The sequence below is a fragment of the Sorex araneus genome, chromosome 7, assembly GCF_027595985.1.
Source record: "Sorex araneus isolate mSorAra2 chromosome 7, mSorAra2.pri, whole genome shotgun sequence".
Lineage (NCBI taxonomy): Eukaryota > Metazoa > Chordata > Mammalia > Eulipotyphla > Soricidae > Sorex > Sorex araneus.
The window spans coordinates 77,321,911-77,569,487 of record NC_073308.1 but is presented as its reverse complement, the minus strand read 5'-3'; the positions used below and the strand labels follow the sequence as shown (position 1 = coordinate 77,569,487).

At 43.7% G+C, this 247,577-nt stretch overlaps 6 protein-coding genes, 1 long non-coding RNA gene and 1 pseudogene across 8 annotated transcripts; 3 read left to right on the top strand and 5 right to left on the bottom strand.

Moving 5' to 3' along the window:
- Positions 1-4,002: 4,002 nt before the first annotated feature.
- On the bottom strand, positions 4,003-38,237 carry ANXA5 (annexin A5). The gene is made up of 13 exons (XM_055144586.1): positions 38,048-38,237; positions 37,572-37,611; positions 25,371-25,455; positions 24,009-24,103; positions 23,054-23,167; positions 21,934-22,024; positions 19,226-19,305; positions 18,145-18,201; positions 9,296-9,389; positions 8,082-8,177; positions 6,011-6,069; positions 5,627-5,749; positions 4,003-4,508 (listed from the first exon to the last, which is right to left on the bottom strand). Exons 2-13 carry the CDS (start codon positions 37,578-37,580, stop codon positions 4,446-4,448), a joined length of 966 nt encoding a protein of 321 aa, XP_055000561.1. The 5' UTR covers positions 37,581-37,611; positions 38,048-38,237; the 3' UTR covers positions 4,003-4,445.
- On the top strand, positions 37,579-74,126 carry LOC101557241 (RAD51-associated protein 1-like; annotated as a pseudogene).
- Positions 66,182-74,796, bottom strand: SMIM43 (small integral membrane protein 43). The gene is made up of 2 exons (XM_055144667.1): positions 74,137-74,796; positions 66,182-69,086 (listed from the first exon to the last, which is right to left on the bottom strand). The coding sequence occupies exon 1, from the start codon at positions 74,376-74,378 to the stop codon at positions 74,187-74,189; it is 192 nt and encodes a 63-aa protein (XP_055000642.1). The 5' UTR covers positions 74,379-74,796; the 3' UTR covers positions 66,182-69,086; positions 74,137-74,186.
- A 126-nt stretch (positions 74,797-74,922) lies between these two features.
- On the top strand, positions 74,923-83,857 carry LOC129406526 (uncharacterized). Its single transcript, XR_008631070.1, has 3 exons — positions 74,923-75,058; positions 80,793-80,974; positions 83,719-83,857. It is a non-coding gene; the product is annotated as an uncharacterized LOC129406526 (long non-coding RNA).
- A 17,896-nt stretch (positions 83,858-101,753) lies between these two features.
- On the top strand, positions 101,754-111,458 carry EXOSC9 (exosome component 9). Its single transcript, XM_055144269.1, has 12 exons — positions 101,754-101,911; positions 101,981-102,075; positions 103,203-103,322; positions 103,442-103,544; positions 104,601-104,738; positions 105,290-105,372; positions 105,947-106,079; positions 106,708-106,796; positions 107,567-107,713; positions 108,596-108,780; positions 110,892-110,970; positions 111,319-111,458. The coding sequence occupies exons 1-12, from the start codon at positions 101,846-101,848 to the stop codon at positions 111,401-111,403; spliced, it is 1,323 nt and encodes a 440-aa protein (XP_055000244.1). The 5' UTR covers positions 101,754-101,845; the 3' UTR covers positions 111,404-111,458.
- Positions 111,459-111,611: 153 nt separating this feature from the next.
- On the bottom strand, positions 111,612-119,031 carry CCNA2 (cyclin A2). Its single transcript, XM_055144270.1, has 8 exons — positions 118,739-119,031; positions 118,035-118,272; positions 116,010-116,122; positions 115,627-115,850; positions 114,792-114,999; positions 113,569-113,682; positions 112,669-112,802; positions 111,612-112,134 (listed from the first exon to the last, which is right to left on the bottom strand). Exons 1-8 carry the CDS (start codon positions 118,931-118,933, stop codon positions 112,086-112,088), a joined length of 1,275 nt encoding a protein of 424 aa, XP_055000245.1. The 5' UTR covers positions 118,934-119,031; the 3' UTR covers positions 111,612-112,085.
- On the bottom strand, positions 118,160-169,390 carry BBS7 (Bardet-Biedl syndrome 7). 2 transcript variants are annotated; one of them, XM_055144267.1, is made up of 20 exons: positions 169,255-169,390; positions 167,795-167,860; positions 163,185-163,247; positions 162,215-162,390; positions 159,624-159,810; positions 156,496-156,568; positions 153,977-154,093; positions 152,622-152,752; positions 145,488-145,572; positions 144,720-144,822; positions 142,503-142,695; positions 138,870-138,944; positions 136,095-136,160; positions 129,014-129,153; positions 127,107-127,271; positions 123,782-123,891; positions 123,580-123,683; positions 123,325-123,448; positions 122,706-122,851; positions 118,160-118,272 (listed from the first exon to the last, which is right to left on the bottom strand). In XM_055144267.1, the coding sequence occupies exons 1-19, from the start codon at positions 169,288-169,290 to the stop codon at positions 122,718-122,720; spliced, it is 2,148 nt and encodes a 715-aa protein (XP_055000242.1). In that variant the 5' UTR covers positions 169,291-169,390; the 3' UTR covers positions 118,160-118,272; positions 122,706-122,717. The 2 variants fall into 2 exon arrangements, with proteins under 2 accessions (XP_055000242.1, XP_004606278.1); XM_004606221.2 differs by lacking the exon at positions 118,160-118,272 and having other exon boundaries at positions 122,429-122,851.
- Positions 162,348-235,079, bottom strand: TRPC3 (transient receptor potential cation channel subfamily C member 3). The gene is made up of 14 exons (XM_055144266.1): positions 234,868-235,079; positions 210,587-211,358; positions 204,218-204,406; positions 197,045-197,209; positions 194,002-194,218; positions 192,303-192,536; positions 191,045-191,309; positions 188,157-188,352; positions 182,563-182,772; positions 179,351-179,434; positions 176,878-176,953; positions 174,131-174,265; positions 163,185-163,247; positions 162,348-162,390 (listed from the first exon to the last, which is right to left on the bottom strand). Exons 2-13 carry the CDS (start codon positions 211,352-211,354, stop codon positions 163,228-163,230), a joined length of 2,559 nt encoding a protein of 852 aa, XP_055000241.1. The 5' UTR covers positions 211,355-211,358; positions 234,868-235,079; the 3' UTR covers positions 162,348-162,390; positions 163,185-163,227.
- Positions 235,080-247,577: the final 12,498 nt, after the last annotated feature.

Genomic DNA, 247,577 nt, shown 5'->3' with positions numbered 1-247,577 from the left:
ACTCGCAAGCTACTGAGAGCTTCCTGCCCACATGGGACAATCTCGCAAGCTTCCCATGGTGTATCTATATGCCAAATCCAGTAACCAGCTGAATCTCATTCCCCTGACCCTGAAGCCTTTAGAGGCTTCTAAAATCTCAGGGGTAGAATGAATGTAGAGGTTACTGAGACCGCTTGAGCCGCTTGACGGTCAACGGGATTTCGTGATCGTGACCGAGATTGTGAAATTCTGAGGGAAAATCTCAGTTGGTAAGAAGGGAAGACAACCATGTTAGAAATGCTAAGGCAGGGGCCGGAGCGATAGCACAGCGGGTAGGGCATTTGCCTTGCACGCGGCCGACCCGGGTTCGATCCCCGGCATCCCATATGGTCCCCCAAGCACTGCCAGGAGTAATTCCTGAGTGCAGAACCAGGAGTAACCCCTGAGCATCGCTGGGTGTGACCCAAAAAGCAAAAAAAAAAAAAAGAAATGCTAAGGCATTACATAACATACAGATTTTCCTATGTATTTATATCTAAATTCAATCATTGTATTGGGTATGTTAAGAGTTTCAGAGAAAGCATTATCACTTATCATAGATAATGTTTAGCATTCTCTAATAATAAATGTCATTTATATCATTTGTATCACTTGTCATCCCGTTGATCCTTGATTTGCTCGAGCGGGTGCCAGTAACATTTCCATTTGTCCCTGTTGCGTGCTAGTGTAGCCTAATGATATCTGCTTGCTCCAGGAACAGAAAGAGCCCCAAATCGTTCATTTAGGGTATTGACGAAGAAGTCTGACCATCTCGTTGGTGGGCGGCCACGTGGTCTTTTGACATCCCGTGGAATCCAATCGGTAACAGCTCTAGTCCAGTGGTTTATGTATATTATTTATATACATAATTATACTATATATAATATAGCATATATATAATTAATGTGATGAGTATCCTAAAGTTAATTTGGCAACCATAAAGACAAGCCTGAGGAGAGGGTTTTAAACAGATGCTCTAGGGTACAGCTTGTCATAGAACAAAGGACAATGGAGTCATGCTCATAAAAAGGACTGCCAAGATTTTCTGCATGAAATTAAATGAACTAAGAATATAGTTTATTTTGAGGGGGCCACTTTTGGTGATGCTCAGAGCTTATTCCTGGCTCTGCATTTAGAGATCACTCCTGGTGGGATCAGGGTGGGGCATGTAGGGTGTTGGGGATCAAATCTGGGTATGACACATGCAAGTGAATGTCCTACCCACTGTACTATGACTTTGACCAGTCCCATTCTTACTGTCCCATTCTTACTGTGTCCCATTCTCACAGTAAGAAACAGTGATTCTTACTGTTTAAAAAGGAAAGTATTCTATGTCAGAAATCCATAGCAGTATGGAATGTGGGAACATGAAGCATGATGGTATGAGGGGAGGCAGGAAGCTCATGGGGAAGGGTCTTGGTGACTTGCTAGAGGAAAAGAAATGTGATCAGCTACTATGATCCTGCTCCCTGCATCTGAGTTCATGCTTGCTGAGTTCTTTTAATAAAACTATTTCTGGGCTGGAGAGATGCGAACTTGCCTTGCAAGCAGCCCACCCGGGATTCATTTGATCCCTGGCATCCCATATGATCCCCTGAGCACAGCCAGGAGTAATTCCTGAGTGTAGAGCCAGGAGTAACCCATAAGAATCATCAGGTGTGACAAAACAAAACAAAACTCTTTTGATTCACCATTTCACCTCCTCCTGAAATTCTTTTCTGTGAAGGAAGGTGATGAACCTGGAATGCCTGTGTCAAGACTATAACTGACTTTCCTTTTCCTACAAAGATAACTCATTATTCTAGTTTGAATTCACAGTCTCCCAAGAACTTGTGTGGTGAAGACCGGTTCTTGTGCCATGCAGAACAAGTGGGTTTCCGGTGCAGTTTAAAGGTGGCATTGTAAGAGTGGTGGGACATAAGCACTCATGTTACACAGATGCTCAGAGCAGAATTTACCGGTATTGACCATAGGAGGCCTTTGCCAGGGTGGCCAAGGTGGGTCAGAGAGGCAAAAGCACTACTTTCTCAAGGCCACCTCTCTTACAGCCAATTTCACCAAAGTCATGGCAATAGACACACATGGAATATAAACAACCAAATTAAACAAACTTACAAAATTAAGAACAAAAATCTATTAGACAGGGAAAGATAACAAAGGAGCGAAAATAAAAAATTAGACATTATTAAATAAGGAGTCGGGTATGTAACTCAGTAGTAGAGCACTTCAAATGTGTGGCTTGAACCCTGTGTGTGTGCATGTGTGCGTGTGTGCATGTGTGTGTGTATGAGAGAGAGAGAGAGAGAGAGAGAGAGAGAGAGAGAGAGAGAGAGAGAGAGAGAGAGCGAGAGAGATAGCAAAAAGTTTCAGAGCCAAGTCTACAAGGAAGAATGTGACTCAGAGTACTCTTAGAAAAGTCTTAGAGAATGCTCTTAGAAGACTTACACTGGGCCTCTTGATGCTTACCACAGTCTGTATTCTTTACATCGACTGCATAGAGAGAAAAGGCACAGGAAAGAGACAGTATAGCTAGTAGGAGATTTGACCTGGGATCAATCCCCAGCATCAATGCAGTCCCCTGAGCCCACCAGGAAAGTGATCCCTGAGAACTGAGTCAGAAGTAAATCTTGAGTACTGCTAGGTGTGGCCCAAAATAAAGAGGAGACACAGGATAACCCAAGCTATATACACCTTAGCCCAGCCCTGTACTGTGAATGCAGGGATATGGGGGGAGACTGAAAGAAAAGATATAGATCACAATTAAAAGCCATAAAGCAAAATAGTTACATCTACTGCCTAAGAGAGTAAGATAAAATATAAAAACACAAAAGACAGAGCTGGAGCTGAGCACAGTTTGCATAGATCAATCCCCAGAACCCCAAGTTCCAGGTAGTATCCCCAGGAGCGATCAAGCAGTGAACCAGGGGAAGCCCCCGAGCTGTGTTTGGTGTGGCCCAAAACAACAACAACCATAAAAAATAACTTGTGGGTAGGGGCTGGAGCGATAGCACAGTGGGTAGGGCATTTGCCTTGCACCCGGCCGACCCGGGTTCGAATCCCAGCATCCCATATGGTCCCCTGAGCACCGCCAGGGGTGATTCCTGAGTGAAGAGCTGGGTGTGACCCAAAAACCAAAAAAATAAAAAAATAAAAAAATAAATTAAAAAAATAACTTGTGGGTAAAGTGATTAGAAAAGTTTTAGATACAGAGCTGTGGGTTTTCTCACTTGAAAACTAAAGGACTTTCCATAGGGAAAGAGATGAGACACATTCAGCTAACAGGATAGCAAGAACAAAACAGGAAGGCAGAAGTGTTGATAGGAGACCATGAACAACTCAAACTGGAGACAGGAATCCATGTGGGAAGAGAGAATGGGCAAATACAGACAACCTAAAACAGAAAAACAACAAATTCAGACTTCATCGAGGTGGCCATGAAGGGCCAGTGGAAACATGATGAAAACAGCTCTCAAAATTAAGCCGACAGATGTGACTTTTTCACCCTTGGTTTTCATTAGTTTCTCCCCTGATAAGGAAGTTTAGACCCCCTCCCCCTAATCTCCACTCCCTCTGAAATTCTAATAGTAGAGAGACAGGTTTATCCGTTATATTCTACCACTGAGCAGTTTCCCTCAGCCTCCAGGAGTTAAAGTGTAGGCTCTCTCGGACGTTGGGGACACTGTAGGATTGTGAACAAAGACCTGGAGGGATGCAAGCACTTCCATATCCCCTGAACTGCTCCATGTATGAAGGGCTGCTGTCCGGGTTAGAATGAGTCAAGAAAGGAAACTGAGCAGTAGGAACTAGCCGGAGGAGGACCTGGGGGATGGAGAACAGCAGCAAGCCCTGGATTTCCAGATGGGCTAAGAGGCCAGGGACAATGCACAGGGCCAGGGAACTGGAGACAGGTTTAGTCCACCAGCTTAAAAATGGTAATATTGTTTTATACATACACAGGTTTTCTAAAATGACACATGCACATAATTCACAGGGAAGGAAATATTTATTTTTCATTCATCTTTTGAACACAACTACTCTCATTTTTCTATGATTTTAGAAGAAAATTGGTTAATCCTTCCAGTTCACAATTTCAAAGTTAAGGTTCTGAGTAAGACAATATGGCTGCTAATTAGATGTAAATGAAGTTTTCATTAAGGCTAAAAGCAGTCTAACCTCTTAAGGCAAGAATATATATAAGCCAGGCTTTAGACTTGGTAATATATAAATGAGCCAGGCTTAGACTTCATAACATTGTACTCCAGTACAGTAACAGTCAGAGCAAGAAGCACCTCTCTGTTCTCCTAACTGGTCATTCACATGCTAGTATGAATAAGGGGCTGTGCAGACTCTATAGGAGCAGTGCGGTGAGTGTGCTGGGTCGGGCGGCGGCAGGCACAGTGCAGGGTCTCTCCAGGCAGTGGCTCAGCTCAGTCATCTTCTCCTCCACAGAGCAGCAGGAGGGCTTTCTTATAGTCCCCAGAGGTATCGCCCTGAAACAACAGTGTCCTCTGTAAGCACCCTGCCCACACTCCCCTGTATAAGGGAGTGGGTGGGGGAGGGATGGATAGGAAATCAGAAAGCCTTGGGCCAAATTTTATTGTTAGCATGATGAGGAACATAGGCTCTAAACCAGAGGTGCAGGAACTGCCAGAGACAGTTAAGTGTGGATTACGTGATATGGACACAGAATGCATTTGGGATGTCCCTGATATGGTTATACTCTTGCTTTGTAACTGAAGAATGTACACCAAATGTGCTCATGTCCTTGAAATAGTCTCAACCTTGCTTTGCATGTAAATCACATGCCTGGAAATTTCTGCTTCTGTACTTTGTTCCCAGCTGCTTTCAGACGGTATTTCCACCATCAGATATCATATACAACTGAATCCCCACCTTGCCCAGGGCCCAGTTTTCAAGCAGGGAGCTCTGCTTGGCCCACCAGCAAAATAAACCTGAGCTGTTTTTTGCCAGTCTGTGTCACTGCTGATTTTTCCAGCTGTGAAAGCATCCTTGTTTTGTTGGTTTTGAGACCACACCAGGGCCACTCAGGGATTACTTCTAGCTCTGTGCTCAGGGATCACCCCTGACATGGCAGTGGGACTCTATGTAGTTCCTGAGAGCAAACCCAGATCAGCTTCATGCAGGGCAATATTATCCATGTACTATCTCTCTGGCCCCTGACCCTTGGTTATAAAAGAGCAAAAGTGTCAACATTCAGTTTCTTTGTTGATTCCCATCGTGAACCATGAACTGATACTAGATGGGAGGTGATAACCAGACAATAAAGGAAAGAAGGAATAAAGAGAGTTGCAATTAATGAGAGGAAAGAACAAACCCACATTATCTTATGAACCTGTTATAGGGTCTTTTGAGTCATCCATTCCTGCTTCTGATGAAGTTTAAGTTCAACAAGAACAAGAACCCATCTTTCACTTGGAAGCTCTTGTCTATACTTTGGAAACTGTGCCAAGTCTATAAATCACAGATCTCATCAACCCCCTGAAATTTAGACTTATCACTAGAATCAAGTTCTCTCAGCCATGACATGACTGTTATAATATTGGTCTGTTATGATTTCTAAACATTATTTACAAAAAAGTTCTACTACCTTAATCATGGAATAAAGAGAGGTGGCAAAATTCTTCCTAAATTCCTTCCTTATGTTAAACAGATCAATCTCACTCCTGGAAACCACAACTCTGATGAGGGTATGATCATCTGTCCCAGCTCCCTTTAAAAAAGAAAGAAAAATAAATGAAATGGAAAGAGAGGTACATTGTTTAAAAATAACATCAAGAACTGCATCAAAATACCCTGAACTTGGATGAATGAATAAGGCAAATCAATGTCAAAGAATCAAACAAGTTTTAAGGAGGGAAACAGAAAACCCAAAAACCCAAAATAAAAGTCTATCTCTAAAACATACTCATTGAAAAAGGACAATAAAAGAGAGAGAAATAAATTAAGTAGACAAATCAAAGTATTCGCTTACTTTCATTGCATAGTAAAGTGTTTCTGCCAGATAGGCAGGTATGCTTCGAATCGATTTCACTGGGAAAATAATAATACAATGGTTAGATGCCATTTTAATAGTAGGAGCATCAAGTAATTAAAAATCAAGTTACATACTGCTTATAGCTCTGCTTTAACAAGACATACCTAAAGAACTGCTCATTTGCAAGCTAATCTCATCTCCTATTCATATCAACCCTCTTCTTAGTGGCTTGAGTTGGCCTTAGTGTAGAGTTCCACACATGAGGACATCTGTGTCCCTTTGACAGGCAGCCTGGGTTGAATACTACATAACCTTTCACATCATATCCTCAACAAACAACACACACAAGCATTTTGCAAGTTTTCCTTTTAAGATATTCCGAATAGCAACATCAGATTACCTCTCTATGTTAACTTTAACAACCACTTTCAATCTTACTCTAGGTCTCTCCCATTAATTAGTTATTAGATATGTTCTTTTACATCTACAGATTACATAGGACAGCATATTTGCTATCTTTTCCAACACTTAATGAAACACTTTTAGCACTAACTAAAAAGTATCAATTTTGGTTTATGTTAAGTCTAGCAGAAAACATAGAACTATTTTCTATTAATGGCCATTAACTGCAGGTGCAAATGAAAGTCTAGCATGAATGCAAGTTGATTTGAACTCAACTTTAGATTATTTTCCAAAAGATGGAGACCACTAGAGCTTAAGCATAGCACAAAGTACAGGAACAAAGAGCAAATGAGGTTCACTTTAACCCATAAGAAAATGAAGATCACTGGGAAAGAAAAAACTAGATCATCCTTGTATTTGGAAAGAATATATTACTAAAATAGACCAGACAAACTCAGTTCTCTAATGTTTTCGTTCTATTTTGAATATCTAATTAAAAAATAATATTTGATCTGAATACCACCATCACCATATCTTCATTATATCAAATACCTTTTCTGGTGAAATTTCTCAGTCTGTCTCAAAATTCATGAAAACAGTACTTTAAAAAATACAATAGGAGCTGGAGCAATAGCACAGCAATTAGGGCATTTGCCTTAATTGCGGCTGACCCAGGTTTGATTCCCAGCATCCCATATGGTCCCCCCAGCACTGCCAAGAGTAATTCCTGAGTGCATGAGTCAGGAGTAACCTCTGTGCATCGCCAGGTGTGACCCAAAAAAACAACAACAACAAAATAAAACAATTATACAGGCATCAGAACTAACATTTATAAGCCTCTCAAATGTTTGCTCATAATAAAGGACTAGTTTCGTGCAAAGGCCACACTCGGCAGTGCTAGGCGGAGAGTGACCCCAGGGATTACTCCCCAAAAGACTGTGCCTATTATACATGTCTGATGGCTCACTATCTCCCAGCCCAGAGCTGTGATGCTGAGGGACTAGGAGGCATTCACTTGAAGGCATTTGGGGGCCATAGGAGCAGAGGGCAGGAAGGGAATGGGCTATCAAGGATAGTGAGCCATGCACATTAGGTATATGCTCCACCCCTTTGAAGCGTATCCCTGGCCCCCAAACATTAATAGATTTAATGCAGCTTCAAAGATAATTGTGTGTGTGTGTGTGTGTGTGTGTGTGTGTGTGTGTGTGTGTGTGTGTGTGCATGCACGTGTGCATGTGTGGTTCCAGGGATCCAATTCAGGATCTCAAACATTTAAGAAACACTTTCTACCACTGAGCCAGCACCTCAAAAATTATTTTTAAACAACTGCTTACTATTTTCATAGACTGAGATGAGCTTATCACTTACCATTTCCATAGGATTAGATGAGTTGGAAACTACATGTTTCTAACATCAAACCAGATTTTAAGAGGTATCTCAAGGAGCTCACTGCATGCAAACACGCAGGAGGTGGACCCAGGTTCAATCCCTGGCACCACATTGTCCGCTAAGAACCACCAGAAGCAGCTACCTAATACAGACCCAGGAGTAGCTGGGCACAACAACCACAACAAAATCAGGTCAACCTCCTATTTTCATGAAAAACTTTTTCAGATACACTTTTAGGTAATAATGTAAACAGTATATACATACTAAGATTACCTACCAACAGCAAGGAGAAGTTGCTCCAAATTACCAGAGGTCTCTCGGTCAATGGTTTCCTCAATCTGAAATCCTGATATGGTCATGTATTTGTCAAACACTAGAAAACAGAAAAGTCATCTCTCATCATGGAAGGTTCATATTTTCCAGAAAGAAGATAACTGAACTATATATTGTCTGCCACAGATGCCAGCTTCCCTTCTCCCATCTGGCAGAACCCTGACCTTTTCAAAGCATCGACACATCTATTCGAGAGCCCCACCAGTGGGGCAACCTGCTCTTTGTGCACTGACTCCCTAGTCTTCTTCCTAGCTACGATCAGTGAGACCTGCTGTAGAGGGTGCTGAAAAATACTTCTTTCCTTTTAAAATCACATACAGCTATAACTGCTTTACCCCTTTCTTTCCTTTGAGCTTTGAAAAGTGCTTATATTTGATGAAAACAGCAGTTATCCTGTGTATATCAATGAGGGTCTGAGCAGGAACAAGAAACAAAGAGTAGTGGAGTAGAAAGACAAAGCCTGGATATTGATGAATTAGCCAAGGGGCCCTCCTTCCAGGAAGTCCAATTGTTATTTATATATTTATTCACTTGGGTTTTGGAACTACACCTGGCAGTGCTCAGCAATGACCTCTTGCTTTGCTAGGGGACGATATAGGTGGTACTGTGAATTGGGCCAGGTTCAGCCAGCCACAGTACAAGGGAGGTGTCAAGTGCTGTACCTCCTGAACTCTCTCCAGTCCAGAAAGCACACTTTCAAAAACCACTATCTGGGGGCTGGAGCAATAGTACAGTGGGAAGGGCATCTGTCTTGAATGCAGTGAACCCAGGTTCAATCCCCGGTATCCCATATGGTCCCCTAAGCAACTCCAGAAGTAAGTCCTGAGTAGAGAGACAGGAGTAAGCACTGATCATCATCAGCTGTGGCCCCAAAACAAAACAAGCTAAAAAGTCACTATTTGCAGATTTCTGTCACTTACCGCTGAACTAATAACACAGTACAAGAGCTGAGAAAGAGGAGAAGAGAGACCTTGGTTACTACTGTCACAGGAGATCCTTGTAGACAGACACAGCTGGGAATAGCATAACGGTGTAGCACTTCTTCATGCTCAGTATTTCTGATTTTTCAAACTTACAAAAGCAGCAGAAAGAACTGCAATTTTTCTGTTGAACATCAAGAAAAGTATCTATTTGTAGTATATATAGTTTACCACTTACCCCTTCTCAGGTGAGAAACACTTCTTGTTCCAAAGATTGTGATAAACTTTTCCTCATCAGTTCCCCATTTCAGCTCTCCGGCCTGAAACAGAGCCTGTGAAAATTTAACATTAATTAATAAACTATTTTACCATGTAATTTCCACTTTCTTTTTTTTCTTTTTTTAAAATTTTCGTTTGTTTGGGGGCCACACCAGGCAATGCTCAGAGGTTACTCCTAGCTCTAAACTCAGGGATCACTTCTGGTAGTGCTCAGGGAACCATATGGGATGATGGGGATCAAGCCCATGTTGACCCCATGGAAAGCAAGTACCCTATCCACTATATTGTCACTCCAGCCCCTCATTTCCACTTTTTTTTAAAATTTAAACACCAAAATTTATGAAGTTGTTCACAATACAGTTCAATATTCCAATACCAGTCCAACCACCAATTTCCCCTTCCCTCTACCAATGTCCCCAGTTTTCCTCCTACCCTCAAGCCTTCTCTCTTAGCAGTCACAAAATAATTTATTTTATATTGCTTGATATAATATATTTCATAATGGTGTTGCTAAAGTCATGGCCTGAGGATTTACTGGGCTGTTAGATGTGAGCTGGGCCTTCTGTGGTATTGTTTTCACTCACTGAGCTTAATGGCTTCTACTCAATTTCCCATCTAATTTTCTACGCTTCTAAGTGGCTGTCAGCTCTGTGAAATTTGGAGGTGATACACAGCTGCACAATTTAGGAGATGTGGAGCTTGGACTGTAGGTGTCTCTGTAACATTTCTTTGGTATTTCCCCAAGATCAGTCCTGAAGCTGGGCCGTTTCTCTGGCAATGGCGGGATGCTGGGGCTTTGACAGGGTAGGGACTCGGTCTAACCCCATCCCCTAAAGTTAGAGATCTGACCCAGCGGCAACTGGGTGTAACTGGAAAAACTCAGTTACTGGCATCTCACCAGCAGCATCGAGAGCTAGATTTCATTTCCACTTCTTAACTGCACTTGTAAATACTCCCAACTCTGAAACTCTGCTTACTGACTCTGTATCTACTTTGGAGCTTATCCCTGAACAGTATGCCCTAGAGGAGGAGTGAATCAAAGCAACTGAGTAGCACAACAGTTCTAGAGGCTTCCTGTACAGCTATAATTACTTGTGGTCCCCAAGTAACAGTGGTATGGTAGCAGAAAGTTCTGATTATAACCCTAACTGTGGACACATCCCATCTACAGGCTGAATTTTCTGTTATACCTGCTTTGAGCCTGGTCACTAGCACAGGATAGCACTGTAGCACTGTCGTCCCATTGTTCATCAATTTGCTCAAGCAGGCACTAGTAACACCTCCAGTGGGAGACTTGTTACTGTTTTTGGCATACTGAATATGCCACGGGTAGCCTGCCAGGCTCTGTTGTGCAGGCAGGATACTCTTGGGAGCTTGCCGGGCTCTCCAAGAGGGACAGAAGGAATCGAACCCGGGTCGGCCATGTGCAAGGCAAATTCCCTACCCGCTGTGCTATCGCTCCAGCCCAACTAACACAGGATAAGCAGTAAAATCCACATTTTCTCATTTACAAATAGGACTGAACTAAAATTAACTACTAAGAGTTTGTGTAGGCTCAGGAGATGGTTCAAAGGATTGGAGCACATGCTTTGTATATAGGAACCACGTGTTTGATTCCTGGAAACACATGAGCCTCTAAGCTCATGACAGCCAAGAATGATCCCTGAGCAGTGAGCCAGGATGAGCCCCTGAGCATCACCAGTGTGTGTGTGTTTGGAGGCTGGGGGGACGATGTGGAAGAGGAGGAGGAGGGAGAGGAAGAAGAAGGGGAGGAGGAGGAGGAGGAAGAAGAGGAAGGGGAGGAGGAGGAGGAGGAGGAGGAGAGGAGGAAGAGGAGGAAGAGGAGGAGGAAGAGGAGGAAGAGGAGGAGGAAGAGGAGGAGGAAGAGGAAGAGAAGGAGGAGGAGGAGGAGTTTACTTTTCTAAAGTATGACAAGAATTTTTTTTTTTTGTTTCAGCTTTTGAAAGACAACATGGTGCCTGGTTTTCAGACAATGTCCTCAGCCCACTGACCTATATCTCAAGCAATGATTTCTTTTTTTTTCAACTGGCTTAGCTTTTGGGCCATACCCATCTGTACTCAGGGCCTAGTTCTGACTCTGTGGTTAGGGATCACTCCTATGAGGTGTCGGGGATGGACCTGGAGTTGGCGATGTGCAAAGCAAGCAATCTAACCCCTGTACTATATCTTCAGCTCCTCACACTTACTTTTTAATGTGCAAAGTGAACGTATGCTTCCCAGTGTTCATATAACTACTGAAAAAAAAGTTACATACAAACATCATCTTAAATCCGAGACATCTTAAATGTCTATGCAGGCACACCTTGTTTGATTGCATTTCACAGACACTGTGTTCTTCCTCATATTTACATTTAAATAAGAGTTACATGTTAGGAATCTGATAGATAGTACAACAAATAGGGCACCTGCCTTGCATGTACCCAACTCAGGCACAATCCCCAGGGTACCGGAGTCCAGCCAGGATAAGCCCTGAACTCAGCCAGGGGTGGCTCAAATACACAAAAGAGAGAGAGAGACAGACAGACAGACAGAGACAGAGAGACAGAGACAGGGACAAAAACAAAGACAGAGACAGAGAGGGACAGAGAGAAAGACAGAGGACAGAGAGAAGGATAGAGAAGAGAGAGGGACTTTTTATGTTTGGTGGTCACACCAATCACACACAGTAAGTGTTCCAAGCTTTTCTCCCCATCACAATGGTATTTAGATGCTTTTTTGTTTTTCCCTGTGTTAACCTTGGGGCCCTTTGTTTTATTACCTTTGTTTCTTTCTTATTTCACAGTGCCGAGAATGGACCCAGGGGCTCATAGCCCTTTGAGGTATCTTTCCCAGCCCAAGAGTCCTTTGTTTTAAGATGTCTGGCAGAGGAACTTTATGAGCAGTCTTTCCTGGGTGGGTAAAACTCCCCTAAGGGCCAATGGAATGCGAGAGGAGGAGGGCAAAGTAGCTTTGAGTGCAATTGGGGGGAGGGGGGAAGGCACTTTGTGAACTATTTTAAGCAGAAAAACTCTAACTCTGACTCTTTAAGGAACAGCCTTCTTCTAAGAGTTAACTTTCTCCCCTTCCTCTAAGAGTTTCTCTCCAGAGAAGGTATGGAACAAAGATTGGGCATAGGAAGAAGTAAAATCAGTTTAACATATTAAAAATGTAAAGGGTTGTGGCCAGAGAAGTAGTTCAGTAAGTAAGGTGCTTGCCTAACATGCAGCCAACCTATTTAAGGTAAGATCTTCAGCAACCCATGTCTCCTGAGCACTGCCATGAGTGATTCCTGGCTATTGAGCCAGGAGTAACCAACCCCTGAGTATCTCGGGGCATGGCCGAAACAAACACCACTCCCTCCACACCCCTGGCAAAGAGGTAAAAGGATCAAGGAGATGGCCAAAGGACTGGAGCACATGGTTTAAATTCCTGGCACTACATGGTTCCCTGAGTAAAAAACAAAACAAAATTAAAAACATATAGGGGCTGGAGTGCTAGTATAGCAGTAGGACACTTGCCTTGCATATAGCAGACCTGGGTTTTATCTCTGGTACCCCATACAGTCTACTAGGAGTGACCCCTGAGTGCAAACCCAGGAGTAAGTCCTGAGCACAGCTGGGTGTGGCACCCAACCCAAAATAAATAGACCAAAAAAAGTGAATTATCTACAAAATGGTCAACACCCAGGTGAATGACTCACTGTGGCTTATTAAAACTATGAAAGAATAGAAACCCTCTTAAAGCCAAGTATCAGTAGAGAAAAAAAATTTCAAAACTTTATGAAAAGGCCCTTGAGTCACCTCAGATTATCTCAGCTGAAAAAAAAAAAAAAGGTTAAGATTCCCACTGGTGAAAGGTGTGCTGGGGAGGGTGCGGGGGTGGGGGGAAGCGATAGTACAGTAGATAGGGTGTTTTTCTTGCATCTGACCAACCCAGCACGTAGGAGTAATCCCTGAGTACAGAAGCAGGAGTAAGCCCTGAGCATGGCCAGGTGTGACCCCCAAAACAAACAAACAAACAAACAAAAAAGACTACTATTAAAGTAACAGTCTAGCTGCTCTGGCTTTGAGAGCCAATTGGGTGTGTTTCTTTTTTTGTTCTGCTTAGTTTTGATTTGGGGCCACAGCTGGCTTGGGAGCTGTTCCCATCTTGATAGTGAGGAACATGGGGGTTGGGGGGAGGCAGTGACGGATGGGATACCAAGTATTGAACCCAAGGTCCAACACATTCAATCAAGTGCTACACTGCTGAACTACAACCCTGGCCTTTGTTCTAAGATATAACAGACTGCTTTCAACACATTTAGTGAAATAATAATAGTAATATTTTTGTTTGTTTGTTTTAGGGCCACACCCAGCAGTACTTAGGGCTTACTTCTGTCTCTGCATTCAGGGATCACTCCTGGAGAATTCACAGGATCATATGGGGTGCCAGGGATCAAAACAGGGTCTGCTGTATGCAAAGCAAGTGCTCTACCCACTGTACCATGGCTCCAGTCCCTATAGTGAGACATTTTAAAGAAATGAAGACACATAGGCCCCAGGACTAAGTGAGAGTATGGATTCTATTCAAAGTATATTTGGTTTGATTTGGTTTGTTTTGGGGTCACAGCTGGCAGTGATCAGGGGCTATTCCTGGCTTGTTGTCTGGGGGCATTCCTGAGGGAACACATGTGTTACTGGGGAATCAAACATAGGCCTCCTGCAAGCAAAGCAGGTGCTCAGCCCACTGAGCATATTTCATGCCATGAAGGGTAATTTTAAAGGAATTTTCTACGGCAGCTTTTATATGTAATTCTGTATAGGGTTTTGAGTGATTGTGTCCACCATACTGGACATAGAGTATCCTTAGCTCTCAGAACAGTCTGAAGACCAGTCTGGTCCAGAGCTAGCTTGAGAAATGCAGACTCCCAGGTCCCACCTGGAAGTGGGGGACAGCATCTGCGTGGTGAGGTCAGACAAGTGCTGCTCCACTCTGAAATGCTCAGAGAAATCAATAAGAACAAGATGAACTTCTCTCCTTTCCACTAAGGAGATTCAACAGCATCAATGCTCGCATTCCAGCCCCATCACGCTGGGAAATCTGCCCACTGCCTGCCCACGCACTCGCCCACCAGCTGTCATTGGAATTCGCTGGAGTGGTTCCACCCTTGTTCCATCTGACCCTGCAAAGCACTCAGAATGCCTCTCCTGAGACACACACTGCTTCCTGTAGAGCCAGATTACTAATGTCTGAAAGGCAATGTCACGGGGAATAAGTGGCTCTAGCACTTTCCATGCAAGAAGTTACCACAGGAGGTGGGTCTCCCATCTCGACTGCTGCTTAGTGAGAAAGGGCTTTGGGTGGGAGAGGCCCATCAGGAACCCATTCAGTGAAGGCCTGCTTGTGTCTGGAATGCCTGTGCTTTCTTCATCATAAAAAAGGAATGTTTGCCCCTGGATCTTAGAAAACCTCTCTTAGAAAACCCTTGACAGGTCTGCAGGAAAGCAATCCCAGGTCTACTGAGTGCCTCTGGCTACACTACGAGAGCTCCATGGAGGCAGCCGGGAGGCAATGACAAGGCAAGTCTGAAAGATACTTCAGCCTCCCCCATCAGAGCACCTGATATATACAGAAGCAGCAAACCTGAGGATCTGGAGAGGATCTGGAAAGGATCAGCTGAAGTAGGCGGGAGGGAGGAGGAGAGAGGGGCTGGAATTGTAAGAGAGCAGAAAGAAAAAGAGGCTTGGAGGGCCAATTTAAGGAACCTGGGGTTTCCCTGAGACTGAAGGGAAGGAAATAAGGAAGAGTTTAAAGGTTTCAAGTAGCAGCATTTTTGGAGCCTTAGGGCAGTGAGGAGGGTGCTTGTCTAGCAAGAGGCTGACCCGGGTTCAATCACCAGCACCCTAAATGGTCCCCCAAGTCCACCAGGAGTAATTCCTGAGCACAGCCAGGAATAAGCTCTGAACACCACTGGATGTGGCCGAAAAACAAAAGTAGCAGCATCACATAAATGGCTTGCATTTTGTATACATTAATGAGGCACTAGTCCAATGCTACAGCCAACCAGTAAACATTCTTTCCCTTCCTTTGGTTAAGATTAAGAAGTTTGCTTAGATTCAGGCATCCAGCGCAGCATCCGATAGCAATGCACTGGGACTGCGAACTGGGCTACAACTCTGTACTGCCAGGGAGTGGATTTTTTTCCTCCCCACCCTGTCTTCCTGCACGGAAAGCGGCGGGCTGGCGGCACCCACGTGGCAGGCGCCATCTTCTATGACTCCAAACCCAGAGATAAATCTGGAGCCGCTGAGCGCAAATCGGACCCTCTGCGCCTAAAGACTTTGATTCCAGAGATGTAACACATTCGGGCATCCAGCGCAGCATCCGATAGCGATGCACTGGGACTGCGAACTGGGCTACAACTCTGTACTGCCAGGGGGGGATTTTTTTCCTCCCCACCCTGTCTTCTTGCACGGAAAGCGGCGGGCTGGTGGCACCCACGTGGCAGGCGCCATCTTCTATGACTCCAAACCCAGAGATAAATCTGGAGCCGCTGAGCGCAAATCGGACCCTCTGCGCCTAAAGACTTTGATTCCAGAGATGTAACACATTCGGGCATCCAGTGCAGCATCCGATAGCGATGCACTGGGACTGCGAACTGGGCTACAACTCTGTACTGCCAGGGGGGGATTTTTTTCCTCCCCACCCTGTCTTCTTGCACGGAAAGCGGCGGGCTGGTGGCACCCACGTGGCAGGCGCCATCTTCTATGACTCCAAACCCAGAGGTATTCGGTTTTTACTTTTGGGGCTCCCAGGAACTCATGGAAAGGGGGCGTAACCAGCACGCCCTCGGCCCAGATAAATCCGGAGCCGCTGAGCGTGAAGCGGACCCTCTGCGCCTAAAGACTTTGATTCCAGAGACTTCTTACAGCAATGCACTGGGACTGTGAGCTGGGCTATGTAATTTCTGGCAGAATTTTCCCTGGACTTTATACAGAAATCCAAAACCGCGCGGACTTAACATTTATAATTGTCAGCAATGTGAAACGGTTCCTTTTGAACAGGTCTGACTTGGGGGGGAAACTCCAAATAATAACAGTAAGTTTTTGTTGAAATATTGAAGGTTATTAATGTAGCAGCCACCTCTCTGGACTGTGAACTAAGCAAAAGCCCCATGCTGGCCGACGCAGCGTGGCGTACACCATACTATGAGGCGCGGGATGGGGGATGAGGGGGAAAAAGAAAAAAAAATGGGAAAAGGAAAAAGAGAAAAAAAAAAGAGAGAGAGAGAGTTATGTACTTGTAGCAGTGGGGCCACATATCTCTTCATTTCCAGCAATGAAAAACTAATTATCAAACGTAGTAGGTCTGTCTCTCTTGGTTGGAAACTCCAACAACTATAGTTGAGTTTTGTTGAATTATGGAATGTAATCAAGGTAAAGAAAAAAATGAAGTGAAATTCATTAGTTATACAGTAGGGGGTAGGTGGGGGCGGGGGGTATACTGGGGTTTTTGGTGGTGGAATATGGGCACTGGTGAAGGGATGGGTGTTTGAATATTGTATAACTGACATATAAACCTGAGAACTTTGTAACTTTCCACATGGTGATTTAATAAAAAGTTAAGAAAAAAAAAAAAGAAGTTTGCTTAATCCAGCACACCAAAACAAGGTTTATGGTGGAAAAACAACAGAAGTTTTATTCAACCGTGGGCTGGGTTCAGACAGCAAGGGTGTCTGAGAACATCGATTCCAGCAGGCAGAGAAACAATGAGGTTGAACCACAAAGTACCTTCAGTCCCTTTTATCTCCCCTCCCTGGATGGGTTTCCCAAAGAAAGTCTTTAATTCCCCTTCCCAGAAAAGTTGGGAGCCCCCTCCCCAAAGATTTCATGTAAAAAGGTTTTGGGGAGTGAAAGTTCTTTCCCTGGAAGGCTTTCCCAAGCATAGTCTCTCAGATCCAACCAACGGCTTGAAGAAGCCCACAGATGACTAAAACCTGTTTGCTTTCTAGCCATAAACGGTTTCAGTGTGCCTGATTAAGCAAACTTCTGGTATAACACTCCCTCTCTCTAGCCAGTCAAAGCAATGACAGCATTCTGAGCCATTAGAAAGCTGACCCACCCCCAAAGAACAATACTGTTCTCCTCTTCCACAGTAGCAAGGTCCAGATCACAAATCCAGTAATTATTCAGAAAGAACAGTCACCTCGGGGAGTGAACATGGCTCTTCCTTGTTTGACGGTAGATGACTAATTATTAAAAATTGTGTTTGGGGGATGGAACAATTGTATACGAGGGAGCATACTATAGCAGGTAGGGTGTTCGCCTTGTACATGTCAACCCAGATTCGATCCCTAGCACTACATATGGTCTCCTGAGCCCCTCCAGGAGTACTAAGTACAGAGCCAGGAATAAGCCCTGAACACCACCCCGTGTGGCTAAAAACAACAACAACAACAACAACAACAACAACAACAACAACAACAAAAATTGTGTAGGGACCAGAGAGTACAAGGGTTTTGAAGTGCTTGCCTTACACAGGGTCAATTTCAAATTTCATCCCCAGCATATATATGGTCCCCCAAGCAATGCCTGGATTAAGCCCTGAGCAACACCAGGTATGACAAAAACAAACAAACAAACAAACAAAAAAAAAAACAAAGAATCATGTACTGGGCTTAAAAGACAGTTCTGTAGGCCCAGGTTGAGTGCATGCTTTATAGGAGGAAAGCCCATTTCAATCACCTGGTCACCCAAGAACCACCAAGAGCAACCCCCAGTACGGCAGTATAGGTCCAAAAAGTAAAACATATTAAGTATAACTTACCTGAGCATCTTGTTCAACCAGAGCTTCATCAATTCCAGCATCAGGGTCTCTATTGGCCTAAAAGATAATTATATTATTATAATTATATAATTAGATCTGTACTTCTAGCCACAGAGTTCTGTGAGTCCGCCTGTCTGAGATTAGGTTGAGGTTCTCTCTTTTGTAAACCTTTAGCAGAATCCAGTCTGCTGAATCAAGAAGCTTCTTTTAGCTCAATGATACTGGGTTATACAGCTCCGGTGTTAGAATTAGAGAGGAAGCCAATATTTCTGAGGTGGGACTGTGATATGGCTGGAGCAATAGCACAGCGGGTAGGGCGTTTGCCTTGCACGTGCTGACCCGGGTTTGATTCCTCTGCCCCTCTCAGAGAGCCCGGTAAGCTGACGAGAGTATCTTGCCCACACAGCAGAGCCTGGCAAGCTACCCATGGCATATTCGATACGCCAAAAACAGTAACAACGAGTCTCACAATGGAGACGATTCTGGTACCTGCTCGAGCAAATTGATGAGAACAGGAAGACAGTGATACAGTGATATAATTAGATAATTATATTTTTTCATTCAGAAGGAGAAATGATTACATTTGAAGGTTATTTACATAAAATGCTTTTCAGAGATGTTTTAACTCTATTTGGGGGGAAAAAGGAGAAGTTCAAAGAGAAATTATGAGTCAGCTACTAAGAGTTTAGGTCAACACACAAAAACACAGACACAGGCAGCACAGTCAAAGAGAATAAATGATTATAAGAATTTTACATGTCCTTACTTAAATATAGTCAGACAAGATTGGACTCAGGCTTTTTATTGTTTAAAGTTTTCTGGGGAATTTTTGTTCTGTTTTGTTTTGGTTTGGTTTTGGTTTGTTTTAGGGACACACCAGTGGTACTCAGGACTTATTCTTCACTCTGTGCTCAAGAATCACCCCTGGGGGTGCTGGGAGGATCATACGGGCCCTTGGGGATTAAACCTGGGTTGGGTTGGTCACATGCAAGGCAAATGTCCTACCTCTACAGTACTATCTCTACAGTTCTGGCTTCATGCTTTTTAAAAAATTAAATTGTACACAGTTTCCAACTGATACCTGAAGGAGGACCACCAACATCCTCTGGTAGTAACCTGAAGTGTCCCCCACTACATCATCTTCCAGGCTTGAACCATATTCTGAAACAGAATAATTTGAAATCAAGTTATACCTTCCTTCTACTGGAAAAATGTATCTTTCCCTATTACTTAAGTGGAAGTGACATAAAGGAAGAAAGATTTGATTACCATGAATGTTCCTTCTCTATTCCATATCTAAATATTGTGGAGATTATAAGCAAATGATTTGAGTGCCTAGATGAAAACAAATCGAAGCCTCCAAACACAGCTATCAGGCCTAACACATGACTCGGTGATTCAGAAATGTTATCAATAAATGCAGTTACAATATCCATCCCTTTACATTTCCTACCACCAATGTCCCCAGTTTCCTTCCTGCCCCTCCCCATCGCCAGAAGGCACTTTTCTTCTGTCTTTCTCTCTCTCACTCTCTCTTTCCTTTGAAACAACTTAGTAACTGTGTATCTCACAGTGATTCAATTTAAAAAATGTAGTCACTAATCTATCACACATGAGTACCTCTAAAATACTTCAATCATATTAAAAAAAATTGTTTTTGCTTTCTTTCAAATGTTTTTCATGATTGTTTTCCAAAGGTCTTCCATCCTCTGTTTTCTGAACATATTATTTGAGCATAGTCATTCCTTCCTCCTAAGATGATACTTTTCCTCAGCGTTAGTTGCAGATTTTTTAAATATATTTCTTCCTACATCTTCCTGCAAATTTTCAACAGAAGATTATAGGAAACAGGAGGATCTGATCCAGAAGAGTCTAAAGACCTTCCTCCAACTCTAAAATAGTTGCTACTAGGGTCAGAGAAACATTTCAAGGGGCTGAGTACATGCTTTGCCTGAAGGAGGCCTGAGTTTGATTCCCAGCACATGATCCCCTGAGCACTTCCAGAATAATAAACCTCAACCTATGAGTCAGGAACATCAACCAGGACTGCCAGGAGTGGCCCAAAATTCAATTAGCAGCTACTGAAGGAAAGTACATATTTCTCTAGGGCATTTAAATATTTAATAATTATTTGAAAGCTGGCAAGATTTAAAAGCCTACAACCTCTATTTTAAAAGCTCCAAAGGATTTACATGTTTATTTCAATGAGTTACTAAAAGACAAAACCCTATAAGAATATTCAATTTCTCCCTCTAATAGCACCTATCAAATTCTTTCGAGTATTTCTCCATTCTCTGATTTGTTCCCTACACCCACCTGGGATGGACAGCCCCTCCTGACCCACATTTAACTCATGTCTCCCCGCTCCCTCAACTGGCTCTTCCACTGCCCATTCAGGAACTCACCATTTATTTCATTACATTTAAACTTCTAATCCAGTTCTACAAAAACATCTATAACTTAAAATTGTGCCTATTCTATTTCTCTCCCACAATGACCATGCCTACATCCTCCACCACGTTCTTCCTATCCCCTCAGTATACTCTTCGTGGTCCAGTCTCCATGCCACTGCACAAAGACCAAAATACCACATGCCAAAATAGCCTTCATCAGCAACCAAGTCCACCCACTCTTGAAATCTGTTCAGTAATTAATGGCACCATTAAGTTTCTCTCAACTTTCAAAGTCACAAAGACCTCTTTCCTTTCAATGTTATTAGGGACGGGGCAGGGGGGGTTGGTCACACCCGGCTTTTCTCAGGGCTTATCCTGTTGGGGCTTAAGGAACCACATGGGATGCCAGTGATCAAACCCACATTGAAAAGACCTTTTAGATTATCATCAGATTCTACTAAGATAAAAGAATTGTTTATTTTGGGGCCATACTCGGTGATGTTCAGGGGTTACTCCTGGCTCTGCACTCAGGAATCATTCCTGGTGGTGCTCAAGGAACCATATGAGAAACTGACAATCAAATCTGGGTTGACCATGTGCAAGACAATTGCCTTATCCAATGTACTATCTCTCCAGCCTCTAAAAATAATTTTTAAGGAATAAAAATTACTCGCACACTTAAAAGTTAAAGTCAAAGAAAACCTGTATGCATATTCTTACATACTTGTAGTCACAAATCCTATGCAAAGAAAACTCCACATGAAACTTTATAAACACTGAAACAGGTCCTCATGGTTGAAAGCCTGCTTCAAGTGCTGGGAGAGAAGGCAACTGGGATTGAGAAGAGACAACTATGACAAAGATAGCTGGAAATGATCACTCCAGATAAGAACTGCGTGCTGAAAGTAGGTAAAGGTACAAACATGCTAACCTCTCAGTATCTGTATTGCAAACCATAATGCCCCAAAGGGGAGGTGGGGGTAGGGAGAGAGAAACACAGAGACAGAGACAGAGACAGAGAGAAGGAAAGCGCCTGCACAGAGACGGGCTGGAGGGTGGGTGAAGAGGGGTGGCGGGAGGGAAGCTGGGGACATTGGTGGTGCAAAATGTACACTAATGGAGGGATAGGTGTTGAGACACTGTATGACTGAAACCTGATCATGAACAGCTTTGTAACTGTATATCTCACGGTGATTCAATTAAATAATAGTAATAATAATTTTCTTAAAAAGAAAGTTATAGGTCCAGGAAGAGGAAGTCCTTCCTAATGAGTATATTCATTCATACATTCACACCCAGCAACCAGAGGGGCCTGCCACCTGTGGCTCTGAGTAGCTGCGATCCCTATGGGGAGAGAGCACCCCTGGGAATGAAGGGAAACAGTTGTAATACTCGCCTTCTTCATAGACTTGCTTTATGGCGGTCAGTTCTGCGGGGGTCCTCGAGGCAATGATCTCCGTCAGCACTTTCTCATCTGTCCCAGCTCCCTATTTAGAGAATCATTTTTTTATACAGAAAACATGTTGATAACACTGTTATCTTCCTGGATCAGAACTTACCAAAACTGAATGAGTATATAATCATTCCCTAACATAACATTCACAACTTAACTTCCTATGCAAGATATATTACAGAAATAATAAATATTGTCTCTTGAGGACAATTTTATCCTTTTATCTAATTAAGTCTACTGAATTATGTGTGTATACATATTATATATGTCATTTTTTAGTTACAGACAGCTTAAAACATTTTAATGAAACAATAATTAAAAAGGCCAAAGTAATAAAATTTGAAACTTTATACACCTCTACATAGAAAAACAATGATACTTAAATAATCTGTTATTGAAAGTGCAAACCCTTGTTCCCAAATTGAATTCTCTATGGACACTCAGAGAAATTATGCAGCAAAAGTAAAAATTAAAATATGCATTGTTAGCAAGAAATCTGAAAGCTGTATTATCTCCTTGTTGTTAGATCTGTTTATTCACTCAAAATCTAACTGCTATCAAGAAAATTACTCACTGTTCCCTAAGTATACACAAATACTCTACTAATGAGCTGATTGTACAAAAAAGATTAAATGACAAACCATTTTCTCCTTATCGTTTCCCTTCTACAGTTTTGTCCATTAAAAAAACTCACTGAAATAACACACACACACGCACACACACACACACACACACACACACACAGAGCTGATCTCAGAACCTCTCACTGAGCCACATCCCCAGGACCCAGACCTCACATAAGTATACTGTTTGGGGATTGCAGTGGATGAAGCTCAGAGTTTGCTCCCAGCTCAGTGCTAGGAAGTCATTCCTGGAGGTTTTGCAGGGAACACAGGGTGCAGGGATCAAACCCAGGCCTCCTGCTTGAACAGCATTCACTCCAGCTCTCTAAGCCATCTTTCTGACCATCACATACTTTTCAACAAAGAGCTAGGCTGAAGCCATCATAAATCCAACTTGCTAGACTCAAGGTGGCAAAGTCCCCAGTCCCCACAGCCTTTACCTTTAGGGCATGCTTCAGCTCATAGGCATCATACAGCTGAGATGGTTTCATCAGAGCCACAATCAATTTTTCAAATTTTCCAGTTAATTCTGACTTTAGGTCATCTAGAAGGTCCTAACTCAGAAAATACAAATGTCAGATAAGGCAGACATTTTAAGAAATTGTTCTTAAACATCATGATACCCCTCTGCTACAATCAACAATATGTTACTGTCACCAAGTGTGGCACATGAGCTAACCAAAACCCATTTGCTCATATAATGTATTTGACTCATCTGACAGAAAGCCTAAGCTCAGGAGCAGAATAGTAAATAACCCTGAGTGGGAGGCAATCACCACAGGGTCAATGCACACTGCTGCAAGCACCCAGCATGGAGGAAAGGTGATGAACACTGTACACCAAAATCTCTGAATGAAAAGGTAGCTGAAGAAGGGAAGGGTGGAGTTGGACAGTTAGAATCACAGCAGCATCTTTTTTTGTTTGTTTGTTTATTGGGTCACACCCAGCAATGCACAGGGGTTACTCCTGGCTCATGCACTCAGGAATTACTCCTGGCGGTGCTTGGGGGACCATATGGGATGCTGGGATTCGAACCTGGGTCGGCCACGTGCAAGGCAAATGCCCTACCCGCTGTGCTATTGCTCCAGCCCCCATAGCAGCATCTTATAGGAAAAGATGCTTACAAAAATATTAGCAGATGGGGCCAGAGTGATAGTCCAGCAGGGAGGTTGTTTGCCTCCCACGTGGCCAACCTGGCTTCAACACCGGCATTGCCTATGGTCCCCCAAGCACCACCAGGGGTAATTCCTGAGTGCAGAGCCAGGAGTAGTCCCTGAGCATTGCCGGGTGTGACCCAAAAAACAAAAAAATAAAATAAAGACATTAGCAGATTACAAAGTCTCCTTAAAATATATAGCTGCTTTCACATTGAACCTGTGGTGAACATGGTCTTACCCGGCCAAACAGAGTTTTAAATGCCACTGCAATTTCCTGGCGTTGGGCATTGCTTCGGGATGTCAGCAAAGTCAGGATGCTCTCTTCATCGGTACCTGCAATCAACATTGAGACCATGGCCTCACCCAGACATCTACCTCTCAATGGTCTTTGTTTTTTTTGTTTGTTTTGTTTTTGCTTTTTGGGTCACACCCAGTGATGCTCAGGGGGTACTCCTGGCTTTGCACTCAGGAACTACTCCTGGCAGTGCTTAGGGGACCATATGGGATGCCGGGGATTGAACCCGGGTCGGCCGCGTGCAAGGTAAACGCCCTACCCGCTGTGCTATCACTCCGGCCCCTCTCAATGGTCTTTGTAAGCAGCTCCACATCACTTTAAATACTTACCTCACAAAATATGCTTTACTGAACAATTCATTAAACTCTGAAATGCTGTCACTATAGTAGACATGACTCCCATTTGGGAAGCACTGAAAGAAGCAAGTCAGAGAATATGCCTAAATATGCCTTTAACAGGCAGAGTGCACCTGTCTTCTTGAAATAACGTTACAACGCAAAATGTAGTCTTACAGAGGACAAGCATTTCAAAGTACAGACATCTTGAGTAAAAATACAAAAAGTTCACAGATAGTCATGGGCTACAACAGTGTGACAGGAGTCTCAGCATAGACCCAGAGTTAAATGGAATTCAAGGAAGATTCTAACTGATGGGGAGTAGAAGGTACTTCTGTTTTTTTTTTTTATTAATTAATTTATTTTTTAATGAGTGAGTCTGGTACTTCTGGAGAAAACAGATGGAGAAAGGCATCCCCAAAGCAGTTCTGAGGGTTCTAACCAGCTGTGTATGGCAGGCAGGCAAGCCTCCCCACAGGAGATGACAGGGCGCTCAGGAATAGAAAGTAACCCAGGATGCCTGGGCCAGAAGTCTGCCCCTGCTCCTGCTATGACTGGAAACTCACAAGACATTCAGAAATGAGAGCAAGGGGTCAGGGCCTAAGTCGGAGGAGGGAATCACAACATGTACATTAGTGCCCACGACCTGGGGTCCATTAGATGTGGGGACATTGTCAGGGAAAGGCTTTATAACATTTAGAAGACTGGAACTGGAGGAGACTGGAACCAAGGAGACTTGCTGAACCATTATGTGACTGGTTCAGGGGACAAAGTGCCCAGAGCCAAGTTACCAGTCACTTTCAGGAACTTTTACCTGTTTCTGCCAGAATTTTTACCACACAAGTGAAGCTAATAGCTCAAGTGTAACAGTGTTACAGTTCTTTATCTTACTATCTCTCTTCTCCTGTGACTCAATAACTCTTTGGGGGAAAAAAAGTCACTGCCTTTAGAACAAGGAAGCTGAGTTTACCTAAGCCTTTCATGGCCTTCCGAAGAGTTTCGGCATCAGCACGCTCATCGAATCCAGGGAAGTCTGTTACAGTGCCTCTGAGACCCTGGGAGGACATGGCAACATTAATCACAGATTGGCACATAGCAAATGAGACCGACAGGGGACCACCTGCTTAGTACCAGACATGCTTCAAATAAATTTGCCATTTGATAAGATAGGCAACCCCTTTGATAATGGCAACTGGACTGATTATGGTGTAGACCAGCAGGACCACTAAGGTGCAAGACCTGTCCTGGGCCACCTGTATGCCTCTATGGGAAGGAAGGTACACACAGCCTCTTCTCTGGGGCATCTTCCCAATGATAAAGGTCCCCCATCCCTCACAAAGTTTGTTTATAACAGGACCCTCCCCACAGGTTCCGTTTTCATTAATCCTCTCAGCATTTTGACCTAGGAACACACTGTACCTGCATGAAAGCCTGAGGTATACCCTAAAGCTTACACCAAAAACAATGCTGTGATCAGTAACCTTGAGTCCAGTCCCATTTCTCCGTATTTACACAGAAATTTTTGTCAGCTTGTTCTGTTTTTGTTTGGAGACATACAAACAGTGCTCATGGGTAGTTCTGTGCTCAGGGTCACTCCTAGCAGTGCTCAGGGGACCATGCACCCTATATGCAAACCACGCACTCAGCCCATTGAGCTATCTCTCCAGCCCTAATTAGGAATTTTAAGATTAAGTGACTACATCCAAAAGAACAAAAGCAACCGCTGTTGGAGAGGATGTGGGGAGAAAGGGACCCTTCTACACTGCTGGTGGGAATGCCGGCTAGTTCAGCCCTTTTGGAAAACAGTATGGACGATTCTCAAAAAACTAGAGGTTGAGCTCCCATTTGACCCAGCAATACCACTGCTGGGAATATATCCCAGAAAAGCCAAAAAGTATAGTCGAAGTGACATATGCACTTATATGTTCACCGCAGCACTGTTTACAATAGCCAGAATCTGGAAAAAACCCCAGTGCCCTAGAACAGATGACTGGCTGAAGAAACTCTGGTACATCTATACAATGGAATACTATGCAGCTGTTAGAAAAAATGAGGTCATGACGTTTGCATATAAGTGGATCAACATGGAAAGTATCATGCTAAGTGAAATGAGTCAGAAAGAGAGAGACAGACATAGAAAGATTGCACTCATCTGTGGAATATAGAATAATAGACTATAAGACTAACGCCCAAGAATAGTAGAAATAAGTACCAGGAGATTGTTTCCATGGCTTGGAGGCTGGTCTCTCATTCTGGGTAACTCAGGGAAGGGACCACCAAGTAAAATGTGGTTGGAGGTCATGTGGGGGAAGGGTGATGCGGGCCGAATACAGACTAGAGACTGAACACAATGGCCACTCAACACCTTTATTGCAAACCACAACACCTAATCAGAGAGAGAGAACAAAAGGGAATTCCCTGCCATAGTGGCAGAGTGGGGTGGGGGGAGACGGGACTGGGGAGGGGAGGAGGGATGTTGGGTTTACTGGTGGTGGAGAATGGGCACTGGTGAAGGGATGGGTTATCGAACTTTGTATGGGGGAAACATGAGCACAAAGATGTATGGATCTGTAACTGTACCCTCACGATGACTCTCTAATTAAAAATAAACTAATAAAAAAAAAGATTAAGTGACTAATTCTGAGAAGATACTCAGTAGTTCATGTGCAAGAAAAGTACAAGTATATTTTAACTTGGAACTTTATAAATGGATATTAGGTAACATATTCTCCAAGGTTCTCATCATACATTATTTTATTTTTTTCTTTCCTTCTCATTTTCTTTTCTTTCTTCCTTTCTTTCTTCCTTCCTTCCGCTCTTTGGCTTATACCCAGCAGTAATGCTCAGGGGTTACTCCTAGTTCTGCACTTAGGAATTATTCCTGGCAGTGCTCAGGGGACCATATGGAATACCAGGGATTAAACCCGGGTCAGCCGCATGCTAGGTAAACAACCTACCTGCTGTACTATCTCTCTGCCCCCCCCCCCCATTACTTTACTTCATATACACTGAAATGATGCCTTTGAGAGACTGTGCAAGTCTTCCACTCAACTAATACTGAACTCTACTCTGAACCAGTAATCCAGACAGTAAATGTAGGGCTGGAAAAATAGCTCAAAGGACTGAGCACAGCCTTTGGATGTGGGAATATCAAGTTCAATTGATCACCCAGGCTACACATGGAGTGACCACTGAATACCAAGCCAGAAGTAGCTCCTGAGCACCACCAGGTGTGGCCCCGAAACAAAATATAAACAAAAATTCAGAAAACAAAAGTTTCTGAATTCTGTGAGCCAAAACACAAATGTGTCACCCCCTAGGAGGAGTTACTGGGTCCTTTACACTACAGGTGGTCTATAAGAGAAACAGGTGACACCCTGGACTGGCATCAGGAGTGTATATGGGGAGGGAAGGGAAGGCAGTCTTACATGACTGAAACCTTAACCTGTGAATCTCTAGGTTTATAAAGAGACCTGAGGATACCCAGCTTAGCCTCCATTTTCACATTTAATTGGGTGTGTGTCAGGGGCAGGAGGCGGGAGGGCAATGGCAGTAAGATAGTACAGTGATTAAGGAACTTGCTTTCACATAGCAAACACAGGTTCAATCCCAGCATCCCATAAGGTCCCCATGGTACTGCCATGCATTACTCCTGAGTGCAGAGCCAGGAGTAACCCCTAAGCATTGCCAGATTTGACACGATCCAAGGCACCCCCCCCAAAAAAAAAACAAAAACACCACAAATGGGACCAACCAAAAGTAGAGTGGCTAGCTTGTTTGCCTTCCATGGGGCTTACCACTTTGGTCCCCAGAGACTGCCAAGAGTAATCCCCGAACACAGAGCCAGGAGTAAACCCTGAGCACTGCTAGGAATGGCCCAAAATTAAAAAAAAACAAAACCAAAAAAAACTAAAAAAAAATGAACAAACACACAAAAGGTTCAGATGAATCAGATCAACAAATTCCCTTTCATTCATTCTAAAGCTTGAACCATGTGGAGTACACTGATTGGGTACTTGCAACTCTGTATAGCTAGACATTCTTTTTTAAAAATACTGTTGTTTTGTTTTGTTTTTGTTTGGGGCCATACCCTGGTGATGTTCAGGGGTTATCCTTGGCTCTGCACACAGAAATTACTCCTGGTGAGGTCTGATGATGCCAGGAGTCGAACCTGAACTGGCCACATGTGAGGCAAGCCCTACTTGCTGTACTGTCTCTCCAGCCCCTAGCTGGACGTTCTTTTCTTAAAAATATTACATATGCAGGGGCTGGAGAGATAGCACAGCAGGTAGGGCATTTGCCTTGCACGCGGTCGACCCGGGTTCGATTCCCAGAATCCCATATGAGCACTGCCAGGGGTAATTCCTGAGTGCAGAGCCAGGAGTGACCCCTGCGCATCACCGGGTGTGACCCAAAAAGCAAAAAATATATATATTAAATATGCAGAATGATTAGTAACAGTCCTTCAAAAATGGCATGGGCTGGGAAAATTCTTTCTCTTGAGTGAGAGTGAAACACTTAAAGAATGTGTCAAAACAATTAAGAGTACATCATGGACCTGAGAGAGAATACAAGAAGCTGAGCTCCTGCCTTGCATTTGGTGCAACACCGGGCACTGCCAGGAGTGATTCCCCGAGCACAGAGCCAGGAGTAAGTCCCGAAAAACACTGGGTGTGGCCCAACTGCCCCACCAGGAAAAACAAAAAAAGTGAATCAAAATAGGAGGGATAGTACAGTGGGTAGGGCACCTGCTCTGCAAGCAGCAGACCTGGGTTCAATCCCTGGCACCACATATGGTCCTAAGACCACCAGGAGTGATACCTAAGTATTAAGCCAATAGCCAAACTGGACAGGAAACAGGCCTGTGAGAAGTAGTGGGATACGGGGGGTGACTGGGGCTGTGTGCTATCACCTACAGTGGTAAGGGGGAAGCAAATAGTTACAGGAGAAGGAAAAGGTGTCTACCATCTGAACGGTAGCTCTGCCAGGTGTGGCCATGAGCAAAGCACATATACAGAGCTGCATAGTCACTGGATCCCTGTCACTGTCACTGTCATCCCATTGCTCATCAATTTGCTTAGGCAGGCACCAGTAATGTCTCCATTTTGATCCCAATTGAAAAATTTTTATTCAGGGGGCTGATGTGACAGTACAGCAGTAAGGAGCATATTTTGCATGACGCTGAACTGGGTTTCATCTATGGCACCTCACAAGGTCCCCTAAGCCTCTCTAGGAGTGACTCCTAAACAGAGAGCCAGGAGCAAGCCCTGAGAACCAACAAGTGTGGCCCAATACCTCACCCCAATCTTTTTAAATAAAAAATTTTATCTGGTTAGTTAATAAACAATAAAGAGGCTGCCAGGAGATATCTTAACCCCAGAGGACAGGGTAATAGCAGAGACAGAAGGAAGGCGCCGCAAGAGAAGAGATGTCAGGGGTCGGAGAGATAGTACAGTCGGTAGGGCACTTGCCTTGTATGGGTCAACCCAGGTTCAAGTCCTGGCAACACATATGTCTCCAGAGCCATGCCAGGAGCAAGCCCTGAGCACTGACTCAGAAATAAGCACTGATCGCCACTGGGTGTTGACGTACAACGCCCCCCCTCCCCACACACCCCTACACACACACACACAAAAAGAGAATATCTTGCCCCTAAATCTGAGGGGATATGAAGTAAAAGAAAGAAAAGACATATCCTCATAATCTCTGGGAAAAATAAAAGCTGGCTATATTTTTTAGTACTTTTTTTTTTTTAATGGCCAAGTATTTCACATCTGCCACATTCCTCATGATTAGAGTGGAATTCTTCAAGAGAAGTCACATAGCAGGACTGAAGGGCCGGACATGAGTCTGACATGAATCACAGGGCACAGCCTCAGCCTGGACATGGGCCAAACCTCACTCAAAATCTCTGCCCTGGGAAATGTGACTTTCAATGACTCACCCAAGAGGGTTTTCCCGGTTTCTTTTCTCTGGCCAAGCCTCAAGTCCAGCACTGTCCCTTATACAAGTTAATTCCAGTAACAGTCCACACTATTTCTTTTTTTCCTCCCTAGTTCATGCTCAGCCTCCTCTATCTGCCTCCAAGAACTTAGCAAGGGTCACAATCTAGGGAACGCATAAAGCATTCTGTCCCCTCTCACTATCAAAGTTTCCTACCTTCTAACTCTCTGCTGGTTTTTAATCCTTCAAATAGAAAATATCATTTCCCCTAAAAGGCCAACTATAATTATAAATCATAGTATTTAAATAAGAAATAAGAACAAAATAAATGATCCACTATGCCAAATAAATAAAACTAATCAAAAATAATACAAAAAAACCCCATGATACCAAAGGGTTCCTTTTCTTTTTTTTTTTTTTTTTTTGGTTTTTGGGTCACACCCGGCGATGCACAGGGGTTACTCCTGGCTCTTCACTCAGGAATTACCCCTGGCGGCGCTCAGGGGACCATATGGGATGCTGGGATTAGAACCGGGGTCGGCCGCGTGCAAGGCAAACGCCCTACCCGCTGTGCTATCGCTCCAGCCCCCAAAGGGTTCCTTTTCTAATCAAAGATTTTAAAGACCAGGGCCACTGGAGGGACAGTATAGCAGGCAGGTAAGGAGCTTGCCTTCCACACGCTCAACCTGATAGTCAACATCACATATGATCACAGAGTCCCCACCTGAAATGATCCCTGAAGGCAGAGCTAGGAATAAGCCCTGAGCACTGCCACCTGGTTTGGTCCCAAGACAAAAATAAATAATTTTAAAACATTTTCAAAGACATAGAAATAATATATGGATAAGTAGTTAAAAGAAAAGAAGTCACCCATTCATCTCCTTAGAAACATTTAACTTAAAGCACAGAGGGAAAGAAAAGTTTTTCCATCTGTTTCTGGTTCAATTAAATCAGAAGTAATCCAACACCAGCCCAACATCTCACACAATGCTCATCAGGAGGTGCACCAGCTGCCTGGGGCATAGGAGAAGCAGGAGGGGAAACCAAGTGGGCAGAGCTCTGCTTCACCTGGTCCAAAAAGCTGAGAGTAGCCCCAGCATCAGTGGGTGGAACCCAAAAACAACAACAAAAAGATCAAAGACGAGAGCCTAAAACCTAAGGGCACAGAACAGGACCAGGAATAACAGGTCTCATGATCACTAGTCATGTGGAATAAAATGAAAGGGAAATACCAGCACCGAGGGAAAAAAAAAATGGAGCAAGACATAAGGAGCAAGACAAAGTCAGTTTGACATGATTATTATCTGAGCTGCAAAGTAAATTCAAGTTCAGGGTGAAAGCTAGGACTGCTCAGAGGACTGAGGATGCAAGCATACTCCAGGGTCAGAGGTAAGACCTCAAGCCTGACCTTTACCCCTTGCTACAATCATTCCCAAAGGAGAAAGTGACCATCCATTGAACTGTAACTAGTGCTGAGTTTGCCTAACTTTCTTCCCTTTCATACTTCTTACCATCTGCTTCTTCCCATCTTACCTAATTATCCCACTACCTTTGACTTCTTAATACCAAGTGTGTCCACAAAAGCTGGTGATGTTTTGAGTCAGTTCAAGGGGGTAAAGAGCTCTTTAAGAGAGATTCTTAAAGGCCAGAGATAGTACAGTGGGTTGGGTGCTTGCCTTGCATGCAACTGACCTAGGTTCAATCCTTGGCATCCCATTTGGTATGCTGAGCATCGCCAGGAGTAATTCCTGTGTCCAGAGCCAGGAGTAAGGTTGGGAATATGGTTGACCTGGATTCATCCCCGACATCCCATATGTTCCCTGAGCCCCACCAGAGTGACCCCTAAACACAGGAGTAAGCCCTGCACATAGCCAAGTGTGACCACCCCACCTAAAAGTAATGGGAGGCAGAAGAGAGTACACGTACAGACATTAAGGTACACATCTTACATATGGAGAATCCCAGTTTGGTCCCAAGCACTGACTATGGTTCTCCAACATTGTCAGGAGTAGCCCCTGAGCACTTCTGGGTGGGGCCCAAAAAAACAAAGTCAAACAGCACATGCTTTTCATGAAGAAGCCCCAGTGAGATCCCTATGATCTTCTTATGTTGCCCTAATATCATTAGGATTGATTCCAGCACTGAGGTGAGAATACACCCCAGCATCAGTGGGTGGAACCCAAAAACAACAACAATAAAAATCAAAGACAAGAGAGCCTAAAACTGAATTCAATTCAAGTCTATTAAATGGATCACTAATCTATAGAATGGAGACAGTTCCTGATTTTTCTAAATACAGAAAAATGTACTTAAAAATTTTTTGAGGGTGGGGGAAATGGTGTTTGGGATGTACCTTACTCTGCTCAGAGATCACTTCTGGTGGTGCTTGGGGAACCATATGGGGTCCCAGGGATCAGATCTGGGGAGGCCACATGCATATACCCACTGTACTATAGCTCTGTTCTTTAAATATTTAAATAATTTTTTAAGTCTGAGTACCTATGAAATATTCTGACTCTAGATAAGTAGAGGAATGAAAAATCTTTATGAGCAAGTTAAGCAATAAGACAAAGAAAAAATAAGGACTCTACTTAATAAATCCCACTAAAGGGACAGGAATGATAGTACAATGAGTAGGGCATTTACTTTGCACATGGCCATCCCAGGTTCAATCCTCGACATCCCACATGGTTCCCCAAGCACTATCAGAAGTAATTCCAGAGCAAAGAATCAGGAGTAACCCCTTATTATCACTGGGTGTGGAAAATAAAAAAGAAAGAATTCCCACTCAAGGGACCAGAGAGATATTACAGCAAGTAAGGCACTTGCCCTGCACATGGTTGACCTGGGTTCAATACCCAGCATCCCATATGGTTTCCTGAGCCCCACCAGGAGTGATCCCTGAGTGCAGAGCCAGTAGTAACCCCTGAGCACCACTGGATGTAGCCTAAACACCAAAAACAAAAATGAATTAAAAAATAATTTACTACAAAATCAGGCAATTGTCAGAAGCCTTTTGGCCATTCTTAGTAAACATCATGAACTAGTTTGTACCCAAATTTAACATAACAGAAAATGTTACTTTCTGATCCAATAACCATAGTAAAATTGTATGCTTAAACAACTCAAATGTCGGGGGGAGAATATTGAGGATGGGGGGCAAGAAAAGGGAAAAAAATTTAATGTGTCCTCAGGTATAAGTTATTGCTAAGGAAATCTTGAAAGCCAAAACCTTCAAATTTGGGTGGGTATCTAAGCCTTAGGCCAGAGAAATAGCTCAATGGGTTAGGCACACAATTTACACGCAGGGGGATAGGGCTCAATCCATAGCATCATATGGTACCTGCAGGATCACTGGTAGCTACTGGACAAGCAGGCAAGTATTGCCCTGATGACGCTCAAAAAATAAGATATAAGGGTTAACTGAAATCATTTAAGTAGACTGAGTCTTTCCTCTTGTTCTGTCTTATCCTGGCAGTGAACTTTGGCCTTTAGATAAGTGATACAAATGTATACCACTTGGTTATTCACTATTAAATTGAAATACTTGCAAATTAGTGATTAAACTCATGAAAAAATTTAAGTGCTCCCAATCTAAATTTCCTACTGAGAAAAGAAAGAAGAAAACAAGCAAGGAAGCAAGAGAGTGAGCAGGGGCTGGAATAATAATAGTACAGGGGAGAAGGTGCTTGCATTGCACTCAGCCTTCCCGGTTCAATCCCCAGAATCCCATATAGTCGCTGGGCCACCAAGTGTGATTCCTAAGAGTAGAGTCAGGAGTAATCCCTGAGCACCGCCAGGTGTGGCACAAAACGGAAAGAAGGAAAGTGAGCAGGCTATTATGGGCAGCTTAGGAAAAAATATTTTAAGATCTAAAATCCTGTCTCTTTTTTTGCTGGCAAACCCAGTGGTACTCAAAGTCGACTCCTACCTCCGTACTTGGGGGACTGTGAGTGCCAGGAATCTAACCAAAGGGAAAGCACTCACTATCTCTTTAGCCTAAATTTATGTCGTAACAACAATTTTGGCCTTGTTTTTACAATGATGTAAAATGTTTTCCAAGACATCAGTGGCCACAAAGTATCCTTGAACTTGAAAAACCCAGAGATCTCAAGGAAAAAAAAAAAATCATGAGAGTAAGAACTGACTGGAACCATAGAAATAAGATAAGAAATCATGTTCTTGCTTCTTGCTTTGCATAGGGCGGCCGGGTTTAGCCCCAGGCACGGATGCTCCCCTCCTCTAGCACTGCTGGGTGAGGGTCCCAGAAAACAGAGGAATTTGTCTCCCTCCTAGTCTTCACCAATCTGTCTTTTGAAATCTTCATGAGAAAAAATGTTATGGGGCAGAATGAAATTTTCTTGTACTCTTGCTTGTCATTCAAGAACTGTGCAAGGTATATAGTAGCACTGTAGCACTGTCACATTGTCGTCCCATTGTTCATCGGTTTGCTTGAGCGGGTACCAGTAATGTCTCCAGTGTGAGACTTGTTGTTACTGTTTTTGGCATATTGAATATTCCACAGGTAGCTTGCCAGGCTCTGCGTGTGGGTGGGATACTCTCAGTAGCTTGCTGGGCTCTCCGAGAGGGATGGAGGAATCAAACCTGGGTCGCCGTGTGCAAGGCAAATGCCCTACCTGCTGTGCTATCGCTCCAGTCCAAGGTATATAGAAGACAAATACCCATGACCAAGGAAAACAGGGGCAAGGAGGACTGGCCAATGGTTGGAATCAACCACAGGAGTGTGAAGGGCGGAGAGTCGGTAGGATGGAAAAGAGACCCATATAACAATGATAGCTGGGAATGATCATGCTGGACAAGAACTGAGTGTTGAAAGTAGGTAGGGGATGTTCCTGGTATCTGTACTGTACATATCAGTATCTGCACTGCAAACCACAATGCCCAAACAAAAGGGGGGAGGGAGGGAGGGAGGGGGAGAGAGAGAGAGAGAGAGAGAGAGAGAGAGAGAGAGAGAGAGAGAGAGAGAGAGAGAGAGAGAGAGAGAGAGAGTGCCTGCTATAGAGGAGGATGGGGGGTGGGGAATGGGAGGGTAACTGGGACACTGGTGCTGGGAAATGTACTCTGGTAGAGGGATGAGTGTTGGAACAATGTATGACTGAAATCTGATCATAAACAGTTTTGTAAGGCTCTATCTCACAGTGATTCAATTAAATTTTTTTTTAATTTTAAAAAGACCTGTACAAGGTCTTAAGAATTAAACAGACGCAAGGGCTTTATTAACTATCAACTTTTGGGGGTTATCCAGTTCTTTCTGTGAGGGTTTTCACTGCAGCTGAACAGGGAACTTATTCTAAAGTATAAGAATCTTAACTTACTGGGCACAGGGGTAGCACAGCAGGTAGGGCACTTGCCTTGCATGATCCCTGACACTGCCTAAAGTTCCTCGAGCTGTAGCTGCCTTGCCTTGCATGATCCCTGAGCTGTAGTTGGGGAATTCTGGAAAGGGGAGTTCAGAGTACACTGAGCAATGCTCAGGGGGTACTACAAGTTATGCACTCAAGGGTCACTCATGCAGGTCCACAGAGAGCAACATGTGGTGCTAGAAATCAAACCAAAGTCAGCTACATGCAAGGGAAGCTCCTTACCCCTACTGTATTATTATCTCTCTGACCCTAACTGTACTTTTTATTGAAAATAATCCTGTAATACTGCTAGAGAACTTCACATATTAAAAAATAAGTACTATTCTCCAGGCTTTGTATATAGATAAGAACTTACTTGTTTGGGGGCCACACCTAGTGTTTCTCAGGGCTTACTTCTGGTTATGCACTCAGGGATCACTCCTGGCAGGGCTTGGGGTGGGGGAAACAATATGGGGTGCTGGAGATCGGACCTGGGAAGACCAAGTGGACCAAACAGGGTGCTGGAGATCAAACCTATGTCAGCCACATGCAAAGCAGGCAGCCTGTTGTAGTATCCCTCTGGCTCCTATTAGAAAGTGCTTTTACTATACTCATTCTTTGAAATTATTAACATCAACAACTGGGAAAGTGTGGTCATTTATGCTATCCTGGGTTAATTAAAAGCAACTGATTGAAAACTTCAGACTTCACTGAGTGAAGAGATTTGAGATGCAGCAAAATGAGGAAGAATAAAGGGAAGTATTCTTTGATGCTTATTCAATCATCATTTACATCACCACACTGGCATATCAAGATAGAAAAAATAATTCTTAGGAAAGAAGTTAATTCCACATAAAACAATTCTTTATCTGAGAAAGAGCCTAAACCGAAGTTTGCAGTGGAGTCATATGAGAACTAATTTACTGCAGTATTTCTTAATGCAAAAGGAAACAAAGAATAGAAGCACTGTATGAATTTAATAAAGTCATAACTTATCTTAATCCTCCCATTTTCTTTTAGAAAAGACCATGAAATCTTTTAAATTTTGACATGTCAATCTGAACAACCCAAAAGATCAATGAAACCAAGAGCTGGCTCTTTGAGAAAACAGATTAATTTGATATTTTTGCAACATGAACCAATAAATGAAGGTTACTGTTTAGTTAGAACACTTATTTTTTTTTTAAATGATATCGACTGTAGCAAGCCAGAGTGACGAAATGAGTAAACTTAATTCTGGGGTGGAGTCAAGCACTAACTTTGTTCGCAACAGATTACATAATACAGTTAATTTTCATAGATTGCATGTAAATTAAAAGACTTTCTCTTTCCTCACTAAATGTTAAGAAAGGAGGGGGGCAATCTTGACAGTCAATTCTGAAAAACCCCCAACTCGAATTCAAATCAGAACTCGTTCTACGAGTTCACCTCTTTACAAAAGCAGTTTTCCTGCCTAATCTTCCGGAAAAAGAAATCAGCGCCTACGGTGCACAGTTCCTTTCGGAAAACCGGGCGGAGCAAATGGAAACTGCCGCGCTGGCTCCTCGGAACCCACAAGGCCCACCCAGCGAATCCAACACAGAAATCTGGAGAAAAAGGAAATTCCAAACACCCAAGCAAAACTCGGCATCCGCTCACGGGACCGGAGGAGCAGTACAGGCTCCGCTTCTAATTTTAGCGATTCTGGGTCCCGGGGCACAGCCCCCGCCAGCGGCCCCGCCGGGACGCGCCCACCGCCACGTCTGCAGCGGGCAGCAGGGCCACGCGCAAAGGAGAGGGCGGAGGACACGTCCCAAAGCAGACTCCCGCTACCCTGGACTTTCCCAGCTTTCAGCCCAACTGCAGACGCAGCTCGCAAGGTTTACCTGGGCCATGGCGACGGCTTGGTGCTGGCAGGGGGTGCGGCTGCAAGGAAAGAGAAACAGCTGCTGGGGCGCCAGACCGGCGCCGCCCGGTCCCGGGGAGCCCCTCTCGGAGAACCCGTGCAGGGGAGCCCTCCGGGAGCCCGCCCCGGGGAACTGGTCCCGTGGAGCCCGCCCCGTGGAACCCCTCCCGGGGAGCCCGTCCCGCGGAGCCCGCCCCGTGGGACCCCTCCCGGGGAGCCCGTCCCGCGGAGCCCGCACCAGGTACCCCTACCGAGGAGCCCGTCCCGCAGAGCCCGCCCCGGGTACCCCTACCGAGGAGCCCGTCCCGCAGAGCCCGCCCTGGAGAGCCCGTCCGGGGAACCCTTCCCAGGGACCCCCTCCCGGGGAACCCGTCCCGCGGCGTCCACCCGGGGAGCCGGTCCCAAGGGGCCACGAGTCCTGGGAGCGCTCACTGCCGAGGGACCAAGGGTCCGCACCTTCGAGGTGGACGCGGCGCAAGGCAGGATGAAACGCGGCGCGACCGCTCTCTCGCGCGCAGCGGAGATGCACGCAAGTCCACTCAGCCGCGCCCAGCCAGCGGCGAGCAGCGGAACCGCCCCCGGCCGGACCTGAGCGGCAGGGGCCCCGCCCCGCCCCGCCCCGCGCCTGCGCCGGGGCCGGCAACCCGGGTACGGACGCTCGGAGGCCCCAGCCGGCACAAGTGTGTTGTGCTGGCTGCGCCTGCGCGCGCCGACCCGGCCACCCGGGTGTGGCACCGTCCGTCTGCGCTTGTGCGGGGTCCCTGCAAGCGCAAGGCCGGGGGGTGCCCAGGCGGCGAGTACTGCGGGGCCGCGGGGCACCGCCCAAAAAGAGGGTGAGGCCGTGTCAGCCTCGTAATCGTGAGGAACCTGCCCTGCTCTCGGATTAGGGGAACTGGAACCATTTCCTCCCCTGCGTGGCCGCGGAACAGTGGCCTCTCCCGTCTGGGAACCTTTTGGGAGACAGTCACTGACGCCTAGGAGGGGGCCTTTTGACTAGGATTTAGAAAAGGGGAGGCCCTTTTACGGTCGTTTCTCAAATTTATTTTTAACTTTGTGCAGCGTCGCTTTTTAACTTGCAGCGGTTGCTTCCTGGACATGTACGTATAGTTCCTTGGTGACCTGTGAAGGATATTCCAAAATTTCACCCTGGAAAAAGTTTCTACCCTCAAAACCAGCTTAGAAATTAACTGTGACCTAATTTAAAGATATTCCGGGTAATCCATCTGAAATGTCTGTGAGTACGAAAGAGGTGGGAGAAGTAGAAAGGGAGGGAAGGGAGGATGAGAGAGGAAAGCAAAGACAGAACACGCCCTGCTGGGACCGCTGAGGAGTTGGAGGCACCAGGGCAGGGGTTACAAGGCTAGAGGACGGCAGCTCGGAGCAGAAAAATATTTTAGGATGAGATCACTTACAGGGCGGAGCACATGCTTCAATCCCCCTTACCCTCTGAAACAACCCAGAGCACCTCTGGGCATGACCCAAAATCAATAATTTTTTTAAAGGATGTCCTGAAGGAACTCAGAGGAGACCCACCATGGTTTGCACTTCATTTGAAGCTCTATCAATGGAGGGTCCTGACACTAGAGAGAAAATCTTGCCCTTCACAAATGGAAATTGTTGCATGCTCTTAACTACCTAGAATGAAGTTATCGAGAGCACTCTCCAGATGTATGGCATATCCAGAGATATGTCCTCTGAGCAAACCAGCCTTACTAGCCGGTAAACTAGAGCTCATCCTCTCCTAATCACGCGAAGCACTCACCTTTTTTCCTGGCCTAATGGAGCCCTCCCCATTTCTTAGATTAGGGTTTAAATCCTGTTCTCCCAACTAAGTGTGAATCATCAGTCTATGTGGATGATTTCTGAACTTACGTTATCACATTTTTTACCTTCTGCAAACCAGTCTGGTATTTTTGGAGGAGGGGGAATTAGGGGGACCGTGTGGTGTCATGATCCCACATGAAAAGAGCCATTCCCCTTGACTGCTAGGCCTGCCTTCAGAACCCTCAGATGTGTGGGAGGATGTCCACCTGTGGCCCTACAGACAAAGATATAGCCTGCTTTGGGGAATAGAGAAGTTTTATGAAAAAGTATGGTAATTCTTGATACAGAACTCCATATTTGTTTTCTCATGGGAGCTACAAGCTTAATCAAGCCCCAAGAGAATCACCAGAGATGGCCATCTGCTGGAAAGGGAGGCAACATGCAAATACGTGAAGCTCCCTCACACATGTCCCCCCAGCCCCCACCTTCCCTTTGAGCCTGCCTTTCTCCTCCATGGGAGCCTTGCTCCATCATCCAATGTTTCTCTGAATTGCAGCACCCAAGGCAGCAGCCTCAGGGATATTCTGCAGGCCTGGCATGTGAAGTTGGCCTGGGTATCTTTTTCTATTCACTCATACTTTTCTCCTCTCTGCCTTGACCAATGAGAGCAGAGCATTTCCTATAGCCTAGATTATTCTTTCCCCACACCTGGACTGAACTCCATTTTCCAGTGTTTCTCACTTTCTATTCTCAGCATAACAGGATAAGACAAAACCTCAGTGGGGGCTAGAGCAATAGTACAGTGGGTAGGATGTTTGCCTTGCATATGGCTGACCCAGGTTCAATCCCTGTTGTTCCATTTGGTCTCCAAAGCACTGCCAGAAGTAATTCCTAAGTGCAGAGCCAGGAGTAACCCCTGATTATCGCTGGGTGTGACCCAAAAAGAAAAGAAAAGACAAAACCTCAGTGATCTCATTCTTACAGTCTTGCTGATTTTCTAGGGAGATGATGACTCAGCTTGCAATATCACCTAATCAAAACTAGACACGAACACATCATTAAGAATACTTGCCTTGCACATGGCCAACTGAGGTTCAATTCTCAACATCCCATGTGGTCTCCGGAGCATCACCAGGAGTGATTCCTGAGTGCAGAGTCAGAAGGAATCCCTGAGCATCATAGAGTGTACCCCAACTCCCAAAACAGAAACTATCCAGATAGATGAACACTCAGATTTAAAGAAACAATAGAGCTTCATGGACGGGCAATATGTTAGGAAATTAATTACGGGAGCACCTTTAAAAGAAAAGAAAGGACACTGCCAACTAGGATTTGGGACCTGCAAGTGTTCAGTCTTGAAAGGGATCACAGTGTAGCCTGAGAGACATGAGAAGTTAATCGATTATTCACAGTTTGATGACTCTGACAGTGATGATGACTTTGTTGTTGCTACTGCCCCTTTAAACAAGAAACCCAGGACAAAAGTAAAAGAAGAGAAATAAAACCCCAAACTGGAAACTCTCCAGAAAGAAGACATGCCTCAATAGGAAATTAAAAAAAAATAATAAAACTAAAAGGATGGCTCTGGATGACAAGCTCTAAAGAGAGATTTGGAAATTGCCCTTGCTCTGTCCATGAATGAATGTTCAACAGTAACCATTTATGTGGAGGAGTCTCAGGATAAAAGCATTAAAAAACTTGGTAATGGTGGAATATAAATAATGACAAAGTCGTCCCATATCTCTAATTGCAGTGTAACCACTGGTTTTTAGAGCTGAATAAAATTACTAAGGAAGATAATTTCCATGGTGTTGAAGGAAAAAGCACAGCACCATCTAAAGCTGTGGATCAACAGAGAAAGATGCTTCTGGAAGGCAGTGATGGTAATATATCTGAGGACTCTGAGCCAGACTTTGAGTCTGAGGATGATTCTGACTTTGGAGATTGTGAAGATGAGGGTGAAAGCTTTACTGTGAGAAAAAAAAAAAGCTAAAGAAGTGAAAAAGAAAGAACTAAAAGTAAAAAATACCAGTTGAAAAGAAAAGAAGCCCATATCAAAATGCAATGCTTTCACCAAAGCTTTCACCATAGGTAGTCTGTACCCCAGCTGCTATCAAGTAAGAATGTCTGCCATGATCAAAAACAGGGCCTCTTTCTTCAGAGGCCCCTGGAATACCATTGCAAACACAGTGCTCCCACTGAGAGTGAGCAAGTGACAAAAATGGGTCCCACCAGCCATATCTGGAAATAACAATGTGGGCTGACCTCTGGCAGCAATGTCTGTTAAGTCTCCAAGTCAGAGTTTTCACCTTGGCCTGTCCAAACTCGTCAAAATTAAATCTTTAAATCTCAGTGCCACAAGTCTGTGAGCATGCTCTGCAAAGAAATTGTCAAGGAAGAGTGACCATTTTTTATTTTGCAGGGGTGTTTACATTTGATTTGTATTTTTATTTGTGGAAGTTATTGAACTATAAAGGAATTATTTAACCTTGTCTCATATAAATTATCTACCCATTATGATTGTGTCCTCTGGAAAGCTGTTCAAATCATCAATCAGAGATTTGTTTATATGACTACTTGTCTTGCAGTGTCAAAGACTTGTTCCATTTCATCCAGAAGACAATTCTGAAATGTATGAGTTACTTAAGCTTCACTGAAGGTTATGAAAAATAAGTATGTTTCCTATTTTAGTCATATGTTTTACAGTAAGAATTCAGAATTATTTTCTAAATTAAAACATTTGCTATCCATGGTATATGTCTCCTATTTAGAAGCAGATGTTATTATATAGCAAATGAACTGCCTTGACTTCACATGAAATCCTCATTGTCAAAACCATCAATAAAAGTGAAAATGTAAAAAAAAAAAAGACAAGACAAACTTCTCATCACTTTGTTATTTAGTATGGTGTTGACTCGTGGTTCTCATAATTGTTCTTTACTGGATTTTAGGAAAGGTTTTGGGGGGCCCAACTGGGTTTAATACCTGTCAAACTACATTGTCCCCAAGTAACAGAACCACAAATAAACTCTGAGTATCACCAAGTGTGGCGCCAAAACAAACCAAAAATAGTGGGTTTTGTTCCTAGTTTGCTATTGGTTTTATACATTTTAACAATGAACTAATGTTTCATTTATACTGAATTATTTTAAATCAGTCTTCTTATAGTACAGTTGGTAGGGTGCTTGCCGTGCATGTGGTGGACCAAAGTTCGATCCCCAGCATATCATGTGGTCCCCCAAGTACCACCAGAAGTAATACCTGAGTACAGAGTCAAAAGTAAGCCCTGAACACTGTCAGTTGTGTCCCCAAAAGAAAATATACAAACAGAAACAGCTTCCTCTAGACCCTCTGCTCACTCCTTTTACCAGCCAATCAATGGAGCCTGGCAGAGGCCAGCTTTTCAGCATTGACTGGCCGTTCACCTACTCATCTTCTTCTGGGGTGGCCTATCCATTAGCAGACCCTGTCAATATAAAGCTAGTCTAGTCCTGTATCCTCTAAATTCTTCTCCACCGGAAGGCATATTCATCTATATTCAATACTGCCAGACTCCAGAACCACCATGCGGACTTAATTCAAGACACTTTCAGGTCTTGATGCCTACAGGTTGGTTGACAGAGTGAGTGGGCAGGACCACATCTTCAGGCAGATTCTGCAGCAGCAAACCCCACAGGCACCTCACATTGTGTGTAAATGAGACCAGATCCACATCTAGAACCTTGCCAGAGTTAACAGTGGGGAAGCCTGTGAAGACATGTGACTCATTAGAAACTAAAAGTGGAGTGCTGAGGCATTTTAGCTGTACTTTTAATTTTTGCTCAAAACATTATGTGTTTATTTATTTATTTTAATTAAGGCAACTTTCCTAGCAGGAGATTGGAATGTAGGTATTGGGTAAAGAGATTTTTAAAAGATTGACGCAAGAATCTCACAGACAGAATTTTGATTTGGTTTTTGTTTTTGGGCCACACCTATCATTACTCCTGGATCTGCACTCAAGAATCACTCCTGGAGGGCTCAGGGGACCATAAGGGAAGCCAGGGATCAAACTCAGGTTGGCTCCATGCAAGACAGGCACCTGACTCACTGTACTATCTATCTCTCTGGTACCATAGATGGAAGGTTTTAAGCATAAAGATGGATACTTAGCCCACTTGCAAAAAGCACAACTATCTCTCTTTTTATTACTAAATTCCCAGTTGATAGGGGCGGGGGCTGAGGGGAGTCCAGTATCTACTAGCTAGCTGCTCACTGAATGTTCTCAGTGGACAAGTGGCTCCGTTGTGTTGTGGGGTTTCTGTGAAAACCATTGATATTCAGACTGATGGGGAAACTATGAAAAAGAATTCAAAGGAAACCTTGGAAAACATAATATTGTCCGAAAAGTTTTGATTTTTTTTTTTTTTTGCTTTTTTGGGTCACACCCAGCGATGCACAGGGGTCACTCCTGGCTCGTGCACTCAGGAATTACTCCTGGCGGTGCTCGGGGGACCATATGGGATGCTGGGATTCTAACCCGGGTCGGCCGCGTGCAAGGCAAACGCCCTACCCGCTGTGCTATCACTCCAGCCCCTCCGAAAAGTTTTGAATTCCAGAAAGGACTCATCCCTGGGTTGATAGGAGCTTTACTTTTGTTATCTTACAATGTATGACCTTGAACAATCATTTGATTTTTTCCTTCTGTGGAGTGATGGTTAAAATTAGATGTGCTGACTTATTTAATGACTAAAAGTAAAAATATTGGTTTTCATTTCTCCTCCATCTTTCTCCACCTAAACATTTCACCACGAATACCACAGACTCTCTTCAGTGCTGTTGATTTAGTCTCTGTCTTCTTCAGAAGCTAAAAGTGAGTTCTGTGATTCCCCTGCTGTGCTGTGGGTGGTACCTCACTGGCAATCAATGCCTCAATACTTAATACCACCTCACACTTCATTTGAGTTGTTTCTTCATCTAACAAATTATGTCCCAGGTCTTGTGATGAGCACTGAAGATACAGCTATTAAAAATAAAGCAACAGGCACCAGAGCAATAGTATAGCTGGTAGGGTGCTTTCCTTGCATGTGACTGACCTGGGTTCAATACCTGGAACCCCCTATGGGTACCTGACCACCAGTGTACAGGAGTAATTTCTGAGTGCAGAGCCATGAGGAACCCATGAGCATCACTGGGTATGACCCCCAAACCAGTAATAATAAAATTAATAAGTAAAAGCAAAAACAACAGGGCCTGGAGATATAGTACAGTGGGGAGGGCACTTACCTTGCACACAGCAAACTCAGATTCAATCCCTGGCACCCATAAGGTTCTCCAAGCACTACCAGGAGAAATTACTGAATTCAGAGCCAGAGTAACACCTAAACAGTACTGGATGTAGTCTCCAAACCCCCCAAAAAGTAAATCACTGTATCACTATCATCCCATTGATCATTAATTTGCTTGAGCTGGCACCAGTAATGTCTCCATTTTTCCAAGCCCTGAGATTTTACCAGCCTCTCTTTACTCATTCTTCCCAGCAGTGCCGCATTGGCAGCTCTTTCAGGTTAAGGGGAATGAGACCCATCATTGTTACTGTATTTGGCATATTGAATACACCACGGAGAGCTTTCCAGGCTCTGCGTGCGGGTAGGATGCTCTCAGTACTTTGCCAGGTTTTCTGAGAGGGAGAACTAGGCTATAAGAGGTCCAGGAGCATTGTTTTATAGTCTCTAGATCTTGGCCGTTGATGGGATTACACGATGCCGGGGGTCAGTTTGTGGGTGTGGCTGCCAAGCTACTGGAAAATGGAAGGGTCTGAGTCTGGGTGGAGGAGGCCCAGTCATGATCTGAGCAGGCTTGGAGGTCTCAGCCCCGGGTCCCCCACACCTGGGTTCCTCTGCTGGTTCCTTCATGCATGAGGCTCGTCCGAACGTGTGGAGAGTGGCCTTGAGCATGGCTGTCGCTGGGTTCTGGAGGTCTTCGGCTGCTGGGGCTCTGCTCAGGGTGGGGAGAGAAACTCAATCCAGCCCACTCAGAGTGGCCCCAGTGAAGACAGCCAGGTGCAGGGGCAAGAGACTCTAAGTAAAAGCAAAATCAACAGGGGCTGAAGAGATAGTACAGTGGGGAGGGCACTTACCTTGCACACAGCAATCTCAGATGCAGTCCTGGCACCCATAAGGTTCCCCAAGTACTACTAGGAGTAATTCCTGAGTGCAGAGCCAGAGTAACCCCTGAGCAGCACTGGATGTAGTTTCTAACGCCCCCCCCCCCCAAAAAAAAAAGTAAGTAATAAAACAAAACAGCAGGTTCAGAGAACACTCCAATAGACTGGACTGCATGCTTTACACCCAAGAAAATGGGGTGCGGTGCCCAGCACCACCTGGTACCTCTGAGAACTTCTAGGGTAACCCCAAAACCAAAATAATAAAGACATAAAAAAAGAAGAAAAATAAACTCTGTCCAACCAGAGTACCCAGTCTAACTGATTAAATGAAGTGATACAACAGAATTCTGTAAACTTTAAGGGGAAGAAGGAAGAGACAGCAGGAAAACAACTTATGTGAGGAAAGCTTTTACAGACTGTGTATCTCAGAAGTCAGCCTAAACTGTTGAGAGTCATTATTTCTAACCCCCCTCTCAAAATTGCCAAAGTTAACAAGGTGACATTAGGCATGACCCTTTAATATCTCTTGATTTCTGTTTCCTCCTTTAAAATGAAAAGGGTAGGGAGAGACCATACAGTGGTTATGGCCCTTGCTCTGCATGCGGCTGACCCTGGTTCAAACCTGAACACAACAAAAGGTCCCCTGAGAATCACCAAGGGTGAAACAGAGCCAAGAGTAGTACAGCCCGCTCCCCCACTCCCTCAAAGGAATTTAAAATGTGACTCAAGGAGTCTTTTAATCTGGGATAATATAACATCATCTTCCATATGTATTCATTCCTCCTTTCTCTGCTCACCATGATTTTAACTTTCGTCTTTCTCTGGCCCCAGTACCAGTAAGCATTTCCACAAGCATTGTAGGGGCCTGTGGGTTTCTTAGAAACTTGAAAGAGCTCCAGCTAGGGAAAACAAAATGGAAACTTTGTTGCCAATTAAACTTTGTTATAGTTAATAGACATCAAAATAAATGTTATAGACACAGGATAGTATTGCCATTTTTCAATCTATCTTGTATTTTGACATCATATTAATGAGAAATTAAGACTCCAAAGAAAAAAATCTTTTTTAAAAAAAAACTAATATATTTTCCTGTACTCTGAATGATAAAGCATTACATAAATGAAGTTAAAATATAACTTACAAACTATAGTTTGTTTTTTTGTTTTGAGTCACAGCCCATTGTGCTCAGGGCTTACTCCTGACTCTGTGCTCAGGGATCAGTCCTGGCGGCCTCAGAGGGACCATAGTGGGTGCTGGGACTGACCCCTGGTTGGTGGCATGTAAGAAAAGCACTTTGCCTGCTATATTATCTCTCTGGCCTCCAGTAATTACTTCTTTTAAAAATATTCTTTCAACAACACTCAACTTCCTAATTCAAAAGTTGTGGGCTAGGGAGATGGTTTAGAGGGTTAGAGTATAAGTAGAAGCCATAAATTCAAACCCTGGAACTTAATTACCCGCCCCCCATCAGGAAGAGTTCCTAGACATGGATAGATGTGGCTAGAAAAAATTTAATCGCAATGAAAAATCATTTTTCTAATGTATTTGTATTTTTTAAAAGTCTTCTATCTTATTCACTCATATTATCTATATTATTTTACATTCTCCAAAAGTAGAGAATGAAAAAAATAAAATTCTCAGCTCCTAATTATTTGTTCCCCACCCCCAGAATTGGCCTGTTTTAAACTATATTCTTATTTTAACTTTAGTTAATTAATTTTTAATTTTTTTTGTCATACTTAGGTGTGGGGGGGTGAGGAAGGGGATATTGCCTTCCAGTTTGGTGCTAAGGGGTGGTTCCATGAGGTGACTGACATTGAACTCAGAGCCTCATATATGCAAGGTAAGTGTTGAACCCCTGAGTCAGGGAACCCCTGAGTTCCAACAGAATGCTTTTTTTAAAGGATACTCCCAAAGGGCTCTGTACCAAGAGAATTATTTGTGATGATTATATATAAGCTTTCTGTCTCCCCTCCATCCCATCTTCCTTCCTTCCTTCCTCATTTCCTTCCTTCCTTATTTCCTTTCTTCCTTTTTTTCTTCCTTTCTTCGTTCCAAATCTGATAGTGCTGGGGGCTACTCCCAGCTGTAATCAGAAACCACTTGCAATGATGATCAGAGGAACATGTAGTGCCAGGGATCAAACCCAGGCCTCCTGCATTCAAGGCATGAGCTGTCTTTTAGTCATCTCCCAGGTCCCTCCTCCTACAACAAGATCCATACAAGAAGTTTCCATAAAATTTATACCCTTTTGGTGGGATAAAGTGTGTTTTGCCAGAACCCAGTGTTAGAACCTAGGGAAGACTTGTTTATCTTGAGGCTAGCAGTGCATGCACTCAGACTGTGTGCTTGTTTCCAATTTCTAAGTGCTTTTTTGGTGGAAAGCCACAGTGCATCACAGACAGGCATTCCTGGAATAATGGCTTTTCCTCAACCCACAATTTTCCTCCACACCATCAGTGGAAATAAGAAGTGCTCAAGCATGTGCTGGTGGGCAGCATCCCTGAGAAGGAGCCCAGCCGCTTCACATTTACCTAACAATTCCAAAAACAAGTAGTAAACACAGAAAGTGGCCCAACAGAGAAAGAACATAATCCAAAACATTTCTTTTTCACTTCCTCCTTCTCAGAACAGAACTTCAGGTCATCAACTCAAAGTATAACACTGAAAATACAGTTTCATCGGAAAATAGAAGCATCAAACCACAGCATTTTAAAAAGGAATAGATTGAATTCCTGCCTCACAGTTTATCAGTTTTGTTAATAAAGAGAACACCAACTGCCTAGCTTCGAAGTTACATAGTATTTCATAATCAGTCTTCCCAGGGGCAAAAAAAGAAACAATCCAGGTAGTAAAATAATGGACAAGGAACAAAAAATGACTAACTTGGGGCCGGAGCGATAGCACAGCGGGTAGGGCATTTGCCTTGCACGCGGCAGACCCAGGTTCGATCCCCGGCATCCCATATGGTCCCCCAAGCACCGCCAGGAGTAATTCCTGAGTGTAAAGCCAGGAGTAACCCCTGAGCATCGCTGGGTTGTGACCCAAAAAGCAAAAAAAAAAAAAAAAATGACTAACTTACCTCTAAGCATATTCAGACTGAATTTACTAGGGCTGACCTGCTCTTGACCCCTTGTTCCACCTGAAAAGAACCCACAGCACAGCCCATCAATCTATTTAATCGACCCCAAGGTCTACTCTCTCAGGAGGACACTACCCAGAGTTGAGCTGACGTTGTTGATACTGCAAACTTATCTAATGTTGACTTCCAGCGCTCTTATCTCCTAATAAGGAAATCATTTCGGCACATGCAATCTCATTAGATTGTGAGTCATTGTCTCATTTATCTTTATAGTTTCAGTCTAGCAAAGTTACTTACTGTTCAATATGTGTTTTTGGGTAAATAAGCCAAACAATGAGAGACCAATCAGATCATGAGGCCCAAGGTGAAGTGTTTTGGTGAGATGGTCAAATTCTTTAATCCTGGCTCTCCAGTTGGTAGCTGTGAATTAAAACATTTGTGCCCCCTGATAATCTGGTGGTTAATAAGAGAAAGGCTGAGAGAGTCAGCATGGGTATCTCTCTCAAGGTAATGAACTTGCCTTGCATACAGCTTGACCTGGTTCAATCTCCAGCACCACATATGGTTCCCCAAGCACTGCTAGGTGTAATCCCTGAGTGCAGAGCCAGGAGTAATCTCTGAGCATTGCTTAGTGTGTATATATATATAATATATATATTCTTCCTTCATACAATTGTTAAATTAGTATATATGAATCACATAGAAAATATGGCATCTTAATCTCCAATATTTGTATATGTTGCATGACATTGTTATTAATATTATTATTCTCAGGTAATTTCAATGCCCCTACTGGAAGAATTGCTAACATGAGTTGATGGGTCCTCCATCATTACTGGAGCCTCCAAAGGTAAGAAAGTGAGCCAGATATGTGGACATGGTGAACAGAGAGAAGAATGAATTTTGAAAGGTGTTCTATCCTCTGAACATAATGCAATAGTTACCGCAAGTATTCACCATGTACCTGCAGCATTGACGTTACATTCTTAGAATTAGACTTTATTATTTAGAGTAGTTTTGTCAGAAAAATCCAGGTAAAAGTAAATAAATTTCTTGTAGTTTTCCTACAACTACCTGGACCTTGGGAACATGAAGAAAGTTCCTCAGTCTAGGGCAACATATGCTCAAATACTTGTGCACAGTGTGTAAAACACAAAAATAAAAAGAAAGGGAGCAGGAGGAGCACCTCACCGCACTGAGCCAGGCACAAAGCCCAGGGCAGCAGTGCTGTCTCTCCCGCCACCGCGTTTGGTAGTCTCCAGCCGCTTCCCCACCCCGGGGAGGTTGATCTCGATGACGAGGCAGGCGAAGGAAGGAACGGAGGCAAGATGGTTGGTCTCAGTCGCAGTTTATTCCATTCCCATCTCCATTCTCCTCTGATTCTCCTCCTGCTTCTTCCTCCCCCATCCTACTTCATTCTCTTTCTGTGCTTCCACTGGAACTCGCCCCCAGCCCCCTCATACAGCTACCTTAAATCCCCCACATCCGCTTCGGATGCTGCGGGCCAGGGCTTATGCGTAGGTGTGGTTACAATCCATAGAGGGTAAAGTTCTATTGCTAGGGGATGCTTTCACTAGGACAGAATCTCTCTCAGCGGGACATCCGCCCATGAGCAGAATCCCATGGGTGTGTTTCTCCTCTCTTTGTCCGACTAGCATATAAGTATTCATATTATAAATCATTTTGTATGGACATAGCAAGAGACACATTAAGCTTATAGAATTGCTCTCCGGGGGTCACCTCGATCTCAGACTACAGTGCTCAGGCCAGATTAGTCTTTCCTAGGCCTAGCAGGGCCCTAGTCTTGTCGTTGCTTTTGGATCATGACATGACATGCCCATGACCAAGCTCTTAACATATAGTTAAGCATTAGGTGCTTTGGCCAGGCCCATCTCGATGCCAGGGTAGCACACAACTCACTGCTTGCCCTGAGTCTGTCCCGTTCCTCGTTGGGACCCTGCTTTTGAGGGTGCTAGGAAGTAAGGCCAGCTGAGGCTTAAGTCAAGAAAGCAGATGCCCGGGAATGAATAATATTTGAAGCCAATTAAATCCCATGTTACCAAAGCATATTAATAAATGTCTTTCTTTGTCCATACAAAAAGGATATTGTTTTAAGGTAAACTATTCAAAAGACATTAGAGAGGAGAAAGACAATATTAACTTACAATACAAGTTCACTGTCTCAGCAAGGTCTGACCTTACAAATTAACAGTTTGATTAGAGGAAGAGCAGATAAACTGGTAGAAGTGGTTACAGATAAACAAAGGAATGGGAGTGACTCGGGAGCACTTTGATGGGCGTGACTGATAAACCTAAGCTCCTTGTGGCAAGGGGAGCAGGACAAACCAATGATATCCAAGACACAGAATGTCCAAGTCAAAGTCACCCACATGGGACATAGACTCATGGTCACATGAAAAAGTTTACTATGGCAAGCAATGGCAAGCAATGGTTAAAATAGAGGCTGGAGGAATGTGTCTACATGCACTAACGAACATGTGGCGGAAGGAGGAGGGATATGGTAGGACTAGGCTGAAGCTGCTGGAGCACTGTCCTCGAGACTCCAAAGCAAAGACAAAGTTGAAATATTGCTGACACCCAAAGGTGTCTGCTTCCCACATCTCAAGCCACTGGCCACCAGTGATAACAAGGCCAATGATTCTATGTTGTTCTCAGAAAATGTCAGGTTTTCCCAGCAGCAGAGAAGTTGGGACCTGGGGCGTTCCACATGGCCCAGTGACCTCTGGTGGCCAAAAGGCTGTGCCAGGAAGAACTCCAACAATTTCCCATATACACTCTTCCTAATCAGACATGGCATCTTTTTCATTATCAACATCTCCACGAGAAGAGATAGCTGGTGCTATGATGAACTACGAGGCTCTCAGAGTTTACACTTGGGTTCACTCAGTGCTGTACATAGTTTAAGTAAATGTATCCATCAGCATAATATCATCTTACTGCCCTGAACATACACTGTACACAACCTTCTCCCATTTTCTACATAATATTCTTCTTTTAAATTATCATTATTATTGGGGCTGGAGCGATAGCACAGAGGGTAAGGCGGTTTGCCTTGCACGCGGCCAACCCGGGTTCTATTCCCAGCATCCCATATGGTCCCCCGAGCACCACCAGGAGTAATTCCTGAGAGCAGAGCCAGGAGTAACCCCTGTGCATGGCCAGGTGTGACCCAAAAAGCAAAAAATTAATTAATTAAATTATTATTATTATTAATTATCATTCCCATTCTTCAAAAATGAAGAAAACAAGCTCAGAAAGGCTAAACAATTTGCTGAAGCTCATAGTTGGATTGTCTAGCCCCAATCATAACCCTCTATCCCAGAATATTGCCTGGGAAACATGCAGAGGAGGAATACAGGTTTGCAGGTGAATGTTCCTGAGAGCAAAGTGTTCGGGACTAGATAGGTAGACAGACAGAGGAGCCAGCCAGGATAGGTATTTTGGGGGACCTTTAAACCCAGAATGCTAGTGCGCAGAAGGAGAATGCTGTCTCAGTGGGGGGTCCTGTAACTGTTCTATCTCTGCTCCCTCTCCTAGAAGAATCTCCTCTAGAAAAAGCCCATTACAAAGATGTTTGATCCGATAAAGTAGGGCCCTCAGATATATAAACTTAACCCAATGGATTAAGATAGGCATATGACCAAAGAATGGTGTTCTTCTTCTGATGATAATTGATTCTAAGCAATAAATATTGTACATGTAGGGCAGTGAAGGCACTCATTCTATGAGGCTGTTAGCCCTCTGACCCCATGTTTTTGTCCCTTATTTTTGTCTCTTTCTTGATCCTCATGGCACCCCTGCTTCTGGTCTCTTTACCCAGGGCCTGTCTCTGGCAGCAATGTGCATCTTGGAGGACATCAGCCAGTGTAGTTCCCCAACCTGTAATATCCAAGTTACAGAAGTTCCTAGACTTCCCTCCAGTCATAAATAAAGTTTCATGGTTATATTCTAGAAATTGAAGTATTCAATGTAAAAGGAAATATTTCAATGTCAATAATAATAAAGTGATTATACAGTAATAACCATATGATTAATAATGCATAAAATTTCTTTGGGAGAGACCAGAAGGACAGTTCAAAGTGTTGGAGCACATTTTTTGCTTGCAGGAGCCCTGGGTTTTTTCCCTGGCACCACATGGTTCCCAAGAATTGTGGGGAGAAAGCCCTGACCACTCAGTCCATAAACCCATAAGCAGTTGCTTCAAAGAAGAAATAATCAAAATGAATTTTACCAGGAGTATTCAGAACTATGCTCTGCCTAAGTACACAAATCTAGTGATTTCATGGACTCTAGCACAAATCAGCTATAGCCCAATGTTTAAAGAGGTACTGATAAATTCAGTTGTTTGATAATCATAGCACTTTCTGTCAAGTGGTAAAAACTATTATCTTTATTTTATGGGCCCAGAAGCTAATTCTTTTAGTGTCAGTCAAATTAGCACTTAGGATCAGAGAAGAACCAAAACTCAGAGTTCAGCTTCCATACTGCCCCTCAGTGCTTAAACATTTCTTGGGAAGGAACTCTGGAACAAGCACCAATCTGAGAAATAAAAACAGAAATTCGATTAAGACACAGCTTGTACCCTGGTTGGGCATATCACTTGTATCACTTGTCATCTCATTGCTCATTGATTTGCTCGATGAGCCAGAGGAGCCAGCCAGGATAGGTATTATCCGGTGCTAGTGTAGTCCAATGGTGTCTGCTCACTCCAGGAACACAAAGATCCTCAAACCACTCGTCTTGACAAAGAAGTCTGACCATCTTGCAGGTGAGTGGCCAGGCATTCTTTTGAGGTCCCGTGGAATCCAGTCGGTAACAGCTCTAGTCCTGCGGTCATCTCCAAATCACATTACTTGTCCTGCCCATCTGATTTTTGATGCCTTGGCAAGGGAGACAGCGTCCCTGATTCTCAATTGTCAGTGGAGGTTGGAACTCCGGATTGGGCATATAAATTATAATGAATGTAAGAACGGTGATTGAAGATAGATGTACATGTATGTATGTATGTATCTATAATCCACTAGAACACATGAAGTTCTTTTAAAAGGATGTGCCATTTGAAGTGGGTGTTGGAGAATGAGTTGGGTCTGTCCAGAAAGAAGAGTGCACTTAAAGGAGAATGCTATGCTTGTGTGTGAAGTAAGCAAGGAATTGAGAGGCTGCAAAGATAAGACAATGGGTAGAGTATTATCCTTGCATGCAGCTAACTTGGGTTCAATCCCTATGCACCCACTATGGTCCCATGAGCCTGCCAGGAGTGATCCCTGAGCACAGAGCGAGTAAGCCTTGAGCACAGCTGAGTGTAGCCACCATTGCCCCTTGCTCTATAAAGAGAGAGAGAGAGAGAGAGCGAGAGAGAGAGAGAGAGAGAGAGAGAGAGAGAGAGAAGAAACTAGAAGAGTGATTTCTTTTTTTATGTCATGGAGGGCCCAGATTTCTTGATTCTTGTCATATTAATAAAGGAGAAAGCTTTTTATTTAGGCATGTATTTATTTCTTTGGTTTGGGGGTCACATCTGGTAGGAGTGCTCAGGAGATATTCCCAGCTCTTTGCTGGGGTAGAGGGGTGAGGGTGACCCTGTGGTACCAGGGATCAAACCAGAGATTCCTTGGAAATTCTACTTTAGGATACATCTTCCATAATCTGGGGACTTCCGTGCATTACTTTCCCCTTCTTTGCCTTCCTTCTCTAAATACAGTTTTTACTGAATTTGGGGGTAGGGATGGGGGTGAAGGGAAAACACAGGATTCCCACATGAAAAGTATTTACTAAGCTCATTGATCCATCTCTCCAGCACAAGGGAAAATCTTTAAAATCATATTTATAACACAACATAATAAATCTTGAAAATTACCCTTTAGTTGGGTCTTCTGGATAAATCCTTATATATAAATATACATAATTATGTAGGAAACCAGCTCCCCCAACAAACACACACACACACACACACACACCAAAGAATGATCTGACCTGAAATGTCAGTTGTACTGTGATTCTCCATAGACTTCCAACAAGCCCTAAGCAAGAGCCCCCCCAAACTAAAGCACAGGTGGTTAATTTTGGAGGCATCGCACAGGACCTGAGGAGCCAACTCTTGGTTCACAGCCTTGCAAAAAGCCAGCTCTTCTTATCTGTGTGCAGAATAACACTCAGCAAAGACATTTCAAAACAGAGGGTCAAGGGTTCTGAGAACCACGGGTATTCAAAATCAATGCATGAATGGTTTATCTAATAAGCAAAGCACAAAGCTAAGTGCTAAAGTCCACTTCCTGCTTAGATGACACATGGATAATGTTTTTCTTATTTTCTTTTTACCTGAAAGAAGGAGAAACTGACATTACTGAGAATAGTTCTATTTTCTCTGAATTATCTGAATGAAACTGCTCCTGCATTATATTTCTTTTTTTTCTTTTTTCTTTTTAGGAGGAAGGGCACACCTGGCAATGATCATGAATTACCCCTGGCTCTTCACTCAGGAATTAATCTTGGTAGTGCTCAAAGTAATATGAGATTCCAGGGATCAAACCCATCTTGGCCATCTGCAAAGCAAAAGCCTATCCACTGTACTATCTCTCTGGCCCCTGAATGATACTTTTATTGCATTTTCTGCTGCCTCAGACTACTCCTGAGAGTGACAGGAAATCCCCAGGTATCCCACCAGAAAACAATGAGTATCACATATAAAGTCAGGGTATCATTTTCCCAGGACCAGCAGAAGGTAAATGCAGTCCTCAAATGAATGGATTTAGTAATTGACACCCAATTCTGAGAGTATCCATATGTCAGGCTGGATGGTATCTTCTCATAAGGTTCTCACCCTCAAGGAACTTGCGGAGAAAAATATTTATTAGCTCCTACTCCACAAAAGTTTACATTTCGATAGATGAACCACTAATCACCCTCAATAGATTCCATACAAATTTTAGCTGTTAAGCAAAGACTTCTTACTTAGGAGGATTTGACTTCTTATAAATTGAGTGCTAAGATTTGAGGAGAGTTCAGGTTCCAGAGTCGTTTGACCTGAGAGTTTTATTTATTAATTTTTTGTAGGTCCAAACCTGGTGGTACTTGGGGGCTAATTCCAGTGGTGCTTGGGGCCCATGATGTGCTGGGCACTGATCAAACTGGGCCTCCAAAATGCAAGCAAGCTTTTCTGTGCTGGACTGGGAGCTTTAGAGTAGAGGAGGCTGGAGTAAGAGTATCCAAGGAACTGGCACAAAGCCCTTTACCAAGGGCACCTCAGAAGAGAACGTCTCAGCCCTGTAATAGTTTTCAAATATGTTGTCCTGCTCCCAGAAGTTTCATAGGACAATGTTAGAGAAGAGGCAGTATAGAAAACTACTGTTAGAAACAAAAATTACTGTCTCATGTGCCTAAAGACAAAAGGGCATTGAGACTCCACCCCACGCAGTTCTGTGCTGACCAACTCTCTGACAGGGGTTTTGGAAAGCCAGTTCCAGCAGCTTTTGGATCATGGTCACTGGGGGAGAATCATGACTCTATTTTGGGAAGGTGGCATTTTAGGGCCACACCTGGCTGTGTTCAGGGATTACTCCTGGTACTGCACTCGGGGATCGCTCGTAGTGAGTTTGGGGAGCCATATGGGATGCTGGAGACTGAACCTGGGTCAGATGCACACAAGGCAAACACTGTACCTATTATTCTATCTATCCAGCCCTTACAAGCTAATTTTTTAGGCACTTACCTGTTGGGGACTGTTCAGGACCCTGAACAAAAGAGGACCCCGAAACCTTTACCTTGGACAAACCGGAAAATTCCATTACCAGCTTTGCATAACCTGAGGCACAGGTGCCCTTGTGACAAAGGAAATAGCTAAACTCAAGAAGTAAAAGTAGCCCAGGGCAGTTAACCACGAGACCCCAAAAAGCCCGTAAAGTAGAATGCCTTCCTCTACACTAAAAGCCTTGTGCATTCCTGACAGATGCTCCTGCCAGATAAACCCTTGTCTTCCCTTCCCCACTATTTCTCAACCTACTCTTGGAGAATATTGTAAGCCCACCAAATAACACCCTGAACCTTTCCTTATTTGGTCTGAGAAGACACTTCCCTGATGATTGACAACTCATGTACCAACCCCCTGCTAAGAAAGGTATAAAACCAGCATGGCTGTTAATAAAGACGCTCTTGATCAGTACGTATCGTCTTGAGCCCCCAGTTTACTATCCTCACCAGTTTTATTTTCAGATCGGGACCTCTCATAGAACCCACCCAATTCGGAGCACTTTCCACTGTTGTCTCTCCTTGGGCCGGAGAGATCTCCGGGGGAACGCTCACTTACCTCCCCTGTGGATTCAATCCCCAGGACCAAATATGGTCCCCTGAGTATGAACAGAAGTGGTTCCTGAGTAGTAGGCCCGAACACAGTCCTGAGAACTGAGGTTTGGCCCTAAAATCTGAAACCAAAACCAAAACCAATTCCAAGAACCATGACCCTATGTCATTTTTCTCTCCAGTAAGCTCCAAATATTAACCTAGCTGCACAGTGGGATGCTAAAAACCATATCTTGTATGAGCAAGTGTGTAGTCCTGATATCCCTGCAGCTTCAGCACCACCCAGAAATAATAGAGTAGGCACCTGCCCCCCGCCCTTAAGCATATTCCTCTACCTAGTCAGATCACTTCTGAGAAGGCGGCACCCCAAAGTCCATTGAGGAACTCTTCCTGGAGATCACTGTCCAGTCTCCATGTAAACTTCCCATCTCTCTGATTAGTCACTCTGCTGTTACCTACATTGACTTGCCCTTTGTATCTCTCTCTCCAGCAAGGACTGACAAATGGACGTATGGACTGAAGACAGGGCCTTGAACTGCACAACTTTCTTCAGGGAACGGCTTCGCTGCTGTAGAACTCTCGGACTAAAACTAAAACTCTCAGACTAAATACCATTTCTTTATTTTATAAGACAAAGAATGTGGTTTTCTGGGGACCAGAGCAATAATATAGTGGGTAAGGCATTTGCCTTGCAAGCAACTGACCTGGGTTCAATCCCTGGCATCCAATACAGTCCTCTGAGCCTGACAGGGCTAATTCCCAAGCAGACAGCCAGGAGTAATCCCTGAACATCACTAGGTGTGGTCCAATAACCAAAAAAGAAAGAAAGAAAATAAAAAGGAAAACAATTTACTCAGACAAGGCCATGTTTACATATTTGGTTGTTGGTTTTGTTCTGGGGACACACTCAGTTGCTCTCAGGGCTTAAGCCTAACTCTGCATTCAGGAGTTACTCCTGGAGTGTTTGGAGGGACCCTACGGGGTGCTGAAATCAAGGCAAGCACCTTACCTTCTGTATTATCTCTCCAGTGTCCCACATTTACATCTGTTTGTGGATCTGAATGAGTTAGATTCCATCCCCACCTTGATTCCAAGGCTCCCCTGAGATGCAGGGTGGCAGGAGTTAAGTCCCAGGCACAAGAGATGAAGTGGATGTAGGAGTCGCCTGAGGTCGGTTTACAGGGTCCTTCCTTCTCTGTGTGAGGTGACAATATTACACTTTCTATATGCATCACACTGACACTTTCTACTTTGGTCTCTTTCTTGCATTTCATTTTCTCTAAAGCTGGTGTTGAACCCAGGGGCAATCATGTGGATTTGTTCAAATCATTCTCCATTTCCCCCACAATTATCAACATCTCCGCCTTCACTCACTAATTGAATTCCTAAATCTAGATTAGCTGTTTTCAGAAAGAACCTGTTGTCCAGAAAGGGGCCTCTGCAAGTGGAGCAGCCCTTCTCTGATAGAGCTTCTGAATAGGGCTCCACACTGGAATGTGATGAAGATGAAATGTCGCCCCCAAGTGGTTTCTCGTGAGTTATCCTGGGACAGGGCCCTCTTGGACCACAGAGGGCAGTACTGTGGTACTGAGTTAAGAAAATCATTTCGGGGGGGCTGTCACAAAATCTACAATACTGACATACCCAGCAGGTATGGTGCTTGCCTTGCATGCAGATGACCCAGGTTTAATCTCTGGCAGCCCATGAGGTTTCCTGAGGTATTCCAGGAGTGATCCCTGAGCAGAAGTCAGGAGCCCTGAGCACTTCCCGCTGTGGCCCAAACAAAATTCATTTCTATTAATTTAACAAAAATATGCTGGAAATAAATAATAGTTGATTGGCTATAATGATTAATAATAAAACAAAATTCAGGGCTGGGGAGACAACATAAATGGGCTGAATGCATATTTCATATGTTTCATATATGTGAGCATGTACCCAGTGCATTGAACTATCTCTCTGATCCCAAAGTTCATTTAATTATATTTTTGGGAGATGGGGTATTGGGCTGCACTCCACCACACCTAGAGGCTATTCCTGGCTCTGTGATCAGGTTTAATCCCTGGCAGGGTTTCAGGGAGCTTGTGGAATGCTAAGGATCAACTACAAGCAAGGCAAGTACCTTACCTTCACCCAATTATACACCTACCTGTGTTTTCCCTGTATTAAACTATACTTGAAATTATTGAGATAAAATAAAATGAGTTCTGATGCTATAATTCAGAAGTATTTGAAAAGAGGAGTCACCCAAGTTTTTTGAAGTATTTTACATATTTTATTTGTTCAGTTTTTGGTTTTTGAACAACATGAGAATTGAACCCAGGGCTTCATATATGCAAGACTAATTCTGTATCAGTAACTACAATCCTGGCCCCCAAATTAACCACTTTTAACAAGACTAAACTTGAAATGACTAATTCCTTCTTGAAATTACTATCACTATCACTATCTTCCTGTTGATCATCAATTTGCTTGAGCAGGCCCAGTAATGTCTCCATTCATCCTAGCCCTGAGATTTTAGCAGCATCTCTTTGCTCATCCTTTGCTTGAAATTACTAATTGCAGAATATGTCAATCCTTTCTTTTGAAAATATTTGTTTTAAATTTCCTATTGCCACTTCCCTCTTCTGAAAAATCTTATTCAGATCACAAGTTTTCCTGAGCACCTCTGAGAGTGACTGAGCACTGAGATGGAAGCAACTTGAGCATCAGTTCTCATCAGCACATGCCACCAACCAGTGTTTTTGAGGGGAGGGATGTGGCTCAGGAAGTGTCTTGACAGATTCAGGAGAAAGAAAAGGCTAATGGAGGATGTGAGAAATGACCAACAGCTTTCATTTGGGTGTAGGTGACTTCAGGATTCTGGAACAGCGAATGCCTTCAGAAGTTAGAGTACTTTACATAGACTGAAGGGAATTCATTTGGAAACGTGCATGTAAGGAAAAGTGGCCAGACAAAAACAGATAAAGAGCATGAGTTATGGCACAAGAATGACAGTATTGAGAGCACTAGTGAGTATTGGCAGAAAATAGTGAAGTAGACTGAGAACAGTGCTATGAAGGCACATGTCTGCATATAAACAGGCAGAGTCTAGGCAAAAATAAAATGAATCTGACACTTCATCAAAAGGAGGTGAATGTGGAATCAGACAAAATAATAGGTCTAGACAGAACATATAGCTTGGATACAGTGGTCACTTTTGAGGTACAGTGGGGGCTTAGCAGCAGGGCACATGCTCCACAGGTGTGAAGCCCAGCACCACACAGGAAGGCAGCAATGGAGTACTAGCAAATGGCTACTCAACACCTGTTCTTCAGACAAGGCATTTTAAGAGTGTCTGTCCTTGTCCAGTAGTGGACTGACGCACAGAGGACTGATGGAGATAGTGCCTAAGCCTATGTTTGCCAAAGTGAGAGATACCTCTTCTAAGGCCACTAAAGCTGTGTAGAGAAACGATAATGTCCTCTGGCACAATTAGGGGCACTTTGTTTTCTTAAAGAAGGTAAATTTTCAGGAGGTACTTAATAATTAACTTTTTTAGTTGAATCACCATGAGTTGCAAAGTTACAAAGTTACATGATTTAGTTTCAGGTATACAATGTATACCTAGATCCTGTCAACGGCCAGCATCCAGAGACTTAAAAGCTAGCTTCTGGAAGAGAGTGATGCAGAGAGTCTCCTGCCCGCGTGCCTGGCTGTCTTCCCCAGGGTCTCCTCGGAGGGGATGGGCTCTAGCTTCCCTCCCCACCCCTAGCAGAGCTCCCAGTGGCCGAAGACCTCTGGAGCCTAGCCACAGCCATGCTCAAGGCCCCTCTCCACATGTTCGAACGAGCCTCACCCATGAAGGAACCGGCAGAGGAACCCAGGTGTGTGGGACCTGACCTCCAAGGCTGCTCGGATCGGGACTGGGCCTCCTTTGCCCAGATTTCCCATGTTCCAGTAGATAGGCGGTCACACCCAGGGACTGCCCCCAGCGCCATGTAATCCTGTGAATGGCCAGCATCCAGTGACTTAAAAGCCAGCTCCCAGAAACACCCGGCTGCTTTGCGGCCGCATGATATCTTATAGCCTACTTCTCTCTCTGGGAGAACCTGGCAAACTACTGGGAGTTTCCTGCCCACATGGGAGATCCTCGCAAGGTCCCCATGGTGTATTAATATGCCAGAAACAGTAACAAGCTGGGTCTCATTCCTCTGACCCTGAAAGAGCCTCCAGTATGGCATCGTTGGAAGGACGAGTAGAGAAAGGCTTCTAAAATCTCAGGGCTTGGACAAATGGAGATGTTACTGAGACCGCTCGAGAAATTCGACGATCAACGGGATGATGATGATGATGATGATGATGATGATGATGATGATACAATGTTCTAATACCAATCCCTTGACTAGTGCTGGCTTCCTTTCACCAATGACCCTAGTCACCACCCCCTGCCCCACCCCGGCCTCTATGGCAGGCACTACTTTCTTTTTTTATTGAATCACCATGATATAGTTACAAAGCTTTCATGTTGGAGTTTTAGTCATACAATGATCGAACACCCATCCCTCCACCAGTGCACATTCCCCACTACCCATATCCCCAGTATCCTCCTCCTTCCTAACTCTCCCCTTGCCTCTGTGGCAGATAATTTACCCCATACTCTCTCTCTCTACTTTGGGGCATTATGCTTTGCAATATAGATAATGAGAGGCTATCACATTTGGTCTTTTATCTACTTTCAGCACACATCTCCCATTCTGAACAATTTCTCCAACCCTCACTGACTTAGTGATCTCTTCTCTACTCAAACTGCCTTCTCCCCCATATCATGAGACAGGCTTACAACTATGGAGCAATATTCCTAACCCTTGTGTCTACAGATTTCATGACTTCATCTTTCCTAATTGCTGCATAGTATTCCATTGTGTATATGTACCAAAGCTTTTTTTTAACTAGTCGTCTGTTCTCGGGCACTCAGGTTGTTTCTAGATTCTGGCTATTATGAACAAGCACTACTTTCTTTTGGGGCACTTTGGTTTACACTATTGTTACATATCCCTTATACCTATTTTCAGTGCACAATAATTTTTTTAAAGGGATGACTCTTTTTAAAAAGGGCTAACTAAGCTTGGAAACCTCTGATATATGAGCGTTGAAGTCCCAGTGTCTATATTTTGCATCTCTGCTTCTTTAGTGCACAAGATTTAGTCCAGAGAAGGTGAGAGAAACAGATTTACTACAGAGTGGTGTTTCTGTGAGATCACTTTAGTTAGAAATAAAATGAGGCAGAAAGAAAAGTGGGATTCTTTTAAGACTGTGAATCCCACTTTTCTTTCTGCCTCATTTTATTTCTAACTAAAGTGATCTCACAGAAGGGAATGAGCAGGGGGAAAACTTGGCATGTAGGAGTGCCATGCCCTGGCGGTTGACCCTATCAAGGAGGGCCAAAGGGAAGGTTGCACTTGATCCACCTTGGTCGGGCCAGAAGCTACATTCTCATTCCTGTCCTGTTTTGCTGAGAAAGTTCAAGGAACTGCCTGCATACGCAGCTGCAAAACAGAATAGCAGATAGCATAGCTCACCCAACTTGTAACCCTTGGCTTTCCCACAAATTGTCTACTGCATACTATGAAAGTCAATGAGTTTTGCAATAGTCACTGTATGCTTCATACAGTCCTCCCTACCCCGTCTTTGCAGCTCAAGAGAGGGAACTCTCTTGGGCTGATGTTCGACTAGCTGAGCATATAGTGGCAGTCTTTTTTTTCCCCTTGGGCAGCTAAGGGTTAGGTGTTAGAACCACATCTGGCGGTGTTCAGGGATCACTCTTGATGGGTCTCAGGAATCAACATGACCTGCGTTTGACTCCTGGCATCACCTGGTATCTCAAGCATCATGAGGTATGGTACTGCTAGTGAAGGTACAAATATTCACAAAATTGCAGGGACTAAAAAGAATTGCATCTGTACAACAACTTAAATTTAGTAAATATTATGGAGAAGAAATCACAGCTCTGGGCCGGAGCGATAGTTTAGCAAGTAGGGCACTTGCCTTGCACACTGGCATCCTGGGTTCTATCTCTGACATCCAATATGGTTCCCTGAGCCTCACCAGGAGTAATCACTGGGTGCAGAGCTGTGAATAAGCCTTGAGCTTAGCTGTCACTCTCACTGTCCCTGTCATCTCATTGTTCATTGATTTGCTCAAGCAGAAACAAGTAACATCTCCATTGTGAGACTTGTTGTTACATTTTTTGGCATATCGAATATGCCATGGGTAGCTTGCCAGGCTCAGCTTAGGTGGCCCAAAATAAAATACAAAAACAAAAGGTGGGGGCAGAGGAGAGTATAGTGGATAGGGTGTTTGCCTTGCATACAGTTGACTTGGGTTCAATCCCCAGCACCCCAAATGATTCCCAGAGCCTTGCCAGGAGTGATCCTTAAATGCAGAGCCAGAACTAAGCCTGAGCACTGCCCTGAAACAAAACAAAACCCCAAAACCACAACTCTTAATAAATTTCATTATGATTTTATGGACAATTATAAATAACCACTATATAGCCCTACATATGCTTCATGTTTTCCATAAAAATCAGCACTGTGATGGTATTGAGGCGGTTCATGTGTAGAGCACACACCTAAAATGTGTGAGTCACTGACTTAATCCCCAGCAATGAATGGCCCCCAAGCACTGACAGGTATGACCCTGATAGCCCTCAGAGCACTGCCAGGTGTGGTTCTTATAAAGAATTTAGCATCATGGAAATCTAATTTTACCATAAGTTAATATCCAATTAAGCTCATGTTGACCATAAATTCATCTTTTTCAAGTATAATTAGAGTTATTCAGAATCACCACTACATGAATAATATGTTGCAGGAGTAAATAGAGTAATTGCTTGGGAAACTTGAGATGAGCAGATTTTGTCCTTAGATGACATATCTGTAGAGGACCATGAGAAATATTCTTCTTGCATCTGCCCTACATGGACAGGATTGAGACATCTGCTTCCTGTTCGCTGCACAAGGATAAAAGAAATATGACTTCCTCTGAGAATGTCTCATGTCTGATACACCTTTAAGACTGTTAATCCAAGTCTCAGCAGGACTGATTTCCTCTGCAGTCTTTCCTAGGCTGGAGGAGAAGTCTTCTCCTAGTGTCCTTATACCTTGAGTATGTTTCTGTCTTAACATTCTCTTTTTGTAAGGACACCGGTCAGATTGGGTTATGCCCTACTCTGACCTGATGACCTCCTTTGTTTGGTTAGCAGTTGCAGCCACAATCTTAGGCTTCTAGGTAAAGATGTCACCAATATATGAATTGGTGATGGAGGGACACAAGTCCAGAATAGATCATATAGCACTGTATTGTATAGCACTGTAGCACTGTCAACCGTTGTTCATCAATTTGCTCGAGGAGGCATCAGTAATGTCTCCATTGTGAGACTTGTTACTGTTTTTGGCATATTGAATATGCCACGGGTAGCTTGCCAGGCTGTGTCGTGCAGGCGGGATACTCTCAGTAGCTTGCTGGGCTCTCTGAGAGGGACGGAGGGATCGAACCCAGGTCGGCTGCATGCAAGGTAAATGCCCTACCCACTGTGCTATCACTCCAGTCCATATTATATATATATATATATATGTCTATATATCACATTTCTTTCATCCTTGTGCAGTGAACAGGGAGCAGATATCTCAATCCTGTCCATGTAGGGCAGATACAAGAAGAATATTTCTCATGGTCTTCTACAGATATGTCACCTAAGGACAAAGTCTGTTCACCTCAAGTTTCTTAAGCAAATATATGTATATATATTTGGTTTGGGGGCCAAACTTGGAGAAGATCAGGGGTTATTCCTGGATCTGCCGTAAGGAATCAACCTGGTAATCTCAGGGGAACATATGGGATGCCAAGATTGAATCCAAGTTAGCTGCGTGCAAAGCAAGTGCCTCAACCCCACTATACTATTTAATATTTCATGCAAATGAAAATGAAAATGAGCATAATCTTTAAGGAAATTAATATAGAAATATATAAGTAGAAAACTACTTGTTGTATTAGTGTGTGTATTTAATGAAATGCTATGCATTTAAAATGATCAAAATGGGGGCTGGAGAGGTAGTACAGCAGTTAGGGCACTTACCTTGCATGTGGCTCAGGATTGATCCTCAGCATTCTATTCCTGAGCTCTGCTAGGAGTAATTCCTGAGTGCAAACCCTTAAACATTGCTGGGTGTGACAAAAAAAATAACAAATAAATTTTAAAAATTATCAACATACTTCTGGATTTACAATACTTACAATATGCAATTGAGCAAATAAATTTTATAAAGATAATGAAATAATTCACACTAAATAAAAAGAAAAATCTAAAAACTGCAGCAAATAATATATTACTGGCCAAACACTGAAATTGTGATGATCATGAAAATTAGGAATAAAGACAAGAGTGCTCTTTATTGGATTGGGGAGATTGATCAGAGGCTAAGCACATGCTTTGCATGCAGTAGGCCCATATTTTATCTCCAGCATTGCATGGTTCCCCAAATACCACCAGGAACAACCCCTGAGCAGCACTGAGCTGGGAGTGAGCCCTGAGCACTGCCAATGTGACACAATCCCCTCTAAAAAATAAACAATGCCTCTTATAATCAGTAATACACAACAAAACTAGCTTTCCTGACCACTGTAATATGAAAAAAAACTAAATCCACTGCATAGAATAGACTGCAAAGAAACAAAAGCTCACTATTTACACTGCTTGACTGATGACGTAGGAAAATCTAATAAAAAATACTATGACAATAAAAATTGTTTAGAGGGATCAGGTAAAACACCATTGCCTTAAACAAACATCATTTCTTTCTTCTGTTAACAATAACCACCAATATTCCCTGTATGTCATCATGAAAACCATGAAATACTTAAGCATAAAGGCATGCAGGAATGTCCAAGAGTTCCCACAGATGGAAAACATCGAGACTGTCACTCTCTGAGACATGATTTGGTTGCAATCAACACCCATACCCACTCCGTAGATTTCTAACAAGCATCATTAGGTGCTCAAACTCTCACATGTTGTGCAAATATTAGCATCAATTTATTGACATCAAAGTCAGGGTGCTTTGGTCTGGGTCAGATTTAGACTGACAGAGAAGCTGAACCCTAAAAACTCATGAAGTTTTGTGCTTTATTTTTGCATTATTTTAGCTTTCTAGTAAAAGTTCTTCTGAAAAGTAAAGTTTTCTCTCAACTGCCATAACTAAAAAGAGAATATTTGACACTGATCAGGAGAGATAGAGACTTAAGGACAACCTTTGACCAAATGCTTCCTCAGATAAAGACTCAAATGGTAGTAGCTAGCAGGAGCAAGAATAAGGGAAGTATGGTAGAAAGGTGTGCATGGGGGTTCTTATAGAATTAAAGTTATTATTATTATTATTTCAATTAAAATTATTAAAGCCTCATTTTGTGTGTTTTCTCATCCTATAGTAGTAGCTTATTCCAAAAGTTCAAGTCCATGCCTTTATTTTATTCAATACCAAGATTCACTGCAAAACTACAGGAGTCAAGATTGTAGAAATACCTGGGACCTACAGGATGGGTGGAAAGTTCAGCAATGACTGTGCACATACACAGTAGTCTGAGGTTTGACGAAGATGCCAAAGCAACCCAACAGGGAAAGGAAAGTGCTTTGCACAGGCAGGAGTGAGCAGGAGAGAAACTGCTATACGGGGAAAGCGTTAATTCTTCTCTTCCACCATACAACAAAAATTCATTGTGGATGAATACTGTACCAAGAAAAGTTAGAAGTATAAAACTTCTTTTCTAGGAGAAAGCACATGAGAGCATTTTTGTGGCTTAGAGAAAAGTCAAAAGTCCCCTGGAGAAAACAAAGGAACAAACAAAAAGTAGATATATTTAATTTAAAATTTAAGAATTTCTCCTTAAAGGACACTGTGCAGAAAATGAACAGGGAATGCAGGGAGATGACTTAAAGAATTGGGTCACATGTTCTTTATGCAGGATCCTTGGTCTGTTCCTTGTTATTGCAGGATCCCCCAAATGTAGCCGGGTTAGCCCAGGAGTCCCAGAGGGTGTGCTCCCCCACGCCCAAACAAGAAGAAAAGAGAAAAGGAATAGAACAGCCACAAACCAAGAGAAAAACCATTACATATATCATTACATATATCTAGTAAAGGAATAATTAGGATATATCAAGAATTCCTACAGTTCAATAATACAGCACAAACAGTGTAAAACAGCCCATTTGCCAAAAAACAAGACCGAAGTAATGTTCTATGTGGAAAACCAGTCATGTATTTCTGAAAGCAATATTATGGAAAGTTATGCTTATGTTTTCCTTGAGCATTTTGTGGATTTGGGACTAATATCAATATCTTAACTCCATTAAAAATGAACTTTTTTGTATACTGTGAACAAAAAAGAAAAGAAAAGAAAACTAGTCATGAAATGAATCTAATCCTATTCCCCTCATATTTAAGTATAAATGCATGGAAAAGTCATGTAATACTTTTAAAAGATAAATACTAATTGACACAAAGACTTAAAGAGAACTAATATAAAAACAATTATTTTGGGGGTCAGAACAATGGTATAGGGTACTTGCCTTATATGAAGTTGACCTTGATTCAATTCTCAGCATCATATATGGTCCCCTGAGGACTGCAAGCAGTGACCCCTCAGCACAGAACCAGAAGTAGTCTTTAAACACTGTCAGATGTGACTCCAAAATATCCCCCAAATTACTCTTATGCATTAGTCTTATCTTATATTTTCAAGTAGATAAGGACAATATGCATACAGTTAAAAGTAAACCCTGTAACATAAAATTAGTGGTCTTTTACAAAACATAAGCCATTAAGTGTTTTGAAAACACATGCAAACTATCACTATCACTGAGCAAATTTACTTTACAAATCTAAAGTAACAGAGAGTGCACTGGCCAGCCAGGCAGCAAGTCACTGGTGACTGTGCTAGAAAAGCAAGAAGGGTTAGTGACCAGCACCACCACTTCCCCTTAAAACCTATCACAGACCTGCTCCCAGGAGACACTGAACATATACAGCAACATGTGCAACTGCAGATTTCAAGACAGTCTCTTGAATTTAATTCCTGGAACACCATTTTTTCTTTTCCTCTGTGAGATAAGTTCAGTGGCAGGTGAGATGAAGAAGGCTGTGACCATCACACACACAAATGGTTGCCAGATGGTTCTATAAGACAGCACATAAAGGAGGTGTCTCGTGTGCTCTAAAACAATAGCTACTGGCCACATGTGATCTTTACACTGAAATTAGTTAAAATGAAATGAAAATCTGTGATTTCCTCAGTCGCTCTAGCTACATGTGCTACATGTGGCTGGTGGCCACCATCTCAGTGGTAAAAACATGGAACATTTCTGGATTCACAGGAAGCTCTCTGGGTGTGGGAAGTGTTTCTTCTCCCTGTACGGAGCTGAGTGGAGGCTGCTATGCAAGCAGCTCTAAGAAGCAACTCTTCTCCAAGGTACTCCTACGCTGGTGGTGGCCACAAAAAGGAGAAAGGAAGACTTTCTTGACATAGATTACCTCTCCTTGGTCCTGAAATGTGTATATGGAGATCAAATATACAAACCAGGCTCCCTCAGAAATCTGTTGTGAGAGTTAGAAGGGAGATTAATGAAGCAGTAAAAACTCATAAAGAAGGACTCTCTTTATTTCATTTCAAACCTTATAAAGAATTCTCTAATTCAGGAGCAGGCAGACACCCAGAGCCCTCCTCTGGAAATTCCGCTGTGGGCAACTACTCTTGCTGAGAAGGTCGGTGCAGGCCAGTATGTCTGCAGCATGTCTCTTTCATAGCAGGGCAGTGTTGCTAGAATGCCTGGGAAGGGGAAGGAGTTATCTTCCATCTGGTCTGAACATTATGATCCTTGATGACTACTGTTACCCAGAGCAGACTGCTAGGTGTTCCAGACCAACTATTTCCTTGTCTTCATTCTTGGATTTTTGTTGGGGGCAGCTATAGGTCCAACTACAAAAACAACTTCTCAGGCAGCTTTGTAGATAGAAGTGACACAGTCTGTCAGTGAGATGTCAATGCAAGTTGCTGGGAAGCTCAGAAATCTCTCTAAGAGACATGGAATCAAGCTGTATGCCCTCTCTCCTGGGGCTTCCTCCATCTTGCAGTAAGCAGGGTAATCTTCTCTGAACCTAGGGGAAAAGTCAAGGGATATCAGCGCCCACCTTGGCTCTGATGTTTGTGAGCTGTTGAACCAATACCAGTTACAGTTGACCCCTGCTGCCCCGTGACAAGAGAAAACAAAGAAACTTCAACTTTGTTCAAGCCCTTATTTAGTCCAGTAACTGAGATAGCAATCCAATAGGAAATTTCCAATGAAAAAGCAAAACTTCCACCTATAAGTTAAAAATGAATTGCCTGATGAATATATATATATATATTCCATAAATTCAAGTAACTCTAAAAAGTCAGACAAACAAAATATAAATCACATAGAAGAACTTTCACTTGAATCCACCTGAGATTTCAGGATTATACACAGTGACCTAGAATAGCATAGATGATTATGTTCATTAGGTAGAAGCATGTACTGTTTCAGTAAAGGGAAGAATATGAATGTTTTAGCTAAATCCTCTAGAAAGCTTTTATCTGAGTACCTGTTGTGCTTTGATTATTGTTCTATACACAGGTCCGCCCTTCTGATTACCCATACTCCTGTAAGGTAAAATACTAACCACTTGTATAATTAATCAAATAATTACTGAATCTATAATTTTATTCCATGTGCACAAAGGAGTGGAAACAGTCAAACAAAAAATCAACATCAAAGTTTAATTTATGAGCCACATCCTGTGGTGCTCAGGGCCTAGTCCTAGCTCTGTGCTTGGGAATGACCCTTGGTTGTACTCAGGGAAACATATGCAGTTCCAGGGATGAAATTGAAACCAGTGTCCATCATATATGAGGCAAGTGCCTCACATCCTAAACTATCTCTCTAACCTAAAACTAATTTTTAAATACACAGCAGTGATTCCATAATAATCCCAGAGTTTTGATTGTGGGTTTAACTTTAACATGTAGCTCAGAGTAACTATGAAATTGTAAACAGTCTCTGTATATATTTTCCCTCTACCACATTAGGACTTTAATGCTGTAGACATGCCACATTAGCAAGTATGGGAGTTAGAAAAGGTAAGCATTTTCCACCATCCTAAGCAATGGTTTGACCATTTACAATACTTAACCTTTTGCCACTAAAAATGTAACTATTGTTCTTATTGTGAAACTATAGGCAAATTTGGAAGCATAGAATGTCAAGCTAAAAATGGGATAACACATAATTTTCACTCACCTAGTTCCAAGTTTCCACCCCTGCAAATGAACCAAAAACAAATCCTGGCACCTTGTCATTCCCAGAAAAGACCGTGCACAGCATACTCAGGATACATTTTGTCTCTTATTCTGTGGACTCACACCAGATGGCATCAGTCCTGTACCTACAGCTGTGCCCTAAAATTAAAGTCCACACAGAAGAATCTACTTTAGGAAACATTTTGGATTTTGCAGGTGTGAGTGCGATGTCATTTTCATTCACCTTACAAGTGGATCTCTCTGAGTAGAACCGCAGATTCATTATGCTTACAAGTTTGGAAACTGGTGGGTTGTCTGTCAAGAATTGCCTCATAAAATTATGGATTATTTTAAGCAGCTGAAATTTATTAACAACAATGAAATAAGAACACTGAATACTGATTTATAAATTACTTAATAAATTAATTATGGCACAGTTTCTTATAATGTCAGAAATTCAGATCAGCTTCTAAAACTGCTGGAGTTACTAAATAAATCATGGTGTCTAAAATAATATTAAATAAAAAAACTATCTCTCATTGAAAAATATGATAGGAATTTTCTATGACTGAATTATACTTATCTGACCAAGAGATCTTTGAATTGCTCTGGCTTGTCTGATGTTTTAATGCTTGGCTCATATCTGCGCTGCCTTCAGAAACAGAAAGCAGTGTATCAGGAGGATCAGGGCCAGCATGTGGCCAGTGGATTGGTGGAGTAGGCAACATGTAAAATCCAGACCCAAATCAAGAATATAGACAGGCAGCATGTGAGTTCAAAGTTTTAATCTGAAAGGTGAAATGATACTGAGTTTTGGAAAAATAAAAACAGAATAAATGAGGAAAAAAGACAGCTTGCACACAGACATCAAAGTTTCTAAAGGAGTCTCTAAAACAAAGCAAAGGCAAGGCCAGAGACAAACAGCAACAGTTCTCAGAGCAGGTGTGAGAACTTTCTTCCCCAAGGTCATGGCCAAGTTCCAGCCAGGTACTGGACAACAGAAAAGAATAGCCACTGCTTTGCCTGACAAACAGGAACTTAATCACTCATAAATTCTAAATTTCATTGGACACAAGACAGAGAGTGTCCCGTCCCGTGGGACTTGTTCAACTTGGGTAACCGGGAGAGGGTACGAGAGTGAAAAGGATACAGACACAAGAGGAAAGAGACAGACACAGACAGACACAAGAATGGGAGCAAGCTCCAACTTTATTTCTCTTAAGCTAGTCTTTTATAATTGATTATATGAGGAAGTGGGAAGAATGGGAGAATAGCAAAGAATGCAAATGTTAAATGAAACTGGATGTGGGCCCTGGTGACAGTTTCCCTGGGCATTGTTCTGCAACCTTTCCCAAGAAGCGGTTGTTCCTAGTTACAGGTCAGTTTGTACTGACATATTGGTTGTCAGGCATAGGTTTCTGGCCGTTCCCAGGCATGGGTTTCTGACTGTTCCCAGGCATTGGTTCCCGGCAAGAGAGGTGCCCTTTCAGTGGAAACTACATGGTGGGAACAGCAGAGGTGTCACACTGGGGAGACTTCTCCAATGACTGCTATCTAGAAACAATCCAGGGAGAAGGGGGTGCTAGGAAGACTGGACTATCACAAAGCCATGAAATCAAAAAGTGTTTGAAATAATATGCATTTGGTTCACTGATGAAGTATGAAGTAACTTTTTTATCCTGGCAAACAATAATGGCTGCAAATTAATTATGCCCACATTGAGCTTCAATGTTCATGATGATCATACAACTTGGCCTTAAACTAAAGGTCAAGTCAGTGTCTACCAATTAGAGGTATCAAGAAATCAGACCACTATTGTTCAAAGGATAATATGGAATTGCTGCAACTGACACTGGAATTGAAACTGGGAATTCAAGTCAAGCCTATTGGTCTGATGATGAAAGGTATATAATTTTCTCACATTATAAATAATAATAAGCCATTTATCTCATTTTTAACAGGTCTACTTGGGCAAAATAAACTTAGGGAATTATCTGAAAATTTCAGGTTAAAAGTTTCCCTGTAATTATTTACCCAGGATAAAAACGTATCACGGAAGACAATTTATATCTGAATTTTATAGCTACATGTATTCCAATAGAGCCGAATTATAGTTAAGACCACAGAGCCCTACTGTACTGTTTCTCTGGTATCCAGAGTGGGGACATGTGGACCCATTGCACAGAAACCACGGGGTATGCATGGAAATGCCCCCTACATCCTGCCCATTTCCTCTGTCCCAATGATTGGCTTTAGGCCCTGGGTTTCAGGTGGTTAGACAACAAGCAGGTGCACTGTAGAGTGTGGGGTGGTCCTGGATGACACAGAGAATACTCTCCAGCTGTGCCCACTGCCCTGTAAGGTCTTGACACAGCTTGGTCACAGAGCTTAGGACCATGGACATCTAGAAAAGAGTGTCTTAGTGATGAGTCACCCCTAACATTGTGGGGGCAGGTGCTAGGAGATGCTCCCCTGGGCTATGTAGATATGTTGCTTCCCTACACTTCAGATCTCAGACCAGTCACTCCCAGAAACCCAGAGACTTGCCTTAAAGTTTGTCCTCTCACCACTCTGGCTCTAATTGGCCTGTGACTAAAACTAGAGCAGAGTTAAAGGTAGGAAGAGTTTCCATAAAAAAACAAAGTTACATGGGTCTGAAGTGATGGTACAGTGAGTAAAGCACTTGCCTTGCATGTGACTGACCCAGATTTTACTCCCAGAATCCCATCTGGTCCCCTGAGCACTCCCAGGAGTAAGGCCTAAGCACCACCAAGTGGCCCAAAATCAGAATAAATAAATAAAGCCACAGAGTAAAATAAATGATAAGATCATGTAATTTGCTGCTGCATGGATGGATCTGGAGAGCATCATGCTTAAGTGAAGTGCCAGAAGGAGAGGGATAGACAGAGAATGATCTGCATATGAAGGCTAAAAAGAGACGTAGTAGGAGAATAACAAATGACCAAAGGCTCCAGAAACTGAGAACTGGTTTCAGTAGGAAGTTTGGCATTGGGGATTGGGAAGTAGAACACTGAGACAATGGTGGAGGGGACCAGACACTCTCATGAGTGTGAGTGTGGAATGTGTTCTACAAGAAACCCTGCATGAACAGAATTGTAAATCACAGCGTCCAAAATGAACAAATTGCCCAGCATATTGGTACTTTGGGTGGTGAACTCTACTGCAAGTTTTTAAATTGGAAAATTGGGTTGAAGAAATAGTATAAGGAATTTGTATTGCATGCAGCTGACCAAGGAACCAGGGTTAGATCCCAACACTTCCAGGAGTGACCCCCAACACAGAACCACTAGCACTGCCAGGTGTGATCCAGTCCAACCCCCAGGTGGAATTATAAAACAAAACCCAAACAAAGTAAAATGGCCACTCACTTCTCTCCCCTTAGTCCTTAGAACTGCATCAAGTAATGCGCTCCCAAATGTAAAATGGTATCCGGAGTATTTCAAAAGCCCTCAGCTTTCTCCTGCCTTTTTCTCAGAAATCTGGATAGTCAGGCTGATATTTGATTTTGCGTGGAAGTGACTGGACTGAATTATATAAATAACTCCGTCTTCCATCTCTTACAGACAACATGCTGAACGCAGTTTCACCGGCGACCAGGGCACCTGCCCCCGCCGCACCTGGACGCGCCTCACCTGCCCCGCCCGCACCTGGACGCGCCTCACCTGCCCCGCCCGCACCTGGACGCGCCTCACCTGCCCCGCCCGCACCTGGACGCGCCTCACCTGCCCCGCCCGCACCTGGACGCGCCTCACCTGCCCCGCCCGCACCTGGACGCGCCTCACCTGCCCCGCCCGCACCTGGACGCGCTTCACCTGCCCCGCCCACACCTGGACGCGCCTCACCCGTCCCGCCGCACCTGAGGAGCCTCACCTGCCCAGTCTGCGGCAGCTGGGCCTCCCGCCGCATCCCGCACCCGCCTCTCACACCGCCTGCTCTCGGGAGAAGCCCCAAGGCTCCCGGTGCAGCGAGGGGCGCCCGGGCTGGAGAGCCCCTGCTGTGCCAGCCACGGAGTTCTTCAGCTGCTTGATGACCACGAAGAGCAGGAGGAAAAGAAGAAACAGCAGGAAGAAAAAGAGCGCCAGGTAGAGCAGCAGGTTGAGCTCCCACTCCATGCCGGGGCGCCGGCGCGCACTCGCACGGCGGACCCGGCGGACCCCGCACCCGCGCCCGCAGACTGGGTCGGCCTTGGGCTCCCACCGCGGGTCGCTGCGCAGACCCCGGGGCAGGCCCCCAGACCCGGCGCCCAACTCGCAGAACCTCCCGAACCCGGGCCGGCCACCAGCGGAGGGAAGACGTTCCAACTCTTGACGAGGGGAGGTCGGGGCTCAGACTCCAGGGGCGGTCGGGGCTGCTGTTCTGCGAAGGGTCTCAAGATCTGCACCCTGCAACTTCCAGCAGGGTTCCTAGGACTCCGCCTTCTTATGGATTTCGTTCATGTCCCCAGCACTGGGTTTCCCGAGGACTGGCGACGCGAGGTCCAGAGACCCACAGGATGGAAGGCGACAGCAAAGGAGAGAAGGTGGGCTCTGCAGAGCTGGGAGATGACGTGGCGGAGCCCGTGGGCTTAGTCCCTGCTGCCGCGGGGACGCGGGAGGAAGCCTGCACTTCTCCGTGGACAGCCGGCAGTTTACAAAAGGAATCAGAATAACGCATTTTAAAAGGGAGAGTCTACAAAGTTTTTGTTTTCTGTTGGTTTGGGGGCCACATCCAGCAGTGGTCAGGGGCTACTCCTGGCTCTGCACAAGAGACCACATTCAGTGCTGGGGATTGAACCAGGGTCAGCAGCATGAAGGTAAGCACCCTACCTTCTGTACTATCTCTCCAGCCCCAATTTATGGAAGTTTTTGAATGTTGACTTTGAATAACAAAATGCATTTCTTTGGTGAAAAGCAAGGCCAAACCGCCGAAATAGATCTAATTTAAGGCAAATGCTCCTTAACGTCTAGCACCTCTTTGTATCTGAGGTCACCCAAAGCCATTTCCTGCAACTCTTGGGGAATAAATCCAGTGTTTCACTGTGATTCAATTAAAAATCAATTAATTTGAAAAATTTTAGAGAAGAAGAAAGCCAGTGCTTCTGGGTAACAAACTACTCTGCAGCTGGAGACGTGTACAGGGGCTGGGTCACCAATACCCAGAGTGCACCCTTACCCCCGCTGAATACACAAGCTCACTCGCTACTTAGAGTCTTCTGCAGGGCGCTCTGAGGCTCAGAAGTGCTGTGTGCTGGGGCAGATGCTGCCCAGAAGCCCCTCCATGGAGCAACTCCTATCACTTTGCTAGGTTCTTTCCTCTCACCCTCACCTCTAATAGGAAAGAGGTTCTTACCACTGCAGGCATTAAGAATATTTCTCAGAAGTGGTATTTCTCAGGAGTAGGCTGGCAAGCTCCCCGTGACGTATTCAATATGCCAAAAATAGTAACAATAACAGGTTTCATTCCGCTGACCCTGAAAGAGCCTCCAATCATTGGGAAAGACGAGTAAGGAGAGACTGCTAAAATCTCAGGGTTGGGACATTACTGGTGCCAGCTCGAGTAAATCGATCAACAACGGGTGACAGTGATACAGTGACAGTGGTACTAGTAGGTATAAGCTATTATAAGCCTATCAAAATTCCCGGATGATAGGGCAGGAGAGATGGCTCAAAGGCAGAGCACCTGCTTTGCATGCAGGAGCTGTGGGTTTGATTCCCAACACCATAAGGTTCCTCCCACCCAGACCTCCAAATCCCATGATGGGATTCATCTGGATGCACCCAGATGGAAGATGCTCCCCTAAAGCAAAGGAAGACTAAGGAATGAAAGGGGTATCAGAGGAAACAAGATTTGCAGGGACCTTTGTAAGATTGACACAGTTTGACCTGAAATAAACAAAATGTACTACTATATCACTGTCATCCCATTGTTCATCATTTGCTTGAGTGGGCACCAGTAATGTCTCCATTCGTCCCAGTCCTGAGAGTTTAGAGCTTCTCCTTACTCATCCTTCCCAATGGTGCCATATTGGAGGCTCTTTCAGGGTCAGGGGAATGAGACTCGTTATTGTTACTGTACTATTTTTGGCATATCAAATACACATAGGAAGCTTGCCAGGCTCTGCTGTGTGGGCGGGATATTCTCGGTATCCTACCGGGCTCTCCGAGAGGGACAAAGAATATATATAAGAGAATACAAGCAAGTACGTTAAAATCAAATACATGTGTGCTGCTTTAGGTACATCAGTTGGCTAGATTATAAGAGGTCGTGCGACCGCAGATGCGGCCAGGCACTTACAAGAGCTTTGTTTTATAGTCTCTGTAACTTGACCATTGATGGGATTACATGGCACCGGGGGCAGTTCATGGGTGTGACTGCCAAGCTACTAGAAAATGGGGGATCTGGGTGGGAGAGGCCCAGTCCCAATCCGAGCAGGCTTGAAGACCTCAGCCATGGGTCCCACATACCTGGGTTCCTTCATGCATGAAGCTTGTCTGAGCATGTGGAGAGTGACCTTGAGTATGGCTGTGTTCTGGAGGTTTTTGGCAGCTGGGGCTCTCCTTGGGATGGGGAGGGAGACTCAAACCACCCCCCTCTGAGGGTTCCTGGTGGAGACAGCCTGGTGCGGGGGTAGGAGATTCCGCAGAACAAAATGAAATAGAAAAAATATTTTGCATCATTTTCTACCCTGGAGATGTGTTTTCCTTTTTATGTTTGTTTTGAGTCACATCTAGCCATACTCAGGGGCTGCTCCAGACTCTGGCTCAGAGATTGCTCTCTATGATCTTAGGACTCAAACCCAGACCTCCTGCATGCAAAGCAAGTATTCAGTCTCTTGGGCTATTTCTGTGAACCCTGGAAATGTGTTCTTGACCCTAATTGGTAAAACTTGCTCTTGAGTAACTATTTGCCTTCCCATAAAAATTTGGTTATAAACAGTTGATGCTTAAATGGCAGTCTTTTAAAGTTTTCATACTTGTGCTGGGGATGAAGCCCAGAGAAACCAGGAAAAATAGCCAGTGAAAGCTTCCAGATAGTTGGTATTGGAATCAGCCCAAATGATGCTGGTGACCCTTATTATTGAAAAAATACCCCAGTCCCATCATCTGTGTCCCTCTAACGCCACACTAACTGTGCCCCTGTAACCCCACATCTTATCTCTAACTTTACATCATCTGTGTCCTTTGTAACCACATGCCTTCCAAGTCCCACTAACCTCCCTATTGTTTGTAAACTCCACATCACCCGAGTCTCTACTCTCACACCATCAATGTCCCTCTAAACCCTACACCTAACCTCATGCCTTAGAAGTCTCTCTAACCCCCCAAAACCATCTGTGTCCCTCTAATAACATACCCCTCTGCCTCATAAAATTATACAAAACACCATGTTCATTTCTATGGGATACTAATAGGACTTGCTTGTACTTGCACCTTATTTACCCTTCTTATCATTCTAAAGTGCTCTAGATAAGGATAAGAAAATATACAAGAAGGGACCAGAGTGATAGTACAGTGGGTAGTGTGCTTATGTTATATGCAGTCAACTGGGGTTTGATCCTCTGCATTCCTTATGTTCCCCCAAGTACCATCAGTAGTAATTCCTGAATGCAGATCCAGGGAGAACCCCCTGAGTATAGGCATGTATAGTGTCCCCCCTCCAACACAACAAAAGAAAGTATACAAGAATGTCCACTACATTTTCTGTAGGAGAGCAGGAAAGTGAGTTTTACTAGCTCATGGGGTCCTGTAATTACTGAAGCCCTTCCACAACAGGATCCGCTTCCCCCTCTTCCCTACTCTCTCACTCTATTGTCACCAGAATGACCTCAGCAGTTATATACTGCTTTAAAATGAGAAACTCTTCAGGAAATAAGAAAAACCTCTGTGATAAGCTGCTTAAATCTCACATATTTAAAGATTCCAGTGAATTGAAAGAAAGGAAGGGGATAAATATGAGGAACATACTTACTTTGAAGGGTATAAGAGAGACAATCCTGTATAAATAGACTTCAAAATTTAGAATTCACACAAGAATAAACCTATGGGGTCGGGAGAGGAAGAGGGGGCCAGAATGACAGTACAGTGCATAGTGGGTAGGGTGTTTATGTTGCATGCGGCTGACCTGGTTTCAATACCAAGCATCCCATTTGGTCCCTGACCCTGCCAGGAGTAATTCTCGATTGCAGAGCCAGGAGTAACCCCTGAGCATTGCTGGGTAAGGCCCAAAACAACAACAGCAAAAGCACTCCCCCACCACAAAAATTACTCTTGGGAAAGCCAACAGTGCTGGATCTCTTTGTTTACAAATCTCTTGTAATACAATACAAATCTCTTGTATTTAAGACACTCTGGGTCCAGAATGTCTGAAATACAAGAGATGTTTCAAGTCTGTTCAATATTGAAAAAGAAAACTATTATGTGACTGATATAGAAATATGATTTTTAGATTTTTTCCAGAAGAGTAACAGAACCATGAGTAACTGACTCTACACTTAATAAATACTATGTTATATAGCAAAATAACAACTTCGATCTCAGGACTAACACAATCCAGCATGACTTTAATATTGCTAGAAGAGTCACCACTTGTGGAGGGTCTGCATGTCCATATGAGCTGCTGCTGAACTCTTGACCAGCATATGCGTGTGCGGACACACACACACACACACACACACACACTCTTTTTTGCTCCATGGAAAAAACCTGAAAAACAGAATGATTAATGTGAACCTATAGCTTTTAAGCAAATGACAATGTGAGAGAGATGCCAGATCTAAATAGATCCATGCTACCGCCAGACACTGGGGTATAGACAGGGAGCAAAGAGACCCATGTTGAGTTCTGAGTGGCATGTGCTACACAAGACAATGCTTGGTAGTGTGTGTTGCATCCCTAGAATCTACTGTGCAGAGTGTGGGCATACCAGCACTCTTCTGTGAAGTGAGAATCCAAAGACAGTTACTCAGGATTATTTTAAAATTATTTTTCGCCCTGCTAATTTCAAATCTGTCCCCATTAAACCATAACTCTCCCGCAACCTCTTATACCATAGACACCCACTTCTTATACCATAGACACCCAGTCTACTTTGTAGACTATGACTAGGCACCTAGTCAAATTCTAGGAACTGGATTTGTGCTATGTGGCTGCCTTATATAATGAATCTCAAGGTTCATCCCTGTTGTACCATGTCGAAGTTTTGATCTTTTAAAAATGAAATGGTACTCTGTGATAGTTAATTTTGTGTTCAGTTTGTTTTTTCTCTTCCTGCCCTTAGACTGAACTGAAATATTAGCTCTTCTTGGGACCTGAATTATTGTGTTTAGACTGAAACTGGTTCCTTCTGCCGGTTCCTTCTTGAAGGAATCGGCAGAGAAACCCAGGTGTGTGGGACCCGGGACTGAGATCTCCAAGCCTGATCGGATTGGGACTGGGCCTCTTCTGCCCAGCTCCCCCATTTTCCAGTAGCTAGGCGGTCATACCCAGAAACACCCCCAGCACTGTTTAATCCCACCAACAGCCAACATCCAGAGACTATGAAACCAAGCTTCCAACATCTTATAGCTCCCAACATCTTCCTCTAGGAGAACCTGCCAAGCTACTGAGAGTTTCCTGCCCACATGGGAGAGCATGGAAAACTCCCCAAGGTGTATTCATATGCCAAAACCAGTAACAATGATGGGTCTCATTCCCCTGACCCTCAAAGAGCCTCCAATGCGGCACCATTGGAAAGGACAAGTAAAGAGAGTCTTCTAAAATCTCAGGGCTAGGAAAAATGGAGACGTTACTGAGACCGCTCGAGAAATTCAACGATCAACGGGATAATGATGATGATGATGATGATGAGACTGAAACCACATCAATAGTAATCCTAGAACTACAAATTACTGATTATACATCTTAGAACTTCTTAGCCTCCATCATCAAGAGTCAAATAACACACATACACAAACACACACATACACACATAATTTAGGGGCACACTCAGCAGTGCTCAGGGGTTACTCCTGTCTCTGCACTCAGTGATCACTCCTGCCAGACTTGGGAGACCATATGGGGTTCTGGGGATGAGATCAGCCACATGCAAGGCAATATGCAATAGTTTCTTGTGGTGAAAGAATATATGGCCTTCACTTGGAAGTATATCTGGTATTCCTTCCATGATACCATCATAAACCAGCTACTAAAGGACAACCCACCTCCCTGCCCAAGCTTTCTGGTAGTTCTTATATAAACCATACTTTTTCCTTTTTTGTTTTTTTGGGTGGAGTGAAGGGGGTGCCACATCTAGCTACTCCTGGCTCTGCCTCAGGAATTATTCCTGGCATTCTTGGGGAACCTTATGGGATGCCAAGGATAGAACCTAGGTCGGTTGTATGCAAGGCAAGCGCCTTACCTACAGCGCTATCTATCCAGCCCATAAATTTGCCATCTTGAAGTCACTGGACATTGTCCAAGGAACCTCTTAATCTTCTCCACTTTAATACTCTCTCCTACTAGAGTTATTGGCTTGACATATGTGCTACACTCGTATGTGCTTTCTCTTAGCTATTGGACACAAGCACCTAAACATCAAGATGATCAGTATCATGGCAGGGCAACCTTGAAGGCATTTTCAAGAATTCAAAAGTTTGGAATGAAGAGACAGTTCAATGAGCTGGAGCACACATTTTGCATAAAGAAGGTTTGATCCTTGCGCACCACCAGGAGCAACCACACAATCACAAACTGTGAGTACTAAATGCCCTGAGCACTAAGGCAGGAGTAGTTTCAATCAGTAGCTTCTAATCTATTCTTCAGTTCTTTGTGTTTTCATTTTTCTCTGCCTAGATGTGTTGTCACATAAAAAGCCTGATGTTTGAGCCTGAGACAGTACAGGACTTAAGATACTTTCTTGCATATGGCCAACCCTGATTAAATCTGTCACACTGCATATGATCCCCTGAGCATCTCTAGGAGTGATCCCTGAGCACAGAGGTAGGAGCAAGCCCTGAGCACTTCCAGATCTGACCCTAAAACACAACAAAAATATATTTAAAATAATCAGTTTCAAGAGGAAAACAAATATACCTCTACTTTGGCTGTAGTCACTGAAAAAAACTGGTATGAGTTTTTTCCTTCAAGTTTTTTATTTCTGGTGTTGGGGAAATCTCAATGCTTGAAAGTTTAAAAGCCCTAGCTTCTGACCATCTCCTGCTACATGGGTTATATAACATTGGGTATATCTTTAAAACTTGATGTTTCTGTTCCCTAAATTAGAGGATTTAACATCATTATTTCATAGCCCTTCTAGTTCCAAAATTTAAACGACACAATTTTTACTGCCAAAACCAAGAGTGGGAAAGAGTGAGATTATCTGTGTGAATTGCTCCAAGCTGTCCTGATGACAGTGTCGCCATGGAACCTAGAGGAACTTTTTTCATGAGGGCAAGTGAGTCTGGAAAGGGCCTCTGACACATTAGCGGGCCAGTTAACTACTGTATGCTGCCTGCACACAGCTAGACACTTTACCTTTTATTGAGCATTAGCACTGTAGCACTGTCATAGCACTGTCGTCCCATTGTTCATCAATTTGCTCAAGCGGGCACCAGTAAAGTCTTCATTGTGAGACTTGTTATTGTTTTTGGCATATCAAATATGCCACGGGTGGTTTGCCCAGCTGTCATGTGGGTGGGATCCTTTCAGTAGCTTGTCGGGCTCTCCTAGAAGGATGGAGGAATTAAACCTGGGTTGGCTGCGTGCAAGGTAAATGCCCTACCTGCTGTGCTATTGCTCCAATCCTCTTTTATTGAGCATTAATTAAAGTAAAACCTACATTATCAGCTACTCTGAAAGCAACCACCCAGTCCCTAGGAGTAAATAACTATGCAGGATTCAGCATACCATCAGCTCCCATGACAGATGCCACTTTCCCTCAGGGTAGGACTGAGTAACTGGAGTTGGAGGGAGCCTACAGAGCTACACCTGAGGTACCCAAGCCTGGTGTCTGTGTGCTCTCCCAAGTCTGTCTTCCTCAACAGAGTTACTACTTCTCCTGCCTTTGTTTTCTTGGTGTGCTGGAAGCTGAAGCACTAACCTCAAGGAATGTGACACAGAAGCTGCTGTGTCAGTATGATGTTCCAGGCAGGCTGCCCAAGACAGGACCTTGTGTGCAGGCTAACTGCATGCCCTGTGTTCATTCTTTCTCAGAGTACACAAAATACCTTTGTATGGTTTACAATTAAGCTGTTTACATTCCTATCTCCTATATAAGAAAGATTAATCAGTTTTTGTCCAATTTTGAACAAAAAAATGACCTCATCTGAAAGGTCAATTCATATCAATGTGGTATCAAGCAGTTATTCATATACATTTATTATATCTTCTTTGATACCATTTTAAAAACAAAATTTTAAAAACAATTTGTGTGGCATGTAGTATTTCTGGTTAGTAATGAATAAATATGGACCAACTCATCTGTGGTGGTAATGATGGAACAATCCCTAGCAATTTCTGAGGGACCCAGGAAGAAAGTACAAGTTACATGAGAAGAATCTCTGACCTTTTGACATGTTCCATCTGGCAAGGAGACAGTGTATTAAGAAATATTAAGAAGTGACAAACTCTCATCACTCCCATTATGTAATTTCAAATGATCCTCCCCTCTGGGGTGGCAAAAAAAGTCAGTCATGGAAAGTACTTAATACCAAAGTTATTAGTAAGTTTACATTTTGATGTGCATTAAAGTATGTCTCCTGTGTTCATAAAGATATACAGGAAACATTAAAGACCTCATGCTCTTCCCTAGTAGGCTGTCCATCAGCTCTAATTTGAGTGTTGATGTATATTCCTGTGAGTTGCTGCCCTGCAGATTCCACGATGGTGCTAACAGGTGCTAACAGGTCTGTCTAACATCAGATCCCCCAGTTCATGGCACAAAGAAATCACTAAGTAGATGCTGATTAAAGGATGCTTGGAATCCTGTCTGTAAACTATTTCATATATTCTCTGGCTCTTAACATTCAGACAGTCAATGAATAAGCTAGAAATAACAAGTTTCTACCAGGAAGGCAAACATGCATTTAGTCACAATTACCACCTGTAATCCACAAAAACAATCATTTGAGCAAAAGTTGCTTAAGTACATGGACTGACACAGTTTTTTAAGCCAGGTTTGTTGAGATAGTATAATATAAAGTTTAGTTCTTAAAGTATTTAACTCAATGGGTTTTAGCATGATACAGACTTATGCAACAATCACCATAATCTTTATTTAGGAGGCAGTATGTATATATGTGTGTATGTGTGTGTGTGTGTGTGTGTGTGTGTGTGTGCGAGAGAGAGAGAGAGAGAGAGAGAGAGAGAGAGAGAGAGAGAGAGAGAGAGAGAGAGCGAGCGCACATGGTGTCAGGAATAGAACCCAGGGCCTTGTATATGCAAGACAAGTACTCTAACAATGAAATGCATTCTTTGTTTTTCTTCCCTCGCCACCAAGTTCCTACCTGCTTAAAAGTCCTCATAATATTGTGGACACCACACCGTTTTCCCCCGACAAGGGAAAGCAAACCAAGAAAGATCTTTCTCCTCCTCAGCCGGCATGGGGTTATGGCCTAGTTCACAGTCTAGAGACATTGGTGGAAGCAGTTGCTGGTACCAAAAGTACCTACCTGGTCTCTGGATCGTGGTCATCATCAGCAGAGCGGCCGCACAAACATGTGGCCACCCAGGTCGCATCTCGGCAGAGCGCGCACCGATATCACCCCGGCCCGAGACTCAACAATGAAATACATTCTTGACCACATAATTTTAGGGCATATTCATTATCCTCCAGTAACTTCTTCATTGTGAGACTTGTTGTTAACTGGTGCCTGCTCAAGCAAATCGATGGACAACGGGAAGACAGTGCTATTCATTATCCTCCAAAACTACCTTGTACTCACTGTCAGTCGCTGTCTACTCTTCCTTTTCCCACCAACCCTTGCCCCAGCTTTAGTTTCTCCCCACCCCCTACCTATCCGACAAGTCCACTTTACCTCCATAGACATATCTTTTCTAGATATTTCAGATCACAGGATCATACAAAATATTAGTCCTCTGTGGCTCTCTTTCATTTTAGTTTTTGATATTGCTCTGTCTTGTGGGATAGAACAAGGAACAATTCGTCACCTGGTTTTAATGCTAAATAATATTATCTTGTATAGCTTACCATGGGGTATCTGATATGCCAAGAACAGTAACAACAAATCTCACAATGAAAATGTTACTGGTGCCTGCTTGAGCAAATAGATGAGCAACGGAATGACAGTGACAGTGATAAATTGCAACACATTTTGTTTGTTCTCCAGCTCATGGTCATTCAGGTTATCTACTTTTTGACTATAATGAATGCTTTGAATAATACTGTGCAAGTTTTGTGGCCAATGTGTTTTCATGTGTAGAAGTGCAATTGGTGAGTGACAACAGTAACCTGATGAGGACAAATTTCATTTCTCATTCCCATCAGCATCAAAGGTTCTGGCTCTCTGTCATCTCCTCACCAATACTTGCTCTATCTCTCTCTCTTCCTCTTTGACCATAGCAAACTTTGTAGGTGTGAAGTAATGGACTGACCTTAATCCAGGTTCACTAAATAGTGTGGAACTCTCCTTCATTTAGACTAATAGATTTACAGTTTACAAAGCTGAAAGTGGTGTCTTTTAAAGCCACTACATCGGCACTCAGCAGTAAAGAAAACTGGCAGACATCACAACACTGGAGAATTTTCTGGGCCCCATACCAAGCCAATATTTCTGGGACCCCCAGATGGAGCAGGAGCCGTCTCCCCGCCTTCTCCAGATGGAATCCTGGAGGCCATGAGTTTCTACAAGCACGGCTCCGGTATGTGGCTACAGAACTATTCCTCCAAAGTGCGGCTGCTTACAAAAGCGCACGATCTTTCCTGATATACAAAATGAGCAATGGAAAATAAATGATCTTGCATCTGCCCCTGCCCAAAACTAGAGAGAGAGCCATGACACATGGGGCCTCGTGGGATGGGGGTGGAACCAGCCCCTCTCCCTGACCTGACAAGGCCCTGAGTTGCTGCCCACAAACAGCTCCTGGCTCCTGAACAGCCATGATCCCAGAGGCACACAAACCAAGTTCGGAACCCAGCGGCTTTTGGCAGAAATGCATCTGGACTGAGCATTAAACTACAGCACGGTGCTATCCTGGGTGGGGAAAGGTGTTTGTTCTTTCCACCTATTCTCCCTGGTGGCATAGTGGCCACCACATTTTCAGAGTCTACTGGACATCCAGCTATGAGACTGCAGTGATGTGACACAAAGGGCCTCATGGGATGGGGTGTGGAACCGGCCCCTCTCCCTGCCCCAATGAGGCCCTGTGTTGTCACCCACAAACGGCTCCTGGCGCTTGAATGGCCATGATCCAAGAGGCACACAAACCAATCTCGGAACCTAGTGGCTTTTGGCAAAAATCCCTCCAGACTTATTACTAAAATATCAGAAATCCAAAATGCTCTTCATATCATCAATAGAAAACAAACTATCTAATGATGCCTTTTTGGCAGTTCTGAATGTTGGGGAAAATTCCAAATAATAATGGTGGATCTTTTGTTGAAATATTAAATGTGATCAAAGCTGAGAGAGAGTAAGGTGGAAATCATCTGCCACATAGGCAGGGGGAGGGGCGGGACGGGGGTATACTGGGGTTCTTGGTGGTAGAGGGTGTGCACTGGTGAGGGGATGGGTGTTTGATCATTGTATGACTGAGACTTAGACTGGAAAGCTTTTTAACTGTTCTCACGGTGATTCAATAATAATAATTAAAAAACCCCACTACGTCAACAAATATGTTGATCACAATTACCTTCTCTATGAAGGTGATTTCAAAACTTAGTTACCAAAATACTAATATTTTTGAAAAGCTGATAGAAACTTCCATGTGCACAGTCATTTAAAATAAACAAAAGCCTTCCAAAGGAATGAGATGGCGACCAGTGTGTCCTTAGGCACTATTAGGGGGTGCTTTCTGTTTGTTTGAAAGTGGATTTCCAGGAAAGCATTTATTTCTCTTTTTTTTGAAAGGGGCCAGTATACCCAGTAAGAATCTTTGGTCCAGTGGAACATACACTATGCTAGAAACTAATAAAGGAAAACAATAGGTACCAACTCTCCCTTCTGTATCATCCACAATTCACCCTTTGTGCTTATAGCACAACAACAACAACAAAAAGACAAATTATCATCCTTAAGGAATTATTATTTATTGCTTAGGAAGAGGCTAAATTCAGAGCTACAAAACAAAACAAACAAAAAACCCAAAGTAGATAATGGTTGAGTAGAATATGGAAAAAGCTGTATAATTTTATATTCTATGTATTAAAGTGGTATCAAGAGGCAGAATGAATTTGGATTCATAAGAAAAAAACAGATAAACATTTTTTAAACTTTTTATTAAATCACCATGTGGAGAGTTACAAAGTTCTCAGGTTTATGTCACAATTATACAATATTCAAACACCCATCCCTTCACGAGTGCCCATATTCCACCACCAAAAACCCCAGTATACCCCCCGCCCCCCCTACCCCCTACTGTATAACTAATGAATTTCACTTCATTTTCTCTTTACCTTGATTACATTCCATAATTCAACACAAAACTCACTATAGTTGTTAGAGTTTCCACCCAAGAGAGACAGACCTACTACCAAGGAAGCAATTGATAATTAGTTTTCCATTGCTGGAAATGAAGAGATACTTAGCCCCACTGCTACAAGTACATAACACTTTTTTTTCCTTTTTCCTTTTCCCTTTTTTTTTTCTTTCCCCCCTTATCCCCCTTCCCGCGCCTCATAGTATGGTGTACGCCACGCCACGTCGGCCAGCGTGGGGCTTTTGCTTAATTCACAGTCCAGAGAGGTGGCTGCTATATTAATAACCTTCAATATTTCAACAAAAACTTACCGTTATTATTTGGAGTTTCCCCCCCAAGTCAGACCTGTTCAAAAGGAACCGTTTCACATTGCTGACAATTATAAATGTTAAGTTGCGCGGACTCTGCCGCATCTGCGCGGTTTTGGATTTCTGTATAAAGTCCAGGGAAAATTCTGCCAGAAATTACATAGCCCAGCTCACAGTCCCAGTGCATTGCTGTAAGAAGTCTCTGGAATCAAAGTCTTTGGGCGCAGAAGGTCCGCTTCACGCTCAGCGGCTCCGGATTTATCTGGGCCAAGGGCGTGCTGGTTACGCCCCCTTCCCATGGGACCCTGGGAGCCCCAAGGGTAAAAACCAAATACCTCTGGGTTTGGAGTCTTGGTTGCTACTTTGATTACCTTCAATATTTCAACAAAAAACTCAGTATCGTTGTTTAGAGTTAACCCCCACAGTCAGACCTGCTAAAAAGAAACCCTTTCACATTGCTGACAATAAAGATATAATAGGTCGCGCGGCCATGCGGGTTTTTTTCTTTTTTGTATGAAGTCCAAGGAAAATTCTGCCAGTATTTGCATCCCTGCAAGCTTTTACTTTCCTTTTGTGGAGCTCCTATGAAGAAGCCTGTAGAGAAAAACCCTGCCCTGCTGGCGGCGAATGGGCCAGGGGCTCCCATCCCGGTCTGGGGCCTCCGGGAGCTGCTCGTGTCCATAGTGGCTCAGTCGCCACTGGGGTCGAGTTCTTAGGGCAGCTGAAAAGGCCGGGCCGCGTGGCGCTGTGCTTAAATATCAGTAAAGGGTGGCGGGACCGGGACCGGCAAAACCGCCCTCTGGGATCACCTGGACGGACATCCCGCTGGTACCTGCATTCTGTGTTCTAAAACCGGCTGTTGCCTTGTTGCGCCCAATAAGGAAGAGTTGAGAGAGAAAGCCCTGCCCCGCTGGTGGCGGTTGGGCCAGGGGCTCCCCCGCCAGTCTGGGGGCCTCTCCGGGAGCTGCTCGTGTCCATAGTGGCTCAGTTGCCGCCGGGGTCGAGCTCTTAGGGCAGCTGAAAAGCAAAAACAGATAAACATTTAAAGTTTTTCAGTTGGTTTCTTTAACCTACTTCTAATAACCTACTGCTTATTACTGGGCTGCCAAGATATGACTATGGTGGTTGGGCAGAACAAAAATAAAAGGCATAAAGATTCTCATGGCACTAAAATGCCTATATGGTCACTGTTGTTTATGCTATTTTCAAGTGAGTTTATCTGGTTAACTGAACTCTACTTATCTGCTCTGGTAAGGTCAGTAGACCCCAGGGTTCCCCTCTTTTGTGGTCTAGAAGCCACATACTTACAGCTCCAACAGGCTGCTTCTCTGACTGTCCTGTTGCAAATATGTCAGGAGCCTGCCACGGTCACCTGACTTCCTGAGTCAGTCTCCAAAAATCCTTACGGTATCACTGGAATTGACACACCTTTTTACCCCAATGAACCTTTTGTCCATGATTCAGTTAAACCACAGCATGACATATACTGACCTCCACCCCACTTGCTAGGTGCCAGTTATGGAAGGTCACACCCATCCCTCTGTCCGTGGCAAGAGGGTTTTGTTATTTCCTCTGCCTGCTCTGCCCATTCAGCCAACCACAGGTACTCTCCTGGTGTCTGATGTTTCCAGAACAATACTCTGCTTCTCTCTAGTTGCTACTCTAGTTCTACCACCCACACACATACACAGTATGATGCCCACAATTTGGACTGCAGAGCTCTCAACCCCCAGCATCTATCCATGAACTCTATCAGAAGTTCCTAAATACCTATTTGCTACTGAGCACAGGCCTTTTATAGAATTTGGAGTAATTCAGTGTGCAGTTTGCTTTATGCCTTGGGACACAATGAAATCTCATTAACTAGCACTAGCAGATCAATTTTCTCAGAAATGGGCATTGGGGGTGGGAAAGGCAAAGATAGATGCTTGAGCCTGTCCTGACACTGTGTTGGCCAGACTTTATATTTCTTCTTCACTTTAATCAATCACACAAATATCACACAACCAAAGAGGTGGTGAGGGACACTATCACTCTAATATGGTCATGGTTTATGTTTCATAGAATTCCTTTCAGATGGGTTATTTTTACATATTGTTTTTAACTAGCTGGCAGCTGGTCTTTCAGGGTGAAGCTGAAAGTGTCATCGTTTAAAAAACAATACATTGACAAATACGTAGATAACTATCACCTTCTCTGTGAAAAGCAGACTTTCATATATTAATTTCCAAAATATTGACAAATATTTTGAAAAAACTGAGTGTACTCAGCAGCTTGCAAAAGTACACTTTGAGAAGCTAAGTATGTTGTAGGTGTCTGCGGATTCTGTGAAATTTTCCAGTTCTGAACATCTTTACACATTTAATCAATATCCTGGTTCTAAAGCATTTGATTCTTTACTTGATCTCCATAAAGCTTGTATCCTCCATATTACTAAGGATCAGGAGAACACCATCTGTCCTTGAAAGATTTTGAAATTCTTTCAAACAATGGAGAGTAGTTTCACTGAAATTTTTCACAATTGAATAATGTCAACTAAAAGGCTTGATAAATAATCTAAGAGTTCTCATAACGAGGATGCAGAGTACTTTATTTATTTAGGTTGAATATGCTCCCACCCAATGCATGCCAAAATCAGATAATAGAACAAACATGATGACTTCTCAGTGTCTGTGTTGCAAGCCATAATGCCCAAAAGTAGAAAGAGGGTATGGGGAATATTGTCTGCCATACAGGGGGAGGATGAGAAAGGGGGGATATATCTGGGATATCGGTGGTGGGGAATGTGCACTGGTGGAGGGATGGGTGTTTGATCATTGTGAGAATGTAACCCAAGCCTGAAAGCTTGTAACTATCTCACGGTAATTCAATAATAAAAAAAAGAATATGCTCCCACCCTCAGTCTAATCCTGTGCTTCTATTATTCATGCAGTATTTAATAAATACCATCATGTTTCAGGTCCAGATACTACAAAAAGTGTATTAAACATACTCTTCTCATGGAGTTTCTCAATTTCTGCCAGGTAAAAAGACCACTTTAAACACATACCATTAATGGTCTAAAGCACAGAGGGGGCTGTGCTGTTGACTAGACTGGGGTTTCAAGAAATGTTTCTTACATTCCCTGAGCTGAAGCCTGAGAATGGTTAGACTGAAAAGGCATGGGAAAGTATTTCAAGTGGAGAGAATGCTAATATGAATGCCTAGAAGTGAAAGATCCTGTAAGTAACTGAAAATAATACAATGAAGCGGAATATATTTTTGATAGTGGACCAAAAATAAATCCAGTGTTGAGTGTTTTTTATCAATGACTTTTAATCAACAACTAATATTTTGAGTTCTGAAGTAAAAGCAAATTAGATAGAGCAGTGTTTACAGAAATTACTGGGAAAATATGCAGGTACTAGATTACAAAAGGTGCTATAAATCATGGAGTGCAGTTTGGAATTTACAGTGAAAATATGCGAAGTCATGTAATATTGTACGTAAAACAGCGTGGCAAGATCTGTGTTTTAGGAGCATTAAATATAATAGAAGATGAACTAAAAGTATGTGGAATGGTTGTTGGAAGTAAGGACGCAGCTGATACAACAATTTAGACAAGAAAACAGATGTAACCTGGATTATGGCTGTGATGATGGGACTGGAGGAAATATAAGCATATCTTAGTAGATGTTTCATTTGGAGTTGTTTATTTATGAGAAGAGGTGGGTGTAGTGAGGAAGGATTTGCTGAATACTTGAGTGTTGACAATCACTAGGGAAAACACAAGTTTGGGGAAAAGAGAATGAGTTTAGTTATAGATAACTTGAATTTGAAATGTTCATATAACATCTAGGAGTTAACAATAAGGAAGTGTTAAGTCAATGTAAATTTGGCAAACACACCCAGACATAAGCACATGCACTAGGCTTTATGTTCTTAAACATTAGATGAGTGCTCATCTAGACTCCCCAATTTCAGCTCTTCTTTGTTTTTTTAAAATATTTATTTATTTATTTTTTATTGAATCACCATGTGAAAAGTTAGAAAGCATTCAGGCTTAAGTCTCAGTCATAGAATGATCAAACATCCGTCCCTTCAGCAGTGCACATATTCCACCACCAAGAACCCCAGTATACCTCCCATCCCACCCCCACCCCCCTCCTGTGTGGCTGATGATTTTCACTTTACTTTCTTTTTACTTTGGTTACATTCAATATTTCAACAGAAAACTCACTATTATTATTTGGAATTTCCCCACCAAAATCAGACCTGCTGAAAAGACAGCAGTTGATAATTTGTTTTCCATTGCTGAGAATGAAGAGCATATGAGGTCACGGCTGCACAGTTATGGATTTCTGGTATTTTAGTAACTAAGTCCAAAGAAATTTCTGCCAGAAATTGCATCATTGCAAGCTCGTATCTCTGTTTATTGGGCCTTATAAGATGGCAGTCGCCGCACCACCACTGGAGAAAGAAAAGGCTGAGAGAGAAAAGCCTTTCCCCTGGCGGGGGTGGGAGCGTGGGGGGGGCATGGGCCGTCATAGCTTAGTTCACAGTCTAGAGGCATTTCTGCAAGAAGCTGCTGGTGCCAAAAGTAGTTGGCCTTCGGGATCATGGGTGTTCAGCATGGAGGGGCTGCATGTGTGCGGCCGCTCGGGTCTCATCTGGGTGGAGAGCGGCGCTGGTAATGCCTCCCATCCCGAGATCTCCCTCTCATCCCCTCACTGAAAGCCCCCTCTCTTTAGTGGGCCTTATAAGATGGCGGTCACCACGCCGCTACCGGGGAAAGAAAAGGCTGGAGAGAAAAACCTTTCCCTTCCTGGAGAGGCATGGGCCGTAGCTTAGTTCACACTCTAGGGACATTTCTGCAAGAAGCTCTGGTGCCGAAAGTAGTTAGTTGGCCTCTGGGATCATGGGCATTCATCAATGGAGGGGCCGCAGATGGATGGCTGCTTGGGTCACATCTGGGTGGAGAGCCTCTTCTTTGTTTTAACACTCCCACCCTTTGTAGTGGCAGCTAGTCCACAGCCCTCGGCACTGCCAAAGAAAAGAAGAAGAACAGAGGTTCCATGACCAAGGTAAAACCCACCTCACTGCTCTTTGATTCGAAATGTTGGGACAAAACTTTCCTAGTTAAAGAAAAGTCTTATCATTTTACATGAACTGCAGAAATGAGATGTTAACTTGACTCACTAACTTATAAAGTTAGTTATATTTTTCCAAAGTTAGAATGCTGGAAAAATTATTGAGACGATTATACATTTTAACATTTCAGAACTTTTACTACTAACTATACAGAGAGATGTATAGGGGTAAGTGGCTTACTTTGCATATGGCCAACACCTGTTCAATCCCTGGAACCACATTCAGTGCCCCAAGCATCACCAATAGTGGCCCCTGAGAACAGGGCCAGGAATAACTCCTGTGTACCTTCAGGAGGGTGGCTCATTTCCCAGACCCCCTCCCCACAAAGTCACAGTCACTGTCACTGTCATCCCGTTGCTCATCAATTTGCTTGAGTGGGCACCAGTAACGTCTCCATTGTGAGACTTTGTTGTTACTGTTTTTGGCATATCAAATACACCATGGGTAGCTTGCAAGGCTTTGCCATGCGGGTGAGACACTCTCGGAAGCTTGCCAGGCTTTCCAAGAGGGGTGGAGGAACCGAACCCAGGTCAGCTGCATTCAAGGCAAATAAATGCCTTGTCCGCTGTGCTATCGCTCCAGCCCCTCCCCACAAAGTATCATATAGAAAGAACAAACTATCCATATTTAATTTCCTCATATTAAACATTCACAAGCTCTTCTGGAAAAATTACAGTTGGAGAAAATTGCTGTAAAGAAAATTACCTAATTTCAAAGATAATTTTGAGAATCCACCATTCTTCCTGCACTAACATACGCCTCAGAGACCTGGGCCCTATGAAAACAGGATGAGAACGCTATTTGGGTATCCCAAAGAGGAAGAAAGAGCTATGCTTGGAGTATCACGTTTCACTCAAGTGAGGGAAGGGATCTAGAGTTCGGAAATCCGTCGATGGTCAAGAATCAGGGACGCTGTCTCATTTGCCAAGGCGTCAAAAATCAGATGGGTCAGACATGTCATGTGATTCAGAGACGACCTTTAGACTAGAGCTGTTATCGACTGTATTCCACAGGACATCAAAAGACCACCTGGCCGCCCACCTATGAGATGATCAGACTTCTTCGTAAAAACCCTGAATGAATGGTTTGAGGCTCTTCCTGTTCCTGGAGCGAGCATATACCATTGGGCTACACTAGCATGCAACAGGGACAAATGGAGACGTTACTGGCATCTGTTCAAGCAAATCCAAGATCAACGGGATGACAAATGATACAAGTGATACAATTTTGAGAAGATCTAACTGGTCAAGAGGTCCAAAGGATTAAAAATAAATTTTCATTTTTCTAACACCTTTGAAACATATGGTTTAATTCCATGAAATGTTTTATTTAGATAGCAAAGGAATGTCAGATTGATGACTCATATCCTACCTAAATTTTCCTTTTGGAATTTTTCCTCTAACTGATGAGTAATCTTATTAATGCTGGATCAGCTCCATAATTTGATGCAAAGGATTGGAGTGACTGCTTGGCACGCTGGAGCCCCAAGTTTAATCCGACTACCCCATTATTGCTGGAGTGACCCCTAAGGACTAGTAGGTGTGGGCCAAAAATAAATCCAGTGTTGAATATTTTTTATCAATGACGTTCAATCAACAACTAATTTTTTTTTGCTTTTTGGGTCACACCCAGCGATGCTCAGGGGTTATTCCTGGCTTTGCACTCAGGAATTGCTCCTGGCAGTTCTTGGGGGACCATATGGGATGCCGGGGATCGAACCCAGGTCGGCCGCGTGCAAGGCAAACGCCCCACCCGCTGTGCTATTGCTCCGGCCCCAGCAACTAATATTTTAAGTTTTGAAGTAAAAGCAAACTTAAAGTTTTTAAAATTTGCACATTAAGTCATTTCCCTCTGCATTTTATATTGTTCCGATAGGAACTACTGTTCTAACCTAGTAGAACTTAACTGTAGCAAAATTTTTGAGTTATAGATCATGCTGACCTTTCAGGTAAATAATCTTGTTTGGTTGGTTTCTGGGCCATGCCCAACAGTGCTCAGGGTTTACTTCTGGCTCTGCACTCAGGGATAACTCCTGGTGGGGCTCAGGGGACCCTAGGTGGTGCTGGGACCAAACCTGGGTAGGCCATATCAAACCAGGTTGGCCTACCTGCTGCACAATCTCTCTGTTCCCCAGGAAACCTCTTAGAGATCATTAAAAGTATTACTGGATATTTCTGTGCTTAGCGGAGGACCTTGGACCAGATACTGTATCACTGTCATCCCATCGCTCATCGATTTGCTCGAGCAGGCACCAGTAACATCTCCATTGTGAGACTTGTTGTTACTGTTTTTGGCATATCGAATACGCCATGCATAGCTTGCCAGGCTCTGCCATGCGGGAGTGATACTCTTGGTAGCTTGCTGGTCTCTCCAAGAGGGATGGAGGAATAGAACCCAGGTCGGCCGCATGCAAGGCAAATGCCCTACCCACTGTGCTATTGCTCCAGACACTGTAAAGTGGAAAATTCACCCTATACACTTTCTTTTACTTTTTTTTTCCTATACCACTTTTTGAGTCTTGACTTTCTCACAAAATCTGCTTGCATTTCTGTACAGTGGTTTCAGATGACTTTAGTCTTAAAAGTCTTTTTGTCTATAGTTTTTGTAATTTATAGCTGTAAGGGTGCTAATGCAATATAAGCTTATTCTGCCAATATAGTGACTCAATTAAAATACAAGTTCCCTATAAAACTGTCCTAAGGACTATCAGAACCCTACCCATTTTTCATACCGTGTTTTGGTCCAATGGACTGTGAGATATTTGCTCACAACCCAGCAACCACACTGACCTTCCATAAATATTCCACAGATTTCCTTTAGAGTTTTTTTGCTCTTTTATTTTTTTAAGCCTGATATTTCTGATCCTAACTCTTCATTTACATAGATGTTCATTTTCATTAAATTATCACTTTATATTAAAAAATTTAAAAAATAGGGGCTGGAGCAATAGCACAGCGGGTAAGGTGTTTGCCTTGCACGCGGCCGACCCGGGTTCGATTCCCAGCACCCCATATGGTCCTCTGAGCACCGCCAGGGGTGATTCCTGAGTGCAGAGCCAGGAGTAACCCCTGTGCATTGCCAGGTGTGACCCAAAAAGCAAAAAAAAAAATAAGTGAAGAAATAGTGTCTATACAACTATCTATCACATAGGGATGAGAAGAACACTTTTAGGCAACAACATTCATAAATTTCACAAACATAATTGTGAGCAAAAAAGGACAATTACAGAAGAAAAACATATCTTGAAAATTCTAATTTGTATAAAAAATCAGGTGAAAACAGACTAGACATTACAAGTCTAAATAGTGGGAGGCAGGACACAAGGATTAGTTATTATCAATTGTGCACTTATAGAATGTATGATTTTTCTATTTTTCTATCCTCCAATTAAGTATGTGTGGCCATACTTGAATTATATCACTGTATCACTGTCATCCCATTGATCATCAATTTGCTTGAGCGGGCCCAGTAACGTCTCCATTCATCCTAGCCCTGAGATTTTAGCAGCCTATCTTTACTTGTCCTTCCCACTGGTGCCGCATTAGAGGCTCTTCAGGGTCAGTGGAATGAGACCCATAATTGTTACTGTATTCGGCATTTGAATACACCACGGGGAGCTTGCCAGGCTCTCCCCCGTACTGGCAGGAAACTCTCGGTAGCTTGCCAGGTTCTCCAAGAGGAAGAACTAGGCTATCAGATGTCTTGTGGCCGCATAAAGCTTGAATTATATAGATGTAATATTTATGTGCTACGAATTTCTTCACAGAATTTTCAGTAGCATATTGATCCTCAGAAGCTTCGAATGTCAAATAAAGGTTTTCTTCACATCTTCATTAAAATGAGAAGAATCTGTGCTGGAAGCTGCATTGCTAACTGTTTCTTAGGGGTCACCAATACACGTTCAACATCTTCCAGTTCTGAGAGTTACAAGTTGAAGCGCAAGTTAGCTGACTGTGCTTAACAGTTTCTCTCTTTGCTTGCTTTTGGGCCACTCCCAGTGGTATTCAGGGGCTACTAATTCCTCTGTTCTCAGAGATCACTCCTGGTAGTGCTCATGGGACCAACCAAGACTCAAAGCCAGAATCAGCAATGTGTGTGAGGCAAGTGCTTTACTTCTGTTTCCTCTCTCTGCCTCTTAATAGTTTCTCGTAAGTCTACAATCAAGATGTCATCTAAGGCCTAGATTCACGCTTTGGAAAGCACTGATTTCCAAGCTCACATATACGATTATTTGTGGGATTCAATTTCACTTGGGCCATGAATAGCCTTAGTATTTACATCACAACTGGCTGGGGTTGTCAAGTCAGCAAGGGATTTTTGGCTACCAAAACTAAAGTTACAGTCTCCTGTGACCTAATCACATAAGTGCCAGTCTTCAATGTTTAAGAACCCTACTGGGGCTGGAATGATAGCACAGTGGATAGGGTGTTTGCCTTGCACGCGGCCAACCTGGGCACCGCCAGGGGTAATTCCTGAGTGCAGAGCCAGAAGTGTCCCCTGTGCATTGCCGGGTATGATGCAAAAAAAAAAAAAAAAAAAAAAAAAAGAACCCTACTACTAGAAACACAAGCCAGGGACACTGGGGGATAGAGGACATTGTCCATTTTGATACATTCATACCACTTAAGCACTATCCCAAATAATAATACAATGCCTACAAAAGAGAGGTACAATAATACCACCTCCTGGCCTGGTTTGATCACTGTCACTAAGGTCAGCAGCATCTAGTGTGCTCCCACTTTTGCTGATTTAAGTCTTCCAACACAAATTTAAGAGGAAAACAGGGAGAAATAAGATGAAGTAGAAAATTTTCCTTTTAAAGCATTAATGTGAATAAAGAATTTACATATACTAGAAGATATCTCAATCCAGAGCAGCAACACTTTTGCAGATACTTTGGTGTAAATGTTAGTGACAAGAGGCAACCAGAATAGTCTGGTGTTTTATGTATCATCATAGGCTATCCGACTTGTTGTGTCTGACAAAACTAGGCTGCTCCAAATTTCTGTCTGGTCCCTAAGCACTGCTGGACCTAAGCGCCATCAAATCGTCATCCCTAGCCACCATGCTGAGCATCACTTGGGATAATCTCCATGAAGAAACAAAACTCAACACAACAGTTTGAAAAGACAGAACAAACATCACGGCTAGACTTACAAATGGCAGTAATGTGAGAATTATCAGACCAGATATTTAAAATAGCTACTAACAAATATACTAAGGACTCTAATGGAAAAAGAAGGCATCATGCACAGAGTTTGGGAATTGATTTTATATGCAACACTAAGGATACAAACTGATCAGTTAGACATAATGAGAATGAAGAACTTCTGCTCTGACAGTGTCAACAGAAAGAGCAGATAGGCCACAGACTGGGAGAAAATGAATGTAAGTTCCTAACAAGGAACTATTACCTAAAACATACAAAGAACTTCTAAAACTCAACAATAAGGGCATATAAAACTCAATTTAAAAATTAGCAATGGGCTACAGTAATAGTATAGCAGGTAGGGCATTTGCCTTGCACATGACCAACCTGGGTTCAATCTCCAGCATCTCATAGGGTCTCCCAAGTCTGCCAGGAGTGACCCCTGAGCATTGTCGGGAGTGGTCCAACAACCGCCTCCCCATAGACAAAGGGCAAGAGAGGAGTCCAAATATAGATGAATATATCAAGAAGTTGTGATAATATATATATACAATGGATTAGCATGCAGTTCTAAGATAAAACAAAATCATTTAATTTGCCTCAATTCGAATGGAACTAGAAAATAAGGAATAGATGCACTGTGATTTCTTTAATATATGGAAATCAAAGATACACAACAGTTAGTGGTAACAAAGATCAAAAGGTAACACAATGGGAGAACTGATCCACACAACTGAGTTGGTGATTGTGGTGGGAGTTGTGGGAGGGAGGATTTTGAAATGGAGGGATGATGGTGTCCTTGGGGGAGGGAAGTGGGTATACTGGTGATGGGTGTGGAGTTGGAATTATGTGCACAAAAAATCGTCGTTAACAGTACTGTAAATCAAAAAATCTCAATAAATTTAAAAAATGGAAAAAAGGGGGCTGGGAATATTCTGCAGTGGCAGAGCACGTACTTTGTAAGTTTGAGATTCTAGGTCCCATCCTTGGCAACACTCTCCCAAATAAGAAAAATGGGCAAAAGATCTGAAAAGACACCTCACCAAAGATTTCAAGAATTTTGAGGTGGTAAATTCACATCTGCATTTGCTTAACATCATCTTTCTTTACAGAACTGAACGTAATAAACACCATGACGTTCCTATTAGAATAAACCACGCACTGATTCAAATGCTGGTGTGCTTGTTGAAGCCACAGGAATCTCTTATTGTCAAGCAGTTTCAAGGGAAGCCTTTCCCAAATAAATTTTTTTAAATAGAGAAAATTAACATCTTAATAGTTACTGTATCTAATATACTGTGCTAAATTCTCACATTCAGACCACATGAAAGACTACACAAAATACGGAACTTGAAGTGTAGAAGGATTATTAACTCCTCAAACTTCCATTTTTTGGAATCACCCCGCACCATGCATATGACAGAGAGGCGTTTTGCTCTTCATGAACAGGCGCGAGGAGGAGAGGCACGTGGTGGACAGATGACCGTCCCCCGTCCTGTGCTGGACTAGGGGCCGGTGGTGGCACGGTCGAGGGAAGGATGGACTCCAAAGATGAAGGTTCCCATGTGTGGCCACCATCTGCAGAGCATGAAGGCAGCACGGCGCAGGTGAGCACGAGATTGCCAGTTCCGGCTCCAGCACTGTTCCCATGGGGACACTGGGCAGCCACCAGAGTCAGCAGCATCTGCAGGGGCACACAGAGCCTGCAGCAGGGCCAGAGCGGGCTTGCAGCGTGGGAGTTAGCAGAACTGTGAACTGGCCCCCTGGTGCTCCACTTCCGGACCCAGTTTTCTTTAACCCTGCAGTAGTGAAAGACTCAGATTCCTTCTCCATACTCCAGGTCAGGTTTTTACTTCTGCGAGTGTGAAGTGAGGGGTGTTTCCTTCGATTCCCAGTGTGCACCCATCACTACACATTATGCCTGTGTCATCGGCTCTGGGTTCCATTCTTAATTCCAAGGCTGTACTTTCGTTGCCAACCTCTGCTTTGGAACCACCGAGAGAACCAGCATGTGACTCCTCAAGCAAAAGCAAATTCCTTCATTTGGGGTACAAATTTGAATTTTGAGAAGGAGCAGCAGTTACCTGGACCCATTCTTTATGAGACAAAACTTGATGCTATATATATATATATTTTTTGCTTTTTGGGTCGCACCCAGTGATGCTCAGGGGTTACTCCTGGTTTTGCACTCAGGAACTACTCCTGGCAGTGCTTGGGGGACCATATGGGATGCCAGGGATCGAACCCGGGTCGGCCGCGTGCAAGGCAAACACCCTACCCGCTGTGCTATCGCTCCGGCCCCGAAAACTTGATGCTATATTTTTAAAAATTTGGGGAGGAGGTAGGGTGGGCACAACCAGTTGTGCTCAGGAGTTACTCCTGACGCTGTACTCAGGAATCACTCCTGTTCGGGGACCACATAGGATTCCTGGAATCGAATCCATGTCAGCCATGAGCAGGGAAAGCACCCTCCCTGCTGTGTTCTCTCTACAGCCCTACTTGATGCTTTTTTTTGTAATGGAGGGACAGGGTGGGAACCAGTTTGGAACTGCTGCCCTGCAGTTTTACATTTTGGGTGTATTTTATTTCTGGTAACAATGGAGTCCATGAGAAAAAAGGCTTACCCCTTGAAGTTTCCCCTGCAGGATGCAGAACTCAGCATCCCTTCACATACTCCCTTTTTCCAGCTGCTCATGCTGGCCAGGAATTCTGCTGAAGCAGAACACTGAGTGATGAGGATTAGGTTGAAAAACTTGGATAAGGCCCCTCTCCACATGCTCAGACGAGCCTCACGCATGAAGAAACTGGCAGAGAAACCCAGGTGTGTGGGACCTGGGGCTGAGATCTCCAAGCTTGATCAGATTGGGACTGGGCCTCTTCCACCCAGGAGGCATTTTCCAGTAGCTAGGCAGTCACACCCAGAAACTGCCCCCAGTGCCATGTAATCCCATCAACGGCCAATATCCAGAGACTATAAAACCAAGCTCCCAACATCTTATAGACTAGTTCTCCCTCTTGGAGAACCTGGCAAGCTACTGAGAGTTTCCTGCCCACATGGGAGAGCGTGGCAAACTTCCCATGGTGTATTCATATGCCCAAACCAGTAACAATGATGGGTCTCATTCCCCTGACCCTGAAAGAGCCTCCAATGTGGCACCCTTGGGACGGACGAGTAACAAGAAGCTTCTAAAATCTCAGGGCGAGGACGAATGGAGACGTTACTGAGACTGCTTGAGAAAATCGAGGATCAACAGGATGATGTTGATGATACCTCTGCAAAGCCATTTCTACCTGCAATTATCCCTATTGAAACAGCAACCCCCATCATTGGGCGTACATAACTGTGTGTAAAATTATTTTTTGTCTTCTTCATGGAAAACACCCCAGTTTCTCAAGAATTTGAATTTTCTCAGGGCACAAATACTGAAAGTAATTTACTACCTAGATGGTTTCCAAGAGGGACACATGAAACTACAATGTATCACAGGTAGATAAGACGTGCAGGAGAAACAGTGCTCAGTGTGCCTGATACATAACCATGCGCAAGGCAACACTGTAACCTTTTACCCACTCTGCCAGGCACCCGTCTTATTCGTGGTAAACAGATTTCTCACTCTTTGCAGATGACAAAGTAAGAGTGTCATCTTACTTTCCTGAGCGGAGGAATCAGGGTGTCATGCAACGGGGAAGGTGGAACTGGACCTGATAGAAGAGCAAAGGGGCCATCAGGAGGGCCAAGTGGCTAAACTTGGCCGGAGAAAGTGACACTGACTGAGCTTCGGACGGTCCGCCAGGACCAGGCCCGGGAGTCACGGAGCGGGGACAAGCCTGACCCCGCGGCCGGGCGCAGGGCTCAGGGCGTTTCTCCCAGGCCAGCGGCCGGCCGTGTTGCGGGCTGAGTGGCGGTTGCGCGGGCGGTGCCCCACTATTGACGGTCGGTGGGGTTCTTTTCTAGCACTGTAACACTGTCATCCGTTGTTCATGGATCTGCTGGAGCGAGCACCAGTAACGTCTCCCATTGTGAGACTTGTTGTTACTATTTTTGGCATATCCAATACGATATGGGGAGCTTGCCAGGCTCTCCGAGAGGGACGGAGGAATCGAACTCGGGTCGGCCTCGTGCAAGGCAAACGCCCTAGCCGCTGAGCTAAGAAACAGAGCCCTGCCGGTCCACACGCCCCAGACAGGGACCGCGTCCCCCAGACCCGGCTTCGCGCCTGCGCTGTCGGCCCCTTCCCCGCCCGCGGTGATGAGGTCAGAGGCTGACGTCACACCCGGGCGCCTCCTCGCCCCGCGCGCCGTGATGACGCACTCCCGGCGGGCCCCGCAGTGCCGGCTCCCCGTCCTCGCGCGCTCCGGGCCGCGCGGGAGTGACCGACGCTATGAAGGAGACGCCGCTCTCCAACTGCGAGCGCCGCTTCCTGCTCCGCGCCATCGAGGAGAAGAAGGTAAAGGCGCCCGCCGGGCCCCGCCGCGGGCCGGCGCCGGCGCGGGAGTAAGGCCGCGTTGTCTTTCAGCGCCTGGACGGCCGGCAGACCTACGACTACCGGAGCCTGCGGGTGTCCTTCGGGACGGACTATGGGTGCTGCGTGGTGGAGCTCGGGAGAACGAGGTGACGCGGGCGCGGGGCGCGGGGGCGCGGGGGCGCGGGGCGCGGGGCGCGGGGGCGCGGGGGCGCGGGGCGCGGGAGCGCGGGGCGCGGGGGCGCGGGGACGCGGGGGCACGGGGCTCGGGGGCGCGGGGGCTCGGGGGCGCGGGGCGCGGGGCTCGGGGGCGCGGGGCGCGGGGGCTCGGGGGCGCGGGGCGCGGGGGCGCGGGGGCGCGGGGCGCGGGAGCGCGGGGCGCGGGGGCGCGGGGACGCGGGGGGCACGGGGCTCGGGGGCGCGGGGGCTCGGGGGCGCGGGGCGCGGGGGCTCGGGGGCGCGGGGCGCGGGGGCTCGGGGGCGCGGGGCGCGGGGCTCGGGGGCGCGGGGCGCGGGGGCTCGGGGGCGCGGGGCGCGGGGGCTCGGGGGCGCGGGGCGCGGGGCTCGGGAGCGCGGGGGCGCGGGGCGCGGGGGCGCGGGGGCGCGGGGCCCGGAGGCTCGGGGGCGTGGCCGTGGCCGTGGCCGGCGGCCCCCGCCCGGCGCCGCGGTTTGGACTTCTTGTTTCGTGTTGACTACGCTTGAGAGGACATTTTCTTGCCTGAGTGTTACCACTTAGTTCTTATTTTGGGGTCCCCCTGGCTCGGGGATCGCTCCTGGTGGGCTTCGGGGGACCAGGTGCAGTGCCAGGGCTCGAACCCGCGTTGGCCGCGTGCGAGGCAAGCCGCCGGCCCTCTGCTGTCGCTCCCGCCTCCGTAGCGTAATTCATTCTCAGGCTATCTGCAAGCACCATGGATCACACCGGGTCTTTAGGGCCGCTGTGGCCCCGGAACAGAGAAAACTTAAAGGAAGTTGAAGTTTTGCCATCTTGTATCAATAAACATTTTACTTAGAAAAGAGAAGGAACGCTCATAGAGTGTTATAATCTGTCGGAATATTTCAGTAATTAATTTTTTTCTGTCAGATTTTTGGATTATACCAATGCCTGTAGTTACTATACACATACACGTATGTGTTAAACGTGCATATATAATTTCAACTAAGTATATAATAACGTGTTAAGTGTGTTACTAGAGCAAGATCGAAACTAATTTTCTGGTTTTTGTTTTTTAACTTGGGAAGGAAATATGTTTAACACATTTCTACTTTATTTTTGCAGAGTTCTTGGACAGGTTTCCTGTGAACTTGTTTCTCCAAAGCTCAATAGGGCAACAGAAGGTATTCTTTTTTTTAACCTTGAACTTTCTCAGATGGCTGCCCCAGCTTTTGAGCCTGGCAGGTATTTAAATCTTTTTCTTAAGCTGCTTTAGCCAGAGGGAGCCCTCACAACAGTGAACTGTTGTTTCAGTGCCTGGTGTTCTTCCTTGTCATAACAGTCGCCCGTTTCTGTTATTATAGGCAGTCAGATCTTTTGGTGAAGTTGAATCGGCTCTTGGAAAGATGTCTAAGAAATTCAAAGTGTATAGACACTGAATCTCTCTGTGTTGTTGCTGGTGAAAAGGTGGGTAATAGGCCCCAAATTCTTAATCTTAGTTTGAGGATTATTGATTATATCTATTCTTTTTATCTTTGGAGATTCAGTTAATTCACTTTTAATGTGGTTAATTTCAAATGTTCATAAGCCTACCAATAGAACTTGGTGTGTCATCTCTGAAAAGACAAGGTTGATGAAAGTAGCAACTTGAATTTGTGTTAAAATGTCTTCAGAAAACCTTGGTTACTTTTTTTCATATACTGTGTTATTTACTTATTTTAAGTGACTTGATAAAACTTCAGTTTCCTTTTTTATGGATGAAAAGTTGAAGAGCAAATCCTTTTTTGGATTAATTGATTTATAAAGGGCCACATAATGAATTGGTTATAGTCTGAAATAGGAAATCTTAATCTCTGTAAATTGTGCAGTGTGATATTAAAACTGATTTTTTTTCTTTTGTGGCACCAGTGACTGAAACCAGGGGGAGGGATGGGGGGGGCTCACTGAAGGCAAGGTATGTGCTCTACTGCTGAGATAATATCCATGGCCCCAGGACTTAATTCTTAATTAGAATATTTTTGACTCCAGAGCAGGCCCTTGGCCATCCCATAGTTCCATATTTGAATACAGTACTTCCTGATTGTGTTCCCTAACTCCAAGCCTGATCTTTTAAATTGTCTCCTACTTTAAAGATTTTAGAGCCAGAGCAGTAGAACAGCAGATCAGGTCTTACACTACATGTGACTGACCCCAGGTTCGATTCCCAGTACCCCGTATGGTCCGCTGTGTACTGCCAGGAGAGATTCCTGAGCACAGAGCCAGGAGTAATCCTTGAGCACTGTCGAATATGGGCCCCCCCATCCCTGCCTCCCCTCAGCCTCCAAATCTCAAACTTTTAGGCTATACTTAACAATGTTTATGATATCATGTGTGCCCCCCCATTTTTTTCCTAGATAATTTTTTATTGCTACACTAGTGAGTAGCCACATGCAGTAGTAACATAAGGAAAATTTGTGGTGGTACTTATTTCTTATAAACAGTCACTGGTTGTGATTAAAATTTTTGTTTTAAATTCATATTCAGGTTTGGCAAATACGTGTGGACCTACATTTATTAAATCATGATGGAAATATCATTGATGCTGCCAGCATTGCTGCAATTGTTGCCTTATGTCACTTCCGAAGGCCTGATGTCTCTGTTCAAGGAGATGAAGTAACTCTGGTAAGTAACCCAGGATGTGAACTAGGTTCCTTTCTGTAAATGAATATCCTATGTCCAGCAGCTAGTTATTAGGAAGTCTTGTAGATGACAGGTAGATAGGATCTAAAATTTGATGTTACATATGATCAGAATTGTCTTTGAAATGGCCCCTTTCTTAAATTTTTTGGATTTTGGCAATACCAGCAGTACTCAGGGATTACTTCGGATCACTCCATGTAGGCTCGGGTGACTATATGTGTGACAGGGATTGAACTGGGTCAGCCACATAAAAGGCAAACACCCTTCCCACACTGTATTCTCTCTGGCCTCTTCCTTTTCTTAAAGAGTCTTTTGAGAGTGGGGACTCTTCATACATACTGTGTCATGAGTAGTTTTTTGAAAAATACTTTAAAGGCTTAGAGTTGCAAAGTCAGACAGGTAATTTGTAAGAAAAAGGTCACTTGGCTAACACTGAGTATTAAAGGAATTTAATTTTTAGATAGTTGATGTATAAGATGATTTTTTTTAACATTTTGTGACAACAGTATTTGAATCTTAATTTTTTTCCACAGTATACTCCTGAAGAGCGTGATCCTGTTCCACTGAGTATCCATCATATGCCCATTTGTGTCAGTTTTGCTTTCTTTCAGCAAGGGTAAGTCTTACCTGCATTTTAAATGCATATGGAGATCAGAGCAATAGGACAGCAGGTAGGGCACGTACCCTGCATGTGACCAACCTAGGTTCAGTCCCTGGTGATCCCCGGGATCACCCCAGAGCAGTGCCAGGAGGGATTGAGCCCAGACTTCCAACATGCAAAGCATGTGCTTAGCCCACTGAGCTGATTCTCTTGCCTTTGCTAGTCAACTTTTTATTAATATGCCACCAGTCATATAATCAAAGTGAGTTTTCAGTTTAAATTATCACTTAAAAGCAAGTACAAAATTAATGTGATTTTTACTAATAGTACAAGCAGTACCGAGTTAGGATCAATCTTTTGTCCATTAGTTATTGGGCCAGGTTGTGTGGGAATCTGCATTCTGATCATTCCCCAGCAGCACAAACACTTGAAAATAAAAATTTTTTGCTTTTTTTTCTCTTAGAGTAATTCATCCGTATACTCAGACTATCCTCTTGACATATTTTTAAATGCTTTTAAAAATATCCATTATGTTGAAATTAGAAAACAGTCTCAGATTTGTTCAGCTCCATTTTGACATTTCTTTCAGAACATACTTACTGGTGGATCCCAATGAACGAGAAGAGCGTGTGATGGATGGCTTGCTGGTGATTGCCATGAATAAGCATCGAGAAATTTGTACCATCCAATCCAGTGGAGGGATAATGCTGCTGAAAGACCAAGTTAGTCATGACTTTTGCTCTAAAAAGCTTCTGGGGGCGCGGAAATGCTGCCCAAGCCCATGTGCTGCTTGCGCCCATGTGACCAAGCACATGTGCCCACATCTCCCTTCTTGAGATGTATGCTATCATGCTTCCATATCTGATGCTGAGGTGTATGTAGGAGCTCTTTCCGCCTGTAGAGAAGCCCGTGTTATCACACTCTCTCTCCCTCCTTTCCCTTCCTAAAAACCTCCAAATAAAATGTTTCACTTAAAAAAAAAAAAAAGAAAGAAAAAGCAGCTTCTGGGGACACTATGAAGCCAGCAATGTCTTTGACTAGATCTGTGGGTCATTCAGAGAAAGGAAAGTATACATCTCAGTGGATGACTTATGTGTGGCTTTATCCATAGCGTCCCTTCAATTGCCTGCTGCTGCCAGACGGCCTGACGTAAGTTCCGTCACTAGCTGCATCCTCAGCTCATTCTTCCAAATATTTTAACTTTCATATCTTAACATAATCTGTGTTTCCAGTGTATTGTTTTCATTTGAAAATAAAGGTTAGGCTAAGTTACAAAGGTAGAAAAACTACTTTTGTCTGTTCAAATAGCTTTTTTATCTTTAAATAAATGGAATCTACTATTGCAACTAGGTTTTGAGATGCAGCAAAATAGCTGGTGTGAAAGTAGCAGAAATAACAGAGCTAATCCAGAAAGCATTGGAGAATGATCAGAAAGTTAGGTAAGTTTAAATTTTATTCAGAATTCAGTGGTCTTTCTATGCATTTTTCTGTTAAGGACCCTTGCACAAGGATAACCATGTCAGTTTTTCACTTGATCTTTCCTCCTATGTTTGTTTCATTGAGTAATTGAGCTGTTGCTTTATTACAATTAAAACCACATAATTTTAAAAATTAACTTTTTGTGAGGGCAGGAGAGTTGGTACATGCCTGGTATATGCTCAGGGCTTACTCCTGGGAGTGCTTGGGGGACCGTATTGGTGCTGGATATTGAACCCAGGCAGACCACACGCAAATCAAGTTTCCTTTCCAGTATACTATCACTTCAGCCCACAATTAACATTTTCTTAAGGAAAAAGAATATAGTAATTCAAATTAATAGAATAGAAAGCTGTGGTTGATGTCTGTCTTTGCTGACTTGAAGAACATAGTACATGCTTGGAGCATAGTGTATTAAGTGACAAATACAGCAATTGGGGTGGGGAGGGCGTCAACACCCTGTGTTGATTTGGGGAACCAAGGATCGAACCCAGGGCCTCAGGGCTTCTGTGTATAAAGTATGCACTCCAGCCCTTAGAGAAGCTCCCTGGCACTCTAAATATTTTTAATCTTACAGATTTTGAGGTTAAGTTACCTAGCCAAACTTGTTTCATTTCAAATTCATCCCTCAGAGGCAAAATGGTTAACTTTTTCCCATTAGTCATTTATTCACCTCCTAATATCCCCCTTTCTTACCTCATCTGGTTTCCACTCCCCCCTGAAATTCACACAGGAAAGAAGGTGGGAAGTGTGGCTTTGCAGAATCTATGGCACATCAAAGGATCACAGCATTTAAAATGGAAAAGGCCCCCGTTGATACCTCTGCTGTGGAGGAGAAGGCAGAAGAAATCATTGCTGAAGCTGAACCTCCTTCAGAGGTGTATCTTTGTTCTTAAATTTGGTGTAATCAGGATATGTGAAGGACTTGCTTACTGAAATTTATTCTTTGAAGCACAGTATTAGAAGATACTTAAGATAGAAAAATACACAAAGGGGGCTGGATCAATAGCACAGCGGGGAGGGCGTTTGCCTTGCACGCGGCCGACCCGGGTTCTAATCCCAGCATCCCATATGGTCCCCTGAGCACCGCCAGGGGTAATTCCTGAGTGAAGAGCCAGGAGTAACCCCTGTGCATCGCCAGGTGTGACCCAAACCCCCCCCCCCAAAAAAAAGAAAAATACACAAAGATAGTGATGTGAAAAATAAGTATATATCTACCTCCTATTTAATTATTTTACTAAAAAATATGAAAATTTGTTATGTGAAGAACAAGTTCATAGCATTTCACCTTCCTTTGGAAATTGTTCTTTAATCAGTTGTTTGGTCAAGCACTCGCTATTACATATTCTTGAAGCTACTCATCATATACCAGATTTCTCACTACAACTAAAATGTTGAGAGCTAGTATGTGTTTCGCTAATTCTCAGTTTCCATGTTACTTCTCTCTTTGTTCAGCTCTCCCTATTATTCCTGTTATAATGGCTTCCTCTAAGAATTTGAGGTACAGGGATTGAAGGTTCTTGCCTTAAACTTGGCTAAACTCTTTGATCCCTGGCACCGTGTATGCTTTCTCAAGCATTACCAGGGTCCTTCGCATAGAGCTAGGAATATTTGGAGTACCACTGAGTTGGATATCCTCTTCCCCCAACACCCCCAAAATTAGAGGCATAATTGCAGTGTTCTTAAAAGGAGACTTTGATTCTGTTTTTCAGTCCTGTGTCAAATAGCAGTATTTTATTCTTTAGTTTTCTTAACTTGTAAGTGTTTCTAAGCCTATACTATGGACTCCTGGGACTGCCCAGATTGGAGAGGGCATAGAAAATACTTGGGGTGAACTTGAAGACTCTGAGAAAGAAGATGAGGATGAAGGTGGCAGTGAGGAAGCTATCGTTCTTGACAGTATCAGCATGGACACTGTAATGGAAGTCTCTAATACTGGAAGTCAAGGTAGGTGGTGCTTTATGGTTTGTTACCTACTGTCTGTTTCCCAGTCTTAGGTGATGTTATATTAGCAGTTCCTTTTTAGGAGAAAGTATGAAAATAGTTAAACTTAGTTAAGCTATTGAAGTTAATGCAGTTGTCCTTTCCTACATATACTTACCTTCACGGAGTAGCGGCACTTTGTTTTTTGGGTCACATCAGACAGTGCTCAAGGCCCATGTTGTGCTGGGGATTTAAACCGGACCAATTGCATGCAAGGCAAGGGCTTTATCTGTTGTTCTCTTGAGGCCCTTGAGTGGCACTTTACATCGCTAAAATTTTGCTTTTTCATTTGTATGTACCTGGGCTTGTTTTGGAGGGCTAGATGTTTTTTTTTTGGGGGGGTGGGGGTTATGTCATTTGGGAGTATACCTAGTGGTATCAGGGTCAAAACTGCTAAAAGACATCATTTCTGCATACTGTCTCTACAGTACTTTCTAAATTCAACTATTTTAAAAAAAAATCCATGTCATAATGTATTCATGCTTTCCAAACAGGGCTTTTTGCATGTAGAAATGTTTTTTGTCGGTATGCACGCGGCTGACCCAGGTTCGATTGTTTTCATTTTTTTTTTTAATTTTAAATTTTTATTAAATCACCATGAGATAGTTACAAGCTTTCATGTTTGGGTTACAATGTCACAATGATCAAACACCCATTCCTCCACTAGTGCACATTCCCCACTACCAATATACCGGGTATAACCCCCCTTTCCCACCCTCCCCCTGCCTCCATGGCAGACAGTATTGCATTATAGCTTGCAACACAGACACTGAGAGGTCATCATGCTTGGTCTTTTATCTACTTTTGGCAGGCATCTTCCCATCCCAACTGGTTCCTCCAGCCATCATTTTCTTAGTGATCCCTTCTCTATTCAATTGTTTTCATTTTATAATAAAAATTTTATAATTCAAAAATATCCACAAGGCTAGAGATAGTATGGTGGGTAAAGCACAAATATAGATTATGCAGTTTGGTCTCCAGCATTGCATGTTCTTTATGCACTGACAGGTGCACCTGAGCGCTGCTGACTGCAGTTTCTCTAGCCAAAATGATAGAAAAGGCAGGGGAAACAAACAAAAAACAGATAATGCTACCATGGGAGGAGCAATGTGAGAACCTGACAATTCTGCAAGTACCCAGGGCCTCACACATTTGATGCATATGCTTCTCCTGGAGCCATATCCCATAGAACTGGAGAAACTTGTGGATACTTTTTGTTTTAAAACCAGATTCTTGAACTTTTTGTTTTAGAACCAAACTCAGCAGGTAGGATGTTTGCCTTCATGCAGCTAAACTCTGGGAGGAAGCCCTTAGCACTCTTGGATATGGCCTTCAAAAACAAAACAGAACCACCAAATTCTTGAAAAACAATCATGCTTTAAAAAAAAAAAAAAAGTACAAACCATACCAAGACAGATATAGGAACTGGACCAACCGCTAAAGAACATGTAGAGACTTTTAGAGCATTGAATAGGACTAATTTAGTTACCCCTATCTTGATAAATGTGTAGGTTTTTAATATTAGAGGAGTACAGCCAACATCTCTAACAAATACTTAGTAGAAAAAAAGACCAAAGATACAAAGTACTTCTGAATTATACAGGTAACATTTCATGATAGGTCCTGGTAGAAATAAATGTATACAAAGGAGATAAGCACTTTTAGACTAGTGTCCACCATAGTAAATGGAAAGAAATGAGGTCTTCATAAAGTGTAAGTCGCATTAGTTTCTGGAAAATTTTAATGGAAGTTTTTCAGTGTTTTATAATTGTGGCTTTTCTTGTGGAATACTATAAGCAATTAAATTGACATATTATCTATTTCCAAATTGGTTATATTAAACATGATATATTTGTATTGTCTTCTAACTTTGCAGTCAGGACATGTACCAAATGGTTCATGGGAAACAACCCCTTGGAAATATATCAGGGCTGGAAGGAAGGTGGGAAAGAACCAAGTTGGTCTGTGAGCCCCTACCCAAAGAGCAGCTCAGGCTGCTTGGATTCAACTCTGAAATCTTCCAAATTTGGAAAAAATTTGTTTTTTTCTCCCCTCCCCCCACTGCCCTTCTCCAGATGCCCCTATAGTACTCTCAGACAGTGAAGAAGAAGAGATGGTCATTTTAGAACCAGACAAGACTCCAAAGAAAATAAGGTAACAAATGTTTTATTTCCAGCACATACAGATAACTTATTAAGGCTTATTCTGATTTTAGCCTGTCCAAGAATGCCTTTCATTTAGAAAACCCAGCCTTCCTGTGGTTTTCAACCTGAGATTTTTGAAAAACATTAAGGCCTGATTCTGTAAAATTGGATACCTTCTTCAGTTACGTATTTTACTCTTAAAAACTGGCCATGTTATATTGTACCAGAGAAAAGTAATCAAATTTTTCTATTTTGATGATCCAAAATTTAATGTGCAGAATGATGGGTCAGTACATAGCAGTGCAATCAGCTCCCAGTGTCAGTATTGATTAAACTGCTCATCACTTTCTATTTACAGAACACAGACCATCACTTTAAGAGAAGAAAAATCACTCAGTAAAAAGCCAGTGAGAAAAAGAAAAAAGAAGAAAGCCGCTAATTAAAGCTCATATTTGTCTATTTGTGTAACTATTAAAAAGTTTATATAACTGCTAACGATGTACTTTGTGCTTAACAACTGCTTCCGAGTTCACAAATTCAGTACATAACATGGTTTAACAGTATGCTATACAAGGGAAAAAGAAAAACCAAAAATCTGAAAAACATACAGGTTTTTAAATAACTCATTTCAGTAAAGCATAAAAGTAGTAAAAAGTAAAATAGTAAAAATGTGCAGAAAGAGTGAAAAGAATCTTAAAAGATCTTCATAAGTGATGGTTGCTCAGTGCTGAAATCAAGTACGGGTTCATTTCAGATAGATTATACCCAAGTCAGCAAACTGATCCAGTTGCTTAGGAAAATATGTGCTCTAATACTTCTCAATAAAATTCTACTCAAATTAAATTTGACTTATTCCAAGTTTTCCAAATCAATTTATTAATTTTTGTCATCTTGACAGGTGTCATTAATATTAATAAAACCACTTAAAATTAGCCAGATATCAAAGATAAGTGACATGTACAAAAGATACACAAATTAAAGCCATTTAAAAAAAGCAATAGATACCATAATTTGTACTTGACTATAACTTCAGTATTCAGAAATGATTGTAAAACTTAAAACCTCAAATAAAAACTGTACATCATATACTTTGATTTACACCTTAGGAAACCAAGATAGCCTCTGTCACACATTTAGTGTTTCTGGTGGGTTGAGAAGAGAAACACCATGATACCTGCAAGTAAGGGGGGGGAGAAATCTGTATTAGGAAACAGTGAGAAAATCATAAGCTTATATTAGAATCTCAAAAATGTCAGTTCTTGGGTCCAGGTATAGTTCAGTGATAGAGCAATACCTGACTTACAGGCATGAGGCCACAAGTTCAAGCCCTGGCATTTTCCACATGCCAGATGCTACCCTGATAGCAAACACGTCTGGGATCCCTGTTACCCAAACCAGGGTCTCTGGCAAGCTGCAAGTGAAACTGTTCATTGACTAACAAAGGGAAGGAAAAGTGACGCTTCTCTCATTGACCACCCGAAAGTACATGTATGCCCATGCCTCCTTTCACATCCCCAGCAGATGTAGGGCAGAAAGCATCTCATTACTACCTAAACCAATGTGGCCTGCTGATCAGTGACCAGGTGCCCAGGGATTGAACCTAGGCCTCCTCCATGCATAAGCATGTGCTCCAACTTTTTGAGAAATGTCAAGGACCCCCGACCCACGGTTTTTGGAAAAGCAAGATTGTTTAGTATGTGATTCTTACTTTGAGTGTTTGTACTTTTCTCTTATTGACTGTTGTGCATGCTGTGGTGCTCTGAGGTAGGTCTGGTGAAGGTCCATGAGACAAGGCTTAAGATTTTCCAGAGTATATCCAGTCTTTTGAACCAGTGATTCAGGCTATAGAGAAGGAAGCAGAGAGACAGTGAATTTTGTTTACTAAAACCTAAACACAATGGGTATTTAGCATTAAATTGGAGTTTGAAATTCCAGTACTAGAATTAACAACTCCATTTAACAGGCATCTCATTTAGCTTTTATTCCATTTATCTCATGCCAGTTTTTTTTTTTGGGGGGGGGTAGTGGGGGGAATATAACCAGTGATGCTCAGGGGTTTCCATATGGGATGCCAGGGAGCGAACCTGGCCATGTGCCAGGCAAACAAATGCCCTCCCCGATGTGCTACCACCCAGGCCCCTCTCATGCCAGTTTTGATGGCCTTTTCCTCCTTTCCCTACCAGCAGGGAATTCTTTAAACAGACCTTTCAAATCAAAACCTTGTGACCTTACATACTGTTAAATAGAAAGTCACTTTAAGCAATGATATAGACATTATAACATTATAGCCATTATAAATTTTCCCAGTATAAGTTCCTTGATAGTTGTCTTGGACCTAGCTTCTTAAATTGTGGGTCACAACCCCACATGGGGTAGCATAAAAAAGTAAAACTAAAAATCTGACAAGAGCAAATGAGTTTTGAACCTCCAATGACCAAAAATTATTTCAAAATCAATCACATTAGATATAAATCTAAGATGTGTCTGGTAGGGCTCACCCAAGTTCTTCGGCAAAATGAGTGGAAAAAGTTTACAGAGTCCTGTTCTAGGGACTTCATTCTGGCATTAGCATTACATCACTGGGAATAGGCAAAGATGTGATACATACCCAACTTTGTCCTGTGACAGTGTAGAGTGCTAAATGAAAGGCGGCTCCAGCAATAACGGATGGCAAATACTTGAGGTATGGCTCAGCATCTATCAGACTTAACTCTCCCAGAAACTGGAATGAAAAATGCATATGATTTATGATCACAAGAACTCTAGGATTTAAATTTCAAGTCCTTAGCATGTGATGTAGTTTTTTTTAAAATCTGTCTTTTAAGATCAGCTCTATAGCAACCAGAGGGAGATAAATTACAATAGCTCAACTTTTAATTTCATCCACTATCTTTTTATCGCTGGATTGATAAGCACAGTGGGTAGGGCATTTGCCTTGCATGTGGCCGACCCGGGTTCAATTCCTCCGTCCCTCTCAGAGAGCCCGGCAAGCTACCCATGGTGTATTCAATATGACCAAAACAGTAACAAGTCTCACAATGGAGACATTACTGGTACCCACTCGAGAAAATCGATGAGCAATGGGAGGACAATGATACAGTGATCTTTTTAAAGATTTTGGGCCATCCCAGCTGTGCTCAGGGCTTACTCCTGGCTCTGAACTCCTAATGGGCTCAGGGACCATATGGATGCTGGACAGTAAACCCAGGTCACCTCTTTGTAAGGCAAGTGCCCTAGTCATTGTACTATTGCCTCTGCCCTTTATTCACTATCTTAATGTTTTTCCTATATTCATCTTATATTTGTTCCTTTATCTTTTTTGCGGGGGAGGTGAGTGTGTGATAGGGAGCTTTCCCAAGCAGTGCTGAGATGACCCATGGGCCAGTTAGAGCGATTCTTGGCCAATGGGCTCGTAGTTTAATGAAGGGTCCAAGATGGAGATGCTGCTTAAGGCCCCCTGATGGTAGTGTGGGATCTCCAGGGCTGCACTCATTGGTGCTCAGGAAACACCTGGTACTGGGGATTGAAGTAGGAAATCAGTGTGCAATGCAATGCAAGTGCCTTAACCCCCGAAGCTATCTCTGGTCTTTTTTTAATGATTCCTACAGCAATTATTCTGATTGCCATCTTACAAGACTCGACACCATCATTCTTAGTTTTTGTCAACTTAAATCGCCTTTTGCAAAGGTAGGCTTTCTCTTACTGCAGAGCATCAGCTAGCCAGAGAATAATGAAAGAATCCCCTCATCAAAACTGCATAATAAAATCAAGGTTTGTCCCTAATTATCATTATATCAAAGAATATTATTCAATAAAATGAAAAGAACTTACCATTGCTAAACTTTCAACTTTGCAGTTTGCTGACTGCTGGTGCAGAAAGTATTGGGTAAGAAACTGATTTACTGTTGGTGCAGCTAAATCAAAAGCAAGGACTTTCAGAACTAGATGCTCCATTCTTAGGACTTGTTTCTTGGTATAGGTATCATCTGTAATGTACACAAATTCTGCTACTTCGGGGGGATATATTTCTTCAAACTTTCTACAATAAAAAGGGTTTTTAGCAATCAGTCCCCAAACAAGCACACTTACTTACCCCAACTCTAATTCCTTTAAGCACAATGCAGAGAGCCCAAAGTCACTCTCCAGCAACCTGCACCCAGTGACAGGCGACCATTTCCAACAGAGAATAGTACATTTTTCATGTTTTTTAAGTTCAACAGGGAGATTAACTGGCAGAAAACACTAGGAACCGATCATTTTAGTTCTTGTTTTGTTTTCTGGATCACATCTAACAGTGCTTAGGACATACTCCTGGCTCTGTTCAGGGGACCACATATACGGTACAAGGTATTGAAACTTTGCTGTATGCAAGGCAAATGCTTCACCAACTATACTATCTCTGGCACACAAAAAATAGTCTTTTAAACGTACATAAACTAGTCCTAGTGTGTGTGGAAAATGTAGCCAATAATCATGTTCATTAAAGGACCCACAGTATACACATCTGGGAAAACTAATGTCCTAAGTATTTTAGCCACAAATGTTACCCGAAAGCAGGAAATTACTTTGTGTGGTGTGCTAAAGCTTCACAAAGTTGATAACTATCATTTCTTCCCTATGCAGAAAAGTAACAGTCAATGAATCCAACAAACCAAGTTGTACTTACGAGGCTAACAGCATAGCTGCAGTGCCCACCAGCTGAAGTTTTCCTCTCAACACTGACATCGATGAAAGGAACCTATCAATATAGTTCACTGCCAAATGCAGCGTCTCATTCTGTAGTTTATATTCTTCTCCTACTTCCACTAACCAGTCCACAAGAATAGCTCTCATACTGTTTGTGATGTCTGGCTGTTTCTTCATGTAACCTACTTTAGGCTTACATTTAACCTGTTGAGAAAGTGTTAAAATTGAAATAAGATTTTTTTACCATTAGCATAGATTCTATGTGCTGGAAATTGCAAACTTGACATTAACAGCTACAAATATTAAACAATCTGTCAGCTTCATTCTTCTAGATGAAACTACAAGAATGGAAACAGTACTTACCTCCATCTCCCTAAGGTATGTGTGTATGTCCTCGTGGTAGTCTGGTACATCATTCACATTCACTGGTTTTTCATCTTCCAGAATAACTGACATGTCCATAGTGTGTGGGGACTCTGGGAGAAGTCAAAGTGTGATCAAGTTCTTAGTTATTTTCTACTTAACAGTGAAGTGTGGATGCCCTTAGCAGAAACCCTATGATCAATCAAAACATTCACTTCATCCAACTGAAAAAGGGATTCTCACAACAGGGCACAAAGCATACCTCACCATGGTTTTGTGCCCTGTACACATTATTAAAAAACGACTTTAGAGTGACTTTAATAATAATTTTTAAAAAAGCTATTGGCTGGGGGCGGAGCGATAGCACAGCGGGTAGGGCGTTTGCCTTGCATGCGGCCGACCCGGGTTTGATCCCCGGCATCCCATATGGTCCCCCAAGCACCGCCAGGAGTTAATTCCTGAGTGCAGAGCCAGGAGTAATCCCTGAGCATCGCTGGGTGTGACCCAAAAAAGCAAAAAAAAAAAAAAAGCTACTGGCCACCCACAGTAAATGAATTTGAGGATGAGCTATCAGGACAGAGCCAAAACCCAAGTTTGGCGGCTTTAGCTCTGTCCTCATGTATGCAGATCCCAAAGACAGACTCATCAGGACTCAAATGCTCACAAGAGAGTTAAGATCTGTCCCAAAATCTATACAAAAACTTACAAATTATTATTTTTGGTCAGGGGGCCATGCCTGGCAATGCCTGGGGGATAATGTGGTGCTAGGGATTAACCTGGAGCCACACCCTCTGAATAATCCCTCCCGCACACATGATCTTGAGAGCTTGTTAGGAGGTTCTAGCAGGGGAGCGCAGCTACTTGGATACCCTCGACAGAGGACTGGTCTGTCTCTGTTCGGGGAAGGCCATCCTCTTCGACCGAGCGCACAGCTTGGGAGGGACGCACATGGAGCGGTGAGGGAGAAAGAGGACACCCACCTAGCCAGCCAGATCAGCCGGATCAACCCTGGTGATCAATGGGGTGACAGATGTCGCAGCCAGATCGCCCTCTCATTCTTGTCCCTCTCGGAGAGCCCAGCAAGCTACCCATGGCGTATTCAATATGCCAAAAACTGTAACAAGTCTCACAATGGAGACATTACTGGTGCCTGCTTGAGCAAATGGATTAACAACGGGACCACAGTGCTATACACGTGATCTTATTTACTTTCCAGCTACTTCTCTCATCAATGTAACTGAATTGAACTGGATTGGATTTGGTGACCTGCAGAGCTGACTAGAGAGCTTTATTTTAAAGAAACAGTACAAACCAGGCAGCATGGTCTGCAGCAGATACCCAAGTGCAAGTCATGATTCAATTATAGAACAGGAGGACAATGTCCTTCCTACGTAATCAAACAGCCTTTTGGGGTGGGGGGGATGGAGGGGTGGTGTCATGCCCATTGGTGCTCAGAGCTTACTCCCAGTTCTTGTACGCAGAAATTCCTCCTGGATGGGCTCAGGGAACCATATGGGGTGCCAGGGATCAAACCTAGGTTGGCCACATTCAAGGCAAATGCCCTCCTAGATGTTTTATTAAACTGCTTTTATTGAAACAAATTTTAAGTTTGCAGGGGTGTTACATCTCACAGTATTTAAGGCTACACCCTCACAGACCGCTCTGAATAAAGTGCTGGTACAAAGTGAACAGTGACTACAGCACCAGCAACAAAAGACATCTAGAGTTAGAGTAAAACAAAACCCACAAAACCCATTCATTAATTACTAAGGATCAGCTAAGGAAGTAATTTTTTGGATTGATTTGGGGCCACACCCTGTGGTACTAAGGGGCAACTCCCAGGCCCAGATGGAGTGGTGTTATTCCTGAATGCTCAAGGGCTGACCATGTGGTAGCAAGAAGAGAGCCTGTATCCCATGGGGGATCTTTCCATCCATTTGGTAGTATTTCTTAAGATGCAAAACACTGCTAATTGAACCTACTAAATAATGATTACCTAAATTTGATATCTTCCCTAAAACTTACCAAAACTACCATCCATTGGATAATCAAGAGGTACCAGTGGTTTTCTTGGTCCAGGTAAACTAATAGCTGAATTAAACGCCAGGATATCTTCGCATTCTTTCTTGGGTTCATCAGGCCTTTTCTGTGGCTCTTCTGCTTCATCCACGTGGATGGTGAATGCAGGCTGTTTACTGTTTGCTTTCCAGGGAGCAGCAGTGACTTGCTCATCGTTTACAGGAAGATCCTTAAGAGGTGCAACCTGAAAAGAAACAGAGACCTAGCTTTGAGCCATCGCATGGAAGTTTTGCTTTCTTTCCCTTGTGCGTCTCAGCCTTTCCTTTCAGTTAAAAAGCCAAGTCCAGACAAGCCTCAATGGGTAGAAGACAGAAAGGGACACTGCCGTCTATCACAAGCTTCTCCATAACGGTCGGAGATACTAAGCGTAAAAGGAACCAAGGCAGAGTGGCAGGCCCAAAGCGGACATTTAGGGAAGGGATGACAAAAGAAGGCTGTCGGGTCACCACTTTCACCCCAGGGTGGAACACAGAGCAAATTCGGCTAAAATGGCGGAATTTTACAAAAAGTAAAGTTTGTTTTTTTCACACCCTCCTACAGTGAGGCAGCCTCCCAGCCCAGGGGAGCAGGGGGCCGGGGTCTGCAAGGAGGCAGACCCGTGCAGAGCAGGGCGAGCCCGCGCGCCCAGCCCGCCCGCCCGCCCGTCTTACCCGGCGCGCCTTGGGCCTCTGCAGCTGCGGCGGCGGCGGCGGCGGCGGCCCGCGCAGGCTCCCGGCCTTGAGCACCGCCAGCGCGGCGCGGGTGCGCGGCTGCGGGGCGGGCGCCCGCGCGGGGTCCACATTCTCCTGGTCCTCCAGCGCCAGCAGCGCCGAGCCCGCCTCGCGGGCCGCAGAGCCGCCCAGCATCCCCGCTCCGGGCGCCGCCTGCAGCCGCGCCCCGCCGCCCCGCCGCCGCGACCCGAGTGCGCGCCCCGTGATCGCGAGCCCGAGCTGGAACGCGGCGCGGGCCGGAGCCGAGACAGCCAGGAGCGAGCCGCCGCCGCAGCCCGGCAGTCCGCGCAGTTCAAGTGTCCCGCGACTATTGAAATGGACCAATCCGGGCGCTGCGACCGTGACGTCACTCCGGCGCCGCGCTCGTAAGCGAGCGAGGGCGGCGCGAAAACCGGGTGTGGGAGGAAACGCGCCTGCGCGCGGGGGGGCGCGGCGGGGCGGCGGCGAGTGCGCCTGCGCGGGCCGGGGCGGGCCGGGGCGGGCCGGGGCGGGCCGGGACGCGCCTGCGCCGCTGTGACGCTTGGGGAGCGGGCCTGGCCCAGCCCACTGGGTTTCCACCCTGCCCGCCCGGGACGCAGCGCTGTCCCTGACTGTCCCTGACACGTGGACGGCCGTTTATCCTTAGCCGGCCATCCTCCAAGTTTGCAGACAACATACAGCATCCACTGCAATTCCGGAGGCCTACATACGTCGTGCCTCATTAAGAATTAAGGGTCGTGTGAAAAGACCGAGTTGGAACTTGGCAGCAGCGGCCACAGAGAGTACAGCCAGTACAGCGTTTGCCTTGCATCCCCATAAAACCCCCGCCAGGCGCACCAGGAGTGATCTCTGGTGCGCCTAGTGATCTCTAGAGCCAGGAGTAAGCCCCGAACACTACCAGGTGTGGCCAAAACGCCAAAAGAAATAAAAACAAACCCAACTAAACAAAAACGTCCTGTCTAGCTGTGCCTTTAGCAAATTTTCACATTACTATTATACAGACAAAAAAATATATTTAAGCTACTGTTTTTAACATATGAATGTTCCCTCCTTTAAAATGAAAGTTTTCTTTTTTTCCATTGTCATTTTTCTGGCGCATAAAAACAAAAAAATGCGACATTCCAGTCTGGGAATGGGACTTAGTAGGGCCTTTCCTGGGAGGACTGAATTCTATCCCCGTAGCAGCGCTAAAAACAAATTTAAAAATACAAACATAAAACATTCCCTCGAATATAAATCAATGAGTTGAGATTAACAAAACTTTGTTAGCTATTTTTCCTATTTCCTCTGTTGACCATTTTAAAAACAGAATGTGTGTGTATGTGTGTGTCTCTATAACTGAAAAGACGTCACAGCTTAAAGCTTCAGTTTATAGTCACTGGCATGAAAGATTTACAATAAGGAATGTTCAAGTACATATTAAAATTTCTTTCCATTACATAGGTTGAAAAAAGACTGAGTGCCTTCTCGTGTCAACCTTAGAAGCCATCACTAGTTCTGTACTGCTCACATTGAGTACAGTTGAGCAACTACTGGTTACAGCATATCATTAAAACTCTTATTTTTCAGGCCATGATTTACACCGCCAAGCCAACAGACATGGGTCACAAAATGTTATAAATCTAAGGTCCTAGAGAAAAGTCCCCACCCCACCCCCACTAGTTGACAAAATGCATAGTTACTGGATGCAAATAGGCACCAGCACTTGGGTTCTACTCCTAGTCTTACAAAGTTAAGAAATGGCTAAGAGAGTGGGAGAGATAGTAAGGTGTGTAAGGCACTTCCCTGCACTCCATCGACACGATTTCAATCCCTGACATCCCATACAGTCCCCTGAGCCAGAGCCAGGAGTAATGCTTGAGCATTGCCAGGTGTTGCCCCAAAACAAAACAAAACAAAAAAACAAAAGAAAAAGCAGCAGGCTAAGAAAGAACAAAATCATACAATTTTCCAAGACACTGGCGGAGCTAGTGGGTCTTAAAGATACACAGCAAGGTAGCAGTCAAAGACAACACAAAAAAGAACTGATTCATTTAAATGTGTTGTTGGTGGTGGGGTGCAGAGTGGTGTTTGAAAGGGACTGAGGTCTTTGGAGGAGGGGGATGGGTACACTGGTATGGTGTTCGAATGATCACTGTCACTGTCATCACTGTCATCCCGTTGATCATCAATTTGCTCGAGTGGGCGCCAGTAACATCTCCATTTGTCCTAGGTCCTGGGATTTTAGCAGCCTCTCTACTTGTTCTTCCCAGTGGTGCTTCATTGGAGGCTCTTTCAGGGTAAGGGGAATGAGACCCATCATTGTTACTGTATTTGGCATACTGAATATGCCACGGAGAGCTTGCCAGGCTCTGCCATGAGCGCAGGATGCTCTCGGAACCTTGCCAGGTTCTCTGAGAGGGAGAACTAAGATATAAGAGGTTGCTTCCGGGAGCTTTGTTTTATAGTCTCTGGATCTTGGCTGTCGATGGAATTACAGGGATCAGTTTGTGGGTGTGGCTGCCAAGCTACTGGAAAATGGGGGATTTGGAAGGAGGAGGCCCAGTCCCAATTCGAGCAGGCTTGGAGATCTCAGCTCCGGGTCCTGCACACCTGGGTTCCTCTGCCAGTTCCTTCATGTGAGAGGCTTTATATACAGATGCATATGTGTATATATGTAACCTGTGCTGGCAAGACTTGCTTATAAGCAGTTTTCTTATTAATAAAGCCCTCCTTTCACATTCAGTTGTTTATGTGTTGCTATGATTTTGGGTGACACACTTCAACCACACATTTAGTAATGTTGTATTTACAAAGGATTAGAGGTTTGACAAAGGAGCTTGACAAAGAGAAAGAACTGATAGATTTGAGGGTATACATAATGGTATCGTTATGGCTGATCCTAAAATGAGATTAGGGTAAAAGAAGACAGGTAAAAGGAGATATAATTCTAATTAGTTGTAGAAATGAAGGAAATGGGAGTTAAATCACTAGAGGAAACTAAAAAATAAAATCAAGACATTATAAAGTATTTGCTTGAATTTGAGATTAAATAAAAAATTGTATATACCATAATCTCAAGATAAAACTCATGAAAAATGAGAAGTGGATGAGGCACTGTGGAGACGAACACCACTGAAAGTAAAGAATTAAGAAATCAATATGCCAGAATATTAAAAATTCACCAATAAACATTTTAGAATCACCAAGTATTACAACAGGAGAGATTATGTAGAGACTAAAATTTAAGAATTGAAGAGTCATGATTAGAAAAGTCATATAAAATGTTATAGGATAGTAGCACTGTATCCTGAGTTTGAATGATGTACATGGGAAACAATCATTAACACTATGGTAATTCAAAGAACCTCAATCAATAAAAAAAAGTTAAAGCAAAACAAAATTAAGAGCAGGGCCAGAGAATGATATAGCATGTGAGGCATTTATTTGCCTTGCATGTGATGGACCTAGGTTGTATTGCCCCAGAAACAAACATGGTCCCTTGAACACCACCAGGAATGAGCCTTGAGAGCAGAGCCAGGAGAAGCAAGTCCTGAGCATAGTGGGTACTGCCCGAAATCATAATAATGTCAATATCAAACGACATAGTGTGTATTAATGCATTTTGAAAGCTATAAAGAAGTTTATACATGTATATATTGCAGTCTCAAATATTTGAACATGTTTTTATTTTCCAGTATTTCTCAATTTAAAGTTTAAAAATATCTATTTGCTAACAATTCACCAAAATTCCTTATCACTCCACTTGCATTTTAAAAATTAAACTCTTAATTTTAAAGTTTCATTTGTAAAACAGAAATAGCATTACTAAAAGAGTCACATTCAAATATTACTTCAGTTAAAAATCTCTTTAAATTATAGTATAGTTAGCTTATAATTCAGCTTCAACTTTTTAAAATTTCAACAGTCGACATTTTTAGAACTTTACCTTGTTTACAAATCATGCAGCATCAAAAAAAGCAATCAAAGCATCTTGGTCATAACTGTCCAAAATCTCCAATAAAAGAGGTACTTTGGTTTTGACATTGGTGCCTTTGAACTTGAATTTGTCTATGAAAAGATCAGTGATCATACCTATAATGAAAAACATTAATATCCTGTCACTGATTAGTTTTAATTAATGACATATGATAAAAGTGAACACTTGAGAATATATTTCCAAGTACCCATAACTCTACTATTTTAACATACACAAATTTGGATAGATAGTTTTTTGGAAAAAAAAATTATTTGGGGAAGTTTAAGGCAAATTAAAAAATATAAGTATTGAGCTAATGACCCTTGTAAACTGCAAAAACTGATTATAAGCTACTAATTTAGTCTGCTGCTGACCAGTTTTGAACTGCTAATGGTATATTTAACATCACAATGGCTTATTTCTCACACCAAGCAGATTATTTTGACATTGTATAGAGAAAACCTATTCTAACAACTTTATTTTCATTGAAATATTTCACCAAATGTGCAGACCATTCTTAGAATTTGACTTACTCCTGGGTTGAAAGATCTCCTGAAACTACTTTAGTATTTTAGTACAGTCCACTAACCATACAGTCTTTCAAGATGAGCAGGCTGCTTTCTGTATTCTTCCTGTAGGTGATCTGCCTCTTCCAAAATACAGCGATATTCTGGTATCAAAAAGTTTGTATTTCCCTCATGAACTTGCAATTCCTATTTAAAATTAAAATAAAAGTACCTCAAAGTTCAAAATTCAATAGAGTATAATGTTAAAGTCTTTACATTTTTAGAAATATCATCAAAATAAAATTATGAGATCATGAGTCCATGACACATATACTTACTTTTAAAGCATCAATTAACTGCACCTTTTTAGCCAAAAGCAACTGGTACTCCAGCTTTGGGTGAATTAACCTTAAAGTATGTTTGACTGAGACTTCATTTATTTCTAGGGGTTGAGTCAGACACAATTAGATAAATCACTATAAAACATTCTTATTGTATCAATTATGAAAAAACAAAAGCAGAAATTGATTTTCCTTTTACCGTATGATATGTTGAGGTTAATTTTCCTTTTTGTAGCTTCTTTTGAAAGCACATCTTTCAGGATGGATATAGTAGAAATGTTGTCAGATTTAAAAACTCCTTCTCCTTTTCTATGAAATCAATATATCTAGTAAAGATATATTCCAGAACTAGTATCTCATGATTAAATTTTATCTGATTTGATATCTTTATATGCATCTCATTAAAAGAAAGTATTAAACATGTAACCCTTTCCAATTATATTAATTTCAGAATATAATTATAAAACTTGAGATATGTTCCCCTAAAAAAGCATAACAGTGTATAAATCCTTCATTCAGAACAACTTTTTTCTTCAGTTTCACTGATAAGGTTGTTAATACCTTCTTGTTTTTGTTTTTTGGGCTATATCCAGCAATGCTCAGGGCTCACTCCTGGCGCTGTGCTCCGGGTTTCCTCCTGGTTCTGCATTCAGGGCTCACTTCCAGTGTGCTCAGGGCACCGTATGTGGTGCTGGGGATCCAAACTGTGTGCAAGGCAAATGTCCCACCACCATACTATTGCTTCAGCCCCTAAACCCCTTCTTATAACATGTCTTTAAAAACTGCTCTGTCTCTATTTTTTTTTTTTTTGGTGAAGTGAGATGGTTTTTACTGAAACTTATTTATAAAGGAAGGTATGGAGGTGGGAGGAGGAGGGAGGGGGGGATGTTCAATAGAGAACACAGGCTTCTCCAGAGTAGAAACAGGCAAGCAAAGAAACATAAAGAGAAGCAAATGAGATACTTGTGCAAGGATGAATACAGGCTTGAATAGCAAGCCAAGAATTGCTATATTTCTTCTATGTGTTTCTTAGGTATAAGCACATATATTATAGCACAGATACTTGCTTCCTCCATAAAAGGAAAGATAAAAAAATAAAACCTAAGAATATCTTTTGTTCTTTGTCTACTCCTGGCTTTCAATGCTCTTTCTTATGGTCACAGGATTCTTTTTTTTTTTTTGTCTTCTGAGTCACAGCTGATGGTGCTCAGGGACTACTCCTGACTTAGTGCTCTGGAATCACCTCTGGATGTGCTCTAGAAACCCTGCAGTGGGAGGGGTGGAACCTGGTCATCGCACATGCAGAGTACGTGTTCTGCTTCCTGTGCCATCTCCTCAGCTCTGGAATCTTCTGTTTTGTGGAGGGCACCCCTCCTCTTCTCTTTCACCTTCTCAGTAACAGTCTCACTGGAACTGGCCTCAAAACACCATTTCTGGATTTCAGAAGATTTCACATATAGTCCCCTGAGCACTGCCAGGAGTATGTTCCCTGAGTATACCACCAAGAGTATAGTCCCTTAAGCACTGCCAAGAGTAAGTCCTGAGCACAGCAGAGCATGATCCCTAAACCAAAAACAAAACAAAAATTCCAAGAATAAGAATAAGATGTTAGAGGAACAGAGTCTCAAGGCAGGCTTAAAAATGTAGCTGTTTACAATGGAAAACAAATTATCAAATGCTTCCTTTTCAGCAGGTCTGACTTTGGAGGTGGGGGGACTCCAAACTATAATAGTGAGTTTTTTGTTGAAATATTGAATGTAATCAAAGTAAAGAGAAAGTAAAGTGAAATTTATCAGCTACACAGGCGGGGGTGGGGGTGGGGGTGGGGGGAGGTATACTGTGATTCTTGGTGGTGGAATATGTGCACTGGTAAAGGGATGTGTGTTCGAGCATTGTATTGTATAACTGAGACTTAAGCCTGAAAGCTTTGTAACTTTCCACATGGTGATTCAATAAAAAAAAAAAAAATGTAGCTGTTCAGCCAGGGAAACAGCTCAAAGGGGTGGAGCGCTTTGCATGCTGAAGCCTAAGTTCCATCCCTGGTACTACATGGTCTCCCTAGCACTGCTGAGTAGCTCATAAGCACCACAAGTTGTAGTCCCTGTAACCATCCCAAAAAAGCAGATACCTAATTGGGACTCTAAGTAGAATCCTGATTGTCAAGGAAAGAATATGTAAGGAGGGGGCCAGATTAATATCACAGCAAGTAGGGCACTTGCCTTGCACAAGGTAACCCTAAGTTCAATCCCTGTCATCCTGCCACCCCATATGGTCCCCCCAAGTCTGCCAGCAGTGACCCGAGTGTAGAGCCAGGAGCAAGTCCTGAGCAATGCTAGATGTGGCCAACAAAACAGAACGATAATAATTATAATAACAATAATAGATGTAATAAGAATATGGAATAGCAAAGAACAAGATATGCTGTTATAAAAAATGTATAGTTATGCAGGAACCTGTCAATTTGCCTGCCATGATTAAAGCCTAATATTCTCGTCACTATTACAACTGCAGACACAGCTAAGATTCCCTGAAAGGTAACAATGAAATACCTCAAAAGAATTGATGCTAAAGCCAATTAAATTCTGGGGAACTATTAGTCCCAAAAGATTTCAATCTGAGACAATTTCATTGCTGTTTCTATAACCTAACACAACTGAGTCTCAGCTAGGACACCAGAAGTTTATTTAAGGAAAAGGATAAACATTTACTTCTCCCACGCAAAACAAAAACAAAAGCAAATGATCAAACAAATGAAAGCAATCAACAGGCTTGACAATTTTGAGTGTCATTTTATAATGTTTTCATATTGATGATGACCAGAAGATATCAGTCACTTTAATCGCTCAAGTCAATAAAATATATATTTCTTCTTTCTCCCATCTTTTTTTTGGGAGGGGAAGGTGAGGAAGGAGTTGGGACACCCCAGATATGCTCAGGGATCATTCCTGGTGGGGCTCAGAGAGATCTTTTGTGGAATCAGGAATCAAACCTAGGTTGGCTAAATCAAAGGCAAACACCTTACCTACTGTACTATTTTTCCGGCCTACAACATACCTGTTTTAAGGAATATTCCTGAGGATCTTAGAAAGTGATATTGTAATTCCTCTTCTGAATATATCTTTAAAAACAGATTTCCTCTGACGCCAGAGAGATAGTACAGTAGTGGGGCTATTTCCTTTCATGTGTCTGACCTGGGTTTGATCCGTGGTACCCCATAGAGTCTCTGAGCCCTGTCAGGAGTGATTCCTGAGCAGAATCAGGAGTAAGTCCCAAGAACTGCCAGGTGTGGATCTAATAACAAAAATAAAACAAAACAGTCTACTTCCTAACTCGTTACTACTGGCAATAACTATTGATCTTTCACATTCACTTCTATTTATTTTCTCTGAAGTCATTAATTCTCTTAACTTTTCAGTATATTCACTCGAACATTATGTTTTCTATTACATTATTTACAGATTACATGCTTCCTAAATGAGCCTTTAAAGCTCCACTTAAATGAATCAGTAAAAACATTTATTTACCTGTAAGTACTTTCCAGTTGTGTATCCAGAAAGGTGTTCTGAAAATAAAATGTAACACATTCCCCTGCTGGGGGTTTTTCAGGAACTTCAGGCAGGCAAAATACCACCCAAGAGTGAATTTCAGCAAAACTGAACTGGCCTGTCAAAGTCAGTGTATTCATGGGTCTGTGATTTAATGAGAGGGACACATTTTTATGTTGCAATGACTATACAACATATGTGCAAAAACATCACCAAATAGTGCTTTGCAGTAGTGGCTACGCAAGTACAACCATATCCATTCAAGATTTTTTTAAATGGTTTTATATAATAACTGAGTATTTCAATTACATAAATGAGAATTAAAAACATGTTTTTATTGTGTTTTCACGTGACAAAATATAGCTTATTTCATTATAACATGCTCTGCAAATAAAATTTGGTCTACTTTTAAATTCATCTAATATTTCTACTATATAAATTACAAAACATATTTATACAAGAGTCTAACAAGAATCTACTTAGGAAAACAATCAGCAAAATGTGAAGGCAGAAGTTGGAGCTACTGGGACCAGAGGGAGAGTACAGCAGGTAAGGCTCTTGTCTCACACCCAACTGACCAATATTTTGATCCCTGGCACCACACATGGTGCCCCAAACACCACCAGGAGTGATTCCTAAACTCAGAGACAGAATTAAGCCTTGAGTATCATCATGTGTAGCCAGAAGCAACAATAATAACAGCAAAAAATGGGCTTTTAAAAGTAAAACAGACTTAGATTAAAACCCTGCTCAAGCATTTACTGTGACTATTGGGCAAGTTAAGGAACGTAAGTACTTCTGTCTTGCAAGTATATGTGATAATTCTGTTTCAGAGTCTGTCTTCTCTCTTTCTCTCACCCCTTCCTTCCATCTCTCCCTCTAACACACACATGCATGTAAATCAAATACATTTAAAGTAAACAGATAATCATAAAGTGGAAAATACAGTTTATGGACTTAAAAGAGTTGGGAGGAACTCTAAGAGGTATATAATAAAAAACTATAAGAGCTAGAATGACTTCTGAGATCATCCAGACCAACTCTCAGTTACAGATGGGAAAACTGGAGCCCAAGAAATTACACTGATCCACAAAGTCACACGGAACAGCTATGAGATTGTAACACAAATCTCGTCACTCCCAGTCTGTTCCTTCCAGCACTCCATGATGCTACCTTGAACAACAACCTTAACTTTTAAGCTCAGACACCACCAAAAGAATCAGTCTCTTTAATATTTTTTGAGAAATATTTTGAGAAAAAATTTCAATACCTCTACTCCAAATTCTCTGTATTTAATAGTAAAACACATGGATTTTGTTTGGTCAGAAATCACTGCTCTTTTTCTTCTTTCACAAAATTACCTGCTTTTCCAAGTCTCCATTTCTTATTTGTAAAAGAGAGACATTTCTCACTGTCTTGCTGTATGTGGTTGTGCCAAAGCACCTAGCATAATGCATGGTACAACAATTCAATAATTGTGTAATTCTTTCCCTTCTTCCATTTCAGCCCATGGTCTCACATCTCCAGAAAAAAAAAAAACAACAAAATCTACAACAGGGTGCTGAAGTCAGATATCAGGGGCAGCATACACCAATCATTCACTGGCTTTCCCTGAAAGGTAATACAATGCCTGAAGCTAATACTAAGATCCTGTTCACAATTTAAATGCCAGAGTATTTGCTCAGAGTACAGCAAGAGCTATTACATTACTAACAGCATAGTGATTTATGAGAACTCAAACTAGCCTATAAAAGTTGATAATCTACTTATTAGAACTATTGATCCACAGCATTTAAATAGATAAACAAATAACTATCAGTATTTATATAATGTATTTAAATTATGTTATATCCTAAAGAATAAGTTACCCCAATTTTTTTCCCTACCTGTCATGATCAATATAGTGAGTTCTTTGATGGAGAGAAAGTGGTTTGATAAGATACTGGCGGACCTGACACGTTTTGGGTTGAATTCTTGGAGTCACATAAGCTTGCAGTGTGCCATATTGGCCTTCAATAGAGCGAATCTAACAACACAAAAGAGAAAAGAAGAATAATCTAACATAAAGTTATTTTTAAAACATTTATCAAGATAAATCAAGTATTGTACCATAATCTTTCTTAAAATATTCTGATGGAAACAAAGACATACTACCAAATGACTACTTATTATCCCTAGAATAAAAGACTTCAAAGATTTGTCAGTTAAGCGCACAACTGTCCATCTGGAAGAATTCACTGCTGGCATGGAGGATTAGTGCAAATGTCAGAACGCTCTGAATTTAAATCCCTTGTGTCCCACACACATGTGCAGTGTGATGCTGGCAGTTCTGCTAACTGTAGAAGTGAATGTAAACACAACAAAAGGAAATATGATCCCAAGCAAGGCAAGCACTTGTGTGAGCACAAAGTGACTGTGGTGAGCACCACAACTAAAAAGCTGTGAAAGTGCCACAATCTGGAAGAATAAGCCCTGAAAGGCATAAGTGGAACACTCAGTGTGTACTGCTGAGCACCACGACCACAACTTGTATATCTCAACTAAGCATGCAAGCATATGTGCAAGATTAACACAGAAGGGCAAGCCTCAGTTTCTGCACTCAGCCAAGCACTGCAGTCCAGTACACAAAGCTCCACAATCTGAGGTGCAGCTTCTAGCAAGCACAAATAGAAATGTGCAAGTCCTGCTCATGAAGAGGGAGGGGTGGGGTGGAAGGAACTTAGCACTGTAGCATTGTCATAGCACTGTCGTCTCATTGTTCATCAATTTGCTCGAGCGGGCACCAGTAACGTCGCCATTGTGAGACTTGTTACTGTTTTTGGCATACTGAATACACCACGGGTAGCTTGCCAAGCTCTGCCCTGCGGGTGGGATACTCTCTGTAGCTTGCTGGTCTCTCTGAGAGGGATGGAGGAGCCGAACCTGGGTTGGCCGCATGCCCTACCCTCTGTGCTCTCATTCTGGAAGGAACTTAAAAATAAATTTTCCCACTAAGGAAAGTAAGCCAAGGGTATGCATAGCAATGTGTAGAAGAGGGAATCAAGATACGCCATGGGGAGTTTGCCAGGCTCTCCCATGTGGGCAGGAAACTCTCAGTAGCTTGCCAAGTTCTCCCAAAGGGAGAACTAGGCTATAAGATGTCGGGAGCTTGGTTTTATAGTCTCTGGATGTTGACCAATGGTGGGATTACACGGCGCTGGGGGCAGTCCCTGGGTGTGAATCTGAGTGGAAGAGGCCCAGTCCTGATCCGAGCAGACTTGGAGGTCTCAGCCCCGGGTCCCACACACCTGGGTTCCTCTCCCGGTTCCTTCATGTGTGAGGCACATCCGAACGGCTGGAGAGGGGCCTTGAGCATGGCTGTGGCTAGGCTCCAGAGGTCTTCAGCCGCAGGAGCTCTGCTCAGGGGAGGGAGGGAAACTGAAGCCCACCCCTCTCCCCCGAGGGGCCCCGGGGAAGACAGCCAGGCGCAGGGGCAAGAGACTCTCTGTATATAGAGATTTTATTTGCACTGTGTTTTTCATGAAATTTGCTCTCAGTTAACGGAATAAATAAACTTTTTGCTTTTGGGCTACACCTGGAAGTACTCAGGGTTTACAACAGGCTCTTCACTTTAAGGATCACTCCTGGCGGAGCTCAGGGAACCATATGGGGTGCTAGAGATTGAACCCTGGTTGGCCACATGCTAAGCAAGTGCTTTACCTGCTGTATTATCTCACTGGCCCCAAGATAAACTTACTTTTTAGTGCAGCTATATAGTATTTTGTGGGGTAGAAAAATTGCTAATAATTCCATCATTCGATTATTGAGTACACATTTTGGTTCTACTTTTGCCTTCAAAAACAACTGCAACAATTAATACTTGTTGATAATATGATTACATCTATGAAATAGATTGCCACAAATCAGACTATTGCCTGCCTATTTTCCAAATAAGTCAAAACAATTCTTATTTCTATTAGCTTTAATTGGAAGTTTACTTTTCTCCATCCCTTCCTTCCATCATGCCTGCAACGCAGGAACTCTACCAGAGTCATCCTCAGGCCTCACTTTCTGTTATTTTAATATCCCTAATAACTGCACATTTTTTGGAATGTTAGGTATCTTGATTCCCTCTTCTACACATTGCTTATGCATACCCTTGGCTTACTTTCCTTAGTGGGAAAATTTATTTCCTAAATTTGTATAACAACTTATTGGCAGTCTTTATATTTCATTGTCTATCAAGACAAGTTCATTTAACTATCCCTTAAAAATAGGTGATACCTTGCAGAGATGCTACAGAGTCTCTTGCTCCCATGCCTGGCTGTCTTCACTGGGACCCTTAGGAGGACGGCAGGTTGAGTTTCCTTCCCCGTCCCAGGCAGAGCCCCGGCAGTCGAAGACCTCCGGAACCCAGCCACAGCCATGCTCAAGACCACTCTCCACACTCTTGGATGAGCCTCATGCATGAAGGAATCGGCAGAGGAACCCAGGTGTGCAGGACCTGTGGCTGAGATCTCCAAGCCTGCTCGGATGGGGACTGGGCCTCTTCCACCCAGATCCCCCATTTTCCAGCATTTGCGGCTGCATGACATCTTATAACCTAGTCCTCCTTCTCGGAGAACCTGGCAAGCTACTAAGAGTTTCCTGCCTGCACGAGAGAGCGTGGCAAGGTCATGGTGGCGCATTCATATGCCAAAAACAGTAACAATGATGGGTCTCATTCCCCTGACCCTGAAAGAGCCTCTAATGCAGCACCGTTGGGAAGGACGAGTAAAGAGGGGCTGCTAAAATCTCGGGGCTCGGATGAACGGCGACATTACTGGGCCCACTCGAGCAAATCGATGATCAATGGGATGACAGTGATACAGTGATACCCTGCAGAGATGCTGCCTCACTCTGTACCAGGCTGACTTCATCTGGGGAAACTCAGAGGGGTTCCAGAACCCAATTACTGCCATAATCATGGTAGATCTTCAAACCCAATCACTGCCATAATCATGGCCGATCTTCACAGGCTCTGGATGAGCCCCCTATGCATGAGAGTGAATCTGCTGAAAAACCCAGGTATTCAGGTTTTGTGACCGAAACCTCCAGGCTCACATGGAGTCGGAAATGGACCCCCTCTCCCTCATCTCACTGTGCTTCTGGCTGTCTGGCAGTCCACCCACAAACTGTCTCTGGGTGCTACCTAAGCTCATTAATGGCCACAATCCAGAGACTCGAATCTCAGCAGAGAGCAACATGCTTCAGAGATGGCTCCGGACCCCCAAATTACCATCCAGTTAAAATTGAACTCCAGCCCTAGCACCCTATTTAAATTTTTAGAATTCCTGGGAGCTACATCTTATACTTCATGTCACTGATATACCAAGAGTAGCACACCACATTTGATGGGGTGTAAAGTAGAAGGCAACCAATCATCATCAAAAAATATATACATATATATTAGCACCCAGCCCTGGCAGCCGACCTCCACAACCCAACTGCTGACACACTCCAAGCCACTTTCCACATGCTTGGGTCGAGCCTCACGCATGAATGAAGTCCCACGGAACCCAGGTAATGCGGAACTTATGACCCTAAACTCTGGGTTCAACGGGATCTGGGAGCAGAGACCCTCTGCCTGCTGCCCCCAGTCTCTGGTGGCCCAGGTGTCACACCCAGAAGCCGCCTCCTGCCGGCACCAGATAATCTTATTGGCCACTGTCCAGAACTCACTGCTGCTTCTCCTGGAAGGGAGCATAAAATGAGGCCCCCATAAACATGCCACTGGAATTTGCACCAGGCTGTTTTCACTCAGGGCACCCCAGAGGAGAACAGGTCAGAGCCCTACCTGCCCCAAGGGACCCAGCCCTGGCAGCCGACCTCCACAACCCAACTGCCACACTCCAGGCTGCTTTCCACATGTTTGGGCCAAGCTTCACATAAGAGTGAACATATTCCTAAACTGCACAGCGCAAAACATGATAAGACACTCCCTACTCATTTTCCATAATTACCACACCATATTTGATTGGAGGCAAGATGGTGCCGACACTGCCTGAACACCTTGCACTCTCACAAACCTGGCTCACCATCTCGCCTTAGACAATGCGTGGCTCAGCACACCAGGCATGGAACTCTACTTGTGATTCCTGATGGACATCGCTGGTTGGTTTGCAAGATTCGGACAGAATGGGATTGGCAGAGCATGGAGAAACCACGGCGGCGGCCGCAGCATCGCCACCTGCCCCAGCTGGGCCGAGTCCCAATGCCGTCGGACATTGAGCCATGGCGGCAGTGTGTGCAGTGGCTCATCCACTGTGGGGTGCTGTCATTCATGGAATGGGCAGCATCATGGACAGGACCTGGTTATCATCCACAGGGAAAAGAGAAGTCTGAACATCTGGGGAGGGATCCGAACCCTTCCACCTTTATCTGTATAATAAATTCTAACTTTCCATTTACCAAATTTTGTATGCAAATCTTTCATACAATTCTCAAAAAGCCACCAGTGTAGGAAAATGTATTGTTGTGGTAACAACCTCACACCACAGAGACTGGCACTCATCAAAAGTAACAACCACCAGTGTTGACAAGGATGTGGGGGAAAAAGAGACACTCATTAACTGTCGATGGGAATACTCCAGGTTTTTAGAAGACAATATGGATATTCCTCAAAAAAACAAGAAATTGAGTGTCCATATGACCCACCAAGTCCACTGCTAGGACTATACCGCAAGGGCCCAAAAGCAAAAATTGGAAAACATATCTGCACTCCCATATTCACTGCAGCACTATATATAATAGCCAAATTATGGAAACATCCCAAATGGCCACAAACAGATGACTGGATACCAATATAAAACAGAGGGCCCAAGCAATGCTACAGCAGGGAGGGCACTTACCGTGCACACAGCTGAACTGGGTTTGATCCCCAGCATCCCATGTGGTCCCCCAGCACCGTCAGAAGCTATTCTTGAGTGCAAAACCAGGAGTAATCCCTGATCATCATTGGGTGTGACCCCAAAACCAAAACAAATAAAAAAACCCAAAAAACCCCAAATATCCAGTGGAATACTATGCACCCTTAAACAAAGATAAAGTTATGCAATTTGCTGCAATCTGGATGGATCTAGAGAGTATCGTGTTGAGTGAAATCAGCCAGAGGGAGAGGGAACAGACACAGAATGATCTCTCTCATATGTGAGATATATAGAAACCTCAGAGGAGAATATCAAATGCCCAATTGCAACAGAAATGAAAAGAGAACTAGTCTCGAGTAGTAAGCTAGGCACTGGGTCAGGGTGAGACAAATAAATTAGGGAAGGGAACACTAGGACAATGAAGGAGGGAAAAAGTGCCTACCACAGAGGCAGGCTGAGAGAGAAACTGGGGCCACGGGTGAAGGGTTGTGGACTCTAGTGAGGCTGATTAGTGTTGTTGGAACAATGTTCACCTGAAACTCAATCACAAATAGCTTTGTCACTTTGTAATTCACAATGATTCAATTAAAAAAATAAAGGTGGTAGTAAATGATATTACTGGAATGTGATGAGAAAAAATTGTAGTCAAAAGGATATGTCAGGGGCTGGGAAACAGTGCAGAGGTTAGGATGCATAGCATGCGCCTGACCCAGGTTCAATTCCCAGCAACACAGGGTCCCCCAAGCATCAAACACAGCACCACTGGGATGGCCTGAGTATCCCAAGCAATGCAGGGCCCATGCAACATTACATTCTCTTGCATTGACCAATGGGGATTCTCTCTCGCTGGCTGAGGACATTGGTGGGCTGCTTCCTCCCTACAGCCTCCTGAGCACTGCTTGGAAGACTTCCTCAAAAACAAAGACATATGGCAAGTGCTCAGATACTTCAGTATCAAAATTTTCTTATTTGGACCAGGCTGCATACAACAAACTGTTAAAAAAAAATGAATTATGGTTCTCCTGCCAGTACCACATGGTCCCAGAATACAGAACCTGGAGTAGCCTCTGAGCAATGCTGGGCATGCCCAAAATACAAAAACACAAAACAAAACAACAGCAACCCCATGAAATTTGAGCATTAAGTACCTTATTGTCACTGTCTGTCTGTCACTGTCATCCTGTTGCTCATCGATTTGCTCAAGCAGGCACCAGCAATGTCTCCATTGTGAGACTTGTTGTTAGTGTTTTTGGCATATCGAATACACCACAGGTAGCTTGCCAGGCAAGATACTCTTGGTAGCTTGCCAGGCTCTCCAAGAGGGGTGGAGGAATCAAACCTGGGCCAGCCGCGTGCAAGGCAAACACCCTACCTGCTGTGCTATCGCTCCAGCCCTTATTAATATTATGTACATATACCTTATTATATAAAATAATCATAAAATATTCTAGGAGAGATAATAATATTGTAGTTAAAAATTGTTTTCTCATCTTTAGATATATGCATGGAAATATGTACAAATAAAATTTTAAATTATCTTGTATGGCTTCAAAATAATTTGGGGTATAAGTAAAAATATAAATAATATGGTTATTAATTGATCATTGCTAAAGTATTTTTAATGTATGTTTAAAACTTTCTATATTAAAAAAGTAGAAAATAAAATCCAGTCATAAATTTAAGACTGAGAATTGAGACTGGAGTTATAGCACAGCGAGTAGGGCGTTTGCCTTGCACGTGGCTGACCCAGGTTCAATTCCCAGCACCCCTTTTGGTCCCCCGAGCACCACCAGGAGTAACTTCTGAGTGAAAAGCCAGGAGTAACCACTGTGCATCGCTGGGTGTGACCCAAGAAGCAAAAAAAAAAAAAAGTTTAAGACTAAGAATTTACAGGTTACTAGTTGAGTTTTAAGAACAGAGAGTGACTGAGTTAAAACCTAGTACGTAATTTAAAAGTCATTACTACAAAATAAATAATTTCAGGATGTAATTTATAAAATAAATAAATATATAAATAAAGCAGAATCCCAAACTGCAAGATAATACCAAATGAAAAACAGATAATATCAAATATTTTTACCTTGAGTTCCAGCCTTGTGGTATTTGCCTGGCATCGATAAGTAGCAAGAAGAAAGTTGTCACTTGACTGGGAAGGATTCAAAGTTGAGAAAAAGAATTAACCCATGTTTTAAACGATAAAACCAGTATTATTTATTATAAATAATGCTTAAAAATTGCCAAGTATCTATCATTTCGGTGGCAGCAGGGAAACTTTTTACTCATTTCTCAAACAACCCTTCTGCAGTAAATTTTAATATATGAATAGACTGAGGCAAAAGGTATTATGTAAATTTCTTAAACTGTTAGATAATCAATTCATGTTATCATCTAGTCTCTAAAAGAACAATTTTGTGTGGGGGACAGGGCCTTGGGAAATACCCAGAAGTGTTGAGGTTTCTTCTGGCTCTGTGCTCAGATGAGGTGCCCAGGCTTGAAACAGGTTGGCCAAGTACAAGGCAAGCACTTAGCACTATTCTATGTCTCTGGCCCTCTACAATAACATTTTTAAACATTAAAAGTTTTTCTAAAAATTTAACTAATAGTACAAACAACTAATGGTTTATATTATAAAGACTAATGCATCAATATTAGGTATTGAACCTCTTTGACTAATTGTTTTTCAAAGAACCATCTCATCTCTCAATTCCGACCAGAGAGCACAGCTAATTGCAGTCAGTATACTGTTGGTATACTGTTGGCAGTCAGTATGATTTTATTGAATTAAAATGGAGCTATTAACTCAAGTACAGTACTTTCTTGAGACTGAGTTATATAACCAGGTACATGAATTGCAAAAATGGGCAAAGTAATGTGAAATGTTTTATAGAAATTTTATATACTTTCTTTAGTGACGTAGCCTGTAGGTGATCCTGGGAGGGGAGGTGTTCCCGGCGCGCCTTCCGCCCAGAGATGAACCAAGAGCCGCGGCACGAGAAGCAGAGCCTCCCGCCTACTGACTGTGATCCTGAGGTCTCCTAACCCATTTTGGCACCAGAGCAGATTCTTGCAGCCATCCATTTTGACTGTGAACTGAGCTAAAATATTAAAAACCCAACGCGCGGACTCAAAGTCTTCACCTTTATCAAGGAAGAGAAATTATTAGATGATGCTTATTCAGCAGGCCTGATTGTTGGGGAAAATTTCCAATCAACAATAGTGAGTTCTGTATGGAAATATGAAATGTACTCAATATATAGAGAGAATAATGGGAATATCATCAGCTACTTAGATGGGGGAGGGGTGGGAGGGGGGTGTATCGGGGTTCTTGGTGGTGGAACGGGTGCACTGGTGAAGGGATGGTGGTTTAATCAGTATTTGACTGTGACTTAAACCTGAAAGCTTTGTATATTTTTTGTTTTCACGGTGGTTCAATAAAATATTTCTTAAAAAAAAAAAAAAAAAAAAAGAAAAAGAAATGAAGGGCTAGAGAGATATTACAGAGGGTAGGGACTTTGCCTGGCACGCAGCTGACCTGGGTATGATTCCTGGCACCCCACAGGGTCTCCTGTGCCAGGAATGATTCCTTGAGTACTCCCAGGTATGTCCCAAAAACTGGAAAGAAAAATAGTGATAAATAAAGGAACGAAGAGAAAAAAAAAAAAAAAAAAGAAATTTTATATACTGCTACTCCCTATTTTTGTTAAGTATCCAAAGAAAAATAAAGGATCTAACAAACATATTGCAGAGTTTAAATTCCAACTTATTTAAACTCAATAAAACACAACGTTGGGGCCAAAGCAAAGTGCAGTGGTAAGGTGCATGCCTTGCACACGGCTGACCCAGGTTCAATCCTTGGCACCATTTGATCCCATTGCCTCCCCCATCCCAAATCCTGCCAGGCATAATCTGAGCAAAGAACCAGAAGTAAGCCCTGAGAATAGTCAGATGTGCTCCTCCCCCAAACAAACAAAACCACATAGATCAATTACTTAAAAATATATTTTTGTATTATGAAGAACAAATGTCACACATTAAGTTTTTATGGGCAAGTGATACAGAGTAAAAGATCAAAACCAACTGATACTAGTAGGTTTGGGATAGGGAGGGAGCATGAAGAGCATGAAACAAGACTGGCTATATGCTGAAGAGAGAGACCAGCACATGAAAGGCCACAGATGCCAACCTTTCTACTCTGGTATGTGCTTGATGGCACTATATATATATATATATATTTTAAAGCCATCGTTTTAGATAACAGGTTTGTCATAAAAATACACATTTAAAAAACTCTTGCAGTGATGTGAACAATACAGGTTAATTTTGCAATAATCTGAAAATTATAAATTTTTAATTTTGGGGGGAGTTAGGAGTGGGGGCACACTCAGCAGTACTCAGGGCTGACTCTGGCTCTGTGCTCAGGAAACACTCTCCTGGCAGGCTCACAGGATCACATAGGGGGTGGATATGCCAGGATTGATGAGCACTCTCTCTAGCCTCTATATTAACTAATTATTAAAAAATAATCTTGATAAAAACAGTATGAGAGATGTTTGAATTCTAGGGAGATCTTTCTGGAGGCTGGGTAGAGGAGTGGAGCTAAGACATAAAATGCAGTTAAGAGGCATACACAGAGGTAGAAGAGAGAAAAACTAGTGACTGACAAGAGGTGAGACAAAAAAAAAGGGGTCAAGTATAACACACAACTTGGTAGTGTGGGAACAGGGATAGAAAACAGTAGAATTTAAAGGAAAGTTTATGAAAAATTGATGAAGAAACATCAATTTTAACATTAACAGAGTCACTCAAAGCAGTGCAACTGGAATGAAAGCATGTGGAAAATTCCTTGTTTACTTACCTCAGAATCACAACTGCTAAAGCTGACAACAGCAGAATTTTTATCCACATCAAGTAAATCTATTGGAACATCACTCTAACATCAATAATTTAAAAAAGAAAACAGTTCAGATTGAAAAATGAAAATTATCACAAAATATTTTCTCTAAGGATTCTTTTCATTTTATATTCCTCTATAAGTCTGAGAGTATGAATTCTCTTATAGTTGACAGTATATAAAGTATATGTAAAGTATAATTTTGACAGTATTTAATTAATAACTATATGAAAGAAATGCTATATGACAAACCCTTTGTTACTAACTTGGATCATATCTGAGATCACAGACTATCATCTCACCTCTGAAATAATGTTATAATAATGTCACCATGGGCTGTAAATGATTTGCCAATTAAGATGATGTCGTCATTTTTATCAATCTTCATTTCACATGTAAGACCGAAAGGAGGTATATTCTGGTCTTCTCCAGAAAGGACTTCAAAGACAACACTGATGTGTAGATTGTCTGTGAATTATGCTCACAGAGGTTTGCAGGCAGTAGCCCTGACCTAGCATGACTAAGGAGAGAATGCTACCTGGGAATTTCAATGAATAACTTAGTGTTTTCCACATTTTTTCTTTTTTTTTGGGGGGGGGTGAGGCATACCCAGCAGTGCTCAAGGTACCATATGGAGGAGACCAAACGGGATATTACAGATCACACCTGGGTCAGTCACATGCAAGGCAAGTGCTCTACCCATGTACTATCTTGCTGGCCTCTCCACACATATTTTTAAACATTGCCTTCTTTTTCCTTTTTCCCTTTCTCAGTTTCTAACAGACTTCCTATCTCTTTCTGCTTGTTCTTCATTGATCCCATCATCCTTTGAAGTCCTGAATATCTTCCAACTTAAAATAGTAAATATGCTGATAAATGGAGTTATTATGGAGTAAATTTGGAATGTACTATTGAGTAGTATGCCATATAGTTATTTTTTATAGCTAACATACATATGAGAAATATTACTTTCCCTAAAATCCACCCTTTATATCCATTTTGCTTTTTACTTACCTAAAAATTGTTAAATTAAAAAAAATAATAAAAATAAATAAATTAATATGTAAGCTGTACAATATGCTGTCATTTTGTATTTAGAACTCTAATAAGGGCATTAAAATACAATAATCAGATATCTATTAATATTTTCCTAAATATTAGTCGAAGAACAAAACCTTAATGTTCAGGGGGGCCAGTGAGATAGTATAGTGGATAAGTGTCTGCCTTGAGATCAGATGACCTTGGTTTGATCCCTGGCATCCCATAGGGTCCCCCAAGCACTGCCAGGAGTAATCCCTGAGCTCAGAACCAGGTATAAGTTCTGAGTACAGTTGGGTGTGGACCATAATAAAACAAAACAAAACAAAATTTTTTAAAATTATTTTTTAAATTAACGGATCACTGTGAGGGTACAGATACAGGTTTACATATTTTTATGCTTGTGTTTCAGTCATATACTGCTCAAGTACCCATCCCTCCACCAGTGCCTGTTTTCCACCGATGACCCCAGCATCCCTCCGACCTCCCCATCCCATCCCTCCGCACCCCACCCGGCCTCTGTGGTAGGGCATTCCCTTTTGTTCTCCCTCTCCTTTTGGGTATTGTGGTTCACAATGGAGGTATTGGGTGGCCATCATGTTCTATCTATAGCCTGCTTTCAGCACGCCTCTCCCATCCCGAGCAGGTCCTCCAACCACACTTTACTTGGTGTTCCCTTCTCTATCTGAACTGCCTTTTCCCCTAGCATGTGAGGCTGGCTTCCAAGACATGGAGCAAACCTGGTACTTATTTCTACTATTCTTGAATGTTAGTCTCCCATTCTGCTGTTTTATATTCCACAGATGAGTGCAATTCTTCTATATCTGTCTCTCTCTTTCTGACTCATTTCACTTAGCATTATACTTTCCATGTTGATCCACGCCCACGAATAGCTAAAGCAATTCTTGGGTAAAAGACGATGAGAGGCATCACCCGCCCCAACCTCAAACTCTACTACAAAGCGGTAACAATTAAAACAGCATGGTACTGGAACAAAGGCAGAGCCGCAGACCAATGGAACAGGGTGGAATATCCCTACACACAACCCCAAATGTATGATCATCTAATCTTTGACAAGGGAGCAAAAAAATGTGAAGTGGAGCAAGGAAAGCATCTTTAACAAATGGTGCTGGCACAACTGGTCAACCACATGCAAAAGATGGGCTTAGACCTCGACCTAACACCATGCACAAAACTCATCAAAATGGATTAAAGACCTCAATGTCAGACCACAGTCCATAACGTACAATGAAGACAAGGTCGGCAAAACCCTCCATGATATTGAAACTAAAGGTATCTTCAAAGATGACATGCAACTGAGCAACCAAGTGGAAACAGAGATAAACAAATGGGACTATATTAAACTAAGAAGCTTCTGCACCGCAAAAGATATAGTGACCAGAATACAAAGACAATCTACAGAATGGGAAAGGATATTAACCCAATACCCATCTGATAAGGGGTTGATATCAAGGGTATATAAGGCACTGGTTGAACTCTACAAGAAGAAAACATCCAACCCCATCAGAATATGGGGCGAAGAAATGAACAGAAACTTTCTCAAGGAAGAAATATGAATGGCCAAAAGGCACATAAAAAATGCTCTTTATCACTAGTCATCAGGGAGATGCAGATCAAAACAACTATGAGATACCACCTCACACCACAGAGACTGGCTCACATCCAAAAGAACAAAAGCAACCGCTATTGGCATGGATATGGGGAGAAAGAGGACCTCCTACATTGCTGGTGAGAATGCTGACTGGTTCAGCTCTTTTGGAAAACAATATGGTCTCTTCTCAAAAAATTAGAAATTGAGCTCCCAGCAATACTACTTCTGGGAATATATCCCGGAGAGGCAAAAAGGTACAGTAGAAATGACATCTGCACTTGTATATTCATCGCAGCACTGTTTACAATAGCTAGAATTTGGAAAAAAAACCAGTGCCCAAAAACAAATGACCAGTTAAAGAAACTTTGGTATATCTAACAATAGAATACTATGTAGCTGTCAGAAAAGATGAAGTCATGAACTTTACAAAACAAAATTCTTAATATCCTTTCTGACTTTTCCAGAAACTTAAGTCCATCAGTCTTCTGTTTAGTATGTATTCATAAATAAAAAGCAAAGAGACAGATTAAATGATCTAGAAGAACAATGATTATCTATTAAAAGATTAAGGTGAACACTTAAAATTACTATGTAAACTACAGACAACATTGCAAAGACAAATGTTTAAAATTACTGTCTTATAAGACCAATTAGTGGAAACCAGAAAGGAAGGGGAAAGTGAGGTGAGGACAAAGGGACAACTGTCTGGTGAAAGACAAAACTGGACACTGAGTAGTGAACTTAATGTAGTACACACACACACGCGTTGATTTTCAATGATGTGCACCTGAAACCTGTATAATATTACAATGCAATGTTACTTAAAAATTGTTTTTAAGTACCATCTGAAATTAAATGTGCTCAATAACAATTAATGCATATTAATAACAATTAATGCTGTGTAAGTAGATCCAATCAGAAACAACAAAAAGGGACACTTGGCTTACCTGTATTAAGACATTATCTATTGCTGTTTGTACCTCTAAGGTAAGGCTGTAGCTGGCATCATCTCTGTTTAATGTGAATTTGTCATTGACACTAAATGAAGGTGCTGCTGACTTTGCTTTATTTGACTGAGACGACTTCTGATATTTCTCTCTTTCCTGTAGGACCTTATACTGCAGCTGTTCCAACTCACTCCTAGAGAAAAATGTATATAATGCTGTCACCCAAAAGTTAAATGTTTTAGTTCCCTAAAATATTTATGAAAATTAGAGACATTTATTCTGCAAAAAAGAATTTTATTCATTAAGCTAGAAAAAGGAACAAATTTTTGCTCCTATAACAGCCCAAATAATGATTATCTCTAACCTAAAATTAAAAACATCTACTCAATTCCATATAGCAATACTAATAAAAAGTTATACCTATCAAGGTTGGATACAAATAATTCTAATGCATGAAATCTAATTAGTTACATAGAGTACTAATCACAAAAAATATATATACTGGGGCAGAGGATATATTAGATTTAATGAAAATAGAGAAAGTGTGTGAAACCACTACACAGATACTTTTCAGTAACAGAGGAGAGATACATACAATCAGGTGACAGTGTATTACCTAGGGGATTATAAGGATATTGTGAGTCGAGTCAGCAGCTGCTGAAACTCAACTGTACAAGCTCTTCAATTATGTGAGAGGCCACATACTAACAAAACAGAAAAAAGATTTGTACAACAAAGAAAAATATTACTTGATCTTAAATATTTACAAAATGCTTCCATATGCCTAAGTATCAGGAACTAAAAAGCACAGCAGACATAAGCTTCTAATGGGCTTACTTACTGTCTGGATAAGGAAGAGTCATGGTTACAAATAGAAAGGACTACTGAAGATGTGGAAAGTAGGTTCTCCACTATGCGTCCCTTGGTGGCTCTGGTGAACTGCTGGTGGGACTTTAGTGAATCAGTACCTTTGCCACTGAACTGCCTGTATGCTCATTTCCCATGTGCAAACTTACATACTTTGCAGAGTCACAGGACTTACCAACATTTAGAGTGAATGCTACACAGAGCACCTTAGAGTCAATTACTGTGAGAAACAAAACCACACACTACCACTGTCCAAAACTGAACAAAGAATGTAAGCATCAGGACACAAGTCCAGCCCCGTTGCTGCTGCTGTGTGTGTTTAATCCTGACAATTCTGCCTTCTGTAATTTCTGATGTTGTAATGTGTGGTCACCACAAATAAAAGATGTAAGAACACCACAATTAGAACAACACTCCCGGCAAGCCTAAGTGTGAGCACAACTCAAGTGTGAGGCTTCTGACCATCACTACTACCAGAATGTGCCAGAGAACCACAACTAGAAGGGTGTGATCCTAGGTGAGCACTGTAGCCAGATGTACAATCCCAGGGAATCATGCCAACTAAAGGTGCAAGCACTACAGTCAGACAACTGTGTCACACTGTATCCCTACCCTATCTGCACAACAATAATGGGGGAAGGAAGGGGAAGGAAGGGGATAAACAAACAAGTGATGAAATATTAATTCTAAATCTAAAAATATTCAATAAAGAATAAAACATAGGCTTGCTCTTCAAACCTGTGTTCTCTGTTGAACATATAATTTGCTTGCTTGTCTCGATGTTTATTTGCACTCCTATTTCCACTTTGGAGAAGTCTGTGTTCTCTCCTGAACACACGCTTCTCTCTTTCTCTCCCTCCCTCCCATCACATCTTTTTAAACAAGTTTCAATAAAAACTTTCTTGCTTCACAGAAGAGAATAAACACAAATAAATATAAGTAAAAGCAAATAAATATTAAAATAAAAACATTTTAATTTTTTTAAAAAACATAGAAACACACACAAAATAAATAGTATTATTTCTGACTTCAAAAAAATCAGCCCTAGGCTGGAGCAACAGAACAGCATCTAGGATGCTTGCCTTGCATATGACCTACCCAGGTTCGATCCTCAGCACCCCATATGGTCACCTGAGAACACTAGGAGTGATATCTGAGCGCAGAGTCAGGAATAAGCCCTAAACACCATTAGGTTTGACCCCAAAAGTAAAAAACAATAACAACAAAACAAAAAATAGCCCTTCCTGTTAATTTCCTGAAGTTAATACATTTTGATGTTAAAAAGCAATGAATTATACAATTTCTTACATCTACTGAATTACAAATAGGTGAACAAAAATACAAAGTTACCTTAAAGAAGAAATTTTACTCTGAGTCTCCTGATTAATTTTTAATTCTTCTCCTGGTCCACATTCCTTCTGAACAGGTTCTGTTGTCAGAGTGGTAACCCAGCCTGTGGAGAGGAATTACCAGGATATGCTACTAAGTACTACAAGTATGAGAGAAAACACCAACATACCTGCCTCCCACCACCAACAACAGCTACTGCCCAAATATCATCCTCACTTAGTCTTAGGATTAACTCTTCTTTAAAAAGCAAAGCAAAATATCAAGATGGAAATACCCAGACCATAAATAAATGATTTAAATAATTTTGTGATAATTTTTGTTTTGACTGAAATATTCTAATGCTATGATTAATTTGCAGTTCTACATTTTCAAGTATGGAAGGAGTCAATACACTAGAAAATGTAAAAATCAGTGATGAATACAAGAATAACTTTAATGAAAATTTAAACTTCATGCAACTTTTTTATGAAATGAACATAGTGAAAAAAAACAAACCCTAAATTACATTTCAGTAAATATTTCTTTCTAAACCTATCATTTTCAAACATACCACAGATATGCTAAGTACCTCTTACAAAGCAGTATTCAGATATTTATTATTCTGTAAGTCAAAATACTCCTCTCATTTTTAATCAATAAAGATTTTAATACTATAGGTGACTTACTAATACGTTTTTAAAAAGCATTCATTGACATCATATAGAATTATTCATTCCATATCTTCTATTAGTGATTCTGTCTTCAATTACTTATAATCATTTATCTTACCTGAATATGTGGAGACCACAATTTCATCATAGCCATCTTTCCCTACACAACCACCCTGGATAGAGGTGACACTTTCAGACAATGTCTAAAATAAATGTAAGATTAAGCACTTCATCAGTGATTAAAGAATTGCAGATATAGTAAAGTAAGCCACAAAACTTATTCTCATGTCTCTGATATTTAACGCATTTACTGAATTCCTATTAGATACAAACCCTGAGACCAAAAAGGCAAAGATCCTGCACAAATTGCAGAATATTACAGTGTTCTCAAATCATGTGTACCATTGTACCATTCAGCTACAATATAGCCATTAAATGAGCAAAAATCATTTACATGTACACTATTTTATTTATTAAATTTTGAGTGGTTTTGGGGCCACACCTGGCAGTGCTCAGGGCTCATTCCTGGCTCTGCTCAGGCAGCACTCCTGGCAGGGTTCTTGGGGACCGTATGGAATACCAGGAATTTAATCCAAGTCAGCTGCATAGAAGGCAAGCTTCTTATGTGCTGTACTACTTCTCTGGCCCAAATAAGAAATGTGTATATATTTTTTTAAAGTTTTATAGAAACTTCCTAACAATGTTAGGGTTCGGGTCCATTCTCAGTGATATCTGGCAGTGTGGTGCAACCAGTATCATACTAGGTGATACCCAGAATTAAATTTGAGTTTTCATGTATGCAGGCATGTACCCCACCTCTTCAAGTTATTTCTCTGCCACTATATAAAGATATTTAAAGAGAAAGGTCTGCAGAGATAGTTAAACAAGCGGAGCACATACTTTGCAAGTAAAAGAGGCCAGATTTTGATGCCTACTACCCCTGCATGGTCTCCTGAGCTCTACCATGAGTGAATCCTGTGCACAGATAGAGGAGTATACCCTCAGCATGGCTGGGTATGTATTGCTCCCAAATCAAAACAAACAAAACAATTCCACAGCCAAAACTCTTAGAACATGGAATGCATCATACGTATTTCAAAAATCACCACTTGTGTTTTCTACAAATAGTTCTGTTTTTTTGTAGTGGTGTGCCCAAAAGGGAGCCATTGGGCCACTCTGAGCAATACTGGCTCAACCAGGTCATTGGTTCAATGATATGACCTGAGGAGCTTCTTAGGCTTGTGCTGCCAGAGACCACCAGGGTCCACCTGCAGTGCTTGGGTTCTTCAAAGTTACACCCAGTGGTGCTCAGGAGGTCATGTGATGCTGGAGGTCAAACTCAGGAAGGGTACATTTCAGGTATACACCTTGCGGCCACTACACTGTCTCCTGGTCCCCTAAAAATTTATCTTTGTTTAGGGTCCAGAGCTGGTGGTACTCAGGGGTGACTCCCAGTAAGTGATCATATGGTGCTGGGGTCAAACCAGGGACTCCTGCATACAAAACAGGTGCTCTAGTCCATGAACTGTCTCTACAGCCCCAGAAACAGTAAGGATATGGTGCTGCACAGGTCCTGTGGTGCCAGGATACCTGGGCCACTCCAGAAGTGCTGGGGATCTCCAGAGCAATATGCAACTCAGGGGACTATGTGGTTCTGGGAATCAAACCTAATATTCTAAGCTATACTATTTCTTTGCACCCCCCACCCCCAAAAGGTTTTTCAGATGAATGAAGATCATCAATCCCTTGCACTGCCCAAAAGGAAGGGAAGGTTGGAGAGAGGGAAGGAGTCGAGAAGACAAGAAGGCAAGAAGGCAGGAAGACAGGCAGGCAGGCAGAAAGGCAGAAAGGCAGGCAAGCAGGAAGGAAGAAAAAACAAAAAAGAAAAAGGAAGATAACCTTATGAAAACATTTTTCAAATGGCTCAGGGCTTACATCTCTTTTAAGCAAAATCCCAAAGGTTAAAAATGGAAAGACAAAAAAAAAAAAGTGACAAATTGATGAAGCTGGAAAACTTGCTTCTTTCCCTTCTGATAATATATTAAAGAGGTGAGGTATGAAAAAATAAATGGAAAGACATTTGTATTTACCTGTTGGAAACTTTACATTACTACTTTTTATCCCTGACGCTTTTTTTTTTAATTTATCCCATTCCCCATGTATATTTATCTTAATGTAATATATTCATGTGTCTAATTTTTACTCTTCACAACCAAAAAATTGAAATTTTTCTGTTCTGTAATCCAAAAGTTCTAAGCATTAGAAATTTGTACATTATGGTAATGATGTCATACTCGATCTTCTGCACTTGCAACATCAAGTCCTTGATGGATGATTCCGATGCCAGTGTACATATGTTGAATGTACACTGTCATTTTAGTCTTTCTTTGTTTTGGCAGTCTAATTCATCCCTGAGATTTTATCAGCCTCTCCTTGCTCATCCTTCTTAATGCTGCCATATTGGGGGCTCTTTCAGTGTCAGGTGAATGAGGCCCATTGTTGTTACTGTTTTTGGCATATCGAATAGGCCATGGGTAGCTTCCCAGGCTCTGTTGTGAGGGCGGGGTACTCTCGGTAGCTTGCCAGGCTCTCTGAGAGGGATGGAGGCTTTTAGGGTGGCCTCCAGACACCCTTAGAGTGTTTCCCATGGTTCACACCATATTTGAACCCCATCAAATATGGTGCAGAGATTATGGAAGATGGGTATTAAGTGTCTTCTGCTGTGCCGCGTGGCCACTTTGCGGCCTGGAACGTGGCGGTGGCTGGGTAGTGGAGGTAGTGGAGGTCTGCTGGTGAAGTATTCATCTGGCTCCAGTAGGGTGGGGTGTCTGGGCCTGATCCCTGGAGAGCTGGAGATTGGAGGAGGCAGACACAGGGTCTCATTGAGCCTGGAGTCCAAGGTCGCCAAGTTCTGGTTTACCTGGTTCTGTGGGGCTTCACTCATGTGTGAGGTTCGGCCCGAGTGTCTGGAAAGCGGTCTGGAGCGTGGCAGTGGCTGGGTAGTGGAGGTAGTGGAGGTCTGCCGGTGAGGTATTTAACTGGCTCCGGTAGGGTGGGGCGTCTGGGTTTGATCCCTGGAGCACCGAAGACTGGAGGAGGCAGACAGAAGATCTTGTTTCTGACATCGTTGGTCTGACCGAAACGAGAAGGCATTGATCATCACATCATGCCATTTTCGACACTGCAGAACTGCTCCTCGGAACATGCGACAACAGAGGCGTCGGTGGCATTGGTGCCCTTGTCAACACAAACTTGGTCATGAGCATTGATACTTTTGAATGCCTAACAACCCGAATCAGACAATTACACTTGAATAGATATGGCTTACTGCTGGCAGTTTCTATCTTCGTCATCTACACACCAACATCCAACTACAATGAAGAATAAATTGAGATGTTCTACATGGAGCTGGAGAAGTTCTATAAAGAAGACCATACCTTTTACAAGATCATTGTTGGTGATTTTAATGCCAAGATAGGACCAAGAAGGTCACCTGAAGAACTCCACATTGGGACCCCATGGCCTAGAATGGAACAAACAGGGTGAGAGACTAAATTCATCATGTTGACCAAGACCATCCATGGTAACTCACAGTTCCAGAAGGCCGAATCTAAACGTTGGACAAGGGAGTCTCCCGGCAGACAGTTCCACAATGAAATTGACCACATCATATTCAATTGAAGGTTTTGCCTGACTGATGTCGCTGTTGTCCCAAAATTCCAAACGGGATCGGACCACCATCTCCTTTGAGCAAAATTCTACTTCACAAGAGCGGGGAGAAAGTCTGAAAAGTTTAAGTTTAAGGAAGGAACTCCCAGAATGACCACCAACTGGGAGCTCTTTGGACTACTGCAGCAACATGGGAAGATGCCATTGCTGACAATATCAATGAGGAATATGATTGACTGGTTCAGCACCTCCATGACTGCGTGAAGAATGCCGAGAGTGGGAAAGCCACAAGCAGAAGCCTGTCTTCAGAAACTCTCCAGCTAATTCGCCAACATGGTTTGGCACAAGCCTCAAGCAACCACAAGCTAACATCCAAGCTTGCAAAGCTGTGCAGGGAAGTAATATAGGAAGATCTCAAAGAGAGAAGAGCAGCTGTGTTTGCCGATGTGGCAGAAGCAGAGAAAAGTATTTGCAACGCTCACCTGTTCTTTGCCAACTACAAGACCAAGGGCAACTACAAGACCAAGATAACTGCTCTCTGACGTCCTGATGGATCTAACACATCTTTCAAAAGGGCAATAGAGAGGATTATTCACAACTTCTACTCGGATCTCTTTGACAGCCATGTCTGCCTGCCCACATACCAAATTCTGCAGGATGGATATGTCATTTCCAACGCCCTCCCTTCTGAAATCTGACATGCCATTTCATCGGTAAAGATGCGTACGGCACCCGCTCCAGACAAGGTCAGACCCGAACACCTGAAGAATCTGTCGCCAGTACTCATTAATACACTGGCTCGGCTCTTCACACACTACCTGTCCAAATGCAAGGTTCAATCCCAATGGGAAACCAGCAGGACTGTTTTGTTGTATGAGAAGGGAGACATCCATGACATTGGCACTATCGCCCAATCTGCCTGTTGTTCGTCGTCTGCAAGTTGTTCACTCGAGTCATCCAGGACAACCATGTGAGCAAGCCAGATTCCGAAAAGGATTCAGCACGATCAACCATATCCACACAGTGACCAAGCTCATTGAAGTTTCACGAGAGTTCAAGATGCCACTTTGTCTAACATTCATTGATTTAAAGAAGGCCTTTGATTCTGTTGAGACTGAATCAGTCATTGAAGCCCTAGCCAAACAGGGCATTCAAACTCAGTACATCAAGATCCTCCGTGAGCTGTATTATGGATTCTCCACCAGGATCTCACTATTCTACAGGGAAGTGATCACTGACGTAAAGAGAGGGGTACGGCAGGGTGATACCATTTCACCGAAACTCTTCAGTGCTGCCCTCGAGAACATCATTCAACGACTGGAATGGGAGAGAATGGGAGTGAAGATAGACGGTCGGCAACTACACAATCTCCACTTCGTTGATGACATTGTTCTATTAACACCAAACATTAGCCAAGTGGCACAAATGCTGGCCAACTTCAACCGTTTGAGTGTGGAAAGGTCAGATTGCAGCTGAATCTCACCAAAACAATGTTCATGAAAAACGAACTAGTCCCTGCTGTTCTATTTGCTCTTAACAGAACGAACATCTCCGAATGCAGCAGCTATGCGTACCTGGGTCAAGAACTCAACATGAGGAATGACTTGGCGCCAGAACTGCACAGGAGAAAGAGAGCAGCATGGAATGCCTTCAAACTCTTCAAAGAAGTGGTTAAGAAGACAAAGAACCTCCGGCTCCAGGCACATCTTTTCGACTCCACTGTTCTTCCTGCACTAACATACACCTCAGAGACCTGGATCCTACGAAAACAGGATGAGAACGCTATTTGGATATCCCAAAGAGGAATCAAAAGAGCTATGCTTGGAGTATCACGTTTCACTCAAGTGAGAGAAGGAATCCGCAGTTCCGACGTCCATCGACGGTCAAGAATCAGGGATTCGGTCTCCTTTGCCAAGGCGTCAAAAATTAGATGGGCAGGACATGTCATGTGATTCAGAGACGACCAATGGACTAGAGCTGTTACAGACTGGATTCCACAGGATGTCAAAAGACCATGTGGCCGCCCACCTATGAGATGGTCAGACTTCTTCATCAAAACCCTGAATGAACGGTTTGAGGCTCTTCATGTTCCTGGAGCGAGCAGATATCACTGGGCTACACTAGCACATGACAGGGATGAATGGAGACGTTACTGGTGCCCGCTTGAGCAAATAAATAGAAGATCAACGGGATGACAAGTGATACAAGTGATTATGGTAATATTATATTATGTGATGTGGTATATGGTATTATGGTATTTTATGGGATAAAACAGATAATTATATAAATTTCAGTATGCAATAGTCAAAAAAGTAAAATTTTACAGAAAGTGTTATTCATGAGACAAATGGAAATTTAAAAAAATATTTTGGGCAGAGAGTCTCTGCCTGCACGCCTGGCTGTCTTCCCCGGGGCCCCTCGGAGGGGATGGGCTCCAGCTTCCCTCCCCACCCCAAGCAGAGCTCCCGGCAGCCAAAGACCACCAAAACCTAGCTGCAGCCATGCTGGAGGCTCCTCTCTACACGTTCGGACAGGCCTCATGCATGAAGGTACCGGCAGAGGAACCCAGGTGTGTGTAATCCCATCAACGGTCAACATCCAGAGACTTAAAAGCAAGCTCTCAGAAGCGATATCTTTAGCCTGCTTCTCCCTTTGGGAGAAACTGGCAGTCTTCTGAGAGTTTCCTGCCCACATGGGACAGCCTTGCAAGCTTCCCATGGTGTATTTATATGCAAAATCCAGTAACAAGCTGGATCTCATTCCTGTGACCCTGAAGAGCCCCCAGTACAACATCATTGGGAGGGCCAAGTCCAGATGGACTTCTAAGATCTCAGGGAAAGGACAAAATGAGACGTTACTGGGCACGCCTGAGAAATCAGTGTTTAATGGGCTATCGTGATCGTGATCGTTTGGGGTGTAGGATTGGAGGGGGGTGACACTCAGGGGTTATTCCAGAGCTCTCTGCTCAGGAATGCCTGCTGGCAGTGTTCAGGGACTGACCATAAGTGGTGCCACAGAGACCATGAACCAGAGCCATGACCACCAAAGCCACAGGCAAGTGCCTAACTGCCAACACTATCCAAAGTTTTCAACTATGCAGTCTCACTTAAGCTATAAATGTTATTCAAATAGTCTGTTATGCATTGCAGACATTAAGATAATTTTTAATACTTTAGATATATAGTATTTAGAAATTTAATAAAGTATATTATTTCTCAGCTTGAAAGACTATTATTCAAATACAAAAAAGTATAAAGAACATTTTGATAATATTAAAACAGCAATATTTTAAGCTGAACAAAAAATTTTAATATACTTTCATTTTAAAAGACTCAAAGAATCATAACCATTTATCCAATTATTTGATGAACACCAGGTAGAGTATTCAGGGGATTGGTAGTAGGGTCACACTTGGCAATGGTCCTGCTTTGGCTTTGGAATCACTCCAGTGGTTCTGGAGTTCAAGGGGATGAGATAACTGTTCAGTATTGGAGACCAGACCTGGGCCTCCTATACTCAAAGAAGTGCTCAGCCCAGAAAACTCTCTCTTCCACTCTATAATAATCCTTTCTTATGAACTTACCTGAAAAAATCGTAGGACAGGCTCATTTGCATTATCAAAACTATACACTTCCACTACTCCATCATCTCTTCCAACAAGTAAATCTTTAACACCATCACCCACAATATCAAAGCTGTCAACACATAAAATGCCTAAAAAAAAATGGTAAGTGACTAATAAACTAGGAGTTATAGTCAAGTAAGTATCAATGAAGAATTTTTAAAATGTATATATCAAATCTGACTAGGGGAAAAAACCTAACATAGACTTTGAACATATCAGCTATCATCTTTTATCATCCATATTCTTTTCCAAGTCTCACTATCATATTTCTATTTCTGAACTCTCCCAGAGCCCCTAACTCTCATGTCCAGGTCTCTTAGCAATGTCTCTTAAGAACTTAACTGCATCTGGGTTGGGATGATAACACAGCTAGTAAGAAGGACACTTGCTTTGCCCACACACCAGGGTTCTATCCCCAGCATATCCTATATGGTCCCCTGAGCCCTGCCAGTGCTGAGTGTAGAGAAAGGAGTAAACCACTCCACCTGGCATGACCCAAAAACTAAAAAGAAAAAGGAAAAAGAAATTGAGCTATATCTTAGATGTTTCTATGCCCCAAATCTCTCACTCTGTCCCCCATTCATATATGTATGTATATGTGTGTGTGTATACACATATATACATACACACACATATATAGTTTTATTTTGTTTTGGGGCCCCACCTGGCAGTTCTATAGCTTATTTCCACTCTGTGCTCGAGGACCACTCCTGGTGGGCTTAGGGGACCACATGGTATCCAGGTTAGTTGTGTGCACCTTACCCACTCTACTACTGCTCTGCCCTTCACTTTCCATTTATTTCAAAAGAAGAATATTACCTTACCAGCTACAATTCTTACTTACCTCATATCTAGAACCCAGATCCCAGTTCATTCTCCACACCAAACAATTAAAAGGATTTTAGCATAAAATGAAACTATACAAAGGCATTAGCCTATTACAAATTAATATCATTTTTACCTTAGAAACTAGGTCAAAAGTATTACAGACCAGCTAAATAAATCTGAGGTATCTTTATCAACTACTACATAAAATAAAATGAACTATATAAGGTATTTTATCTATTTGTGTTGTTTTTTCTGGTTTTTCTTTGGGGGGAACGCATACCTGGTGATGCTAAGGGGTTACTCTAGGCTCTGTGTTCAGGGATCACTCCTAAGGGCTGAGGGGACCATATCAGGTGCCAGTGATTGAACCCAGATGGGTTGCCAGGTATCGAACCCAGGTGGGTTGCGTGCAAGGGAAATGCCCTACCCACCGGCCCCAAGATAACCACAGAAATTTTAAAAGATAAAGTACATGAACAACATACCTCCCCTCTTTTTCTCATTTTGAATTTCCCACTTGTGTACTGGTTTGGATGTAGTAATCTGAATTAGTCCAAGTTTCCCATCTGATGTTCCAAACAAAAGGTCTTCTCCAGAGTCACCTAGTTATAGTTAAAATCAACAATCATTCCACAACTCATACTTTCCACATATATGTTCTACATGCAAAAACCTCACTTAACAGGGCTGGAGCGATAGCACAGCGGGTAGGGCGTTTGCCTTGCACGCGGCCAACCCGGGTTCGATCCCCAGCATCCCATATGGTCCCTTGAGCACCACCAGGAGTAACTCCTGAGTGCAAAGCCAGGAGTAACCCCTGTGCATTGCCGGGTGAGACCCAAAAAGCAAAAAAAAAAAAAAAAAAAACCCTCACTTAACAATAAAATAGTGGACTAGAGAGACGGTGTAGTGGTAGGGTGTTTTGCCTATTTTATAAGCTCAACCCCCAGTATTGCACCTGGTCCCTGAGCCCTGCCAGGAGTGACTCCTGAGTGCAGAGCCAGGAGTCAGCTCTGAGAATAGCCAGGTATGGCCACAAAACAAACCAAACAGGTACTGGAGAGATAGTACCGCGGGTAGGGTGCTTGCCTTACACATGGATGACCCGGGTTTGATCCCTGGCATCCCATATGATCCTCTGAGTACTATCAGGAGTGATTCTGAGCACAGAGCCAGGAGTAACCCCTGAGTATCACCAGGTGTAGCCCCCAAACCAAACGAAACCAACAAAAACAAAAAAATAGAAAAGAAATGGTATAAGAATGTGGCTGAAGATGTGGAGCACCTGCCTTTGTATGTAAGGCCCTGGGATCAATCACTGGCACTGTGGGGACCCCAAGTACTGTAGCAGCAACAACAAAAACATGCTTAAATGTAGGATAACATGGGGTTTGTCCTTTTAGCCTTGTCACAGGAAACTTTACCTTAAAACAATGTCCTTTCTGTATGGACACAGGAAGACAGTGTTAATATTAATATTATGTTAATATTATTATTATGCTTTTAATAATATTATGCTTTTAATTATGCAGTTAAATTAATATTATGCTTTGTAACTTGGGAGTTGATTGACTCCAATAATATTTACTCCCGGGCATCTGCTTTCTCAACTCAGTTGTCCTTAGTTCCCAAAAGCAGGGTCCCAACGAGGGACAAAATGGACCCAGGACAAGCTGTGAGCTACCCTGGCATCGAAATGGGCCAGGCCAAAGCACCACAATACTCAACTATAAGTTGAGAACATGGTCATAGACAAATGCTGTCATGATCCAAAAGTAACAACAAGACTAGGACCCTGATGGGGTTAGGAAGACTAACCTGGCCTGAGGACTGTGGTCTGGAATGAATAGTGAATGTCCTCAGGAAGAACCAAACTTTAAGTCTGATATATCTCTTACTGTACTCATACAGAATGACATTGCTAGAAACATTAGAAGTAAATTTACTATAACTATTTAAGTGGATTACTAGCTGAGGAAGGAAGAAAGCGACATACCCTTGTTTGGATCCCACCCTTGAGCAGATCTCCTAGTAATCTGGAGTAATCTCCTTAGATGAGATTTTGTTACTCTCTGGAGAAATGGTCTTACCTTTCTTTGTTGATTTGTTAATGTTCAACCTACCTTTGTGTTACTGCCCTATGTGATTGCTATATAAACTAAGACTGTAACAGAAAGAGGGGAGAAGACACAGAAGAGCAGAGGCAAGACAGAAGGGGCAGAGGCAAGACAGAAGGGCAGAGGTAAGACAGAAGCAAGGAGAAGAGACAGAAGCGGAAAGTAGAAACAAAGGCAAGACAGAAGACACAGGAGAAGACACAGAAGCAGAGACAGAGAGAGGTCGGAAGAGACCAGAGGAGAGACTACAGAGACAGAGACAGAGATAGAGAGACAGACAGAAGAGAGCACAGCAGCACACACAGAAGCAGAGCACAAGGAGGAGCCATCCTGATCCGGTCCATACACAACGGCTTGAGAGCACTGAACGTGAGGGGAGGGAGGGTGGAAGGGAGGGAGGAGGAAGGGAGAGAGAGAGAGAAAGAGAAAGAGAGAGAGAGAGAGAGAGAGAGAGAGAGAGAGAGAGAGAGAGAGAGAGAGAGAGAGAGCTGCCCCGAAAGCCCAAGAACAACACAACAGAACACAACATACACATCATCAGCCCCTCCCGCACACGTGTCTTTGTAATTTTTTACGCTTAAAGACAGAAAACAACCAGGGAGGAGTGTGGTATAGTCACAAAATTTTACAACCATAAGAAATAAGAGCCTTTCCCATCAATTAGTATTAAGATGAGGAAAATGAAAATTGCAGTTCAAGAGCTCAATACCACTTACTGCCAAGTTATCAGAAGCCAACAGTCTCAATTTTAGGTCAGATTCTTCCACAATTTCTCATTTTCACTTAATATCTTTTATCACATATAGTTAACGATTAAAAACCTGAATGCACTGGGCCTAAATAACATAATGGGTCCCTTATTTGTGAAAAATGAAATTCTGTTTTACCGCCATTCCCATTGTGTAGTGCTAAGACAGTTGGTGGACCTGGAACTTCAACTTCATATGTCACATCAGATCCCTGAAGGAGAACAAGTATTTTAAAGGCTGAACAATATAGTACTATAAGCATTCACAAATACTAATGTTCATATAAACAAATAAAAAATGAAAAAATTAGGTTAAATATTCATGAACTTGTATTAGTCATTATGTATTCAAGAACTTTAAAATGAAGAAAAACTTAAAGCATATATAAAATGTAAAAATCAAGAATAGATTTGATATATTCTCCATTTTCAATACACTTAAATTAATATATTTTGTGTGAAAATTTGATACTACTAAATTTCCTACCAAAATTTTCAAGAAGGGGCTGAGGTTGTGGGGCGAGTGATAAGAGTATGTGTGGAGCATGTGTGGGGTTCTGTGTTCATCTGAGCTAAGGTCCCAGTGTGTAGAACCAGTAGCTTCTGAGCACTGCTGAGAATGTCTCTATTAACATTTTTTTAAAATAATAAAGCTGTATTTTCTGTTCTTTCTAATTAAGGTCTTCTAGAGCACAAATGTGTTTGAACAAACCCATAATTATTTTCTAATGAAAATTTTGGCCTTGGCTTTGGATACCTCCCAAACTCCAGTGAGAGGTAGAATGATTTGTTTAGGTAAGAACAAGTAAGGTTCTTTTATTTTACTTTCTTTTTTTCAATTTTTCTGCGTGTAAAGCCTGTGATTCAGTGCACAGTTTTTGTGGAGGTGTTAAAGAGTAAGTCAGAAGTACTAAGATATAGAAAATATACAACTGTTGAAAAATCTGCAATATTGTAGTATATTATTTGTTTTAAAAGTTTACATATATCAAGTCTATATAAGGCACCATGTTTTATTTTGATTTAAAATATTAAGAACTATGTTATCTACACATACCCACAAAAACACAAGTTATAACAGGCTATCACTGAAAGAAATTATTGTCTATAGGGCAGCTGAGAAGTAGGGGAGAAGAGGGAGGGCAGAGGAAAGATTTTAATTTTTGACTGTCCATAAATCCTCAGTGATTCTTTTTTCTTTTTGCAATAAGCATGTGGATGTCTTATTAAACTACAAAGCATCTTAGCATCAGTCAGACATTTCTAGTTGTATGCTAACCAGCTCCTGTTCAAAGGTTTATTCTGGGGTCAGAGAGATAGCTGAGATAGCTCAGTAGGCTGACATGCTTTGCATACAGGAGGCCCAGTTTCAATCCCCAGCACCACACCGTTTCCCTCCATATCCTGTATAATCTCCAGAAGTGACCCTTGAGCACTGATCTGGGAGTACCATGAACACTGTCATGTGTGGTCTCAAAACTAAAAAACAAGTTAAAAAAAAGTCCTATTCAAAAAATTCATATTTGAGAGCACAGGCTAGAAATCACTTTTGCCTCTAGAATGAATCTAGATCATTCACTCCCCCAAGGGAAAGAATTTATCAGAAGCACTGAGTTTTCCCTTCTACAAAGAGGGGGTGTAATCCTTTTTAATTTATAAAATCTAATCGAAAGAGGCTGATGCCAGGAAATGACCACCGAATCCTGAAATTCCAAAGAGTAAGATACCATGTGGGGGTTATGAGTGAACTTCTCGTTCCACAGCACTCCTATCAGCCAGAGCTTCTAATCGAGTGAATTCAACTAACACATGTTTATATTTAAGCCTATTTTATGGGTGTAGGACTGTAGCACTGTCATCCCGTTGTTCATCTATTTGCTGGAGTGGGCACCAGTAACGTCTTCATTGTGAGACTTGTTACTGTTTTTGGCATATCAAATATGCCACAGGTAGCTTGCCAGGCTTTGCCTTGTGGGCGGGATACTCTCAGTAGCTTGCTGGGCTCTCCGAGAGGGACGGAGGAATTGAACCCCAGTCGGCCACATGCAAGGCAAACACCCTACCCGCTGTGCTATGGCTCTAGTCCACTTTATGGGTGTAAATATACATATTTTTTGTTTGGGGGCCACACCCAGCAATGCTCAGGGCTTACAATGAGCATTGTGTATGGGACTTGGGGAACCTATATTGTGTCAGGGATCAAACCTGGGTCAACAGCGTGTAAGGTTTTACTATCTTATAAAACTTACTATCATATAAAACTATGGCATAATAGTTTTTTGTGTTCTTTTTAGTTTTGGGGCCCCTTCTGAGAGGGTTACTCCCAACTCCATATTCTGAGTTTCTCTGCTTAGGGGACCAAACCCGGGGTCCCTGCATCCAAAGCCTGTGCCCTATCCCACCCTGGCAACATCAGTTTTCTTTTCCATCAATTAAAAAAAAAATTAGCTTTTGGATGCTACCTGTGGTTCTTGGGGATTGTTCCTGGCATTACTGCTGTGGGCCATGTGGTGCTAGAGATCAAACCAGGGCCTCCTGCTTGCATCTTGAGTCATCTCCCCAGCCCTCATAGTTGGGTTTGTTGGTTTGGTTTTTTTGGGGGGGGGCGTTAAGGGGGAGGTAAAATAGTTTTATTTAGAAAAATGTAAGGAGAGTCAAGGAAAGATAGAAGGAAGAATTAAAAGAGAGAGGGTATACATTTTAGGTTGTGATGCAGGCAGAAGATAATGAGAAATATAAGATAGCAAAATTATTTTCCCCTCCATTGCTCACATAATTCACCAAATACTTTCTACATCTTTATTCTGTTACACATACTATGATAAATATGGGGAAATTAAAATGATATAACCTTTATTACAACTATTCTTGTTAAAGCCTGACTTCCTTTCCCTCTTCCCACTCCTCCTTTACTTTTATTTTATGAGAGGGATTGAGAAGGGGAGGAAAGATCTTAGAAGGGTTCTCTGTAGAAAAAGTTCTTCAACCTGATTCTGCTAGCTTAGAATGCATGGTGAGTATGGGGGGGAGGGGGGGAAAAGGGTGTGATCCTTTTTAATCTATATGCTTTTCTAAAATCCAAAATCTCAAATCAACTGTCTGAAAAAGTTATCAATAAAAATATTCTTTAAAAATTTCCAGTTTTTTTGTAAAAAAAATACTACTCTCTAAAGTAGTATTTATCACTAAAGCAATTTATCTCAACTATACATTGTTCACTGATATTTATTTAATTTAAAAATAGTACAAAAACACAAATAACATCACCTGTAAAACTCTGAGCACTCTATCCTGGCAAGCCAGCACTGGTGTAATACGAAGTAATCTTTCCACTGGAAGGCAGATGACATCATTGATTTTGTCCCCAGAAAGATAATAATGCTGGTCTTTGCAGTCACAATAATGGTTATAGATGTAACTTGCACTGAGAAAGAGATCTGAGCCACATATGTGCCTGAGAACATCAAAATAATAATTTAAAATATCCATATCTTAAAAAAAATAGGAAATGAGTTTTTTTTGCAGAAATGAAGATGGTTTCTTTATAAAGTTACTGTCATTTTATCAGACATACACAGGGTTTGCTAGATTAGTCTATCTTTAAAAATTATTTTCTAGGGGCTGGAGAGATAGCACAGCAGGTAGGGCGTTTGCCTTGCACGCGGCCAACCCGGGTTCGATTCCCAGCATCCCATATGGTCCCTCGAGCACCGCCAGGAGTAATTCCTGAGTGCATGAGCCAGGAATAACCCCTGTGCATCGCTGGGTGTGACCCAAAAAGCAAAAAAAAAAAAAATTTCTAAAGAGCATCATTTAATATCCTGATTTTCTCTTTTAAAAGGTCTGCCTTGCTTTGTCAAGGCTCTAGGTATGATTTCAGCAGTCTTCTTAGTATCGTTGTACTTAACCTCATGAAATTCCTTTTGAAGCCTATTTGCATTTTATTTTCCTAAGTGCTACCTGAAAACCACTACTACTGTTAAGAATGGAGATAAACAAAAACATAAATAGGAATAGAAAGTTAGTAGTAACCAACCTCTAAGTTACAGTTCCCTTAAGCAATGTTTTCAAGTTATATACTGTTTTCCTATGCACACTTACTAATGTGGAGACTCAGAAAACATATACTAAAAACTGATTAAAATAGCTGGAGACCTGACTCAGTGGTAGAGTTGCTGTCCAATTTGAGGTTCTGGTTTCAATCCCCAAAATCACACACATACACACATTCAAGATTGGTTAAAGACCTTTTCCATAACACTTGCTATTTCAATAAAAATATTTTAGAAACTGGCCAAAGGCACTATTGCCTCAGGGCTGGGAGGTGGCTTAAAGGACTGAAGCAACTGGACTGCATGCAGTTTCCGTTGCTATACTGCCTGGTCTTCCAGCACTATTGGGTGAGCTGACCGATAAAAGAGACTATTGGCTGGAAAACTCTTCTTCACACTCCTGTCGATAAACCTTTCAGAAAGTGAAATTGATTACTTTTATTTTAAAAAATTCTTTAAGATAATTTACAATTATCAATGACCAAGTCTACCTACAAAAGCATTTCAAGGGGCTGGAACGACAGCTCAGCGGGTAGGGCATTTGCCTTGCACACGACCTATCCGAGTTCTATTCCCAGCATCCCATATTGTTCCCTGAGCACCGCCAGGAGTAATTCCTGAGTGATGAGCCAGGAGTAACCCCTGTGCATCGCCGGGTGTGACCCAAGAAGAAAACAAAAAGCTTTTCAAATTTTTATTATTATTATTATTGTTACTATAGTTTGGGGGCAACACTGAGTGGTGCTCAGGAGCTACTCCCAGTTCAGTATTTGGGATCATGCAATGCTGGGATAGAAATCAGGGTCTCACACATGCAAGGTACGTGTTCTACCACTGAGCTAATTCCTGGCTTCCAAAAGATCATACTCTGGTCACGTCACTTAAATGACTTCTACCTGCTCCAGTTTACTTCATACATAATCTCATCAGCCAAAATCTCCACCAGACATCAACTATATTACGCATTAGAGAGAATTATATAGGACTCTTGTACATGCCACAAAATTCTGGAATGATTAGTTCACATTAAAATCTATTTATTTGTAAAACTTAGCTACATGAAGTTCAAATGAGTACGTTTTTCTTTTAACTCACTTCTATTCTGATTCTGCAAATCTAAAATAGGACAAGGAATTTACTGTTCTATTGAGTTAAAGTTTACAACGGACTCACTCAGAGGTCTTAGAAACAATTATGGAATGGGAGGATGAGAAGAACTTTAAAGCCCTTCCCAACCTTTCAAATTCAAAACCTTAAAGTTTAATTACAAAATATTACAGATTGGACGCTATTAAAAGGAGCTAGTTTTCAATTTCAACTAATTCACCTGATACTATGTCACCAATCTTTATAGACTTTTGACAAGATGTACTTACCTCAAAGCCAGAACTACCAGAGACTGCAAAGATACAGAAACGTACATTTTGAACTCCTCCCAACCTCACATATCCTTTTTTTTTGTTACACAGAAATCATGAATCACAACTGAACAATTAGTCCAAAAAAGTAACCATAGGACAGGGACATGGTCTGGTGCTAATGCTTATGCCTTGCATATAAAGGCCTGGGTTTCATCCCTGAACTACCAAGAAAAAAATTTCTTCACCAAAAAGATTTTAGAGCAATTTTAGGTGGTTTTATAGTTTTTCCTCAAGAAGAAAACATTTCAACTATTTTATATTGATTCCAGGTAAGATTTAATTACTAACAAATGGATTTAATTTCTCAGAAAACTTAAGATATGGTCCAACATCAGCTGAAAATATTATACATGAATATGTAAAAATAAGAGAATAATAAACATACATAGCTTTAATGCTTTCAGTGAGGTTTGTTTCAAAAGAGAGAAACTGCTTTCCTCTCTTTGTGAAGCCTCTAATCTCAGAACCTGCAGCAACAAAAATTTTCTCCTGAGGAGTATTAAGAACTCCTCCCAGTTCCAGTCTTGCTATCTTCTGCCCTGGTAAAGTCTTGAACACTGCCTGAAAAAACCATTAAGGAAAAAAAAAAAGTATATAAATTTATTATGAGCATTTTGTTTTACCATTTAAAAATACTGTGCATTTTTAGAGTTCACCTCTTAGATCCACCATTTATAGGGTGATCTGTAAATATGATATAATAACCACCTTCTTGCTTATGCTATATTAAATGGCAAAGACAATAAATGTGAAAGCACTTCCAAGTTATTGTTTATAACATATGAGAAGGCCTATTTTATAAATAGGCCTTCTAAAACTTTTTTTATTTGTAATTCCTTTTCACCTGAACAATGTAATACAGATGAGTGCTGCCAGAAAAATCTCAAATTCATTATGCAGTTGACTTTTAACTTTTGACCATTGATGTTCAGAAACCTTTTACTGCTATCAAATTTTTCATGTTTCTTACTTACAAGTTCATTTACATGATCCCATATGGGGCCATGACTCACAGTTTAAGAAACCAGGTGAGGTTCTAAGCCTGGGATCCTGAGACACATACACTGAAATAACAAATCTGTGTAGTTTTGCACTTTTAAGCTTGAGGAAAAGTATTATATTACATAGAAAGCTGGCTAATACATCACCCTAGACGTTCAAAAGTGTCTTACAACTAACAAACAACTCATGTGTTTCCCGAAATCTTATACTTCATGACTATTTCCCTCATAACCCCAACTTCACTTTGTAGTTTAAAAACATTTTAAACTGAGTATTCAGTAAGTGGTATTTTTTTCTTTCAGAAAACTCTTCCCCCCACCCTTCTTTTTTTTTAAAAAAAAAGCTATACATACTACTACTTCTCCTTTCTTCATGCCAAAGCACATAATAACTCCATCATGATCTCCAATAACCACCTGCAACAGATTGATAAGAATCTAAGATGAAGACTATGTCCTAATAATTGGATATGGGAAAAACAAGATTCTTAAAATATAAATTAGGATTTTCAAAGTAGAGATCAGAACACCTAAGATACACACGCTTAAAAAAATAATAGAAATTAATAATTAGGGGCTGGAGAGACAGTAGTGGGAAAGGTGCTTGTTTTGTATGTGGCTAATCCCAGCATTACACATGGTCCTTAGAGCACTGCCAGGAGTGATCCTTGAGCACAGAACCAAGAGTAATCCTTGAGTACAATTAGACATGGCCTAAAAGAAAAATCATACAGATAAAAAAATATTACCTCTGATCTAATATCAATGGATCATGAATTTTGGTAGTGTGTGTGTGTGTGTGTGTGTGTGTGTGTGTGTGTGTGTGTGTGTGACAGAATCTTAAATGTGCAAGGCATGGGCGCTACTACTCAGCTTCCTCTCAGGCCCTTATCTAACCCTCTGTACTCAAAACTTTTCTTGGTTAAAGCTTACAACCAACTTGAACATTCTGTCTATTTAATGCTATGCAATATATGATTTATATGAAAGTAAAAATGTAAATAAAAATGTAATTATTAAAATATTTTTATTATAATGAGCATGTTGCAAATGATCATTTAGAAATGTATATATTTATGAGGTTATAAGTTATAAACTGTAATTTTCACAAGTATGATACTTAATAAAGCAGCAAACAATAAACCCAGTTGGCAATCAATAATAAATTTCACAAAGTAAATGGTTTGTTTCTTGGTATTTTGGGTTAAACAGACAAGACAGTTCTCTTATTCTTCAGGTGATTTGGTTTATGAAATGAAACTTTCCTTCTGAATGTAATTCTTCCTAAGGTGATGGCTGACCATAGACAGTTGTGTGTCAAAATCTTCCCACTAGCTACATTACTTTTTAACAATTGTACAGTATAACATAGGTTTATTTCTCTTACATTCTGTAGTTGTAAAATACATGAATTAAGCATGCTAACTTCTAAGTGCCACTACCAAATAGTATTTTTTTTTCCGTTAAGCTGGTGGCATAATGCCACTATCATAAGAATCATAGTTTGATCCAATAAAACAATCACTTCCTAAATACTGTTTTTTTGCAATTTTATATATTTAATTTTCATGAAGTAGTTCATAATCATTTATTGCAGATAATATTCAGACACCAATCCCTCCAACAAGCACCTTCCCACCACAATAAGAGGGAAGTGTGTGAAGGTTGTTGTATTTCACTCTGGAGCCTAAATACTTTTAATATTTGTCAAAACCAAACTCATAATGAATGCTATCTTGAAACAACTCATTTTCAGTTACATCTTCTACCATGGTGAATACCATATATTTTTGTGTGTCAAAGAAACCAAATGCTGAAATTAGAAAAATTGGATGCAAGTTAAATTTAATGATAAATAATAGTACTCTGATTCCTTAGTGAAGTATGTTGTTTATCCTGAAAGGCACCCTTCAAGTACTTTAGCACAGTATGTTGTGGGTCTGAGAGGCACATTTTGAGTGTAAAGCCAAACTTTGTGAATATCATATTTACAGTGAAAAGAGCTAGTATATGTGATACATACGTGTATATATGTAGAGGTCTGTGCATATATATAAACAAACAAATGTCACTCACCCTAAGAATTAAAGTTAAAATGTTCTTTTGACACAGAAACATAAGACAATTTGTCATGTTGTTAGGACAAAAAGAAGTCTCAAATATATAAAAATTGATAACGTACAATCATATTTTAAGCCATTAATTCTTAACTATTTTTTGGGAGTAGGGGGGGTTACAAATACTCATATGAATATGATGAAAGTTGTGGAATTCTTTCCCAGAACAATGAATATTCAAAAAATTCAAAAATAATTATGCATATAGTTTCAGAAAGTTTATGCATCTTTACTAATGGCAGAGATTTCAGATAAAAAATACATGAGAAGTTGCTCATGCTTTGCAATTTTAGTCAGTATGCTAGTCAAAAAATTTGTAAAATAAAATCTATTAGGGCGTCTCAAAGTGTGGATCCAGGGTCCTATCATCAATAAGAAACACTTAAGGAATGGGACAATTCAAAATTATTTTTCCTTGGAATGCCCTGCCACAGAGGCGGGGTGGGGGGGGATGAGATTGGGGGGTGGGAGGGATACTGGGTTCACTGGTGGTGGTGAATGGACACTGATGGAGGGATGGGCTCCCGAACACTGCATGAGGGAAAAGCAAGCACAAAATGTTTGACTCTGTCACTGTGACTCACTAATTAAAAATTTTTTTTAATTTAAAAAATAAAAAAAAATTATTTTTCCTAGGGTTATCTGTAGAGTGCATACTTCACATGAGTAAGATCCTGAAGTTGGGCCCTAATGCCAAAACAAAATAATAAATATTATTTTTTAAGCAAGAATGTTCTTTTTTCACTATATTGATATTTGCAGTGATGGTGTAGACGTGATGACAGATAGAACTGCTGGTCTTTGGCAGCAGAAATCAAAATAATGCTTTATATAAATGGTCACTGCAATTGTCAACTCCATTTGAGAGTAAAGGGAGGAAAAATCTACTTGCATATAAGAATGTCATTGATGGGGGCTGGAGTGATAGCACAGCGGGTAGGGCGTTTGCCTTGCACGCGGCCAACCCGGGTTCGATTCCCAGTATCCCTTATGGTCCCCTGAGCACGGCCAGGGGTAATTCCTGAGTGCAGAGCCAGGAGTGACCCCTGAGGGCGTTGCTGGGTGTGACCCAAAAAGCAAAAAAAAAAAAAAGTCATTGATGAGGCAATAATAATTATCAAATTTTGACCCGAGTACACATGTATGATGCCATATACCTGAAACCTATATATATATATACATATATATATGTTATAAACCAATGTTAGTTCAATTAAAAAATTTTAAAAAGAAAACCCATGTCTTTTCAAGTATATATGTTGCATCAAATATCAAAAGCCATGATTGTTTAGAAAAGCTATGGAAATACCACTTCCTATGTATCTGTGAGCTGGATTTTCTCCTACTTTAATGACATATCACAACAAACTGACTGTAGAAGACAAGGGAATCCAGGTGACTTTATTAATGCCAGAATTTTGATTCTGAAAAATGCAACACAATGGCACTAATTACAATTGTCATTATTCTTTTTATGTAATGAAAATTAATTAATGGAAATTTTATTTAAAATATTAATGAAAATATTTTAAAATGTTGTTTATATAAATATGTACTGTGTTTATTCTAAAAATAAAGCATTTTTGATATTTCTCCTTTGACCTTAATGTAGTATTAATGGATATAACCTACATATATGTTCCTTGGGTTCTACCATAATTTTAGGATAAAAAGGTCCTGAGACCAAAGCTTTTGAGAAGTACTGACTGAACATGATAAATAACAACCATAAATCTGTTGCTTTATCTTATAAATCCACTATGTTTACTTTGAAATTATTAAAATATCCTACTCATCTACTAAAATATTCAATTGTATGTATAAATCGTAGGATCAGTATTTCTATAAAAGCAATCAATAGTTAAAACTTCTAACATCAAAATATAAAATATCTCTAATATTTAAAAGTTACTGGAGATATTTTAATATCAAAATATGTTCTAGCCCATACAACTTCTGATATGAAGTTGTATGGGCTAGAACAATAGTACAGTGGGTATGGCACTTTGCCTTCCATGTTGCTGACCCGGGTTGGATCCCTAGCATCCCATATGGTCCTCCAAGCACTTCTAGGAATAATTGTTGAGTCCAGATCCAGGGGTAACCCCTGAGCATTGCCAGGTGTGGCCCCAAAACAAAAAAACAAACAAAAAAGTAGTTTTTTTTTAGAAAAAGTATTTTTTTTTTTACAATATTGCCTCTCTCTCTCTTTTTTCCAAATATATAATCTGGTATACACACAGTAAATTAGCAGAAAAACCCACAAGGTATGTTTTTTAAACAAATCTGTTTTACTAATTATAAATAAGTACAGTTACATTACCAATATTTCAGTCAACACCACACCCTATATACATGGCACTAACAGGGCACACAATAAAGTTCAAGTATGGCATACAACCACTTGCACAAGTGACATCTATACACATTTCCCATCTGTATGAGAAAAAAGTTACTGCCACTAACTGGTTTTCAACTGCCAGCACAAAAAGATTGAAAACGAGCCTCTAGATCTGTTTAATTATATTCTATGATGTTGGCAGAATGATGAAATCACCGACAGGAGCATTTCTTAGCCTCTGATTACTGCAGCAAATGTCTGGAATGTATTTCCATTTTAACATTAATATGGGTGGGGAGGGTTGGGGCATACCTAGGGGAGTGCTGGGACTGACCCTATGTGATGCTGGGGATAAAACCAGGATCTATTATTTTACAACTGTCTTAACCCCTAGGGAGCTCTCTAACGCCAAATTAACATAATACAAGAACAGTTTACTAACAATGGAATATAAACCTGTCCTCTGTCCAAGGTAAGATGTGGAAAAACCAGTATCTCTAGAGTACCTTTTGCGTACCGCTATTTCTAGAAGCAGGAAGCAGCTTCATAGTCTTCGGAGATGTCACTCCCACCTGAGAAAACACACCAGCCAAAAGAAACACATAGAAGAGTTTTGCTAAGAGATGGAGCAAGAAGATAGGTTGAGGGGCTGGAGCGATAGCACAGCGGGTAGGGCGTTTGCCTTGCACGCGACCAACCCGGGTTCGATTCCCAGCATCCCATATGGTCCCCTGAGCACCGCCAAGGTTAATTCCTGAGTGCAGAGCCAGGAGTGACCTCTGTGCATCGCCAGGTGTGACCCAAAAAGAAAAAAAAAAAAGAAGAAGAAGAAGATGGGTTGATATACAACATAACTAACCCATGAGAAGAGGTAAGAGAATGAAAGTCAAAGGCTCATTCACAGGGCAGTGTCCCTAGTGATGCTGCTGGAAGAGGAAGGGGCCAACAGGAAGGTGGGAGAGAATGCCATTCTACAGTTCATCCTGTACTTCGGCACATCCACTTCTGATGTGTCTCGAGCCGTTTGTTTGAAACATCAACAGGTGGGCTCAGAAGGGAAAAGTGCTGGAAGCTGGGAGTGGGAGCTGCCAAAGTGGGTAAGAACTGAACTTAAGAGTGCAGGGCTGAAGAGGGACAGACCCCAGGCATGATGCTGGGCTGAGGGGAGACAGATTCAGGGATGGTGCTGGACTGAGGAAGGGCAGATACAGGAATGGTGCTGGACTGAGGGGGGACAGATCCAGGCACGACACCAGGCTGAGGTGGGACGGATCCAGGAATAACACCCGGCTGAGGGTGAACAGGGATGGTGTGGAGCTGAGGAAGTACCGATTCAGGGATGGTACAGGGTTGACAGGGCCAGATCCCAGCACGACACAAGGCTGCCGGGGACAGATCTCCGCATGACACTTGGCTGAGGGGGGACAGATTCTGGCATGACACAGGACTGCTGTGGGGCAGATTCGGCATGACACGCAGCTGGGGAAGCAGAGACCTCAGCATGACAAGGGGCTGAGGGAGCACGGATCCAGGAACGACACGGGGCTGAGGGGGCGCGGATCCCCGCGTGACACGGGCTGAGGGGCGCATCCAGGGCTCGGTGGAGCCGGGCTCGGCGGCGCAGGAAACCATCGGGTGCAGCGCCCGCCTGACGCCCAGGGCAGTGGCTGGGCGTCCGTTAGCGGCGTTGGAACAGCTGGGCAGCTGGGTCGGCAGACACGAGGGAGACGGGGGCAGTTGGGGGTGACGGGAGCCCTCGCCCGCCCCGAGCTCCGCCCCTCCCGGCCGGGAGACCCCGCGCACAGGTCCCGGCGGCCCGTGTCCCGCGGGCTCAGAGTCCCGGAGAGGCCCGGCGGGGTGAAGCAGCCGCCGCTCCAGTGGGCGCCGCGGGCCCGGGGGCTGTGAGAGGCGGCCGCCACCCGCCGGGGGCCTCTCCGCGTGCGCCGGGCTCGCCGGGCCGGGCTACCTGCACGTAGTCGGCTCGGCTTAGGCTCAGCTCCATGACGGCGGGCGCCGGCTAAGCCTCCGCGTCCGACAGCTCCGCGCAGCCAGCCCAGAAAGCGGGCCGTGGCGCCCGCGAGACGTCCAGGCGTTCTCGCGAGTGGACCCGCGCGACGCCCCGCCCCTTGAGAGCCCGCCCACTGGGCAACGGGCTCCAATGGGAGGCGGGCGGGAGACACGCCCATGAGGCTTCCTAGGAGACGGAGACGCGGGCCGGCCAGGGAGGTGGTGAAGTGGGGAGGAAGCTGAACTACATCTCGGTGTGGGCGTTAGCTTACAGAAGCGGGCCTCAAACTGCTGGTCTTAGGGAAAAGTGAAAAAAAAAAAAAAAAAAAAAGGCGGGGGTAGTGGGCGGCCGGAGCAATGGTACAGCAGCACTGGCACATACGGCCCCCGAAACCTGAGCGCAGAACCAGGATTAAGTCCTGGGCATGGCCCCCAAAGCAAAAACCGAAAAAAAGATTTTGCGGACCTGAGAGCGCAATGGGATGAATGCAATGTTTGGTCCCCCAAGCACGCGCCTGGAGTAGGTCGCTCCTGAGCACTGCCAGTTGTGGCCCTCAAAAGAAAAGAAAACAAAAAAATTATCCAGTACTCTAACAATCTTTTTTTTATGAGCCATAGATTAATGTTTACTAATTGATATAAAAATTTCGAATGATCTTGAAATTATAACTGGAAGTTTAAATATGTGCAAAAATAGACATCAACTATTTTCAGAAATAAAGGCAAGAAGCTCTCCTCAGCTCCCTAAACTAGTCTGAATCACAACCTTCAGGAGCAGTTCTATTTGCTTTGATGTAAGAAACCATATAAAACTGGCCATTTTGGTCTACCACTTGGTTCCTTACCTTATGTACCCCTATGCACACAAAATTAAAACATTCTTTTCTCTTGTTAATCTCTCATGTCAATTTATGGTTGGGTCAGCCAAAGAAACCAAAGAACATGAGTGCTAGATATCAGCATACTCCCTACTTTTCCTCTATAAAAAAGATACACTTCCCTACAGATGGCCTGAGAAGATTTTCCTAGGTTGCAGTATGTTCTGGATAGTTCATTTTATGTGCCTAAATGAATAAACAAAAATGTTTAAGGAGAAAATGGGGTAGTTGTATAGTAATCAGAAGGAAATACCCAACAAAACTACAGACAAATTTAAAAGTAAGCTGAAAAATAAAGTCTTACACAAAACAGGAGAAACTGAAACTATGAAGTGTGTCACAACTGACAAAGAAATCAGACTTCAGTTCTTTGTACACACTCTGTTATATGGAGTTTGCCTTCCTACTCATAAAGTTTAATTTGGTTTACACATTCAAAACAATATATTGAACATGGCAAGATGAGTTATTCTAAACTGTACTACATGTGCCTATAATGATCATTCGAGATATGTGTAATTTCTAAGGTTTTTAACTACACAGAAATAGTTCCCTATTTAAATTCAGTCTATGAACACAAGCTTCTCAACATTCTATGCATATATGGAGTCAAGGGGCTTTATTAATGTGCCACAGCAAGCATATACAGAGCGCCAAAGTTTTTAAAACTTTTTTACCCTCAGCCAGATAGTGTACAGCTGGCCTAAGATTCCAACATTGCCTCCCTTATCTAAGAAAGGGTTGGTAGAAGAAAATGGGCACTGGTGAAGGGAGCAGTGCTCAAACACTCTGAAACCAAATCATGAAAGACTTTGTAATTTTACAGGTGATGAAATAAAAACAAAATTTAAAAATTTTAAAAGTAACTGAGAAAAAATCCCTAAGAAAGATAAGATCAAAGAGTAAGAAATATCAGAGTTGGCTAACAAAGATCTTTCAGCTAGACAGCTGTTTTGGCTCTTGTCAGATGCTTCCTTCTCCAGGTGTCATGCTAAAGGAAGGTCAGAAGGAGAAAGATAAAGAAATACACGATGGCTGTCTTCACTTGCAGGCTGAGGGCTATAAAGGGCTATAAAATAGCAAAGCAAAGGAACAGACAAATCCATCCCAAAGTTAACTCTGGGTACCAACGATGCCAGGTAGAGAGGGGCACAAAGAATGGGGAGGTGTTCCAGTGGATTGCAGTGGATGGATTTCAGCACTTTGGCAGAATGGTATGACAACTTACTTTCAAAGATATGTGGGAAAGCACTGCTAAGACACTGGTCGTGGTAAATCAATGCTACTCTTAGGTTTATTTTTTTAATGCTCCCTTTTCCAAATTTCCCAGAAATCACATTGAGCTTTGTTTTAAAGTTCAGTACACCTGTTAAAACAGGGAGTGTATAGTACCTCACAGGCCTCAAATTATCATTTGTTTCAAAGAGCACTCGCTCTGCAATAATCACCTTAACTAATTCTCAGCTAGATGGTCCACAGCTGGCGCCACTAAGTAACATCTGTGACTTAGGGAGGTCCCTATACCTAAAGACAGCAAATTTGGAAGCCATTATCTTTTTTCTTCTTCTTCTTTTTCCTGAAACTCAATGTCTCACACATGCAAGGAAAGTGTTACTTCCTGAGATATTCTCTCAGGAGGAAAGGAAAGGTGGTTGATACAGATGAGATGGAAAAGAGGAAGAAGAAGCAGAACAAAGATTTCATCTCAGCTGAGTCTCAGACTTCCATGGCATAAACTACCAAAAGTTGGCCCTGAATTTAGCAAGTGACCACTCTTCTGTGTCCCCATCCCAGTTCTGAGTGTGGGCAGGGCTAAAATATGCAGGAAAAATCAGCTTCCTTTTGTTTGAGGCACTCTTAAGTCTAATAACCACAAATGAAGAAATATACCCAAAGCAAGCAGTTTTACTCAAGCATTATGAATGAAGGGATAACATCTTTTGTTGGCAACTCTACAGTTGTGCGGCTATACAGTGCAAACAAACCATCTGTCTGTGTTTCCAGGTACAAATGCCAGGAGCTCCATCTCATTCACACTTCCAGAGCTCTAGGATTAATTGGATATGTTCTTATTCAATATTTTTCCAAACCCAATATAGAATTACTATATGCTGCTCCCTAGTTATAAGCAAGAACTTCCAAGCTTGGAATTCTAGAGCATATTGTCAGACTTAAGGTATTTTCTATTACAGAAATTCATATACTTAGTTAAATACAAAGTAAAGTGACATAGAACAATAACAAATTCAGTACTTTAATCAGCTCTGAGGAATAACATAAAATTAATAAAATTTTAAAAATGTTTAAGACAAATACCATCAGCAAAGCACAAAAGTCAATAATCTACAATGGTAGTAAAAATATAGGAAGTTCTTCTCCTAACTGTTTTAACTCCTAAAGTAGAAATTAAGAAACAATCATTAGAGAGCTGTACGTGATTCCACTTAGTTTTTATTTTTGTTTCCATATCCAGAAAGCCTTCCTGTAAGATAGCACAATGATCTCAAAAGTATCATGAGCTCAGTTGGATTTTGGGAACTAGAGTGAGCACCAGGATGTTAACCAGAACTCCAAGCTGAATACAACTTGGTGTATCTGTGGCCTGGGAGAAGAGGGAACTTACAGACCTCCTATCCCCCTTCCTCTTAAAGCTTTTAGGCATTGTAGGTGTTCCTGGCATTCAGCTCAGTCATCCAACTAGTCAACAAGGGACATAAAACAATCTATCCTGGGTAGAAGAGCACTTAAAATGCTTTGTTAAGAAAAGAATGTAACCACATAAGCAGAGATGGCAAGGAACCCTCAAATGGAAATGATACATGCCTGGTGATGCTGGAACCTGCCCTTCCTTGGTACACAGGTATGCCGCATTCCCTTTCCTTTCTTGGTGGGGTTGAGAATCCGATCCAGCATCTCACAGATGAGAGACATGTGCTCTGCTACTGAGCTACATGCCCAACTCATTCTTCCCTGTCTCTTCCTGCACCATATTCTCCACATCTCAAATTGAGGCTAATGGGTAAGTAGTTGTTGGTACATTAATTAGCACTAATAAGAGGTGTCAGAGGCAGATGAAGTTGGAACAATCTCAAATAACCAAGTAAAACCCCTGCACTGCAGCACTGTCGTCCTGTTGTTCATCAATTTGCTCAAGTGGGCACCAGTAACTTCTCCATTGTGAGACTTAACTTATAGAAATTTTACCATGCCACCGACTATTGGAAAACAACACATGAATGAATGTCTAGGCAGAGAGCAAACAGTATATACTTTAGAAAAATTTTAATGTGCTGTTTTGAACAATTCCATAAAACTTAAATACATGTTAATTATATTGTCTATTAGCCCATTTTATTGTTAAAATATTCAGTGAGAGCTGAAAGGTTCTAGGATCATTGGTGATACTAAGAATTCTAAGAAAATCTCACCAAGTCTCAGATAGTTGTAAAATTTCTTAATTTTCTACTTAAAAAAACATATCTTCCACATTTGAACAAGAAAAAGTATGCTACATAGTGATGGGTTTTGATTGGAAGTTCAGCTGGTTTCAACAAATTTGAGTACCAACTGCGTACCAGGCACTGCACTATATGCTGGAGACACAAAGGGGAGTAAGACATGGTCCCTGTCCTCAAGGTACTAATGGTGTCCTGGAGGCAAACACACAGTGCAAAGACTCAATGTTTATACTACAGTGGATAAAAATGTTAGCAATGTTGGGCCTTTAAATACGAGGGCATGTTACTATTTGTAATGTGAAGGCAGAAAAAAATAAGGACCATTTTCATGTGAACGAACAGTAAAATCATTAAGAACCTAACTTCCAAAGACTCACATGATCAAGGTAGTTAATATTCAGCATACATCATCATTTTTCAAGTATTATAAACTTAGGGATATTATTGCCCACAGTTGTGCTACAGTCAGAGCAATAGTCCCAGGCAGGGAATCATTCACCTCTCAGCACGCTGGAACTCAGCTTCTCACTGAGTTTATGAATTAGAACTGCTAATTCCTCAGTTGCTTGGTTCTTGTCCTCCAAAAGTTCATAGCGAAGGCTGGAGATATCTTGCTTAATTTCTTTTAATTCACCTATAGAATGTATTTAAAAACATGTAATTTGTCATTTGTTCCTAGGATTCAAAAAAGAAAGTTTAATAATATAATGTGACTACATTTGCTTCATAAAGTACCCAGAGTAACTCATTCGACTCCGCTGACTTTTAAAAGAGGCTGGTTCCTCTGGTCTGTAACAAGTGTCTCTCCCTTCTGTCTACAAGGGGTCTTGGTTCCCTCCATCATGAGCATGGACACCTACCTCTATCATCTTCTCTGGTTAGGGTGAAAGGAATTTTAAGCAAAATTAAACTTTAACAGGAATATATTAAGATGGAAGAAGTAAATTTGGGTGTGGGTGGATTATTAGGCCACATCCAGCAGTGCTCACTGTTTTCTTCTATCTCTGTGCTCAGGGATCACTCCTGGTGGTGCCAGGGGGACCATAGCAATGCAGGGATCGAGTCTGGGTCACCACATGCAAGGAAAGTGACTCTAAAAGAAGTAAATTTTAAGTCATTTGGAAAAAAAGAAAGGGAGAAAACTGAGTAGGGTTATTTATTATGAGTGGCAATAGTGATGATCATAGATAACAACTGAGTGACACAGATAATGCACGTAAAGGAAGTATCAAGAAACAGTGAAATTAGGAATGTGGGCATGATCTCTTAGGCAATGTGATCTCTACAGCCATTCAACTCAACAATCCCCATATTCAGCTTGGCTGTCTTCTGAGCATATTGCAACTGAAACCTGAATTCTCTCAGAAATGACTGCAATGACCCTGACAAGCCATTGACCTTGTAAGGCAAACTCTAGGGCAGGAATCTTAATCTAAGAAACGATTTCCAAATCTTTGTATTTTAACAGATTCTTTGGAATAAAATCACATGTAAAATAAACCTTTCATGACATTTCTTGCTATCTCTATGATGCCTTTAAGTTTAATTTTCATGCCCTTTATTCAATAAAACCAGACCTTGTAATTACATTTTTTTATTTTTGAGGTCCACACTCAGCTGTCTGTACTCAGGGCCTGCCCCTGACTCTGCACTCAGGGCTAACTCCTGGCCCTGCTCAGGGGACCATATACAGTAGTTGGGGTTGAACCTAGTCAATTGTGTGTATGCAAATACCTTTCCACTGCAGTATCTCTTCAGCCCATGGCTTTTTTATTTTCAGGAACAAACTGATCTGATTTGAAATCACAAGACCAGTGTTTGTTGAAAGGAGACTGTCACACTATCAAGCATCAGATTCTGCCCTCTTCTGACTATTTCTTATCCTTCATCCTTGTTTCAAGTTATAGGGAGGCTTTACTCTCAGTGTGGGTGATCTTTGCCAATACAGGAAGCAAACTGTTTACCTCTTTGAACTTCTGCCTCCACATTTATAAAATGGGGAGTTTAAACTATGATATTCTTCCTTAGAAATCTGTTCAAAACAACAGATCAGTTTGATCTGCCTCTGTTGTGGCAGTTTCTACTTTTTGTTTTGTTTTTTTCTTTTTGGGTCACACCCGGCGATACACAGGAGTTATTCCTGGCTTATGTACTCAGGAATTACTCCTGGCATGCTCGGGAATCCTATGGGATGCTGAGAATCCACCTGGATCGGCCACGTGCAAGGCAAACACCCTACCTGCTGTGCTATTGCTCCAGCCCCATGACAGTTTCTACTTTTAAGGCAACTATTTCTCCCAGGTTAATTTTTTTCCTAACTCTGGGCATGATTTCAACTACTACTCATCCCTTGATGAAGAAGGTATCCAGTCCAGAGAAATGCTTTGCTTCGGAGATGCCTAGAAAATGGGCACAAGTGAGGAAGGAGCTAAGGAGAAAAGGACAGGGCAACAGAGAGATACCTACCCAGGAAAAGTGGTTACAGTTTCTGGATTAGAAAGTAGAGATTCTTCTGAAAAAAAGTGATTTATGTTTGGGCCAATCATTATTCTCCCTGCATCTCTGGGAACTGAGCACAGAGGAGCTGAGGCTTCTGACTGCTCTGATAAGCGACATCTTCACACTCTCAGAGCCATGAGAGGATTTTGGGCAGAGGAAAACTGTCTCTCACTGAAATATTAATAGCTGCTTCTTTAAAAACACAGTATTGGGGGGGGCTGGAGTGATAGCAGAGCAGGTAGGGCATTTACCTTGCACACGGCCAACCCGGGTTCGAATCCCAGCATCCCATATGGTCCCCTGAGCACCACCAGGGGTGATTCCTGAGTGCATGAGCCAGGAGTGACCCCTGTGCATCGCCGAGTGTGACCCAAAAAAGCAAAAAAACCAAAACAAAAAAAAACCCACAGTATTGGGGGGCCAGAATAATAGTACAGAAGGTAAGGCACTTGCCTTGCACATGGCCAACCTGGATTTGATCCCTGGCACCTCATGCAGTCCCCTGAGCTCACCAGGGGTGATCCCTGAGCATAGAGTAATCCCTGAGCATCACTGGGTGTGACCCCAAAAAACAACAAAAAATATTAAAATAAAAACACAGTATTTTAGAAATGCAATCTAATTCTCCAATCTTAGAGTAACCCAAACTGATCCTGAGATTGGATTTTTAAGTATCCTTCATATGACAGTTCCAAAACTTATTGGATTGGTTGTAAAAGTTATGACTCTCAAGTTGGATAGGCTTACCTTCATTAACTTCATCATTTTCTTTGTCCACTTGTGCTTTCAAAACATATCGCTTTATAAGTCTTTTCATTATTTGCTGTTGGGCAAAAAGAAGTTATTGTAGGAGTTGGAGTGATAGTACAGCGGATAGGGCGTTTGCCTTGCACACAACAGATCCAGGTTCGATTCCCAGCAACCCATATGGCCCCCTGAGCACCACCAGGAGTAATTCCTGAGTACAGAGCCAGGAGTAACCCCTGATCATTGCCGGGTATGATCAAAAAAACAAAACAAAAAAGAGATTATTGTAGCACCAGTGATCAAAGTAACCTGCATCCTATTGTCCCAGGGACCTTACACACAGGAGGAGTAAAACACTTAGAGAACGTTTTCAAACCATTTACAGAATTGCCCAGATTTCAGAACTTAACCCTTTTACCTTGATTGCCTGGATTTCAGAACTTAACCCTGAGACTTATACAAAATCCACACTTTTTTGTTCTTTCTTTTGGAGGAGTGGAGAATGGGGAGATATCTGGGCTGTACTCAGCAGTGCTCCAGGCTAACTCCTGGCTCTGTAGTCAGGAATCACTCTTGATAGCATTTGGGGGACCATATATAGTTCTAGGAATTCGAACTTGGAATGGTCTCAGGTAATGCAAGTATCGTGACCTCTGTATTATTTCTACAGCCCAAACTAATAGTCTTGAAGTAAAGATTTGTCTAATATCATTTTCAGCCTTGAAAATAAAAATAATTTGGTTCTCCAGCATTTGAAAAGCCTGGAAATAGACCTAATATCCATAAAGATTTAGGAAATGATAAAGGGGGTATTTCAATCAGCAGATAAAGCAGGTGTTTGGCACAGCTATCTACATGATCACCTGGGGGGAAAAATGGATCTTCACCCCATATTACACCAAAATAAACCCAATGTGGACCACATATTTTCATATGAAAAGTGAAACCAAGAAAATGTGGATAAAAAATAAGTGAAGATCTTTGTAAAGAGGACATAAAACCTGAAGGCATAATATTTTTGGAAATCCAGATATACACAGATGTGAAAAGGGAAAAATAGGTTAAATATGATTAATTACAAGTTATTAGTTCCTGAATAATTCTGCTTAATTTATGACAAAAGCCAATCGAGAAAACAAACACATATTGGATCTCAAGTGCAAAAAGCACTAAATATGAAAACATGGTCCAGTCCACTCACTATGAAGAACACAGAACAGGCCTATATTGTTGCATCATTTTCCTCCCACTTGGCTGAAATAAACATTTTTGGTACATACCATGGTAAATTAAGAAGAATACAGGCACTCTAATATATTCATTGTAAGAGGGCTGGAGCAATAGCACAGTGGGTAGGGAGTTTGCCTTGCACGCAGTTGACCCGGGTTCAATTCCTCCATCCCTCTTGGAGAGCCCAGCAAGTTACTGAGAGTATCCTGCCTGCACGGCAGAGCCTGGCAAGCCACCTGTGGCATATTCAATATGCCAAAAACAGTAGCAACAAGTCTCACAATGGAGACGTTACTGGTGTCTGCTCAAGCAAATAGATGAACAACAGGATAATAGTGCTATGGTGCTAAGAATATAAATTGACAGTCTCCACCAAAATCAGTTTTATCTCTATCTAAAAAATTAAAATTCACATGTATATTAATGAGATAACTTGACAGGTATGCACTTTAGAGTTTCAAATCTACACAGTCACTCACTGAGTTCTGCTTGCAAAATTAAATAGTGTTATTATGCTCTAGTTCCTTCAATAGCAGACCAATAAATGAAGAACAGCCACATAACTGAATAGAGTGTAACTATTAAAAACAAAGCTTTGAGAATCAGTGTGTCAGGCAATTTAACAGAATTTACAGGTCCCAAGAAAAATGTATAAAAGAGGGTATCTCCACTCGACATCATCATTCTTTTTAAGTTATTTGATCCTCATCCTTATTGCCTTGTACAAACCAGAAATCATAAATCTATAACTAAAAATGGTCAGCCAGATAGAAAATAAAAGACTGTTCTGAGATGGAGAAGAGTGTTCAAGTATCAGATAAAAATGCAAAAGGTTTTTGAAAGCAATACCAACTAAGCAGTACAGCCTAAGAGCTATCTGAATGGGGGGCTGAAGGGTGTCTGAAAGAAAATGGAGAAAAAAAAAATGAGAGCTTGCCACTGTGTGGACATTATTTACTGCCCACTGCTCTCTCCAACTCAGGGCCAACTGCAGATGTTCTTTGAAATAACAGCAATACTTTGCTTCTGCTACTGCAAAGGAATTCTTCTTCCACAACTGGAAAATGGAGGAGAGACTCTGATTTCTAAAACCCTTCTAAGGAACACAGTAGTGAATCTGTTTTACCTTCATATTTCCTCCAAAGACTATAATCCTCACAGATGTGTGGGCACATATGTGAACGCACACTTGCCCACATACATGTGTGGAGTTACAGATAGGAAGATAATGTCTCATGCTTACCTGATAACGTGTTGGTTGATTGAGGATGCTGTTAAAACTGTGTGATTCAAAAACTCTCGAATTAGACTGAGTGACGAGGTTCAACTAGGAAGGAATACAATTAACTTGGTAAAATAGAATACAATCATTTGGAAATCAGATACATTGCCTGATTGAGTACTTAATTCTTCTTGATAATCTTCCTGAATTGAATATTTCTTTTATTTTTTTTTTCTTTTAGGCTACACCTGGTTGTGCACAGGGTTTACTCCTGGCTCTGCACCCACGGACCACTCCTGGTAGGGCTTGGTGGACCATATGGGGTACTGGTGATCAAACATAGGTAGGTCAGCCACAAGCAAAGCAAATTCCCCAGCCACTGTATTGACTCCAGCCCCCAGAGTCAGTATTTCTGAGGCACATTTTGTTGATAACTGATTTGTAAGTGATCCATTATATCTCCAAAGGTAAAAATATGAGGGACAGTTTTCCAACTTATCAAAATATTGGCAAAGGTACCTATATAACTGATAAGCTAAAATTCAATATCTTGGTGGGGGATAGGAGGTCTACGTCCAGTGGGGTCAACGCTGGGGATCGAACCCAGGTCCTCATACATTCAAGGCCCCACCATTGTGATACATTCCTGGCTCTTGAAAAATGTATTTAAAAATTGGGCTCATACTAAACATCATGGTCTGGGGGACTTTGCTGACTTTACTGAGATGCACTCTTGGCACCTTGTAGGCTGGGTGTACAGAAGCTGCTCTACCTGCTCCATGTCTGAACCCCCACACACCTGAAGCACCGTGTTCAAGAGGCACATCTTGTATTCTGTGGCCCTAGAACATCTTCCCAAATACTCTGATTTGATACAAGATTCACACCTTCAGAGAAAATTGGGGTACATGTTTTCCCCCCACTCTTAAGGTTTAACTTGAGTGCCTGCAAGAACAGAAAGCCAGGAGAAATCATGACTACAGACCCTACTGGGTGGACACAATACTCACGTATGTGAAAGCTGCTCCATGTACATGTGCCCCAAAGAAGGTCCTGTCCTAGTCCCTCCTCTGCCCTCCTCCACTTCCCCATAACCTGGAAGGATCCCCATGACAGTGAGGGAAGGCTAAGAGGTCCAGCTGAGCAAACTGCTAATAAGAGAATTCTCCCACTGCCACTGGGGGTCAGCATCTGACTGCCCTCAGCTGTATTTAGCCAAGATTTAAGATTCCTTCCTGCCCTCTGTACAGCATCTCCAGAGCTATACTAGACTGTATACAAACAGTCTCTGGGACTATGAACACAGAAGAGAGACTAGGCTGTAAGTCAGACCAGGGCTCCTGTGGGGCAGAGTGCAGTCCTCTGTTTCCTCTCTGAGACAAGCTCTTATTCCTGCCAATGGTGCAGTAGTGGACTGCCTCCCAGCAACCGCTCCCGGGTGCAACTGTGGGTCCTTGGTGGGGCCTCAGAGCCCCTCTGCCTGACTCGGACCCTCCACTCTGAGAGCTGTCTGCTGCCTTCGAGAAGCAGCATAAGCACTGGCTGCAGAGCTTCAGGTCCCAAGCTAGACCAGGCCTTGGTAGTAAGCAGCTGCAGTAAATCCCAAGATCACAGAGGCTTCCAAACAGTCATTGCAGCAGCAGTGGGCATTACCCACAGAATAGTTAGAGGATAGCCTCATCACCAAGGCAGCTGGAGGTGGGGGGGGGCACAGCTGCTGAGGGCTGCAGGTACAGACACCCTCAGAGATCCAGGCACCATTGAATTCCTCCAGTGCCGGGGCAGCCTTATTTATGGAACAGAGTGACACCATTTACCACACAGCTGTGCACAGGACTCACATGTGTTGCAGGGCATTCTGTGAATTGTGATGAGATGGGGGAGGGGGATGCTGCAGCTCTGGGATCCACTATGCTCACCACATCCCTGCAATGTTCTCCCTTCCCATGAGAATGTTAAAGCTTAGCATGCTGGAGTGACTAGCCCATGCCAGCTGTGAATGAGGCCCGAGTGCCATGTCTCAGCTTCCTGCATCACACAGCTCCTCACTGCGCACACCTGAGAGGTCAACTGAAATCATTAGCAGTCATGGTCATCACTGCTTTCTAGTCACAGGGCCTCAGGCCTGCCAGTCAGGCAAATCAGAGGGCAAAAGACCCTTCCTGAGTGCACCACCAAACTTTGAAATGCATGTTCATTCTTTTTTTTTTTTTTTTTTTTTTTGGTTTTTGGGTCACACCCGGCGATGCACAGGGGTTACTCCTGGCTCTTCACTCAGGAATTACCCCTGGCGGTGCTCAGGGGACCATATGGGACGCTGGGATTAGAACCCGGGTCGACCGCGTGCAAGGCAAACGCCCTACCCGCTGTGCTATCGCTCCAGCCCCTGCATGTTCATTCTTAAAAGTGAGAAATAAAAAGCATAAAGTTGGTCTTTTTCTTTAGCTTCAACCAAAAATAATGGATTCACCTCAGCCTCTGAGAGCCAATGTTGCCACCTACGTGTTCCTGGAACATTTATCATGGTAGGCCTAAGAGATATTTCACCCTCTCATGTTTGCTTATACCTGCCTCCCTCCGTAGTCTTTACCATTATTCCCACATTTTTCTGTGTCCTATACCAAGTCTATCTCTGAATACTCATGATAATAATGTGCTTAGATGAAACTCATTATTTCAAACACCCTAGTATGACTCAGCTGGGATAACTCAAGGGTAAATAATTCCTGATTGTTCACAAAAAAAAAGGGTATTATTGTAGTAATTGAGGATGTATTTAGGTCTGTGCCAATAAGATTAAATTATTTAGCCTCATAAAGCATTTCTACTAATAAGACTAGAGTTGTGGGTTCTGCAGACAGAGGAAAATGTGAGACTGAAACTGTAGCTTCATAATAGTAGCTGAGAAATGTAGACTGTGTTTTCAAGCAATTCCTTTTCTGTTTACTTTTAATAAGAATAGTTCTTGTCAGCTTGCTTTTCATCTGACAGTGAGGATGAAATTTTGACCAAAGATTTAAAACATTAAGAAGATCCAGAAACATTCTAAAGGTGCAAGAAACATTCTAAAAAAGCCTTTTGAAGGTCTTAAGTTAGAGGTCTAGGAAAGTCCATACAATGGACAGTCACTTTCAACATCTTCTAAGTCCACACACAGAAACTACTAAGTACAGCTCGTGACAAGGAGAAAGAGACTGTGTATCTTAAGGTCTTGGCAAGTTTTCAGTACTTACCCTGGACTTTGAGTTGCCCATTCCTATTTCTATATCCTTCTGGAACCTTCTCCTTCTGCATTTGGAGAAGTTAATGATCCTCATGACAAAATACACAAATGACTTTGGACTAGGAACTAGGCTAAATGGTGGAGGCAATGTCTTTCCATCATCAAAATAAGACAGCCAGAGTTTGGAGCGTGCAAACTTCCATTCCACGTCACTGTCATCCTGCTCAGAAGAAGAGAAGGGACATTTAGGAGCCCATTACAGATCTAATCATTCCAGGGCTAAGACTGTGGCTTACTGAGGGATACAGTGCATGTCTTACAAGTGTGAGGCCCTAGGTTCAATCCCTGGCACCTCAAAACCCCAAACCTTCAAATCTTAGTAGTCAGGTAACTGTTCCCACAGGGTCTTACAACAAACTAAAGTTATGCCTTTGAAACAGACAGGTGGCTTATATACATTTATCTGTATATTATTTCCACTGGAATACATAATGTTCTTAGTATTGCTTATGATCCCCAAATAACAACATTAAATAACAAAACAAGACATTATAAAAGTTAAATAACAAAACTTCCTCTTCCTGAAGCCTCTAAAATTTAACCAGAACTTCTTTTTTTTTAAATTTATTTATTTTTAATTAGAGAATCACCGTGAGGGTACAGTTACAGATTTATACACTTTTGTGCTTATACTTCCCTCATACAAAGTTCAGGAACCCATCCCTTCACCAGTGCCCATTCTCCACCACCCGTAAATCCAGCGTCCCTCCCACCCTCCCCAATCCCATCTCCCCCCCACCCCACCCTGCCACTGTGGCAGGGCATTCCCTTCTGTTCTCTCTCTCTATTTAGCTTCTACGGCCCGCAATAAAGGTGTTGAGTGGCCGCTGTGCTCAGTCTCTAGCCCTCATTCAGCCCGCAACTCCCTTCCCACACATGGCCTTCGACTACAATATAGTTGGTGATCCCTTCTCTGAGTTGCCCTTTCCCCAGAACGTGAGGCCAGCCTCGAAGCCATGGAGTCAACCTCCTGGTACTTATTTCTACAGTTCTTGGGTGTTAGTCTCCCACTCTGTTATTCTATATACCATAGATGAGTGCAATCTTTCTATGTCTGTCTCTCTCTTTCTGACTCATTTCACTCAGCATGAAACTTTTCATGCCCATCCACTTGACTACAAAATTCTTGACCTCCTTTTTTCTAACAGCTGCATAGTATTCCATTGTATAGATGTACCAAAGTTTCCTCAACCAGTCATCCGTTCTGGGGCATTCGGGTTTTTTCCAGATTCTGGCTATTGTAAACAGTGCTGCGATGAACATACATGTGCAGATGTTGTTTCGATTGTACTTTTTTGCCTCTCTGGGATATATTCCCAGCAGTGGTATTGCTGGGTCAAATGGGAGCTCAACCTCTCCAATTTTTTGAGAGTCGTCCATATTGTTTTCCAGAAGGGCTGAACCAGTCGGCATTCCCACCAGCAGTGAAGAAGGGTCCCTTTCTCCCCACATCCTCTCCAACAGCGATTGCTTTTGTTCTTTTGGATGTGTGCTAGTCTCTGTGGTGTGAGGTGGTATCTCATGGTTGTTTTGATCTGCATCTCTCTGATGATTAGTGATGTAGAATAGAGCACTTTTTCATGTGCCTTTTGGCCATTCGTATTTCTTCCTTGGTAAAGTTTCTGTTCATTTCTTCGCCCCATTTTTTGATGGGGTTGGATGTTTTCTTCTTGTAGAGTTCAACCAGCGCTTTATATACCATTGATATCAACCCCTTATCTGATGGGTATTGTGTAAATATCCTTTCCCATTCTGTGGATAGTCTTTGTATTCTGGTCACTGTATCTTTTGCGGTGCAGAAGCTTTTTAGTTTAATGTAGTCCCATCTGTTGATCTCTGTTTTTACTAGATTGCTTAGTTCCGTGTCACCTTTGAAGATACCTTTATCATCAATATCGTGGAGGGTTTTGCCGACCTTGTCTTCAATGTACCTTATGGCTTGTGGTCTAATGTTGAGGTCTTTAATCCATTTTGATCTGACTTTTGTGCATGGTGTCAGGTCAAGGTCTAAACCCATTTTTTTGCATGTGGTTGTCCAGTTGTGCCAGCACCATTTTTAACCAGAACTTCTACCTTTCATCCCAAACTGAACAAACACAGAGAAAACTCAGGCAGGATGGAAAGTCTCCCGCTCCTCCCTTGGCCATCTGCCTGTCCAGACACATGTCCTCTACGTCTTCCTCAGCAGGGAGACTTTCCTGGGAACATGCCAAAGGCTCAGGGAAAATGACTCGCAGATGAAGTATGGCTTGGGGTTTCTTCCTGTCACAAAGCCTTCACACTCACCTGTGTCATCAGGGTGTCGTGGGAGTGACAGCACAGCTGTCCTGTCCCTAACAACTAGAATAACTGAGAGAACCAAAGGTAAAGGACCTATGCTCAGTAGAAATGACATCTGCACCTGTATGTTTATTGCAGTACTGTTGACAATAGCCAGAATCTGGAAACAACCTGAGTGCCCAAGAACAGACAACTGGTTGAAGAAACTTTGGCACATCTACACAGTAGAATACTATGCAGCTACAAATGGGACTACATTAAACTAAAAAGCTTCTGCACCGCAAAAGATACAGTGACCAGAATACAAAGACTATCCACAGAATGGGAAAGGATATTTACACAATACCCATCAGATAAGGGGTTGATATCAATGGTATATAAAGCGCTGGTTGAACTCTACAAGAAGAAAACATCCAACCCCATCAAAAAATGGGGCGAAGAAATGAACAGAAACTTTACCAAGGAAGAAATACGAATGGCCAAAAGGCACATGAAAAAGTGCTCTATTCTACATCACTAATCATCAGAGAGATGCAGATCAAAACAACCATGAGATACCACCTCACACCACAGAGACTAGCACACATCCAAAAGAACAAAAGCAATCGCTGTTGGAGAGGATGTGGGGAGAAAGGGACCCTTCTTCACTGCTGGTGGGAATGCCGACTGGTTCAGCCCTTCTGGAAAACAATTTGGACGACTCTCAAAAAATTGGAGAGGTTGAGTTCCCATTTGACCCAGCAATACCACTGCTGGGAATATATCCCAGAGAGGCAAAAAAGTACAATCGAAACAACATCTGCACATGTATGTTCATCGCAGCACTGTTTACAATAGCCAGAATCTGGAAAAAACCCGAATGCCCCAGAACGGATGACTGGTTGAGGAAACTTTGGTACATCTATACAATGGAATACTATGCAGCTGTTAGAAAAAAGGAGGTCAAGAATTTTGTAGTCAAGTGGATGGGCATGAAAAGTTTCATGCTGAGTGAAATGAGTCAGAAAGAGAGAGACAGACATAGAAAGATTGCACTCATCTATGGTATATAGAATAACAGAGTGGGAGACTAACACCCAAGAACTGTAGAAATAAGTACCAGGAGGTTGACTCCATGGCTTCGAGGCTGGCCTCACGTTCCGGGGAAAGGTCAACTCAGAGAAGGGATCACCAACTACATTGTAGTCGAAGGCCATGTGTGGGAAGGGAGTTGCGGGCTGAATGAGGGCTAGAGACTGAGCACAGCGGCCACTCAACACCTTTATTGCAAACCACAACAGCTAATTAGAGAGAGAAAACAGAAGGGAATGCCTTGCCACAGTGGCAGGGTGGGGTAGGGGGGAGATGGGATTGGGGAGGGTGGGAGGGACACTGGGTTTACGGGTGGTGGAGAATGGGCACTGGTGAAGGGATGGGTTCCCAAACTTTGTATGAGGGAAGTATAAGCACAAAAGTGTATAAATCTGTAACTGTACCCTCACGGTGATTCTCTAATTAAAAATAAATAAATTTAAAAAAAAAAAAAAGGAGGTCAAGAATTTTGTAGTTAAGTGGATGGGCATGAAAAGTTTCATGCTGAGTGAAATGAGTCAGAAAGAGAGAGACAGACATAGAAAGATTGCACTCATCTATGGTATATAGAATAACAGAGTGGGAGACTAACACCCAAGAACTGTAGAAATAAGTACCAGGAGGTTGACTCCATGGCTTCGAGGCTGGCCTCACGTTCTGGGGAAAGGGCAACTCAGAGAAGGGATCACCAACTATATTGTAGTCGAAGACCATGTGGGGGAGGGGAGTTGCGGGCTGAATGAGGGCTAGAGACTGAGCACAGCGGCCACTCAACACCTTTATTGCAAACCACAACAGCTAATTAGAGAGAGAGAACAGAAGGGAATGCCCTGCCACAGTGGCAGGGTGGGGTGGGGGGGAGATGGGATTGGGGAGGGTGGGAGGGACGCTGGATTTACGGGTGGTGGAGAATGGGCACTGGTGAAGGGATGGGTTCCCGAACTTTGTATGAGGGAAGTATAAGCACAAAAGTGTATAGATCTGTAACTGTACCCTCACGGTGATTCTCTAATTAAAAATAAATAAATTAAAAAAAAAAGAATACTATGCAGCTGTTAGGAAAGATGAAGTCATGAAATTTGCTTATTAGTGGATGGACATGGAGAGTATCATGCTGAGTGAAATGAGTCAGAAAGAGAGGGACAGACATAGAATGATAGCACTCATTTGTGGAATATAAAATAACATAGTATGACACTAAGATAGTAGAGAAAAGGACCAGGAACACTGCTCTATGGTTGGAAGCCTGATTTATGAGCAGGGAGAGGAGGCAGCTGGAATAGAGAAGAGATAATTAAGACAATGATGGTTGGAGGGACCGCTTGGAACAGGAAATGTGTGCTGAAAGTAGTCAAAGGACCAAACATAAAGGCCTCTTAGTATCTGCATTGCAAACCATAAAGCCCAAGGTAGAGAGAGTAAAAAGGAAAGTGCATACCACAGAGGCAGGGGGAGGGGTGGAGTGGGCACAGAAGAGGGATACTGGGGACATTGGTGTGGATAATGCACAGTGGTGGAGGGATGGGCGTTCAATCATTGTACGACTAAAATGCAATCATGAAAGCTTTGTAACTGTATCTCATGGTGATTCAATAAAGGACCCATGCTCAGGTGTGTGGCCCCACTATTTTCACTGGGGAACTAACTACTATGGGAGCACAGCTTCCTCTAAAATGTACAGGATGTGGGTTCCACTAAGAGTACAGCATCGAGAGTCACTGGTCAGTAACCTGGAGGAAGCTCAAATGACCATGAGGGAAGACATCAAAGTACATTCCATCTAAAACAGGAGACATTGTGGTTTCTAGAATACCAATAACCATGACTTTAGATTACATGCTTGGTTACAGTGCTTGGCAGACACCTACTAATCCTCTCCGAGACAGGCCACTGACCACTGAGAGAGAACTTCCCTATGGTCAGTCTCTCCTCTAGCCACTTGTTTCATAGGTTCAGCAGCACAGCCAGGCAAAGACAGGACAGCTGAGGGGTTTCCTGTGGGGCCCTGCCAGGCTCCCACAGACACTGTTCCATGTAGAGCACCTGGGCCTCCTGGGCCTCCCTCTGTTCCCCAGCTGGACCGTGTGCTGCACTCTGGGTCACTCCTCTGTCTTCAGCAGAGCCCCCTGGTATGGAGCTGCTGCTGTGTGTGCAGCACGGCGGGTGAGGGCAGGCACCTAGAGCGTGGCTCACCTCAATCTCCTGGTAGGAGCTGTTAATCATGGCGATCAGCATGTTGAGTAGCACCACCACCATGGTGACATTGTAAATGCCATAGAGGACGTAGCCGATATTCTCAATGAATTTGTGGTCATATTTGAGCACAACAGACGTGACTTCAGACAATCCAAATATTGACCAAAACAGCGTCTTGAAACTTTCTTCTACACTGTTGAAAGAAGTGAGTAAACAAACAGGTTTCAGTATGCAGAAGTCAACGGTAAAAGCAAGATAGGCATGGAAAACTGCACGAGTGTAGAATGCCATCATAATAACCCTCACACTTAGGATCATCTCACTATCAGAGTTAATAAACACCCTCTCAATTTCAGGAGGAAACATTAAGTGAAACTGAGGTTGCACCACCATGCCTTGATCTGAGGTCTAGAGCAATGGGAGTTTGGAGTGTGGCTTTTTTAGGTGGTACAGAGATTTAAATCAGGTTTTTGGAATAGAGCATGGTAGAAAAGAAACAATGCACCAGGAACCCTGTGGGGATCACTCCAGAAAAGAGGTGTGATGGGGTTCCCAACACACAAATCATGAGACTCTTTCCAGAGGGAGGCAGACAAAAGGGGAGCAATCTCCCACAAGGGAAAGAGAGGGGCACACTAGTGCTGCCTTTCTTCTTTGTTCCTTTGGTTGGTTTGGGGCTTTCTCCTGGTGCTATACTGAAGGGTCACTCCTGGTGGGGCTAGCGGACCATATGAGGTGCTGGGGGTAGAATCTGGGTTGGCACCCTACTCACTGTACTGTCTTTCTGGCCCTATTCAGTTCTTTATGCACAATTCAGAGAATCCAGAGAATCCTGAAAGCCTAGGGTGGAGGGAGGTGGCAGGATGTTCATCCAGTGCCTCTTCACTGTGGTGTGTCCTCAGGCTGTATTAGCTACAGAAAGTTATGCTTCGCTAGAACTGAGGAAGAGAGAGATGCCTGTCTTTCCCCCAAATCTATCATCTATTCTCTGACTCATCCACCTTAGAAGAGGGCCCACAAAGGCCCTCATCAAATGAATCACCTGCTTTCGAGTCGTTGAGTGACCACAGCTAACTGGCCTGGATGGCTCTATCATACAGCCAAACGGCAATCACTGGTCTGTGCATGGAAAGGTAATCCTTCAATCAAATAATTACACATGAAAAATTCCATTGCAAAGAATACTCTGAATGTATTTTTTCTAAAAAAAAACTTATGCAAGAAATACATTTTTGATTTATTATGATAGATTCTAAATAACAATTCTATAGGCTTATAGGCTTAAGTGCTGATTTGTATATTAATTTACTAAACAAACATCGAAGAGCACTACTATGTCCTAGAAATCGTGCTGCTTTCTGGGGAAAGAGTGTTGGATGAAAGGTTCCTATTAGTTCTTTGTGTTTTGAAACATTTCACTGTTTGATGCCAGAGCATAAAGGCTAAATGGGGACTAAGGAAAACTAGAACCATTTTATTGATACTACTAATGTAACCACATCACACATTCTGTGTCCTTCCTCTAGTTCTTTTGACCTTCCAGTCCCCAAGCTCACCCTTTGACCGGACTGGAGTGAGAGTGTGAGGAAAGGGATAAAGAAGAGAAAGGACCTGAAGGGGCTGAGGGGGCAGAGGAGAGAAAGGACCTGAAGGGGCTGAGGGGGCAGAGGAGAGAAAGGACCTGAAGGGGCTGAGGGGGCAGAGGAGAGAAAGGACCTGAAGGGGCTGAGGGGGCAGAGGAGAGAAAGGACCTGAAGGGGCTGAGGGGGCAGAGGAGAGAAAGGACCTGAAGGGGCTGAGGGGGCAGAGGAGAGAAAGGACCTGAAGGGGCTGAGGGGGCAGAGGAGAGAAAGGACCTGAAGAGTCTGTGCTCTGGCTATGGGTAAGCGGCTCCACAGTCTGCCATATGGGATCCCCACAGCTTTGAGTTGTATTTTGCCTCATATTATTTTAAAAGTGAGGGACTCAGTACTGAGAAATGTACAGTATTGAGCCTGGGGCCAGGGCTCCAAGCACAGGCTACATCCCACCAGGGCTGCTTGTTTTTCTGTCTCTCTCCCCTCCCTCAGGAAATAAGGGGACACTAAGAGCTTAGTGGCTTCTTGAGCAGTCCTATGGGACAGCATATTAGAGCTTTTCAACCAAAATAGAGTTCCAGTTCTGCTACTACCAAGACCTGCCCCATAGGATCCATCAGAAAGAAATAATTTTAGCAACCTGGAGGTTAAGCCCACTTGAGTCCATGGGACACAGGAGTTTGTCTACAGTGAGGCTCAGAGGCACAGAAGGACTGCTGAGGTCAGGATCCCCTCTGGGAAACCCTTTTCCTGAGAAGGAAGCACAGGAAAAGGCTCTCAGTCTGGATATCTGGTGGATGGGCTGGGAATGAAAGGACCCAAGACCAAGGAATTGTGTCCAGCTTCCTGGAAGGGAGTCTCTGGGGCAAAAAAACAGAATGAGCAATAGCAAGATGGGACATATACTAGCACAGGCTGTAAAACACGTAGTTATTGTTCCTTCTTACTCAATTCCCTGGACTGGCCAGTGAGACATTAAAGATGAAAATTCTTTTATGAAATAGTAGTAATGGCTAAAACTTTATGAAGCTAAATTTAATGTTATACATAATACAAGAGGTGTCTATTATTAAAAATTTGTTTCCTAATGCTCTTAAAATAGCTCATCTTATCTAGGATTTTTCTAAATTCTGCTCTGTTCTGTGGCCAAATACTGAGCTCACAGGAGTCTTCAGATTAATCACACCAGACACTGATTTTTTTCAGCTTTGGAAAACATATTTATTACAATCACTGAAATTTTCCTTTGCTTCTAGACTTGTGAGAATGTTTCTTCACCACATTTCTTTAATAAGATGCTTTACTTACGTGGTAAAAGCAGCATTAACTTTAGCCCCAAGGTAGTAAGAATAAAGGATGAACATGCCGATCATAAAGGCAAGAAACACCATGATGAAGAGGACCATGAACTTGAATATGTCCTTCACGGTTCTCCCAAGAGAGATCTGTAAGGGTCCAAAGCTCTCATTGGCAGGGAGGATGTAGGCGATCCGAGAGAAGCTGAGCACAACTGCGATGGCATAGAGGCCTTCAGATATGATCTGAGGGTCTGAGGGGAGCCATTTGTCTCTGGCTAGAAGAGAAGTGAAAGAAGTTGAAGATAGGCTTTCTGTTCATATCTCATAATGCAAAACAGCATCTAAATAGGCTCTGTTGGGGGTGGAGGGGTGGGGAGTTGAAACAACTCTACATCTGATGAACTGAAGGCATTGTTCTTTATGCAAAACCAGGACCAAGAATGCCACACACATAAACTCCTTCAATGTGGGGAACATATTCACTGAGATAATGAGCCAAGTTCATATGGAGCAGAGGCATAATAAAGTGCAGATCCAAAGGAGAAGGTGCCTTGTGAGGAGCAGGGGTTAGCAGAACAGTGTCCACAGTGACTGGATTCAATGACCAGCTATTTTGCTCCCTGGAACTTGTTGTTACAAGATTTGCTTTCCATATGTCATGGGGAAATTCGTTCATCTGATAGATTAAACAAGCAAAATGTCATCTCAGGGGAAGTGAGGGTGTTACTGAATCACAGGAGTGCTGTCAGTGTGACTCTGAGCGACAGCACTAGTTTCTGGAAGATATAAATATGACTGGGGCAAACACTGTAAGGCTGATTCTATATGAGGACACTTAAGCCCCTCAAGGTCACTTAGCTCAAATAGAAAGCTTTGTCATGGGCATTCTCGAAAACTCTGGCTTCCTGGGTGATGGGAACACTCCCAGAAGATGGATGCATTGAGAACATTTGCAGTCACTCCTGAGCACTTACTCTCAGGGACACATCTTACCCCTCATTCTGACACCTTCATACCCCAAGAATACAAGGAATGATAATGTTTTTCACTTGCCATACCTTCTTCTCATCAATGTGACCTCTGAGGCACAGATTAACTGGAACCAAGGGACACAGCGATGGGGAGTAACAGCCTTGGTATGAACCAGCCCAGTAGGCTAAAGCGCCTGCAATTGTGCTGTCACTGTCAACACACCTCCCCCAGGAAGCCAGATCTAACCCTTTCCTGACCCTCCTCCCCTCACCTGAGGCCTTGTGTTAACAACTCACCATACGTAAAATACTGGATTTCTGGTGGGAGCGTGACTTCACTGAGGTCGCTCTCCTGGACAAAACTGTCCACATACTGCTGTGCCTTGGTAGCCTGAAGGAAAGCGAGGAACCTGGCCGTGAAGGCAGCGATGAAGATGGAGAGCATCCCGAAGTCCAGCACGTTCCACAACTGCAGGATATATTCCCGTGGCCCCTCCAGCCAGAGCTCCTTGCACTCAGACCACATCATCCCTGCCATACCAGCCACAGGTTAGTGTCCCTCCATCTTTGGCCCAATCTCAGCAAGACCCTAGGGGGCCCCCATGGCAGCCCCATCTGAATTCAGAGATGTGTGGCCGGCTCTGCCCAGGGCAGAATAAAAGGTACCACGGCACAAGGCAACCCCACCAAGGGCTCTGGTCACAGCCTGAGTCCTCACACCATCAGGATTCCCGGGGACACAAAGCCCATCACAACAAAAACCATTCCAGACTCCTTTAACTTTCACTCCCCAACCCGGCTTCTCTTGGCAAGGAACCCCAGTTGAAAGTGAAAATGCCAAACAACACAGGGGCAAGACTATAGCTTGTGAAAAGAACTAAAATAGTGCAGAGTACATTCATAAAATGACAACTTGACCCAAACTGGGCTCAGAGGGTCAGTGGGTAAATGGAGAAGACTCTAAGAAGCACTAAGAAGCAAATAGGGTCGAGCTGAGAGAACATACAAACGATCTGCATTCATGATCAATAGATAAATGCTAAATCAATAGGGCTCTAGCTATTTTTCTCACACTGATAATAAATCTGACTTTGAGAGAGCCAGTTCAAAATGGACTTCTGTGGGGACAGAGAGATAGGACAGCAGATAGGGTGTTTTTTGTACATGCAAGCAACCCAGGTTCCATCTCTGCAAGGTTCACTGAGCCCCACATGAGTGGTTCAGGACCACAGATCCAGGAGTCAGCCCTAAGAATTGCTGGGTGTAGCTCCAAAGTAAATAACAAAACCCAAATGGGGTTGTTGTGAGGGGGAGGAACACTCTGAAAATGGAAAGTGTTCTCAAACTCTAAAACTAAACCAATATAAATGTTCCTTAATCATCAGGTAGTAGCCATGGGATTGTTTCACAAGTTTTCAGTGAAATCACTGTATAACTGTCATCCCATTGTTCATCGATTTACTCAAGCGGGTGCCAGTAACATCTCCATATGTCCCAGCCCTGAGATTTTAGCAGCCTCTCCTTACTCGACTTTCCCAACGACTGGAGGCTCTTCCAGGGTTAAGGGAATGAGACCTGTTATTGTTACTGTTTTTGGCATATGGAATACGCCACAGGGAGCTTACCAGGCTCTGCCATGCAGGTGGGATACTCTCGATAGCTTGCCAGGCTCTCCAAAAGGTATATATATAGACAGTAGGCAACAAATCATAGAGGGAAATATATATATGACATATATTCAGTGAAATATTTGACCATTATGGGAAGCTATATTGAAAACTTATATTTGTTCAATGATTAAAGTTTATCTATAATTGGGCTCCTGTTACCAAAAAAGTAGTTATCACTGTGAAGGAATATACTTGAGCACTTTCAAACTGTCAAATATTGCTAGTCTTGTGATGGCAATGATGCTATACCAAGTATAGCAATACTTCAAGTGGAAAACCACAGAGTTCTGTAGCATTATTTTAATAGAACTTGGAGCAAGGCTTACCCAGAACCCAGACCATGATGAGCATTTCCGTCCAGGTGAACTGGGTGGTTTTCACCCTGAAGATCTGTTTAGGGTAATCCACAACGGTCATATTGGGCAATGTCGTAATGCCCTCAAATCGATCAGAGGCATTGAACACCAGCAGGCCCAAGAAGATGATGAAAGATGCAGCATGAGCCACAAACTTCATGAATGGGCTGCGCAGAATCTTTCCCAGCTGTGACAACACAAACAGAAAACTAATTGCAGAAAATCTTCCTCAGCACATGAAAGCGAACACACAGGAGGGAAAATGGCATTGTTCTCCCTGCTTCTATCCAGGGAGAGCAATGCATCATAAAGGGACTCTTGGTTTCAGGGTGTGCTTCCTCCAAAAGCTTTCAAATTTGTTCCTGAACAGTTTGTCATGGGATATCATAGGACTCACAGATGCATTTCTAATAATCATAAGGCATAGACTGTTTATCTTATTTTTATATAAAAGACTATTCAATTCCAGGAATTTTAGAAACGAAAAAACTCCAATTTCATAACATGAAATTCTCTATTGATTTATATTAAAATCTTATCATGGTCTTTTTTTTTTTCTTTTTAGGTCACACCCGTCAATGCACAGGGGTTACTCCTGACTCTGAATTCAGGAGTTACTCCTGGTGGTGCTCAGGGGACCATATGGGATGATGGGAATCGAACCCAGGTTGGCTGCATGCAAGGCAAACACCCTACCCACTGTGCTATCACCCAGGCCCCTTATGATGAGTTTGTAGCACACCAAAAAGCCTTTGAAGATTAAAAAATACTTACTACAGCAAGGTAAATTTTAATTCACATTTCTAAACATCCTAAAATCAAGTTGCACTGTATATGATTTTTTAAAGGCAGAAAGTAGAATAAAGACAGATATTTTATCTGTTGCTATCATAATGAAGAGAAAGACATGTAAAAATTAAACTCTATGTACATAGAAGAACTGATAAGAGAGTGGCTAAACATTTGTCTAATGTACGCAATGGAAAAGTATTCAGTTATAAGATAAAAGTTTTAGTGGAAGTAAGTGGACACTGGTGAAGGGATTTGTATTGGAACACTATATGCTTAAAACTTAATGAATAACTTTTCTAACTCTGTCATTTATGGTGATTAAAAAATAAAAATCAATTTTAAAAAGATGAATTTTTATCATTTGCACCAAAATAGAAGGTTCTCTAGATGGCAACTCTAAGTGAAATAATTGAGAAGGGGGAAAGCAGTCATTGGACAATCTTATTCATATGTCCGATACAAGGAGACAAAACAAGCTAAGCAGACAAAACAAATAGAGAAGTGAATTTTGATCATGGATCTGAGGTCCCTAGAGAGAAAGAGGGTGGGAGTTGCTAACCCAGCAGAGAAGGGACCAGTGGATGCTTGTTTAATAAATTATTTTTTAAATTTAAATAGGTCAACTTGAAGTGATCTCTGAGTATGGAAAATCATGAAAATAGTACAAGAGCCTTTCTAAAGTTCAATTTATAAATGTTGTAGAGTGACTCCTTTGAAATTCTGTGTCTGTAGAAGCTCCATGTTCTAGAGAAAAGAAAAACTATTCCTCTGGTCCTTCCACAGCTTAGAAACTGGGTGTGCCTGATAGAAATGATCCCAAAAGCACTCTGTTCTACACCCTCAGAGCCTCTGGTTTTTTTTTTTTTCATTTCAATTAAAGGACTGTGGTTTACAAAGTTATTCATAGTTGAGTTTTGGGCATTTAATATTGCAGCACCAGCCCCACTCACCAGTGCCAACTTCCCTCTACCAATGTTCTTAGGTTCTCTCCTGTATCTCCACCAGCCTGCCCTCGGCAGGCACCTTTCTAGGTTGGGTTGTTAAAATGAGGGCCTCTTGATATCAGTGTTGTTGACTCTGGTTTGAATATTGGGCTCCCCTATCCTGGCCCTGCTGCTTCTCATCTCTCTTCTCCCTCTCCCCTTCCCTCTTCCTTTACTTCCCCTCTCTACAGTCTGGGGCCAAGGTTGATCAGAGCATTCCTCCTTTCACACTCTGTCTATGACCCAAAAACGTGCCAAAGGCTGCATTCAAGGGCTGACTTCAGGTAGCCGTGTGTGCTGAGGACCAGAGAACATCTGGGTTTCAGGATGGCACAGGGTGCACACATCACATTTTCCAGCATGGACACAGAGTAGGGCTAGCGGTACACAGAGCTCTGGAGGACTTATAGCTGCAGGGAGCTGAAGCGAGTATAAACTATCTGCAGCACAGACATTTCTCAGGAGCTACCAAGACTGAGTTCTGAGAGGTTGGTTATTAAAGTTTTAAACACATGAGGAGAAAGCAGCTTGTCTGCCTGGACACAGCTTTTACTGCAGGGGCTACTCTGAATTCCAGTGGACCAGATGACATCAAGCAGGACTTGGGCCATTGCTAACCCTATCATAAACAAGAGCCGGTTCACAGAGCAAGGAGGGATCAAAAATCACAGAGCAACTGATGCTCCAAATGGACTGTGAGTACAACTACCATATGCATCCTGGGTAGAGCCCCCAGCCCAACTTAATCCACTCCATACCAGAAGACTAGGGAGGGCAGAAGGGGACAAGATGAAGCATTTCAACCCCACCAGCCCCAACTGTCAAGAATCCAGTGCTGGGCATGGGAAGCTAGACAAATCATCCTCAGACCCTGCTGGAACTGACAACTCAGGGAACCTCTTCTCTGCTGCTTTGCACCTTCACTGCAGAGCTGCCCTCTGCCTCCACCCCAGCCTTGGGACCCTCTTTTAGAGTCAGCACAAGTGGGGCTGTCTTAGGCAGCACTCCCTCTGCACAGCCTGAGATTCACATGCCTGGCAGTGCAACTCTCCCTCTGGCACCAAAGCTGCTTTCATCCTTCTTTGAACTGATCTAGTTGTTAAAAAGCAGAATTCAGGTCATCAACATTCAGGCAAAACTGGCAAGGTTCTAAGTAGGAAGCTTTTCCCATTTCCTTCCCAGAGAGGATAAAGTAAGTGGCAGGAAAAGGCAGAGCAAAGGTGGCAGGAAAGCCGTACCCTGCTACACGGAGCGATCCAGTAGCCGATGGCCAGGAACGGAAGGCCCAATGCCACAACTAGCACCACCAGACACTTGATGGCCACCGTCTGTTCCCGCAGGCCTGAGAGATTCTCATACCAGATGGTCAGGAGCTGCTGCTGGCAGTTGGGGTGGGCCACAAACTGTGGGAGGAGAGAGAGAGAAAGAGAGAGAGAGAGAAGGAGGTGGGCTTCTGCAACTCTTAATTCACATTCCCCAGGGTAGTTCCCAACCTGAAGACACTCATGCACCTTCCCAACAATTCATGACATTTAACTGTCATGATCATGCTGGTGTGAAATTATTTATTTCCCTAAATTATGGGGGAAAGGTGTTTAGTCACACAAGGATTAAGGTCTTGTTGTGTCCTAACCAGCAGGATGAAAAAGAATGAAGCTATTAGAAAAAACCAGTGACACACTTATGTCTCTGTAGGCAGAGGGGATTATATGTCCAGGGACATCTCCAGTCATTATAGTTAGGGCCTCCAAGGGATCTGGCAACCCCTAGGGACTGGGCTTTCTCTGACAGTTTGCCTGTAAGGAGATAAACAGTTCCCACCTACCAGTGTAGTGCCCCATCGACTCTGATTATAAAAGAACCAGAAACCAAAACCAAACCCATGCCCAGGGAGGCAGAGGGCTACAGTCTCCCCCAAATCTGCTCTCTTGCCCATGAGCAAGAGGATAGCCTGACAACCACCAAACCACAGGATGAGAACATGTTAACAAATCTCAGGGTTGAAATTCTTCTTTTTTTTTTTTTTTCTTTTTGGGTCATACACAGCAATGCACAGGGTTACTCCTGGCTCTACACTCAGGAATTACTCCTGGCGGTGCTCAGGGGACCATATGGGATGCTGGGAATCGAACCTGGGTTGGCTGCATGCAAGGCAAATGCCCTACCCGCTGTGCTATTGCTCCAGCCCCAGGGTTGAAATTCTTAATGGAATTCATTTTAATCAGACGCACTAGGAGGGCTTGAGAGAGTCTGAGTATGAAAAAGAAGATGCTATCTTTTCTCACTTGTTCATTTCCTTGGGTAAAACATATTTTTTATCTTCTTGAGTCCTTTTCTCTTTAACCATGGAAATCCTTGCAGGTTACTACACACATACACACATTTCCACTTTAATCATGGAAACCCTTGCAGGGTACTACACACATACCAAACCTCCAAAACAGGATTCTGTGACTCTTCCAAGGGTCTTAGTTTTGAAATGGCATTTCAAGATCAATGCAGTTATGACGGGGACTCAGGATAAAACGTGTGACTATAATCCAGGTTGAAGATTCCTGAGTCCATGAGATAACCTCCTAGGTTTCTTACTGGGAATGTCTGCAGACTTCCACTTCTGCCCATGAAGTCTGTGGAAATTTCCTTCTTGCTTTAACTCCCTACCATCTGTGTTAAAACCCTTGTCCCCTGAACAGTTCCTAAAAGTCTATCTCCTCTATTATCCATTCACTCCTTCACATTCTCACTCTTTGAATACCCTCAGCCTTTCCTAGAGACCCGGCAGCAAGGCTCTGCTGGGAGCATGGTGAGCCAGCAGTAGATGTGGCGGGGTCCCTGTGCTGCCACAGTCAGTAGCATTAGCACTGAAGAACCCTGATGTGAGTGTAAGTTTTTGGTCTTTGCAGGGTCTGCTTTTCTGGGGAGTTGTTAGTATGAAAATAAGAGATTGTCTTGAAACCCCAGTCCTTGTTTTTGTCGTGCTACTGATTCTAGCTCTTAACTGACTCTGTGGCTATTGTTGTTTTCATTTAATATATTTTAAAAAGCACAAATGAATATTTCTTTACATTATTTAAAGTGATAAAACAAGCACCTAAGAAACACTGGGTGGGGGGAAAATGGGCCAATACAAAAGTAGTAAGTTAGGTCAAAAAAGCTAAACTCTTCAGGAAATGAGTTTTTCTCCTTTCAATTACTTCAAAATAAGGTTGTGACCTTTATCTCTTAGGCTTTACACCTCCCAAAAATCTCCTCCAGTCACAACAGCTGAGGAGAGTTGGATGATACGTGGATATTGTTCCCAGCTTCAATGGACCAGCACACTGAAAGCACTACATTTACCATTTTCTGATTTAAAGATACAGTACCAACCATGAAAAATTTCAGTCTTTCACTGGAACAAAAACTACTACAGCATCAAGAACAATTGTCTTTCAAATCCTGGTAGACTGTAATAGTCTAAGAGATTATAAACTGAGTTCTCCCAATCAGGGAAATTTGTGGGAAACGAGATACTTTTCAACTTTTTATTTTGTTTTATTTGCAGGGGGCACACTTGGTGTTGCTCAAGGCTTAGTCATTGCTCTGTGCTCAAGGATCAATGCTGGTGGTGTTCAGGGACTATATGCTGAATCAAACTCTGGTCAGTCACGTACAAAGCAAGTGCCCTACATGTTGTACTATCTCTCTGACCCTAAGATAATTTTTTCTGTGGGGAGGACCACTCAGTGAGGCTCAGGGGTTACTCCTGGCTCTGCACTCAGAAATTACTCCTCGTGGTGCTTGTGAATGTCAGGGATCGAACTCTGGTTGGCCTCATGCAAGTTCCAAATATGCCCGATAATACCCTATGCATTATCTCTCTGCCTCATCCAAAATAATGTTATACGTTAGAACATTCATAGGACCCAGCTTTTTCATCAAGGCTACATTTGCAAGAATGGCCTTCATGGGGACATGCCTATGTAGTACACCGGCTGCCTTAATAATGTACTGGTACCACAGCACCAGCAATTCAAAGGAAAGCAGTGAGGCCACTAGACCATTTGTCTTCTTTTCAAACTTCTCTGCACTGTGAGCTCTAAACCAACAGCTGACAAGATACATGCTTTATGACTCACGGGGTGCAATTCTGCATACTCACTTCCCGAGCACAGCCCTGGCTGAGCCCCCAGAGCCTCTGCCCCCAGAGCCTCTGCCTGAGTTCTCAGCCCTGGGCTATCTCTGCACCCCTCTGCACACAGCAGGCATATGTTGTGTCCATATGCTGCATGTCCCCACCTCAGGTGATCTTCCTGGGCTCATATGAGTCTATCTGGGAGGAAATGAGCAGGGAATGGGCTTTATCAAGTGCCTGGTTTTCCAGATTCATTGTCAGGATCTTTTTTCTTTTATTTTTGTTAAGGACTTTTCTACAATAGGCATGGCTTACCAGGAGGGACAGAACTCCAGGCATCCGATGGGTTAGGAGTGTCAATACTGGAGAGATAGGTCAGGGAACAGGGTATCTGCCTTGTACCTGGGACCTGGTTCGACCCCCAAGTACTATATATAGTTCCCTGAGTCCTGCCAGGAGTGATCCCTGAGCATGCCGGTTGTGGCCCCCAAACTGAAAAACAAAAATAAAAACTAAAACTAAAATAAAAGAATATTATCCTTTGTAAGTCATCAGTGAGAAAAATATTCCCATTCACCCTTTGTTCATGACCTTTCTGACAGAGATCTTAAGCTGTATGTACTCAAATTGTTCATATTTTTGCCCAGTTATATCTTTGCTTTATATTGGACACTCTTTTTTTTCTCTTTGGGTCACACCCGGTGATGCACAGGGGTTACTCCTAGCTCATGCACTCAGGAATTATGCCTGGCGGTGCTTGAGAAACCATATGGGATGCTGGGAATCGAACCTGGGTCGGCTGCATGCAAAGCAAATGCCCTACCTGCTGTGCTATCGCTCCAGCCCTCAGATACTCCTTTTGACATAAATGTTAATTCATGTTTGGATATCTCCTACCAAGGTCTATAATATTTTCATTTTCTGATTAAGTGCCACAGAGTCTCTGGATGGGCCAAACTACCAGTGGATTCCTCAGGAATGTGTGGCTTTAAACTCTGAGCCTGCACAGAAGCCACTGGCTCAGGGAATAGAAACAGATGGCTGGGGGTGGGCAGAAGTGCTGAGGAGAGAGAAAAAATTCCTGAACCTCTCTACGCTCTGACTACCATATTAAACTTACTTTCTTAGCAGGTTGTAAGCTGATCTGAATAAATACTAGTTTGTTACACCAATAGGAGAAACAATCCCCAACAAGCAAGCAATAACTTCCCCAAAGCTGCAGAGTGCCTGGGTGCCATGTGACAAGGTTACATCTGGTACTACCAAGTGGAGTGAGAAGTGTGATGGTGGAGACGATGTCACGGGAGGTTGGAAACTCTTCCTCTGCTATGGCTGAGGGGGAGTGGAGAAGGAAAGGGGAGCTGGGGTGTAGAGTCATTCAAGATTACAGTTCTCACACACATTCACTGAGCAAAAATTCCAAGTCATAGACTTTAATTCTCCTTTCATGGCACACTACAAATAAAGACTTGCACCATTTAAAATTTCATTTCAGTTCCAAACATACATTTTTTGTTTCCTGGTAATTGGCTGAGAGCACATTTACAGGTAGTGACAACACACACACTGTTACCTACACATCACTGCATTTAAATGAACAAGACAGCTTGGTGAAAAGCAGCTCCTTTGTAGTGGAGCTGTGTCTACTAAGATGACCCTTTCAAGGCAAAACAAAGAGCCAGTGACAACAGAAATCAATTCTCTCAGGGACTGGAGGGCTATGCACATTGCAAAAACTGTGAACCAGTGTCAAGAGTTTTCTAAAATCAGTTTCATGACAATCTTGTTCAAAATGATCTTCCCTTCCTATCTAAAAAAACCCCAAATAGGAAGAATACTATGAGAGGAGGGCAGTCTGGAATAGACAATTCCTTGAAAAGTTCTTCTACTTCAATATTTATAAGAATCTTTACATTCATGGTTGGACAAAGCAGAGGGAAGACATGTGATTAACGCAGGGAGGAACACTATATGTGGAAGTTCTCCACACTCTCTGCACATTTGTGTGCACATGCATGCACAAATACACATACACAGATTCTCAGACTCATATGCATACGCATGTATGCAGATACACATGAACTCCTGGCTGCATATACATAAACTTCCATACACTGGCACACAATCATAAAAATGCACATTAAACTCTCCAACTGTATACACAGATAGCCCATAATTCACACATATACAACACACATGTACACAGTCATACATATTTACACATGTGCACAATGACAGACTGACACAATGCACCCCACACAAGTACAATGTATATACAGGCTTACAACCACACACACTCCACCATGCACAGGCATGCATACACACAAATACAAACATGACAAACATGTACACATTCACACACATATTCCTCAGCATGACTGGCCACCAGTTTGTCTTCTTGCCCTTGGTTCCACTGAAGGAGACTAGTGTAAGCTTGATGTGTGAAAGGCCCACATACCACAGACAGGACTCAAGCAAACCTTTCTATCCAGCATGTGCTGGGGAGAGAACTCTCTACTGGGGCTATAAAGCTCTCTCACCAGGTCAGTTCTGGACCTGGTTCTAGTGAGATTTCTGTACGCACAGCTTGGATAAGTTTATTAATCCAACCCTCCTGAGGGCCATGAGCCTCTGGTGTCACTGCAGCACTTTGTGTTTGAACTGGCGATAGTCTGCCACTAACGACCAGCACTGTGTAGTGAACAACTATAACAAACATGCAGCAGCTGTTGGGTGGACTTGTCAGGACTCATCCCAGGAGGGAATTCTATAATGTAGAAGTGTCGCTCCAAATACTTGAATACCACCAAGTACTAACCTCTGCATGTCACTGCATGTGCATTAGCTTGTCAACCCTCCCATACCTAAGAAGCAGTCCTTCTTACCTTGATCTACAACCATAACCCTGGTCTGACCTCTTAAGACTCTTGCCACACTGCAGAGAGATGACAGACCTGGATGGACCCATTGACAAAACTGGCTCCATTCCTGATAACAGCTTTCTTCTATAAGGCTGGTCAAGTTCTCTTATAATACTCGTCATCTAGTGCACATAAGCTACTGGAATCTAGATAACTGAGTTTTGGAGGGTTGTTTCTGGCTGACACCTGGCAGTGCACCGGGGTCCCTTCTTCAGTGCCTGGAGGACCACATGGTCCTGGAGAATCAAACTCAGAGCCTAACACAGCTTCACACATCTAAGGCAAGTGATCTACCACTGAACTACATCACTGACCCAAAATGATATTTCCATTTTTTAAACAACCATGAAATATGGGACCATAATAATAGTACAGTAGGAAAAACACTTCCCTTGCATGAGGTCAGCCTGGATTTAAGCCCTGGTTCCCCATATGGTCCCCCAAGCCTTGCCCAGACTGATCCCTAAGTACAGAGCCATGAGGAGGCCCTAAGAACAACTGAGTGTGGCCCCCAAACAAATAAAAAATAACAACAACACAAGTAAAATATAGCTACATTTTCTATGAATTATTCAAAAGTTCCACAGAAACCAGAGTAAAAGGAAATCATAATTTTTATTTCTTGAAAATGCATGATTGAATGCTTAATGCTGTATCCTGAGATAATGTCACAGAGCATGGTGAACCTTGGCTTCCATGTAAAGTGGGATCCTATGGCTCATCTCAGCTATTTCACCAGTGAGGAGGGTAACTCAGGGTTACTGCAGGGATTAATCTGACAATTCAGGGAACAGAGAGCATGTGCTGCTGCTCTTAGCACACTGTAATGAACTTGGTACAACATTCTTTTGCAAACATCTGAATCTAGGGACATTCCACAAAGACCCAGACATGTAAGAGACACTACCCTCTTTCTATGAGAAACTGAAAGTAAAGGAGTAGGACCTATTCAAGTTCCTACAAAGTGGAAAAGCAAACTGGATCTGAAGGTAAGTATTTGACTCAAAAAAATTCTTCCCTTAACCTCTTCCATAAAGGGAAAAGCTCTTTTTACGCATTACTTATTTGAAGCAACAATAAGGTCCCAAAACTGTGTACTGCTAAGATGGGGGTGTGCTGGCTTTGGCACCTCTGAGATATAGGGTAGGGGTATTGGGACTGTGGGACTGCTAGAGGCAGGAAATACTTACCTTTTTTTTTTTTTCCTTTTTGGGTTACACCTGCAATACTCAGGGATTACTTCTGCTTCTGCACTCAGGAATTACTCCTGGTAGTGCTTGGGGGACTATATTGGGTCTGGGTGACTGAACCTGGGTCAGCCGTGTGCAAGGCAAATGCCCTATCTCCTATACTATCACTCCAACTCCATTACTCACCTTCTTGACTTCATACTTAATGGCCAACTTGACACGACTGAGAGAGACTTTATGCCGGTGCAGTTCCAGAGGTTCGGCGGACTCCAGGTCTCCATTCAGAATAGCTTCCACCTCTTCTGAATCTCGGCACAGGTCCAGCACACCCACTACAAAGTCTTTGCATTGCATGGAGAGCTTCCGATAATCATTCTACAGTAAAAGAGGCAGGGTTTACTGTGAGGACAGTGGGTCAGGAGAGGGCCCTTCTGGGGGGACAGCAGCAGCCCCACCTGCATGTGAGGCTGTAGAGTCAGACCAGGCTGTCTGAGCCAGGTCTTTCTGTGACCTGTGATCTAGGGCATGGCTCTGGAAGTGCTCACTTCAATGCCTTTGGTCCTAGGGCAGAAATGCCAGCTACATGCATATGCTGAAAAGCCTAAGCATCAAAAGGAGTTGTGACTCTCTTGTCAATTAATCTCAAGTCAAATAGACTATTTCTGGAATAGTGATTTGCCTAAAATGAAAAGATTTCTAAAGTGTTCTTTGGCCTAGAAGATTGGCACTTGATGGGGCTGGAGTGATAGCACAGCGGGTAGGGCGTTTGCCTTGCACGCGGCCAACCCGGGTTCGAATCCCAGCATCCCATATGGTCCCCTGAGCACCGCCAGGGGTAATTCCTGAGTGCAGAGCCAGGAGTAACCCCTGTGCATTGCCAGGTGTGACCCAAAAAGAAAAAAAAAAAAGATTGGCACTTGACACTAAAGCATCTAGTTTGTTGTCCTTGCCTCACAGGAGATGGGGCAGTTCTAGATCAGGTCTCTAGCACAACACTTGGGTGCTAGACCCCCATGAAACCAATGTGGGGCTCTTCTCAGTTGCCTCTCAGATGTGAGTTTGAGAACAACAGTTCTGTAGGGTGGGAGAGAGCTGGACAGAGACCTGCAGAGAGATGGGGCTTTCCTGGGTTGTGTGAAGATACTGCTACCAGGCCCTGAGAAAGTGGAAGGAAAGGAATGAAACATAAATGAACTCTCATGGGCTGCAGATTATTGATGCCTAAGAGAGCAATTTCCAGGCTACTGGAACTAACACCTTGCTAAATATACTCTGTAAGTCTTTAATTGTATTAGCATATTACATGGCACTTGGACCAGGAAGAGGCCTGGCCTAAACGAAGCTCCTTCTAGCCTCCTGGGTTCAGTTTAAAGCCAGTGACCAACTCTAGAGAAAATGTCTCACTCCCAGGAACCCAACCTCACTTCTATGACTTCCTCTAAACAGTCCACTGAGAAAGTTAGACACACAATAGTCTAATTTGGTACATCTGAGGCAAACAGAATCTCCCTTTCAACATAGGCTGAGGCTGTGTGATGTGTATGCGAAATAATATGTGGCACAGCAGAATTTCCAGGCTTCCAAAATCTCATTTTTAAAAAGGACATGAATAATTTAAAATTTCCCCTTAAATAATTAATCTGATTCGATAGGCAAAAGCATATCATTGACTAAAATAAACAAGAAGAGGAGACAATGTTTAAGGTTACCCAAACAAATAATCATTTCCATTCCAAGTATCAGAAATTCAGATAAAAAACAGATGCAGTTAATCCTTTCCCCTCATTAGAGAAAAGATAAAATAAATAAAAACTTCACTCTTGGCTTTCATTCATCTTGGTACCACACAACTAATAAAATAAATAAAAAGACCAGTTTGGTTCTTGTGCGGAATGTAAGTTAAATATCCATGAGCTTTCCATTTCTTGAAAACTAACGAAATATTTTATATACCATTGCATAGAAGCACTAAATCCTGTTTCCATACACAGCTCCCTTCCAGTACATTTTTCAGATAAAACATGATGCACTTGTTTTTCTTCACTTCAGACTGCTCTAGAAAATTTGGGTGGTCTTTTCTCTGACATAAAGAGGCCATTCGCTATGCTTGAAGAAAACGTGGTACCACATCTGCAGTCACATTTAAATGATGACCTTTAAAATTTAAATGATGATCTAAATCATCATTTAAGTGATGATCTTTAAAAACTCTGGGTCTATAAATTGTCTGGTCTAAGTGATGATCTTCCAGTGGTACGAACAACCCTGGATTATACAACCATTTCAGCAGGTCCTGCAAGAAAACATCTGTCATCCAAGTTCAGAAACACTCATAGCTAACTGTGATTTCTCTCATTGAACTCATGGGTCACTGTGTTTTCTGTGCTCAAGCAGCACCATGGGAGGGGGTTGAAGGCAGTGGGGAGAATAGCGCACTTGACCCTCCTGGGCTGCAGAGGGAGCCACACCTCCTGGGCTGCAAGGCTCAGGCTCAGGCTATTAATGATTTCCCTTAACTCAGTGCTGAGAAGTCTTCAGTGACCATCTCATCCACAAAATGGCTGGTGGATGCTCTGCAGAGTATGGATGCAATTCCAAGGTCCGCTCAAGCTGAGGAGGAAACAGCTGAGTTCTGGGCCCCGGTGGGCATCCTACACCCCGAAGCTGCCACCTGGCCCCACCCACTTTGTGAGAAGACCCTTTCCAACAGGCTCTGTGAGGATGTGCTTGGGCCATGTCAGCACTGCAGGAGAGCTCAGGGCTCACAAATAAATTATGCTGAGGGGACTCTTGGACTGCGACCCCAAATATGCAGCAAGGAGGACTCAGTGCCAAAGTGGATTTTTTCTGTGCTCGTGGATTCTTGAGAATTTATAAAAGATTTGCAGACAAAACTCGGAAGTTGATGTTAAAGTTTATCATACAGTTCAAGCAGATGGTTCCAGATCCCTCCCCAATGCCCAGACATCTCCTTTCATCTGTGTAAAGGACATCACTCGTCCTATCCCCTGATACCTAGTACAACATCTTACGTCCTGTTCCTCACTGTCCGCTCACCTCCAGTTAGGGCCCATGGCTGGTCTGGTCCCATCCCTACACCGTTCTCTATCCAGTGTATGCTATCTTAGTCTGAAATCTCGTTGCAGGGCCCTTTGGGGGTGGTACCCCAGCAGTCTCCTGCTATCCTATTTTCCTTAGTCTCCAGCATCAGCCATATGCAGTCCTACATCTGGGCATAAGAACCTGCCTGAGGCTGCCATCTGTGTGGGCATAAGAACTTTCCATGGTCCTGCTGTCTGTCTAGGCATGGGTCAGTGGGTAAAGAGAGTGAGAGATCCTGGTTAGGGGCTTCCTTTATCTGCTGTTATCTTTCACCCCAGTGACCTCATTATGTATTTTGACTGGAGACCTTTCTGGTGGGGGCAATTTAAAGTGACGGACTAAATTTCCTAGCTCACCTGGGCTCCATGCTTCCACTCCACTGTAACAGGCCGCAGCTGCTGTCCTCTCCTAGAAGTCTGCAGAGTCACCTGGAGGATCTCTTTGCTATAAAATACCTTCTTGCTTTTAGATTATTTCCCTTTTTCTCTTCCTGCCAACCTTCCTGTGCTATAAGTTAAAGTTGCTTTGCTTACTTATTTATAACTTATATTTATAGTTATTTTATGCCTAGTTTATTCCAAGGCCACAATATTTTGCTTCTGTTTCTTCTATGATATCTTTTTCTTATGTGCAAATGTATCTTATGGTTTGGGGAGAATTTTCTCTTTGTGAAGGATCATCTCCACAAGACTGTGGGATCTCAAGCAGAGCTTAAATTGACCATGAGCCAAGAAAAACACAACAAAGGGTATGTTTAGGGTCTTTGTTCACCTGGATGTGCTCAAAGATCAAGGAATCTACATCTAAACCCTTAAGTTTAGCAATACCCTGCATTTTTAAGTATGTGCAGTTAAAAACTCAGCACCCTTCTTGGGCCACTCAGCTTATGTCCAGCATCACTGCTTGACCTGGACACGCCAGATCCAGGACTGTGAAGAGGGAGAGGCACAGGCTGCTTCTGCAGAGTGACATCTTTCAGGACTGGGCAGCTTTTTGGGATATGCAGGCCCAGGACAGCACAGACAGTTTCACATGTGTTCTCAGATTGAACATGAAGCTTTGAACGTGCATGATTTTGTAGTATTTTCTGGGTCAAGTGAATATCAAAGCATTTTGAAACCACCTAAGGTTACCTATGCAAAGAAGAGAAAGGCAACCACAAGGAAGAAAAATCTTTCTTGGGGTGGGGTGGGGGTAGGGGCAAAGAAGTACAAATTTTTATTTTGCGATCTCACAATCTATTAAGAAGGCTTAATAGATTACTGCCTTCTTTGCCACTGACATTTGGTCTTCCACCTGTAGATCATCCTGTTCAATGGCAGCTTCTCAGAACAGCTTCCTTCTGTCAACAGTGCTTTCAAACCCAAACATTTTTTAAATACCGCCACCAAGTCATCCTCCACTAATTCCTCTAAATCTCCAGTCTAACACTTGGCCTTCTGGGGAAATGGCCTTCCTCAGTGCCTGCACTTGGAACACCTCACACATGGCCGGCTCATCTTAGAGATCTTCTGTGACAGCAATTAGCGACTCAGGTCCAGATCTCATAGGCAGTCGCAAGTACCACAGGTGAGAGTGTCACCTCCTTTCCTCATGAGGGAACACTCTCTGGTCCTTTCACTTCCAGGTGGTACTGTGAGCCGAGACTCTGTGGACAGAGCTGGCTAGCACCACAGAGTGGGCAAGGGGTCCAACTGCTGCCCTGCTCTCCCTGCTGCCCAGGAAAGGGTCCAGCACAAGACCATGGAAACACCGCCTGTATGTTGAAAGCCTGAACAGATGGACTTGAGGTAAGAGGGCTCAGGTGAAAGGAAAGCTCAGAGAACAGAGGGAAATGCAAAGGGTTTGGATGGGGCTAGAGAGGGCTGACCCTGGCCATGTCAGCAGCAACTACTTCAGTGCCAGCCATGGGTCCCACGAAGGGTCCCCAAGATTTTTTCTATTTGCCTTTAGAAATTTGGAAGTTTTATGTTTTCAATCTTGAAGCAACTGTTTTCTTGGAATTTTTTTATCTTGTGATATCTCCCCACTTTTGAAACTTATTACAGGTTAAGTTGAGGGGAGGGAGTCACTGAAAGCATTCTGGTGGGATTTTCCAGCTTCCATGGGGTCCCGTAGCAAGGACTCACCATCAAGCCCTCCACTTCACTGTGCTTAGTGGAGGGATAAAGACAATATTGGAATCACTCCCTCTGGTGGAATCTCTTTCACAGATGTCCGTTGCATATCAAGTAAAAATTCATAGAAAAAAGTTTGAATGCACTTTAAATAGAGGCAAATAATAAATTTACAATTATATGTTATTACTATGTCAAAATTTTTAAAAAGTAAATTTAGATCTATTTTGTTTGAGTGTTTTTCTATATTCTCTAAACAGAACTAGAAGTATACAATTTGCTCTGAGTTTGCCCAAAAACCAGAACATTTGGGATCTAAGGAAATAAACCTTTTCTAATATCACAAGATGAATTTCAAAGGGAGTAAAAATAAAATGCTATTTATTTTCTTTTATAAATTGACCCCAATTTTCTGAAAAATTAAGATAAATATGTGAAGCTTGTGTGTCAGAAAAGGGTGTCATGGAAGAACAAACACAAGTATACCAAGACCAGACATCCACCAGGCCAAGGTGAAGGTTATGGGTATGGAGGAGATTTGGTATGCTGGAAATCCCAGAGTTTTCGTGTGACCTTTTCACCCCAATTACACAGCTGATTGCAGCTGTTAAACATCACAACAGTGTTTAAACTCAGAAAACCTGAAAGACAGTCTAATCACTTTCTATGATCTGAAATGACAACTATGCTAAAATGGTGACAAACTGGTTATCTAGACATAATTCAAGGAATTAATGCTCCCAGCCAACTTCTCAGGTAGAGAACAGGGACAAGAGATAGCTCAAAGAGTCCGACAGGTTTCAATCAGAACCAGGAACCCTCCCTATGCCACAGACTTGACAGACTCATCCAAAACATGGAAAAGGACATGGCAACTGAATAAAAAATAAAATTGTTCATTATTAATGAATCATTTTTTCCTGGTCATGATGTCCAAAAAAGAAAGATGACACATTAATAATACCCATTAAATATGACACATTAATAATACCCATCAAAAGTAATATCTCCATACTGCCCTTGACTTTGGGATTGGCCTGGTCTGTGGCTTATCACTGTTACATACATTGGCCATGTGAACGGAATGATTGATTTCAGCACATTTTATGTTACCTTTGACTTTTCACAAAAAGGGATGCAAAGGGAGTCTTCAAAAAAGACATTACTACATGAGGCATCACCATAAAACTAAGAAAGAGAAGAATCTGGGAGGGAGAAGGTGCCCCTAGACCTCTTTTCTTTGGGCCTCCCCAGCGGAGTGCAGGGGCTACTTCTGGACCAGCCTCTGAACGGCCCGGGGAAGACGGGCAGAGGGTGGGGGCGCCGCGGGGCCCACCTTGAACTCCTTCTCGATGTTGGCCAGCTTGGCCAGCTCGTTGCTGAGCTCCAGGGCGGTGAGCACGGGGTCCTCGCTGGACAGGGACAGGTAGGCCGGGCTGGCCAGCCCCTTGTAGGCGTTGATCCGGGAGCGCGAGTGGCTGAAGGCGTCGATGCGCTGGCGGTCGGCGCACTCGGCGCACTTGCAGAAGTAGTCGTGTGGGCGCTCGATGCGCGCGCCGCGCAGCAGCAGCATGTGCACCACCTCGTACTTGTGGCAGTGCGCCGCCAGGATGATGGGCGTGATGTCGGGCGAGAAGCGCGTGCCGTCCTCATCGTACGCGTAGAAGTCGTCGTCCTGCAGCTCCTGCTCGCAGGGGCTCAGGGTCAGGCGGCCGCTGGCGGCGAAGCCAGGGTGGTTGAGGATGGCCTCCACGATGCGCACGTAGCCCTTGCTGATGGCAAGCAGCAGCGCGTCGCCGATGCGCGCCAGGTTCTCCTTCTTGAGCAGCAGCTCGGTGACCTCCAGGTGCTCGTTGCCCACTGCCAGCTGCAGCGCGTTCTGGCCCATGTAGTCCACGCAATTGACGTTGAGCGAGTGCGAGTCCTCCAACATCTTGCGCACCACTGGGATGTTGCCGTACTCGGCTGCGTCCAGAAAACGCTCCTCCTCGGCCGTGAGGCTTGTCCCGCGCTCGTGGAACATAAAGGCGGGACCCCGCACAGCCTGGCGCCGGCCCTTCTCGCGCATGAGCGCAGAGCGCCGCTGGGCTGGGCTTCCCTCCATGGACCTGCACACAAGGACAGGCTTCGTGGGTCCCTCCTGGCATAGCCACCACCCGCCCCGGCCCTGGAGCTGCAGGGGACCCCTATCCCGGGACACTCACCGGGCCCCACTGGTCCTGGAGCTGCAGGGACCCCTGGCCCGGGACACCCACTGAACCCCGGCCCTGGAGCTGCAAGGGACCCCTGGCTTGGGACACCCACCAGGCCCGGCCCTGGAGCTGCAGGGACCCCTGTCCCGGGACACTCACTGGGCCCCACTGGCCCTGGAGCTTCAGAGACCTTTGTCCTGGGACACCTACTGGGCCCCACAGACCCTGCAGGCCTGGAGCTGGACTTCAATGCAAACAGCCTCATACACCTCTCAAAAGCCTGGGAAGGGGAAGCTAGCAACATCTGGCCCCAAAGCACTAGGCTTGAAACCTAAATAATGTGATTTTGTTCAAGAATTAGGCCAGATCATTAGGTCAGAACCTCTCCAGTCATTGGCTTTTGGGTTTTCTATCTTTTCCTCTTAGAGTTCCCTGGGTTCCCTGACACCACTGTCCACGCCCCTCCCCTATACCACACACAAAAAACCAACCAAACAACACAACTCAAGATCTGAGCCTTCAGGATACAGGTAAGATTTAGCAATCATGAAGTTAAAAGCATCAATTTGGATTTATTTTGAGACAAACTGTGCCAGTATAATTTAACTATTTAATAAAATCATAAAGATTTTTTTGTGTTTAAAAAGCAGGGCGCACCACCAGCATTCGGTGGCCATGAGCCAGCTTTCTTACACCGGCTGGCAGCCAGCACAAGAGGCATGAAGGAGGGAACAGGCCGACAAGCTGGTTGGTGATCAGTCGCTATTTATTCCAATATCCATCTCCACACCAGACTCAGACTCCTCTTATCCCAGTCTCCCACTCCCCACACAATTTCACTCTCTCCATCCAGTTTTACTCTCCCCCATTCCCAACTCACTCTCTGCCCTATTCTGGTCTTACTCTGCTTGTCCTGTTTCACATTGTTAGTTAAGAGCAAAACCTCAACAGTTGGGAGTAGCAATTAAACATAGGTGAGGTACTGACCAAGCAAGTGGAAACAAACATAAATAAATAGGACTACAACAAACTAAGAAGTTTCTGCACTTCAAGAGAAACAGTGACTAACAAAAGAGAAGAAAGAGACATTATAAGAACAATCCCATTCACAATAGTACTTCAGAAAATCAAGTACCTCAGAATCAGCTTAAGCAAAGAGGTGAAGGACTTATACAAGGAAAATTACAAAACACTACTTCAAGAAATAAAAGAGGACACTAGGAAATGGAGACACATCCCCTGCTCATGGATAGGGAGGATTAACATTATCAAAATGGCAATACTGCCCAAATTACTATACAAATGTAAAGCAGGCCCTATCAGGATATCCATGACATTTTTTAAATAAATAGGCAAAACACTCCAGAAATTAATATGGAACAATAAACCCCCACGAATAGCTAAAGCAATCCTTGGGAAAAAGAATATGGGTGGCATCACTTTCCCCAACTTCAAACTGTACTACACAGCAGTAGTAATTAAAACAGCATGGGCTGGAAACAGAACCGCAGACCAATGGAACAGAGTTAAATAGTCTGTCACAGACTCCCAAACACATGACCACTTAATTTTTGACAAAGGAGAAAGAAAAGTGAAGTGGAACAAGGGAAGCCTCTTCAACAAGTGATGCTGGGAAAACTGGAGAGCCACCTGCAAAAAAATGAACTCTGACCTCTGTCTAGTGCCAAGCACAAAAGTCAGATCAAAGTGGATTAAAGACCTCAATATCAGAAATGAATCCATAAGGTACATAGAGGAAAATGTAGGCAGAACCCTCCATGAATTGAAGCTAAAAGCATCTTTAAGGATGAAATAGCACTGACCATGCAAGAGGAAACAAACATAAACAAACAGGACTACATCAAACTAAGAAGCTTCTGCACTTCAAAAGAAACAGTGACCAAAGTACAGAAAGAGCCCAAAGAATGGGAAAGAATATTCACCCAATACCCATCCGCTAAGGGATTAATATCCAGGATATACAAGACACTAGTAGAATTATATAAGAAAAAAACCTCCAACCCCATCAAAAAATGGGGAGAAGAAATGAACAGAAGCTTCCTCAAAAAAGAAATACAAATGGCCAAAAGACACATGAAAAAATGCTCCACATCATTAATCATCAGGGAGATGCAGATCAAAACAACAATGAGATATCTCACACCACAGAGACTGGCCCACATCCAAAAGAACAATAGCAACTAATGCTGGTGTGGATGTGAGGGAAAAACAGTGAAAAACTCTTTCACTGTTGGTGGGAATCCCCACTGGTCCAGCCTTCCTGGAAAACAATTTGGACAGTCCTTCAAAAACTAGAAATTGAGCTTCCATAAGACCCCACAATACCACTTTCGGGAATATATCCCGAGGATGCAAAAAAGAACAATAGAAATGACATTTGTACCTTTATGTTCACTGCAGCACTATTCACAATAGCCAGAATCTGGAAACAACCCGAGTTCCCAAGAGCAGATTAGAAACTTTGGTACATCTGATGTAGGCAGGTAGATAGGGAAAGCCCCTTGGCAATGAAACAGATTAACAAAGTCTCTGGGAAGGAGAATCCTGAGACTGACCCACCCTGTGGATACAGAAAACAGACCTGATAAGCAGACCCTGAGGAGGTTGGACCCCTCACCATGAAGTTCCTCGAATTCTATCTACCTCTCCCTTAATCTGATTAAAATGTGATCCAGCCTAAAGAAGACCCAGCCTCCCTGGTAACCTCCTTAGCAACGGGCTTTTACCTGGGAAGAAGCCCCACGTGGGGGCAGGTTGAAGAGACCCTATAAAAGACACCTTGAACAAAGGAAGTGCGCGCATTTGCTGCCTGAGCCCACGTGCTGCTTGTGCCCACGTGGCCGAGCACATGTGTCGCCCGCATCCCCCCCCCTTGAGATGTGTACTTTCATGTTTTTGTGTCCAGTGCTAGGATGTGTGTAGAGCTCTCTCCATCTTCGGAGGATCCCGCGTTCTTTCTTGAACGTGTTACTACTGCTGTTTTTCTTTTCCACTTATCCCTTCCTCCTTCCCTAAGACCCTCTAAAATAAAATCTGTTACTTCACTGCTTGTCTACTCCTGAAATTCTTTTCCTCGAGCGAAGACAAGAACCCAGTAACTCTGGGTCCCAGGTGGTAGAGGCGGCTAGGGAGAAAGTGACGTCTTTCTCCTCCCTGCTTCACGGAAGTCCCCCGTGGGGCCCACCGACATCACATCTACACAATGTAATACTATGCAGCTGTTAGGAGAGATGAAGTCATGAAATTTGCTTATAAGTGGATAGATACAGAGAGTATGAAATGAGTTAGAAAGAGAGGGAAAGACATAAAAGGACTGCACTCATTTGTCGAGTATAAAATAACATAACATAAGACTGATACCCAAGGACAGTGAGCACAAAGGCCAGGAAGATTGCTCCGTAGTTGGAAGCCTGTCTCATGAGTGTGAGAAGGCAGCTGGAGTGGAGAAAGGATCACTAAGAAAATGATGGTTGGAATGACTAGTCAGGATGGGGGATGTGTGCTGAAAATAGATAGAGGAACAAAAGTGATGGCCTCTCAGTATCTGTGTTGCAAACCATAATGTCCAAAAGTAGAGAGAAAGTATAGGGAAAATTGTCTGCCAGGGAGGCAGGAGGAGGGTGCGAAAGGGGGGTATACTAGGGAGATTGGTGGTGGGGAATGTGCACTGATGGAGGGATGCATGTCTGGACATTATATGATTGTAACTCAAACATGAATGCTTGTAACTGTATCTCACAGTGTTTCAATACAATTAATTTTTTTTTTTAAAAATAGGTGAGGTAGCACAATGAACATATGAAAAGTCCTTCCTTCCAGGGAAGCTCTTCTAGAACAAAATCCCATCCTGATAGGAGATCCACCCAAGGGTGAAATTTCATCTAAGGACATATTTCTCTTTCCCTTAGTCCAAATCTATTTAAATAGCCATCTTAAATTTACTTCTTAACATTTTTTCTAGTCATTTTGTATAGACACAGTAAGAGATATATTAAGCTTAAAGAGTGGTTCTCCTTAGGACGTCTTGCTATGTATCCCAGACTACAGTCCTCAGGTCACGGTAGTCTTTCCTAACCCCAGCAGGGTTCTTATTCAGTTACTTCTTTGGGGATCATGACAGAGTCTGTCCATGATTATGCTCTTAACTTATTTATAAGTTTTATGACAGTTGGCCTTTCCCATTTTAATGCCAGGGTAGCTTACTGCGTGCCCTCCTTTTGGGGTGGTAGGAACTAAAAGCAATTGAGGCTTAAGAAGAGTAAATACGACAGATGCCCAGGAGTAAATATTAGGAGTCAATTGACTGTCAAGTTACAAAAGCATAGCACTAACTGTCTTCCAGTATCTATACAAAAAGGACATTGCTCTAAAGTAAACTATGCAAAGGACATAAAGGAAAGAGAAAAACACTATTTCATTTCCATACTTAAATTCCAGAGTCCTTAGAAGAATCTGACCTTACAAATCACAGGGTTAGATTAGGGGAAATGAGGGATTAATAGATAGGGGAAGCAGAACACAAAGAAGTTAAAGATGAGCAGGAATGCTTCAGGAGCACTGTGATGCATGTTTCTCAGTAAACCTAAGCTCCCTCTGGAGGAGAAAGGACTGACCGATATTATCCAACCGTTTTTCTTCTTGTTTTTTTTCATGTGGGGAAACACTCAGCAGTGTTCAGGTCTTATTCCTGGCTCTGTGCTCAGGGGTCTCTTCCGGTGGGGCACAGAGTTATATAGGCAAGTATATTAGGAAAGGACCTCCCACATCATGGCAATGAAATTTCTGGGAAGAAATAAAACCACGAGTCCTAAATTTGACCCACCATGTGGATACAGAAAGCAAGACCTGGTAAGACCTTCTCCAGCATCAGACCCTGAGAAGACTAGACTCCTCCGTACAGAAAGGGCCTGAAGGAAATTACTGGAGAACCCTCAATTCCTTCTTTTAATCTGACTAGCACTCAGCTAGTCCAGGCCACAGAGGGCTGGACTCACATGCTGAGAGGAGATCCAGCAGGAACAAAGGTCAAGAAAAGGAGTTTCAAAGAAGACCACTCCTGTTGGGGCTGGACTGAGCTATCAGGGCGAGCCCATGTACCCTACTACAGACAGGAACATAGGGACCCATGAAAATGGGCGCGATTTCTCATGTGTCCTGACTGGTTTGGATGAAGCTGAACATTTTCCCCCTTCAAGCTGCCTTCAGAAAAATAATTTCAGTATACTGAAAAGAGCAGTTTTCCTTCTCTCACAGAAGCCTGGCTGGTCTTTGACATGCAGATCTCCAGTGTTAGCCAGGCCTGACCTTTGAGATTGCAAAATGTAGGCTCGGGGCCCAGCCTAGTCTTTGGGATGTAGATTTCAGGTGCCTGCCCAGTTTGTATTTGAAGTGTAGATTTCAGGTGGCAGCCCAGCCTAGTCTTTGGGATGTAAATCCAGGTGCCTGTAGCCCAAGAAAGGTTTCAGTTCTGGCTTTGTATCTTTTCCATTTCAGTTCTGTATCTTTTCCCCAAGGCTACAGGCCTACAGGTACAAGGAAACTGCCTCTATGTTCTTCCTGTAACTTCTTTTGATGCCTTTGGTGACGTCACTGTATTGCGCCTTTTAGAGGTACCATGATCAATAAAAGGAGATCACAGGACTCTCTACCTTGGCCAAGAGCCAGAGAGAGCTTTGACCTCCATGAAATACATTTCTCCAACAGCACGAATGTTCACACAACACACTCCCTACTCTATGCACTTAACAACAACCCTAACAATGGACTCTTCACCTAGCCAGAAAGCCCCACATGAGGGCTGTTTGGAAAAACCCTTTAAAAGCCATCTTGAACAAAGGGAGGGCACGCATATGCTGCCATGTGCTGCTTGTACCCACGTGGACAAGCACATGTGGCACCCGAGCATATGTTGCGCTTTTATCTCCCCTCTTGAGATGTGTACTTTCCTATCTAATGCTGGGATGTGTGTAGGGGCTCTCTCCGCTCCTTGGAGAAGCCCACATTCTCCCTTGAGTGCATTACTTTCCCCTCTTCCTTTCCCTCCCTCCTCGAAAAAACCTCCAATAAAATCTGTTCTATTTCATTGCTCATCTACTCCTGAAATTCTTTTCTGGGAGGCAAGATAAGAATCCGGTAACCCTGGTTAGGCTCTAGAACTGACTTTCCTTTTCTGCAAAGAGCAATTCCTTGTCCCAACCTGAATCTGTGGCTCCCTGAGAAGTTAGGTGGCGGGGATCAACTCTCCTGCTGAGAAGACCAAGTGGACGTCAGGTGTGGCTTGACAGCCACCTAGTGGGGCTGGCAGGGCTCTGGCCTGTGCCAGTCAGGGGCTCATTGAAGACTTTATCAGTCATAGACTTCCCAGCTGGGTCTCAGGGTGGCAAATGTGGATCAGGAGAAAGTGACAGTTTCTCTCCTCCCTGCCTCACATAAGCCACTCATTGGGCCCACTGACATCAAGAGGATCATATACGGTGCCAGGGATTGAACCTAGGTCAGGTGTATGCAAGTCAAACATCTTGGCACTGTACTATCTCTCCAGTCCTAAAACTGCTTCTTTGAACTGAAAGAATGTAGTGTGATAGTTATAGTTTAAAAACCAATAGCGTTACTTACAGAATAAAGCATAAAGCAACTAGGCATCAATTGTAGGTCCAGAACATCTGCACTGAAACCACCTTATACTCACTTGTGCTATAAAGCTTCTTCAAGAACTGATGCAGGACTCCAGCTCACATTTAAGCTCCTGTGATGGAAGGAGAATTTCACTTCCTTTGGCTTCTGCCCCCATGTATAAAATGAAAAAAACTTACAAAATTCTCCAGATTTTCCTCATGAGCACATGAAAAGCTTTTGATTTTAAAAGCCTGTAAGTAAAGTGTCATTTTAGCATTATGATGTTAATATTACAGTGACTTATAACCTGTAACTTTATCTCTATTCTTTATTACTGCCTAGAATACTGGACATGGATGTAAAAATATTTGTTTGTGTGAGTCACACCAGATAAAGTTCTGGTGACACTGCTGACTTTGAAGGCAAAAGGAGTGACCAGTTAAAAGTGAGTGTCTGGGGAAATGATTCCCTTCTATATCATTTGCTGCAGAGCAAATGGTGCTCGAGGTGGGGGGGAACAGCACTCTCCAGAAGTCTGGGATGAGCATGAGGAAGACTGTCTGCAGGAGAGCCCAGGGTGGGACAACCCCACAGGCACTGAGGCCTGCAGAGAGAGACCCCTGCAGAGACCAGGGAACCTGAACCTACAGCACAAGGAAGCCACCAAGGCTTCCTCAGAGCCCACAGCAGGATGTCCAAGTGACTGCAGCCCACTCTACCTGTCAACTGGGGTCTGGTGGTCAGCTTTGACAAAGTGAGTAACATCCTGTATAAATTACATTAAAATTCTGCATAAATGTACATGTGCACCATTGTACACACACATAGGTATTTGTAGCCATTTCTGAAGAGCAATGCTGAAAGCTTTCACTTGTTACACAAACTGAAAATGGGACTTCAGAGCTAAGAGTGAGGTTGGATTTCTGCTGGTTACTTAGACCCTCTTGTACTTTTCAATTAGTTTTTTAAAAATTGAATATTTTAATGAAAAATAAAGTCAATGTTTTAAAGTTTATTGATTTTAATTCATTAGGAGACATGAGTTTTAAAATACAGGTACTGGGATGGTAATATGGCTCAAATGATAGAGCAGGTGATTGGAATATGTAAGGCTGAGTTCAATCCCCAGCACTGCACAGCCCTTAACCCCAAGCATGGCAGAGTATGTATCTTCTGGCCCCTGTACAATTAAAATGGAAAACAAATCATAGCTACTTATTGGCAACTGTTACATGACAGTCTTTCTGAAGCTAAACATGATGCTTGACAGGCTTGAGTGAGATGAGACATATGGTACCTATGAGAGACCAGAACATACAAGGGGTGTGTGTGTGTGCACACACGTGGTTATAAGTGCATGTATATGCATGCACATGTGTCTATGTGTGGGGGCCACAAAGATAATTTGAGTAGTTAAGAACTGGGAAACAAAGTGGAACAGACCCTCAAATATATGGCCACTTAATCTTTGACAAAGGAGCAAGAAATGTGAAGTGGGACAAGGAAAGTCTTCAACAAGAGGTGCTGGGAAAACTGGATAGCCACCTGCAAAAAAATGAACTCTGATCTCTGTCTAATGCCAGGCACAAAAGTCAGATCAAAGTAGATTAAAGACCCCAATATCAGACTGTAGGAGAACATGGGGTTTGTCCTTTTAGCCTTGCCTTAGGGAACATAGTTTACCTTAAAGCAATGTCCTTTCTGTATGGACACAGGAAAACAATATTGTGCTTGTAACTTGGGAGTTGATTGACTCCAATAATATTTACTCCTGGGCATCTGCTTTCTGAACTCAAGTTGCCCTCAGTTCCTAGCACCCCAAAAGCAGGATCCCGACGAGGGACAGGACGGATCCAGGGCAAGTGGTGAGTTATGTGCTACCCTGGCATCGAAATGGGCCAGGCCAAAGCAGCGCCACAATACTCAACTATAAGTTGAGGGCATGATCCTGGACAATGCTGTCATGATCCAAAAGTAACGATGAGATTAGGATCCTGCTGGGGTTAGGAAGATTAACCTGGCCTGAGGACTGTGGTCTGGAGATGTCCTCAGGAAAAATCGAACTTTATATCTCTTACTGTGCTCATACAGAATGACATTGCTAGAAATATTAGAAGTAGATTTACTATAACTATTTAAGTAGATTACTAGCTCACACCCTGATACATCCTTGTTTGGACCTCCACCCTTGAGTGGATCTCCTTAGATGAGATTTCCTTAGATGAGATTTTGTTAATCTCCTCAAGAATATGGTCTTACCCTTCTTTGTTGATTTATTGATGTTAAACCCACCTTTGTGTCACCACCCTATGTAGTTTGCTATATAAACTAAGACTGTGGGGCACTGAGGGGAGATAGAAGAGATGGGGGAGAAAGAAGACAAGGGAGACAGACGAAGAAGGAGACAGAAGAGGCAGATAGATGAAGAAGACAGAGAGATAGAAGAGACAGAGAGGCAGAAGAAGAAGACAGAGGAAGAAGACAGAGGAAGAAAACACAGAAGCAGAGGCAGAGAGATAGGCGCAGAGAGACAGGCGCAGAGAGACAGACGCAGAGAGACAGGCGCAGAGAGACAGGCGCAGAGACAGGCGCAGAGAGACAGGCGCAGAGAGACAGGCACAGAGAGACAGACGCAGAGAGACAGGCGCAGAGAGACAGGCGCAGAGAGACAGGCGCAGAGAGACAGGCGCAGAGAGACAGGTGCAGAGAGACAGGCGCAGAGAGACAGGCGCAGAGAGACAGGCGCAGAGACAGGTGCAGAGAGACAGGTGCAGAGAGACAGGTGCAGAGAGACAGGCGCAGAGAGACTGGCGCAGAGAGACAGGCGCAGAGACAGGCGCAGAGAGACAGGCGCAGAGAGACAGACAGAAGAGAGCACAGTGGCACACACATAAGCAGAGCACAAAGTGAAAGAAGTGAGAGCAAGCAGGACAGAAAGGGGAATATTAGAAGATCCAGAGAGAGATGGAAGTGTATAGAGAGGAGATTGGAATAAACTGCGATTGAGACCAACCAGCTTGGCTCCGTTCCTTCCTTCGCCTGCCTCATCATCGCCATCAATCTCCCCGGGGTGGGGGAAGCGGCTGGAGACTACCGAACGCTGGCAGCAGGAGAGATAGAGCCCTGTCGGGCCTCTCTTTTTTGTGTGTGTTTTCACACATCAGACATGACTCTATAAGGTATGTAGAGGAAAATGAAGGCAGAACTCTCCATGAATTGAAGCTAAAAGCATCTTTAAGGATGAAATAGCACTGACCATGCAAGAGGAAACAAACATAAACAAACAGGACTACATCAAACTAAGAAGCTTCTGTACTTCAAAAGAAACAGTGACCAAAGTACAGAAAGAGCCCAAAGAATGGGAAAGAATATTCACCCAATACCCATCCGCTAAGGGATTAATATCCAGGATATACAAGACACTAGTAGAATTATATAAGAAAAACCCTCCAACCCCATCAAAAAACGGGGAGAAGAAATGAACAGAAGCTTCCTCAAAAAAGAAATACAAATGGCCAAAAGGCACATGAAAAAATGCTCCACATCACTAGGCATCAGGGAGATGCAAATCAAAACAACAATGAGATATAATCTCATACCACAGAAACTGACTGGCACACATTCAAAAGAACAAAAGCAACAAGTGCTGGCGTGGATGTGGGGAAAAAGGGAAACTCTTTCACTGTTGGTGGGAATCCCCACTGGTCCAGCCTTCCTGGAAAACAATTTGGACAGTCCTTCAAAAACTAGAAATTGAGCTTCCATAAGACCCTGCAATACCACTTTCGGGAATATATCCCGAGGATGCAAAAAAGAACAGTAGAAATGACATCTGTACCTATATGTTCATTGCAGCACTATTCACAATAGCCAAAATCTGGAAACAACCCAAGTGCCCTAGAACAGATGACTGGTTAAAGAAACTTTGGTACATCTACACAATGGAATAGTATGCAGTTGTTAGGAGAGATGAGGTGATGAAATTTGCATATAAATGGATAGACATAGAGAGTATCATGCTAAGTGAAATGAGTCAGAAAGAGAGGGACAGACATAGAAGGACTGCACTCATTTGTGGAGTATAGAATAACATCACATGAGGCTGACACCCAAGGACAGTAGATACAAGGGCCAGGAGGATTGCCTGGAAGCCTGCTTTATGAGTGGAGGGGAAAAGGCAGATGGAATAGAGAAGGGATCATTAAGAAAATGATGGCTGGAAGAATCAAGTCGGGATGAGAGGTGTGTGCCAAAAGTAGATAATGGACCAAACATGATGACCTCTCAGTGTCTGTGTTGCAAGCCATAATGCCCAAAAGTAGAGAGAGAGTATGGGGAATATTGTCTGCCATGGAGGCAGGAGGAGGGTGGGTAAGGGGGGATATACCAGGGATATTGGTGGTGGGGAATGTGCACTGGTGGAGAGATGGGTGTTTTATCATTGTGTGATTATAACCCAAACATGAAAGCTTATAACTATCTCACGTGATTCAATAAAATTTTTTTAAAAAAGAACTGGGAAACAGCATTCATTGAACTGTACTGTTTATTTTTAAATTTATTTTATTTCTTTTGTTTTGGACTGACACCCAGCTATACTCAGAGGTAACATTACCCCTGGCTCTGCACTCAGGAATTACTCCTGCTGGTGCTTGGGGGACCACATGGGATGCCAGGAATCGAACTGGGTTGGTTGCTTGCAAGGCAAGCACCCTATCCACTGTTCTATCACTCTGGCTCTGTACTGAGTTTAATACCAAATTCTGTACTCTGTACCAAACTCTATGACAAAAGTTTTCAGCATCTTGTCATTGAGTAATGAGTATTTCCTTGCCATCAACTGGACTTAGTCCATAGAATTAATATTTTCCCTCCTAAGCTACAAAGTGGTGGACTCTAAATGTCTAGAATGCCTACTTTGGGTAAAAGGTGAATTTTGTGCTTGCCTCTGATAATCTAACAACATTTTCTATGCCCACACAATACATCTGCAGAGGGTATGTGACAGCAGAAGCTAGTCTACTCCAATGGCTCATCTTGGGGAAATAAAATCATCACTTAAGCAACACATCTCAATGGAAAGGGCTTTATCTAATGACTGCAATTCACAGAAAAATCATGTAAAAATATCTTTTCTCCCAAAAGAGAGTATTTTAAAATAACCAGGAAATATTTCTCCTGGAAATTTCTTAGTACTTTAGGTTTTTCCCTCAGTACTTCTTTTGAAACCATGTGTCCATACCGTCTTTTTGACCGGAAGTGTGATGTTAGTACTTTATACCACACATCACGAGTCATTTTGATTTAGTCTTTAATAGATCCTAACACTGAGTTAAGTGTGAAGCCAGGTTTCTCAATTAGAGCAAATTATACTGCTATTTTAGAAAAAGAGAGCTGACTTAATGCTACTTATCCTAGTGGTGAGCCTGCCTAGCAAGAGTCTTTCTGGAACACTTCCCAGGGTTCTGAGGCAGGATTTTCTGGACAAGGGGAGCAGAGGGGCCTCAGTTCCTCAACATGGAGCAGACTCTGGGTCTGGGTCTCAGGGCGTCCTTGCATGCAGTGAGGAGTGAGGTGAGGGAGAGGTGATGGTGGTGGTAAGGAAATACACGAGGCAACTGTGCCAAACCTTTAGATGCCTGTCCCTGACCCCCAGCTCACCATCACCCCAGATGGCTCCCACCCCTCATCTCTGAATCTCAGTGAGTTACTCACACTTAGCATGTCTGTGTCATCTCTCAGTCTTGATTCTGTCAGTGTCAACATTCTGAAGTTCCCCTTGAGAATGATCCATATACAGAACCCTCCCCCTGGCCCTCCCCACCAGCACCACCCTCCAGATCCTCAGCAGGTCACAGCCTGCTTCAATGGGCAGCTTCCTGGGTGCATGGGGGCATCCTGCTAGAGCTCGCACTTGTATTTGAACTGAAGCCAGGAACCTTCAGTTCTCAGTCGAACAAGCAGTAAGTAATACAGGTATAAACAAATATCTCCAGCGATCAGGGAGATAGAGCAGGAAGTAAGGCACATGACTTGCACACACTAACACGATTCCATTCCTAGCATCATGTGGTTCCCCAGTATTGCAGATGTGGCCCTGAAGACCCCAGGTACTCTCCTGCATCCCTGGACTCCTGCAGTCAGCAGCTGGCGAAGTCAGCTGAGAATCACTGGTAGGGCCCAGGTTCTCCTGATTACTGCTTGGAGAGGAGCATCTGCCATCCCAAAAGGGAACCCAAAAGCAAGTGCCCCAGGCAACAAACAGAGTCGAATGCAGAGATGGTGCAGCTGCAGTGCCTCGTCATCCCCCTAGCACCATTTCACTGCATCACATTCCCCAAATCTAAACCAACATGCTGTAACTTCCCAGGCAAGAATGCTCCCAGGAAGCAGATGGCTGCCAGCCTGCCGACCAACTTCCTGTCCTCACCACTGGCTCTTGAAAGGATGTCCTTGGAACTGAAACTGTGCTTCTGCTCATTTGAAGTCTGGAGGGAAAACCAGAAAGATTTTCTCCTTCGCACAAATCCTCAGGCTTGCTCAGGTCTACTCTTCCTGGCCTGGACTGGCAGGGCTCTGCAGAGTAGGCATTGTGGCTTTTTGTTTTGTCTTTTTCGGTTTGTTTGGTTTTGGGTTACGCTTGGTGGTATTCAGGACTTACTTCTGTCTCTATGCTTAGAGGCTCCCAGTGGAGCTCAGGGACCCATAAGCAGTACTAAGGATGGAACCCAGGTCACCCAGATGGGGCAAGTGCCCTCCTTGCTGTACTAGCTCTTGGATCCAGCAGTGTGTTTGAGGGACATGAAAAGGAGGGGGAAAGAGGCCATGTTCAGCCTTTTCACCCCCACAAAATTTGATTTTTGCAACAAAGCTTAGATTAAGAGAAATCATCTTAAGGAAGAATCTGCTCAATTTCTCTCTTCCCTGAACTAACGCTGAAAGAATCTGAGCACAAGAGTCTTATTTCAAAGAGAAGCAAGCACCCACATTCACAGGGAGACAGGGGCTGCTCATTCCCTATCCCGAGAGAAACATGGGAATACAGGGGAGAGAATCACAGGGCGACAGGGGCTAGCTCCCTGTCCTGAGGGAGTGAGGGCATGCACACTCCCGGGAGTCCCCTCCTCCTGCTTCTCTGGCTTCTGGCCCTGCCTCTGGGCTGCACTGTCCCCTCCGGGGTACACTGTGACTGTGTCCTTCATCATCAGAGCAGTCTGGGCCAGTTCGCTGTCCTGCTCACATGACACTTATGTCAGAGAGAGCAGAGTGGTCTACGTTTCTGTCCCTCTTCAAATACTGTGCTTAGACCCTCTCTGAAAGTCCCCGCGACCCCTTCTGCCTGGGCTCTAAAAGCACAGTTCTCCACAGACCCGAGTCCACCTCTCTAGAGTCTCATGTCCGGATTAGCACAGCACCCCCATCAGGCTGAGCACAAGCTCCGTGTTCCCGACCACAGTGCAGTGTCTTCAAAGGCCCTGCATCTGTCCTGGACTCTCCGGGGAAAGAGCATCATCAGGGCAATGCCTTGCTCTAGTCAGTCCCTGGGAAGAAGCAGAGGTGGCCGCTCTCCCCACACTGCCTGTGCCTCTCAGGAGGTAAATGACAGGCTGCAAATCAAACATTAAAATACAGGCTTGGTGCATACTCGGGGACTTTTTGGGTCTTTAAGGAACATCTTCTAAAAAGGCTCTTTGGATTGAATCACGCTCCTTCTCATGCAGCAAAAAGGAACATTATTGAGGAAATCCCCCCGAGTACTTCATTAGTGATGGAAAAAATCCACTCCACATGCGTTCAAAAAGTGAGGTGCAGCCTTTGAGCCAGAATGCTGAGATGATATCTTCCAGTGATTCCTCCTCAGGGCACCCACTGAAGATGGTGTATGTGCCAGGATCAGGCAGTTGCCAGGATTGGGTGTGTGCCAGGATCAGAATGCCAGCAGGAAGGGTGAGAAGGGCTTGATGTCAGGAAAAGTGGGGGTCATGGCTATGGCCATGTCAAATTTCTGCCCAGCTGCTCCTTCACACTTAGTTAGAGTGGAAGAGGAGAGTGAGCAGCAGGATAGAACAAAGGACAGGAAAGTCAGAGATGGGGGGGAGTCACAGTCACAGAGCACCCAGTCACCAATGCCTCAGGTCAGCTGACACCCATGTGTCATGTGCTGGGCTGGGACAGAGTGGAATAAAGGGCATGTGACAGGTGCTGTTTCATGATGGCACCCCTTCATCCCCCAAGAAAAGTCCCAACAAGACTAACTTGTAATGACCCAGAGAAGTTCCTGTTGGGCTATTTAAACACAGGCTCCATCACCATGGATGCTGTGTAGATGAGCTCAGGCATCACAATGGATGCTGTGTAGACAAGTTTAGGAGTCACTTGTAGATGCTATGTAGACGAGCTTGGAAATCACTGTGGATGTTGTACAGGCAATCTCAGGTGCCACTGTGCCTACTGTATAGACAAACTCAGAAATCACCATGGATGTTGTGTAGACAAGATCAGGACTCACTGTGGATGCTGTGTAGACAATCTCAGGGGCTACTTCAGATGTTCTATAAAATTCAGGGGTCACTGAATTTTGCAGAGTTGAGCTTTCCAGGCACATGAGCTTAGGTTGCTAGTTCTTGCCATTATTGAAGTGGAAGTCTCAGAAGCTCCACTCTGTTTTCCCTACAACCTACTTTACCAGGGTTCTCTTGTTCAACTCAGTGTAGCCAGAAATGCAGAACTTGAGAAGTTAGCACTGTGGGGTCTGCTCCCAGATTACACAGAAGTATACATTTCAGTATCATCTGTTGGAAAGATCTGGATCCAAACCAGACTGTCACCCCATATTTGAACAGTGCAAAGGAAATGGGAGGCTTTCCAAAGGGGGATTCTTTTGACATGACACTGAGAGACCAAAATCTTTGACCTGGATGCTAAAAGAAAACACTGCCGACACAAATTTTGCTCATCATCAGCTGATGAGCCTTACGTCTAAGTGTGCCGTGGCCCCACCACACCTTCCTTTGAGCCACACTCCTGTGTATGCCCTACCTTCTTACTGACCCTACTCCTGCAGGCTGGCAGAGAGAAGTGCTCAGACTTGTGGGGAGGCTGGCAAGGAAAAGCTGGCCGGGTAGAGAGCTCAGCCCTACAGGCACTGAGTGTGCTCCCTAGTCCCTAGACCCGACCAAGAGGCCAAGGAGAAGTGGCCAGGAAATGCTGGACTCCTTCCTTTAAGGGGTAAAGGAGCTCCTTGAAAGTTTTTGTCCTTCCATTATATCCCTAGGATGTTTGTGGCTCATGGGAGAGTGCAGGCATAGGAAAAATATAGGAATTAGAAATAATTGACAGAAAAGACAGATGGATACATATTGCCCTAGAACAGGCACAAAAACTCCCTGAACTCTAACTTGGTCCTCCTATGCTGGCCCAGTCCTGATACAGGGCAAAGAAAGCAGTTCCCTGCTTTCCCTTTTCCGCCTCTCCCCTCTTCTTGGTCCTCCCACTTAAGGCAACAACAGCTGATCTGCCAGCAGCAGCAGTCAAATTGGAATGATGAATTAATTGGCTCTCTCCACGAAGTGATGCTAATTACTCATTTCCTGTGTTGCTCCTCCCAGGAGTAAACACATTTAAAAATTCTGGGAGGAAGAAAGAAAGAAAAGCTTAACCCTAGAGAGGCCACAGTGTGTCTCCGTGAAGGCTGGACCCAGATGTGAGGTGGAAGCTGAGCTCCAGCAACAGCTCCCAACTCTGAGACTGTTGGGATGTGTCCACTCCCATTTTCTTCCAAATACTCTGAATGAGTTCAGTTTAGCAAGTTGGAGGCAAGATGGCTTTAGGTGGGGGCTTCTGCTAAGACCTACGGTTTGGGGGCCCGGCTGCTCCATTCAGCAAGGGGGTCCTGGTCAGAACTATCATTCCCATCCTGCTAGCCGTGTTACTTTGGTCACCAGGTTCCAACACACCCCAAACACAGCAGCAAGGAGTCTGGCTCCTGAAGAAGCAAGGTCCTGCTCTCCCTTCTCTCCAGTAAGAGGAAACCCAGCTCCACTCATCAGCAGGCAGAAGGCCCTGAGGCTGGAGTCCCTTGGGAGGAGGGAGATGGCAGGCCTGGTAAAAGGTCTGTGGAGAGAAGGAAAGTCCACAAGAAAGAAAGAAGTGGGCAGACACATCCTGCTCTCTGCCAGGAGAGACCCAGAAACTGAAGGCCTGGGCAGGACTTCAAAATGTCAAAGGAGGAGGAGACTCCCTTGGTGCCTAACACCTGAACACCAGTCTGATCAAGTGACAATGCCCAGCCTGTGAGAAGTAAAGAAAGTAAAATCTCTGGAACAATGATACAGAGATGCCTAAGGCATGGGAATGACTAATCTAGGGTGCATGGGCTGAGAACAGGGTCCCTGCGAGCCCGACCTCCAACGGTCAAGTTCATGGTCCTGTGACCCCTGCTCTAGGCACAATTAGGAAACACCCCATTCCTGAAATAAGAATACTATCACAATACTATCACAAAGGAAAAATATGCCAATAAAGGACCATGAGAGATTACAAATATAATACCTAAATGAAAACATTTCTGTGGAAGAACTGGGAAATAGAGGCAAGGAAATATCTCAGAAAACAAGAAAAGTCAAGCATGAGAAAAAAAGAAAAGAGACACAGATTCAGGGATCAGCAACCAGATAAAGGGAACCCCAGAAAGAGAAGAACAACTATCACATGGGGTACCACAAGAAGTGACACGTGTCCAGCTCTTGCAGCCGGAGACCCCAGGTTGACACATCAGCTCCAATGTCAGAACAGCACCAATGCAGAGATAGTCAGGAAGCTCCCACTCAAGGGAGTTGGGGGAGTCCTTTAGAAGGGAGGAAAAACCTACAGCTGGAGGCTGCAGGAGGTTTCACTAAAGAAGGGCATGATGGGGCCCATATTTGTCCCAAGAAAAGTGAGATGCTAGAAAGGCAGAGACATATCATCATTCTGCATGTCTTGCCCAGCCAGCAGTGAGCAAGAACCCTTTATTCCTGTGCTGGAATTAAGAAGCCTTAGCCCAGAGGCCAACCAGCAGCTGTGCTGAGTTGTGTGACAGGAGACAGCAGAACAGAGGTAAGCTGAGCTGAGCCAAGCATCATTCTCCCCAGGATGGCTGTGAGCACCTTACAGAACAATGCTGGAAGTAGAGGAAAAGCAGTGAAAGGGGAAGCTCAGGAGAGGGGTCAGGAAAGCACTGGGCTTCCTGGTGGTCTTGGAGTATCAGTACTAACATCTAAAATTATCATTGTGTGTTACTTTGATATCATAGAAAAATAACTAGCAACAAAAGTGCCATCTGTCACTGCTCCAGGGGACAGACCAATGATGTGATGCAGTTTCAGAGTCAAGGTCTCAAGTCTAGTGCCCTGCTGTGCCGATATTCAGAGAAACCTGCCTCTTCCTTAATAACAAGTTCACTGTGTCCCTGGAGTTCACTCTCCTGTCCCGACTCAGAGGTCACATGGAGAATCTCTAAATTCATTTGTGGGAGAATCTGATGCCAGCAACTCGCAGGTTGCCTGCTATCCCACAGCCATGGGCATGCAGGAGACCTCAGGAGAGCCAAAGCAGGTCACTGAGCACACATCAGCCCATCACAGACAGAGGGCGCTGTCAATACACCCAGTCTCCAAATCGTTAGTTCCTTATTTGTAATCAAGAATTTGGGGGCTGGAGCAATAGCACAGCGGGTAGGGCGTTTGCCTTGCACGCGGCCGACCCGGGTTCGATTCCCAGCATCCCATATGGTCCCCCGAGCCCCGCCAGGAGTAATTCCTGAGTGCATGAGCCAGGAGTAACCCCTGTGCATCGCTGGGTGTGACCCAAAAACCAAAAAAAAAAAAAAAAAAAAAAAAAAAGAAAGGCATCTGGTACAGGTAATCTTTATTATAAAAAAAAAAAAAGAATTTGTGGAATATAAAATAACATAGTGGGAGACTAACACCCAAGAGTTGTAGAGATAAGGATTAGGAGGTCTGCTCCACAGCTTGGAAACTGGCCTCACATGCTAGGGGAAAAGGCAACTCAGATAGAGAAGGGAACACCAAGTAGAGGATGTCGGGAGGACCCATTCTGGTTGGAAGATGCGAGCTGAAAGTAGAGCATAGACCAAACATGACGGCCACTCAACACCTCTATTGCAAACTACAACACCCAAAAGGAGAGAGAACAAAGGGGAATGCCCTGCCACAGAGGCAGGGTGGGGTGGTGGGGGATGGGGTGGGGGTGGTGAGAGGGATACTGGGATCATTGGTGGGGTGAGTGGGCACTGGTGGAGTGATGGGTAAACGATCACTGTATGAGTAAAATGCAAACACAAAAGTTCATAAGTTTGTAACTGTACATCACAGTGATTCTCTAATAAAAAATTTTAAAAAAAGAATCTGTATGTATCTAAGATGAACAACATGACAATAGGGGTGGGGAGGGGGTGCACACCCATTGGGTCTCAGGGCTTATTGCTGGTTCTGTGCTCAGGGCTCATTCATGGCAAGGCTCGGGGACCTGATGGGATGCTGGGGACTGAACCCAGATTGGCTGCATGCAAGCAAGGTAAGAACCCTACACACTGTACTATCACTCTAGCCCACTGTACTGTTGCTGTGGCCCTACAGCATGGTGATTTGATATACATAGGCACAGTGAAATGCATTTGCATCTCCTCACAGTTATCTTTATTTTTGGGTGTGGTGACAGCTCCTAAAATCTTAGCAAATAACTAGGACATGGAAGTAACCAAAGTATAGTTTGACAAATGAATGGACAAAGAAAATGTGCTACACACACACACACACACACACACACACACACATTCACAACAGATGGTTCAGTACCCGTAAAAGATTTTACCATTTGTGCCAATATGAATAAAATGATTTTGTGCTGACTGAAATAAGAGACTCTCACTTACATGTGCTCTTAAAAAATAATGAGAAATTGAGCTCCCATTTGACCCAGCAATACCACTTCTGGGAATATATCTCGGAGAGGCAAAAAGATATAGTCGAAATGACATCTGCACGTGTATGTTCATAGCAGCACTGTTTATGATAGCCAAAATCTGGAAAAAACCTGAATGCCCAAGAACAGATGACTGGCTAAAGAAACTTTGGTACATCTACACAATGGAATACTATGCAGCTATCAGGAAAGACGAAGTCATGAACTTTGCATACAAGTGGATCAACATGGAAAGTATCATGCTAAGTGAAATGAGTCAGAAAGAGAGAGACAGACATAGAGGAATTGCACTCTTCTGCGGAATATAAAATAACAGAATGGAGGACTAACACCCAAGAATAACAGAAATAAGTACCAGATTTGCTCCATGGCTTGGAGACCAGCCTCACATGCTGGGGGAAAGGGCAGCTCAGATAGAGAAGGGAATACCAAGCAAAAATGTGGTGGGAGGACCCGTTTGGAATGGGAGAGGCGTGCTCAGAGCAGACTATAGACCGAACACATTGGCCAAGACCTCCATTGCTAACCACAATGCCCAAAGGGAGAGAGGGAACTGAGGGGAATGCCCTGCAAAAGAGGCGGGGTGGGGAGGAGGATGGGGTGGGAGTGGGTGGGAGGGATGATAGGGTCATCAGCGGAGGACGGCACTGGTGGAGGGATAGATACTCAAGCTGTATATGACTGAAACACAAGCACGAGAATATGTAAACCTGTATCTGTACCCCCACGGTGATTCATTAATAAAAGTAACAATGAGCACAAGGTGGGGATGTGGCAGAAGGGGAAGTCAGCGGCCAGAGGGCACAGAGCTGCAGCTATGCAGGAGAGAGCAGAGCGGAGCACACAGTGCAATGGCAGGAGATCCTGTCTGTGAACAGAGATGCTTCGTCACTGATCTGCGGAGGGGCTTTAGAGAGTGACTGCTTCTCTGTCACCAGCTTTATCACCTGACAACGGATGACAATCAGGAGACCCGCTTTGAGTTAAGGAGTGTGAATGACAGCACCCAGTACGAATAGACAAATCACTGCTACTGCCATGATGACCCGCAGCAGTCCCCTTGGGCAGCAGAACCAAGCAGAACCCTCTTTCAAGAAGGTCTTGAACCTTGGGTTCCCTGGTTCTCTTAACTTGTCCAGCATTTGCCACCATGGGTGCACACCTTCCTCTCCTGGAAGGCCCCTCTGGGCACTCGCACTGAGGCTGGCTCTCCCCACCCCCTTTCTGTGTTGGTGACTTTGTTCCTTTCCTTGTCCTCTAAACAGATGTCTCTACTAGAAGACAGCCCATCTCCCCAGCTCTCCTGCTAATGCCCATGAGACGGTTGTCTCAAACTCTCCCGAGCTCCAAGGCTGCATTTCCATCCTCCCACTGGACACCTCACCAGAATTCTCTCCGAGACTGGAGACTTTCCCCAACCATCGTCTACCATCTTCATAGTCCAGGTCACAATGACCATGTCACTTCTGGTCCTGCTTTCTCTCTAACCCTCCATGGGTAGGTGCTGGAACATCCCTCATCTCTCTCTCTCCTCTTCCAAACTCTCCACTTTCCCTCCTGCCTGCACCTGTGCTGCTGTCCCACTCTGTCCATCCTGATCTGACTGCTTCTGATCATGTTGCTTCTCTGTAAGGATCAGTGGTTCCCTATAGCTGCCTTCTGCAAACACCAACCTCCACAGCTGATGCCTTGACTCACTGCTGTCCCCTGCTTCTCACTAAACACTATCTCTGATCCTTTCTGTTAAGGCCATAAAGGTCTTCATTTCCCCACCAACTCAGGCTGGCTGTCGGGTGGCTCTGGCCCCTCACAGCTCCACACTAGCATCTTGGCATCATATTTCACTCTGAGGCAGGGCAGATGCAGCCCCACCTCTTCCCCGCCAGAGTATGGCTGTGCTCCAGCTACACTTGGGCTGTGGCTTACATCCAGACTGCAGTTTGTACATGCAGGTGCCTAGGAAACGTCTTTGAGGGGCTGGAGCGATAGCACAGCGGGTAGGGTGTTTGCCTTGCACACAGCCGACCCGGGTTCGATTCCCAGCATCCCATATGGTCCCCTGAGCACCGCCAGGGGTGATTCCTGAGTGCAGAGCCAGGAGTGACCCCAGTGCATTGCCGGAGTGACCCAAAAAGAAAAAACAAAGCAAAAAAAAAAAAAGAGAAAGAAACGTCTTTGAATGAAAACTCAGGCAGACTGCCTTCAAATGCGTTTTTGGAGTTCATCAGATGGAGCTAATAACTAAAACCTTCTATATGGTGTATACTCTAACCAGGACATGAATCTTGGTCATGGGTTTACAAACTATTTCCCTGGGAAAGCCAGAGGTTGAAAGGGGACTTGAATCAAGGTGGCGATGGTTAGTGCCTTGGCAGATCCTGGGTATGGTCCTTCTCTCCCTGGGTTTATAGTCCCTGATTAACACAGCAGAGCACAGACTAAAGGAGCAGTTGAGGGCCTAGGCTTCTGCCTGCTTCGGTAGAGAGGGATTCTAGGGTTGGCCTTGCAGAGTTCTATCCTGCCACTGAAAATGACCCTGGAGGGAGACAGACTGGGCACAGTAGTCACTCACCTTCAGCCAGCTCTACTGCACTAACTTCTGAGCCTTGAACAGAGACTATTCCACTCACAGACTATTCCACTCACAGACTGAATCTCTGCAGGGATCTGCCCCCCACCTGCTGTAATTCCCCAAAAGAACAAGTGAGGGGTGCCCAGCAAATAAGGAATGGGGTACAGATAAGCACATAGATACAATTTCTAGAGACTGCTCCCCAGCCTTTGGCTGCTCCGGTCAGGCTGGCCTTTCTGGGTGGGCTCTGCTGGCAGTGACAGACACCCAGAGCAGAACCTGACAGTCTCTCTAGGTAACTGACCTCTGGCTTCAAAAGGCAAAAGAAGGCATTGCCCACTTGACCTCCAATCCCTTAGAGGAGCACACCGGCCCCACTTGGTCGAGTTTAAGATAAGGGGTGAAAAAATGGCAGGTAACTCACTGCGCTTTGGAACGGCACTTGACAGGCACTAAAGCTTGGGGAGGCGCTGACCAGTGCATCCAGGGCTGGAACCCCCAACCCTATGCAGGTTCCTCCTTCCGGTACCCTGGCGTTCCCCCACCACAACTGAATCTCCACATCCATGCGCCAGGGCCTGGGACCCCTAGGAAACTGCATTCCTGCAGTACAATCCGAATTCTCCAGCTGGGCGGGGGAGAGGGTAGCCTCTGCCCTCTGCCCCCTCTGCCCTCCTCGTAGCTCTTCCGGTAAGTCAGCGGCTCCCTACCTCCCTACGGTCTGGAGGTACAGGCAAGTCCCTGCCTCCAGCAGGCAGCAGCTCCGCACCAGGCCCCCGCGAGTCCTGTGCCCCAGTTCCAGGGACTCTCCCAGCCCTCTCCCTGGGGCGAGCCTCGGCCACTCTCGGGATGCTCCTCTTCTCTCCCCCACTCTCCCCGCTCCCCAGCCAGCCGGTCTCCTTGGAGGGGACTGACCGTCAGGGAGGAGACCACAGGCAACCCTTCCACTCTAAGCCGCTCGCACCCGGCCCGAACCCACTAAGGAGGTAGGCGTGCAAGTGCGCTCCGGGGTCTGCGCGGACCTCCCCTGCCCTGCCTCTGCCCAGCTCTGCCGGGGTCTCTTTGAGAACGGTCCTGCGGGTGTCCTGGCCACGGGCGAAGCAGTGCCCGGGGGAGGGGGGGTGCAGGACCAAACCCCACTCTCTGGACAGCACTGAGCGGCGCCTCAGCCGAGCTCTGTCCCCAGGTCGCCAGGACTCCAGCTCAGCGGTCCCCAGGGCCCTGGGTACTCACAGGCCGGAGCCCGGGCAGCCGGGCGGTTCCCGCGGCGGGGGTAGAGCGGCTCCCGCGCCCCGTGGACGCCCCTCCGGCCCCGCGGGCGGCGCTGCGGCTCCGCGCCCCGCTCCTCGCGTCCGCGCTCCTCCGCCGCCGGCAGGAAGGTCACCCTGCCCGCCCGCTCGCCGCCCGCTCGCCGCGCCTCCGGCCCCCGCCGGACCGCGGGATGCGCCCCGCGCGCCCCGCCCCGCGGCCCCGCGCTCCCGCGCCCTGCGGACCCCCGCCGCGCGTCTGAGGAGGGCGCGGCGCGTGAAGGCAGAGGCGGACCCGAGTGCAGGTGGGCGGCGTACGGGCTCCCCTTCGCGCCAGCGTCTGGCCGCGGGTCTTTTCCCTGCAGCTGGTCCACCCAGTGCAACCCTCGTTTCGACAAGCATCCCAGTTGCTCAGTCGGAAGGAGCAGAGCCCAGAGGTCTGACCCGAGCCCGTGGCCTCGGAATGGTGATGTCTCAAACGCGCATGAGGCTCAGGTCTCGATACTTTCCTCAAAATTCCGGCTCTTTTCTAAATCTAAAGCAGTACAAGCAAGCGTGAAGAAACGCCAGAACCGGATGTGTGCCTGGTTGGGAGTCAGAGCACAGAGCTGGGGCACTCTGGGCAGCAGAGACACCTCTACCCGAGACACTGCCTCAAGCCACCAGACGGCTTTGGGGAAAGGAAAATAAAAGTTTCATTTCTGGTTGCCTAAAATTATACTGCTGGGCCACAGCAATAGTACCAGGGTGGGGGACGGGGGTTGCCTTGCATGCGGCCAACCTGAGTTGGATCCCAGGCATCCCATATGGTTGCCCAAGCAACACCAGGAGTAATTTCTGAATGCAGAACCAGGAGTAATCTCTGAGCATCGCTGAGTATGACCCCCAAAAACATAAATAAATAAATAAATAAATAAAATTATACTGCTCTTTTTGTTTCTGTTTCTCCTAAACCTGAGTAAAACATAATGAATTTGGTAATTAAAAAGTCAGTAAAACATAGTGCTAGAGGGATACCAGTAGGGCACTTGCTCTGCATGCTACCAACCTGGGTTCATCCCCAGCACCCTAGATGATCCTCCTAGCCCTCCAGGAGTGATCCCTCGTGCAGAATAAGCCCTGAGCACCATTGGGGCATCCAAAAAGAAGAGAAAAGAAAAAAAGATAAAATATTGTGCTTTTTTAAAGTGGGTAGTATGTGTATTTAAGGAAACAATGATACTCATATATCTTATGGTAAAAAAAAATCACAAGAAAATATTCTCTGCTCTTCCTTGAGTTCAGAAAAAGGTAAACCAGACCCTTTGATGCCAGAGGTAGGCCTCTCTGCACCAGCCCAGACACCATGCGTCCTCACCCTGCTCTCCTGGCCCTGGTGTCTCTGCTACACTCTATCCACCTTCTGAGCGCTGGGGACCTCACCAGGCAAGTCTGGTCAGGACTGTTCTCTGTACAGACACCGCTGGCTTCCACGCTTCTAGGTTAAATCCAAATTTAGCATGGCCTTTGCTTTGTGACTGCCCCAGTTTTTCCTCTCTCTACCACAGCCCCCATATACATTGCGGCTCTATTGCCTCCACACCTGCCAGATCCTACTCTGTACCTGGGATCCCTTCTCTTCCCTGGCATACTTTCTCTGAAAGACCTGAGTTACATTGGCCTTTAGTCTGACAATCTCTCAAGTGCCAGGGACTTTCTGCAATGATTGTCCCTATAACTATGGCACTGCATGTGTATGGCCGTACCAGTGGCTTTTACTGATGTGGCTCTTCATGTTTGTCTCCTTTGTAGTTTCAGAATTCCTTGATCATTTAAGGCCTGATTCACTCTGGACTCTTTAGGGGCTCAATTCCTGACAACAGGCAGGACAAGACCCTTACATGTTTGTGGTGACTTGGGAGGGCACTGACTCTTTGTGACTCTGTAAAAAGATATATGAACTGTGAGGAGGCTTTGGATCAGAGCATGGGGGTACACTGGAGTTCCCCTACAAAAGATGTCCCATGCTGTGGAGACACATGACAGAGTATCAGGTGTCCCCACAAACCACGTCCTATACTGAAGACATGTGGCAGAGCACCAGGTGTATGTTGTAGGCCACAAACTATGTCCCATGCTGGGGAAACACAGTGACAGGGCACCAGGTGTCACCCAAAAACCACATCCTGTGCTGGGGGAACACAGTGACAGGGCACCGGGTGTCACCCACAAATCACATCACATGCTGGGAGAACACAGTGATAAGGACCGGTGTCACCCACAAATCACATCTCATGCTGGGAGAACACAGTGACAGGGCACAGGTATACCCCACAAACCACATCCCGTGCTGGGGGAACACAGTGACAGGACACAGGTATACCCCAAAAACCACATCCCATGCTGGGGGAACACAGTGACGGGGCACAGGTATACCCCACAAACCACATCCCGTGCGGGGGAACACAGTGACAGGGCACAGGTATACCCCAAAAACCACATCCCATGCTGGGGGAACACAGTGACGGGGCACAGGTATACCCCAAAAACCACATCCCTTGCGGGGGAACACAGTGACAGGGCACAGGTATACCCCAAAAACCACACCCCGTGCTGGGGGAACACAGTGACGGGGCACAGGTATACCCCACAAACCACACCCCGTGCTGGGGGAACACAGTGACAGCACCGAGTGTCACCCACAAACCACATCCCGTGCTGGGGGAACACAGTGACGGGGCACAGGTATACCCCACAAACCACATCCCGTGCGGGGGAACACAGTGACGGGGCACAGGTATACCCCAAAAACCACATCCCGTGCTGGGGGAACACAGTGACGGGGCACAGGTATACCCCAAAAACCACATCCTGTGCTGGGGGAACACAGTGACAGGGCACAGGTATAACCCACAAACTACATCCCGTGCTGTGGGAACACAGTGACAGCACCGGGTGTCACCCACAAACCACATCCTGTGCTGGGGGAACACAGTGACGGGGCACAGGTATACCCCACAAACCACACCCCGTGCTGGGGGAACACAGTGATGGGGCACAGGTATACCCCACAAACCACATCCCGTGCTGGGGGAACACAGTGATGGGGCACAGGTATACCCCACAAACCAAACCCTGTGCTGGGGGAACACAGTGACAGCACCGAGTGTCACCCACAAACCACATCCCGTGCTGGGAGAACACAGTGACAGGGCACAGGTATACCCCACAGACCACATCCCGTGCTGGGGGAACACAGTGATGGGGCACAGGTATACCCCACAAACCACATCCCGTGCTGGGGGAACACAGTGATGGGGCACAGGTATACCCCACAAACCACATCCCGTGCTGGGGGAACACAGTGATGGGGCACAGGTATACCCCACAAACCACACCCCGTGCTGGGGGAACACAGTGATGGGGCACAGGTATACCCCACAAACCACATCCCGTGCTGGGGGAACACAGTGATGGGGCACAGGTATACCCCACAAACCAAACCCCGTGCTGGGGGAACACAGTGACAGCACCGGGTGTCACCCACAAACCACATCCTGTGCTGGGGGAACACAGTGACGGGGCACAGGTATACCCCACAAACCACACCCCGTGCTGGGGGAACACAGTGATGGGGCACAGGTATACCCCACAAACCACATCCCGTGCTGGGGGAACACAGTGATGGGGCACAGGTATACCCCACAAACCAAACCCCGTGCTGGGGGAACACAGTGACAGCACCGAGTGTCACCCACAAACCACATCCCGTGCTGGGGGAACACAGTGACAGGGCACAGGTATACCCCACAGACCACATCCCGTGCTGGGGGAACACAGTGATGGGGCACAGGTATACCCCACAAACCACATCCCATGCTGGGGGAACACAGTGATGGGGCACAGGTATACCCCACAAACCAAACCCCGTGCTGGGGGAACACAGTGACAGCACCGAGTGTCACCCACAAACCACATCCCGTGCTGGGAGAACACAGTGACAGGGCACAGGTATACCCCACAAACCACATCCCGTGCTGGGGGAACACAGTGATGGGGCACAGGTATACCCCACAAACCAAACCCCGTGCTGGGGGAACACAGTAATGGGGCACAGGTATACCCCACAAACCACACCCCGTGCTGTGGGAACACAGTGACAGCACTGGGTGTCACCCACAAACCACATCCTGTGCTGGGGGAACACAGTGACGGGGCACAGGTATACCCCACAGACCACATCCTCTGCTGGTGGAACACAGTGACAGGGCACAGTTATACCCCACAAACCACATCCTCTGCTGGGGGAACACAGTGACGGGGCACAGGTATATCCCACAAGCCACATCCTGTGCTGGGGGAACACAGTGACGGGGCACAGGTATACCCCACAAGCCACATCCTGTGCTGGGCGAACACAGTGACAGGGCACAGGTATACCCCACAGACCACACCCCGTGCTGTGGGAACACAGTGACAGCACTGGGTGTCACCCGCAAACCACATCCTCTGCTGGTGGAACACAGTGACGGGGCACAGGTATACCCCACAGACCACATCCTGTGCTGGGGGAACACAGTGACAGGGCACAGGTATACCCCACAAACCACATCCTGTGCTAGGAGAACACAGTGACGGGGCACAGGTATACCCCACAAACCACATCCCGTGCTGGGAGAACACTGTGACGGGGCACAGGTATACCCCAAAAACCACATCCCATGCTGGGGGAACACAGTGACAGGGCACAGGTATACCCCACAAGCCACATCCTGTGCTGGGGGAGCACAGTGATAGGGCACAGGTATACCCAACAAGCTACGTCCCCATGCTGAGGTGACACATGATGTCCCCTCATCAGATATAATACCCGATATCTCCACAAACCACATTCTGTGGCAGAGTGACAGAGAACAAAGTGTCTCCACAAACAACATCCTGTGCTGGGGGTGGGGTAGGAAATGTGACAGAGCATCCAGACCAGGCATGATAGAACACAGATATTGTGTGTCTGCATCTGGGTTACAAGTTCAAGATCCAAGTGCTAGCAGGGCAGTTGGGGCCTGTATCTCCCTCTTTTTTTTTTTTTTGGCTTTTTTGGTCACACCTGAAGATGCTCAGGGGTTACTCCTGGCTCATGCACATAGGAATTACTCCTGGCAGTTCTCCTGGGACCATATGACATGCTGGGAATTGAACTTGGGTCAGCTGCGTGCAAGGCAAACGCCCTCCCCATTGTGCTATCACTCCAGCCCCTGTCTCTCCCTCTTTATGTCATGTACAACACACTCTTCAGAGGACCATGTTCATATTTGATTAGAGATGGCCCTTATTGAGAGGCATTCCTCACTCAATGCCTCTTAAAAACCCCAGCTTCTCAGATAGTTCCATTCTGTAGTTGTGGTGTTCGGACGCAATTCAGCCCACATCATAAGGAACTCTCCCAGACACTGAGAGCAGGTCTGCATCAGGAGTCCCAGGTTTTATTCCTAAGAAGTGTGACTATGAGTGAGGGGAACTGGAGGGGAGCACCTTAAAGGGAGTGCAGAAGCCAGCTGCCAGTACTGTTTTTTGGTAACGGAGCATCTGCACTGTTTCTGCCACAAACCAGGGCTTGTCCAACATGCTTTAGGGCCACTTCCCCTCAGGGAACAAAGGAAATGCAGGAGACCCACTAGAAAGGCAGACTCTTCTCAGCAGAGGCAGCAGAAGTGAGCATGCCTGGCTAGAATGCTAGAATTCTGTTAACCTGATAGCAGAAGATGGTCCCCAAATTTAACCCCAAGCTGTAGGAAAATGCTGGACCTCCTTTAAAATGCTTTACAGGGGTCAATGCCTTGCAAGCAACCAATCTGTTTCAATCTCTGGGACGAGCATTGTATATGGTCCCAAGTCCCTCTAGAGTGACGCTGAGCACAGTCATCTCTGAGCACCACAAGTCTGGCCACCCCACCACCAAACCTGCTTCTCCCAGGTTGGTAGGCCTTTGTTCTCCCTCCCTATCCCTCTCCCTCCAGTCCCTCTCCCTTTTTCTCTCCAACTCTCTCCCTCTGGCTGGCCAGCTGCCCTCCTCCCCCAGAGTCTACAACACACCTAATAAGAATATACTGTCTGGCAGCAATTCTTGACCCCAGATGAAGGTCAGACTTAGCTATTTTCTCAAGGGAGCAAGACCATGGGAACAGGTAGAATGTTCCAAACACTGCACATTTCTTTTCTCCTTAAGAACAGAATTTCTCTTATAAAAGGATTTTTTTGCTTTGCTGTAAAAAAAAAAAATTCAGAATACTTTCTTTTTAGTGCAGTTTTTGGTTGAGCACACAACTTAGGGGAAGATATGTAGATTTCCATATGCTCACCTCCCCCAGGCAGACCTCTATCCTCACCTAAGTGGAGCTCACACAGCATTCTGTGGGGAATAAATGAGTCTTGGTGTGAATGTGCCACATGGAAGGTTCCACTCACTATGCCTGAACTCTGCCTCCAGCCTTTACCCCACGAGCCCTGGGCACCCTGTAGCAGTCCATCACCCAAATATCTTCGCCTTTTCCAGAATGTTATGCAGCTGGAATTGTACTCTGCTCACTGACTCTTTTCCTTGAAAACATGCACTTAGGGGTCTGTCATCTGTGTCTTTCATATCTGTTAAGCCACTTCTGTGATGGGCTGTGTAGAATTTGGCACTTTGCTGGCAGGAGATGTGGTGATACTGCCTCTTAACCAGACAGACACATACAGGCTCACAAAGACTCTATGCCTTGTGTGGATGACAGGGTTCCTGGACCCTTCTGCCTATGAAGAATGGTGGCCTTGGTACTTGAGTCTTAACACCCTGAGCAGAGCCCAGGGCCTACGGAGCTGAAGAGTGTGAGTTGGAGCAGAGTTAAAATGCGGGTGAGCTTCTAGCTTTCATTTCCTCGACCTCTGTCTGCAGGAACACAGAGACCAAATCTGCCCAGCTCTATTTTTGTCCAGGGTAAGAGCAACCCTGAGCTTAGAATGAATTCTAATCCCTGTGATTCCTGTACATCCCTCCCCCAGCACAAACCTATTTAAAGTCACGTTCCTCAAAGTTATATTTGTCCTTCCTTGAGGGAGCTGAGTCCCCATCTGACAGGAGGGGACTGGCCATTTGTGTCACGTAGGCTGCCCGCCAGGGGGGTCAGAGGAGCAAGTTTTTTCAGTTTTCCCAGACTCAGAACTTCCCCCCTTCAGTAACACAAACCAAGGTTGCATTTCATTTACACTATTCCACAGTGTGCAGGGAGAATCCAAAGGGCCACAAAGACTCATGTAAATCTCATTTCGTCTTTTTGCTCTCTTACTTTTGGTCTATGCTAAAGAATCATCCCTTAGAGGCTGAAATTGTCACCTCATTCTGAGGCCTTGAATTTAGTGACAAGGACAAAGTTGTGGCTTTACCAGTTCACATGCCAATCACCACCAAATAGGGGTTAGACTGTCCCACATCTAACCCCCCCGCCCATGTGTGGGACAGAGCAGCTATGGGAAGGGCCTGTGTCCAACCTGCTTTAAGCCAAGCCCTTGCTCCCCCATGAGCTAACCTCCAAATACCATTCCTTTATTCTGTAACTCTTAACTTATGTGACAGTGTTCAGAGAAGGTAGAAAGAAGGAATAGAGGTGGAGCCCGAAAGTCATTTTCTCCCTGAGCTCACCTGGAATGAGCAGGAAATAGCACTCTAGATGCTCAATAGCCTTGTTTAATGCAAACACTGATAAGAACAAAGTTATCAGGGGCTGAAGAGCACCTGCCCCAATCCTGTTCACACCCTAGCACCATGTGATTTCCTGAGCTCTACCATGGAGACCTTCGTGGTCCCCAGCATCCTGTCCTCAAGCCCTTCCACTGAACTGGCCCTCCTGGCTGAGAATAGTTGAGAGTGAGTGCTAGAACCCTGAGCAGTGTCTGGGAGGCTCCAAAGATCAGAGTGACACAGCGACATAAGATAGGTGACCCAATCATTAGGCTTTTTATATGCTCTTAAATGTTTGAGGGAGGTGGGGATGAATCACACAAAAGAATCTTGGAACCAAGCAGCTCCCTGCAGAGATGCCACCAGACTTTGCAATCGAGTCACTTGCGCCAGGCTATTCCAGAGAGGAACAGGTGCTGTCCCTCCGCCTGGCCCCTAGGAATCTCAGCGACCACTATCTTCCAGAACTTAATGAGAAGCCCAGGTACATGAGAGCAGTAAGGCCAAACCTCAGGCCTCATGGGATAGGAGAGAAGCCAGTCCCCCTTTTCCCCTCACCCTGATGGGACATTGAGATGACACCCACAAACTGCCGTGGCTACTATTTAAGCTCCTTAACAGCCATGATCCAGAGACACACAAAAGAATCTCAGAACCAAACAGCTCACTGCAGAGATCTCTCAAGACCTTAATTACTAAAATTTTAGAATTTCATATGCTATCCATAACAAGCAATACAAAATGAATTGTCTAGCATTGCCTTTTTGGCAGGTTTAAGTGGCGGCAGAAAAATTATATAATAATAATGGTGGGACTGGTGTTGAAATATTGAGTCTGATCAAAGTGGAGAGAGAGAGAGTATTGTGGAAACTGTCTGCTACACAGGCAGGGGAAGGGTTGGAATGGGGGAGGGGTGGATACTGGGGATTTTGGTAGTGAAAAATGTGCACTGGTGAGGGAATGGGTATTTGATCATCGTATGCAAAACTCTTGCCCCCACGCCTGGCTGTCTTCACCGGGACCCCTTGAAGGGGGTGGGTTGAATTTCCCTCCCCACCCTGAGCAGAGCTCCCACAACCAAAGACCTCTGGAACCCAGCCACAGCCATGCTCAAGACCACTCTCCACATGTTCCGACAAGCCTCACGCATGGAGGGATTGGCAGAGGAACTCAGGTGTGTGGGGCCTGGGGCTGAGATCTCCAATCCTGCTCGAATCGGGACTGGGCCTCTTCTGCCCAGATCCCACATTTTCCAGTTGTTAGGTGGTCACACCCAGGGACTGCCCCTGGCGCCATGTAATCCCATCAATGGCCAACACCCAGAGACTATAAAACCAAGCTCCCAGAAGCATGCGGCCGATTTGCGACATCTCACAGCCTAGTTCTCCCTCTTGGAGAACCTGGCAAGCTACCAAGAGTTTCCTGCCCACATGGGAGAGCCTGACAAACTCCCCGTGGTGTATTCATATGCCAAAACCAATAACAATGATGGATCTCATTTCCGTGACCCTGAAAGAGCCTTCAATGTGGCACCATTGGGAAGGACGAGTAAAGAGAGGCTTCTAAAATCTCAGGGCTAGGACGAATGGACACGTTACTGAGACCGCTCGAGAAAATCAACAATCAAGGGGATGATGATGATGATGATGATGATGGCCAAAATTCAAACATGAAAGCTTTGTAATTGTATCTCACAGTGATTCAATAAAAAGGAAGAAAAGAAAAGGGAAAAGAAAAGAAAAGAAAAAGAAAAGAAGAGAAAAGTAAAAATGAAAAGTTCCCTATAGGACAGCAAGGTTCTTGTTGTGCTCTCTCTAGCTCTGTCTAGACAGAATGGCCATACAGCTACAGTGATAGCTTTAAGAGGGTTTTTAAAAACACAAGTCACTTGACTCTAGTGTCTCCTTTTTTTTTTTTTAGTTGAATGAATTGACTTTTTAAAAACAGAGGTCTCAATAGCAGGGGAGCATCCATGGTGTGCATCTGACAGTGGAGCAGACTGTGAAAACTGTCACTGCTGGCAGTGGTGGTTGCTCCTGGGACACTGAAGGGTGGGGGGGGGGTGGAAATTTCCTGCTTTCTGAGCATTCTGGAAGAACTGCTGTCCAGAGCCTCTCAGTTCTACAAGACCCGAACAAACCCAGGGCAGAAGACAGGTGAGACCTTATTCAAAGTGTGCATTTTCCCACTCAAGCTCAAGCTGGATAGCCTGGTCAGATGTGTGTGTGAAACATAAAGCATAAAACAAACATGAAATATAAAACAAAGTTTTGTGTTTTGTTTTTATTTTGGGACCACATCTGATGATGCTCAGGGGTTACTCTTAACTCTGCTCTCAGGAATCACTCCTGGCAGTGCTCAGGGGACCATATGGGGTACTGGGGATCAGACCCAGGTCAGCTGTGTGCGAAGCAAATGCCCTACCTGCTATGTTCTCTCTCCAGACAGAGAGGTGAGAAAGTCTTGTAGCTCAGCTTCAGTTACCCTGTCTTGGAGGAAGCTGTACCCCAGTGTAAAAAACTAAGGCACGCCAAGGGCCGTGTGCACTCTCGGGCTCTCCAGGCGGCTCTGTCTCACCGCCCACATTCGGTGCCCCGGAACCACTGTGTGTGCTGTCTGTCAAGGGCAGGCGACGGAAGGAAGAAGGCCAAACTGGTTGCTCGATCAGTTTACTTCATTCTCTCTCTCTGCTTCTCTCCCGGTTCTGGATCTCTCTCTGGATCTGTGGATCTGGCGCCCCAACCCACTCTTAACAGCATAGTTAAATCCCCCCAGCATGAGGGGGTTGGGGCATATACATAGGTGTGGTCACAATCAACAGGGGTAAGGTTCCTTTCCCTCAGGGGATGCTTCTCCTAGGACCGATTCTCTTTCAGCAGGAGGATCCAGCCAAGGGTGGAGTCCCATGAGTGTGTTTCTCCTCTCCTCATCCAGCAAACATATAAGCATTCATAATATTAATCATTTTGTATGGACACAATAAGAAATGCATTAAAGCTTATAGAATTGCTCTCCCGGGGCCATCTAAATCTCAGACTACAGTGCTCAGGCCAGATCAGTCTTTCCTATCCCTAGCAGGGTCCTAGTCTCGTCATTACTTTTGGATCATGACAGCATTTGTCCATAATCAAGCTCTTAACTTATAGTTAAGAATTAGGCACTTTGGCCAGGCCCATCTTGATGCCAGGGTAGCACATAACTCACCACTTGCCTTGGATCCGTCCCGTCCCTCATCGGGACCCTGCTTTTGGGGTGCTAGGAACTAAGGGCAACTGAGGTTTAAGTGGAGAAAGCAGATGCCCGGGAATGAATAATATTCGAAGCCAATTAAGTCCCAAGTTACAAAAGCATAATATTGTCTTCTTGTGTCTATATAAAAAAGGACATTGCTTTAAAGTAAATTATTCAAAAGGCATAAGGAAAGGAGAAAGGCAATATTAACTTATAATATAAATTCAGTATCCTAGGAAGGTCTGACCTTACAAATTAGCAGAGTCAGATTAGGGGGAGAAGCTGATTAACTCTTTTTGGGGAAGAGAGCATAGAAAAGTGATTACAGCTAAACAAAGGGATGGGAGAGATTCGGGAACACCTTGATGGGTGAGACTGGGGTAAGCCTAAACTCCGAGAAAAACCGGGACAAGCTCCTTGTGGCAAAGGGGAGAGAGGACAAAGTAATGTCATCCTACACCCCAGAAAGGTGGGATTTGTAGAGCCTGAGAAAATGACTGGGAGGGGCAACAGCATGAAACCAAGGGCCCCTGTAGACTGAGGCATTTCTCAGAAAAGCTGTGTGCCAGTCTCAGATATGGAATGAAAGAACCTTCTTTAGGTCACTCTCTTCGTCTTATGGGAACTTCTGTCTCTTTTCAATTGTTTATGTGGCAGCTTAACATTCTGAGGTCCTGAGGGAGCCTCTGCACACTAGGAAAAGCCACTGGCATGCTCCCAAACCATCCATGGCTTCCATTTTCGTGGAAAGCCGCTCAGTGAGTCACAGGTGGACTTTTACCAAAGACACATTGCAGGCCCTCTGCCACCAATCATCCAGTGTTCTAGAATAATCAGCTCTGTCTTGGCTAGAAGCACTCTGGGTGGTGAGCCAAATACATTCAAACATCAACAAAGACAGCTTTGGAGATGATTCAGCAAAAGCCCAATATTCACAAATGAACTGGTTTCAGGAGGAATAACAAAATCATAATTAACACAAGAACATATTAAGGATTTATGACTGCACAGCAGGTAGGGCATTTGCCTTGCATGTGGCTGACCCGAGTTCGATTCTTCCATCCCTCTCGGAGAGCCCTGCAAGTTACTGAGAGTATCTGCCCGCATGGTGGATCCTGGCAAGCTACCCGTGGTGTACTGAATATGCCAAAAACAGTAACAACAAATTTCACAATGGAGACATTACTGGTGCCTGCTCAAGCAAATTGATAAACAACGGGATAACAGTGCTACAGTACAGTGCTACTGCTCAAGGGGAAAATCAAGTATCTTAATTAGAATCACTTTTGAGGAGACACATATAAGATCCTATTTGTGAGTTCGGATCTGTTTTCAGAACATATATATATATATATATTTTTTTGCTTTTTGGGTCACACCTGGCGATGCACAGGGGTTATTCCTGGCTCTGCACTCAGGAATCACCCCTGGCCGTGCTCAGGGGACCATATGGGATGCTGGGATTCGAACCCGGGTCGGCCGCGTGCAAGGCAAACGCCCTACCCGCTGTGCTATCGCTCCAGCCCCCCAGAACATATATTTTTGTTTTCAGGGACACACATGGCAATTCTCAGGGCTTACTCCCTCCTCTGAGCTCAGAGATCTCTCCTGGTGGTACTTAGGGGACCATATGAGATTCAGGTTGGTTGCGTGCAAGGCAAGCTCTCTACTTGCTATACTATAGCTCTATCCCCACCGAACCTTTTGTTAAAAATAATGCAAATATAAAACAGCACAAAGAAAGCCACCAGTCTGTCTGTCTCTCTCTT

Coding starts and splice junctions, on each gene's coding strand:
- ANXA5 (XM_055144586.1), bottom strand. Junction 19,306..21,933: donor AAAGCAAGTCTATGAAGAAG/GCGAGTATTACA, acceptor ATTCTGTTTCAG/AATATGGTTCAAGCCTGGAA. Junction 9,390..18,144: donor TGGTTGAACAAGATGCTCAG/GTAAGTTATACT, acceptor AAATTTTCACAG/GCTCTGTTTCAGGCCGGAGA.
- SMIM43 (XM_055144667.1), bottom strand. CDS start 74,378: ATGGAGTGGGAGCTCAACCTGCTGCTCTACCTGGCGCTCTTTTTCTTC.
- EXOSC9 (XM_055144269.1), top strand. CDS start 101,846: ATGAAGGAGACGCCGCTCTCCAACTGCGAGCGCCGCTTCCTGCTCCGC. Junction 104,739..105,289: donor AAGGAGATGAAGTAACTCTG/GTAAGTAACCCA, acceptor TTTTTTCCACAG/TATACTCCTGAAGAGCGTGA. Junction 106,797..107,566: donor GAGAATGATCAGAAAGTTAG/GTAAGTTTAAAT, acceptor AAATTCACACAG/GAAAGAAGGTGGGAAGTGTG.
- CCNA2 (XM_055144270.1), bottom strand. CDS start 118,933: ATGCTGGGCGGCTCTGCGGCCCGCGAGGCGGGCTCGGCGCTGCTGGCG. Junction 115,000..115,626: donor GCAGCTATGCTGTTAGCCTC/GTAAGTACAACT, acceptor TTTTTATTGTAG/AAAGTTTGAAGAAATATATC. Junction 113,683..114,791: donor AAGTTGAAAGTTTAGCAATG/GTAAGTTCTTTT, acceptor TTTTCATTCCAG/TTTCTGGGAGAGTTAAGTCT.
- BBS7 (XM_055144267.1), bottom strand. CDS start 169,290: ATGGAGCTGAGCCTAAGCCGAGCCGACTACGTGCAG. Junction 163,248..167,794: donor GAAATAGCGGTACGCAAAAG/GTACTCTAGAGA, acceptor AATCTGTTGCAG/GTGGTTATTGGAGATCATGA. Junction 152,753..153,976: donor AAATGAGAAAAAGAGGGGAG/GTATGTTGTTCA, acceptor ATTTTTTTTTAG/GCATTTTATGTGTTGACAGC.
- TRPC3 (XM_055144266.1), bottom strand. CDS start 211,354: ATGGAGGGAAGCCCAGCCCAGCGGCGCTCTGCGCTCATGCGCGAGAAG. Junction 179,435..182,562: donor TGGGCAACTCAAAGTCCAGG/GTAAGTACTGAA, acceptor ATTCCTTCCTAG/TTGAACCTCGTCACTCAGTC. Junction 174,266..176,877: donor AAATGATGAAGTTAATGAAG/GTAAGCCTATCC, acceptor TACATTCTATAG/GTGAATTAAAAGAAATTAAG.